The 253,060-nt window shown below is 47.1% G+C and overlaps 1 protein-coding gene across 3 annotated transcripts; it reads right to left on the minus strand.

Moving 5' to 3' along the window:
* Positions 1-41,497: 41,497 nt before the first annotated feature.
* Positions 41,498-202,599, minus strand: GNB2 (G protein subunit beta 2). 3 transcript variants are annotated; one of them, XM_069215625.1, is made up of 10 exons: positions 202,472-202,599; positions 115,288-115,399; positions 84,945-84,983; positions 68,269-68,375; positions 66,644-66,707; positions 66,390-66,552; positions 63,973-64,039; positions 59,551-59,752; positions 57,009-57,225; positions 41,498-44,343 (listed from the first exon to the last, which is right to left on the minus strand). In XM_069215625.1, exons 2-10 carry the CDS (start codon positions 115,342-115,344, stop codon positions 44,237-44,239), a joined length of 1,023 nt encoding a protein of 340 aa, XP_069071726.1. In that variant the 5' UTR covers positions 115,345-115,399; positions 202,472-202,599; the 3' UTR covers positions 41,498-44,236. The 3 variants fall into 3 exon arrangements, with proteins under 3 accessions (XP_069071726.1, XP_069071727.1, XP_069071725.1); XM_069215626.1 differs by lacking the exon at positions 202,472-202,599 and adding an exon at positions 165,968-166,102; XM_069215624.1 differs by lacking the exon at positions 202,472-202,599 and adding an exon at positions 165,417-165,781.
* Positions 202,600-253,060: the final 50,461 nt, after the last annotated feature.

The raw sequence follows: 253,060 nt of genomic DNA on the forward strand, positions 1-253,060 counted from the left end.
ACCACTTGAGTACAGATTAAGGGCATGGCTTCGGACACATTCCCCTTAAGCTTAGGGACTATGCAGGGCTGCAGCCTGTCCACCTTGCTTTTTGTGCTAGCAAAAGAACCTCTTGTCCAACTCATTTGGTGCAATGCACATATTAGCAGGTGAGCATGGGATTCTAGCCATGAAGACTGTATTGTATAATATGCTGATGACGTTATCCTGTATCTTTCAGACCAGTATCCCCCACTGTCTCCAACTCTTGCAGATATTTGCTGAGGTTTCTGGTTTACATATCAATCCTGCTAAGTTGATTCCAGTATCACTGTTGTCATTGCAAAGTTGTGTGGAATGTCAGACCACTATCCCACTACACAGCTTAAATTTTCACTATTATGGCACCCAGGTGGCTCGTCACCCTGAGCTAACCTGCCGGGTCAAAGCAGATCTTAAGTGACAGTCTCTCCCAATTAATGTAATGGGTAGAATAGCCCTTTATAAAATTATTGTCCTGCCAAGGTTGCTCTATTTTTTTCAAAATATCCCACTGATGGTACCCCACCACTGGTTTCGCGAATTGGACTCCATGGCCATAGCCTTCCTGTGGCATAATTCTAGACCACGCTTGGCCTACGCCAATTGACAACGGGCCCCATATGATGGTGACCTTGGCATGATCAACGTCGCAGTTCCTGGTGATAAATGAATGGCTCAACGGAAGGTAGTTTGACCCAGACTACAGATTCAAACTCACTTCGCACCTCTATGGTGACACTCCCAGCTACACTACAAGAAGTGATCCTGATGGTTATTCTTTTTTTTATTATTCTTTTTATTAAACAGCTGCTCAGTACAATGCATTAAAAACAAATACATTCACCAAATATACTTTGGTCAGAAGTGATAGTTTGCAGAGGTGAAGTGGTGTCCGAATGGAATACAAAATCATGCAAACTATTAAAATAATACATATCGACCACTAACAGGTCTCAGGAAACACCAATGAAGAATCCCACCCGCTCCGATATACCCCCGCCCATCCCCTAGGATCCCCATCACAATCCTCAATAGGCACCCCACTGTGACGATATCTTGCCAAATTCCCTCAGGCACCCCCGGCTCTGATAGACAGTCCGTTCTGCATGATGGCACCAGTTCATGTTTTCCTTCCAGGCATGAGTGTCCAGTGGCCTGGACTCTCCCCAGGCTCGGGCTGTCTCCCTTTTTGCCACTCCTGCCGCCAGCATCAGCCAAGTCCTCTGACGTCTTAGCCAAGTCTCCTCCCCTGTTATGTGTAACACGAACCACCGGGCCTCCTGTGGAATTGTGAGTCCCATGACTTGGGCCATGATATGGACCACTTTTCTCCAAAACTGTTGGATTACAGGGCAGTCCCATAGGATGTGAAAAAATGTCCCCATCCTGCCACACCCTCTTCTACACAAGTCAGAATCACTGTGGCCCATGCGAACTAGGAGAGATCTGGCAAAATATGACATGTGGAGGAGTTGCAATTGGATGAGGTACAACCTAGCACGGATTGCCACCTTCCTAGGGCTCTGGAGGGCATCCTGCCAATCGTTGGCTTCTATCTTGCCTACATCGCCCACCTGTGCTTTGCAAAAAAAAATGCCAGGGGGTCGGGGGAGTGATTTATTAATTTCCTGTAGATAAGGGAGATCTCGTTCTCGGGCATAAGGTCCAGTAGTAACCTGATGGTTAATCTTGGTTGGAGGTGGCACTTCACCACTCTGAATGGAGTACTACAGTGACCCAGCAGGGCAGGTAGGTGGGGGTATGTAAAGGCTTTGGTCACCTTGATGCTATTAGTATTACATAGCTGGGAGATGTCTGATCTGGTACACATATGCTCTCCTAAGAACTCCAGGCCACTTACGCACTATCCATGACCCAGTTCCATAAATTTCTGCAGCTACAACACACATTACACGCACATAACACAGGGTACATCCCTCCCAGAGTCCAGTCCACTTGAGGCAAAGATCATGAAGGGGGCTCCTGGGAAGGGAGGTGTCTCCAAGATTTATTGTACACTCATCATTAGTGTACATGGCACAATGAGTGAACTCAGAATTCAATGGGAGAGCTGGCTGGGTCTTTTTAAGGATGACGACTTGAGAGACGCAGCAATCAGCCACAGGATCATCACGTTATCCTCCAGACTTAGGTTGATACAATCATATTATTTTTACTACACAGATCTTACTCAGCACCATCTATTTAGGGAAAGTCTTCTTACATACGCTGTGCCGACTCCACATGCGTCATTGGAGTCGTGGTTGCCAGATATGATGTCGCGGAGCCATGAAGTGCACGCATACCAATGCGCCTGAACTAGGGCTCTGAAAGGGAATTTCCAGTCCCTAGAAATCAGTTTTCAGAGCAAGGGGGATGGGTGGATTTGTAAGGAATCTGCAAGTAGAATGTTTCTACCAGATAATTTGTTACCGAAGGTGAGTAACCGATTCATCTGATAGAGACTTCTAGTTGCAGATTCCGTACCCTAGAACAGATACCCAACCTACAATTATTGCTACTGTCTGGTGACATTGTAATGAATGCAGTGTACTGTAGTGCCATGATTGTATACCCTCTTTTTTTAATAAAAACAAGTTTTAAAAAGAAAAATAGATACCCAAGCAATACCACCCCCAGAGGTGGGTCTGTGAACCAAGATCATACTAAGATGTCCTGCAGGACTGAACGGCCAAAGCAGACATGCCTGTGGACAGGACTGTCCAGGCAGTAGTGTTCAGTGTACGTGTGGAAGGATGCCCACGTTGCTGCCTGGCAAATAATCAGGACTGGAACTCTGCGTGCTAACGCAGTGTGGCAGTCATAGCCCTGGTAGAATGAGCATGCAAACCCTCAGGGGGTTGCTTCTTTGCCAAAGCGTAGCACATTTTAATTAAGAGACAATCCATCTCAAGACAGTCATTTTCTGCATTGCAGGCCCTTTCATCGTGCCCACAAACAGTTAAATGTCCACACTGAACTCTTGTATACGATTGAGGTAGAACGCAAACACTCTTTTTGGGTCCAGACGGTTGAGTCTCTCTACTTCTTTAGAGGGATGTGGGGGCACGTAAAAATTAGACAAGGTGATGGATTGGACTACATGAAAGGCTGTAACCACTTTCATGAAAAAAGAGGCCCTAGTACGAATCAAAACCTTGTCAGGGTGGATGGAGAGGGAAGGCAGCTTAGAAGAAAGAGCCTGCAACTCACTCACTCTGCGGGAAGAGGCAATAGCCACAAGGGAGGCTGTTTTCAGAGTAGGCAGGTAAAAAGGACAATTGGCAAGTGGCTTGAAGGAAGTGCACATGAAAAAAATAAGTACCAAGTTAAAATCCCACTGGGGCCACCCATGAGAGCCCATGCAAAATGTGCCTGCAGGCCTGCCGTTGCAGTCTGCGTGAAAAGGGGCATACACCTTTTCACTACAGGTCACTGTAAGTCACCCCTATCGTAGACCCTCCTAGCCCAGAGGGCAGGGTGCAGGTACCTGTGTGGGAGGGCACCCAGGCATGAGCAGAGGTGCCCCTATGAACTCCAGCTCCATTACACTAGACTTTGTAAAAGTGGGGAAGCCATTTGACCCGTGTACAGGACATAGGTCACAACCTGTGTCCAGCTACATAATGGTAACTCTGAACCTGGGAGTGTTTGGTATAAAAAATGTTGGAATCATACCCCAATACTGTTTCGAATATTGTTTGTATGATTCGATGCACTCTGGGGGCTCCTAGGAGGACCCCCACCAGCAGTGCCCCCACCAGTCTTCAGGGGTTTTCTAAGCAGCCCGTGCTGCTGCGACCCGTCAGACAGGTTCCTGCCCTCCTGCTGCTTGACCAGCTCAGGCAGAACAAAGGATTTCCTTTGGGAGAGAGAGACACAAAACCCTCTCCCTTTGGAAATAGGTGTTACATGGCTTGGGAGGGGTAGCCTCCCCAAGCCACCGGGTTGCTTTAAACTGCATAGTTGGTGCCCTCTTTGCATAAACTGATTTGCACAAGTACAGGGAGCCCCAGGTCCCTGCTCTGGCGTGAAACTGGACAAATGAAAGGTGGCCACTTAATTCTCCCATCTTGAATCCAAGGTGGGCAGAGGCCCCTGGGAGCATCTGATTCACCAGGCAAGATTCCAGCAGGACTCCACTGCATCATTTACTTCATCTTCTGGCAGCTGCGAATCAACTGGACCCTCCAGAAACCGACAATCTGCAACTTCAGTGACAACTCCGCTCATCAACATTGTTTCTCCGGCTCCTTCCAGCAACTGCAACATTTCCCCAGCTGACCATCCCCTGAGGTCAACGAGTCTCCAGCCTGCACAAAAAGTAAGAAGGAAGCTCCCTTGGAGTGAAGGAGTCACTCTCCTGCATCTGCAGGCAACAACTGCAACGACGACTGGCTGTGTCGATCTTCTCTCCTCCGAAGCTGCGTGGATCCTGCATCACAGGTGGTGGTCTGCAGTGGTCACTTGGTCCTCTCTATCAGCTGTCCAACTTGGGAGACGATAAGCCCTTGCCTCTCCTTGCAGGACAGTACCCCTGTGCACCTCAACTCTTGCAGCTACCAAGGCTTGTTTGTTCCTCCTTCAAGGGATCTTCAGGCTCCATGTAGCTCTGGCCCCCAGTACACCTACATACAAAGCACAGTCTCCTGCCTGCTGCTCCAGCAAACGCAGGACACTCCTTCAGGTTTGCTGAGTGGGCCTCACTGCGACTCCTGTGCCTGCTGCCAGCGGGTTGCCTGTGGGGGCTGCCTCCTCTTATTGTGACTCTCACATCTGCTGAGGAACACCCCATACGTCCCTCCTTGGGTCGAGTCCCCTGGACCTTGTTGGTTCTCTTCAGCCTTAAAACCTTCTCAGTCTCTTGCATTTGCCAAGGCTTGTTGTTGGTTTTCCAGCACCACTGACCGACTGCATCTCAACTGCCGACGTGGGAAATCACTTGCATCACTTCTGGGATTCCTCTTTGGCTTCTGTGCTGCACTGCTGACCTTCTTTGTCCACTGTCGACCTGGTCCTGCAACCACAGAAGAGTGGGTAGTGGCTCCTGCCACACCGGGACACTCCATCTCAAACTGGACTTGGTCCCCTTCATTTACAGGTCCTTTTCTGTCAAGATCCACCTTTGGGTTCTTCCAGTCTTGGTTAGGTCTTTGCCAATCCTTTTACAAAGTCCTCCTGTTGTTTTTGGGGAAAAGCAGGTACTTACCTCACCTATTGGGGTTCCTAGTTCCTCCAGCTCCCTTCTACTGATCCCACTTTCTTGGGTGGGGGACTGCCTTTGACATTCCACTTTTTTAGTATATGGTTTGGTCCTCCCCTGGGGCCCTCACTATTTGCTATTGCTTTTACCAAAGGTTATTGCTTTACAAGCTCTTTACTGATTGCTAATGTGTATATAATAGCGTTTACTGACCTCCAGTTGGGGGATTGCCTATTCAGTATTCTAGTAATATATGTTACTATAATAAAGAACCTTTATTTTTGTAACACTGTGTGGTTCTTTCATGGGTATAATTGGTGTGTTTCTATAGTGGTATTGCATACGCTTTGCATGTCTCCTAGATAAGTCTTGGCTGCTCATTCACAGCTACCTCTAGAGAGCTATGGCTTCCTAGACACTGCCTGCACTTCTCTAATAAGGGATACCTGGGCTTGGTATAAGGTGATAACACCATAGGTGCTTACCACACACCAGGCCAGCTTCCTACAATTTAAATAAGGAGGGTTGGTCAGACAAGCGGAGGGAAGCCGAGATGGTAGACAGATAACCCTTTAGGGTGCCCAGAGCATAGCTCTGTTGGGGCAAAGAAAGAACAAATAAATGAACCTCAAAAAGTGGGGGGAATCCACAGACTTGTTAGTACACCATGCCACAAAATTTTCCATCAATAGGCGTACACCGTTTTGGTGGAGGGACGCCTGGCTGCCAAGGTAACATCACAGACTTTGGAGGATGGTCAATCTCCACGAAAGAAGGCAGAGACTGGACAGGTTCTGGTGGAGAATCATCCCCTGCTGCTGGGACAGAAGATTCTCCCGAAGAGGCAGTTTGATCAGAGGATCAATGGCCATGCTCAAGAGCTCGGTATACCATACTCTGTGCCCAGTCCGGAGCCAAGAGAATGACTTGGGCCCAGTCGTTCTTGATCTTCTTGAGAACTCTGGGCAGAAGTAGTATAGGCAGTAAGGCCGAAAGGGGGCTTGAGTTCCACTCGAGACAAAAAGCATGGCTGAGCGAAAGCCGCCTTGGAAACTCTAACGCGCAGAACAGCTGACAGTGCACGTTCTCTGCGGAAACAAACAGATCTAACCAAGGCTGTCCCCGCTGCCAAAAGAGACCTTGCCCACACTTCCGGATGGAGATGCCATTCGTGACTGGCCATGCATTGATGGCCGTGTTTATCCGCTCTGACGGTCAGATGTTACAGCCATTTCCAGAGGCTGAGAGCCAACTGACAAAAGGTCGACGACCCCACCCGGTGCTGTTTGTTGCAGTACCACATGGTGTGGTGTTGTCCATCAAACTTGCACCACTTTCCCTTTGAAAGAGGAAAGGGATGCCTTCAATGTCAGTCTAATTGCCCTGAGCTCGAAAAGGTTGATATGGAGCTCGGACTCCGCCAGAGACCAGATGCCTCTGATCTCCGCTTCTCCGATGTGGCCGCCCCTGCCCAAGAGTGATGCATCTCTCACTACTGTCAGATCTAGTTGGGGAAGGGAGAGGGATCTGCCTCTGACCCTATCGCAGTTCGAAAGCTATCACTGCAGATCTTGCGCCATCCCCTCTGAGATCTGGACCATGTTGGAGAGAGAGATTCACCTAAAGCTGCCCCCACTGGAACTTCAGGTCCCACTGCAGAGTCCACATATGCCATCTGGCGTGTGTCATCAGCAGGATGCAGGAGGCCATGAGGCCCAGCAGCCTCAGAGTCATTCTCACCAAAATCCAGGATAAAGGCTGAAACATCAGCATCATAGTCTTAATATCCTGGACTTGCCGCTCGGGAGGATAAGCTTGAAAATGCACCATGTCCAAAACAACTCCAATAAAAAGAAGCATCTGAGAGGGAGTGAGGTGTAATTTCGGCATGTTTATAGTGAGCCCCAGCGAATGCAGGAAGTCCGCCATAGTCTGGAGGTTGGAGATGACAGCATCAGGCAAGCTCATCTTTAACAGCCAGTCATCAAGGTAGGGGAAGACCGAAACCTCTAACCTGCGCAGATGAGCTGCAACCGCCACCATCACCTTAGTGAACACCTGAGGGACAATGGTAAGGCCAACGGAGAGCCCGGTAAATTGAAAATGCTTGTGACCTACCACGAAAACCAAGTCACGTCTGTGGGCAGGAAGGACAGGAGTGTGCAAATAGGCATCCGGCAATTTCAACGCTACCATCCAGTCTCCAGGGCAGATAGGACCTGAGCCAGAGTGAGCATTTTGAACTTTTCCTTCCTGAGGAAGAGATTGAAGGACCATAGGTCTAGGACAGGATGGAGGCCCTTGTCCTTTTTGGGCACCAGAAAGTAGCAGGAATAACAACCACAACCTACTTCTGGCACAGGGACCCTCTCTATATCTCCTTTGGCCTAGAGAGCCGTAACCTCCTCCCGGAGAAGTGCTAAGTGATCCTCCACTATGCAATAGTAGCATGGTGGGAGGGGTAGTCTTGAAGGGGAGGGAGTAGCCCCTTAGGACTATTTGCAAAACCCACCTGTCTAACGCAATGGCGGTCTAGTGAGGCAGGTGATGGTGAATCCTGTGGCCGACTGGCCCCTAGTGGGGAAGCACCAGATCAGGAAGGCTTGGAGGCTGCAGCAGAGGTGGGGTGGGGACAGTGGACTGGCTAGGCCGCTGGTTCCCAGAACCACAGGGTCCTAGATCCCACGTTCTCTGACCCACAGAGGCGGGCACAGTGGCTGGCAGGGAACAGACGTGGCTGGGCGCCCCTTCTGTAGCTAAGAAAGGGGCAAAAATCTGGCTGAGGAGTGCAGGGGCAGCCACGAGGCCAAGGGACTAAGCCGTAGCACGAGGCTCCCTAAAGCGCTCGAGCGCCGCATCTGCTTTGTCCCTGAAGAGACGTGCCATCAATGGGCATGTCCATCAGCAGATTGGTCATCCCCTGAAAAGCCAGATGTATGTAACCACGCACGGCATCTAAAAGTCCCCATCAATGCAATTAATCTGCCCAGAGTCAGTCGTATCCAGCCCACATCTGATGGTGAACTGAGCTGCAACTCTCCCATCAGCAACAGCAGCATTTGTGCAACTATGTCCCACAAAGTATGCGTGTAACGGTCCACAAGGCATACTTCCCAGAATGGTCCACCCTCTTTGATTCCCTATCCGGGAGAGCGGAAGGGAACGTGCCATGGGAGGTTGAGGCTTTGATGACCAAGCAAGCGCTCAGGGGTAGGGTGTTGGGTCAAGAAATCCTGGTCATTAGGTGCAGGCCTCTGGTGGCACGCGATCGTCCTAAGCACAGGGGTTCCTGTGCTGGGCTTGGACCATGTTCCCAACAGAACGTTATTGAGGGCTTCATTAAAGGGCAAAAAGGGTTCTGAGGTGGAAGCCCTGGGCTGAAGCACCTCTGTCAGGAGGTTAGTCCTTGCAGCCACTGAAGGCAGCTCGAGGCCCAAGACGTTGGTTGCTCTTTTCATCATCATGGAGTAAGAAGCTCCCTCCTCCATAGCCACGGTAGGTGTTGGACCTGGCCCTTTTTGCAGGGTCATCTCCAAACATTTTGCCTCCTTCCTCCTATTTTTTTCAGACCTGGTTGTGTTGGCTTTAAGACTCTGGGCACAGGTAGCCCCATGGGCAGGGTGCAGTGTATTTTAAAGGTAGGACATGTACTGGTGTGTTTTACATGCCCTGATAGTGAAATATTGCCAAATTCGTTTTTCACTATTGCAAGACCTATCTCACCCACAGGTTAACATGGGGACATCAGTTGAATATCTCTTAAGTACAGTTTTCCCATTGGAGCAGATAGAGATGTGGAGTTTGGGGTTTCTGAACTCACAATTTTGGATAAAGTTGTTTTTTAGATTGTCAGTTTGAAAATGCCACTTTTAGAAAGAAGAAATGTTCTTGCTTAACCATTTTGTGCTTCTCTGCCTGCTTGTGTACTCCAAGTCTGGGTCAGACTGACAGTTGGGCTGTTGTGAATTCCCTCTAGACAGTGACACAAAGGGACCTGGGGTGTAGCCTGCATATCCTGATGAGTCTCCTAGGCTAGAGTGGAGAGGGAGGAGATGACAACCTCAAAGGGCTGTGCCTGTCTTCTCACAATGCAGTCTCCAACCCCCCCTGGTGTGTGTTTGGGGCCAGGCCTGGACAAGGCAGGATCTTGTCAACAACAGAGACTTTCCTTTGAAGTTTACATACTAGTGGACCCAAAACCCCAGATTTCTAGAACACTTCTGGATCAAGAGAAACCTCTGCCAAGGAGAACAGCTGAAAGAGTACTGCCCCTTTGCTGTGTGTGCTGTTCTGGGTTGGTCTGCAGTTGCTGTTTCTGCCTTAGAGAGGGCAAAGACTGGACTTTGCCCTGTATCCTGCTTGTGAAGTTTCTCCATGGGCTTGGAGTAGAGCTTGCCTCCTGTTGGAAGTCTCAGAGACATCAAAGACTTCAGCTTCATCTGACTACAGCACTGGGAACTGTGTGGTTTGTGCTGCAACAGAAAAAAAACGAGAAAAAAAAAAACACAGCAATGCAGTCAACTACGCCGCTGCCTGATCCGTGACCTGACGCCACCACAGAGCTGTGCCCCACATCACATCGCAACCCAGATCTCACCGACACCACCACCTGATGCCCTCACTGAGCTGCTGCTTGCACCGTGACCTGTGGGCCCCACACTCCGCATCGCCTTGCTCACACCACAGCCTTGGCATACCCGACAACGAAACTCCATGCTGACACAGACCTCGCTGCCTGCAACGTGGTCTGAGGACACTGCTCGTGAGGTAAATAGAGCTCCTTCTTGTCCCGCACCACAGCCATGGTCCACTGACGCCAGCTCCATGGACTCCAGTGTCCAGAGACGCCTCTGTCTGCGCCGCAAACCTTGGGCGCAGCACGGAGCGCACCCTGCACCACCACCTTGGGCGTACAGACGACAGCACTTTAGCAACAATGCCGCTCCCTGCACCGTGACCTGGAGACACTGCACGTCGCACTGCTTCACACTGTAGCCCTCGTCTCACAGATGCTGCATGTATGTTGGATTTTTCTCTTGCTTTACACAGATACATATGGCCTATTTTTCTAAAACCAGTGTGGTGTCCTTTTGCTTCTGAGATAAGCCTGACTGCTTGTGCCAAGCTACCAAGGGGGTGAGCAGAGGTTACCTGAGCTGGGGATCTTCCTTACCCTGACTAGAGTGAGGGTCCCTCCTTGGACAGGGTGCAAACCGACTGCCAACTAGAGACCCCATTTCTAACAGTTTGTCTCTCACATTTGCTTTCTTTTTATTTGCTGACTTGATTTGTTCTAGCCTGTGCAGCTTGAGTTCATCCCTTCTGTGGAGCATAGCCTGCTTACAAGGGCCCCTTGTACCATTCCACCGGTGCTTTGTTCCGTAAACAGGACTTTAAATCTTGTTTTTATCTTGTCATATTTGCTGTGCACTTAGAGACAGAGGTCAAAGGTTAGGCTGTATTTTCTGCAGGACTTTGGTGTTTACTTTTCTTTTGCTAACTTAAAAGTGAGAGGATATATGTGACAATCATGCTGGGGACCGGGCTGGAGAAAGGCTGTCCGTTACTTATTTTCTAGCACACAACAAAATGTAAATGTCTGTAAATTAACTGTGCAGATTTTTAAAAATATATCAAAATTAGGAAAGCACAAATGAGGGGCCTTTTTGAGCAATTCTGAGGTGCGGTGAAACCAAATATTTTAGAAACGATCAAAACAAGTCAACACACCAAGTGATGACATTTCCTCACATTATTGTTTGTGTGCAGTATAGTTTTATCAGTAAAACTAAGTGCACATGTAATGGTCATTTCAATTGAAAATGTGTTCTCTGTAATGGCAGCTTGTTACCACACTATGCTTGCTCCACTTTACGCAACACAACACAATGCCGCAACACTCTGCACTCTACTCTGTACCACTCAGCATCACTCTACACTAGTTACTTGGAGCCAATGCAGTCTAGGCCACTGCACTCCCACCACTCCAGAGTACGCCAATCCTCACCACTATACCCGACTCCATACCAATGCACTCTATGCCACTCTACACTGCACTCCAGTCAACTCTGAAACAATCTACACTAGAGTAGTGCAATCAACACCATTCCACTACGTCACTCTACAACACTCCCTCTACAGCAAGCACTCTATGACTATGTAATCCCACTCTACTACAGTACTTCATGCCACTCCTTGACAATCTATGTCACTACTCCACGTCATTGATTTGTGGGCTAAACAGGTGCTCCCCCATCGAGGGGATGGCTGACAAGATGTTACCACACCTCCATCTTAAAGCCCAATGTACACAGCCACAAGTGACAATGGAGGATGGCAGAGGTATTCAACCCCGGCAGCTGTACTAGATGAATTCAAGGCACACTTGGTTAGAGAAATGGTGTAGAATCTCTTCTCAATGTGCCATTTCATACCAGGAGAGGTGGCCATCGGAATTGGCGATGGGCCAGTGTATGACTGGCCGGACCACTACTCTTGCCGTCTACATTGATGCACTTACTCTCGTTATCAAGAGGAGGATGTCGCCAGAAGCTTTGGCAGCTGCTCTTTTCAGGGCGGTGTAAACGGCCAGGGAGTCCAGTGGGACTTCAAACCTGATGTGGAGTGAATCGGTGGGTGCCGGCTTGAACTTCTTTTCAATCCTGGATGAGCAGGAATTTGTACATCCTCCACCAACAGCTTGTGATGCTCCTTCATAATTCAATGTGGATGGGTTGTGATGGTGTGAAATTCAAAGAACCATGAGCAGCAATAGAAATAAACCACTGATGGATCTTTATCCTGCCACTGGAGAAGGTAGGACCTCAGTCAAACCCCGAAAAGTGTTAAATGTTCAGAAGGAAGAGCTACTAGGTATTTTCATGGCAGCAGGAGTGCATTTATGCTGGCAACATCTAACTTCAGGCCGGGCCGTTTCCTCTGAAAACACCTCTAATATTCTAAGTAGGTTTGGGCTACTGCTGGGCATCCTGAATCGGTTTCTTCATCTGGTATCGCCAACTTGGAAGTGATAGAATCCACTCTAGCCAGTGCATGTGTTTCGGATCTTCGCTAATCCTGCTCTTGTTGCCGATGCTGAGGGCCAAACAAATTCTATCAATCACCTTACGCGTTCTTGGTGTACTTAAGGGCGAAAATCAGAGGCTCTAAACCACGTCACATCAGCAGAATGATTGATTCACTCACCTTGAAAACATATCGAGTGCATTCAGTGCTTATCAAATATCTGAACTGGTGGAAATGTTACTCCCATACTACTTCTGTAGCCCTTTTCTTGCATTCACGCAAAAGGTGTAGCACTGTCTCCAACTCCTCCCATTGTTGACACACTTGGAAAGCAGAGCCATTACATTTGCAATATGGCACAATTTTCCTGCATCTAATGCCACATATTTCCAAAACCAAGTCAACTTTTGCCTCCCTTGCCTGTTGGCAGGGAGTCACTAGGTCCTTGCACAAGTTAACACTGTGCAGACTACAAGAGAATCAGGATATTCCTGGTCTCATATGAGTAGGTGCTGGGGGAGAAGACTTGTTCTTTATTTTAATCTTGTGTTACTGTTCTGGATTTGACTGGCTCGTTGACATGTTCTCTGGAGCACTTTAACATAGTTTTTCAAATTGGCAGAAATTGTGAGGAGCACTATCAGAGATTGTTTCAATCAGAAAGTACTTTGTCCACATTTATAGGATATTGTGGTTTTGTGCCGCCTTATTAGTGCACAATGGCATAATGTGCAGATGTGTCATCAAATGTGGAGGGTCTTATACCATACAATAGTCCTCTCTACAATGAAGGCACAAACAGAGGTTGCAAACACCATGCAGGTCTCTTCTCCATATTTTGAGTAGTAAGTAGGACAGTCATATCCATCATGTGGACATTCTCAGTCAAAGTGAGGGTAGTTTGAGGGGCTGGGTCTTGTATCATAGAAGTTGTGGAATACACAGCAGTCAAAGGACAGTGGGGACTGACGGACAAGTTACTTACCTTTGGTAACGCCATATCTGGAATAACAATTCTCCCGCACGCGTCAGACTTGATCCAGAAATGTTTTCTCATCAGTACCTCTGCCCATCAGTAGAGGGCGTCGAGGAACTCCGCAGCGACATCGTCCCCGGACATGACATCAGCGGAATCCATACATTCCCTCCTCCGACTCGCCGACGTCCGTTTCTTCGGTGTCTAGAAGCCACAGAGAAATTGACAGTGAAAGTGTATATGCCGACCAGGAAGGAAAGGACACTTTTTGAGACGTACAAGAAAACAGCCAAGATGACCCCCACGCAAGACTGAATAGTACATAGTTCGCAAGCAGGTAGGATGGATGGGTTGATAAGGAATCTGCGGGTAGTTTGTGTCACTACCAGATAAGGCGTTACCGAAGGTAAGTAACTTGTCCATCTGATAAACACAACTAGCCGCAGATTCCTTTTCTTAGAATTAAATACCCAAGTAATCCCAATCCAGGAGGCAGGATGCTAACTGATTTCAGCAGTCTCACGAGAACAACCTGGCAATGAAGAGAAAATAACCAGGCACAAGACAGACACGTTGATAAGCTAACATAAGTTACCCACAGGACAAAATGCCCGGCCTATCAATATGGGATATTCAAATTCAGGACTAGAAAGGAAAGTCCCCACAAGGAACGTGGGAGCGGACTTGACACATGGGAAGTCAGAGCCGCTAATAAACAGTGGCATTATAGCAATGGGTAAACATGTCCAAGGGACCTTAAGAGACAGACATGTAAAACATGTCAAAGGAAACATGAAAAGAATAGACGGAGAAGAAGTCAGAGACCAATATCGTATCAGAATAACTAGCATAAAATGAAGGTGAGGACTATCCCACAGCAGAACGGAATAGCACCCCAGCAACGCATATATGTGAAGAACACACAAGGCAAGGCAGAAGGCTACGATTTACTAAAGGAAAGAAGGAAACACTCAAAAGTGTACCAGATGAGCAGTAATGGGTATCCCCAGAAGAACCAGTGAAAAATTGCATCAGAACCCAATGGGTTTACGGAGTTGAAGGGACCAAAAAAGAGCACGCACAAAAAGTGGAGAGTTTACTTACACAATAACAGCACAGGGTGTTATTGAAGGGCTACACACAGAACCCTTGAAGTGGAAATGCAACAGCATAGGGTAAAAGAACCAGACATCCCCATGTGTACACAATACAAAGAATGACCTTGAGAAAAGAACTGAAGGGGGAGAAAGGACCCCCCCCCCCCGTCAACAAAATCAGCCATGCAGCGGCCACAACTGCGACTAAGTAGGAATGGAAGGTGCAATAATCATTTGCTCAACAACAACAACAAAAAGGAGGGGGCAGACAGAACTATGCACTACAGAAGAAAAGAGCAAAGCAACGTAAACCACTGAAGAGGAATCAGACCAGTTATTGCAACCAGAGAGGAAGACCAGGGCAGGAGAGTGGCAAAGAAAATGGAGACACGTCAGAGACAGACTCAGAACAGCCTCACCACTAAGAGCAAGGGAGTATGAAGGTGGCCATAAGGGCACGGAAAATCTGTAGGGTAAGAACAACCCGAGGATGAGACGGTGGCTGGAAGTCAAGGAGGAGCCAGAGAAATATGGTAGGTGTAAAAATAAAACACATATTGCATAGAAGAAAGCCAGTAGCATCCCTGAGCCATAAAAGATGTAATGGCCAGGAAGGAACCGTAGGAAACAGTGGCTGTAAATAGGTGAACAGGCAGACAATATAAACATCTGGCGTGAACATCCCCCAAAGGTGTGCACAAAAGGGGGGGCCCAATCGACCTGACAACCTCCAACCAACCAGTAACAATGTAAGGAATACAGACAACGGTAATAAAGAGATAGCACACATCCCAAGCGATCACAGTAGATAATGAAGGTAAGGAGGAAGTCCACCGAGAAAGATGTAGGAAAGCATGCACAACCCAGGGTTGTAACCAATACGATACCGCTCCTGCTGGAGAGAGAGGAAACAGTAAAGCATGGCGCCAGAACAACATACGAAAGAACAAGGGAATCCCTTGCATAGGCAAGAAAAAGAAAGGAGCAGCCTCTGGAAGAGGTAGTACCTTAAAAGAACACACAATATCCTGTGTGAAAGAAAGAGACCGTGAGTAAAACACCATGGGGGAAATAGAAGCCCCAGTAATGTACCAAAAGGAACAAGACAGGTTGATACGGTTGGGTATGAACCAAAAGGGAACGAATGGAAATGAGGAAGGGTGACCCTTCAATGGACAGTACTGTTCCCCTAATTGATGTAAAAATATTATATTTTTTAATGACTACTGATACCCCCTACACAGAGTGGGAACCTGCAAAAGTCATTAACATGGGGTTGCAAGTAGAGAAGAACAAGATCTCATATAGAACTCATTGAAAAGATGGGGAAAGTCCTTCTATAAAAGAAGAATAGGAAGGTGGCGCCAATGGCAGTAATCCTAAAACAAGTTAGGAAAGAAGTGGCTCCCGGGGGAGTACAAAAACATATCCTTATTCTGTAAGAAGAATGAGGAAAATGTAGCAAATAGCTTACATCAAAAAGCTTGAAAAAGCAAATGTCAAACTCAATCTCTAATCAACAGAGATGGTAGGCGAACCGCCTAGGGGTAAACTAAGGAAGAGGCAAACGTTGTTGGAAAGCACAACAAAAAGAGTACCACAATACGTGGTATAAAAAGACCAAGATTTGGCGGAGGTGACCCACCACTGGGGATGGTCAAATGATAAGTAGGGCTTATGGGTCCTGCCTCAGAAGTAGAGCTGCTGCTCTATACGGCGATACACAGCCGAAATGTAAATGAATCTGAAAGGGTGGAGTTTGATCTCTTGTCGAAAGCATTTGGAGCACATCGTGAGAACTACTAATCCATCCATCCTTGAAAGGGCACGGGGCACCATCAGTACACGTGCAAAAAACCCAGCATGGATTAAAGTGTCAACTAAGAACAGGGGTATACTCTGGGGCGAACTAGAACCAGAGGGCTGTAATAAGTGCAAGAAACACATAACAGGAAAGGGTGGTTACGAAACAGAACCCACACCTGGTAGGAACTTGCAGAGCAACAGAGTAATTGAGTGGAGCCAGGACATCAGTACCCAACATGAGAATCCCAAAAACAGCACAAGGCAGAATCTGCATGCGCACCAAAGAGAGGCTTGCCATCAAATGGCATATTAAGGAGAGCATCCCGCACAGAAGCTGAAAAAGTAGGAGGAGACAATTAAGCACTGCAACATATGGCAACAGACGCAGCCATGAGCCAACTCATGGAATCAGTAGTATCCATGCCAGTGCTAACCGTGATGCAAGCAGCCTGCTGACCATCTCTGATCAAAGGTGTCAGGCCAGTACGAGCATCCTTAGGGGAGAGATGGTGGTAAACGCTGCATGGAGTCCCACAGAGCATGTGAGAAGCGAGCCAACACACAGGAGGTGTGCGTAGGGCGGCACTAGAGGAAGCGAACATATGCCTGCCAGCAGCGTCCAGCTGTCTGGCCTCTTGGTGCGGTAAGAAGAATCTGCACTACGTCAGGAATGCCAAAGCAGTTTGCAGCAACAAAAAAAATGAGGAGTAGGGAGGTGGCGAAGCATAATGGATCCTCTTGTGCTGGGCACCAAGGTCGAAACCGCCGGCGAAGTCCCCGTCAGAGCACTCGCCACCTCCTTAGGGAGCAACGGCTCTCCAGAGGGATGGAATGCAGGGATGAGTAATAGTCCCGCATTTGGGACAGTCGCCCCGGTGCCAGAATATGGCAGAAGGGGTAGCCTCGAGCGCAGACTCCACTGGAGGAGAACACAGGATGGTGACCCCAGAGGGCGTGATGGCCCCCGGGAAGTCTCACTTGGAGACGTCGATGGACAACCAGTCGTCGACGGAACCATACGTGAACGACTTCTGGAATGCTCCTGGCACCAAGAAGACCGAATCCGATGCCGCCGGGACGATTACTTAGCCACCCGCACCTCCAAGAGCTTCCCACTACACACTCTCAATGATTTGAGCTTCAGACGATGGCAGGCGTTGCAATTGTCGGCATCGTGATGGGAACCCAGACACTACAAACACACCCAATGGGGGTCCATGATCGACATTTGTCCACAGGGTTTAAACCCAGAAGGCATATACACAATTCAAGAAAAAACACCATAGAACAGAAAAAAAAAAAAAAGAAAATCAAAGGAAGAAGGGCCAAAAGGGCCCGAGGTACCGCTATAGCGGATCAGTTTTGAGCACAGAAAAGAAGAAACTGGCGTCAGCATGTCGTCAGAGGGAACATATGGACTCCGCTGACACCCTCTACCGACGCACATTGGTACTACTGGGGAAAACTTTCCAGATCCAGTCTGAAGCATGGGGAGAATTCGAAGATAAGGAATCTGCGGCTAGCTGTCCCTATCAGAAAAGTAAGCAGCAATGTTGTTTCAACCAGCAAGGACGAATTTGAGGGCCTGGCGAGAAAAAAATGTATTGCCAAATGGACCTCACAAAGACACATCCGAACCAAGACAGCTGAGAAAAACATTCTAACAATGGAGCGGATGGCAATTTGCATTAGCAGAGATAGGTGGAGCCACTGAACCTCGTGACTCAAAAATACATCTTCAAACAAAAACAAGATGCACACGTCCAAGCCCAGCCCTAGATGGCAGGAGTATGCAAAACATGTGCATCTACACATGCCACTAACATATATCTGAAAATGGTTACTAACCTGTAGAAGTAGTTTTGCAGCTTGAGGACTCTTCTGGATTCATATGAGGTGCATTATTCCGCCATTTAGTAGCTGGGTCCAGAACTCCTCACTTTTATAGTAGTCCTTTTCTTGTTTTCCTCTTTTTTTATGCGGAACATCGATGGTTCACACACTTTGGGTGATTGTTCCAGCCTCCTTTAACATAAGACACTCTCTCCGAAACTCCCCACTGTTATACGCCATCTTCAGATTCTTTTGTTTTTGTTGCTTGTCTATTTTAATGTCCTGTAGGCTTTCCCTTGCTGTATTCTTTTAAATGTCATGTTTAATTGTCTCACCTAATTTCTAGGGAAGGCGGGTGGGTCGCATGTGAATCCAGACAATTCTTCAAGCTGCAAAACTACTCCTCGGGTAAGTAACCACTTTGTTTTGCAGCATAAATCTCTTTTGGATTAAGAAGCTGTGCATGTTCTTTGTAGCTTTGTTTTCAGTCTGGTGGTAGGGCTTGGATGAAGTTGGTCTTGTAAACAGATGTTTTAGTAATCTTTGTCGACTTGTGCTTCTGTTTACCTGTACATCAATGCAGTAATGCTTTGTGAACAAGTGTTCTGACGATCATGTGGCTGCCAAACGTATGTAATTAATTGCTAAACGTTTATTCGGCAGACTATTGTCACTACTTTCTTTGTAAAATGTGCCCTTGCTTTGGTTTCTAGCTGCATGCCAGCTCTCTTGTGACACATTTGAATTGTCCGAGTTAACCATCTTGCAACTATGTTCTTTTTAAACTGGTTCTCCTTTGTATCATTCGCAGACAACAGTTGCTTTTTCTTCCCGCTTGATTTTGTTTTTTTTCTCTAATACATTATCACCTTGTGGGCGCCCAGTGTGTGTAATGCTCTTTTGCTTGAGTCTTTGGCTCTCAGAAAAAAAAACTCAGTATCTGAATAGCTACATTTATGCGGAAGGTGGGTGTGGCCTTCAGAAAGAAGCGTGGGTCAGTTTTCATGATTACCCTGTCTTTGTGCATTTGCTTATATGGTTCACGTATGGTGATAGCTTGTAGCTCACTTACTCTGCGAAGAGAAGTCATGGCAGGTAGGAAGGTGTTTCTCAGCATGATGAATTTCAAGGTGGGCTTGTGGATTGGTTTGAACGGTTTTCTCAAAAACTTTGTCAGTCCCATTTAAGGTTCTACGCAGGTATATGCATACTTCTTGGTGGCGCTATTCTTTTTGCCCCCTCCAGATATGTTTCCATCACTGTGGAGCGAAAAAACCTTCTCCCTAGGCATGTCCTTGTGTAGGCTATTACTACCAGATGTACTTTTAACGACCCATTAGTTAGGCCTTTCCCTAACAGGTGTGTAATATATCTGATAATTGTAGTTTCATGGGTCCTGTCTTTAAACAGACAGGATCTTTGGCACCACTTTGTGTATCTTTCCCATATGGTCGTGTAACATTTCCTAGTTGTTGGTCTTATTGCTTCCCTGAAGGTTGTCATTGCTTTTCTGGGAGTCCCGATGACCATGTTCCATTTCTTCTTCAGAGCCATGCTGTTAGAATCAGTGTTTGGTTCTAGGCGAAGAACTTTTCCACTTTGAATGGCGATCAGGTCATGTGAAGCCAGCAGCTTCTATACACTGTATGCCACTTTTATTAGATCAGACTATCAAGTTTGCCTTGCCCACTAAGGAGGGAGGCTAGGAGTATGAATGTCGTCCGCAACGTGCATTTGTTGATCACCATTGAGAGTAGTGGGATTGAGGGTAAAGCGTAAGCAAATTTCCATGACCAGTATACCAAAAGTGCAATCATGAAGTGAGTGTATGGGTGCCATGAAGCAAAATATTGGCATTTGGCGTTTCTGGTGTTGCAAACAGATCTATTTCTGGAGTCCCCCACCTTTTGAATATTTTCTTTATCACAGTCCGATTCAGCTTCCACTCGTATGAGGTGGCTGCTGGTCTGCTCATTTTTATCTGCTTCCACACTGTGTAATCCTGATAGATCCATCACGGTCATTGTTATCCATCTGAACAGCCCATCTCTATTTCTATTGTGTTAGTCTCGAGAGAGGAAATTGTTTTGTTCCTCCCTCGTTTGTTGAGTGAGAACATCGCTGTCGTATTGTCCGTTTCAATTTGTATTTATTGGTACCATAAATGTTTCTGAAAGGCTTTTAAGGCTAGGAACAAGGTCTTCGGCTCCAGTAGATATATGTGTTGTACTCTTTCTTGTGGTTTCCTTAATCCCATACTCCTCTGAAGTTGAGTTCCTCCATGTAGGCTCCCCATTCCATATGTGAGGCGCCCATGGTGATGGCCTCCGCTGGAGCTCTGGAATGGAAGGGTCTTCCCTGCTGTTACATTTGCTTTGTTCCACCATCGAATTTACTCCTATACTATCTGTGTGATAACTACTAGATCTGTCCAGCTCCCCAACTCATGTACCCATTGTTTTCAGACCCATTCCTGAATTGGTCTCATGTGTAGTCTTGCATGTGGTATTACCATCATTCTTAATAATTAAGTGGAGATTTTACATGCATTTCCTTTCAATTAAGGTGAGCAGCTACGACCACACTTTGTGAAAACTCCGGGAACTCTGAATTGATAGTGTTTTGCCTATTATGAAGTGCTGGAACGTCTTATGCCTGTGAATCATTTGAACGTGCAGTAAGGTGTCCTTCCAGTACATGGTTCCCATGTAATCCCCCTGCTGGCGTTAAGGGATAACCTTCTGTAGAATTGTCTTTTTTGAACCTCTGTATTCTCCTGCACTTGTTTAGAAAGCATAGGTCTAGTATGGGCCGAAGTGATTTGTCTGGTTTCAGTATTAGAAAGTATGTCGAATAGACTCCTTGACCAAGCTCTTTTTGAGGGTACCTTTTCTACTGCATGTTTTCGAATCAGCTCTTTTGCTTTTTATTTTTTAAGATGGGTCATATGTGTGGGTGTTTTTCCATTTCTAAGCAATAGCAGTGCTGACTTATGTTAAGTATCCATTTGTCCGATGTCACCTCCCTCCACTCCTGGAGGAAGTCTATTCTTCCTTCCACAGGTGGAAATGCAGACTTCAAGCATGTGTCGGCTATGTTCCTTCCGTCTTCTGTAAAGGCACTTGCCCTCTTTCCAGTATTGTCCAGGCAGGTTTCTCAACTGCTATCTACCCCAGTTCTGACGTACATACCCTGTTAAGCAGGATGTTGGAGTGTGATATCCGCCATTGTGCTGCTACTCCTCTTTCGTACTTTGTTCCCACTGTGTTGGTACAATATTTGCTCTCTTCCTGGCAGTAGCTAAAAAAAGACGGAATTCACGACCACATTACCCCAGATGTATGGTGGGTCACTAGAGGAATGTCTAATTTTTTTCCTCGACCAGGCAAGTCACTGAACTACAGGTTGCTGGCTCATAGAACGCCTCTCTTCCCTGATCCAACATGTTTTGTAGCAATAGAAGGAATGGACTTACTTTGTGAGAGTGGTAGACTCTAGTAGGAAACTTGTCTGACATTTCCCCCATCCAGTTGGACTCCATACCATTCTGCCACCTTTTTAACCAGCTGATTGGACATGGTAAAACCATCCAGAGGTGATAGAATGACAGTTAAGTGTGCACAGCTTCCTCAGCTTCTCGACGCTTTCAGACTTGACGTGTTGGTGTAGACCTTGTTCCTCTGTGGCCTTCTACTGAGGGGAAAAAAAAAAAAAAAAAAAGCTCTTGTTCTTCCTCCACTTGCGGCTCTGGTGTAAAAGGAGGGTCCAAATCCCCAAAAACTTTACCCTCCTGCATGCTTTTCATCAAAGATTTTTATAGTACTGGAAGTACCAGGAGGGAGAATCCAAATTCCTTTTCTTTTGTTTCAAGCATTGAGGCCACTTCAGCTTTAAACAATTTTTTCTTGGGCTCGATTTAAAGGGCATGTTCTTAAGCGCTGAGCGTAGGAACAGCTCTTTTTTCGACATCAAAGTTTTGCCCACTGTTGACCGAGCTGTCCTTTTCTTGTCTCTCGACCATCCTTCAACGCTGATGTTTTCTCTGAGGCTTTCCCACCTGCGGTGTCCTTCGTATGGGACCCAAGGGGTTCTTTCTGCGTGAACTTGCCTTCGATCAGCAAGATTTTCAGCTCCAAGACAGTCTTATTTGGTCTGGAGTCCAAAGCTTTCGGCTCGACCGTTCTCATCTTTTTCAGTGATATCTGTATGCGCGTCTCCATTCCACACACGGTAGGGATCCCCCCAATCCACGCATTCCCCTCCTATTTCTCGAAGAAAGTTCCACTCACTTTGAAGTTTTTCAGTGTAATTCTGTGAAACCTCTGGGTAAAAACTTCATTACTTCATTATGGCGATGACGATCTCAGTTTTCCTTCATGAAAATCCTGTTTCTTTTCCCCTTCTTCCTCTTGGTGCCTGGCGACCTTCACGACGCTTCCAGAGCAACGGCAGGAAAAAAAATTCTGAAGATGGTGACCAAGAGTGGGGCCTTCCTGGGACAGCATCTGACAGAGGCCGGAACAAGGGCCAAATGTTGGGGACTGTCAATGCACACACACAAAAAAAAAAAAAAAGAAATGACTACTATATAAGGAGGGAGCTCCAAACCTATTCACTAAATGGTGGAATAATGCACAGCATGTGAAATACAGAAAACATTCACACTGCAAAAATAAAATGTTTTCCTTCGCTACTTTTCTGTGCCCCATACAACTATGGTGGGGGGTGTGGGGGGGGGGGAAGGTCCAGAGGCACTTCAACCAGGAAATCCAGATTCCCTTAAGCAAGGTGGCCTTCTGAAGACACTGCCCCTGCTGAGCTGTCTGTTCTTTCTGCTCCATCACAATCTAATTTTAGACCAGTATTAGAAAGTCATTTTTCTTGATGCAAAATGTGAACAACATATAAAGCAGCTGAATTTGGTAAAAAAAAAAAAACAACATGAAGCTGCAGATCATTATTTGTGAAACCATATCACATCATAAATGGATAGATGTCTACTTGGCAATGCACAGTTTAGGGAGCACTTCCTTGCCACGGGCACTAGTGAACTGCAACTCTGTGTACAACGAGTCACCTGATGAAGGCCAGTATTTTCCTTCCATCCTTGGTATCAATACTCCAGTAGCTAGAGCTTTAGATGCTCCTTTGACCCACTGTAATATGCCGAGCCACAGCAGAAAAAATAGACTTTACTTAGATTCAAGCTTCTTCTTTAAGTGACACACCATATGTACCACAAGCTACCGTTGGACGCCTTGTGTACCTTCCCACTTCATGGTCTTGGGGACATGCTTTTCTAACATTTCCAGGACAAGCTCCTCAATGAATAACCGTTCCATTCTTATGATGAGGGGAATGTGGGAGAACAGAATGGTGCTCAACTTGTTTCATCCCATGCCTTTTACCCACTAATTTGCTCTAGTTTCGTCTTTCTCTGGAAAACCTAATTTCAGATCATCATTTCAAGGTTTTCAAAAGATGCAATTCCACTTCCTAAAAACGTGTTAGCTTTCAATTTGAAAGTCTTAGCAGTTTATTTTTAATATGTTCTTTGCAGATTCTTTCAGAGTCAAAATAATTCTCAGCTTGCCCCAAGTCCAACTGTTCCTTCACAAGTCAGAGCTCTTTAATGTCCTTTCAAGTTTTCACTGCTGGAAATTAATTTGATGTTGAGGGCTTTCACCTCCAGTGCTCTCAAGGCTATCCATGGTATTTCAAATTTTAGATGAGGCATCTTAGCCTAATGGATTTTTGTCACCATCAACAGGATGGAAACACATAGAAAGGCAATATCAGCCTCTTGTTCTAATTTGGACTCCTAGAATAGTTCTTCTGTGCCTCTCCCACACAAACTACATTGAAGCCATCACTGTGGGATCTTATACTAGGAGTACAAGCTACTTACCTTCGGTAACAAACTATCTGGTAGAGACATATTCTAGTTGCAAATTCCTTACCTTAGAACTTCCCCCAGGCGTCAGACTGGATCCGGAGATTTTTCTTCGAGACCCTTGCGCGTCAGCAGGTGGAGTCAGTCGACTCTGCAAGCATCGTGGTCGCCGTGATGACGTCAGGTGCGCCAGAGCTAAGGACCTGAAAGGGGCAATCCCTATCCTTAGAAATAAGTTTGCAGTGCGGGAAGGATGGGCGGGCCAATCTGTAACTAGAATATGTCGCTACCAGATATATTGTTACCGAAGGTAAGTAACTTGTACATCTCATAGAAACTTCTGTTGCAGATTCCTTACCTTAGAATAGATACCCAAGCAATGCCATCCTCGGTGGTGGGCTGCGAACCAAAATTATACTAGGAAGTCCTGCAGGACCGAACAACCATAATAGCCCTCCTGACGGACCTCCCTGTCCAGGCAGTAGTGCTTAGCAAACGTGTGCAGGGATGCCCACGTAGCCGCATGGCAGATATCCAGGACAGGAACTCCTTCAGGAGGTTGTTTTTTGGCCAAAGCGTAGCACATTTTGATGCAAGGAAGCACCTATCGAGAGATGGTACACATTTGCACCGCCTTCCCTTTTTTCGCACCCACATAGCCAATGAAGAGTTGATCGTCCACCTGGAAATATTTAGTACGATTGAGGTAGAAAGCCAACGTTCCTTTTGGGTCCAGACGGTGGCGTCTCTCCCCATGGTAAGGATGTGGGTGTGCGTAGAAAGTAGGCAGTGATGGACTGGCCTACAGGAAAGGCTGTAACCACCTTAGGAAGGAAGGAAGCCCTAAGGCGCAACACGACTATATTAGGGTGCACAGACAAGTATGGAGGTTTTGAGGAAAGGGCCTGAAACTCACTCACCCTGCGAGCAGAGGTGATAGCGACCAGAAAGAGTTTTGAAGGCGAGAAGCCACAAGGGACAGTTATGCATTAGCTCAAAGGGGGTACACATCAAGTAAGTAAGTACAAGAATAAGGTCCCACTGAGGCATGATAAATGGAGTGGGGGGGAAATAAATGGGTGAGCCCTTTCAGACATCTACTCACAATAGGAGATTTAAAGAGTGAGGGCTGACCAGGAAGCCTAAGAAAGGGGTAAATGGCAGATAAATACCCTTTAAGGGTGCCCAAAGCAGAGCCCTGCTGGGCCAAAGAAAGAATGAACAGAAGAACCTCGGATAGAGGGGCAGAAAGGGGGATCAACAGATTTGCTGGTTCACCATGCCACAAATTTATTCCAATGACTGGCGTATACAGTTTTGGTTGATGGACACCTGGCTGCCAAGATAACACTGCAGTCTTCGGATGTAAGGGCAAAAGCCGACAACTGTTGCCGCTCCATCTCCACGCATGAAGGCGGAGGTTGACCGGTTCAGGTGAAGAACCGTCCCCTGTTGCTGTGACAGAAAATCCGCCGAACGAGGCAGTCTGAGTGGAGGATCGATGGACATGCTCAATAGCTCTGGATACCATTCTCTCCATGCCCAGTCCGTAGCCACCAAGATGACTTGGGCCCAGTCATTCCTGATTTTCTTGAGAACTCTTGGCAAAAGAGGTATATAGGCGGAAAGGAGTACAGGAGGCTGGAGTTCCACTCGAGACAAAAAGCATCTCCGAGCGAGTGCCGCCTTGCAAAGTCCAACGTGCAAAACAGCTGACATTGAACGTTCTCTGTGGAGGCAAACAGATCTAACCAAGGCTCTCCCCACTGCTGAAAGAGACCTTGCGCCACCTCCGGATGGAGACCCCATTCGTGATCGGCTGTGCATCGACGGCTGAGTTTGTTCGCTCTGGCGTGGAGGGAGCCCGCCAGATGTTGAACCATCAGGGTAATGCCTTGATGTTCCAGCCATGTCCAGAGGCCTAGTGCCTCCTGACAAAGGGTCCAGGACCTTACTCCGCACTGTTTGTGGGAGTACCACATGGCGGTAGTATTGTCCGTGAACACCTGCACCACTTTCCCCTTTGAGAGAGGGAAGGAATGCTTTCAACGCATGCCTGATCACCCGGAGTGCCAGCAGATTGATATGGAGCCCAGACTCCACCGGATACCAGAGTCCTCTGATCTCCGCCTCTCCCATGTGGACGCCCCAACACAGAAATGACGCATCTGTCACTATAGATAGATCTGGTTAGGGAAGAGACAGGGATCTGCTGTGGACCCAATGCGGATTTGAAAGCCACCACTGCAGGTCTTTCGCAGTCCCTTCCGAGATCTGGACCAGGTCGGAGAGATTCCCCTGATGCTGCGCCCACTGGAACTTCAGGTCCCACTGCAGAGCCCACATATGCCATCTGGCATGTGTCACTAGCAGGATGCAGGAGGCCATGAGGCCCAACATCCTCAGTCAGTCGGACCGAAACCCAAGACCGAGGCCGAAAGAACGGAATCATAGCCTGAATGTCTTGGACTCGTTTTTTCCGGAGGATAAGCCTTAAACTGCACTGTGTGCAGAACCGCTCTGATGAAAGGGAGCGTCTGAGAGGGAGTCAGGTGTGACTTCGGCACGTTTATAGTGAACCCCAGCGTGTGCAGGAGGTTTGCCGTAGTGTGAAGGTGGGAGACAACTGTCTGGGGCGAAGGCACCTTTAACAGCCAGTCGTCTAGATAGGGGAAGACTGAGACCCCTACCCTGCGCGGAGGAGCTGCAACCACTTTCGTGAACATCCGAGGGGCGCTGGTAAGGCCGAAGGGGAGCACAGTAAACTGAAAGTGCTCGTGACCTACCACGAATCGTAGGGAATGCCTGTGGGCATGCAGGATGGGGATGTGGAAATAAGCGCCCAACGCTACCATCGAGTCTCCTGGGTCCAAGGCAGACAGAACCCGAGCCAGGGTGAGCATTTTGAAAATCTCCTTCTTGAGGAAGTAGTTTCGGTCCCGAAGGTCTAGAATAGGACGTAAGCCCTTGTCCTTTTTTTAGTATCAGAAAGCAGCAAAAATAACAGCCACAACCTACTTCTATAGGTCCCTTTGCCAAGAGAGCTGCAACTTCCTGGTGAAGAAGCGCCAAATCATCCTCTGCAAGGTGATTGAAGGATGGTGGCATGGGTGATAAAGCAGATTTGAAAGGGAGTAGCCCTTTCGAACTATTTGCAAAATCCACCTGTCCTTGGTGATGGTTTTCCAGTGGGGCTGGTGATGGCGAATCCTGCCACTAACTGGATGGGTGTGAAGTGACAGACTAGGAGGGTTTGGAGGCTGCAGCGGGGGCAGAGGTGGACTGGGCAGACCTCTGGTTCCCTGTCCCACGTGGGATTCCGCGACCCCGGCCATGAATAGGCTGAACAGCGTGCGAGGTACGGTGCCTGGGTGGCGGACGCGATAGGGAGCGCCTTCTGTGGCCACAAAAGGGGCGAAAAGCAGACTTTGGTGGTCAAAGGGCAGAGCAAAGAATGAGGGACCGAGCCTTAGCCCGGGAACCCTTGAATCTCTCCAAGAACAAGTCCGCTTTCTCTCCGAAGCGACGGGATCCATCAAAGGGCATGTCCATGAGTGACTGTTGCACATCCCCCAAAAAAACAGAAATGCGTAACTAGGCATGGCTTAAGGCCACCGTCGTGTCCAGCCCACAACGGATTGTGAACTTTGCCGCATCTCTCCCATCAGTCACAGCTTGGGAGACAATAGCACGGGCCTCCTCCGATATCTGTGGCAGGACTTGCACAACCGTATCCCACAAAGAGAGGGTATAGCGGCCCATAAGGCATGCGGTGTTCACAGACCACAGCGCGAGACTGGTGGAAGAAAACAACTTCTTACCAAACTGTTCCAGCCTTTTGGATTCCCTATCCGGGGGTGCGGAAGGGAATGCGCCTGAAGAAGAGGAAGCCTGGTTAACAAGACTCTCAGGCGTGGGGTGTTGGAACAGGAATTTAGGGCTGTTCTTAGCGGGCCGATGGCAGCGTGCGATAGTCCTATTCACAGGAGTCCCTGTGTTGGGTTTGGACCATGTACCCAAAAGGACATCGGTGAGGGCCTCATTAAACAGCAAAAGGAGTTCTGAAGTAGAAGCCTCAGGCTGAAGCACCTCCGTCAGGAGATTAAACCTGACCAACAGTGGGAGGCTCGAGACCAAGGACCTCAGCTGCCCTACTGACCACCATACCATAAGTTGCTCCCTCCGTCGTAGCCACGGTAGGAGGAGACAGCACGCCAGCGTCAGGAGAAGTTTCCAGACCACTGGGTTCACCCAGTTCCTGAGCCCAGTCCATAGCAGGGTCACCCTGGTATTCATAAGGGTCCAGTGACCCCCTTCAATTCCTCCCCATATTTGTACCCATAGGAAAAAGGTCAGAATCCGACCTGTGGCATATAAGCCCCATCGGAGCCGAAGGCGGGCGACGCCTGCTCGCACTCTGAGTCATCCGGGATAAGAATTGGGTCGACATCAATAGTGGGCACCACCAATGTTGGGAGCATCAATACTCGACCCAGCACTGGGGAAGGTCTCAAGGGTGCGACCGGCGCCAGTGTGGATTTGTGCACGGATCCAGAGGTGACCTCGATGGCCGGAACCGAAGCTGCATCAGCCGAACCCCTTGGGACAGAAGGCGCTGTATCAGGTTCGGACTGCCCGAATATGAAGCGCATAGCCTCAAAAAACTCTTTAAGCCCGGAGGGGGTAGTTCCAGCTCCTGGAAACTCGGGGAAGCGCGGAGCCAACCCAAACGCAGGCTTCGAGGACGGAGGCCCTGTGCATGCACACTCTTCCAGCGTCGCGTCGGCCGAGCGACGGGGCGAAGTCGGAGAACGATGGGACTTCAACTTCTTCCTCTTATCTTGACCTGAGGATTTAGAAGAAGACGAGTGGTGATGACTCCGCAACCGATCTCAAGACGTTTCTCTTGAGCGAGAACGGGACCGACACGGAGTCAAGTGCCGGGCCACCATTAACTTTAGGGACTGCTCCCTCAAAGCCTTTGGGTGCATGGCCTGGCACTTGGAGCACGACTTTGGGTCGTGGTCGCGCTCAAGACCACAGACAAATCCAATGAGGATCAGTCACCAACATTGTCAGATGACAGTCCTCGTCTGACTTGAACCCGGTTTTCGGGGACATCCTCGATGCGCCAAAGTTTCACAGAAAAACATCAACAAAACGGTCAAATTCGGCCAAAAAATAGCCAGGGTAGGTCTTCTCCGGATCAGCGCATGGCGCGGAAAGAAAAGAACTGACGTCAGTGCGTGAGGGTGGCGTCTATATAATACTCCTGACGTCATCACGGCAACCACGAAGCCAGCAGAGTCGACCGATGCCACCTGCCGACACGCAAGGGTATTGCTCAAAGAAAAATCACCGGATCCAGTCTGACGCCTGGGGAAATTCAAAGGTAAGGAATCTGCAACTAGAAGTCAGGTACCCGTAACAATATGGTTATTTACCAGTAGTCATTTTGCAGCCTGAAAAGATTTCTGGATTCACATGCTGTGCATTATTCCATTATCTAGTGGTTGAGCCTAGAATTCTTTTTTAGGGTCGAGCGCACAAGTGCTCCATCCTTGTTGTAATCTCTTTGGACTTTTAATCACGCCTATCTCATGCCCATCACTTTCATTGGTTCGTGGGCTTGCCTTTAAAATCCGCCTGATTCCATTAGTGAAAGGCATGCATATGTCATGCCTCTTCTGGTGTTTAGCCCTCCTCAAGGACACCGGCCAACTACTGAAAACATACGAGGTTCCATGTTTTCCAGGACTATATCTTTATTTTCCACGCAGCGCAATCGCACTGGGTTTTACACAGCAATCTTTTTTTGGTTTTCAATTTCAGCACGATCTAGCTGTGTTTTAAATAGCGCAATCATACTCAATTTTTCTTTCAATCTGTGTGGCAAGAAAAGTCAGGTTAGGAGTTTACAATGCTAATAGCTCTAAATCTAGCAAATGCGAGACCCGTTGCATTGCAAATACTTGTTTGTTATTGTTGTCTGCACCAACCTCCTTTTAGTGGTATGTCAGTCACCTGTGTGACGACAGAGGGCACCCAGATGTGCTGTGAGTAATGGCAATCTTCCGTTTCTTTCTTCTGGTGTAGTTTCTAATTCTTTGCACTTAATCTGTACGTTTACTTCTCGCACCTAATTGCAGTTGTTTCCCCATTTCTGGGGAGGTGGGTGGGTTGCATGTGTATCCAGAAAACTCTTCAGGCTGCAAAATGAAAATGTCACTTACCCAGTGTACATCTGTTCGTGGCATTAGTCGCTGCAGATTCACATGTTGAGCACAGTCCGCTGCCTGGTGTTGGGCTCGGAGTATTACAAGTTGTTTTTCTTCGAAGAAGTCTTTTTTGGTCACGGGACCGAAGGACTCCTCCCTCTTCGGCTCCATTGCGCATGGGCGTCGACTCCATCTTAGATTGTTTTCCCCGCAGAGGGTGAGGCTGGAGTTGTTTGCTATAAATAGTGCCCATGCAATGGAGTGAATACGTATGTACATAAAAAGTTTATAATAATTATTTACAAATGTACAAATGTTTAAGATTTAAGATTTACTTCTAAACGGCTACAGGCTTCCCGGGGAGGCGGGAGGGCACATGTGAATCTGCAGCGACTAATGCCACGAACAGATGTACACTGGGTAAGTGACATTTTCAGTTCGATGGCATATATGTTGCTGCAGATACACATGTTGAGCATAGACTATAAAGCAGTTACCTCCCCTAAAAGCGGTGGTTTAGCCTGTAGGAGTTGAAGTAGTTTGGAATAATGTTCTTAGTACACCTTGGCCCACTGTAGCTTGTTGTGCATTTAGTACATCTACACAGTAGTGTTTAGTAAATGTATGAGGCGTAGACCAGGTTGCAGCCTTACATATTTCGCTCATAGGAATGTTTCCTAGAAAGGCCATTGTAGCACCTTTCTTTCTGGTTGAGTGCACCTTTGGTGTAATAGGCAATTCTCTCTTGGCTTTAAGATAGCATGTTTGAATACATCTGACTATCCATCTAGCAATGCCTTGTTTAGAGATTGGATTTCCTATCTGTGGTTTTTGAAAAGCTATGAACAGTAGTTTTGTTTCCCTGATTAACTTTGTTCTGTCAATGTAGTACATTAGTGCTCTTTTGATGTCTAATGTATGTAGTGCCCTTTCAGCCACGGAATCTGGCTGTGGGAAGAACACTGGTAATTCTACTGTTTGATTTAAATGGAATGGTGAGATTACTTTTGGTAGAAATTTTGGATTTGTTCTTAGAACTATTTTATTTTTATGTATTTGAATAAATGGTTCTTGTATGGTAAATGCCTGTATTTCACTTACTCTTCTGAGGGATGTGATTGCAATGAGAAATGTGACTTTCCACGTTAAATATTGCATTTCACAGGAATGCATGGGTTCAAAAGGTGGACCCATGAGTCTTGTTAAGACGATGTTAAGGTTCCATGAAGGAACTGGTGGTGTTCTTGGTGGTATAATTCTTTTTAGCCCTTCCATGAATGCTTTAATAACTGGTATTCTAAATAGAGACGATGAATGGGTAGTTTGTAGGTAAGCAGATATTGCTGCGAGGTGTATTTTTATAGATGAAAAAGCGAGGGTTGCTTTTTGCAAATGTAGTAAGTATCCCACTATGTCCTTTGTAGAGGCATGCAATGGTTGGATTTGATTGGTATGGCAGTAGCAAACAAATCTTTTCCACTTAGATGCATAGCAGTGTCTAGTGGAAGCTTTTCTAGCTTGTTTTATGACCTCCATACATTCTTGTGTGAGGTCTAAGTGTCCGAATTCTAGGATTTCAGGAGCCAAATTGCTAGATTCAATGATGCTGGGTTTGGATGCCTGATCTGTTGTTTGTGTTGTGTTAACAGATCTGGTCTGTTGGGTAGTTTGACATGCGGTACTAGTGAAAGGTCTAGTAGAGTTGTATACCAAGGTTGTCTTGCCCATGTGGGTGCTATCAGTATGAGTTTGAGTTGGTTTTGACTCAATTTGTTTACTAGATATGGAAGGAGAGGGAGAGGGGGAAAAGCGTATGCAAATATCCCTGACCAACTCATCCATAGAGCATTGCCTTGTGATTCGCGGTGTGGGTACCAGGATGCGAAGTTTTGGCATTTTGCGTTTTCTTTTGTTGCGAACAAATCTATCTGGGGTGTTCCCCAAATTTGAAAGTAATTGTTCAGAACTTGGGGGTGAATTTCCCATTCGTGGACTTGTTGGTGATCTCGCGAAAGGTTGTCTGCTAGTTGGTTTTGGATCCCTGGAATAAATTGTGCTATTAGGCGAATGTGGTTGTGAATCGCCCACTGCCATATTTTTTGTGTTAGGAGACACAATTGTGTTGAGTGTGTTCCTCCTTGTTTGTTTAAATAATACATTGTTGTCATGTTGTCTGTTTTGACAAGAATATATTTGTGTGTTATTATGGGTTGAAAGGCTTTTAACGCTAGAAATACTGCTAACAGTTCTAGGTAATTTATATGAAATTTTGTTTGGTGTACGTCCCATTGTCCTTGAATGCTGTGGTGATTGAGGTGTGCTCCCCACCCTGTCATGGAAGCATCTGTTGTTATAACGTATTGAGGCACTGGGTCCTGAAATGTCCGCCCTTTGTTTAAATTGTTGCTGTTCCACCATAGAAGCGAGAGGTATGTTTGGCGGTCTACCAACACCAGATCTAGAAGTTGACCCTGTGCTTGTGACCATTGTGATGCTAGGCACTGTTGTAAGGGTCGCATGTGTAGTCTTGCGTTTGGGACAATGGCTATGCATGATGACATCATGCCTAGAAGTTTTAGCACAAATTTTGCTTGTATCTTTTGGTTTGGAAACATAGCACTTATTACTTTGTGGAATGCTTGAACTCTTTGTGGACTTGGAGTGGCAATTCCTTTTGATGTGTTGATGGTTGCCCCTAGATATTGTTGTGTCTGACACGGTTCGAGGTGTGACTTTGTATAGTTGATGGAGAAACCCAGTTTGTGAAGGGTTTGTATGACATATGTGGTGTTGTTTGTGCACTTTCTTACTGTGTTGGTCTTGATTAGCCAATCGTCTAGGTAAGGAAACACATGTATTTGTTGTCTCCTGATATGTGCTGCTACTACTGCTAGACATTTTGTGAATACTCTTGGTGCAGTTGTTATTCCGAATGGCAACACCTTGAATTGGTAATGTATTCCTTTGAATACGAACCTTAGGTACTTTCTGTGAGAAGGATGTATCGGTATATGAAAGTACGCATCTTTTAGGTCTAATGTGGTCATGTAATCTTGCTGTTTGAGCAGTGGAATGATGCCTTGTAGTGTGACCATGTGAAAGTGGTCCGATATGATGTAGGTATTTAGTGTCCTGAGATCTAATATTGGTCTTAATGTTTTGTCTTTTTTTGGAATTAGAAAGTACAGGGAGTAAACTCCTGTGTTTTTTTGTTGTACTGGTACTAATTCTATTGCATCCTTTTGCAGTAGTGCTTGAACTTCTAGTCCTAAAAGTTCTAAATGTTGTAGTGACATTTTGCGTGTTTTTGGAGGGATGTTTGGTGGGAATTTGTGGAATTCTATGCAATAGCCATGTTGGATTATTGCTAGTACCCAATTGTCTGTTGTAATCTGCTGCCAAGATTGGTAGAATTGGCTTAGTCTTCCCCCCACTGGTGTTGAGTGAAGGGGTTGTGTGACTTGAAAGTCACTGTTTAGGTGGAGGTGTTTTTGGAGTTTGGAATTTTCCCCTACTCCTTGGGAATTGACCCCCTCTATATCCCCTGAAACCTCCCCTTTGGAATGAACCCTGATAGGGTGTGGTTCTTGTTTGTTGGCTGGTGGTGTCTGTGGGTTGGCCACGAAACCCCCCTCTAAATGGAGTTTTTCTAAAAGAGACTCTGCGGGGAGTAGAGTGCGCCCATGGCTTTGGCCGGGTCTGTGTCCTTTTTAAGTTTTTCAATGGCTGTGTCCACTTCAAGGCCAAAAAGTTGTTTTTCGTTGAAGGGCATATTAAGGACAGCCTGCTGGATTTCAGGTTTGAACCCTGAAGTGCGGAGCCATGCGTGTCTCCTTATGGTGACAGCAGTGTTGACTGTTCTTGCTGCAGTATCGGCTGCGTCCATTGAAGAGCGGATTTGATTGTTCGAGATCGTTTGTCCCTCTTCAACTATTTGCTGCGCCCTTTTTTGGTATTCCTGGGGAAGATGGTCTATGAGAAGTTGCATCTCATCCCAGTGTGCGCGGTCATATCGGGCTAGCAGCGCTTGAGAATTTGCGATGCGCCATTGGTTGGCTGCCTGTGATGCGACTTTTTCCTGCTGCATCAAATTTTCGGCTTTCTTTGTCCGGAGGTGGGGCGTCGCCAGATGTATGGGAATTTGCTCTTTTGCGAGCTGCCCCTACTACTACGGAGTCAGGTGGTAACTGCGAAGTAATAAACACTGGGTCTGTGGGTGGTGGTTTATAGGCAAGTATTAGCAATGCTCTTGCCTTCTTGGACTATTGTCCTGGCTCTCTCTGCCCTCTTCAGGAAGTTTCTGCATGAGAGCTTTGCTTTCATCCCATTGTTGGTGACTGCATATATTTAGCAGCACACTGGAATTGGCAATCCACCATGCGTTGCAGCCTCTCCATCTTTCTGCCCACCATGCCCTCCTTGTCTGTCTTCTCTCCTTCTCCCACTGTGAAGACTCTTTACCCCTCAGTACCTCAGATTTTTTTATTTTTTTTTATTTTTTTAAGGAGCGCTTACATTGCTTTATGACCAAACGGTGGAAAAGAATCCAAAGATGGCAACTACGCACAGGAACATCCGGAGCCACTTTGTCGTCTAACACCGACACGGACATAACACCAAGTGGTGGTCGACGACATCAAAAACCGATAAAAATAAAATGAAAATGTCACTTACCCAGTGTACATCTGTTCGTGGCATCAGTCGCTGAGATTCACATGGTCTGCATAGCTCGCCATCTGGTGTTGGGTCGGGGTGTTACAAGTTGTTTTTCTTCGAAGAAGTGTTTTCGAGTCACTGGACCGAGTGACTCCTCCTTCTGTGCTCATTGCGCATGGGCGTCGACTCCATCTTAGATTGTTTTCCCCGCAGAGGGTGAGGTAGGAGTTGTACTATAGTAATAGTGCCCGCGCAATGAAATGTGTAAGTATGTACCTATTAAAGGTTTAAATAATATATATACAAATGTACAAAATTGAAGGTAACTTCTGAACTGCTACAGGCTTCCGGGGAGGTGGGTGGGCCCATGTGAATCTCAGCGACTGATGCCACGAACAGATGTACACTGGGTAAGTGACATTTTCAGTTCGATGGCATCTGTCGCTGTAGATACACATGGTCTGCATAGACTAGTAAGCAGTTATTTCCCCATAAGCGGTGGTTTAGCCTGTAGGAGTAGAAGTTGTCTGAAATAGAGTTCTTAATACAGCTTGACCTACTGCAGCTTGTTGTGCGGATAGCACATCTATACAGTAGTGTTTGGTGAATGTGTGAGGCGTAGACCATGTGGCTGCCTTACATATTTCATGCATTGGGATGTTTCCTAATAAGGCCATTGAAGCACCTTTTTTCCTTGTTGAATGTGCCCTGGGAGTAATGGGCAGTTGTCTTTTTGCTTCAAGGTAGCAGATTTGGATGCATTTAACAATCCATCTGGCTATACCTTGTTTTGATATTGGGTTACCTGCATGAGGTTTTTGGAATGCAATAAATAGCTGTTTAGTCTTTCTGATGTTCTTCGTTCTGTCAATGTAGTACATTAATGCTCTTTTGACATCTAATGTATGTAGTGCTCTTTCAGCCACAGAATCTGGCTGTGGGAAAAAAACTGGTAGTTCTACCGTTTGATTTAGATGGAACGGTGAAATAACTTTTGGTAAAAATTTTGGATTAGGTCGTAGGACGACCTTATTTTTATGTATTTGTATAAAAGGTTCTTGTGTTGTGAACGCTTGAATTTCACTTACTCTTCTCAGAGATGTAATGGCGATGAGAAAGGCAACTTTCCAGGTTAGGAATTGTATTCCGCAAGAGTGCATGGGTTCGAAAGGTGGGCCCATGAGTCTTGTTAGGACCACGTTTAGGTTCCATGAAGGAACAGGTGGTGTTCTTGGTGGTATCATTCTTTTAAGACCTTCTATGAATGCTTTGATGACTGGTATCCTATACAAGGAAGTTGAATAGGTAGTCTGCAGGTATGCAGATATTGCTGCAAGGTGTATTTTAATAGAAGAGAAGGCTAGCTTTGCTTTTTGTAAATGGAGCAAGTAATTTACTATATGTTTTGGAGTTGCGTCTAGTGGTTGTATCTGATTATGATGGCATTAACAAACAAATCTTTTCCACTTACTTGCGTAGCAGTGTCTAGTGGATGGCCTTCTGGCCTGCTTTAAGACTTCCATACACTCTTGGTTAAGTTGTAAGTGTCCGAATTCTATGATTTCAGGGGCCAGATTGCTAGATTCAGCGATGCTGGATCTGGGTGTCTGATCTGTTGGTTGTGTTGCGTTAACAGATCTGGTTTGTTGGGCAGTTTGATGTGGGGTACTACAGATAGATCTAGCAGTGTTGTGTACCAGGGTTGTCTTGCCCACGTTGGTGCTATTAAAATGAGTTTGAGTTTGTTTTGACTCAATTTGTTTACTAGATAAGGGAGGAGAGGGAGAGGAGGAAAAGCGTAAGCAAATATTCCTGACCAGTTCATCCATAGGGCATTGCCTTGGGATTGCTTGTGTGGGTATCTGGACGCGAAGTTTTGGCATTTTGCGTTCTCTTTTGTTGCAAATAAGTCTATTTGAGGTGTTCCCCAGAGTGTGAAGTAGGTGTTCAGAATTTGTGGGTGGATTTCCCATTCGTGGACCTGCTGGTGATCTCGAGAGAAATTGTCTGGCAGTTGATTCTGGATCCCTGGAATAAGCTGTGCTATTAGGCGAATTTGATGGTGGATTGCCCACTTCCATATGTTTTGAGCTAATAAGCTTAACTGCGTTGAATGTGTTCCTCCTTGTTTGTTTAGATAATACATCGTTGTCATGTTGTCTGTTTTGACAAGGATGTATTTGTGGGTTATGATTGGTGGAAAGCTTTTAGTGCTTGAAAAACTGCTAATAATTCTAGATGATTTATATGCAGTTTTGTTTGATGTATGTTCCATTGTCCTCTTATGTTGTGTTGATTGAGATGTGCTCCCCACCCTGTCATGGAAGCATCTGTTGTTATTATGTACTGTGGCACTGGGTCTTGGAAAGGCCGCCCTTTGTTTAAATTTATACTGTTCCACCATAGAAGCGAGAGGTAAGTTTGGCGGTCTATTAACACCAGATCTAGAAGGTGACCCTGTGCTTGAGACCACTGTGAGGCTAGGCACTGTTGTAAGGGCCTCATGTGCAGTCTTGCGTTTGGGACAATGGCTATGCATGAGGACATCATGCCTAGGAGCTGTAGTATTGTTCTTGCTTGTATTGTTTGATTTGGAGACGTGTTGAATGACTCTGTTGAAATTGTGAATTCTTTGTGGAGTTGGCGTTGCTACTCCTTTTGTCGTGTCTATTATGGCTCCTAGATATTGCTGTACTTTGCTTGGCTGAATGTTGGATTTTGCAAAGTTGACGGTGAACCCTAGTTTGTAGAGGGTTTGTATGACTTGATTTGTGTGGTTTGAGCATTGTATGAGCGAACTGGTTTTGATTAGCCAGTCGTCTAGATACGGGAATACATGTATTTGCTGCCTTCTGATGTGTGCAGCGACTACTGCTAGGCATTTTGTGAATACCCTTGGAGCGGTTGTTAAACCGAAAGGCAATACTTTGAATTGGTAATGTATTCCTTTGAATACAAACCTTAGATATTTTCTGTGTGATTGATGTATTGGTATATGGAAATATGCGTCTTTGAGGTCTAGGGTTGTCATGTAGTTGTGTTTTTTGAGCAATGGTAACACTTCTTGTAGTGTGACCATGTGAAAGTGGTCTGATTTGATGAATGTGTTTACTACTATGAGGTCTAGAATTGGTCTCAGTGTTTTGTCCTTTTTTGGTATCAAGAAGTACAGTGAATAAACTCCTGTGTTTATTTGTGTGCTTGGTACTAATTCTATTGCATTTTTTTGCAGTAGTGCTTGAACTTCTATCTCTAGAAGCTGTGAATGGTGTTTTGATAAATTTTGTGATTTTAGTGGTATGTCTGGAGGGAATTGCAGGAATTCTATGCAATAACCATGTTGGATAATTGCTAGGACCCATGTGTCTGTAGTTATTTCCTCCCATGCTTCGTAATATTGACCTATCCTTCCCCCCCACTGGTGTTGTGTGGGGGGGGGTGAGTGACGTGTGAGTCACTGCTTGTTGGTAGTGGTTTTGGGGCTTTGAAATCTTCCTCTATTCCTAGGGAATTGCCCTCCTCTATACTGGCCCCCGAAAGCCTCCCCTGTACTGTCCCTGGTAGGTGGACGGTGCGGACTGTGAGGTACTGGCTTGTGTGGCCTGACCCCGAAACCCTCCTCTAAAAGGTGTTTTGCGGAAGGTGGCATAAGATCCTCTGCTCTGCGGGGAGTAGAGTGCGCCCATGGCCTTGGCAGTGTCAGTGTCCTTTTTGAGCTTTTCTATGGCTGTGTCGACCTCCGGACCGAACAGAAGTTTTTCGTTTACTGGCATGTTAAGTACTGCCTGCTGAATTTCTGGCTTGAATCCAGACGTTCTGAGCCATGCGTGCCTACGGATGGTAACCGACGTATTAATGGTCCTTGCGGCTGTGTCTGCTGCATCCATAGAGGAGCGTATTTGATTGTTGGAGATGTTTTGACCCTCCTCAACAACCTGTTTTGCTCTTTTTTGTAGATCTTTTGGGAGATGTTCAATGAGATGCTGCATCTCATCCCAGTGGGCTCTGTCGTATCGCGCTAGCAGCGCTTGTGAGTTTGCGATGCGCCACTGGTTTGCTGCCTGGACAGCGACCCTCTTCCCGGCTGCATCGAACTTTCTGCTTTCTTTATCTGGGGAAGGTGCATCCCCAGAAGTGTGTGAATTTGCCCGTTTTCTGGCAGCCCCTACCACCACAGAATCTGGTGGCAGCTGAGAGGTGATGAATACAGGGTCCATAGGAGGCGCCTTATACTTTTTGTCCACTCTAGGAGTTACTGCCCTACTTTTAACTGGCTCCTTGAAGATCTCCTTTGCATGGCGTAGCATGCCTGGGAGCATAGGCAGGCTTTGGTAGGAGCTGTGGGTGGAGGAGAGGGTGTTAAATAAAAAGTCATCCTCTACTTGTTCAGAGTGTAGTTCCACATTATGGAACTGAGCTGCTCTAGCCACCACTTGTGAATAGGCTGTGCTGTCCTCAGGTGGTGATGGCCTAGTTGGGTATGTGTCTGGGCTGCTATCAGACACTGGTGCATCGTACAAGTCCCACGCGTCTTGATCTTGGTCGTCGTGGCTCATGGCGGTGTGAGCTGGCGAATGTGACGGGGTCTAAGTTGGCGAAGCCGGAGTTACAGGTGGAGGCGAGGGAGGAGGTGTTACCGTCTTTGCTGTTTGTTGCTGAGGAGCCTCTCGTGCTCCAAACTGAAGTGTTCTCTTTCTTTTGACAGGTGGAAGGGTACTGATCTTCCCTGTCCCCTGCTGAATAAAGATACGCTTTTGCGTGTGATCCACTTCAGTGGATTGCAGTTCTTGTTCGAATCTGTGTCTTTTCATTTGTGAAGACATAGAATGTTCTTCAGTATAGGAGCCTGAAACTGGGTCTGTTGGTGCTTTTTTCGGCTCCGAAAACCCTGTTGTTTGTTTTTTCGGCTCCGAGGTAACCTTCCTCTTCTTCTGTGCCGAAAAATCTTGGCCTCTATGGTCTTCGGCGCCACTGTCTCGGCGTCGATCCATGTCGACACCGAACTCTCGGTGTCGATGCTTCTCTTTAGCACTCTCTCGGTCCCGAGGAGGCTGCGTGCCGGTGTCTCGACCGGAGTCGGACGATCTCGACACTGAATGGGCCTTTTTCGGTGCCGATTGTTGGTCACCGTGAATTTGGGTTGAGCCATGGCCGGTTGGCAGTGGCGTCCCCTGGGCCTTTTTGCCTTTTTTAATTTCTGATCTCGATGTCTTACTCACAGTTTTTGTATTGTCGAGTTCGTCGGAGTCTGAATCCTGGATGGAAAAGGATTCCTCCTGTTCCTCTTCTGTCTCGAACTGTCGATGCTCCTTTGGCGTGGACGCCATCTGCAGTCTTCTCGCTCGACGGTCGCGCAGAGTTTTTCGGGACCGGAACGCCCGACAGGCCTCACAGGATTCTTCGCTGTGCTCGGGTGACAGGCACAGGTTACAGACCGAGTGTTGGTCTGTATAGGGATATTTGTTGTGGCATTCAGGGCAGAATCGAAACGGGGTCCGTTCCATCGGCGTTGTTCTCCACGCGGTCGGGCCGACTAGGCCCCGACGGTGTGCCGAAATCTACCCCGAAGGGCACCGAAGCGCTTCGATGTTCAATGCGTCGTCGTATGTGTTTCTCGAACCGGATCGCAACGATACAGTCGAAAATCTTCCGTTTTCAGCTATCTTTCCGTTCCGAAACTCGGAGCGACAGGAACACGTCCGAACCCGATGGCGGAAAGAAAACAATCGAAGATGGAGTCGACGCCCATGCGCAATGAGCACAGAAGGAGGAGTCACTCGGTCCAGTGACTCGAAAACACTTCTTCGAAGAAAAACAACTTGTAACACTCCGACCCAACACCAGATGGCGAGCTATGCAGACCATGTGTATCTACAGCGACAGATGCCATCGAACAAAAGACATTTCTGGACCCAACGAGATGGCAAAATAATGCACAGCATGTGAATCCAAAAAGGGATTCATGCTGCTAAATATTCTGTTCTAAAATAACTGCACCTGGATATGTTCTCTGCACCATGGTGGCCATTGCATTTACTCTTCAAAGATGTTCACTTTAAAACAGAACAATCTTTGTACCTTTTGGAGGCGTGATCATGCAGAAGACAGATTGCACACAAAGTGGTACCCTGAAAAAAAAACTTTGAAACAAACCGAGCAGTTGCAGTGCCAATTAATGTTTTAGAAATTTATCCCATACCCAATGCTATGGCTTTCCTACATGTACATTTTACGGAGTATGCAACAGACTTTGAACTATATTTTGGTTCAAGTGATTGGAATAAACTACCGCTTCCTCCAAACATTGATGTGTTATCAATAGGGCATAGTCTACTTCAGTTCAAGTCAATGAGTCAATAGACACACACTATTGGTCAAGGCCCAAAACAGAAAAGGCTACTTTAAAACATGTGGTCAGGACCGAACCGCAGACGGCTGAATAACCCAGTGCATCTGAACCTGGAACAGGGTCAAAAAACTAACTTCAAAAGTCCAGGCTGCACAACATGTACCAATTCATGGCCATTGGCGTTATTTTTCAACTTGTATAATCATGCGTACATCATTTACCTCCACTTCGTCCCTCCTCCTTTAAATCCAAGGCATTCAGTTCCTTGCTTACGACAACCATTTATATGTTGGTTTATACAACATTCTGCGTCCAGTATGTAAAAGTGCACCAGGCACCTCAAAAGCGCACTCTACCAGTCACAGTTACTCAAATCTGGCACCACAATCACAGGTCAAAATAAAAGCGCAGACAGCAAATAATTTTTCATTTCTTTTTTTCTTTAAAAGGAAAACAAAATAAAGAGAACAAGGATTTTTGTTTCCGTCTTCTTTTACAATAACACAAATGTTACAGTCAGCCATTCACTGTGTACAAACCTCGGTATATATATATACATACAAAACAAAATGAAAGAGGGGGACAGGACGGAAGCCAACATACAATAGCAGGCTTCCAAATAATAATTAAAATAAAAAGTTAAAAAACAAAAGGCCCCCCTCCCACCCCACAAAGAGATTTTAGCCCACAGAGGTCATGGGCACTGGGCAGGGACTACAGGCATTTCATCTAACCTCAAACCATGGTGTTAGGTGCTGGAACGAAGTTAAACACCAAACAGGTACTCCCCAACTACCTACTGTCAATCAGACTCATGCTGGTCTGGGTGTCGTAAATTCACAACATGATTTTAACAGCATCTTTTCTTCGGCAGAAGAGGAACCACCAGACTCCTCAGGTGGTGCCCATGCAAGACAGTAGTTTGCCACGTGTGGTTGACCCCAACGTAGGTCTTTTTTCGTAAAATAATGCCACTGCTGTTAAGAGGGGCCAGAGTGGCACCCCAGAGTGGCAAGCCTTCAGTACTTCTAAAGGTGATAAAATTGCAGGATGCAGTGGTGAGCTCCTCATCCCCTCTTCCTGCAGAGCCCGATGCCATGACCGCCTCCTCAGCGGCCCAATTAAAAGGAAGGGGTGTACGAACTTTATGGCTTCAAGCCCATCCCACGGTGCGTCAATAGTGAAAGAGGACTGGTGATCAGGACACTTTCCCCATGTGAACCAGAACCAAACTACCACCTCATTCAAATGTACACCAACCAATCGCAAAGGCCTAGTAAGGATTCAATCGCCCGAGCCTTGCATTTAACGACAAGTGACCAAAAACCATTGCACTACGATTCGCTCTATGGCTTTCAGTCCGTTTAATGGCCCTTCCGATCTGCCACAATGGTCGTAAAACGGACCATGCTTAGCTCACAGGGACAGCTTGAAAAGGTGGATCAAGAGGTAGGGGGAAGGTATATGGTTCCAGAGCACAAGGGCCAAAGGCCAAGACTCCTGCATGGTAGCTCCAGCACGCCCATGAAGTCTCTCTGGCCTTGGGTATATTTTGAGGCAGTTACTCTTGGAACTTATCCTTGCCCCTCAGAAAAGGCATGTCAAAGAGGAAAAGGATACAGGATTATCAATACTTTTTGGGTCTCTCTATGCCTTCCCATTCTCCCCAGCCGGAGAGCTTGATCTAATGCCACACAGTTTCTTCTTCTGGCATAATTTGCAGTATGTGCATTGTGGGCACATTCACACAAAAGCCCAGGGGTCACGAGGGACAGTGCAGAAGAGGGGAGTCAGCAGCACAGGGCAGCTGAGATGCACAGGTGGTTGACATTCAGGCGAGTGCACAGACAGTGAGTGCCCTTTCTCAGAAAAAAAAAAAAAAAAAAAAAATCTACTAAACACAGATCCTGGCCACACTGCGGCAAGTGGATACAGACCACTGACTGGAAGGCCCAACATGTATTAAACCATAGTTCTTAATTTGCTACTTTGCACCATGCTGATCAGGTTTCTAATGCAAAGGATGAATATACCTAAATAGAAATAGTAAGGCAGCACACCAAACCCCTTTTCAAAGGGAGAAATAGTTTAACCCCCAAGATGAGATGCTGAAGGAAGCAGTGACGATTTCCAGAAGAATGCATGCCTGATGCAAACTCAATATTAAAAATCCTGATCAGGAAAAGGTCTGGGGGGAAAAGAAGTGCAATTTAACGACTGGTCCATAGCAACTTGCTGTCCTCAAAGGAAACCACCAATGGTGCATCTCCGCACATGAAATAATCTAACCGTTTGACTTGAACTGACCGGACAGATGCTACAACCACGCGTCTTCTTGAAACAAAGGGGCTCTACGAGCACAAACAGCCCTATGAGTGTCAAGTTGAGACCAAGGGCCATATGCAATTGCAATCAAATACAGGGTCTGTGCACACGTGCAGGGGATTGCATCTTCATGGGTGCAAGTTAATGGGCATAAGTGGGCAGGTAAGTTTGATGAACAGGTGCCTTGCTGTGTCCAACCTTGCACACAATGATCTCAAAAATAGTGATACCGAGTAAAGAAACCAGTCAGCAGGTCAAATGTTACACCCACCAGTCCAATTTGCATCGTAGTGCTCCTGTCTCCCCACCCACCCACAAAAGAACAGATGCTACTCGGGCAATAACCTCCCGCCCCACCCATCCGCCCACCCCTCAAAAAGGAAGAAAATTAATCTAAAAACAGTGATGCGCTTACTTCGATGCTAGCCAGCACTAGCTGGAGACGGACCAAAACGTAACTGTTGTCCGGTCGAGATGCCTGCCTTAACCAACCCCCCGTCAATATTTGCTACTTATACAAGAAGCTTAGCAATACTTTTTTTTTTTTTAAACTTTTTTTCTTCTCCTGTAAAATCACAGGAGAGACGGGTGTGTGTTGGGAAGGGGGCTTGTTTACCTGTCAGGCAGTGAGAGGGCACCTCTTTCTTGGACCCATTCACCATGCCACCCCGTTTTCATTTTCTAAATTTTTTTGTGTAATTTTTTTGTGGAAAGTTTATTTTTTAATTATTTTTTTCTCCTTCCTTTTTGTTGTTGAATACTTTAGATCGATGCATCGCGAACGCCAGAACCCACATAGGGTGTGTTTTCTTTGTTCTCCACTCCAGTCCTGGCTAGTTCCATATTTTCAGAAAGCTGTCCCAAGAGCCGGTCGCTACTGCCATGCCGTCATCTGTCACTCCCAGGCAGCTCACCCTGTTGTCATGGCCAGCAAGAACTCCTACGTAAAGGAAAAGACGGGTCAAGACTGGCTAGCAAAATCACAAATCTTACCAAACAGTACAATACACTTTTCTTGCATCATCACAGACACTACAAGCAAAACTAGGTTGTAAAGTACTTCATGAGTGTTTTATTCAAAATAGACCTTGTGTTATTGAGAGCAACCATTGATCTAAATTGTAAAGATTGAAGTGAAGGGTCTCTCCTAAGAGATCAAAACTTTGAGACCTTGTTCAGGACAGAAAAAATTGAATAAGACCCTTAGGTCTGCACAAAATCCAAAGGTTCCATGGACATAAGTTGTCAAATGGAAAGGCCAGAGGCACTTCTTTTAAATATGAAGTTAACATGCGCATCAAATTGCTGTGGGGACAGTAGCTGAACAATCGGCTAACAGCAAGGTGCAGGTTTCAAAACAAGATAGAAAAAAACATAGGGCATGATTTTGATATTGCTGGAAACGGTACTCCATCAAAAGCAATGGATATCCCATCTGCCAAAATCTAACTCCCATTATTTCCTATGGGAGTTTCGGCAGACGGGATATCCGTCAAAGTTGTGACAGAGTAACCCATCCGCCAATACTTAAATCAGGCCCTTAGTGATTTTAATTGGCTTTTAAAGACTGTATGCTTACATTAATATATAAATATTTATCAGAATGCAAGCATTGAGTAGGCCTCTTACTATTTTCTATTATTTGGTCTCGTTTATGATTCCACTGACTGGAGCTACTCAACCAATCATCTAATGTAGGTTTGAATTTTTTTCTAAAACAGCTCCTTTGGGCGTTTGTGCTGTTGGCTTTATGTACCCATCTGCTGAGGGTGGACTGGGTTGCCCTATTGTGACTTACGCATGTATCTACATAGTACAAGCTGTTAGACCGATAATTTAATAGGATGGGTACAGGTCGGACAAAAGCACCATATTTCTATGTCCATTGCTAACACTTTAGATTTTTGGTAGGATCCACAAGATCAAGACAATGGTTCACAATTTACGAGTTATATTTCATGTGAATGGGTCAGCAGACAGATCGTACAGCTGTCGGATGGTGCCATAATACAAATAACAATACCTGGATCACCACAGACTTATTTATGTGTTATTCAAGTAGTAATAGAGGGGTCAAAATGGGAGTATATATTTGTTTCATTGTGTATAATATTTATATATCAACTGAAAAACAAAAAGGTTATAGGGATGTTATAGCTAGGTAATAGAACAAAACAACAGTTTGGCGATTCTGTCCAACCTGCCCCCTGATCCTGTTACGGGGCCACACTAACAGCATCACACACTAGAAACCTATGCACACAAGGGACGTGCTCTGTGCTTAGCACGTGAGGCGGTAGCTACATAAGCTCTGCATCGACTAAAGAAATTTCCTCTTAAAACTGTGGCTAGCTGGCAGATGATGCAATGTTTGGAACAATTCTCTCAACATAGTTGGGCAACCATAGCCTGGACGCCTCTGCGGATCCGTGGGGCTTGAAGGTGTGCTAGAGGGAACTGTTAGTGTGCCAAAGACTTGCAACAAGGATTCCTTAAAAGCCTTAATCTGTTGCACTCACCAATGGCCCCGGAAATTCTGGGTGCATTGGAATCCACTGCGAAAAAGGCTCTGTGGCAGGGGACTAGGAGTGTGACCGGGGGCACCCTGACATCCCCAAGACTTCTCATAAGGAGGGTCATGAGACTGGGCCAAGTCCCACTCTGCGTTCTTGTGCTTCTTCTTTGACTTATACTTACCCAAAGACTCGAACCGCAACAATGACCTCGTCCTTGTGCGACTTCCTTTGGTGTACAGCAATGTACAGCTTGGCTTTGCAATCCTTGATTCCCTTGTATTCACAAAGGCACATTCCTCGTATGACCTGGAGTTGTGGCCGAACCCAAATGTCAGAGGTTGACCTCATGTGGATGAGTCACTGATACCAGCTGAGTTAGTCCTTACACAGTTTAAACCATGTAGTTTTATGGAGGCAGCATGTTCCTTTGCATACCAGAAAATTATCTTGAGGGGGAAAAAAAAAAAAAAAAAAAAAAATACTCTTCAACAGACCAGAAAAAGTTAGAAGCTAGCTCTGGATCCAGCGAGAGGTAGCAAAAAGAAAGGAACCAGTGTCAGTTATTTAGGGTGGCTCTTATATGCGGCTATGGTTGCCACTTACAAAGCAGAACGATGTTGACGCTGAGCCACACACCACCACCGACTGGCACGTAAATGCTAGGCTGAACAAATCTTCTTGATCCAGTCTGGTGCCTGGGGTTATTCTGAAGGGGAGGAACCTTCAGTTATAAATATCCATCAGAAGCAGTCGAAGTGTTTGGCATACTCCATCAGTGGTGTGGTCATCAACTATGTTTTTCCAAGAGCCATGGTTGATGTGCTGTGGTCATCAACTATGTTTTTCCAAAAGCCATGGTTGGTCATTGGCTCTTAGCCTTCCGTTGTCGACAAGGTAGTCTACATCAACCAAGACACTGATGGTAGCCAGCACGTTTTCATTTTTGGATCAGATTCCTCAGAGATCTTTTAGGTGTGGGTTGTTAAGTGGACGGCTTGTGGATGGATTCAAGGGGATGTTTTCAGTCAAAATGACTACCTCACGGGTGACCTCAGTTTTGCTCACAGATTTTGTGAATTTTCCTTTGAGGTTTCTTTAAAAGTAGTGAATTTTCCTTCTGAAGTTCATTTTTCCCTTCTGTGAATTAACTCTTTTCAGCACTTTTTTATCAAGTCTTTGAAATACTCTTGCCTCTTAAGAAGTGAATTTTTTTTTTTTTTTTTAGAGCTATAGTCAAAGGCTACCCTCTTGGTCATTCCCGGTTTTTGTTGAAAATTTACTTATTTTGCAATCATACGCCTTGTGGTCAAGACAAACAATATATGCAGAACTTATGAGGCCCTTCAGAGTGAAGGCTCTTCCTGTCACAGGTTCCACATGGTCTAAAAAGTCTTTAGAGAATTCAGTTATATTTAAGTTTTGCATCTTAAAAAAGGCTTGGAGATGGTGGGTAATCTCTCAGAAATTATGAAATAAGCAAAAATAGCTAACTATTCTGACTGAGTGAGAAAATCTCTGGGAACTCTATTAACCCACAACACATGGTAGAAATCACAGCTAGAATGACAGGGTGTGGAAGTGTGAAGTGCTATGCTGATTGGCTGAAGTTTGGATAGTTAAAAAGATGTGGATGAGGCTAATTCACTGACTATGTTCAAGTTTTTCTGCCTCTAACATTGCACTGCTCTCTATAGTTACCGTGGGACTCCCAGCTCAAGGCCCATGATGATTCAAGCATGTGAATGTATGTAAGATTCTTACTGGCACTAAGAAAAAGTACTGTTGGTGTTAATTTAGCTGAAACACAGAAGGATGGCTAAAAAAAAAAATGGAAATCAATATTTGGCAAAATGAAGTATTTTACTACAAGCCATGACATTAAAATGCATTTTTTACATGGATGTAAACAATCAATAAGGGAACAAAAATGTTTAAAAACATAACTCGCAGCCCCTTCAATGGCTGAAGGGAGCGGACACTGTCCCAGGCTGTAGGTTGTGATGGACGGAAGCAAAACGTTGACCAGAACAATGGATAAGGTGGGCTGACCCAAAGCCACTTATTTACGTGTATGTGTTGTTCTTATAGGACTACACAAAAACATCCAAAGCTGTTTCTAGGACAGAGGCAAACGAGGTTCAAGTCACATTACGTAAAGAGAAACAATAAGTGACGAGGAGGAAGCTCTGTGGTCTTGCCGGCAATAAAGAATGTACAGAATTCCAAGCAATTAAAAAAAAGTGTAAAAGTGTAAGTATTCACAAAGGGCAGCTCAGAGGATAAGGAAAAAAAAAACACCAAGGCTAAAGGCCTCCTCTATTGATACATCCAAGATCTGTAGTGACATTCTGATATCCACGGGGACTGTCCCAACCCAACTGCAATTAAACAAAAAAAAGCTGAAGACATCTCTTTAAAGAACACTACATAACAGCGAAGTCACTCTCCACTAAAACATTCAGAACCTAGCTACCTCTCCAATTAGTCAGTGATTATCTTTGACCATGTAGACGCCTCTGTGATTCAGTACAGCTTTTTGCTGCCTTTCATTGAAGGCTTACGCTCACAAGCTGCAGAGATGAGACCTAGGGAAATCTTAAATGCTCATATGTCCGTGTTACTCCTTAAATATATGGAGCCTAAAAGATGAAACAGGCTACAAGATGTGTCCTTGGGTAGATACCTTACATTGTGCTACAACCAAGGATTACTCATTTGGTGGTAATTTGTCAGTAAGTATCCAAGAGAAGAATAAAATCCTGACTGAAGTATCCAAGTATCCAAGAGAAGAATAAAATCCTGCCTCAAGAGGAATACCAACAGGTAGCCGCTTTTCAGGCTTGGTAGTTTTAGAGCCTAGTTTTGACAGCCTTAGTGTTCATCGCTAACTGGTCTTCGCTCCTTCCTAGGGACATGGCTACACGCATGACCATCCTCATTACCTTGTCCACTGCCACTGAAATCCTCATTCAGATAATATGTTTCCAGATTATGCCTTGCTTCTCAGAAACAGGGGTCTATTGAGAAATATATTACATTTCTCACAAGGCCAGTCAGCCTCAATCTGTGTCATAAAGCAGCCCTATTTTCTATTAGAAAATCTTGATGGGCCCTATAAGCAACTGAAGTTAGAACTACGCACTAATGTAATACCTTCACAAAAACATTATGAATTCTCATTCCCAATATAGCTGAATGCACACTGTTTTCTTTCTATTTCTTCATGTGACTCCACATTGCTAGTCACGTTTTCCTACTAGGCCCTCTTGTGCTTTCTTTGCCAGTGCCACCTGTTTCTTTACATGGACAGTTCCTAGATGAAGGAAACACACTAATAATTGCACAATCATAGTGCTGGTGCCATTATATTTCAAAAAGTAGCTATGTCTTCAGCCACTGTTGACTCTTGCTGAACAATATAATAGATAATTTACAATTTGCTGAGCTTTCGCCTAGTGATCGTACAACTTATTCAGCACGCACTCGATGTATCGCTGCCTGGACTGCAGTTTCTAATATGTGGGACACTGCACCTCTGTCTGGACAGCAATCTCTGTGGTTTAGGATAATTTACACAGTGCACCTTTTTCACTGGGTCTCTCAATCCCATACAGTATTTTGTATATACTGAGAGCCTGGGCCTCTCTATTATATGGAATATTCTACACTCTGTGCCTGTCTGCAAGAGACTCTACCATGATGCAGCGTATCTCTCGCCGTCTCTCTCTCCCCTCTTCTATCGATAGGTACACAGGGTAGACTGAAAATAAAAGTTGAGTGTCTTAGAGCATCTCTAACATTGTTTCATTTTTCTCCCTCGTTGAATGTAATGTGATTTATGACTCCCTACTTGCATTGGTATAGTATACTATATTCTAGGAAGGGTCGCTAGGTGCTGCAGTCTGTAAAATGGTGAATTTCACACCAGCACCAATTGAAAAAAGAAAATGCCATTTACCAAGTGAAACCAGTGCTAAAGCTGGAGCAGAATACACAGACGTGACAGCACTTCTGAAGATGGGAGTAGTACCAGTGCAGTTTGCAAAGAAAACCGAGGATGAAGAGGCTATGCCTACCTCGACTTGAGCACAAGCATCAGTTGTGTATTTATTTAGAACCTCTCCTTGTGAATAATGTTAACATAAAAGCTTGTTTAACGGAATTTAGCGCTTTCTCCTATTGACTTTGTGTAGATTTGAAAATATGTTAAAGTAGACGTATCTCTCATTCAATAAACGCATAATATCCAAACAACCCTACTAAATTCTCTCTCATTTATCTTACCTTTAACTCATCCAAACCCCCCCTGCTACTAAGATCTCCGTAACCCTTTCCCCGGACTCTTTTCTCCTCCATCCCCCCTTTACTCATCCCAAGCCTAAATCCTATTATTATAAACTCCCAATTAACACTTCTGGATTCTTTCCCCCTCCACCCCTCCATTACTCCAGTCAATCCAACTAACAAACTGACATATCCGCAGCTCAAATTAACTCATAATAATACTAAAACTGTACTCATATTTCCCTATACTAATCCACCACTAATTCATTTTGGGTTCCGGAGTAGCGTGCTACTCGGCGAAAAGCGCTTCGACGCCTCGTAAGGGTTAGTAAGTGCTATATAAGGAAAATGTCACTTACCCAGTGTACATCTGTTCGTGGCATGAGTCGCTGCAGATTCACATGCTGTGCACAGTCCGCCGTCTGGTGTTGGGCTCGGAGTGTTACAAGTTGTTTTTCTTCGAAGAAGTCTTTTCGAGTCACGAGACCGAGGGACTCCTCCCCTTTCGGTTCCATTGCGCATGGGCGTCGACTCCATCTTAGATTGTTTTCCCCGCAGAGGGTGAGGTAGGAGTTGTGTATGTTAGTCATAGTGCCCATGCAATGGAATGAATACGTATGTACATAATAAAGGTTAAAGTAATATATTTACAAATGTACAATTGTTTAAGATCTACTTCTAAACGGCTACAGGCTCCCGGGGAGGCGGGTGGGCGCATGTGAATCTGCAGCGACTCATGCCACGAACAGATGTACACTGGGTAAGTGACATTTTCCGTTCGATGGCATGTGTAGCTGCAGATACACATGCTGTGCATAGACTAGTAAGCAGTTATCTCCCCAAAAGCGGTGGTTCAGCCTGTAGGAGTTGAAGTAGTTTGAAATAATGTTCTTAGTACAGCCTGACCTACTGTGGCTTGTTGTGCAGCTAACACATCTACACAGTAGTGCTTGGTAAATGTATGAGCGTAGACCATGTTGCTGCCTTACATATTTCGTTCATTGGAATATTTCCTAGAAAGGCCATGGTAGCCCCTTTCTTTCTGGTTGAGTGTGCCTTTGGTGTAATAGGCAGCTCTCTCTTTGCTTTAAGATAGCAGGTTTGAATACACTTAACTATCCACCTGGCAATGCCTTGTTTTGAAATTGGATTTCCTGTATGAGGTTTTTGAAAGGCAATAAATAGTTGTTTTGTCTTCCTAATTTGTTTTGTTCTGTCAATGTACTACATTAGTGCTCTCTTGATGTCTAATGTATGTAGTGCTCTTTCAGCTACGGAATCTGGCTGTGGGAAGAACACTGGTAATTCTACTGTTTGATTTAAGTGGAACGGTGAAATAACCTTTGGTAAGAATTTTGGATTTGTTCTTAGAACTACTTTATTCTTGTGTATCTGAATAAATGGTTCTTGTATGGTAAATGCCTGAATCTCACTCACTCTTCTTAGAGATGTGATGGCAATGAGAAATGCAACTTTCCACGTTAAGTATTGCATTTCACAAGAATGCATGGGTTCTAAAGGTGGACCCATGAGCCTTGTTAAGACAATGTTGAGGTTCCATGAAGGAACAGGAGGTGTCCTTGGTGGTATAATACTCTTTTTAGGCCTTCCATAAACGCTTTAATGACAGGTATTCTAAATAGGGAAGTTGAATGAGGAATCTGCAGGTAAGCAGATATTGTGGGGAGATGTATCTTTATGGAAGAGAAAGCTAGATTTGATTTTTGTAAATGTAGTAAATATCCTACTACATCTTTTGGAGATGCGTGCAATGGTTGAATTTGATTATTATGGCAGTAACAAACAAATCTTTTCCATTTATTTGCATAGCAGTGTCTAGTGGAAGGCTTTCTAGCTTGTTTTATGACCTCCATACACTCTTGTGTGAGGTCTAAGTGTCCAAATTCTAGGATTTCAGGAGCCAAATTGCTAGATTCAGCGATGCTGGGTTTGGATGCCTGATCTGTTGTTTGTGTTGTGTTAACAGATCTGGTTTGTTGGGTAGCTTGACATGAGGTACTACTGACCGGTCTAGTAGTGTTGTATACCAAGGTTGTCTTGCCCATGTTGGTGCTATTAGTATGAGTTTGAGTTTGTTTTGACTCAATCTGTTTACTAGATATGGAAGGAGAGGGAGAGGGGGAAAAGCGTACGCAAATATCCCTGACCAATTCATCCATAGAGCATTGCCTTGGGATTGATGGTGTGGGAACCTGGATGTGAAGTTTTGGCATTTTGCATTTTCTTTTGTTGCAAATAGATCTATTTGAGGTGTTCCCCAAATTTGAAAGTAAGTGTTCAGTATTTGGGGGTGAATTTCCCATTCGTGGACTTGTTGGGGATCCCGAGAGAGATTGTCTGCTAGCTGGTTCTGGATCCCTGGAATAAATTGTGCTATTAGGCGAATGTGGTTGTGAATTGCCCAATGCCATATTTTTTGTGTTAGGAGACACAACTGTGTCGAGTGTGTCCCCCCCTGTTTGTTTAAATACATTGTTGTCATGTTGTCTGTTTTGACAAGAATGTATTTGTGGGTTATCATGGGTTGAAATGCTTTCAACGCTAGAAATACTGCTAACAGTTCTAAGTGATTTATGTGAAACTTCTTTTGATGTACGTCCCATTGTCCTTGAATGCTGTGTTGATTGAGGTGTGCTCCCCACCCTGTCATGGAAGCATCTGTTGTTATCACGTATGTTGGCACTGGGTCTTGGAAAGGCCGCCCTTTGTTTAAATTTGTACTGTTCCACCATAGAAGCGAGATGTATGTTTGGCGGTCTATCAACACCAGATCTAGAAGTTGACCCTGTGCATGTGACCATTGTGATGCTAGGCATTGTTGTAAGGGCCGCATGTGCAATCTTGCGTTTGGGACAATGGCTCTGCATGAAGACATCATGCCTAGGAGTTTTAATACCATTTTTGCTTGTATCTTTTGCGTTGGATACATGGCCTGTATCACCTTGTGAAATGTTTGGACCCTTTGTGGACTTGGAGTGGCTATCCCTTCTGTTGTGTTGATTGTCGCTCCTAAGTATTGCTGTGTTTGACACGGCAAAAGGTGTGACTTTGCATAGTTGATGGAGAAACCCAGCTTGTGAAGGGTCTGTATGACATACTTTGTGTGACGTGAACACCTTGTTAGCGTGTTGGTCTTGATTAACCAGTCGTCTAAGTAAGGGAACACGTGTATTTGCTGCCTTCTGACATGTGCAGCTACTACTGCCAGGCATTTTGTAAAGACTCTTGGCGCAGTTGTTATTCCGAATGGCAACACTTTGAATTGGTAATGTATTCCTTTGAATACGAACCTTAGGTATTTCCTGTGGGAAGGATGTATCGGTATGTGGAAATACGCATCCTTTAGGTCTAATGTTGTCATGCTGTTTGAGCAGTGGGATAACGTCTTGTAATGTGACCATGTGAAAGTGGTCTGATTTGATGTAGGTATTTAGTGTTCTGAGATCTAGTATTGGTCTCAGAGTTTTGTCCTTCTTTGGTATTAGAAAATACAGTGAGTAAACTCCTGTGTTTTTCTGTAGGCTTGGTACTAATTCTATTGCGTCCTTTTGTAGTAATGCTTGAACTTCTAGTCCTAGAAGATCTATATGCTGTTTTGACATATTGTGTGTTTTCGGTGGGACGTTTGGAGGGAATTTGTGAAATTCTATGCAATAGCCATGTTGGATAATTGCTAAGACCCAAGTGTCTGTTGTTATTTCTACTCAAGATTCGTAGAATTGGCTTAGTCTTCCCCCCACTGGTGTTGTGTGCTGGGGTTGTGTGACTTGTGAGTCACTGTTTATTTTGAGGGGTTTTGGGACCTTGAAATTTTCCCCTACTTCTTGGGAATTGGCCTCCTCTATATTGTCCCCGAAAACCTCCCCTTTGATATTGACCCTGGTAGGTAGGTGGTCTTGTTTGTGAAGTGTTGGTTTCTGTGGGTTGACCCCGAAACCCTCCCCTAAAAGGTGTCTTCCGAAATGTGCCTTTGCTCTGCGGGGAGTAGAGTGTGCCCATGGCTTTGGCTGTATCGGTGTCCTTTTTTAGTTTTTCAATGGCAGAGTCTACCTCCGGCCCAAACAATTGCTGTTCATTAAACGGCATATTGAGCACAGCCTGTTGGATTTCGGGTTTGAACCCAGAAGTGCGCAGCCAAGCGTGCCTCCGTATTGTGACTGCAGTGTTTATTGTCCTTGCAGCTGTATCAGCTGCATCCATGGAAGACCGTATCTGATTGTTCAAGATACTTTGTCCCTCTTCCACCACTTGTTGCGCTCTTTTTTGGAACTCCTTGGGAAGGTGTTCGATGAGATGTTGCATTTCATCCCAATGAGCCCCGTCGTATCTTGCCAAGAGTGCTTGCGAGTTGGCGATACGCCACTGATTTGCTGCTTGTGCTGCAACTCTTTTTCCCACTGCATCAAATTTGCGGCTCTCCTTGTCTGGAGGTGGTGCGTCGCCTGATGTCTGAGAGTTGGCTCTTTTACGAGCTGCCCCCACAACTACTGAGTCCGGTGTTAGTTGTGTTGTAATAAATATTGGGTCTGTGGGAGGTGCCTTATATTTTTTCTCCACCCTTGGAGTTATGGCTCTGCCTTTAACTGGCTCCTGAAATATTTGTTTTGAGTGCCTTAGCATTCCTGGGAGCATGGGAAGGCTTTGATACTGGCTATGGGTGGAGGACAGGGTGTTAAAGAGAAAGTCATCCTCAATAGGTTCCGAATGTAGTGAGACATTGTGGAATTCGGCTGCCCTTGCGACCACCTGTGCATATGATGTACTGTCCCCTCAGGTGGTGACGGTTTAGTTGGATATGAGTCTGGACTATTGTCAGACACTGGGGCGTCGTAGAGGTCCCCATGCATCAGGATCATCCTGGCTCATTGTGGTATGAGCTGGTGAGTGCGTTAGTGGTGGAGTTTGCGCCGGTGATGCATGTGTTGATTGTGGTGGAGAAGGTGGTGGTGTTACTTTCTTTACCACCTTTGCTTGTGGTTGCTTGTCCCCTTGTTGGAAAACAAGTTTCCTTTTCATCCTAATTGGGGGACGAGTGGTTATCTTCCCTGTGTCTTCCTGGATGTGAAGCCTCCTTTGAGTGTAGTCAGTTTCTACAGTTTGAAGCTCTTCACCAAATCTATGCAATTGGGTGTTTAGTCCTTGTTCCTCTGTATAGGAACTAATTTTCGGTTCCGAGGCTTTTTTCGGTACCAAAACCTTTTCGGTAGACTTTTTAGGCTCCGAAGAAGATTTCTTTGATTTCGGCGTGGTATCTCGGTGCCGAACAACTTCGGTGCCGCTGTCTCTGCGCCGAATTGTCTCGGAGCCGGTGTCTCGGCTCAGAGTTTGCTGTGTGGCGGTATCACAACTGGAGTCGGATGACTTCGACACCAGCATGCCCTTTTTCGGTGCCTTGGCTCGGTCACCTAATTTTTGGGTTAAGCCATGGCCTGTTGGCAGTGGCATCCCCTGGGCTTTTGTGGACTTTTCGTGAGTCCTAATTTTCAACGTCTTACTCACGGTTGTTATGTCTTCGGCGTCGGATTCCCCTGAATCCGACTCTTGGATGGAGAACGCTTCCTCTTCGTCCTCGAACCGATGTTGTCCTGTCGGCGTGGATGCCATTTGCAATCTTCTGGCTCTTCGGTCTCTGAGCGTCTTCCTCGACCGAAACGCTCGACAGGCTTCACACGTATCCTCCTTGTGCTCCGGGGACAGGCACAAGTTACAGACCAGATGCTGATCCGTATACGGATATTTGTGATGGCATTTAGGACAGAAGCGGAACGGGGTCCGTTCCATCAATCTTGAAGTTGCAAGCGGTCGGGCCGACCAGGCCCCGACGGGGGATCGAAATTACCCCGAAGGGCCACCGGAGCTCTTTAAGATTCGGTGTCGATTTGTTCTAACTAACCCAATACCGAACGAAACAATATGGACGATTTTTTCCGAGATTCTAACTAACTTTCCGACCCGAAACACGGAGCGAAAAGGAACACGTCCGAACCCGATGGCGGAAAAAAAACAATCTAAGATGGAGTCGACGCCCATGCGCAATGGAACCGAAAGGGGAGGAGTCCCTCGGTCTCGTGACTCGAAAAGACTTCTTCTAAGAAAAACAACTTGTAACACTCCGAGCCCAACACCAGACGGCGGACTGTGCACAGAATGTGTATCTGCAGCTACACATGCCATCGAACATACTATTACAATACAATACAATAACAACCAGCTAAGCTTTCGAGAAAACCAGCTCAGAAAACTCCTGTGGTGAAAGAAACATGAGCTGCAGCTGAATGTGGCGCAATTGTTGTGCTTTGGTTAACATTACAATCAGGGTCACTGAAATGATGCAATTGTGCGGCTGCTGCGATTTTCGCATGATTATAGATTTTCTGCATTTGCTACATAATCCATCTGCCGCAAAATGTGCAGAATTTAACAACAACAAAAAAAATTTGTAGCTCAAACGGTTCAAAAGTTACTAAAAATGTGACGTTTTGCTACGCAGTAGAAGGCCCTTTCCAAAGCTGGACCGATCACCCATCTGTTGTTTATTGATATGTTTGAGATTTAAACTGTTACTAATGAAGTGCAACCAATGATCACAAAGTGTTACCAAGTTTAAAAATGCTGAGATAATGAAGTAATGCTAACACAAAAGGCCTTATGGTGCGTAATTTGCCTTTTCTTGCCGCATAATTTACTTAACCCTGCCGCATAATTTGATCCTCTGCCGCCGCATAATTCCAGTGGGCCGGATTAATCACCATTGCACGTTTTGCACTTCGGTGGTGCCCTTTACCTGCACGGTCGCCCTTCATAGAGTCCCAGATATTGCAGTTGAAGTCATCGTAGCCGGCCAGCAGGAGTCGCCCACTCTTGGAGAACGCCACGGAGGTGATGCCGCATATGATGTTGTCGTGGGAATACATCATCAGCTCCTGGTCAGCCCGCAGGTCAAACAACCGGCAGGTGGCGTCGTCGGAGCCGGTGGTGAAGGCGTTTCCATTGGGGAAGAACTGAAAGGAAGACAAACCGAGCTCCTTAAACAGGCACCAGCAGCCAAAGCAGCAACATGCAGGTGGTTTGGGTCAGGACCTTGAAACCCCTCACTTGCCTGAAGCAGTGGGGTTGCAGCATAAAGCTTTTCTAGATACAGATGCGAAGTGCTAGAGGGCAGAATTATGCACAGCATGTGAACCTAGAGGAGATTTCATGCTGCAAACCAACCATTGTGTACCCAACATTGCTGTAGAAATAGAATTCAAAGCAAACAACAGGGCAGCCTTTCTTTAGAGCAATAATTCTCACCTGGAAGTTAGCCGTTAAAATGACGGGGGGGGGGGGGGGGGGGGGGGGAGTTTCCCACCACAAACCCGTAGCATACAGTGCAAACAAGGCCAAACAGTGCAGATGCTCAACGCTTACCAAGATTTCACAGTTTGGCGCTACACTGTAAACCCAAGGTCAGGCTTATCACTGGGATCATGCAAGCCCATGGGCCTGGGATATATGGCGGATTTGAGTTATTTCAAAAGATAAAACCGGAAGAAATGTTTTCTAGGCCCAATGACTTCACTAGCTCCCCCATGTCATTCTGCAGTTTAAAAACATTCACCGCCCTAAAGGCACCGCATAAAAGCATTAGAAAGAGAGGGAATCAGCAAATGCACCCCCGCCCTGCCACACATTTGGGAAGCAGGAAGCCCCTCGGGTGATGGCACAACAAAAGGCTGCCATCAGTGTCCACCCTCGCTGCGAGTACCGGGGCTCAGCACCCTGCAGGCTCACAAGCACATTAAGCTAAGTGGGGCTGCCGGACCGGGGGGGGGTCGCACAGAGTGCCATTAAGAGCTGTGATGGGGTCCGCAAACAAAACACACAGGCGGAGAGGGCCTGGGAGGGGGTTCAAGGTCAGAAACCGGGAAAGGAGAACCCGGTGCTGATACAAGAAGCGCCAGTCGCTGCACTATGGCACCCCGAAGCGCCTCCTCCACTGTACCCCAATGCAGGCAGGAGGCAGCAACAAGCCTTTTCTGGTTCTCAAACACAGCTCTGGCAATGCACCCCAAATCTAACCAGAAGCACCAACGTGGACCCCTCACTGAGAAAACAGATGACCCTCAAAACAAAGCAGTGTGGGTGCACTCCTGGCAAACTCATGTCCAAGTAAAACACGGGCCTCATGTCCCTTCTGACCCCCGTGCACCTTACACCTGCCTTACTTGTCCCATCTACCCCTGTGCACCTCACACTAGCCTCACACGCCCCAACGACCACCCCCCAACCCCCTTTGCACCTCACAATGGTAGAGTGACCACACGTCCCGGATTTCCCCGGACAGTCCCGGTTTTTAGAGCACTGTCCCGGTGTCCCGACGCTTCTCAATTTTAAACAAATGTCCCGGTTTTTGGGACAATGGTCAGATTATCTAGGGAAGCGTAAGTTAAAGGTATTCTCTCCTTTAACCGACGCCTATAACGTATGCAATAATTTAAGTAATTTATCTGTTACTGTCAGGCAACACAGTTCCCTGTGGGTTCCCAGCAGAGAAACGGAGTGTGGAGCAGAGAGAGGTGGGTGGGGTCGGGTTGGGGGGTGCAGGGTGGGAGGTCAAGCCATACCTAATTTTATATGTGTAGTCTTGTAAATGTGTGTGCCTGTGTGTGTGTATACACACAAACACACGTACAGAGACACATTCACAAAGCAACGCAAAAAAAGCGGGACATGCCAGATATAAAAGTGAGTGTAAAGTCTTTAGTCCTTTTACGTCTGACCTGTCCCGGTTTTTGCTCCTCAAAATCTGGTCACCCTACACACAATGGTGGCCTTGCTCAACCCCGTCTTACCCAGTGCGCCTCACACTGGCCTAACTTGTCCCATCGGACCGACCCTGTGCACCGCACACCGGCTTCACTCACCCCCTCTGCCCCTGTGCACCCCACATTGACATTGCTCACCTCGTCAGACCCCATGCAACCCACACTGGCCTTGCGCTCCCCGTCAGACCCTGTGCACCTCAAACTGGCTTCACTAGCCACCTCCGACCCAGTGCACCTCACACAGGCCTCGCTCGCCTCGTCAGACCCCCGTGCGCCTCACACCGGCCTCGCTCGCCCCGTCAGACCCCTGTGCGCCTCACACCGGCCTCGCTCGCCCCGTCAGACCCCATGTGACTGCCACCGGCCTCACTCGCCCAGTCAGACCCCCTGTGACTGCCACCGGCCTCACTCGCCCAGTCTGTCACCCTCTCCCCCCCAATCAAACCCCCCTCCCACCCCTACTCCCCCAATTGAACCACCTCACACGGGCTTCGCTCGCCACATCTCCCCCATACTTACACAGACCGCGTTGATGTCGGACTCGTGGCCTGTGAAGGTCTGCCTGCACATGCTGTCCCGAATGTCCCAGAGCTTGATGGAAGCATCGCAGGCCCCAGAGACGAAGGTCCGGAAGTCCGGTGCGAGGGAAAGGCTCATCACATCCCCACTGTGGCCAGTGAAAGTGGTGGTCTGCTGCCCAGTCTCGATGTCCCATAAAGCGCTGCAACACCAAACAAGGACGGACATTTAAAGGGTTCACAACAAGCTTATCTGGTTACATCTGTGCCACCACCCACCGTACTCCTTAGAAGGAGGCAGTGCCTATAGTGCAGAACTCTGTGGACTACCGGGTCCTTCTGTACCAGGCCACACATGGCATCAGTAGGGCCACTGCCAGAGACAGCAACCTACAGATGTAAACTGTTCCAAGAGGACTCTGGTGCCGCTGTGCATGGCCTCACGCACCACTGAAGTGCCAGTCACTCTAGCATTTTGGCTTAACATCCACACTCTGTATCCTCCTGCAGGGTAAGGGTGTGTGCCTCTATGCTGTGTTCAGCAGCTTCCACTGTCAGAGAGCAGGTCAACATCCCGTCTCCAGTCACTGTCGGGAGGCAAAGCCATGCCCTGCTTGTCCTGCTTCACTGGGGCCTTCGGTGCCCTCGCTGGCTCTGCCGTCAGCTCTAGCTCAGAGAGCATGCCGCAGCCACCAGACCTCTACTCAAGTACCTCCATCCTCTGGGGACCCACCCATGCCACCGCTTTGGCCCCGGTCATGAAGGTGAAACCCACTAGACACTGCACAAGCAAGCCCTGCAAAGCGCTAAACCAGGGCTTAAAAGCCTGATGGGACACAATCAGAGATGGGGTGTCCTTAAAGCCAGAAACGTACAGTCGCTGGCCCAGGCATCCAGACAGGCGAGTGGGTGGGTGATGCACGTCCTATTTGCAATTACAGTGCTTTACCCTAGACACGGTCACCTGGGGCCGGCTGCTGGTCAGATGGGATGTATGGCCCCTGCAACCCATTAACATCTGCTCTTGCTTGGGTTGCTCCGGCTAATCTACCCCCTGGCTCTCAGATCTACTGGCTGCTCTCTCTTTGTAAAGCCACTGCACAGCAGCACAAGCAGCTCTCTGCTGAAACACAATCAGATTTCATCTAACTGCTGTGACCTTATTAGACACTAACTTTAATGGGGGTCTTTTCATGGTGCTAAAATGGTAACCATTTGGGGGTACCTCAAACTACCCAAACTCATTACTGTATATTTGAAACTAAGTAGAGCCCCAAGACAAACATACTATAAAATACTTCACTGCAGGACACCACCCAGTTTCAATTTCATCCCCGTATGAGAGCACACACAAAATCTGACTGATCAACTCCCATTCTGCCATTCAATGACTCCTATGAATTTTAGTCAGACAAGACCGGGACATTCATCAATGCTTGTCAATCAGAAGAGTTGTTATTAAAAAAAGTATGCGCTTAGGCCACGTTAAAAGGATACATACCAAGAGAATATATGTAGAGGCAGAGAACTTGCTCAATGCTCTGCAATGATGCTGATAACCAATTCCTCTGAAACACCAGAAAACCACCTATCCCAGTATGACTACTGCCCTGCGAATAAGAACTAAAGCAATAGTATGCCTTACGTGTGAGGAAATGGGGTGTATTATAGGGTGTGGTTGGGCAACCTCACTGTGAAATAAACTTACCAACCCCTTTAGGACCCTTAGGTTTTGTTTCTCAAACCTTTAGCTCAACCCTGGGTAGCTGTGGCTCTGACCATCAAGACTTACACAAAGGAACAAGTATAAAGCATGTAAATAGCACAAAAACGATTGAAGGAGAAATCGATAAGACACCAAAGAAATTTGACACCAATTTATAGAAATAGCCTATTTTTATGTATTTTTAGACACCACAATGAAAAGGATCCTTTGGAGGATTGCAGAGATTTAGAATTTACATGGTAGCAAATCAAAGCTTTTCACTCAAACCATGAACAAGCATTCAGTAAGATGTTTGGATTGGTTGCCATGCGGTCAGGGGTGACCAATTCCAGTAGGGAGCCAGCCTGGGGAACCAGCAGGGTTCTCAGGAATAATGACCTCAGAAGGTCAAACAGTCTGATGTAGGGGATGAAGGATGCTGAAGATGCTCTAAGGATACTGTGGATGTGAAGCAGTTCACGGGGACTTGCTAAGACTACTCCTCGGTCCAGGAAGGGGGTGAAGAGGTCCTGGTCACAAGGCAGACGTCCCTCAAAAGCCTCTCGGTTCTGGAAAAAGTCCAGTCACCACTAGACTACCACTCACTGAGTATTGCAGTCACTGGCCCATTGTTCCTGGGTCAAGAACTCGCCCTCTGGAGGTTCCCACTGCACTCAGACACCACTTGCAGGTTCAGCGAACTGTGATGCAACTTTGGACGTCAGGTCCTGGTCCCCCGTGCTGCACAGGGGTTGTTAGGGGCGAGCTGAAGACTTTGGGCTGCCATCTCGTTTAAGCAGGCTTCCTCAGCTGTTGTGTCTATCTGCTGCAAACATGTAGCCACTGACCTGGCCCTTATACTCTCTTGGCTTTGGCTGGCCTCTGAGAGATGACAACTTCTTCAGCAGAACAGGATAGGCTCACTCCCTTTCCTTTGTTAGCGACTAGGTGGAGTCCTAGACTGTGCAGCGTCTCTAGGCCAGTTCCACAAGGCAGTCCTTTTCCTTGGGCCTCTGTCCAGATGAGACCAGAGTTCAGAGTGCCCTAATTATGCTCATAAAACACCCTCATGGCAGGATCCTGTGGGTAGCCACTGGGCTATCAGCCCCCCCCCCCCCCACCTCTTCCTACAGAGTGTGGCATTAGGGATCCCAGAATCAACCATTCTGCCCACTTCCAATATGGCAGAACCTTTCTTCTGGCATGTGGAACCACTAGCCCAATCCAGATATGTGGCTCCTAAGGGGGCTACATGTCCCAATAAAACCTATAGAACCGGTTTGGCAGCTGATGTCCAGTCTTCTGTTCCTAGTGCCAGCCTGTTTGCTTTAACAATGGAGCAGCCGCTCTCCCAAGTGTTACCAATTTGCCTTTCAAAGGTGGCTTCCCCTCTGAAGCTCGCCTTTTAGGCCGACACCCATGTGGCTTCCTCCTGAATTAGAGAGATGACACCTTATTCCAGAGCAGGTTCCTTCTGTATGATTTCCCGGGAGTGGTTAGCACGTCTCCCCAGTAGGGCAGAAAGCGGTATCCGTGACAGGAGCTCTGTGTGCATTCAGTATGGACAACAAAATGTCAACTTTACTAAATTTGCACACTAACTGGTTACATAAATTTTGACTTGAGAATTAAGTTGGTCTTAATGTCATGGTGGTCTGATACCTTGGATGGCCTACTTTGGTCCCATGTTTTGGAGTTGGAACAGCTGAGGGGTCCACACGTAACTGTACTCGAAAAGTGAGCAACCAAGCTTTTCCACAATAAAAACAACAAATTCAATTTTTTTTTTCATATCAAAACATGTAAAATTACATGTTCTGCCCATGGGATATGCCACACCTCCCTTAGGACTTAATAGGCCCGAGGGCAACCGATATCTTATATGCACTGATTACCATGTTCTAGAGACTTACAGGTAAGTTAGCTAAGGCAATTGGATAAGGGCCAATTAAACATGCCAGTTTAAGGATAAGGGCACAGGCACTAAGGTTAGGTTAGCAGGCCTCGTTGCCCTCTCGGTTGAAAAACCAGAAGCATCAGTCAAAAAACTTGGTGACCAAACAAAAGGAGGCTTTCCCTAATACCATGGCTGGCTGTGACCACACAGTATAGTTTGAGGATGAATAAGGCTGATATCTGTAACCAGTTTTGGTGTATTCACTTTGAATTGCTGTAACCTGAAGGTATGGTTCAAACATTGAAGGATGGCTTAGGAGGTATGCAAAATGGAGAAAAAGGCACACGGGTAAAGTATAGTATGGGGTAGCCAGTGCTGGCACTGAAGTGCACTTCCTGAACAGCAGAACACATAAGGCAAAGTCCTGCCACTCACTGTTTAAGAGAAACCAAAGCTATGCGGTTGTGGAAAACCAAATGCGAAGGAAAACTTAGAGACAAAGAATGTTAGTGGATCCTAAGCCTCTTTATGTAGATATATATATTTTGAAACATTTGAGACTTGCAAGACCAATTAAGCAGCCCCTATCGGATCTATTTGAAAAAAAAGGAAACTGAGGGTGAGTGTTAAGAACAAGACTATAGCCACAGCACCCACATGGCTACTAATTTTGATGCAACAGTGTCACTCAGAGTCAACCTTTCCAGCTGAAAGATAAGGATTTTAAGTAACGAGAGTAATCTGTGTGCAGGGCACAATTCTCAGCAGAGGCAGCGACGCCCCACTAACATGGAAGACATTACCAGGGGAGACGCGCTTACCAGGTTGTGTCACCGGAGCTAGTGATTATCTGATTGTCGTCCAGAAAGCGGCAGCAGGACAAGTACCCTGGAAAAAAGAGGAGACCATGTTTTAACAGGAAAAAAGGCTGCCACGTTACAGAGATATTTAAATTACTCACCTGTCGTTACCAAAGACTAACAGCTCAAAGTCAACATTTCAATCCGTCTCCCTGAAACCTTGCACCGTGCCATGAATCGAAGTCACCAAGAAGTTTACGTCGAGGAGCTAGATGTCCATGGGAGATGTAGCCAACTCAACATTCACAGACGCCACATCCTCCATGTGATGGAGCTACCGTGTCCTCTTCAGACCAGGGATGGAGATTCTGTGGCAAGCACGGAAGGAATGTAGCCTTGAGGGTAGCAGACCTCCGAGAGGAGAGGAACCTCCATTTACTCCACTTAAATTCCTTATATTCCCCATTAACGAGGAGAATTTACCAACTAAAGAACAGAGGAGGCGTCTGTAGGCATCTGTCGTCAAAGGTCTCCCTTGTGTGAGAGCTCTCGTTCACAAAGAGAGCAAGGGACAGAGGCCCGTGTCTGCTACAGGGGCTCACACGTACTGGTGTGTTGGAGTGCGTATGCGGGACTGCACAATAAAGCTTGAAAGCCTCCCCCCCCCCAGCCGTTATTCACAAATGGCCCGGGATTACCTCAGATGAAGGACAATCCTCAACAGCCAGCTACGTTGGCCTTACTGTGGCCTCTCTACAGCGCACCGCTGGCAATGTGCAGAGGTTGGGTTGCATCAAATGTGCACTTCCGAAGAACTGAATGGAAGGGAGCGCTGCATTGGCGAGTCTCGGGGAAGTGTCAGTTCCAAGTATTGGCCATGGAATAAACATCAATTCCAGGGCATTTGCACCCGATCTGAAAGGCGCTCTTAACTGGGAGGGGGTGACGAGCCAGGCGGGATTCCACTGAAGGTCTCCGCGGCACCTGATAGCACTGACCAGGTTCTCTTTTTGAGCAGGCTACAAGAGGAGTGGGCTTCAGGAACGGTGGAGACACTCCCTCCTTTCCGATCAACCACTCCTGCTGTGCCACGACACCCCGACCCCATCACAAAGGCGGTAAAGCAGTAGCCCAAATGACACTGTCCTTCAGACGCTCCGATCCAACACCAGCAGATGATACTCTGTTATTGTGAGGCTTCACCAACACACCCTCAATCGCTTGCTAAGCTTCGGAATGTCTTGACTCTATACAACAATGGCTGAGCTGCAAAACCCTAAAATTGAAAGAAATACAGCTGCACCACACGAGGAGAGAAGCAAAGATTGTTGCCAGGACTCCATCTGCCCTCCCCTTTACTCTTAGCTGAAATCAGATTTCTAGGTATCTTACTAGGCGAGATCACTTAAAGTTCAAGTTAATCCTGTTTCCTCTTTGCGTTTCCATGGCCCTTTTTTTTTTTGGGGGGGGGGGGGGGGGGGGGGGGAATTCTTCTTTTCATAACATCTGAACATAAAAGGTAGTCTCCGCTGGTTTACTTTAAAAAACCTAAACTACTTTGATATAGTCTTTACCTATAAAATGCCCGAAACCACCATGATTAAACTCCAATAGTCACAAGACTTGAGAGCGGCAATGTACCTGATGCAATTATTACGCCACTGGCAATTCTTGTATTAAGGACAGATTTGCCTTTCCCATCTTCCCTTTCCCTCTCCTTTGCAGCACTCCACTCGATCCGCAGGTAGGTAGTGACTGTTCCCATATATGGTCCCCAAACAAAGCCCTCTGCACTGAGCGCTGCAGCAATCTGAACTCACTCCTTCAGGAAAGCACACACATTTTCAGTCTGCTAGACTAGTCTGCAGTGCTTTATCCCTTCTCATTGCGAGTGAACACGCATCATAAAAATTATAGTGATGGGTTTTGTATGCGAAGCTGGATGACTTGCTGGTCGTTCAGCCAAAAGGTGGTTGTGGGAGGCACCACCCAGATGATACTGCCTGTAAGGAACTATGATAGGTCGTAATTCCCCCACAAGCATCCGCCACGCCTTGATTGGCAACATCCATGATGTTGAAAGTAATATGTTACCTTTGGAACAGCCTCTGGAGCTCGGGTGGTTGCCGACACCACCAGGAGAGTTAAAGGACCAGTTTGGGATCTCAACCAATTTCAGAAGGGAGTGACGACAAACAGGAAAAATCAGAGCTGCAAGTATGCAATACTCTTTGTTTTCTGAAACTGCTAGCTCAACTGCAGCTCCATTACCTTGGCAACCACATACAGTCTAGAGGATAAAGGATTTTAACTTCCAGGGAAAGGCCTGAATAAGAACATCTGTTGAGCAGGAGATAGTATATATTTGTAGTGGCTTTAGATGCCTTGATATGCAGCAGAGACTAAAACTGCATCCCCGGAAATCCTTCGCAATTTACCTGTGTGGCCTGGCAGCTCCCGGCTCACCCTCACATTCCCCTCCCGGGTCTTCAAGCTGTAGATGGAGCAGATGTTGTCTAAACCTCCGCAGGCTACGTAGTTGCCGGATGGGGCGTAGGCACAAGTCATGACCCACGATGACCGGAGAGGGATGGCATGAACCTAGAGAGGCATGGATACAAGTTAGGAAGTCCAGCACAGTCAGCCTGCCAACTGCATCATTTTCAACACTAAAAGCAGGACAGGCTCATACCTTATTTGTAGTATAACTGTCCCATATGATCAGCTTGCCATCCTGAGAAGCACTGACCAACAACCTGTGTGAAAAACAAGGAGTAAAAAGCACTGTGATACTCGGCATGAAGTAAAAACTGGCACACACTACAGCAACGAGTCTACAAAGGCAGACAACTGCATTCAATCAATCACATAACTGGATCTAAAGCAACAAGCCCAGATACAGCCAACCAATCACAATAGAGAACTTGAGATTCAGGAGCAAGTGTGATAAAGTGTTTATCTGATTGCACCAAGAAAGGCGAGGGTAAACTAAGGAACAGAATTTCAAGATGCCTTGGTCAAACACTTTAGTGTTGATGGTCAAGAACGAAGCTGGTGGCTATGTTAGAATGGCAGTCATTAAATATGCAGGGTGGACATTTATATATCCATCATGCACTTTAATAATGAAGAGTACATCATACCGCTCTGTGTGCAGGATGTTTCCTGCTATCATTACAGACTAAACTGTATGGAAAGGATAAACCAGAGAAAGCCAAACGAGTTGCAACAGTGTTCCCCGTCAGTAGTCTACCACTGAGGCTTAATTAATAATTTCTTACAAACCAGCATCCCCAAAGTGATTTAAGTTGCTGAGTCGCTTATGTTTTACTCTGCTTAGAATTCTGGCAGTATACACAAAAGTGATGGATGGAATGCATGAATTAATTCACAGCCACTGGTAGTTAATTGGGCTGCATCCAAGTCCATTGTTATTTTGCACACCATGCCACCTCAGTTTAGACCCAGCCATATGCAGATGGAACCCATGTTCACTCTGTCACTGGAACCAAGCTATACCTGGCTGATGAGTTCTAGCTGGTGCAAAAACATTCCTGAGATGCTCGTGCCGGTCCAGGTTGGACCTGGTCTGGTCTGTGGATACTGTAGTGGGGACAGGACTGATTTGCATAAGCATGGGTCCATACTGAGGCGGCATAATCTGCAAAATAATGATGGACTGGGATGCGTGGCATCACGTCATTACCATTGGCAGAGATTGATTCAGGTATTCCATCTATCGCTTTTTGTATACTTTCGAATTCTGGTGAGGCATTCATAACAATCACTGGTAAAGCCAACAGATCTGGCGTTGGCTGCCAGCCATTTGGCTTTGTCAATCAATGCTAGTTTTATTATGGCACGATTCTTTCAAAATAGTTTTGAAATCTAAGGGGACTCTTCAATCTAAGAAGACAAAATTAAAAAAAGTGGCTTAGAGCAAAAACGTTTTTGGTTTAAAATGTGCCCACTGCCTTAGGAAGCCATGGTACTGAAGGGAACTTCTGTGTTTGCAGCTTTGCTCCTTGTGAAAGGGTAGAATGATGCCACACAAAGTGACATTAGACAATATTCAACGCCAGAAGTCTGATTTTAAAAGAACACTAGACGTTGATAAAAATGCGCTGGCAGGAATCTGGCTGATATTCTAGTTTTTACTACTGGATGCAGAGTGACTAACAATTGTACATAAAATGTGCGAGGGCTGACCAAGGATTCATGAAATAGCACAAATTTCCCCAGGAGTTCCCTGCTCCTCTCCAACCACACCAAGACTCATCAAATACAGGCAAGTGCCTGGAAGCAGTGCTGCGGTACCTGGAGTCCGTGCCCCAGTGCATGGCATAGATCTTAGCCAGGTGTCCTCGTAGAGTGCGCCGTGTCCGCATCTGGATCCGCCCCACAGGGTCGAGGCCTGCGGTAATCTGGAAGACAACGGCAGAGGAGTTCATTGCAAGGCAGCGAGGGCATCACTTCCAACCTTCAGTCTAAGATACAGGAAGGGGCTCGCGCGAGCGCACACAGCAAATGATCAAAGGTGACATTGAGTAAAGGCAATGGGTACGCCACACCAAAATGACAGAGGCCAAACCAGCAATCTGCGATGAAAATGCTGACATAGGGGCAATGCAGTAAAAGGCCTATTGCAGGGGCGGTGGAACAGCAGCACCACCAGGAATACACGCGATCTATGCAAGGGTGAAGAACAAAGGCAGATCACAAAATGGCGCAACCACAGTTAGATCCTAAATACTTTGGCCCTGCTCTTAATGCAAGAATCCCAACAAAGCCATGTCTTTCTAGACTGCAATGGTCTAACCCATGCCATTCAGAACTACATTTTTAATATTCTCTGATGTTCTGTAAGATGTTTATTTAAAAAAAAAAAAAATGGGAATCATACTATGGATATACTTTTTATCCACATGATTAAAATAAAGCTTGTCAACAGACACCACACGCATCTTGATTAAAGGCACAACACTTCAACTCAAGCAGCCACAACAGCTATGCAATGGTAGATTCATTTTTCCAAGTTTCAAAACAATCGTCTAACCATGAGGCTTCCTAGGTGCCGTTTTCTTGCGTGGATTTACTCAACGTCCATTGTAAACTCAATTAGTAAAATGTAACAAAAATGAGCTACAAACTGAGCTGAAGTTTACAAAGGATCCACATGTCTGACTCAACAGATTATCAACGGGTCTCCAAGCGCACAATGGCACTCCTCCGAGGACCTCCACATTGTCATGAACAAAAAAAAGTAGTCACACCTTGGAAAGAATCACAGGAGGGTCTGGAGCTCAGAATTTGCACCAATGTTTGCATCTTCTAGCAGGTCACCCTTGGATTGATAATTCCACCTCGTTTGGTGTAAATGGTTTATCTGATGGACTTGAGAAACTTAGAAATCAAGCCAAGTTCGCTCTGGAATCTGGATACAAATCATGGTTCGCATCTTCTAGCAGTGACCTGTCCCTTCACCAACAGACCTCATCCGGTCGTCTGGAATTTAGTAAAGGACTTATGTCCTGCCTGTTCAACTGAACTCTTAGCAACTGAGTTCTTAGCGTTTGGATACCCTTGCAGGTGATTAGCTGTGCTCTATAAATAAATCATTTTTGATTGATTAACCTCTTAATCACAAGAGTTTCTGTAGGGTGTACAACTTCCATTAAGTTTGTCACTTCTTTTCAAATTCATTTGTATCCAAGGATGAGCCGTGACTTCAGCCACATTTTGAAGACTACATTTCAGAACCAATGGCTGAAACAAAAAAAAAAGATTCCGAGGATGGCAACCATGCACGAGGCCTACAGGGAGCACATCTGACATCATACGGACAGACAGCACCAAATGGTAACAGTAACCATGCAAAACTATATAAAAAAAAAACAAAAAAAAACTAAGGAAATGATTTTGGAGGCAACCTCTAGATGGAGTAATAATGCACAGCATGTGATATACAAAAGATTCACACTGCAAAACAAAATATGTCCTTTGTGGCTCGTCATTGGATGCATGAATCCTTGAAAGCTACAGTACAGAGAAAAGGTAGCTGCTCTTCACAATTTATTTTCAACACAGCCCTGGTGGATTCACAGCAGACAAAGGGTCCCAGAAATAGTAGGGTGGCCACTGGAACATTTAGCGCTGTATTCTGATCATCCATTACCACATAAATTAGGCTTAGCTTTTATAAGGTGTACCTTGAAATCTTCACATCACCAGTCTCCTGGAACAGCAGTCGTTGGGGGAGACCTTTCACTCTGCCTTGCAACATGAAAGAAGTGATGGACTGGTCGAGCTCTACTGACGATCGTTTGGTCTTTGGAGGCCAGTTTGTATAAAACTCTACTGCAACACCAGAAGCTCTGCTTCCTTTAATTGTAAAGAGGGTGAGCAAGCTAGCTCTGTTGGCTTTTCCTTACTGTGGCCTAAGCATGCACTTAGGCTTTCTTGAATGGGAATGAGCCTCAAAAGGAGACAAAAAAGAAAAAGGACTCCCCATTGAAGGTAAAATCTCCTACTCCTCAGCTTGCTTGGGACCAGAGTTTTAAAAAGGTGCAAGGAGTCTTGCAATAGCAAACGCCATTTGCCTGAAGCCTGGGCAAGAGTGATTAAGGGCAGTCTCAAAGTGCAGACAGCAGCAAGCTTTCTCTTTCAAAATCAGAACTGCTGCAAGGTCTTGCGGGATGCACCAACATTTGGTCTACCGATGAAGGTGATTTAAGCTACCTTGCATAATAAAAATAAAAAAAACATTTTAGTTTGATTTTTTAAACAAACCGCTGACTCAACTAATAACAAAGGCAATACAATCAATGCTACCACCTCTTCTGGGAGAGAACTAGAATGTCCACCAGAGAAAGCCAACATTGCTATATTGCAGTACCCGAGGACAGATTCCCATAGTGACATGGCAAGTCCTCAGCAGTAAAGAGTTACAGGGGAAGTGTAGGAAGTTGGCTCTGTATGTGCTATTTCAAAGTAAGGAATAGCATGCACAGAGTCCAAGGGTTCCCCTTAGAGGTAAAATAGTGGTAAAAATAGATAATACTAATGCTCTATTTTGTGGTAGTGTGGTCGAGCAGTAGGCTTATCCAAGGAGTAGTGTTAAGCATTTGTTGTACATACACATAGACAATAAATGAGGTACACACACTCAGAGACAAATCCAGCCAATAGGTTTTTGTATAGAAAAATATCTTTTCTTAGTTTATTTTAAGAACCACAGGTTCAAATTCTACATGTAATATCTCCTTCGAGAGGTATTGCAGGTAAGTACTTTAGGAACTTTAAATCATAAAAATTGCATGTATACTTTTCAAGTTATTGACAAATAGCTGTTTTAAAAGTGGACACTTAGTGCAATTTTCACAGTTCCTAGGGGAGGTAAGTTTTTGTTAGGTTTACCAGGTAAGTAAGACACTTACAGGGTTCAGTTCTTGGTCCAAGGTAGCCCACCGTTGGGGGTTCAGAGCAACCCCAAAGTCACCACACCAGCAGCTCGGGGCCGGTCAGGTGCAGAGTTCAAAGTGGTGCCCAAAACACATAGGCTAGAATGGAGAGAAGGGGGTGCCCCGGTTCCGGTCTGCTTGCAGGTAAGCACCCGCGTCTTCGGAGGGCAGACCAGGGGGGTTTTGTAGGGCACCGGGGGGGACACAAGTCCACACAGAAATTTCACCCTCAGCGGCGCGGGGGCGGCCGGGTGCAGTGTAGAAACAAGCGTCGGGTTCGCAATGTTAGTCTATGAGAGATCTCGGGATCTCTTCAGCGCTGCAGGCAGGCAAGGGGGGGGTTCCTCGGGGAAACCTCCACTTGGGCAAGGGAGAGGGACTCCTGGGGGTCACTCCTCCAGTGAAAGTCCGGTCCTTCAGGTCCTGGGGGCTGCGGGTGCAGGGTCTCTCCCAGGTGTCGGGACTTAGGTTTCAGAGAGTCGCGGTCAGGGGAAGCCTCGGGATTCCCTCTGCAGGCGGCGCTGTGGGGGCTCAGGGGGGACAGGGTTTGGTACTCACAGTATCAGAGTAGTCCTGGGGTCCCTCCTGAGGTGTCGGATCTCCACCAGCCGAGTCGGGGTCGCCGGGTGCAGTGTTGCAAGTCTCACGCTTCTTGCGGGGAGCTTGCAGGGATCTTTAAAGTTGCTGGAAACAAAGTTGCAGCTTTTCTTGGAGCAGGTCCGCTGTCCTCGGGAGTTTCTTGTCTTTTCGAAGCAGGGGCAGTCCTCAGAGGATGTCGAGGTCGCTGGTCCCTTCGGAAGGCGTCGCTGGAGCAGGATCTTTGGAAGGCAGGAGACAGGCCGGTGAGTTTCTGGAGCCAAGGCAGTTGTCGTCTTCTGGTCTTCCGCTGCAGGGGTTTTCAGCTGGGCAGTCCTTCTTCTTGTTGCAGGAATCTAATTTTCTAGGGTTCAGGGTAGCCCTTAAATACTAAATTTAAGGGCGTGTTTAGGTCTGGGGGGTTAGTAGCCAATGGCTACTAGCCCTGAGGGTGGGTACACCCTCTTTGTGCCTCCTCCCAAGGGGAGGGGGTCACAATCCTAACCCTATTGGGGGAATCCTCCATCTGCAAGATGGAGGATTTCTAAAAGTTAGAGTCACTTCAGCTCAGGACACCTTAGGGGCTGTCCTGACTGGCCAGTGACTCCTCCTTGTTTTTCTCATTATTTTCTCCGGCCTTGCCGCCAAAAGTGGGGCCTGGCCGGAGGGGGCGGGCAACTCCACTAGCTGGAGTGTCCTGCTGGGTTGGCACAAAGGAGGTGAGCCTTTGAGGCTCACCGCCAGGTGTGACAATTCCTGCCTGGGGGAGGTGTTAGCATCTCCACCCAGTGCAGGCTTTGTTACTGGCCTCAGAGTGACAAAGGCACTCTCCCCATGGGGCCAGCAACATGTCTCGGTTTGTGGCAGGCTGCTAAAACTAGTCAGCCTACACAGATAGTCGGTTAAGTTTCAGGGGGCACCTCTAAGGTGCCCTCTGGGGTGTATTTTACAATAAAATGTACACTGGCATCAGTGTGCATTTATTGTGCTGAGAAGTTTGATACCAAACTTCCCAGTTTTCAGTGTAGCCATTATGGTGCTGTGGAGTTCGTGTAAAACAGACTCCCAGACCATATACTCTTATGGCTACCCTGCACTTACAATGTCTAAGGTTTTGCTTAGACACTGTAGGGGCACAGTGCTCATGCACTGGTACCCTCACCTATGGTATAGTGCACCCTGCCTTAGGGCTGTAAGGCCTGCTAGAGGGGTGTCTTATCTATACTGCATAGGCAGTGAGAGGCTGGCATGGCACCCTGAGGGGAGTGCCATGTCGACTTACTCATTTTGTTCTCACTAGCACACACAGGCTTGTAAGCAGTGTGGCTGTGCTGAGTGAGGGGTCTCTAGGGTGGCATAATGCATGCTGCAGCCCTTAGAGACCTTCCCTGGCATCAGGGCCCTTGGTACCAGAGGTACCAGTTACAAGGGACTTATCTGGATGCCAGGGTGTGCCAATTGTGGGATGAATGGTACATTTTAGGTGAAAGAACACTGGTGCTGGGGCCTGGTTAGCAGGGTCCCAGCACACTTCTCAGTCAAGTCAGCATCAGTATCAGGCAAAAAGTGGGGGGTAACTGCAACAGGGAGCCATTTCTTTACACAAGCCCCCCCCAGCCCACAGGCCAGGAGACTCAGCCAACGCTGGAAGAGTCTTCCTAGTCTGTCAGGCGAGGAAGAGTAGAGGAAATGGCTGGTTTGTTGCAGGGCCTACTCTGCCTTACATCCTCCTGTTCAGGTCATTCCCTCTGGGGAACTGACCCACTTCCACAGTGATAGGACCTAGTCTGAACTGCCTCTTGTCTGTGCTTTTTATGTCTTCACCCATTCTCTCTATTTTGAGGTCAGAGGTATCCACCTCTGCTAATCTTATCTTAGCCAGGGTCACCCCTAGCTTACCCAAAGAGGTTACCCAGAGCTGGAGTAACCCCACCATGACCAACAGGGTCAGGGGGCCTAACTTGTTATTTGGCATGGGGTCAGACCACCATGCCAAGGATAGTGCAGCCATAAAGGCTAACACCCAGCAGAGGCCACTGACAGCTGTCAGTGCCCAGAACCACACCTTTAGCTCTTCACCTAAAAGGGAAGGGGCTAAGTTACAGGCTTCTTTGGGTTCAGGTTGCCTGTCTGCTGTATTAGAGTGGGGGGTTACCACATCTTGTAGTAAACACCCTTCTTCCACTCTTTCTTCTGTTAGCTGAGGAGCCACCCACTCAGGTTTAACAGTTGCCTGACTAGCCAGGACTTCTTGTGGGTCAGGTTGGACTTTATCAGGGCCATTTTTGGAGTTCTCCCCTACTGGAGCAGAATCTCCTTGGCTTGCTGTAACCTTGGCTAAAGGTTGTCCACCCTTCCTACTCTGTTTTCTTTTCTTCTTCTTCTGGGGTCTGCTTGCATTTACTGCAGAGGCAGGCACTCCAGAATCCTTGGGAGAGGACTGGCCCTGGACCAGTTCTTCTCTTAGGCTCTGACTAACCTCTGGGTAGTCATTTCCAAGGAGACAATCAAGGGGGAGGTCTGTACTGACTACTACCCTTCTCCAGCTAAGAGTGCCACCCACTTCTATGGGCACTAAAGCCACAGGCCTCTTAGTGACCCTGTCTAGGCTAACTCTTACCCTGGCAGTCTCACCTGGGATGTACTGGTTTGAGAGCACCAGCCTGTCATGCACAATAGTGTGACTGGCACAAGTGTCTCTCAGGGCAGTGGTTGGGATTCCATTCACCAGTAGGTGGTGGAAGTGTCTACTTCCCTCTGGAATCTCCAACTCACCTGTTGGGCCCTGTTTCCAGTTGAAGGCTAGGAAGACCTCCTCATCTGAGGAGTCATCTCCCATGGCTACACTGGTTACCCCTGGAATTTTGTTCTGGGGTTTGTTTTTGGGACAAGAAGTGTCCTTGGTGTGGTGCCCAGACTGTTTACAGTTGTGGCACCATGCCTTAGTGGCATCCCAGTTCTTACCCTGGTACCCACCTTTGTTTTGGGTTGTGTCTTGGGGCCCACCCACCTGTTCGGGTTTTTGGGGGCCTACAGAGGACTCTTTTTCTTTGTTTCTAGTGTCACCCACTTTCTCCTGGGGAGTTTTTGTAACCCCTTTCTTTTGGTCACCCCCAGTGGAAGTTTTGGTTACCCTAGTCTTGACCCAGTGGTCTGCCTTCTTTCCCAATTCTTGGGGAGAAATTGGACCTAGGTCTACCAGATACTGATGCAACTTTTCATTGAAGCAGTTACTTAAAATGTGTTCTTTCATAAACAAATTATAAAGCCCAACATAGTCACACACTTCATTTCCAGTTAACCAACCATCTAGTGTTTTTACTGAGTAGTCTACAAAATCAACCCAGGTCTGGCTCGAGGATTTTTGAGCCCCCCTGAACCTAATTCTATACTCCTCAGTGGAGAATCCAAAGCCCTCAATCAGGGTACCCTTCATGAGGTCATAAGATTCTGCATCTTTTCCAGAGAGTGTGAGGAGTCTATCCCTACACTTTCCAGTGAACATTTCCCAAAGGAGAGCACCCCAGTGAGATCTGTTTACTTTTCTGGTTACACAAGCCCTCTCAAAAGCTGTGAACCATTTGGTGATGTCATCACCATCTTCATATTTTGTTACAATCCCTTTGGGGATTTTTAGGATGTCAGGAGAATCTCTGACCCTATTTAAGTTGCTGCCACCATCGATGGGACCTAGGCCCATCTCTTTTCTTTCCCTTTCTATGGCTAGGAGCTGCTTTTCCAAAGCCAATCTTTTGACCATCCTGGCTAACAGGGGGTCATCTTCACTGGAGTTATCCTCAGTGATTTCAGAGGTGTTGGTCTCTCCTGTGAGGGAACCAGCATCTCTGACTATTATTTTTGGAGTCAGGGTTTGAGGGACCCTGTTCTCCCTAGATAGGACTGGTAGGGGGGAATTTTCCTCCTGGTCACTATCCTCTTCCTCTGAGTTGCCACCCTCAGAGGGGTTGGCCTTTTCAAACTCTGCCAAAAGCTCCTGGAGCTGTATTTTGGTAGGTTTGGGGCCCATTGTTATTTTCTTTATTTTACAGAGTGACCTTAGCTCCCTCATCTTAAGATGGAGGTAAGGTGTGGTGTCGAGTTCCACCACAGTCACATCTGTGCTAGACATTTTGCTTCTAAAAGTTGGAATACTTTTTAAGAATCTACAACTGGTTCTAGAATCTAATTCAAACTTTTACAAACTTTTAAACTCTAAAAGAAATGCTAAACAGGATCTAACACAAGGCCCTAGCAGGACTTTAAAGAATTTAGAAAACTTTTCAAATTGCAAAAATCAATTTCTAATGACAATTTTGGAATTTGTCGTGTGATCAGGTATTGGCTGAGTAGTCCAGCAAATGCAAAGTCTTGTACCCCACCGCTGATCCACCAATGTAGGAAGTTGGCTCTGTATGTGCTATTTCAAAGTAAGGAATAGCATGCACAGAGTCCAAGGGTTCCCCTTAGAGGTAAAATAGTGGTAAAAATAGATAATACTAATGCTCTATTTTGTGGTAGTGTGGTCGAGCAGTAGGCTTATCCAAGGAGTAGTGTTAAGCATTTGTTGTACATACACATAGACAATAAATGAGGTACACACACTCAGAGACAAATCCAGCCAATAGGTTTTTGTATAGAAAAATATCTTTTCTTAGTTTATTTTAAGAACCACAGGTTCAAATTCTACATGTAATATCTCCTTCGAGAGGTATTGCAGGTAAGTACTTTAGGAACTTTAAATCATAAAAATTGCATGTATACTTTTCAAGTTATTGACAAATAGCTGTTTTAAAAGTGGACACTTAGTGCAATTTTCACAGTTCCTAGGGGAGGTAAGTTTTTGTTAGGTTTACCAGGTAAGTAAGACACTTACAGGGTTCAGTTCTTGGTCCAAGGTAGCCCACCGTTGGGGGTTCAGAGCAACCCCAAAGTCACCACACCAGCAGCTCGGGGCCGGTCAGGTGCAGAGTTCAAAGTGGTGCCCAAAACACATAGGCTAGAATGGAGAGAAGGGGGTGCCCCGGTTCCGGTCTGCTTGCAGGTAAGCACCCGCGTCTTCGGAGGGCAGACCAGGGGGGTTTTGTAGGGCACCGGGGGGGACACAAGTCCACACAGAAATTTCACCCTCAGCGGCGCGGGGGCGGCCGGGTGCAGTGTAGAAACAAGCGTCGGGTTCGCAATGTTAGTCTATGAGAGATCTCGGGATCTCTTCAGCGCTGCAGGCAGGCAAGGGGGGGGTTCCTCGGGGAAACCTCCACTTGGGCAAGGGAGAGGGACTCCTGGGGGTCACTCCTCCAGTGAAAGTCCGGTCCTTCAGGTCCTGGGGGCTGCGGGTGCAGGGTCTCTCCCAGGTGTCGGGACTTAGGTTTCAGAGAGTCGCGGTCAGGGGAAGCCTCGGGATTCCCTCTGCAGGCGGCGCTGTGGGGGCTCAGGGGGGACAGGGTTTGGTACTCACAGTATCAGAGTAGTCCTGGGGTCCCTCCTGAGGTGTCGGATCTCCACCAGCCGAGTCGGGGTCGCCGGGTGCAGTGTTGCAAGTCTCACGCTTCTTGCGGGGAGCTTGCAGGGATCTTTAAAGTTGCTGGAAACAAAGTTGCAGCTTTTCTTGGAGCAGGTCCGCTGTCCTCGGGAGTTTCTTGTCTTTTCGAAGCAGGGGCAGTCCTCAGAGGATGTCGAGGTCGCTGGTCCCTTCGGAAGGCGTCGCTGGAGCAGGATCTTTGGAAGGCAGGAGACAGGCCGGTGAGTTTCTGGAGCCAAGGCAGTTGTCGTCTTCTGGTCTTCCGCTGCAGGGGTTTTCAGCTGGGCAGTCCTTCTTCTTGTTGCAGGAATCTAATTTTCTAGGGTTCAGGGTAGCCCTTAAATACTAAATTTAAGGGCGTGTTTAGGTCTGGGGGGTTAGTAGCCAATGGCTACTAGCCCTGAGGGTGGGTACACCCTCTTTGTGCCTCCTCCCAAGGGGAGGGGGTCACAATCCTAACCCTATTGGGGGAATCCTCCATCTGCAAGATGGAGGATTTCTAAAAGTTAGAGTCACTTCAGCTCAGGACACCTTAGGGGCTGTCCTGACTGGCCAGTGACTCCTCCTTGTTTTTCTCATTATTTTCTCCGGCCTTGCCGCCAAAAGTGGGGCCTGGCCGGAGGGGGCGGGCAACTCCACTAGCTGGAGTGTCCTGCTGGGTTGGCACAAAGGAGGTGAGCCTTTGAGGCTCACCGCCAGGTGTGACAATTCCTGCCTGGGGGAGGTGTTAGCATCTCCACCCAGTGCAGGCTTTGTTACTGGCCTCAGAGTGACAAAGGCACTCTCCCCATGGGGCCAGCAACATGTCTCGGTTTGTGGCAGGCTGCTAAAACTAGTCAGCCTACACAGATAGTCGGTTAAGTTTCAGGGGGCACCTCTAAGGTGCCCTCTGGGGTGTATTTTACAATAAAATGTACACTGGCATCAGTGTGCATTTATTGTGCTGAGAAGTTTGATACCAAACTTCCCAGTTTTCAGTGTAGCCATTATGGTGCTGTGGAGTTCGTGTAAAACAGACTCCCAGACCATATACTCTTATGGCTACCCTGCACTTACAATGTCTAAGGTTTTGCTTAGACACTGTAGGGGCACAGTGCTCATGCACTGGTACCCTCACCTATGGTATAGTGCACCCTGCCTTAGGGCTGTAAGGCCTGCTAGAGGGGTGTCTTATCTATACTGCATAGGCAGTGAGAGGCTGGCATGGCACCCTGAGGGGAGTGCCATGTCGACTTACTCATTTTGTTCTCACTAGCACACACAGGCTTGTAAGCAGTGTGGCTGTGCTGAGTGAGGGGTCTCTAGGGTGGCATAATGCATGCTGCAGCCCTTAGAGACCTTCCCTGGCATCAGGGCCCTTGGTACCAGAGGTACCAGTTACAAGGGACTTATCTGGATGCCAGGGTGTGCCAATTGTGGGATCAATGGTACATTTTAGGTGAAAGAACACTGGTGCTGGGGCCTGGTTAGCAGGGTCCCAGCACACTTCTCAGTCAAGTCAGCATCAGTATCAGGCAAAAAGTGGGGGGTAACTGCAACAGGGAGCCATTTCTTTACAGGAAGCCTGTGTTTTTTTGGCGAAAGTAACGAGGCGGCGCCTGCGTCAAACCTACTGAGTATAAAGGAAATGGCAAAGGGACCCCCGGCACAAATACTTTCGACCCATTGCTTAAGTTTTGTTACCGAGTCGCCACATATGAATGTCAAATCTTTGTGCTTGTAAGTTCTGTCCTCATCCTCGGATGCAGAGCCAAAAAACACACCTGCAATGTCACTGGCACCAAGTTATTAGTATTAAGCCTCCCCAACATTTTCGTGTGTATACATTTATTCAACCAAGCGAAAGCTTTTAATTAATTAGGCTGGGCTGCACACAGGAGACCTACTTACAGGGAGATGGACAGTAGCTTGCCAGCTACTCGTTGGGAGAAGCCAGGGTTAGAGCATCCACCAGTAAGTATTACCAAAGGTAACTTTTTTTCTGATGATGCTTCTAGCTGCAGTTTCCTCACATTTAGAAGAGATTATCAAAGTAGTAGCTGTCAAGGTGGAAGATCTGTGGAATGGGGTCAGACCATGAAGTCCTGCAGCACCAAAAGGACCAACTTTACGTACTCAGTAGGGCTTCATGAACATGTGTGGCACCCACGTTACAGCCTGACCGTTTTTCCGCAACAGGCACCCCACTTGCCAACATAGTGGTAGCAGTCTTTGCCCTGGTGGAATGAGCCCTTCGTCCTTCCAGATGCTGCTTCTTGATCAATGCGTAAAGGATCTTAATGCAGAAGATTACTAACTTTGACAAAATTTCTCTTCTGCACTGCGTTATCCTGCCATACCCCAGAGAAGTCCTGTAAGAGCTGATTATCCATCCGATGGGTCTTTGGTGCAATCGATCTAAAAGCTCAATGCTCTTCTGTGGTTCAATTGAGTGTCTCCTTGTTCGAGGGGTGAGGCCGTGCAAATAATGTTGTCAAAAGTGATGACACAAGGCGGTCCTGGTCATCAACTTGACTGGAAAACCAGTGGTGTGGGTCAATTGTACTGCGAGGGCCGAGGTGCATTCATATGACGAAGTGACAGACCCTGAAGCAGAGATCTGGCTCAAGACCAGGGTTCAAGTCCCGTTTCGGCAGGTCTTGGGCTCAATTCCCCTTGACCAGATAATTCTCGCCTCGGTGCCTAATCTAATTCATGGGTCCCACTCTGCAACTCTGGGCAATAGCTTGCTTAATCTCCACAACGGCCCTAACAGCGCTTGGATGCCTGGCTTCACCCTGGGGGTGCTCAGGAGTGGGCGCCTCACAGGGAAAAGCCAGGAGGGGTTCCATAGCGGTATGAGTACAGCGCCTTGAGACCCTAACGGGTGAGTAGTGTGCTATACAAGTGCTAATTTACATTTTACATTTACATTTTTTACATGACTTAAGTCCCCGCTAAGAGGAAGGCAGTCTTCAGAGTCAAAGGCAGTAACAAGCAGCTTCAGCTTTGGCTCAAATGGAGTAAACATGAGGAAAGTGAGGAGCAGATTAAGACCGCGCTGGCACGTCACAAAGCATTTGAGGGAAATGTCTGAACTCTTTCAGAAACGTTATCAGATCAGGTGATCTAAGCAGAGACTGCTCTGGCAAACACAAAAAAGGCTGAAAGGGCTGATAAACTAATGGTGCCACTTGCAAGCCCACGCTGGGCCAAAGATGAAACATAACAAAATATCTGACAGTCAGGCTTCTAATTGGTCTTGTGGCGAAATCTGTATCAGGCCACTAATTTATCCCAGCACCTGTCATAGATTTATTTTGAAGATTTAACATCCAACAACTCAGGAGATCGAAAGCAGTTAACTGCTGCTAAATGTCCAGGGGCAGGACCCGGGCCTGTTGCTGAGAGAGAAGATCCTCCCACAGTGGTAAACTGATCGGAAGACAGACGCTCATGCCCAGAAGTCTGGTGTAATAATTCTCATGGCGCAATCTGGGCCTCTAGTATAACTTGGGCCGGATCGTTCCTAAACTACTGAAATCAGGGCAGGAACAAACGAGGGGTAAAAGGGCTGCAGTAGTCCTGTGCTCTACTGCAGTCAAAATGAGTCTCCAAGAGGAAGTCTTCTTGGAAATTCCGGCGCACTGAAGTGCTGTCAATGCATGCTTTAGGCAGTGATGTACAGTTCCAGCCAAAGTTCTCCCCATTGTTATAAGATGTCCTGCATCAACTCTGGGCATAACTACCCTGATGTTTAAAGATCCCACTAAGTTGTTCACAACAAGGGAGAAGCACCGACATTCCAACCAACATCACAGACAAGGACTCTTGGCACAGGACCGAGAACCTCATTCTAACCGCTTGCTGCAGTACCACTTGGCCGTGGTTTTGTTTGTAAGAACCTGTAAAATACTCCCCCCTTAACAAATGGTAGGAAGGCCTTCAAAACCAGGTGAATGGGCCACAACTCTAGCAGAAAAACGATTCCTTAGAGTCCTCTGAGCTCCACCTCTTTCAGATGACCTCCACAACCCAGCAGTGTAGCATCTGTCAGCTCAGGTTGGGAACAGGAAAGTGGTCTGCTGCTGGCTCAACTGCCGTCAAGAAACCAGCATTGTAGAACTTGTGCACAACTCAGGCCAAGGGGGAGCACAGCAATCTGAAAATGACCTCGGGCCTACTCTAAACCAAAGGTAATGTCTGTGGGCTTGCAGGACAGCATACAAAGATATGAAGCATGCAGGCCCAGGATCACCAGCCAGTCGACCGGCTCTAGGCCAGTCAGAACCTGGATGATTATGAGCATATTGAATTTGCCCTTTCGCAGAAAGTGATTAAGAGGCGGAGAGCGAAAGCATGACTAACTCTTCGGTCCTCCTCCAGCATGAGAAAACAGGGAGTAACAACCAGACCCTACTTACAAGGTAAGCACACTCTCTAAGGCCTCTTTGGACAAGCCGGCGCCTCCTGCAACAAGGTGATTGGGTGCTCCCTCGGAAAGCCGCTCCGATGCAGATTAAAGATACGGCTGGTCGGAAACAAATGGAAAAGCATAGAGCAGTTGATCAATCTGGAGGACCTATCCGTCAGACATGATCCTTGCCATCATTGAAACTGTTTGACCTGGCCTCCCACAGGGTGACTGTTTGCCACTAGCGGCAAGGTACAGCAGCTTAAAGGCTGATGTGGCATCTTTTCGGGCACTCGAATGGTTGATGTCGCTGGTGACCGGCAGGGTGTTCACCGAACATGTTTGTATCCGTGACTGTGGTTGTCAGGCAAGCCCAGACATCTTCGTTGACATTTTCGGATTATACTTCCCACCACTTTGTCTCGTGAAAAAATGTAAACACATTGAATTTTGTTACTATCTTATCATTGGCTATTGGGATATTTCATTTGAAATCTGCTTGTACATACATTTTGGATTATTCCAGCCCCACATTTTTGCAGCAACACCTTGATAAAGTTGTACTGATGAAACATGTGTTGGCCGTTTTTCCTTTCGTCATGAATACTTTGCGACTAGTCAAGACAAATCTCATCAGCCCATGAATTTGGAACTGTCTATGGCGACACTACAATATTTACAGTACACAAATCTGTCATCGTAATTGAACCACCAGTTCTTTGTAAGATTGTACTTAACACTTTACATTATACTTTCTGTATGGATTTTGTTACTGTACAAATTATAGCAATTTTGATTGCGTATCACCAATTTAACTATTAATTTTGTCCTTTACACTTGGTAATAACTTGTTTATTTTTGTTGTTACTTGACGGTTATGATCCAAACCAAATACATTTTGTTTTGCTTGGGTTTTCTCCCTTCTCCACTTGAGGTGCATCCTTATGGTAGCAAGACGCTAGGATGACATTGCCCAGCAGGGACTAAAAGGCCCGTGAGAACCTGCTGATGCATGGCTCCTCTTAAAACATTCCAGGGCAGCATGAGCTTTCTAGCCGAACAGTCAAGAGCTGTCAAAAGGCATCTCCTTAATGAGACCCCGGAGAAGGCAATAGAGCTGACCTCAAAGCATGACAACAAGCACCTCACTGAAGCCAACTACTCAGCCGTGTCAATCAGTAGTGTCAAGGCCAGACTTGATAACATGTTTGGCCATATCCTAATCATCTTGAAATGGTTCGAGCTGGCAAGGCCTGTAAGGCTTCTAGGACTTCTTTCAGGATCTCAGTGACCATGTCCCAGAGAATGCGCACATATTAGCCAAGTAGCATTAACCAACCTCAAGGCTAGACTGGCCGACATCCTTTTCCACAAACGCCACGATTCTTTCATTCCCTTTCCGGGAGTCTTTGGAAATTCCTTAGAATTCACATTGTTGGTGGAAGCATTGACCACCAGCGGTAGGCTGTTGCAGCGAAATAAAAATAAAAAAAATCAGTGTTGCCTGCCATCAGTCGACAGTATCTGGCAACCTGCCTGTTCACTGGTGGGCAAGAACATGGCTTCCCTCAAGTGCCCATCAGCTTATAAGTAAGGCCTTCACTGAAATTGGCTCCAAGTCAAACACCGCTATCACACCAGGGCCAGCATCGAAGGGACTGGCAGATTTTAACCAGAAATGCGTTAACGCCCTTGGGAGCAGGAACGAGGCAGCAACCTCCTCCTTCAGCATGGCGTGCACATTTGTTTCTGCTGTTTAGCTGCATACAGCTTCACTTTAGGTTCCCAGATAACCACTGGGGTTCATGCTTCATACTTTTCACATGGCTTGGAGACATGCCCCGAACCATATCCTTGTGCAGGTCCCATCACAGACATTTATTGCAACAGTTACAGAACGGAGTCAACAAGGAGCCGCACAACACAAACCATCGGTGGGCTGCAGCATTGCAGTTTTAAGTTTTCAGATTCAGTATGGTGCATGGGGATATTCTAAAGCTGGTGAACATGCAAATCGAAGTATCCATCAGAACAACTAAACAAAGTTCAAATAAATTATAGTGGCTAAAAACTCATCACAAAAAAATGGCGAAGAGATATGAGGACACTAAAACTGCACTTATACCCTTGAAAGCTTACAGATTACAAAGTGCCTCAAAATTTAAGGTGCCTGGATTCTATAACGTGAGGCGGTGAAGCAGTACGGTTATTAAAGGGACTGCAACAAAAAGGGACATATGGAAACGTTGCCCCAGATCGCCTGCCAATCAATAATAATAAACCCAACATTTGAAGTTGCAGTATTCCAGCCTTCTTCATCTTCACACCTCCAGAATTCGGTAATGTGGTCATCTGCTCATCTTGCAGTCCCTTCGGCCACTGAGCTGAAGCCCTGTCTCCAGAGTTGTGCACGCCCCCTCTCAGACTGGACTCCTTAAAGCTGCCATCTCTCGTCTTACAAACCAGACTATTACTTCCGAATGTGGTCACCTCACACTTTACAGATAGTCTGCTGCTCCTAAACGCTGCAACGTAACCCTCAGCACCTACGTTATTACAGACGTCATCTGGTGCTCACACTGGCTCAAGGTCAGTAATGTTGCAATACCCTGATCTGCAACGTTCAGATTAGACCCGCATCCATTATTAGTCATCTGCTTGACAAATTGTACTTTACAAGGTGGCAAAACATACCTTACAACATTCATTGCTATCACAGGACCGAGAACATGCAAAATATATCAAGCCAAGGGGCCTACTACTTTCCTCCCTAACTAGATTTACTTCCACAACTATGAATCCCACAAGGAATCAGGCGATACCGAAGATGTTCATTTTTACATTAGAGAAGCATAAACTTGTGTGTCCAGAGGAAGCGCTCCGTGTGGTCCCATTTCACAGCTGTGAATACTTGGAATACAGGGCATTCAGCATTGCCCAGGATGAACACCATTTAACACCGTCGTCAAGCAGTGCACTCACTGGTTCAGAGATCACCAAGCACTGGATGTCCTCTGTAGCGGACTTGCAACTTCAGAGAACTTACCTGGGTCAGCGTGGAGTCCCCACATGCTTTCCTGGCATCCTGCAAGAAAAGGAGGGCAAGGTAAAGCAGGTTTTACGGAAATGCAGTCTTTGTGCAAACGCAGAACTAAAGCAGTAGCAGAACCCACATTTCAGAGCATCCCCAATGCCTCAGGCTAATTTCTCTCAACGCCCCAGAGTAGCCAAAGCACACTTCAGCTATGAACATTCACAGGATGCATAATTAATATTTCTTATCCACAGATAATACATTCTTCAGAACATAGCATGCCACAAGTTACTCACTCTACAGCAAAGACATGCTGATGAAAACTGTGTGCTACAGAACATCAATGATAAACTTACAAATAATTCCCCTTCCTAAGACGTAACTCAGCATGCTCTCAGCAAAGTGACTACAGTTGACCTAGAAGCACCGATTTCCTTTCCGTGCGCTCTAAGTCACTGTGCTCAAAAGGGTGTTTTAAGAGTGGGTTTTCCAAGATGGGAATCCTAGTCTTCACAGTCAAATCTGTTTGCCAATAAGACGGTGGCCAACACTGGTAAACACACAGGCCTGCTCGCGCCATACACGAAAGCTTCCTTTTTAAGTCAGGTAGAGGATGCAGTCTTTTAGGAATCTTACAGGCCGGAACAATGTCCCGGAGCTCTTGTCAGGGCTTGCCCAACTGCGACAGGAACGGATGGAAGGAACTGAGCCAAACCCAGAGAACCACGTCCAACATCCTTCTGGGCATGCAGCAGTCTTCAGGACTACAACACGGCGCCATTCGTGGGAGTCAAGTGACTGGCAGGAACCAAAGCAAAGAAAACAGTCTGAACACTTGCCTAATAAGGACACAATGAGCCTCGTACACAAAGTGATAGCCTGCCACTTAAAACCAACAGTGCTCAGGTGTCCTGATCAGAAGCACGTAGTTTATTCAAAGGGTGAACAAAGGACAGTGCAATGGCACCAGGGAAGAAAAGCTAGGAAAAAAATAGACCGTGTAGGGTGTTGTCAAAAAGGAGACTTATTCAGCAACCACACCCACTGTCTGAATTAAAGAAAAGCCAATTAATGGAGAGGAGACCGAGCGAAAGCTGAAGATGTGACACTCTACAGGAGAAGACAATGTGGGAGAGGGAGTGAGACCATAGGAGGTGGAAAGCGAGATAGAGTGAGAAAAGCACAAGAACATTCGTGAAAGCATGCGTTGCTTTTAATGATGAAGCTGAAAAGCAACACACCAAGTAAATGTTGCATGTTCTCTGAACTGCTGGCGGTTTATACATGTAAAATAATACACGCTGCTATTTGAACTGTTGGGGGGTTGTTTAATGTCACATGAATTAGGTGTGTGCGAGCAAGACAAAGAGCGGGGATGGAGCTTTAACGGCATTCATGTACTGGGGGCTGTACCCGTGGCATGTTGACTGAGGATTAACTATTTGAAGCATCAACGTGTGGACTCATTCTTCACTGCGTAACCCATTACATCCCCTTAACACTGGTGAGGAGGATGGGTAACCACGGCCGTTGACCCGGGCCAAATTTGGGTCAGAGAGAAACTGATGTAGGATATCACTTCAACTTGTTTTGTTGCTCGACAACGAGGGAGAGTCGTTGCGAGACGCACTCGCAGTCTGGGCTTCACCTGAGCCTGTGAATGGCTCTGCAAGTGTAGCAGAAACATGTTCGTGCACCAACAAGCAGCAGCATCCTGGCGCGAGATGCGCATGCGTGACCTGAAGGAGTCGGCGGCTGGCAGCAGCGCAAGGGCGTTCTACTGTAAAGCGTCTTGAAAGTGGCGTGTCGTCATACGGCCAGGCACCAACACAACGTGGAGGCCGTTTCAGAGCAGGGTCGCTCCAGGGTATTTACAAGGTGGAAGCAAATGTGACGCTTCTAATTTAAGTAACACATTGACAGTGATGCACACAGGCAAGTGATTTTTTTTATTGAGTGTGTTCACAGTGATGCGCACACAGGTGAAGGCGCATATAAGCTCAGTTGTGCACACACCGAAGCTGTTCATGGTGATGTGCATTTCTGACAAACTGAAATAGTACCTTGGTCGAGGCTGTATGATGACTGCATTTATTATCTTTTTTTTTTTTTTTTTTTTAAACAGACATTGTAGTAGATATGCAGTCACTAACAGTGGAAAATTGTTGCTAATCACATTATTCAAGCCCTTATTTATATTAATTAAGCATGTCAAGTATTGTACCACCTCCTGGGTTTCTGCAAGCAACTGCAGAACCTCCCCTGGATTGGGAAAGTTATGAAACAGTGTTAATTGCTTATGTGGAAGGTGATTGTAGACCTGAAAGAAAGCTGCCTCTATTAAAGCATTGTTTAGGTGGGTTTGGGTTACAAGAGTACACAAATTTACCAGTTTCATTTAAAGGGAGTGATCTGAATGTCTACCAGTACGCTTCAAAACAAATGTACATGAGATATGGAGAACAAAAAACAAACGTGGTTATAGAGAGATCTGAGTTTGAACGTCAATTAACCTATAGAGGACTATGGTTCAAAGTTAGGGTCACTTGCATCAACCTGTGATTTTGATCAAATTTATTATAAGCAGGTATTAAAAGATCAGATTCTGATGAAAACCAATAGTAAGAAAGTCCAGGAAAGGCTGTAGGCTAGCACTGTCATATCACCTGATGCAGCCACTGAGACTGCCAAAGCAGCAGAACATTCAGTAAAATTTGCACAACAGATAAGGGGTTGGGGTTCAACCAGTGGTGAGATCCATGTTGTTACAAAACAATTAAATATTAAAACAAAATGCTGTTTAAAACAATAAGGGGCCAAGAAACCATCATTTGCGTGCTATAAATGTGTGATTTTAATTTGGATAAATCAGGGCCTGTTACATGATTAAAGCCACCTGATGTCTCTCCAGGGGGTTTTAGAGGACATAAAATTGATTTACCAGGATATTTTGGGCAAGTTTGAATTTCTTTGGTTGTAGTACCCAAGGAAAAGTGTATGTAGCACGAAAGGGGTGCTCACTGTTGGCAGGGCCCTATCAAGTGGACATGGGCATTAGACTACATCCTAAGTTAAATCCTCCAGTCTATGTAGTTGACGAATGGAAGAGCAGTGTGTGTGAATTCAACACAAGTGAGTTTATGTTGCAATTGGAAAAGAAATATAATGGAGTTTTCAGAAGAAATCTAGCTGGATTTAAAAGTTTTAAACATTGCATAGCACTGAAAAGCGATGCAGTACTATTAAGACAGACAGAAATTTACTATTTGCGTATACAAAGAAACTTAAAATGATACTAAACGATTTCTGCGACGAAGGCATAACTGAGTCAGGAGTATCATCACCTCGGGTGTCCCCCATTGCTATTTCAGTGAAAACATCTGGGGAATTGAGAATCTGCATTGACATACCCAGCATCAATAATGCTATCTTAGTAGAAGCCAATTCTCTTCCAAATCTACATGAAATAGTCACAACTCTGGCGGGTACCAAGCATTATTCAGTTATTGTACGATTCATTTTGGTCTATCCAGTGCTGCCTCAGCTTTCCAGCATTTAATGAAGGAAACACTTGAAGGAGTACCTAGGGCAATTTCCTTCCAGGATGGTATTTTAGTATATGAGTTTAACACTGAAGAACATTAAAAGGACCTCATTAAAGTCCTGCAGGCTATTAGAAAAAGGATAGGCACTAAAAATGAAAATGAAGTAGAGTATTTGGAACATCTCATAAGTGGGTCAGGTATGAGGCCAAGACAGTCATGTCAAAGGTATTTTGAAGCCCAATTCCCGCCACCAAAGAGCAATTGTTCGCTTTTTTGGTTTTTTTTCCCCAATAACTGAGTTTTATGCCAAAATTACACTGAGAAAGTCGAACCACTTAGAGAGTTGAAGAACAACAAAAAATGTCTGACTGGAATGAAGCAAGAACAGATGCCTTCTCAATTTACCTCGTCTGCGAAGAGATCCAATTGAGGCGGACTCCATTGAGCGAAGATGTCTTCGACGACCTCGTCGTGAAGGACCCAATCGTGGGCGTCCTCGAGATTTCTGCTCAGGAAGTCCGCCTCCACATTTTGTTGCCCTGGTAGGTGAACTGCTGTGAGCGACATTCCTCTCGCTAAGAGCCAATGCCAGATGGCCTGAAACTCCCGAGATAGGAGCAGGGATCTCGTTCCCCCTGGTCTGTTCAGATAATACATTGTCGTCGTATTGTCCGTTTGCACTAGAAGAGATTTCCCCTGAATCGATGGAGCAAAAGGCTTGAGAGCCAGATGGACTGCTCTGAGCTCCAGCAGGTTGATGTGGTACTCTCTTTCGTTTCGGACCACAGGCCCTGAGCTTGAAGGGAACCCAGATGAGCTCCCCATCCCTGAAGCGACGCATCCGTTACCAGAGTGTCGGTTGGGATTAACTGGTGAAAAGGAGCTCCTACTGACAGGTGATGTCTGTGCATCCACCATCGTAAAGATTGTCGTGCTCCTATCGGAAGACGCATTCTGTCCTCCCAGCGGCCTGTGCTCTGGTTCCAGTTGTTTTCTAGCGCCTCTTGAAGAGGCCTCATATGTAGCCTGGCATTCCGGACAATGAAAATGCACGAGGCCATGGAGCCCAGTAGAGATGTCACCTGACAGTATTGCTCCCAGGCAGTGGAGATCTTGCGTTGGAATCAGGGTGGACTTTTGGTAGTTGACTTGTAGACCTAGAGACCTGAAAACACTGAGCACAATGTCCCGATGGCTTCTTGCCTGCTCCTGAGAGGAGGCTTTCAGTAGCCAGTCGTCTAGGTATGGGTAAATGAAGATTTTTTGCTTCCTTAGATGTGCCACTACCAATGCTACGCATTTTGAGAAAACGTGAGGGGCAGATTTCAGGCCGAATGGAAGCACCTTGAACTGATAGTGCTGGGAGGCTATCCGGAAGCGTAGGAATTTCCGATGTTTGGGAATGTTTGGGAATGATCGGGATATGAAAGTACGCGTCTTGCAGGTCTATGGAGCACATCCAGTCTCCTCGATGTAGCGGAGGGAAAATCTGGTGGAGAGCCAGCATCCTGAACTTTTGCTTTTTTATGTACTTGTTCAGGAGTCGTAAGTCAAGAATTGGTCTGAAAGCTCCTTCTCAACCTTTTTTTGCTACCAGAAAATAGCGGGAGTATACTCCCTTCCCTCTGTGCGCGACTGGGACTTTTTCTATTGCCATTTTCCGTAAAAGGGCATGAGCCTCTTTGCGTAATAGGCTCATGTGAGCTGGATTGCATTTGGTTGGTGGCAAGTGAGGAAGAGGTTGGTGGAAAAGAAGAGAGTACCCATTCTCTACAATGTTGAGCACCCATTTGTCTTTTGTTATTGCACGCCACTCGTGAATGAATGCTGTGATACTTCCCACCACCGGAGTTGGTGCACGGTGTTAAGGGAAGCGAGTCCTCATTGCTTTGCCGGAGCTTTGGGTGTGTACTGCTGTGGTCTGCTTGACCCTCGGTCTCTCGTGGTCTTGAGAGATTGGAAAAGTGGGCGCCCTTGTCTCTGTTGTGGCATCTGGTACCAAGGAGGGGTTTGAACCCTCTGCTGAAAAGGGCGCCTGTCGTAAGGTCTATACCTTCGCCTGAAGTCCTTTTTTCTCTCTAGCCCCACTGGTCTCATGGTGTCCACTTCCGTCTTCATAGGCGCCATCTCCTCATCTGTATGTGTACCAAAAAGCGAGTTTCCGTTGAACGGAAGGTTTAGGATACGCTGCTGCGCTTCCTGCTTCAATCCTGTCAGTCTCAGCCAGGAAGACCTTCTTGCACAGACCCCATGCGCGTAACCATGTGCAGCTGAGTCTGCCCCATCTGCTGCTGCACTGATGACCTGATTGGAGACCAGACACCCCTCCTGAAAATACTGCCTGTCCTCCCTAGGCAATTTCTCTGTGAACCTGCTCAGTGAGTCCCAGAGGGAGCGGTCATATCTGCCTAGGAGTGCGGAAGCGCTGGAGACCTTCATCATGGAAGCCGCCGTGCCACACATCTTCCTTCCCAGAGAGTCGAGGTGCCTACTCTCTTTATCCGGTGGAACCGTGGAGGATGATGCCACCGAGTGCGTCTTCCGGGCTGCGGCCAATATGACTGAGTCCGGCGGTGGATCAGTCCTGAGAAACAAAGGATCTTGCTCAGGTGCCTTATATTTCTTCAAGATCCTAGCAGGAGCTGATCTGAGGGTGGCTGGTGCTAAAAAGGTGTCCATGGTTGGTTGTAGAAGACCAGGCACTAGCGGTAGCAATTTCTTTGAAACCGCTCTATGTTGCAGGGTTTCAAAGATCACGGATGAGGAGGTCAAAGGGTCCGGGACCACTATATTTAGTTTTTGTGCCCCCCTGAGAAGCACCTCGTTAAAGGTTGTGATATCGTCCACCGGGGAAACTCTAGCTGGTGGAGAATCCGTTAAGGTCGGAGAGTACTCTCTTACTGAGGACCCCGACGATGACCAAGAAGGAGACCTTCTACGATGGTGTGACCGTGATCTAGATCGTCTCTGTGATCGTGACCTGCTCCGAGATGCTGTAGCAGCGCGTCAAAGCCTCGTGGGCGACAGGTGAGACGCAGAACGAGCCCGTCCTGCCCGCACTGTTGGCGATGGTGTTCTCGGGAGAGAGGCCGAAGGAGAGTACATCCTTGAGTACTGCGAGTCCGGGGAGGCAGTCGTTCTATTAAGGTTCTCCAACCACCTCGGCGACAAGTTGATGGGCGAGACATGCCCAGACGATATAGCTCTCGACCGCCCAGATGAGCCACTCCTTATGGATGTTGGAGTGGCCTTATCCGCCGGCGGAAGCCAACGCTCTTCTCCTTTCGAGACAGGTAAAACCTGTGTCGATGTCGACAACTGCAACGACGTCGAAGGGAGTGACGTGGGTTGTTCTGGCCTCAACGTCGAATGCCTGGACGGTGACCGGCGATCCCTTGACTGCGACCTGCTTGACATCATGTGCCTCGCCGTCGAGAGATGGGCCGTCGACGGCGGATGTCTCCGCTCTCGCCATTGAGGCGATTTCAACGTCGGTTTCCTTGCCGTCGATCGGTGAGTTGCCGTCGACGGAGATCTACCCCTGTGGTGGCCATGTCCCTTCGACGTCGGTCGGGTCGCCGTCGACCTATGGCGGTGTGACGGTGGCAGCGAGGACGTCGACGGGGAACAAACAGGTACCTTCCTACCTGCTGACGTCCATCTAGCCTGTCTCTCCTGAGACTGGCTTGATGGCTGCCCGGGGAAGCGAAGAGGACGATGTCTTCTGCCTCTCATGAAGACCATGAAGTCTGATCTTCTCCCTGTCCTTCAGAGTCCTTTTTGACATGTTCTTGCAGTGTCTGCAAGTGCCAGGGCAGTGACTCTGAGGCAAACACACAATGCAGAGAGTGTGTGGATCTGACTGGGCCTTCTTCCCACAGGAAGGGCACTTCATAAAAAGAGAAGGCATTTTTCAGTCAGAAAAAAAGTGTCTTGACTCAGACAAAGGTGTTAGATGTCGAGTGACAGCAGAAAAAATGCTGTTCTGAAGTATTTTTCTAAGAAAAACTCAGAAAAACTGAGAGCTCAAAGCTCCAGGACCCTCTCAGAAGAAGCCGGAAAAAAGAACTGACCTAACTGTGAACCAACTGTCACCTCTCCTTCACCCCTGAGGCATGGTGGGATACTGGAGGTGCTCAGGATCTTAAAGGCACGGTGCCAGAATTTTTATGGTTCTCCTGTGTTAACCTGCATGCAGCCTATTGGCTAAGAATGCTCCATTGTTTTCAATGTAGTTTTTTGCTCCTTTTCTCTGATGTTGCTACTGCTTCTTTCACTAGTCCCAGTTATGGGGCTTTGGAAAGGGTTTTTCTCAGAATGTAATTTTGAAAAGTACTGTTAAATAAAAAAATAAAAAAAACTCCATAGAAATAAAGCATTTTAGCTTGTTTATGATTATAGTCTGCATTGCTGTTTTACACACGCCTATATGAGTTTAGTATGAAAATTTGTCTACTAAAAATGCTATATATATTTTTCGTGCATTTTTCATACTTTATATGTGTGTATTTTATGTATGCTCCGGGGTCCCCGCACGAGGGCGGGAATATTCAATGTTTATGACTATTGATGAGGATCCCCTGGAAGAGAATAAATCTTTTGCTCATTTAAGAGAACACGATTTGCCATCAACTCGTGCCTACAAATATACACAACTTAGACATGATTTAGGGGCAGAAGAGGCTGAATGGTCAGATGCACCAGAATACACTCCCCTGCAAAGGGTGTTGATGGAAGGGTTGTGCACTAACACAGTCACAGCTATCTATAAGTCTATCATCAGCAACAAACCTAAAGGGCTAAAAGGTCTAAGAAGTTAGAGGAGGAACTGGGAATGATAGGGCACACAGAGTGTGAAGCCGCACTGATGCACTAAAGAGAGGTAGAACTAAAATCCAGGCTTCAACTGATTCTGTTCAAAATACTTCACAGAATACACTACAATAGAACTAATCTGTATAAAAAGACAAGCCCAGGCACCAATGAGTCCGAGGTGTGGGCTGGAAGACTAAACTTACTCACAGTTTTGAGCTGTAATAACTGGCAGCTTAATTGGAAACACATTATTACTGAATTTGGGAAGATGCTAGACACAGAAATTGAATCCAGTAAGCAATAGGTTATCCTCGGTACACATAACCAAGTAGACGTAGAGACACAAAGTATTATTCTGCACGTTGGGACTATGTGTGGCTAAGATACTGCTAGAAAACGCAGATCTGCAACCATTCTGACTACGCTGGACTGGAAAGAGGCAACAAACTATTTTATGGTGGAGGAATTGAGTGGTATACTCAAGTAGGGAGCACCCATAAAAAAGTGTAAAAAAAAAAAAAAATACAAAAATTGAGGCCTTTTATAGAACAAGCAGAGATGAAGCGTAAAATTAAACTTATGTTGACCTACCGTTCATGACAAGCTGTACCTCAGGATGCAAATAGATTAGGACAAATGGATATTGAAAAGTACTGTCTACCCAATGTATGTATTCTTGCAATTTTTAATTCTGCTGCGTGCCACAAATATGAATGGACTCCTAAAGCTGCTGAAATGTTTTATCTGCCTTAATCTATTACTAAAAATACAAGAAAGTATAATATTAAAAAAAAAAAAAAAAAACTGTCTTCCAAGTTTGGAATGATGCAAATGAAACCTGTGTAGCTGCAAAGGAAGCAAACCACATAGGCGTTAACACTACTTCCACAGGTGTCCACTTTAATGGATTGAGAGATGGGACAGAGTAACATTATTCACTTTTGAGTAAGGTAACTGCACAACATCTTAAAGACCTTTGTAAAACTTCAAGAATAATTCAGACATCTAAAGGTGCAATTTTTTAAATACTTAGAATTCAGACACACATCTCTCAGCATTTCTCGGGTTGCTCTTTCTTCCATCTCTCGGTGGAGGTGGATGGGCTGCTTGTGAATCGAGAAATTTCTTCAAGCTGCCAAACTACACCTTCAGGTAAGAAACTTTACATTGTGCAGCGTGAACCTTTTCTGGATTCACAAGCTGTGCACTGAATTTAAAGTGGTTTTACTCCTGTGGTGGTTGGGTTGAAGATGGGCATTGGTTTGTTATTAGATGTTGTAGTATCCTCTGACCTATTTGGGTTCTCTGCTCATTTTGGTATCAATAGAATAATGTCAATAGAATAATGTCTTGTGAAAGTGTGTACTAATGACCATGTAGCTGCCATGCAGATTTCCTGTAGTGGAGTATTTCTAAAGCGATGGCTGCTCCTTTCTTCAGCGTAGTGTGCACTTTGGTGCCCTCAGCAAGGTTTCTTCCGCATTTCTATGGCACAACTGAATTGTTTGTGCAGTCCATCTTGCTCTTGTGTTCTTAGTCACTGGTTTACCCAAATAGCTATTGGTAAGTAACACAAAAAGTGGTTGACGTTTTCTGCAAAGGCTTTGTCTTTTCAATTTAGTACATGATTGAACATCTAGCGTCCAATGTATGCAAAGTTCTTTCAGCGTGGATCTTTGGATTTTGAATAAAGCTTGGTATCTGTATACTTTGATATGAAATGGTGACACCACCTTTGGTAGGAACTGTGGATCATTGCTCATGACAATTCTGTCCTTGTGACGTTGAAAATGTGGTTCCTGTATTGCGACTGCTTATAACTCATTCTGAGTATTGAGGTAATGGCTACTAAAAAAGCCGTTTTTAAAGTTAGCATCTTCAAAGTAGCCTTGAGCAATGCCTCAAAAGGTCTTATCATGAGTTGAATTTGTACCACATTTAGGTTCCATGTGGGTGCTGGCATTCTCTCAGTGGAGTGTTCTTTTTTGCTCCTTCTAGGAATCTCTTTACTGCAGGCGCTGTGAGGAAACCTCTTCCTATCTATCTCTGTGTGTATGCCTAGTGCTGCTAGAGGAACCTTCAAGTATGCGCCCTCATTTGTGTCTCCTTTGATTCATCCCAAACCCTATTTTACTACTATGATCTCCCCAATCCCTTGCTTCAGACTCTTCCCTCCACCATCTCTCCTTAACATTATGATATCCCAATTAACACTCCTGGATTCTTCCATCTTCTATCCCTCCATTGTTCTGTTCAATCCAGCTAACACTTGCATGTCCTCCGCTCAAATTAACTCATACCTACCAAGACTAATCTCATATTTCCCTATACTATACCACCACTAATCCTTTTGTATTCTGGAGTAGCGTGCTATTCAACAAAAAGCACTTGGACGCCTCATCAGGGTTAGTAAGCGCTATGTAATGAAAATGTCACTTACCCAGTGTACATCTGTTCGTGGCATCAGTCGCAGTAGATTCGCATGTTCTGCAATAGCTCGCCATCTGGTGTAGGGCCGGAGTGTTACAAGTTGTTTTTCTTCGAAGAAGTCTTTCGAGTCACGGGACCGAGTGACTCCTCCTTTTGTCTCCATTGCGCATGGGCGTCGACTCCATCTTAGTTTGTTTTTCCCCGCAGAGGGTGAGGTAGGAGTTGAATTGTAGTAATAGTGCCCATGCAATGGAGTGACTAAGTATGCACCTATTTAAGGTTGAGATGATACATATATAAATAATTGAAGGTAACTTCCAAACTGCTACAGGCTCCCGGGGAGGCGGGTGGGCACATGCGAATCTACTGCGACTGATGCCACGAACAGATGTACACTGGGTAAGTGACATTTTCAGTTCGATGGCATCTGTCGCTGTAGATACGCATGTTCTGCATAGACTAGTAAGCAGTTATTTCCCCAAAAGCGGTGGATCAGCCTGTAGGAGTGGAAGTAGTCTGAAATAATGTTCTTAATACGGCTTGACCTACTGTGGCTTGTTGTGCGGATAACACGTCTACACAGTAGTGCTTGGTGAATGTGTGAGGCGTAGACCATGTGGCTGCCTTACATATTTCTTGCATTGGGATGTTTCCTAGAAAGGCCATGGTAGCACCTTTCTTTCTGGTTGAGTGTGCCCTTGGTGTAATGGGCAGCTGTCGTTTAGCTTTAAGGTAGCAGATTTGGATGCATTTAACTATCCATCTGGCTATACCTTGTTTTGAAATTGGGTTTCCTGCATGAGGTTTTTGAAATGCAATAAAGAGTTGTTTAGTCTTTCTGATGTTTTTTGTTCTGTCAATGTAATACATCAATGCTCTTTTGACATCTAATGTATGTAGTGCCCTTTCAGCTACGGTATCTGGCTGTGGAAAGAACACTGGAAGTTCCACTGTTTGATTTAGATGGAACGGTGAAATAACCTTTGGCAAAAATTTAGGATTGGTCCTTAGGACGACTTTATTTTTGTGTAGTTGTATAAAAGGTTCCTGTATTGTAAACGCCTGAATCTCGCTTACTCTTCTTAGGGAAGTAATGGCGATGAGAAATGCCACCTTCCAGGTTAGGAACTGTATGTCGCAGGAGTGCATGGGTTCAAAAGGTGGACCCATAAGTCTAGTTAGGACAACATTTAGGTTCCATGAAGGAACAGGTAGTGTTCTTGGTGGTATAATTCTCCTAAGGCCCTCCATGAATGCTTTAATGACTGGTATCTTATATAGGGAAGTTGAATAGGTAGTCTGCAGGTATGCAGATATTGCTGCAAGGTGTATTTTAATGGAAGAGAAAGCTAGGTTAGATTTTTGTAAGTGAAGCAAGTAACCCACTACATGTTCTGGAGTTGTATGTAATGGTTGTATTTGATTAATATGGCAGTAGCAAACAAACCTCTTCCATTTACTTGCATAGCAGTGCCTGGTGGATGGCCTTCTGGCTTGTTTTATGACTTCCATACATTCTTGGGTAAGTTGTAAGTGCCCGAATTCTAGGATTTCAGGAGCCAGATTGCTAGATTCAGCGATGCTGGATCTGGGTGTCTGATCTTTTGGTTGTGCTGTGTCAACAGATCTGGCCTGTTGGGCAATTTGATGCAGGGTACCACTGATAGGTCTAGCAGCGTTGTGTACCAGGGTTGCCTTGCCCAAGTTGGTGCTATTAATATGAGTTTGAGTTTGCTTTGACTGAGTTTGTTTACCAGGTAAGGAAGGAGAGGGAGAGGAGGAAAAGCATAAGCAAATATCCCTGACCAGTTCATCCATAGGGCATTGCCTTGGGATTGTTTGTGTGGGTATCTGGATGCGAAGTTTTGGCATTTTGCGTTCTCCCTTGTCGCAAACAAGTCTATCTGAGGTGTTCCCCAGAGTTTGAAATAAGTGTTCAGAATTTGGGGGTGAATTTCCCATTCGTGGACCTGTTGGTGATCTCGAGAGAGATTGTCTGCGAGTTGATTTTGGATCCCTGGTATAAACTGTGCTATTAGGCGAATTTGGTTGTGAATTGCCCAATGCCAAATCTTTTGTGCTAGCAGGCTTAACTGCGTGGAGTGCGTCCCCCCCTGCTTGTTTAGATAATACATTGTTGTCATGTTGTCTGTTTTGACGAGAATGTATTTGTGAACTATTATTGGTTGGAAAGCTTTTAGTGCTTGAAAAACTGCTAGAAGTTCTAGGTGATTGATATGCAGTCTTGTTTGATGTACGTTCCATTGTCCTTGTATGCTGTGTTGATCGAGGTGTGCTCCCCACCCTGTCATGGAAGCATCTGTTGTTATTACGTATTGTGGCACTGGGTCTTGGAAAGGCCGCCCCTTGTTTAAATTTATGTTGTTCCACCACAGAAGCGAGAGGTAAGTTTGGCGGTCTATTAACACCAGATCTAGAAGGTGACCCTGTGCTTGAGACCACTGTGATGCTAGGCATTGTTGTAAGGGCCTCATGTGCAGTCTTGCGTTTGGGACAATGGCTATGCATGAAGACATCATGCCTAGGAGTTGTAATACCATCTTTGCTTGTATCTTTTGTGTTGGATACATGCGTTGTATGATGGTGTTGAAATTTAGAATTCTTTGTGGACTTGGAGTGGCCACTCCTTTTGATGTGTCTATTATGGCTCCTAGGTATTGTTGTACCTTGCGCGGCAGAATGTTGGATTTTGTAAAGTTGACGGTGAACCCGAGTTTGAAGAGGGTTTGTATGATCTGATTTGTGTGATTTGAGCACTGTATGAACGAATGGGCCTTGATTAGCGAGTCGTCCAAATATGGGAACACATGTATTTGCTGCCTTCTTATGTGTGCAGCGACTACGGCTAGACATTTGGTAAAGACTCTTGGTGCGGTTGTTAATCCGAAAGGCAGTACCTTGAATTGGTAATGTATTCCTTTGAATACAAACCTTAGGTATTTCCTGTGCGATGGGTGTATTGGTATATGGAAATAAGCATCCTTGAGGTCTAAAGTTGCCATGTAGTCGTGTAGTTTTAGCAATGGCAATACTTCTTGTAGTGTGACCATGTGGAAGTGGTCTGATTTGATGAAAGTGTTCACTACTCTGAGGTCTAGGATTGGTCTCAGTGTTTTGTCCTTCTTTGGTATCAGAAAGTACAGTGAGTAAACTCCTGTGTTTATTTGTGTGTTTGGCACTAATTCGATTGCATTCTTTTGCAATAGTGCCTGCACTTCTATCTCCAGGAGATTGGAATGGTGTGTTGTTAAATTTTGTGCTCTTGGTGGTATGTTTGGAGGGAATTGTAGAAATTCTATGCAATAACCATGTTGGATAATTGCTAGAACCCAAGTGTCTGTAGTGATTTCCTCCCATGCTTTGTAATAATGACCTATTCTTCCCCCCACTGGTGTTGTGTGGAGGGGGTGAGTGACATGTGAGTCACTGTTTAGTAGTAGTGGTTTTGGGGCTTTGAAATCTTCCTCTATTTCTAGGGAATTGCCCTCCTCTATATTGTCCCCGAAAACCTCCTCTATACTGTCCCTGGTAACTGGACGGTGTGGCTTGTGAGGTGCTGGCTTGTGTGCTTTGACCCCGAAACCCCCCTCGAAAGGGCGTTTTACGGAATGTGCTGTAATTCCCTCTGCTCTGCGGGGAGTAGAGTGCGCCCATGGCTTTGGCAGTGTCCGTATCTTTTTTGAGTTTCTCAATCGCTGTGTCCACTTCTGGACCGAACAGTTCTTTTTCATTAAAAGGCATATTGAGAACTGCTTGTTGAATCTCTGGTTTAAATCCAGACGTTCGGAGCCATGCATGCCTTCTGATAGTTACAGATGTATTAATTGTCCGTGCAGCTGTATCTGCAGCGTCCATGGAGGAGCGTATCTGGTTGTTGGAGATGGTCTGTCCCTCCTCAACCACTTGTTTTGCCCTATTTTGTAAGTCCTTGGGCAGATGTTCAATGAGATGTTGCATCTCGTCCCAGTGGGCTCTGTCATAGCGCGCAAGTAGTGCCTGGGAGTTCGCGATGCGCCACTGGTTTGCAGCTTGTGCTGCGACTCTTTTACCAGCTGCATCGAACTTGCGGCTTTCTTTATCTGGGGGTGGTGCATCTCCAGATGTGTGAGAGTTGGCCCTTTTCCTAGCTGCTCCTACAACGACAGAGTCTGGTGGCAGCTGTGTAGTGATGAAAGCCGGGTCTGTAGGAGGCGCCTTATACTTTTTTTCCACCCTTGGTGTGATTGCCCTACTTTTGACCGGCTCCTTAAAGATGTCTTTTGCGTGCCGGAGCATACCAGGGAGCATAGGCAGGCTTTGGTATGAGCTGTGGGTGGAGGAGAGTGTGTTGAATAAGAAATCATCCTCGACTTGTTCTGAGTGGAGGCTTACGTTATGAAATTGTGCTGCTCTAGCCACCACTTGAGAATACGCGGTGCTGTCTTCTGGTGGAGATGGCTTTGTAGGGTATGCCTCCGGACTGTTATCTGACACTGGGGCGTCGTATAGGTCCCATGCGTCCTGATCTTGGTCACCCTGGCTCATGGTGGTGTGAGCTGGGGAGTGTGATGGAGTTTGTGCTGGTGAGACGTTAATCACGGGCGGAGGAGAGGGTGGTGGGGTAACTCTTTTCACCACTTTTGGTTGTGGTGTCTGTTCCGTCTGGAACTCCAACCTTCTCTTTCTCCTAATGGGGGGAAGGGTGCTTATTTTTCCTGTCCCCTGCTGTATGAATATACGCTTTTGCGTATGGTCCACATCAGTTGCTTGTAGCTCTTCCTCAAACCTATGCTTTTGCATTTGGGAGGTTAGCGAGTGCTCTTCTGTATAAGAGCCTGAAGCTGGGTCGCTTGCAGTTTGTTTCGGCATCGAAACCCTGTCTGCGTGTTTTTTCGGCTCCGAGGTGACTTTTTTCTTTTTCGGGGCCGAAACCTCTCGGCGTCGATCTGTTTCGGTGCCGCTGTCTCGGCGTCGAGCCGTGTCCACACCGGCATCTCGGTGTCGAGGCTTGTCTCCAGCACTTTCTCGGTCCCGAGAAGGCTGCGTGCCGGTGTCTCGACCGGAGTCGGACGATCTCGGCACTGTTTGGGCCTTTTTCGGTGCCGACGGTCGGTCACCGAATTTATGGGTCGAGCCATGGCCTGGTGGCAGTGGCGTCCCCTGGGCCTTGTAAATGTTCCTCTGAGTGGATTTCGACGTCTTACTCACGGTTTGTGTATCGTCGAATCCTTCGGAGTCTGAGTCTTGGATCGAGAAGGTACCTTCCTCTTCCTGTTCCTCGAACTCCCGTTGGGCTGTCGGTGCGGACGCCATCTGCAGTCTTCTGGCTCGACGGTCTCGGAGTGTTTTTCGGGACCGGAACGCACGACAGGCCTCGCAGGTGTCTTCGCTGTGCTCAGGTGACAGGCACAGGTTGCAGACCAAGTGTTGGTCTGTGTAGGGGTATTTATTGTGGCATTTGGGGCAGAAACGGAACGGGGTCCGTTCCATCGGCATTCTTCAGCACGCGGTCGGGCCGACCAGGCCCCGACGGAGGATCGAAAAACTACCCCGAAGGGCACCGGAGCTCTTCGATGCGGTGTGGAATCTAAGTACGCCGATCCCGAACGCAACAATACCGACGAAAATCTTCCGAAATTAGCTAATCTTCCGTTCCGAAACTCAGAGCGACAGGAACACGTCCGAACCCGATGGCGGGAAAAAAACAATCGAAGATGGAGTCGACGCCCATGCGCAATGGAGACAAAAGGAGGAGTCACTTGGTCCCGTGACTCGAAAGACTTCTCCGAAGAAAAACAACTTGTAACACTCCGGCCCAACACCAGATGGCGAGCTATTGCAGAACATGCGTATCTACAGCGACAGATGCCATCGAACATACAATTACAGTAGGAAAGCACCCTTTTTTTACTTGGTTAGCCTCCACTTTTTGCCTGGTTTCTGATGGGGCTTTGAGGGTTAGTGCACTAGTTCATGCTAACCATGTCCCCAGTGCCATATTTCTTTCCCCAAAACTGCAAAGTTATTTTTCACAATTGCCAAAGCAGTATAAGTCCTTAGTAAATGGCACCCTTGGTACTGAGAGCCTGGGGTACAAAGGGAGGGCTCTGAGGGCTGCAGCACCAGTTGTGCTAACCCCAGAGACTACCTCACCAAACTCACACAAGTGCTGCCATTGTAGGCTGCGTGTTTTGGAGCAGGGTAAATTTAAAATGCAACCGGTCACACACCACTGTGCCAGGTCTCCTATCACTGCATGTGCCGGGGGTAAGCCACCCCTAACACCGGGTGCATCCAGACACATCTGAGAGCATATATGCCTTTGCTATGTCTGTCGATTCTGAGACATAGTAAGTGCACAGGAAAGCCATTTTAAATGCATGTGCTGGACAGTGGTCATTACTAGTTCCCCAGCTACACAATAGTTTCTTTGAATCCTGAGATGTTTGGTATTAAACATCTCAGAATAGTAAGCCACTACCAAGTCCAGTGATGGATTTATTGATAAGTGTACACAGAGCACCTTAGAGGTGTCCCCTGAAAACCTACCAGCTACTACTGTGCTGAATGACTGGTCCTGACCAGTTCAGCCACCACAGACACGTTTCTGGCCCCACAAGCCAGCGCTCTGACGGGCCGGAGACAGAAGCCCACACTGGGCAGACCTCTCCCAAGCAGGATGCGCATTCCAGGGCATGGCGCTTCAAAGGCCTTGCCACTTTGTTTTGTATGCGACCCAGGCCTCTCCAGATGGTGGAAATGACCCGACCCCACTTTTGGCAGCAGCACAGGTGGGAAAATTAGTAGGTGTGCCCACTTCATGCCAGTCCCACCCCTAAGATGAACAAGCTCAAGTGGACACTACTTTTTGAATTCCTCCATCTTGTTTGGAAGGAATAAGGCCACTGGGGTTAGGGTAATGCCCACTTCCCAGCAGAAGTTTTCTTAAGAAGGGTGTGGTGACCTTAAAGGTGGTCAGCCCATTGGCTACCGCCTGGCACGCCCTGTGACGTCCCTAAATTATTTAGGTGGCACCCCAGAACTCATATTTTGACAACCTAAGAAAACCATGACACGGAAGAGTTGCACCCGTAGAAGATGAAAAGAAGAAACACCCTCAGCCCCCTGGCACGACAGTCCAGCAACGTCCAGCAGATGCCGCTCCTTGTGCATCTTTAGTTTTTCAGAACCGACCGCCCTGACCCAGCCTGTAGCATCTTTGTGACACCTGGTAGGTATATCGCCTGAATCTCCATATTCCTTTGTATTGCCCATTTCTGGAGTTGGTGAGTTAGTCTTGGCCTCTCTCTCCTTGCTGATATAAAACGCTGTTGTAATGTTTGAGACAATATCGCCTTCCCCCAAAGCTGGTTCTGGAATGCTTTGAGGGCTAGAAAAACAGTCTTCAGTTATAGGAGGTTCATGTGCTGTACCATCCTGTTCCCGCCAGAGTTCCCTTACTTTGAGGAGTCCCAAATGGGCTCCCAAACCAGAGGCACATCTGTGGTTATTGTCACAAATGGAGTTGGTTGTGTAAAAGGTCTTTCCAGTGTGAAGTTCTCTGTTCCACAAAGCAATTTCCTCTTGTGTCTTCTGCGTGACAACCACTAGATCTTCCCAAATCCCGCTACCTGCGACCACTGATTTTGAAGCCACTCCAGGATTGGGCTCATGTGAATATGGGATCAACGGGATGCATGATGACATGTTTTCTAATAGTTTCCCCACACTGTCCTCTCTTTAAGAGCTTGTCCCTTGCTGTAGTGGCAAATCTCTTCCAGAAGAGATTGTCTTCTCTTCTTGCTGGAAGGAGGCTTTCCTTTGTATTGTTTAACCTTGCCCCCAAGAAAATCTTTTCGTGTTCTGGCTCTGTAGAGAACTTTTCAATGTTCAATGAGAAACCTAGTGTGTACAGTGTCTTCATTACCCATCGTATGTCCAGCTGGCATCTGTGGTATGCCTTTACTCTTACTAACCAGTCGTCGAGGTATGGATAAACATGTATTCCCATTCTTCTGAGATGTGCAGCTACTGATGCGAGGCATTGTGAATATTGGAGCAGATTTCATTCCGAATGCCAACACTGAACAGATGGTGTATTCCGCTGACCATAAAGGTTTGGTATTTCTTGAGCTTCACATACAATGAGATGTGCAAGTAGAAGTCCTTCAAGTCTATGGTTGCCATGTAATCCCCTTTTTGTAATTGTGGTATGACTTCCTCTAAGGTTGTCATTTTGAGGTTATACAAGGAAAATGTCACTTACCCAGTGTACATCTGTTCGTGGCATTAGTCGCTGCAGATTCACATGCTGTGCATAGTCCGCCGTCTGGTGTTGGGTCGGAGTGTTACAAGTTGTTTTTCTTCGAAGAAGTATTTTCGAGTCACGAGACCGAGGGACTCCTCCCACTTCGGTTCCATTGCGCATGGGCGTCGACTCCATCTTAGATTGTTTTCCCCGCAGAGGGTGAGGTAGGAGTTGTGTATGCTAACAATAGTGCCCATGCAATGGAATAAATACGTATGTACAAAATGAAGGTTTAATGTAATATATGTACAAATGTTCAAGATCTACTTCTAAACGGCTACAGGCTCCCGGGGAGGAGGGTGGGCGCATGTGAATCTGCAGCGACTAATGCCACGAACAGATGTACACTGGGTAAGTGACATTTTCCGTTCGGTGGCATGTGTAGCTGCAGATACACATGCTGTGCATAGACTAGTAAGCAGTTATCTCCCCAAAAGCAGTGGTTCAGCCTGTAGGAGTGGAAGTAGTTTGAAATAAAGTTCTTAGTACGGCTTGACCTACTGTGGCCTGTTGTGCAGATAACACATCTACACAGTAGTGTTTAGTAAATGTATGAGGCGTAGACCATGTTGCTGCCTTACATATTTCGGTCTTTGGAATATTTCCTAGAAAGGCCATAGTAGCACCTTTCTTTCTGGTTGAGTGTGCCTTTGGTGTAATAGGCAGTTCTCTCTTTGCTTTAAGATAGCAGGTTTGGATGCACTTTACTATCCATCTGGCGATACCTTGTTTTGGAGGTTTTTGGAAGGCAATAAATAGCTGTTTTGTCTTCCTAATTTCTTTTGTCCTGTCAATGTAGTACATTAGCGCTCTCTTGATTTCTAATGTATGTAGTGCTCTTTCAGCTATTGAATCTGGCTGTGGGAAGAACACTGGTAATTCCACTGTTTGGTTTAAGTGGAACGGTGAGATAACCTTTGGTAAGAATTTTGGATTAGTTCTTAGAACGACCTTATTTTTGTGTATTTGAATAAATGGTTCTTGTATGGTAAACGCCTGTATTTCACTTACTCTTCTTAGAGATGTGATGGCAATGAGAAATGCAACTTTCCACGTTAAGTATTGCATTTCACAAGAATGCATGGGTTCGAAAGGTGGACCCATGAGCCTTGTCAAGACAATGTTGAGGTTCCATGAAGGAACAGGTGGTGTCCTTGGTGGTATAATTCTCTTTAGGCCCTCCATAAACGCTTTAATGACAGGTATTCTAAATAGGGAAGTTGAATGAGGAATCTGCAGGTAAGCAGATATTTCTGCGAGATGTATTTTTATGGAAGAGAAAGCTAGATTTGATTTTTGTAAATGTAGTAAATATCCTACTACATCTTTTGGAGATGCATGCAATGGTTGGACTTGATTATTATGGCAGTAACAAACAAATATTTTCCATTTACTTGCATAGCAGTGTCTAGTGGATGGTCTTCTAGCTTGTTTTATGACCTCCATACACTCTTGTGTGAGGTTCAAGTGTCCAAATTCTAGGATTTCAGGAGCCAAATTGCTAGATTCAGCGATGCTGGGTTTGGATGCCTGATCTGTTGTTTGTGTTGTGTTAACAGATCTGGCCTGTTGGGTAGTTTGACATGAGGTACTACTGACAGGTCTAGTAGTGTGGTATACCAAGGTTGTCTTGCCCATGTTGGTGCTATTAGTATGAGTTTGAGTTTGTTTTGACTCAATCAGTTTACTAGATATGGAAGGAGAGGGAGAGGGGGGAAAAGCGTACGCAAATATCCCTGACCAATTCATCCATAGAGCATTGCCTTGAGATTGCCGGTGTGGGTACCTGGATGTGAAGTTTTGGCATTTTGCGTTTTCTTTTGTTGCAAATAGATCTATTTGAGGTGTTCCCCAAATTTGTAAGTAAGTGTTCAGGATTTGGGGGTGAATTTCCCATTCGTGGACCTGTTGGTGATCCCGAGAGAGATTGTCTGCTAGCTGGTTCTGGATCCCTGGAATAAACTGTGCTATTAGGCGAATGTGGTTGTGAATTGCCCAATGCCATATTTTTTGTGTTAGGAGACACAACTGTGTCAAGTGTGTTCCCCCGTTTGTTTAAATAATACATTGTCGTCATGTTGTCTGTTTTGACAAGAATGTATTTGTGGGTTATCATTGGTTGGAATGCTTTCAACGCTAGAAATACTGCTAACAATTCTAGGTGATTTATATGAAACTTTCTTTGATGTACGTCCCATTGTCCTTGGATGCTGTGTTGATTGAGGTGTGCTCCCCACCCTGTCATGGAAGCATCTGTTGTTATCACGTATTGTGGCACTGGGTCTTGGAAAGGCCGCCCTTTGTTTAAATTTGTACTGTTCCACCATAGAAGCGAGATGTATGTTTGGCGGTCTATCAACACCAGATCTAGAAGGTGACCCTGTGCATGTGACCATTGTGATGCTAGGCACTGTTGTAAGGGCCGCATGTGCAATCTTGCGTTTGGGACAATGGCTATGCATAAGGACATCATGCCTAGGAGTTTTAATACCATCTTTGCGTGTATCTTTTGTGTTGGATACATAGCTTGTATCACCTTGTGAAAATTTTGAACCCTTTGTGGACTTGGAGTGGCTATCCCTTTTGTTGTGTTGATTGTCGCTCCTAAGTATTGCTGTGTTTGACACGGCAAAAGGTGTGACTTTGCATAGTTGATGGAGAAACCCAGTTTGTAAAGGGTTTGTATAACATAATCTGTGTGGTGTGAACACTTTGTTAGCGAGTTGGTTTTGATTAACCAATCGTCTAGGTACGGGAACACGTGTATTTGCTGCCTCCTGATATGTGCAGCTACTACTGCTAGACATTTTGTAAAGACTCTTGGTGCTGTTGTTATTCCGAATGGCAACACTTTGAATTGGTAATGTATTCCTTTGAATACGAACCTTAGGTATTTCCTGTGCGAGGGATGTATCGGTATATGGAAATACGCGTCTTTTAGATCTAACGTTGTCATGTAGTCTTGCTGTTTCAGTAGTGGTATTACGTCTTGTAACGTGACCATGTGAAAGTGGTCTGATTTGATGTAGGTGTTTAGTGTTCCGAGATCTAATATTGGTCTCAGACTTTTGTCCTTTTTCGGTATTAGAAAGTACAGTGAGTAAACTCCTGTGTTCTTTTGTGTTTTTGGTACTAATTCTATTGCTTCTTTTTGCAGTAATGCTTGAACTTCTAGTCCTAGAAGGTCTATATGCTGTTTTGACATATTGTGTGTTTTCGGTGGGACGTTTGGAGGGAGTTGGAGAAATTCTATGCAATAACCATGTTGGATAATTGCTAAGACCCAAGTGTCTGTTGTTATTTCCTCCCATGATTTGTGGAACTGGCTTAGTCTTCCCCCCACTGGTGTTGTGTGAAGGGGTTGTGTGACTTGTGAGTCACTGTTTATTTTGAGGGGTTTTGGGACCCTGAAACTTTCCCCGGTTTCTTGGGAATTGGCCCCCTCTGTATTGGCCTCGAAAGCCACCCCTTTGATATTGTCCCTGGTAGGTAGGAGGTCTTGTTTGTGAGGTGCTGGCTTCTGTGGCTTGACCTCGAAACCCTCCTCTGAAAGTTGTTTTGCGAAATGTGCCAAATGTGCCTCTGCCCTGCGGGGAATAGAGTGTGCCCATGGCTTTGGCTGTGTCAGTGTCCTTCTTTAATTTTTCAATTGCAGTGTCCACTTCTGGGCCAAACAATTGCTGTTCATTGAACGGCATATTGAGCACTGCCTGTTGTATCTCAGGTTTGAAGCCAGATGTGCGCAGCCATGCGTGCCTCCTTATTGTCACAGCAGTATTTATTGTTCTTGCAGCTGTATCTGCTGCATCCATAGAAGAACGTATTTGGTTGTTGGAGATATTTTGCCCCTCTTCAACCACTTGTTTCGCTCGTTTCTGGAATTCTTTGGGGAGGTGCTCGATGAGATGTTGCATCTCGTCCCAATGGGCCCTGTCGTATCGCGCTAGGAGTGCTTGCAAGTTGGCGATGCGCCACTGATTTGCAGCTTGTGCTGCAACCCTTTTCCCAGCTGCATCAAACTTGCGGCTCTCCTTGTCCGGAGGTGGTGCGTCGCCTGATGTCTGCGAGCTGGCTCTTTTACGAGCTGCTCCTACGACTACTGAATCTGGTGTCAGTTGTGATGTAATAAAAGCAGGGTCTATGGGCGGTGCCTTGTATTTTTTCTCCACCCTTGGAGTTATTGCTCTGCTTTTAACAGGCTCCTTGAAAATCTGTTTAGCGTGCCTTAGCATTCCTGGGAGCATGGGAAGGCTTTGATAATGGCTGTGGGTGGAGGACAGGGTGTTAAAGAGGAAGTCGTCCTCAATAGGCTCCGAATGTAGAGATACATTATGAAATTCGGCTGCCCTAGCTCCCACCTGTGCATATGCTGTACTGTCCTCAGGTGGTGAGGGTTTAGTTGGGTACGACTCTGGACTATTGTCCGATACTGGAGCATCATAGAGGTCCCATGCTGCCTGATCATCCTGGCTCATGGTGGTATGAGCTGGTGATTGTGGTGGAGTCTGTGCCGGTGATACATGAGTTGACTGTGGTGGAGAGGGTGGTGGAGTTGCCCTCTTTACCACCTTTGCTTGTGGTGGCTTGTCTTGTTGCTGGAAGTCAAGTTTCCTTTTCCTTCTGATTGGGGGAAGAGTGCTGATTTTCCCTGTACCCCTTTGGATAAAGATCCGCTGTTGCGTGTGATCTACCTCTGTAGTTTGTAATTCCTCCTCAAATCTGTGTCTTTTTAGTTGGGAGGACAGTGATTGTTCCTCTGAGTAGGAACTGGTTTTTGGTTCGGTTGCCGGGTGTTTTGGCACCGAAACCGTGTCTTTAGTTGTTTTCGGCTCCGACGAGATCTTTCTCTTTTTCGATGTCTTGGCCTCTCGGTGCCGACCATCTTCGGTGCCGCTATCTCTGTGCCGAGCAGCTTCGGTGCCGCTATCTCTGTGTCGAGCCTTTTCTGCACCACTCTCTCGGTCCCGAGAGTGTTGCGTGCCTGTGTCTCGACCTGAGTCGGACGACTTCGGCACCAGCTCGCCCTTTTTCGGTGCCGATGGACGGTCACCTACTTTATGGGTTATGCCATGGCCTGTTGGCAGTGGCGTCCCTGGGCTTTGTCTGTTTTCTCGTGTGATCTTTCTTTCGACGTCTTACTCACGGTTGGTTGCTCGTCGACGTCGAATTCTTCGGAATCCGATTCGCGGATGGAGAAAGTTTCTTCTTCTTCCTCCTCCTCCTCGAACCCTTGTTGTCCTGTCGGCGTGGAAGCCATCTGCAACCTCCTGGCTCTTCGGTCCCTGAGCGTTTTTCTCGACCGAAACGCGCAACAGGCCTCACATGACTCTTCCTTGTGCTCGGGGGACAGGCACAAGTTACAGACCAAATGTTGGTCTGTATAAGGATATTTACTGTGGCATTTAGGACAGAATCGGAACGGGGTCCGTTCCATCAGTCTCGATGTTGCACGCGGTCGGGCCGACCAGGCCCCGACGGGGGATCGAAAATACCCTGAAGGGTTACCGGAGCTCTTTAAGGCTCGGTGTCGATTTGCCCTAACTATCCCGATACCGAACGAAACAATACCGACGAATTTTCCGTTGATTCGGACTAACTTTCCGACCCGAAACACGGAGCGTAAAGGAACGCGTCCGAACCCGATGGCGGAAAAAAAACAATCTAAGATGGAGTCGACGCCCATGCGCAATGGAACCGAAGTGGGAGGAGTCCCTCGGTCTCGTGACTCGAAAAGACTTCTTCGAAGAAAAACAACTTGTAACACTCCGACCCAACACCAGACGGCGGACTATGCACAGCATGTGTATCTGCAGCTACACATGCCACCGAACACTTGCTTATGAACCTGAGATCTCATATCGGGTTTAACGATTCGTCTACCTTTGGAATTAAGAAATAAGTGGAGTAATTGCCCTTGTTGGTCTCCTGTCTTGGGACTAGTTCTACTGCTTGCTTGTCCAATAACTCCTTGACCTCCTTGAGGAGCAGAGCCATTTCCTCTTGAGTGTACTTTCTTCTATGGCCCCCTTCTTGGAGAGAATTTGATTAGTTCTATGCAATAAGCAAATTGAATTGGGCTTAAGATCCATTTGCCTGGAGTTATTTTCCTCCACTCCTGGAGGAAGTCTTTTAACCTGCCATCGATTCGATTGTTGTGCCATGTTGGAAGTCTAAATGAGTGTACTTTTATTTCACTGATGGCTTTTGTTAAAGTCTTGCATTTCTTGTGCTACAAATTATTTGAGCGGGTGGTACCTCCTCTGCTTGTCAAGTTCCTCCGATTCCTCCTCTAAATGAACTGCGCCCCTGTTGCTGACATTGCCAGCCTTGTTGATCTGTGGCAGTTTAGGTGCCACTCTGGAAGCTTTGATGAGGGCTCCCTGCCTGTAGGTTACCTCTTGAGGTTGGTTGTCATGTCACAAATGTTCCCCTTCATAATCCACCTCGAAACTGTTGTGCGCCCCTGGACTTTGCTGTTTCGTTGTCCTTTTTCAGCTTGTTGAGACTTTGTCCACTGAGCTTCCCAGCAACTGTTTTTCGTTGAAGGTGGGTGTTTATGATATTTCGACTGAACTTCTAGCTTAAACCCCGAAATTCATAGCCATGAGTGTCACCTTACTGTGATCCCCATCATCTGGTGGCTGGATGTGCCTGCAACGTCTAAAGCAGATTTTAAACATGTATTAGCAATATTTTATTCTGCTTTCGGCAACATGTGCTGCCCTTTTCCTCTGCTGTTTAGGGAGGTGTTTTAGCACATCTCGCATTTCCTACCAATGCTGATGAGCATGTCTATTAAGTAGTGCATTTGAGTTTGCAATGCGTCATTGGATTACAGCACTATGTTCTATTCTACGTTCCATGAGTTCCATCCTTTTGCTCTCCTTTTCAACTGGAGGACCGGAGGTTGAGGGGACGCTGGCCCTCTTTCTGGCTCTCGATGCGATTATGGAGTCAGCGGGGACATTGCTTTTGTATATGCAGAGTCCTGGGAAGAATACTTAAATTTCTTTTCAGCCCTTAGAGCCACAGCTCTACAAGTGTACGGTTCTTTAAAAGCTTCCTTCCCCTGGTTGTGGATGCTTGGGAGCAGGGTAAACCTGGCTGCTTTCCTGACTTAGCAGCAATGTTTCCTACAGAAAGCATGATTATGGCTATTCTCCTTTATCTGTATATTAAAATCTGCCAGATGCATTCTTTAGGACCAGATTATACATTCCAAAGTCATCTGGAGGTGTGGACTTTGATGGGTAAGACACTACACCCTCTTCAGGGTAGTCTGCCTCTACGTCTTTCCATTGTTGATCAATGTACTCACCTTACTCTGAAGCTGGATACATTCCAGTCGGATCTGCTCCTTCCTCAAGGAAAAGCTGTTCTACTTCTTCTTGAGGTAATGGAGTAGGTGGAGGTTGTATTTCCTCGACCGCCATCTCAGCTGTGTGTTTTGGCATCGAAGCCTTTTGAGGAATTCCAAATTCTTTGAGGCTTTTGCCGAATTCCTTCTTTCCCTGCAAAGAGTCCACATTTGGTCTTTTTTTTCCGATGTTGAATCCTCTTTCGAAGATGACTCAGTCGTCAACCTTCGGTGACCGGCTCTTGACTCTTGCATTTTTTACACTGATGCCTCTTTTTACCTTCCATCCTTTGTCGTTGTGGGTCTTTTGACAGTTTTCCCTCCAGCGATGTCCCCTGGAAGACTCTGTGAGACTCCTTTTCATGAGTGCTGCCTACAGGAGGCAAGTGTTTCAACCCAGAAGCTCCCCTTGTGTGTTCGTGTGATCATTTTTTAGACTCAAACGTTTGAGTAGAGCCCTGTATCTTACTTCCAACTTTTAGCTTTTCTTAAGCGCCTGCCCCCCTACATCGATGATCTCCCGATCACCTTTCGATGTTTCACCTTCTCCTTCTTCTGCAACTTTGTCATCGTTGTTTACCTGCCCCAAATCTTTGAGAAACGGTGTGAACTTCTGGCCCTGTAAGGAGTGGTAGGCCATCCTCTGTCTCGGTCTTATTTTCAGGGTCTCTGACGCAAACACCATGCCAAGTGATGCAATCCTCACTCCGATATGCAAGTGGAAGTCAGAGGTAACACACCAGATGTTTATCTTTTAGGGTGTACTTATGGTGAGAATTTTTGCAAAACTGGACCATTTCTCCATTACTCCAAACAGGAATCCACCACCCTACTCGGCAATCTCACCGCTCCATCAGTCGAAAAAGAAACAGGTCTGTAATTTCCCTCTTTGACAGCTCCCTGTTGAAGATCTGTCCCGGTTACACGAACTTCGCACCGAAAATCTTCAACTTCTTAGAATATTTTTCCCTTGCGTTGGGAGACACAGATGCAGCGATGGCGAAAAAAACTAATCTTAAAATAGTGACCAAAGATTGGAACATATGGAGGAAGTAGGACGTCACACAAAGACACCAAATTGTGGTTCCGTCTACACCCACAAAATCACAACAGTGGAGAATTCAGGACCCAACCACAAAATCACAACAGTGGAGAATTCAGGACCCAACCACTAGATGTCAGAGTAATGTACAGCGTGTTATTCCAGAAAATATTAACCTTTCAAAACTGTGTCCCCAGACATACTGGATGAGCACCTTATGGTTACTTAGCAAAAAGCTTTGCTGAACACCCTTGATCTAACTGGCTTAACCATATATTAAAAAGCATCCCTGGGGCGGCTCCTTGCAACTCTGTATACAAGGCAAATGGGTGACTGCAGAAAGGTCAGAAAATCATGAAGGGGCGGCTACAACTGGGGACACTGGATAGAAGATCCTGGGGTGAAATACTGACATGTTGAGATGGGTCAAAAATGTTCTAGATAACTATTTTATACATATAATTGTTGCTCTGATATCACTAAATTGAATGATTGATACTCTGCGTTTGTTCATATATTGAAAACTAATAAATCTTTTAAAAAGATGATCAACTATAAAAATCAACCATGGCAAGTATTTTTTTTAATTTACTAATCAACTATAAATATGCAGCACTACTGTCAAATTACTATCTCCGCTAGTATATGGGTCGCAGCAAAAGCTTTCAACCGTGAAACTGGTTCCATGCTTTCTGTATAGCTCTTCAGCCCTGGGAGCAGAAAGCGGCCTACACTACAAAAGGCAGCTAAGAAGGTTTCAGTGGTTAAAATACCAACTACAGGAACTCTTGTGGGATGCCATGTGTTTCCTGTATTCTACATTACTGCTATTACAAAGCATCATCTGGGGAGGGATTTGCCAGAGGAAGGCGGTGGTCATGAGTGGGCTCTTCAATGCTTTGCGAAAAAACATTGAAGATCTACCCCTGGGGTTGTTCAAAGACCAGGAAGTTCAAGCTACACTGTTTTGGCAAAGGCCTGGTATACGGTGTCAGGAACATGCTACCCAAACAATAAGTCCTCTCCCAGGAGTTTGGCAACAAGGGCAATAATATCACCATCACAGTAATCCCACGGGAAAATCTGTTGCACGAGTAAATCCTCTTAAATCAGACGCAGCTGGATCATTCATCATAAAGCCTGTCTCGAGTATACTGATTAATCTGATAATTATACAGCTTTGAAGACTGAACCCCATCACAAGGGCACTGCTTGAAGCTGGAATGTACTCTTGCCTTGGCCACAAATCACCAAACCGGAGAAGATGCCACTGGCAAAGGCATGAAGCCTGGCCCACAAGTCCTAGTAGGACTCTCGACATTCAGTCCAAGTCCCATACTGAAGAACAGGAAGCTGGGCAGTATGTAGGGATACACGCGGACAGACCCTCTCTCAGAAAGAATTCCTTAAAGTTGTTAACCTCTTACCTTATCCTTTCTTTGCAGAAAGGGCTACTTAAAAACCCAGCTGCAATGTTCTAGAGTGGAAGTCGAAGGAACCCCAGATAAATACTCGTTTCAGAGCCAGGATATCAGGTGAAATGACTCACACAAACACCATTTAAAGGTGCACGCTTCCTTTTCAGTTACCACTGTAGAAGTGAATCTCATTACTTAAAAAATAAAATTAAAAAAAAAGTACAAAAAATGCTTTAAAAAAAAAAAAAAAACTGGATTTGCCAATGACCGAAAAGGAGTCAGAAGACACACACTTCAATAACTGCTTAGAGATGCCTTATAATTCTAGAGGGTGCGCAGGACCCTACAACTGCAAAGAACAACCTCCACGACGGACTTCACGCCATCGCCAGATGGATGGAATCAAGCCACCTCAAGTTAAACATAGAGAAGACAGAAATCCTCATCTTTGGCACCAACCCCTCAACTTGGAATGACTCCTGGTGGCCCACCTCCCTAGGAACCACGCCCTCACCCACCACCCATGCACGCAACCTAGGCTTCATCTTGGACTCCACACTCAGCAGGTCAATGCCATCTCCTCTTCCTGCTACAACACTCTCCGCAAGCTCTGCAAAATCTTCAAGTGGATTCCCGTCGAAACCAGGAAAACGGTCACCCACGCCCTGGTCAGCAGCCGATTGGACTACGGAAACGCCCTATATGCAGGAATAACAACCAAACTCCTAACAAAACTGCAAAGAATCCAGAACGCATCCGCCCGCCTCATTCTGGACATCCCACGCTGTGACCATATTTCCCCCCACCTCAGAGACTTTCACTGGCTACCAGTATCAAAGAGGATCACCTTCAAACTCCTCATCCACGCACACAAGGCCCTCCACAACACAGGCCCAGCCTACCTCAACGACAGACTCACCTTCCACACCCCCACCCGCAATCTTCGCTCCGCCAGCCTCGCCCTTGCCTGCATCCCCCGCATCCGCCACACCACTGCCAGAGGAAGATCCTTCTCTCACCTAGCCGCCAAGACCTGGAACTCCCTACCGCTCCACCTTCGCCAGACCCAAGACCTCTTGACATTCTGGAAACGCCTCAAGACATGGCTCTATGACCAGTAGCTCCCCCCCCCCAGCGCCTTGAGACCCTAACGGGTGATTAGTGCGCTCTATAAATCCTTGATTGATTGATTCTCACCGAATTACAGAACAGTCAAAATTGAGAGCACACAAATCTCTGGTATTCTCTAGATGAGAACCGACACATGTCTGAACATCATGTATAAGGAACTAATATTCTATGTGCATAATTGACATACATGATGGAACATGCTTTAGGAGTGGAGGACAAATTAATAAACTACTGCCACAGCAGAGAGAAACTGCACATGGGACATGCAAGTGCCCGGCATCAAGGCGAGAAGAACAGGCAACAACTTACCCGGATCTGGTTGCGTAGCTGTTCCGCCTCCTGGCGTAACTGTTCAAGTTCACTCATGGTTGCAGCTCAGAGCAGACACCAGTGTCCCACCTCCACTCAGCCAACCAGAAACCTAGAAAAGCAGATAAAAAAAATTACAAAATCAGCGAGATGTACTTAAACTAGATTGCAGAACATTAACTATTTTACTGCCATCCCAACACCTCTACTGCCTTAGTCCAGCTCGGGCTGAAGTTCTGAGCCTGTTACTGCCCAACTTCCCCATCCCTCAATTGCACCAGCCCAGCCTTAGAAGACTTCACGACAGGCTTAAAGTAAAAACGCCAATGGTTCAGAACAGACCAAGCACTGTTCCTTCCCTCAGCACAGTAGACATTTTCCAAGTAACATTCCAATCATGTGATCTATGGGAGAGACCACATGGAAAAGACTGACATCACTGGGGCAGAGAATGCCTTCTCTGATGTGGCAGGACTCTCAAAGATTATCAACAGCAAAATATCTATAAATCAGCAGTAGCTAGGTGGCTCTACAGCCAAGGGTCGGCTCAGTACAGGTCTGGGAATGGGGGGTGAGTGGAGAGGGTTGTAGTCAGGCCTGGGTGAAATTTAAACTTTGACGGGGTGATTGATATAATTTCAGGAATTTCGAGTTACATTTGTTGCGCGAAACTCTAATAACACCACTTGTAGCATTTATGCACATTTGTGGTAAAAACACCACAAATGCATGAGCACAAAAGAACATGAGCTGCTGCCGTTTGTGGTGTTTTTGTTCTTTGCAGTTTTTTAGCATGAAATTCGTCCACCTGGCAAAAATTCGCACAAGTATCCATTTTGTGGTAAAACATAGCGCAAAACGCTACAGATTTCCATGTCGCATAACTATGATGCAATGTTACGTAATTATGTGAAAGTGAATTCCAGATATTTGCCGCACTCTTAGTTCTTATGTGTAGCATGTTACAGGGACCCGAAAAAGCAGACTGATCGAAGCCCTGTTAGTTTGCTGCATACGGTTAGGCGTGTATTATGTTCAAGTGTCAGTGTAAACCTGTGGGCTTTTAAGACTGAAGTGTCCGTCGAATTCTCCCATTCAAGAAATGGGAAGGGGTGGTACTTTTTTTTTTCCTAAACTAACAAGATTTTGAAATGTAAATGGGCCCACATGGAGCAGGAGATAGTCTGGATCCATAGCCCTTCTGGTGGAAAAACGAATTAAGAGGGGAAATCACGTGACTTTGAAAACCTCTAGGATGCAATATCTGTAGTATAGTGTTTGTTACTGTTGGTCTGTGGAATGGGGCGGAGGGGGGCCAACCAACTGGTACGGTGGTGGTGTTTTTTTTTTTTTGGGGGGGGGGGGGGTACAGAGGCATAAAGCCCCTTCTTGTTCCGTACAATACATATATTCTTTACTGACGAGAAGCTACCCAGAGTCTTACACGGACTACAGGGAAAAAAACACAATATATTAAGATAGAACTATTAAGATGCATTATTTTTAAAACCTGTTAACCTTTTTCTGTATCAAGATTATACAAGTATTTGATAACAGTGGGAGGGACAATTACCCCTGCTGTGCCTCAAAGTAATCTAGAGAAACAAATAGAAATATAGTGGATGGAACCTGCACATTCGGGACTTCCAATTCACAATCTTCGGCTAAACCCACTCCCAGGTTGACCAGTGATAAATGCTGCCCATTTCAAATTCATGAAAACATGTCAGGCTTCAGGAGAGAGATGAGAACGCCTCATTGGCACCGACTGGCCAGCTAGCCTGTGTCTTTCCAAAGCTATACAGGGGGGTCCTTTTCGGCATGAAATCTCTTTACTATGATCGAGGCCATCCACTCACTGTTTTAGCATCAGTTCAGGCTCATGAATACACTGTGCGGACAATAAAACACTGAATATCTGCTTCAATTTTTAACTTGTGTATTAAAACATTTTTCTTGGGCAATGCAAGAGGGTGCTTGCTAGAGAACTGCCCAGTACCACACTAACTGGACGTGACCTCGAAGCAGAGAGATGCAGAAAGACGGAGAGACTAAGAGAGCACTTAGCGTATTGTAACTAGAACAGATCTTTTTCACACTTCCCTCACCTACTTAGATGAGGCCTGGGCGAAATTCCAATCACGCCGGTGACATTTCAGGAATTTCGCATTACAATGGTTATACGAGGTTTCTGAAATCATGCCATTACATTATGTTGCTTTATAATGCTGCCGCTCGCTGAAAAACTGTAGTGCGGGGACAATGCACGGTTGTTTGCAGAAATTGTGCTTTTTTGCATTATATTCTTAGTGTGAAATGTGTTATGTGGAAGGTTGTCACATTCGTGGAAAGTTACTGCATTAAATAAGAGATTTTTATTTTTCATTATTTTGCGAAATTTCCTGATATTTAGTAAATTACACAAAAGCAAATTACTCGAATTTCTTACACCCCTAGCTAAGAAGCAAGCACTTGCACAACCTGGCCAATGGATGTAAGATGCTGATCAAAGGCTCCTCCATGTATGCATATTATGTATAATTTGAGGGGGAAACACTCTGGGCAGGCAGCTGAGGCGGTTTTAGTAGGCAGATCTAAAAGAGAGGAATACTTTCATAACAGGGTCCCCCTGGGCAGCACAGGGTTTAGAGCAGAGCTCTCCAACGAGTACCTCTTGAGCTACCGTTAGCTCTCCAGCTGCCCAGAAGTAGCTCTCCTCTCTGCAGGTCATTCTCCTATAAAAGGACATTTTGCTAGATTGAGTTAATATATGTGCACCAAAACTGAAATACGTTTTCAAGACTTGTGTGTATGTATTTTATAAACTCACAAGCTGATTTAAGAAAAAAAAAATTGAAAACCTATTAAAAAGCGGATCTTTGCGCAATAAACCATGCAGCGTTTGTTCGCCTGGGATGATTTTCATTGGATAAATGTAGCTCTTATTACAGAAACGGTTGAAGCCCATCGAGGTATGACAAACTTTAACTGAGGCCAGAAAATAAATCCATTTAGCCGTTTACTTAAATTATTTGTAACAGAGCAGAACTACGAGAAAAACAAAAATTAAACAAAGCTGTAGGGAACGCCAGGGGCCTGGCAGGGGCGGCACAGACTTGATCCATCGCAGATTACAAGAGGTTGGCGCCTGGACGCAGCGCACCAAAGACCACACAGACCGCAGAGAAGCTCTGGGAATCGGCTGGCAACACTAATGCAACAAACCTGCGATCACCAGCCCTGGCCGCGAGATGTCTAACTTGTCGTCCAATAGCTTCATATTTAGACTGTCAGACACGAACACACCCTTTCAAGCTCGAGCAGAGGAAGAGGGCTCTCCGGCAGCCTTTAAACCCAGACTCCCACCAAGAAGAAGAATAAATGCAGCCTTGTGGGCATGCAAAGCAGCTCACACAGCCGAGAAGACACGGTCTGGGGCGGTCACAGCCACTCGGTTCTCTCAAACGTTTCAGCGGAGCTAGGAAGAAACACCCATTACTCAGACCCCCTCTTTAGATCCTCTGCCCATCGCTCAGTGGAAGGCAGCATCTGAGGCCTCGGATGTCTGCAATAGTTTTCCGAGGAGTGGTTGCATACCTGAGGCACTGAAAGAAAGACAAAATGATGTCCCCCTGCTTAAGAAAAGCGACGCAGAACCTTCTGGTAAATCAAATTTTCGTTGTTGCCTCTTGGACCAAAGACTGTGGAAAAGTAGGTTAATCCAGCTTTGCCCACTTGGGCCACGGCCAAATTCTAGACCCTGCTCAGTTCAGTTTCCGTCCACTACATAGCACAGAGACCGCTCTGTGGGTCCGTGGCTGGCGACCTACGACTGCGGTCAAAGAGCACCCGCGCTGTCAGCTCTCAGGCTACTGGCCGGTCTGCAGCATTGGATACGGTGTCACACCCCATTCTGGTGGAGGGGTGGCACTTTAATGGTACATCCTACCTGGGAGGTAGGTAGCAGGCAGGCCATCTTCCTTCGTTTGTGTCTAAGTTTAAACCACTCAATCACGGAGTACAAGGGTCAGCTTTAAGCCAGACACTATTTAAAATTAAGATCTGCCCCTTAGTTCAGCTGATTAACTCTTTGGCTTTTAATGCATGAACTATGCAGATGATGCACAACTCACCATTATGCCCCTTTTGACTCCTTTCATCAGTGTAGGATTGTGCTGTCTGTGTACTAACAACGCAAGTGTCTTAAGTTTAACTGACAAAAAAAAGACAAAAAAAAAGAGGTGCTCTGGATAATAAGACTCCTGCCCTTAGTCCATTTCGGGAGGACGTCTGGCATCGGTCTTGTTCCGTTCAGCCTGTTACGGCTTCTATGGTAGGAACACTTGGTGCATACCCGAGACTGAGCTTAAGGTAGCAAAGAAAACCTGGAAATGGATGTTCTGGCTTTCTTTTTCGGTCACAGTGCACTCCGGGGTAGGAAATCAATTCTACATGATGGCTTTAAAACAGTATATTTGTTTTTAGTCAATCTTTGTATATGGTTAATTTATATACACTATATTGTACCATTTCCACATAACCAAGTAACGAAAATTAAGACAAATACATTAAAATAAAAGGAATTGTGGTAGTTTCATGGTTTCCATCACTCCTCTCTCTCTCTCTCTCCCATGTGGAGAAGTGTGGCTCAATGGTTAGAGCGGCAGACCCTGAAGCAGAGATCTGGCTCAAGACCAGGGTTCAAGTCCCGCTTCGGCAGGTCTTGGGCTCAATTCCCCTTGACCAGATAATTCTGCCTCGGTGCCTAATCTAATTCATGGGTCCCACTCTGCAACTCTGGGCAATAGCTTGCTTAATCTCCACAACGGCCCCAACAGCGCTTGGATGCCTGGCTTCACCCTGCTCAGGAGTGGGCGCCTCACAGGGAAAAGCCAGGAGGGGTTCCATAGCGGTATGAGTACAGCGCCTTGAGACCCTAACGGGTAAGTAGTGCGCTATACAAGTGCTAATTTACATTTGTAATTTTACATCCCACCTTCAAATGCATTTTTAAAGAAACCGAATCCAAATCAACGGATGATTTTTGAGTTCTATTTTCTGCATCAATGGATCAAAGCAATATTTAAAAATAAAAAAAAATTAAAAACAATTTTTAAAAAAGTTTCACGCATGAAGGACACCATAGGTTAGGAGTTGTTGAGTAGATGTGAGCCAGTTCGGCACACCTCATACCTATTTTTTCAGAGACTTGGGGCAAGTCCAAAAGTTCGCCACAGGTTATTCGTGGTTTGCTTGTCTTCGACCAAAACAAACAGTCACTATAGATGGAGGTTGTTTTCATGAACTTGAGCCATGCCCAGCGGGTGGACATAGGTTAACGGTAGGGGTTGTTTTGTATAGTTGACTCAGGTCCAGAGGATCAACATAGGTTAGCGTTGTTCAGCAGATTTAAGAAAGGCCCAGATGATCGACACAGAATACAGGTTGTTTCATGGGCTTGAGCCAAGCCCAGAGGGTTGAGGTATATTAGCTAGCAGTTGTTAAGCAAATATGAGCTAGGCCCACATGGTCAACGAGTTGGTGGTTCTTGAGAAGACTAAATAAGATGGCATGAATACTACCTAAATTCTAACAAAAATTAACTGGAGCAGCGAACAAACTTTATCCAAGCCTAGACTCTCCAAATGACTCTCAGAAAACAAAGGCGAAGGAAGCCAGCCTGCCAAGACAAAAATGTAAGCTATGAAGCGTCTACCATTAAACATTGCTTCATAAGTGGTTTATTATTCCAAAAAAGTAGGTATTCCATCTGTCAGTACCAGTCTGCGTACCTCCTCAACAGCTCTGCCCTTGGGCAAACTGATCAAATAATTGAACATATGGATAATATGAACTGACAACTTTCAAGTTCACCTCCCTATAAGAGTTTAAGCACAGTTAGGGTTTTGTGCGGTTTATGTACCATACCAACGCCATTACGGTTGTGAGTATACACTGTACTACATAAAATCACAAAGTAAATAAAATAAACACTGCTGCATGGAGGCCAAACTATCCAGAACAAAGGCACAAACGATACTGCGATCATCGATCATCCATCGTCAAACTGGTTAGAAACCAATGTAGATTTTGACAACCTCTCTCTTCACGTATCCTGAAGATGTAATGCATGAGGAATATTTGATAGTTTTGAATGGATGGGCGAGTGGGGAAGACAGTCGAAGCCTCAATATGTAAAGTTAGTCTGTTATAGCACTCTGTTAAGCAAAGGTCTCCTGGCACTAAATAGTAGAGGTAGGAACCAAGCCAAAGACGGCAGCTGATGGAAACAAAAACAAAACAAAAAAAGAAGTGTTGCCAAGGTCTTTCTGATGGTGAAACGGAGCAAAGACAAAGATCTTTGTCCCGCTCCTTCCAAAGAAGAGTGTCACTTACTGAGAAAGAAAAGCGCCCACTATATGCTTTTCATTGCCAAGAGACACTGAGGAATACTTTCAGAAACTAGACCTGAAATTTTACAAAGATTTTAAAAGATAATTCACTGTTGAACTGGAAGCCAAAATAAGGATTTTCAAACCGAGGTGGTATGGCTGAAACGAGGGGCTCCTACACCACATTTGGCTGTTAGACATGGAATAACAAAGACAGATGATTTTATATTCTGATCAAGACTGGATTACTATAAAAGTTATTTTCCTATTATACCTTAAATTGCCAAGTCGGCTCTGCAACATTCAGTGAAGAAAGGCAGAGCTGAGTTGTCAAAAACGAAAAGGACCAGAAGACAATAGGTGACCCGTGGCGGTCTTGTTTCACATGCAGAATCTATTTTTACCCGAAGGAATTTGTCCAAATTGGAAGGCAATGGAAGCAGGCATCAAAGAGGTGGACGTTCAAACTGAGCAATAGCCGGGTATCATCTGTGTGGGTGATAAGGTTCAAACCATAAGATTAAACAATGGCTGCTAAACGTCGCATATGGATGCTGAACAGGCAGGGTGAGAGACGAGGCCTGAAGGACACTGCTTACTGTGGGCCTGGATCTGGAGAGATGACGTCCTATCACCATCTCCTGACCCTCTGCCTGCAGGGAAAAAGTCAATTAATTCAAAACGGAGCCTCTAATGCGAATATTGTTAAGTTGATGGAATGAGGATGGCATGGTCAACGGGATCAAAAGCTGCAGGTACGCTTAATAAGATCATAACACTTGACCGATTGTGTCAGCGGCAAGACAGACATCATACAGCACAGCCAGGATAGCAAATGAGGCACTTTTGTTGTGTTGAAACCTGAACAGAGGTTCGTCCAGGATGTTAATAGATTCAAGAAAGTTATTAAATTGCCTTGCAACTTGAGTCTTAAGAACTTGAGTCACAGCTTGAAAGAATGCAATAGGTCGATAACTGGAAGAAACAAGCGCTGGCATAGCCAATAGGTCTTGCTTTTTGAATGTGAATGCAGGTTTACTATTTTTCCCTTTTTGTTATAGTTTAGCATTAGTAGAAAAAAGTCAAAGCTCAATGATGAGTATGTGGATTGATAAAGAACCAATCCATTAATATTGTATTATTTAGGTCCATAGACTCCAATTTCAAATATTTTAAAACAATACTTTAAAAAAGCTGCATATATAAAATTAATTGTGCTTTAGAGTAAATCGATAGTGGTAATAACAGCAGACTATGTTCAGCCACTGGAAAATATTTAGTAATTCCTTTAAAGAGATTGGCTGAATGTATTTAAAGAATCATTATTGTGTTCAAACAGGACTGGAATAAGCAAATGGTTTATAGTGACTAACACGTTTTGTTCTGTTGGGAGGGCCCACTGCCACGTAACTGTTCTCTTAATTAGTTTGTAATGCATGCTGATAATTAAGCTTTACCTAAATACTGTCTGGCAACACGCTACGTCTATTACACTGAGGAAGGGCACATGTAACAACGAAAAGGTGACATGATGTTCCGGTTTCGCAAATTAGGACCAATGTTTCCCTAAATATTACAAACTGCTGGAATATCCAATTTCCGATAGAGGCCCCCTTTGTTAACACTCACTATTCTAATGAACCTCTAGCCTACCCTGGGACCTTGGCACTCAGAGGCGGGTTAACAGCCTGGAAAACAAAATGTTATTTCCTATCTGTTGCTTGAATATGAAGAAATATTTCTTATCCTCTCCTTTGGCACAAAAGCATACCCAGATGCAAAGGGCGAAAAGCATCCCGGAGGTGGTCTTGAGTTAACAAATCTATTTCCGAAGCTGTAAACACATGGAGCCTTATGGCGAGTTGAGAGACACAAGGCACCCCTCACCACTCCTTTGTCCTGGCATTGCCAAAGTCGCTTTCTTCACAATTCAAAGTGTCTCGCATATTTATCTTGGGCGAATATTAATATTTTTTTCCATATCATCTGTGTTCTATTTGCCGCTGTGAAGGGGGGTGACATGAATTCGGAGATGTGTCACAGGAGTAAATGAGGGTTGATTTCAGTAACAAAAGTAGAAAAATAAATCCCCTAGAAGCCAACTGGATTACAATCGTAAAACCCCTAGTTTTAATGCCCATTCCAGTAGTTCATTTAATGTCGGGAAGAGTAAAATAAGAGGAGACACAAAAATCGAAAGGCTCTGCGCATGCTCTCATCGAAGCGGACCCCGGTACTCTAGCATAAGCTTTTTGAACCCACCTCTACATCTGGGTACTGCACACCCTTTCTGGGATACCATAGGGCGAGCCACAGCAAATGTGATGAGAGAAAATGAATTACAGCTGTAAACAGAAGACGGTGCTCAGAGCGACTGAAAACATCTAGAGCTTGTGTGGAGTGCTCTCAGACAAGGAAACAAGAAAGCAGGCGCAGTGCTGAAACATGAGGTGCAGCACCCGTGTAGATACAAGTTAGGTGGGCAGCAGGAACTGAGGAAAGAAAGAAGAAAGTCCACAAATCAACAGATAACCATGCAAAGCATAATACAGTACGAGGCCAGTGCTCTGGGGAGGAAACAAAACACAACAAGCATTTCAATGCAATGGGTCTTGCGTTTGCTTGAGTTAGAGCTATTAGCTCATTGTAAATTGCTAACTGGACTTTTGCTACAAATTGAAAATGAAAAGTAACACAGTTGACATAAGTGAGTGGATTCAAAGCACCATGGCCGCCATGAGCGCGAAGGAGACACACAAAAGGAAGAAAGTTCACTCGCAGTCAAACGTATTGGCAAAAGTGCAATTATCCATGTAACAAGGTTGATGGCCTAGGCGGTATCAAAACTGTCCCAAGGAGGGACAAATGTAAAGCATTTACCAATGATAAAGGATTTTTGAAAGTCAAGCCCTTGAACGAGTGATAGCGATGGGCGTGCATGGTTAAAACCCCAGATAGATTATAACACGTTGGAGCTCTTGCACACTCAAACTACAAAGGAGAAACAAAGAGGAAGGACTGACCATTAGCAAACGAGGATTTTAAAAGAACACACACAGACAAACGAAATGCACAATAAGGGGAGTTGAACCCCACTGAGGTCACTAAGCGACAGGGCAAGCGCTGTCTAGACTCGACCTAAAAAGCAAGTGCCAGGTTTTCAATAAGAGAACTACAACACTTATGTGTGAAGCTCTAGTACATGAGATCCAGGAAGGGAACTAATAACAATATCTAACGGGTGAGAAGGGCAAAATAACCTACTCTGGAGAATAATTTAATAGAATGAAAGGGAAAACCAACAGTGCATCACTGGGGAGCACAGTGGAGACTTCTCCTAAAGCTTAAACTTCGAAGAGCATGCTAAAGGATGATGGGTTACAAGGATATCAGTGTATTTGTAGGAGGCTGGCCTGGTATGTGGACACCTATGGTGTTGGCAACATATACCAGGTCCAGGCAACCCGTATTAATAAATGTTACAGTCCCTAGGAAGCCAGGGCTCTCTAGTGGTAGCTGTAGTGAGCAGCCAATTCTTATGTAAGAGGAGTATGAAGCACTTGCAATACCAAAGAAGTCACACAGTAACTTATCACACGTCAGGAACCACACAGCATTGCACAAATAAAGGTACTTTATTAAAGTCACACAGAACTAGAATACTATAGGCAATCCTCTGGAACAGTGCAAAGACAGGATTAGGCCTGTGGAACCAAATAGTGGACTGCAGATGAAGAGGACCTGTGGAAGAAGGGGACATAGTCCAGTCCATGCAGGGCAGGAGACAAAGCCCTCCCTTCTGTGGGTGAAGTTCCAGTACAACGTGATTAGTGAAGGCCAGCTGTAGAGTCCAGGAGCTGCAGAGGAGTCCCTGAAGTCGCCTCAAAGCTGTCCCTCGGCAACTGCCGGATTGCAGATGGGTCAGTGGTCATAAGGACAACCAACAAGCACAAGCAAATCCAAAATGGAGCTTAAGAAGATTTGCAGGGCTGGAGAGGACCAGCAAGGTCCCGAGGACTCAACCTTGGAGGGGATTCTGGGCTGACCCTCAGAAGACAGAAGAGTCAGCAGAAGCAGTCAGAGCCCCCACAAGCAACCCACTGGCAGCAGGAAAAGTAAGCAACAGTGAGGCCCAAGCAGCACACCTGAAGAGGAGACCCACATGGCTGGAGCAGCAGAGAGGAGACTGAAGATCCCTCGAAGCAGGAGTCAACAAGTCAGGGTGCAAAGGGATTCTATCCTGGAGGAAGAAGCAAGGGCTCACTGTCTCCTAAGTTGGACAAAAGGCAAAGAAGACTCAGAGGCCCCCTCAGAACCACCATCTGGTGTTGGAGAATCTTCACAGATCCAGAGGACAGACGATCCCAGCAGCCATATATTGTGCTCGAGGATGCAGGGGAGTGGCTACTTCACTCCAAGGAAGATTCCTTCTTAATTCTTTTGTGCAGTTGAAGTCTAGCAGACCCCAGAGGACGCACAGCCGTGGATATGTTGCAAAGTGCTGACAAGAGCCACAGAAACAATGTTGCAGGGTGAGCTTGTCCAATATTGCAGACTTGTTCGGTTCCTGTGTCGTCCAGCAGTGGTTCTGGTGGCCAGGAGCAGAAAAGGTCTTTGCAGAGGAGTCCTGGTCGAGTTCACACACTGAATATGGGGACCCACCTGCAAGGGAGTTCCTAAATAGCCCTAACAGGGGCTTGGCCACTCTGCAAGTGGACCACCTATCAGAGGGGGTCACTGATGTCACCTAACCACACAGACGCTCCCAGGGGCCGCTGCCCATCTTGGTTTCAACATGTCATAATGAAGTGGCCACATGGATAAGCTCTGGGCACCACCCATGGAGTTGTGATGGGCAGGGGAGTAGTCACTACCCTTTCCTTGTGTAGTTTCCCACCAGAGCAGGGGCCAGAGGTCCTTGGACTAGTACAAACCAGATAATGCAAGGAGAGCACCAAATGCGCCCTTCAAAGCAAGTTAGTGGTGTGGGGAGGCTACCCCTCCAAAGCCTTGTAGCACCTATTTCCCAGAGAGGAGGTGGCAACCCTCTCCACAGGAAATCCTTTGTTCTGCCTTCCCCAGCTTGAGCTGGTCAAGCAGCAGAAGAGCAGTAACCTGTCTGGTGGGCTGCTGGCAGATCCTGGAAGAAGCAATATTGAGTGGGGGGGGGGGGGGGATTGTCCTCGAATGTGCCCCCCGAGTGCATGGAATCAGTATAGGGGTATGATTCCAACATGTTTGCTACCAAACATGTCCAGGTTCGGAGTTACAATTATGTAGCTGGACCAGAGGTGGTGACCAATGGCCAGTACATAGCTGAAATGATTTCCCCACACTAGTCCAGGTAATTGGAACTGCAGTTCACGGGGGCGCCTCTGCTCATGCAGGGGTACCCACACACACAGGCATCTGCACCCTTCCCTTAGGGATGGAAGGGCCTACCATAGGGGTGACTTACAGTGACCTGGGGTAGTGACCAGCAGTGAAAGGGTGTATGCACTTTTTCACACAGGCTGCAAATGGCAGGCCTGCAGACCCAGTTTGCATGAGCTGTCATGTGTGACATAATACCTGCTGCAGCCCATGGGGCCCTTGGTGTACTAATGCCCTGGGCACCCCAGTAACATGTACTAGGGACTTACAGGGGTACACCAGTATGCCAATTGTGGGGTGTAAAAAGGTACCAAGGTAGACAAATTTAGAGGAAAGCACACAATCACTGTGGTCCCGGTTAGCAGGTTTCCAGTGAAAACAGTCTATGTACACTGACAACAGTCAAAAGGTGGGGGTAACCATGCCAGCAAGAGGGACTTCACTACAAATTTAATCACAAAAATCTTGAGAAAGGCACAAAGGAGATGGATTACTGGAGAGTTCTTTTATGATGAGTAAGCAATATGTAGACTAGGCTAAAGAGTGGTGTGCAGGACCACAACACACAAGATACATCAGCAAGTGCTAGTTCAAACCAACGTTAGATCCTCTCCCCCACGTCACAACCCACCAAGACCCTCGTGGCCATCAGCTCTATGTGGGTGTGTGAGCCACTGCTCACAAGTTATCTTCATAAAACTATCCCCAAGGATGCACTGTCTAGAAGGGGACTACAGAGATGGTTTCAAGGGAAATGCAGGGAGCGAACAGATCTTCTCAACCAACACTCAAGCCGCAGAGTCTGACAAGGAAACTGAATTAAGACCTGCTCAGAGAACAAAAGCCTCTTTAAGGTAAACTGGAGCATCTTTGTATGTAGGGTCAGTAGAAACAAAGCCATTAAGAGAGCATCTATCTACTGACAGCCTACTCTATAAAGCCTTGATTGGAAGTCAAGCAGGTACTGATGAAGCCAATCCAAGCAATGGCACCGCAAGATATTCTAGAGATATGCTAATCTGTGGCACCAGCAGACTCCTTAGGCTCACTATGGGGTCCACCTTCTGCAAGCAGCACATGCAACGGATGACCTTAAGCACTGCAGGAGCCATAAGATATTTAAGCCAATTAAAGACTTACCACACTTGAAGGAGGTCAAATGGCTCATTCAGTCTCTGTCTAGCTGCCAAAAATGCTACAAGAAAGTTTTGGGTGTAATGCTGATCCTTGTTAAGTTAATATATGCCTCCGAGCTGAACTAGAGAACAACCATTGCATGAGGTGCCTCACATCAACACACTTCATACTGTACTCCAGCTAGCAAGGGGGCAAGCACGTGCAGCATACAACCTCGGCTGTATTTGCACCAACTTCTTCAAGGTTGAAGGTTGTGCAATCGTAGACCAAACAATACCTGGATCACAATCTCCAGTGGCTACCGAGTCCAAAAGCAGTTTTCATCCTCATCACGTCCAATACATGGCTGTAACTAACTGGCTCTCGTCCCATGAGCAACACACTCCTGTCCGAACCCAGCCTGCGCTCCGAGCAGAACTTGTTCCACAGCCTTGTTTCATGTACACATACCTCTGGATGTTCCAACGTTTATAAACATCCATTGCCTCGTCCTTACACTGTCTCTATTTATTGAGGATTCTGCAGTAACAAACGGCATTTCTCCCAGCAGGAATTACACGAGACAGTCTTGTGCTCTGCATGCTCAATTGGGCCTTAAGGACAAAGGTTTTCTGATAAGTCATGGGAGAATGGTCTGATTAGTTACCAAAAAAGGTCTAAGTCTTCTTAATGGCCAGTTCCTTTGAGGAATGTAGTGAAACAGGAGTATCTTTGCTGCAAGAGAGTTCAAGAGACTAGGAAAACAGATACGGACTGCCCTAGCAGAGTGGTCTTCATGACCTCCTCCAGAGATAAGCAAGAAGGTACATTGCTGGTACCTGAGGTATTTATCTGGTGTAACTCGACGTCTTTGCTCAACGGTCCTCTCCGGATTCAAGTCATAAAAACCAGCCATCAAATTCTACTCTTCTGCAGCTTTTGCAGAATTTCAACGTAAGGCAGCAGAGTATCATTTCAGGGGTCTGTATTCCACCAATTGAGGCTCAAGACGCAAACATACCTCCACCCATTCAGGAACGCTCTGAAAATTCCTCAAAACAGGACATGACCGTCTGATCTACTACTGTCCTGGCCATCATGCAATCCTTGGATCTTGGCTGTACTCCAAAGGTATACAGTCATAAACAAGGACAACACAAATACACCACATTAGTTTTCACTTGATGAGAGCTCAGAGCGCAAAGGTGGCTACAGGCACTAGTCAAAACACATCACATACTTTCAGAAACGTTTTTCTGCGGTCTACTGCCTGTATCATTTTGTGAAGTGTCAAAACTACCACTGGTGCAGAAAGTCAGTAGCAAATGTTACTTCACCAAACATCCTGCCGCTGTGGCACCTGGTGGACACCACTGCTAGTGACCAATCCCACAGAGGACGGACCACGTGCAAAGCAACACTCTACAACTGGGTCACCCTTAGTTGGTCAGCGGGCAAAATAAAAGTAAAGGTGACAAAGGCTACATGGTCATCAAGACACACGCTATGTTACCAGCGAAAGAACTCAAAGTGGATATCATGCAAAAGAAATGATGATCCATTTGAAAAGATAACCCATGCAAATCACAAGACACCGACAAGGCCTAGAATTGAAAGCTATAATCCACTCTAACCAGTCATCAGCTGCTAAGAACAGTCAGAGAAGAACACATGCGATAGCCCAGTATGAACCTGTCATCATCTACAGTGATCAAAACATCCAGAGTGCAGCCACAAGGTCTTTCTTTATGTATTCAGCTGGGTAGATCAGGCTCTATAACGTCCCACCACATTAGACACACCTAATGCTGTTGCTTCCCAACTAGCCACCAACGCCTGTCAACCTCCCAATGCTTAGGACTGCTGACAGTTTGGAGATAGCTGCACTACCTCAACGACTGTTTCCGCAAGGCCGCAAAGTCTTTGAGGAGAGGGTAATGAGAGTAGCGCCGGCCTACACTACAGGCTTGCATTTTCTTTTCTGAGTCAACCTATTACAATACTTAGCACCAGCTTACCCAATAATCCCGCCTACCCCATCATTTCCGTAGTACACACTACCCAATCCTGAACTGACTTCACCAACAAGAGGTCCATTAAACTGAGATACTAGATAAATGACTGAGGGCAGACATTATGAAGAATATGCAAACCCTGTGGAAGAAGCTCAGCTTCTTCAAGAACGTTATCCTCACAGCTTACTGTAATTCTTTCCTCATCACCATGTTTTTGAACTCAGGGTTCTGGTTACGGTGGCAGACTAACGGCAATCCAGAGTTTGGGCAATACCGGACTGTGTCCACCTCTAAAGCATAAGGCAAGGGATCTGTGCCACATGGTAGGCAGTGATCAGAAACTGCTCTCAAAATGCTGGTTTAGAGAAGACTCCTAACTTAATATGGCCACATGAGAAAAGGCATAAGTATTGAAAGTGCCCCTTACAACGGATGATCATTGTCATCCTTTAATTAACAAATGCATTCACTGCCAGAAAATTTTCAGGATCGACTTCTGACAGCACCAGTTATACAGTATATTAGGAATAGGGCTCCAAAAGTCTAAACACACCCAGCCAGGATTGGCATACAATGGCAAATGCACTGTTGGTGCAAACTACTCTCGCTCCAGATTCATTTCTGACACACTGGGCACCCAGCACAATTATAGGTGGCAAGGGAATTGAAGAGCAGCTCCTGGTGTGAGCTGGGGAAACTGAAGTGACTGGACCAACTCTCTGACATGAGCGTTCCAGAAACATATCTCAACCTGCCAAAGACAGATTACGCATGTGCACGTAAGAAATTGCCGCTTCTCCCTAATAAGCCTACCTTTCACTTCTATCTGAAATCAAGATGGTCCAAGCACCAGAGTGGTGGGCAGTAAGGTCCACATGGCCGGGAAGGGAGACAGCGGATATAGGTGGTTAGAAAAGGTTACAGATGTGTTCAGCTTTGGTGGCAAGCGAAGCAGCAGTGGTTCAAGTTATTCCTTCTGAGAAGCTACCCTCCCCCATGAAACTGGTGAGCATGAAAATTGTTAACGGGTCTGTTTGCATGTTTTGAACATTCATGTACCCACTTACTAAGTGCCTGCAACTTAGTCCCGTCTGGGAACTTAATTAGAATTCATTAAAGGTCTCGTAAGTGGAAGCTCCTGTAGTCATCTCCTACTTGCTATTGAAGAGGTTTTGCAATTATTGACAGTAACTCAGCAAGAAAACTGCAGTATCAGGAAGGATTTTCGGAATACAGGTCACATTATTCACAGAGTGGCATTAATCTACCAGAGTAGCTAATTTATGAACTGTAACCTTAAGTACGTTTCTAAAGTCGTCAACTTTATGACGCACTCCATGAGAAACCACAGAAATGACAGCAAGAAGCTGAAGTTAGTAGACCAACATCAACACTTGGATAAAGACGCACCATCAGGAAAGCTACATTTCAGCCTTAAGACAAGAGGTGTCTTCTTCAGCTTACTCAAGTCAACAAGGAACACTAAGCGCTCTTCACTCCATCAGTCTACTCTTCGATAACATGAAACCGAGGTCTACAGAGTATTAGGGAAATGTAATGTGCTTGAGCTGCAGGCAGGTGGCAAAACTCTTTCCGCACCGATGAACCTCATTCAAGGAAAATTTAACACCATGGAAAATGTCTGCTGCAGGACAGCCATCTGTGGAGCCAGGATATTTTCAAACTCTATCCCTAAATAAGTGAAATTCGGTAAATTAACAGGTAGAGGAAAGAGCGGTATTTAAGGTGCAAATTCTAAGGTAAAGGTGGACACAAAAAAGGGGCAACTTAAAAGTATCTCAGATACGGCTCGCATTAAATGCTGAAATGGGACAAAAATGCTTTTGCAGAAAGGTTTTCGTGTAGTTGAAGTACAAAGAACACAGCACTTCTATCCCTCGCGGGACCAAAAGAACATCACATACATTGTGACCCTTGCCCTAAACCAGACGCTACTGCAAACTGGTTTGACAACTCCATTCCTTCTGCTGGGGGTGGAAGTCTGGAAGTGGAGAAGGTGGGGAAACCTGGTGGGGCAGCCTTAAAAACTGTACAAGCACGTTACGTTGCATGCCATTTATCGAAAGCGGTCCAACAACCTTACAGCCCAAGGGCAGGCACACAAGAGGACCACAACCCCATACAGGACCTCGAGCTGTTCCACATGACCATCAGATCCAAACCACAAAAGCTTGGTCTGCCTGCCTGCTGGCGCAACACACCATGTGCCTGCTGCTTCACTTACCAGAAGCAGTTACAACACACAAGTTTCATCGTAACGGAGGAGCCGCAGGCCAGAGAGTTAAGATTAAGCATTAGAGCTTCAAGCCAGCTTAGAAACTCTAGCAACAAGTGTTTTGGGTAAAGCATGCAGTAGGGTCACAATCCTCGAAGACAAACTTTTACTAGACAATGCACAATACTACAGACAAGCACTCTGGTCAACTCTAGACTTCCTTCTACCCCAGAAACTAAAATGAGCAACTGAATCAGGAGCTTATCCATGCGCCATCACTACTGATCATGGAGCTGCAAACTAAGGTGGTGATGGATGGCTGTGCAGAGCAGCGATAGTGAATCCATTCGGACTGCCTGTTGTGAAGAGCAGTCAGCTACAATAGGCCAGTGTATCATCCATCGGTGACAACTAAAACATCCCACTGCAGCACTCGAAGATAGCTACAACATCCCATCAAAGTGCTCACTGGAGACAACTATGCCACTGTATCACTCATGAAAAGCGACAACACACTACTGTATCATCCACCAGAGACCGCTACAATATCTCAATGCAGCACTCATGGGAGACAGCTATGCCTGTAACACTGACAGCCACAATATGCTACGGTCTCACCCCTCAGAGACAGTCACAACACTCCACGGTAGCTCTCAGAGACATATGCCACTGTAACACTCAGCTACAATACGCTACTGTACCATCCATCGGAGGCAGCTACAACATGCCACTGTATCAATCATCGGAGACGGCTATCCCACCTGTAACACTCAGACCGATACAACATGCCACTGTATAACCCGGTGGCGACGGCTACAATATCCCACTGCAGACTGCTACAATACGCTACTGTATAACAGAGACAGCTATTACATTCCATTGTACCACTCAGTCAGCCTACTGTACCACGGACAGACTGCTACAATACGCTACTGTAGCCACTGCAGCACTAGGACAGCTACTGTGTGCCACTCTAGCACCCTCAGTAGTTAGCTACAATACGCTGCTGTATTGTCCATAGAAGATTGTTACAGTACACCATGGCAGCACCCACAAGCAGGCAGCTGCTATAAGACATTAAGAATACTAGTAGAAAGCTACAACTGAGAACATGTGGTGTACAGAACAGACTAGCCTTGGCTCCAATAAAGTGGCAGCCTCAATGGCTGTTCAGGGCAGACATCATAGCAAATGCCTACAACTTAGAAAGATGGCATAATTGGATTGCGCAAATCAAACATCAATAGTAAACATTTGAAAAAGGCCACTGAACTCAGTGGCCATAGTATGTTGCGAACGAGGACGTCTAGCAGACACTATAAACACTATCAAGGCAGTCAATGAGTGATGGAGAGCAGACAAAAAAAGCATTGCATGACCAATAGATCTCACCTCATAATTGTTTAGCCATGCAGCACATTACACCTTTATCAGAAATAAACAGTGTTGTGTATTCCTCTGTACACTGTAATATTCAGAACATCTCAGAGAGCACCACAATAAAAATAGCATTTGGAAGAAACATGGTCATGTATCCTTATAGTCATCCCCTAGTCGGCATAGTGCATTACACATTTTCAGGCCTAGCAGGCCTAATAGAATATAACAAACAAGACCCTTACAACACAAACTACTCCTACCTGTAAAGCAAAAGCTCCAGTCACGAGAGAGCTTAAAAAAAGAGACACTGAAATGTGGGAGAAGTTATGATTTGGGAGTTCCAAACCTAGTGTGGGAACCCAGAAAATGAGTTGGATTGAAAGCCCAGGTCGCGCTGAACGTTTTAGTGGCCGTCCCATTGTCGTAAGACTTTCACAGGTAGAGTTATGGGCAAAAATGTGTTTTAAAAGGAATGTCCTGCAAAGCATTATGGGGCGAGTTTCCCCGAGTGAAGTGAATATTGTATCATCGGCTCCCCCGCTGTGCCGGATGAAGCAACAAAATACTGCCACAAGCACGAAGCAGAAAGGCAAAAAAATAAAAATAATAAAAAGGTAGATAGATAGTGCCCCGACATTAGGGTATGTGGCAGATTGTGCAACACTCCATGTAAAAGAGTCAGTCTCCAAGGCGGTAACAAAACAGCTTCAAGGCAGGACAAACGTAAAGCATTTACCTAACAAACCAAAGGAATTTTGAAGGGCAGGCCAAGGAACAAATGAGTGATGGGCATGTGATGGGTGTAGTGAAAACCCACAGAAGATGTCTAGAGACAGCCATGAGCACTGCCTAAGCACCCCCCCCCCCAAAAAAAAAGCAACGCAGCCCTTTGTGTTCCCCTTATAAAGGCTGAAACAGTCCACATTGTTAGGCTTGATATCTGTGCTCCAGACAATCATAAGCTACGAGCCAGCCTTAAGTGCTAGACTTAAATATCAATACTCCAGAGGACACCAGGGACGGCCATGTACTAGACAAGGTTACAAGTTACCCTTCAGTGCTAGGATTGGCCTCAGTACTCTAGACCACACCAGGGGCAGCCGCGTACTAGACAAAGTTACAATCCAACCTTCAGTGCTAGATTTGACATCAGTACTCCAGGCCACACCAGTGGCTTCCATGTACTCGACAAAGATACAACCCCCACACGTCAGTGTTATGCTTCACATCAGTACTCCTGACCACAACAGGGGCAGCCGCATTCTAGTCGATCAAAGTTACTTGCCCAACCTTCAGTGCTAGGCAAGACATAAGTACTTCAAGCTGTAGTGAAGTGTCCCTTTTGGCATGCTCCCCCCACCACTCTCACACACTTTTTGTCTTGTATCGGATGCTAACTTGACTGTGTGTGTGCCGGGATCCTGCTAACCAGGCCCCAGCACCCATGTTTGTTCCCTAAACTGTACCATAGCTTCCACAATTGACACACCTCTAGCACACAGCTAAGTCCCTTGTAAAAAAAAAAAAAAAAAAAATGTACCAGTGGTACCATGAGCCCTCTGGCCATAGAGGGTCCCTAAGGGCTGCAGCATGCATTGTGCCTCCCCAAGGAACCCCTCAAACACATGCACACTGCCATTGCAGACTGTATGTTTAGGTGGGGAGAAAAAGGTAACGTCGACATGACATCCCTCTCTGGGTGCCATGCCCACAAACCAGTGCCTGTGGCATAGATAATTCACCCCTCTAGCAGGCCTTACAGCCCTAAGGTAGGGTGCACAATACCACATGTGAGGGAACAGCTGCATGAGCAATATGCCCCTACAGTGTCTAAGCCCATTCTTAGACTTAGAAAGTGCAATGTAGCCATATGGAGTACAAGGGCTGGGAGTTTGTCATTAGGAACAGCACAGCTCCAGTACGGCTTCAGTGAAGGCTGTAAAGTTTGGTATCCAACTTCTCAGCTCAATAAACCCACACTGAGAGCATCTTAGAGATGTCCCCTGAAATTCACACAACTCTTTAGTGTGGGGCTGGCAGGTCTATGCCTCATTTCTTGACTTTGTGTACAACAAATGCTTAGTACTTCCCTCTGATAAGCTTAACTGCTCAAAGACACTACCACAAAAGAAAGATTTAGTATTAACTGCTTTAACCTCTTTAAAGTCCCTGGGGATCCACTGGACACTGTGCACGCTATACCTTACTTTGGTATAGTATATACAGAGCCACCTTCCTACAGAGGCCACACCAGAGGCTGCCGACAATTCAGTGCTAAGCTTCGCATCAGTACTCCAAACCACAATAGGGGTACCTGTGCATTACACAAACAAGTTACAAGCTGAGATCCGAACCTGCTCAAGAGTGCACATGCCCTTGGATAGTTTGCTAGTGGGGAGGGAGGCTGGTAAGAGTGAGCGCTAAAGCACAGGGATTAACCTACATGGCTCTCTTTACCAAAGCTGCAATATTTGGAGGAATAACTGCAGGAGGGAGACAACACTTCTTTGATCACATCATGAGGCCAAGGGATGTGTATGATCCAGCCAGCAGTGCACAGCACAAGACATCTAAACACATGACAAGGCACTGCAGCTTACCTACAAGCGCTGCCTGCAGCAAGGCCATCCAAGAACTGCCCCCACAAGGTTACTATATTATAGGGACGAGCTCGGGTCAGGGGAATTCAGCATTGCACCCTGCTGCAGAAGGCATTCACTACACAGAATGTGTACTCTGTTCACATCGCGTCAATCCAGCGGGTTTTAAATCAAAATATACATAATTTACTGACTGCGCAATGGTCCTAGGATACTAGTCTTCCAGTCGGGGAGGACCTGCTCTACACTGCCCAAAACATACACCTTGCCTAAACCCAGTCCACGGGGAGGAATGTGTGTGCTTTGCCAGCTTATGTCACTGTACTAGCGTTCTACCATAGACTAAAAATAGCAGGACAAAAATGATTTTTCTTCAGTCATACAGATCTTACCAGGGCTGGTCAGATCTAGGGTGCACAGAGTGCAGGTTTTTCACCAGCTGTCCCAGCTGATTTCAGCAAATTTAGCTCATATCCTGATTTTCAGAGAGGAACGACTGAGAACAGCGAGAGGCAGTTTTTAGGTGTTCTAAAGCTGCGCTGGTTAGACGCGGTTTCAAGTAAGCATTTTAATAAACCGGTATGATGGTGGTTTTAAAAATTACACTTTATATATTTTCTTAGTGCCTTTTTTTGTCGTTCTATGTTGATGAGAGCTGTTCTCCCAAGACGCTCCGTTGATGTTAAATTGCAGTCCCCCCTATTTTCGGAAAATGCCCCGTATGTAGTCGCCCTAGTCAGATCCAAAGCTGCTTATTAGGAGCAGAAGGAAAGGACGAAGGCATACAGGACTAGGTCTTCTAGTTCGGGGTTCCGCTCCTAGGGAGGGCGAGCAGGCCATGAGACCGCGCCACCCCTGAATCTTTACGAAAGGTTTCTCTGCACTTCCTCCTACAGGCACGGACATGTTCGCATTCAAAAATCCCCCTCGGACGCACTTTCACCCGGTGCCCAGGAAGTACAAGAGGTAAATTTCTAGACTCTCGAGGGGCAGGTGTTACAGAAGCCAGTGGGCAAGCAGAGGTGGGTGAACCTATGGTTAACATCTGGAAAACCATGATGCTCGCAGTCTCTAGAAGCAGGTACCACGGGCCACCATTAGACAACCCCACCCCCCATAAAAAATAAAAAAAACACCAATGATGCCTGATATATCACCCCCGCCCCCCAGCTTCCGCTCGCCAGATGCCGCGCGACATCCCTCTGAATTGGTCCAGGCGAGCTCAGAGTTCGCCCATTGGTTTCCATGGCAACCATCACTCGGAGGCCCTACACACTGGCGCCACCAGCCGACTCCCCGACACATCGCCATGGCAACTGCATGTATGGAGCTGTAACAGTTCCATGTGGCAAACAAGAGGATGAGAGACGCATTTTGAGATATATAGATTTTTAAGCACAGAAATGGTTTCTGCCGCTTAGTGACATCATTGTAGAGGAAAGAGTCGGTGTGCCCAAGTGGAGTGGGGGCACGACCTTTCACCTCTGCCATGCACCACTACACCAGAGCCGCTGTAACAAAGATCCTCCCCCCCCCCCCCCCACTAGCGCCAGCCATTATGTGGCGGGTGTATTAAACCACTGTAAAGTCAGAGGGCGCTGCAGGTCGGAGATGAAATGCGTGGGCAAGTCTAAGTAGGTCACTGGAAAGAAAATGCAGCGCTCCAGACCTGCGGCGAACTTGGTGGTGTGGAGGGTCGCAGGTGAGGAATGAGGCGCAGTGGCAGAGCAGTGTGTGTCTCCCAGCGCTGCTGACGGCCCGGGATGAGGTGCGCGACATGCTGGAGGGCAAAGATGAAGCGCTCAGAAGATGCTTAAGGCAGAGATAAGGCGCTCAGGAGATGCGGTAGGGCGGGGATGAGGTGCACAAGAGATGTCAAAGGGCTGAGGTGCGCAGGAGATGCTGAAGGGCTGAGGTGCGCAGGAGATGCTGAAGGGCTGAGGTGCTGAGGAGATGCTGAAGGGTTGGGATGTGGTGCTCCGGAGATGCTGAGGTGCTCAGGAGCTGCTGAAAGGATGAGATGATCAGGAGAAGATGAAGGGCAAGATTGAGGAGCACGACATGCTTGAAGTGGTGGAATGAGGTGATCAGGAGATGCTTAAGGCAGCGATGAGGCGCTCAGGAGATGCGGAGGGGCGGGACTGAGATGACGAGGAGATGCTGAAGGGCTGTGGTGCTCAGGAGATGCTGAGGGGCTGTGGTGCTCAGGAGATGCTGAGGGGCTGTGGTGCTCAGGAGATGCTGAGGGGCTGTGGTGCTCAGGAGATGCTGAGGGGCTGTGGTGCTCAGGAGATGCTGAAGGGCTGTGGTGCTCAGGAGATGCTGAAGGGCTGTGGTGCTCAGGAGATGCTGAAGGGCTGTGGTGCTCAGGAGATGCTGAAGGGCTGTGGTGCTCAGGAGATGCTGAAGGGCTGTGGTGCTCAGGAGATGCTGAAGGGCTGTGGTGCTCAGGAGATGCTGAAGGGCTGTGGTGCTCAGGAGATGCTGAAGGGCTGTGGTGCTCAGGAGATGCTGAAGGGCTGTGGTGCTCAGGAGATGCTGAAGGGCAGGAATGAGGCGATCAGGAGATGCTGAAGGGCAGGAATGAGACGATCAGGAGATGCTGAAGGGCAGGAATGAGACGATCAAGAGATGCTGAAGGGCAGGAATGAGACGATCAAGAGATGCTGAAGGGCAGGAATGAGACGATCAAGAGAAGCTGAAGGGCAGGAATGAGACGATCAAGAGATGCTGAGGGGCTCAGGAGATGCTAAAGGGCTGCGATAAGATGCTCAGGAGATGCTGAAGGGCAGGAATGAGGTGCACAACATGCTTGAGGTGCTCAAGAGATGCTTAAGGCAGAGATGAGGCACTCAGGAGATGCGGAGGGGCGGGACTGAGATGAGGAGGAGATGCGGAGGGGCGAGACTGAGATGAGGAGGAGATGCGGAGGGGCGGGGCTGAGGCGATGGGGAGATGCTGAAGGGTGGGGATGAGGTGTACAAGATATTCTGAAGGGAAGCGATGGGGTGCACAGGAGAAACTGAAGGGCTGAGCTGCTCAGGAGATGCCGAAAGGCTGAGGTGCACAGGATATGCTGATGGGCAGGGATGAGGCGATCAGGAGATGCTGAAGGGCTGAGCTGCTGAGGAGATGCTGAAGGGTTGGGATGTGGTGCTCCGGAGATGCTCAGGAGATGCTGAAGGGCTGAGGTGCTCAGGAGATGTTGAAGGGCAGGAACGAGATGATCAGCATCTCCTGAGTAGGTCAGCCCTTCAGCATCTCCTGAAGGGCGGGGATGAGGTGATCAGGAGATGCTGAGGGGCTGAGGTGCACAGGATATGCTGATGGGCAGAGATGAGGCGCTCAGGAGATGCTGAAGGCAGGGCTTGGATGATCAGGAGATGCTGAAGGGCCGGGATGAGGTGATCAGGAGATGCTGAAGGGCCGGGATGAGGCGATCAGGAGATGCTGAAGGGCCGGGATGAGGCGATCAGGAGATGCTGAAGAGCTGAGCTGCTGAGGAGATGCTGAAGGGTTGGGATGTGGTGCTCCGGAGATGCTGAAGCGCAGGAATGAAGCACACTGGCAGAGCAGTGCTTGAGTGTCAGAACTACAACAACGGGAGATGCTGAAGGGCATGAACGGAGGTTCACCAAGATCATCATGTGGGTCTCGGGGGTGAGAAATAGGGGTGCCCTCACCCTCGATTCAGCCGCTAGGAAGTGCCCCTGTTCCCAAACTATCCGAGCCTATGGTTATCCAACACGGGTTATTTCAAACAAAAAACACCCGAAGCAGCAGTGTCCCAAAAACTCGGGTCTTGCGGCACACAGTAATGTGACCACTTCCGGCCAGCACCCACAGGAAGCAGAATGAGTACAGAGACCACCGGAAGAGGAGAGCCCCAGTGTCTCGGGGTGGAACTTGCACTATTGCCCCGGGGTCGCCCTTGCCCCAGTGCCCCTCATCCCTTGCCTCTGGACAGAGCCCACGCCAGCCGTATGGAGTTCAGTGCACGACGAGTGATCATGACGCGCTCCAGGGAATGAGCTCTGCCAGCACGAGGCCCCAGGGGTGATCCAGTCACGATCCTTGGGTCAACTGCGGCCCCAACCCTCGAGCGGTCCACCCCCAGGAGCCGGGGGTCATTCGGTCCAGACCCAACATTACAACCGTGCCGCAGGCCTGGGGAACCCACGGTGAGATTAGCACACCCCGGCCGCACAGATCCGCCTTCACGCCTGCCCGCAGACATCCAATTTACAATCCTATTTGTTTATTAAAAAGCAGATCCATTACGGTAGAAAATCTGAAATTAAACTGCAGATTACAGCAGGATTACACAGGGGCTCTGTCCGAGGGATAACACGAGAAAAGGGCCAATTCTGGAGACAGAATGCGCAGGCAGATGTTGGGGAAAAATATTCAAATTAATAATAAAAAGGGGAGGAACAAAGCAGAGTTTACGTCACTTTTTAGGAACACTGCAGGAATTCGCCAGAAACACTGTGAATGTAGACATGAAAGTGTGAGTCCGCACACACCTGCACAACAGTGTATTGAGTATGTGACTGCTTCGAGTACAGACACTCCGAGGTCCCCCCAAGCAGTAGAAAAGACGGCCGTCTAGACTCCTTGGCGAGAAGGCTACCCCAGATGTGGCCGGTTTGTGGAGGCTCAGTTACTCCTCATGCCCAGACCCCTGCTGCCCCACAGTTGGTGGAGCGTGCCAGAGGGTGGCCCCCATCGTGAGAAAACCCACTACTGTTAAAAGTGCAGCCCCGTGAAGGTGCCATCTTGCTCCTACGCTCTGCCACGTTCTCACCCTCAGGGGTGGGCAACGTCCACCGCTCGAAGGAGGGAGGGCGGCAGCAGCAGAAACCCCTGGCGGCCACAAGAAAGAGTAACACCTGAAAGGCATGTGTGGCCTAGGCCAGGCAACAGTCCATCAGTCGTACTCATCATGACTGGTTTGCAGACAGCCACACGCCGGGGTCCTTATTCTGAGCACACTTCACTCTGTCTATTCCTCAGGGACTCCAAGTCAGGTGTGCAATCCGAAGCTGCCTCAAACTGATGAAAACCTCCAACTGGATTATGTACCGGAGGGATTGATGTGAGGATACAAAAAAGGATGGATTTCTTTAATCAATCCCAGCCACTGCTAGTGTCTCTAGGCCACAACACACTCCATCGCTTTTTGCCCTCCATGCCACCTCAGGCATCAAACACCACCATGCAAACGAGCCCTTGATCCTGCACCAGTGGGAGCAGTCCAAGCTGAACCCCCTCTGAAGGGGAACATGTGAGGACAGACCGGGGTGGGCCGTCACTAGGGTGACCCTCGACTCCTGCAATGGGAGATCAGCAGCCTGCTTAATCCATATGGTTTCGTCTCAAGAGTATTACCCAGCCATAAAGTTGTAATCAGGGGGTAGGTGATTAAGGGAGAATTGTTGCAAAAACTGAGTAATTACTTATGTTATGTGAGAAGCGATTGCAAGACCATACTTCGTGAGCAAAAGTCACAAATGAAGCCAGCTGGAAGATGCCTAGCAGCAACCACCGGTCCCACCAAACACTGCGTCCTCGAACTATCATGCTACAGGACTAAGTTAGACAAAAGGCTGCACCCATGATATTCATATTATGCAAATTTCACAAGGTCCCACCTGAGCCTAATTTTAATCTAGATTATTGAAGCAACATTTCACCACTACCTGCACACAAGTTCACACTCAAGGACGTTTATGGTCACTTGCCGTGTTTGGGCACAACTCTTTGCATACGGAGTCTTGTGTAGTCATCAGCACAACCCTCCGCTTCGCAGTGCCGATGCACCAACCTACGCCCATCCACTAAACTCAGATGGTGGGAGGGCAAGAACCGAGTCCAAAAATGAGTTATCAACTACTGTGGAGAACGCGAAGGTGACAAACTTACTCCGAAGGCATCCCACAACCCCCTCCCTGCCCTCAACAATGCCACAACCAGCCACGCTCCAAAAGATGGACAGGAGATCAGCAGATGGACAGGCGAGCAAGAAGGCTTGGCCAACACTACCAGGATATCCGGTTTGCTTCCAAGCACAGGCTGAGCTTTGTTTTGGATACCGGCCATGTGAGCGGTGTCATGGCAGTGCGGGCACAACAGCGTTTGTAGACGTCTGGTCTGTGTAGCAGCTTTTGTGGGATCCCTGAACCCGCTTTAGCACAACAGCAGCTCTCCGTGCAGAGTCACAAGGAGTTTCCAAGCTTCTTCATCACAGTGGAGAAGGGCAGAAGTCAGTCAACATCCCACAACAACTAGTTTTGAAATTTCTGGGCTCGTGTACGTTTACTTTCAAGAATTATTGCCATAAGGAAGAAAGTGTTCGGTTAAGTTTTACTTCATCGAAACATCATTGCGTTGCTCGGGTCATATTCCCACCAATTGACGGTGTGTTGAGTAGTACCGCACCTGCTTCAACTTTGAAGCTTTTAATAACAGTTACAAGTTCTACCAAGTTGAGTTTTAATAACCTGTACACCGCACCGACGCATACTTGGCATCTTTTGCTACATAGTCAAGTTAACTTTACTTGTTTAGTCAAGAATAACATTGATTTTGTTGTTTGTTGGGTGATTTGTTCCCGTGTCTTTGAGGTTCAGGTGCTGAACTGTCAGGCTATATATCTTTAGGTGTTACTAGTATAAACACACAAAAAATGGATGTTGGGCATGATCAACCTCTAAAACAAAAGTATATGTTTAACCATGTATCGTGTTTGCAATAGCACAAAGTCACTTGGGTAAAATAAAATGGCAAACAAAGCAGACTTCACTAGTTAGGAAGTGATTTAGTACGCATCAAATTTAGAGATGCTTAGACCCACTGGATAGGTCATACAGAACCCTAAAACAAGCCTTTCTCGCATCCTCCCTATATCCGCCAGATGCTGACCCGGCTTCTTTCCATAGAATCTTCCAACGATGACCATGCACAAAGTAAGAAGGTCCCAGACTGCTCACAGCAGCTGCATTGAGCTTCAAAGCAACACTGGCAATGTGTCCGAGTGTTACCGCGTTTGTCACGCCGAGCTTCTGACCACTACCACCTCACATGGACTTTCTAACCATTGCTATTCGGTAGCTGCACAATACAAGCGGATTCATAGACCATGACTCTTCACCCGCAAGGTTACCCAGGAGCATGAGAGTAGCTGCTCAGTTCAGTTGAACAGCCAGGCCTTCAGTCCTTACCTAAAATCAAGTTAGCTACCACTGGTGAGCCTAAGACTTAAATGGAGTTACTTGGTTAGCCACTGAGTGCAATATATAGGCGACCATGAGACGTGGTTAACAACGGAACCCAGAAAGAACACTGCCCAGGAACAGAGACCACCCTACAGCACAATACTGGCGATTGGATCTACTTTAAACGGGAGCCTATCTAAAGCACAACCAATAGGTCATGACTCCAGGCCATGCCAACCATGAATGATCTACAGCCAACCAAGTGCCTCGTACCTAATCCACTGACTCCCATGAGAAATCACTACGAGGATGGAGAAGAATTGTTGCATTATTTGTTTTTTTAATAGAATGACGGTCCAGCACACATCCTCCCCAGAGGATAATTCACAATTAAGCGTAGTGTGTGGTTCTGCCACACCACCATATTCCAAATTGGTAAGGTAGAGACAGTATCTTAAGTTGGGAACCTTCAAGCATCATCAGGCTTTGCTTTCATTGGGTGCGTCAGGGCACACTTGTCTCACAACTAGGGGTCATTACTGAACCCTAACATCAAAGACGCACCTCTTGGAGATCTGACAGTCATTCGGCTTTGGACAGGACCTACATCGCTTAAACACTGTAGTTTTAGGAGAGTACATGTCCCCTTCCACAATGTAGAAGTTTTGAGAGGAAAGCTTGTTAATTCAGGGGGAAAGTTAGGAGCTACCTCTGGATTCATGTACAGAGACACAGAAAGAAATAACAGACATTAGCATGTTTGGGTGGTGCCTATATGCAGCTCCATCACTGCTGGGGTAGAGTGGAACTGGTGCTGAAACGCACAACGAAACCTACTGGCACCTGGCATATTGTAAACTTTAGTATCCATTAGAAACTATTTGATGTCAATAGTTTCATATATGATGCAAACATCCAGCTTTTGGAGGCAGTGCATATCTTCATAGGCCTGAAAGAGGAACACAGAGGGTACAAACTTATGCTATTAAAGGGAGGGAGTTTTACTTGAGGCACAAGGCCTCCGAGGCTTGAGAGTCAATGCATATGTCAAAAACTTTCTTGAATTTGATGAAATCTCAACTATTTCCGGAACTGCTGATTTGTTCCATCAGTTTGGGCTGAATTCATTTTTTTTTGGGGTGGCGTGTTCTCCACTTTAGGGACTTCACACTCCCTCTAGTTTTTTTGCACTTGGCAAGAAAAGGCCACTAGATAGTGTTGTAGCTACCAACAGGACAGCAGGTATCGATGCTCTTAGATTGCTTGGTTTATAACAGCAGAATGTTTCCTTCTAGAAATCTACGGTTGATTGAAGATTGACAGGCCCAAGTCCCTGTGGTTTGGAACAAACCATTTTAGTGTGGCAATGTTCCATTCCAAACCTACACTATAGCCTGTTTTTTAGGGTCGAGCGTGTAAAGCGCTATGTCCCTGGTGTAATCTCTCTAGGGGCTTTTACCGAAGCCCATCAGTTTGGTTGGTTCGTGGGCTTGCCTTTTGAAATTCGCTTAATTTCATTAGTGAAAGGCATGCACACGTCATGCCTCTCATGGTGTTTAGTCCTCCTGGAGGCATCGGCCAACTACTGAAAACATACAAGGCTCGATGTTTTCCATATGGTTTCTTGACTACTTTCTCTTTTTATTTTGTAGGCAGCGTGATCTCACTGGGCAGTAATCGGGCGCTTTGCATGACATCGATCCTGTTACATGGAAAATTCCACTTTTGCCAATACGTTTCAGTGTGAGCGAACTTCCGTTTCCTTTTGTGTGTCTGCTTTGCGCTCATGCCGGCTGTTGGCTCGCTTATGTGAAAATGTTAAACTTTTCAGTTACGTGAACAGAAAAGCCCAGTTAGCAAACGCAAGACCCACTGCATTGCAAATGCTTGTTATTGAAATCAATGTAGGACTAGTATCCCAGCCTCTAAACTCCGTTTAGTGAGTAGATGTGCACTATACAAATTTTCAGTCATGTTAAAATACTTATGCATTGGTGAGTTAAAAGTAATAACCCTTTTAAATCGAGGCAATGCGATGTAGCGTCTGTAAGTGCAATAAACTTGTCTTGAGGTTTCATTGAATTAAAAAAAAAAACTTGCACAAAGGGGAAGGTGCTACCTCCCACGTGTCCCAGCACATCAATATGCTACCTGAGAAACATAGAAACATGGTTACCTAAGAAGACAGCCCCTTCGACTTTTTGGGTGCCTGGCACAGGGTGTGCTAAAAATGCCTTGCAAATAAAAAAAAAGCCTAAGGCAAATATCAAACTGAAGTCATCTTTAAAAAATATAAAAAAAAAAAAAAATAACACAAACCCACCCTCTTAAACATAAAGCACACATCAAACCTTACTACAGCTCGATAAAAACGAAAGGATAATCTTGTGACCAGTACCACACACACACACTATCATGAGCAAACAGACCATCTCCACATCTAAAAACAAGGCTATTGCAAACAAAACCACAGGCAGCGTTTGCTGGGCCCAAGATAGGACTTCCTCTGTTTCACAATCTTATAAACAGTAAGAGTACTGACCGGCCTCCTTGGTAAGCTCTGCTCCAACACAGGCAGCCACATAGCAACAAGATTCCACACACTTCCTTTCACACACCCAACACGCCACCGCACCCAGGAAAAGTACCCCTATAAGGTCAGAAGCCATCATAAAAATGTAATTAAGCAAATAACACAAAAACAACTTGCAGGGAAGAATACAAGGGACACAACTGAAAAATTCACACTTTCGAAAAGTGCTTAAAAACATAGTAGGACCTGAAAAAATCTGCAGTGGAGAAATACATAATGTAGCTATGCTCCAGGGGAGGGACAAACACAAAGAGGAAGATAGAAAGCCTGCAGAAACTGACAGACAGCAAACCATGAGAGTATCAAAGCCAGCTAATCGTGAGCAATGGGTGACCTCTAAGCCCCTGTAAGAAAACAAAAGGTCTCACAAGAGAGCTCATGTGCAGGCCTAGGCAACATTTACATAAGAGTGGTGATAAAAGCCACAGTCATGTAGACAGTGAGCCAGCCAGTACAAACACACTGCATTCCTCAATAAAGGAAGCTGAGCTGCTTAAGACTAATTCTGCATCTTGAAGTATAGTGAGTTAGGTGGGCAGCTTCTCCAGGCTAGGAAAATAAGATCTTCTTCTGCCACAAACTGAAAGGCACTATTTGGAGCTAATGTGGGTCTAGAGGCAGAGTGGAACTACTTCCCAATGCGAGGTAGGGAATATCAGCTGGTAGTTCATCCGAAAGGCGACAGCCTCAATTTGTGGGATTAGAACTACATAGAGCAAAGACAAGTTCTTCAAAAAAGACATATCGTACGATACAGCATGTATCTCTCTAACTGAATGGGTAAACGAGAACCTCGTACAGCAACACCATGATAAAGTGATTACACATAAGTACTTTTTGGCTGAAGGTGAACAATTGTTTTGAGTTAAAATCAACAGGTTTCAATGTGACTTCTTAATTTCATGCAAGCATGGGGGGGATGAGAGTTGGGACCTTCTTTCTGACTAGGTCTAGAAGCAGCAAGCTGCTTTTGAAATGCAAGGTGGGGTGAGGAGGTGCAGTAGACTCTCGGTGCAGGGAGCTTCTTCCATGGACCAAATAAGTAATTCCATCACAAACATCTTTGGCTTTTCATATGAAGCCATCTGTAGTGAGACGGTGTACTTAGGTACCCCAGGCTCTCAATTTCGCTGAGAAGCAGCTAAGCATCCATTGAGTGGTTGTTCATTTTTGAGACTTCATTCCAACCACTAGACTGTCGGCAGAACCCCAAGTAACATGGGAGGGTGGATATCGGTAATAGGCTCTTGGTGTCTGTTAGCTGGATGGGCAAGCAACAACAAATCGCAAGTGAACGAGTTGGTATGAAGTCAACCCTACAGCCAGTTTAAAGAAGGCACAGTAAGGCAAAAAGGACAATCTGGCAAATTAAACTAGACGAAGTAACAACTCTTCTGCAAAGAACAAACAAATGTACAGAGCATAGGTACACAAGTAACAGTCCTGAGATCCCAACCCATTCTAGTCTCAAATATTCTGCCATGATTATGCTTGTCCTAATAAGAGATCTTGGAGGCTAGGGAGGACATCCTGCTGAGCAGGTGACTTGCATAGCATAAACCCAGATACCAAGCAAACAAACGCAGCACGAGATATGGGCATACAGGGCTATCAAAATGGGAGCAAAAGCGTTAAAGCAATAACTTGGGGAGAAAGGGATGGTCTGCATTTGCCAAAGAGAAGGCAGGACACCACAGGAAAGCAGTTACAACACATTGTGTTGCTTTTCCCTGTCAAATGCTGCTTGCTGGATCTGGACCACTACAGAGTAATAGACATCAAGGGTATTGCTAGGCAAGTGCCAATCCAGAAGTGGGAAGACAATACTGGTAATTTTATGCAAAATGAATCCTGAAGATTTCCTTTCGCAATTACATCCTATGTCCAATTTTGCAAATCTGTAATTCCTTTCCACGTTCATTCGTATTTGATATTCTCAGTTTATCACTAAAGCCAAGGGCAGTTCCCTCCGAGGTGAGCAAAGTCCGAGTTGAAAAGCTTAAACATGCACACATGAAAACTACCAACCTGGTTGACGTGGCTGCCAGGGGGACATGGAATTAAAGGCCTGTTCCCATTCTACACACTGACAGGGTACTTGAGAAAGCCATGTTTTTAAAGTGAGGATCTCTGAGGAGTTCTGCCACTACTGCTCTACGCGTGTTCGATGGAGAACCCAAACCTCTTCTAAATAATGGCCAGCAAAAAAGGGTTTCGTTTAATTAATGCTGTATCTACCAAAGCCTTTGAGACTATGAACCATGGAATCTTACTGTCCTTCGGAGGCTGCCGGCCAAACCACTCACACATCCTCATAACTGGTAATGGATTTGAGTGGCAACCACAGAAGGGCCAGTCGCTCAAAACTAGGCCCCACCAGATGACCTATCCTTAAACAGTCATAATACTCCAGCTTGTGCACTAACAATAAATATCCCATGTCTTATCACGAGAGACAGGTGGGACCCTAAAGCGAGCTGCATGCAGCAGACCAGACTTAATAAGTGAAATGTCCACACCCAGGCATACTCCAATATTCCAAAACAAATCGCACCATCACAGTTGCACAGGCTACCGCTCTTTGCAGGTTTACCAAAAGCTTAGCAACGCCTGCACAGGCAGCCCAGAAAGCTGCAAGCAGACCTGCCTGTTGTCAGGTAAGTGGATGTGTATGGTACAGCTGCCACTGCCCAGGATTACTGTCAAGTAACAGAAAATACACAACGAGTCTACAACAACTTCACAACCAGCTTTGAGCAGAGTGAGCGGGCACTTTTACTTGCACAGCACTTCAATACATTTCTGAGAGAGCACTCTCCAAATGTCTCAACTCCTAAAACCGGTTGCACCACCACTGGCAGGGACAATCATGTGCCTCAAAAAACCCTGGCCCTCCCACAACAGAAGATACCAAACTGCAACGCTACCCACATGGAAAGGCATCTAATAAAGTTTACCACAAACATGAGGGAGGATCCCGAGCTCACTCCACCCAGGCCAGTCTGATCCTTGGCACCTTACACTGATGCTGGTGCTCGATTGCAAGGTTTGAGGACAACCTGTTCTGTTCACCTCACAGTGTCTCCTAATCCAGTCTGCGCTGGATGGGACATCACGGTGTAGTTAGGTAATCCGTCAGAGGACAACCACCAATTTGTATCAGAGCCAAGTGATCCCTTCCTCCCAGGCTGCTTGACAGATGGACAAGGTCTAGATAGAAGCAGATGTGAGGTAATAAATAATGTAATGGCATGTAATGATTAACTGAAGTGAGGCGCAATAAAACATGGAGACAAGCATTTGAGAACACAGGTGTACAGGAAGCAGTTCTCCACCAAAAGCAGGGGTCTTGGCCTATCAATGGCACAATAACTCGAAACAGTGGAGCAGACCAGACACGTGAGGACTGCGAAGGATTAGGTCTCCTGGGAGGATAGAACCTGTGCAGGTGCAAGACAGGGAAAAACCTCACCTCGAAACAGGGGCGGGGATGCTTCACTGGCACAAGCAAGGCTGACACAACCCATAACGGCAAGAGAGTATGGGTAAATTAAATGGCACAGAGCAGAGTAAAAGGGGAGGTAAGCATCAGAATACAGGCCTAGTTTCCTCCTCCAGTCCCGCCAACACTCACATTCTAAGAGGTGGCCTGGGGCAAGAAATGGGAGATTGTCTCATCAAGATTGCTTAAGTCATCGGAACGCGGATGAAGGTACGGGGTTGGACACAAAACAGCGGTGGAGGGCAAGACCACAGTCTCGGCCATAGGGCACAAAAAGGGACTTCAGGCTAAACACACTACAAATTTAGAGGAGATCGAGACATTTATTACACAACAGATCAATCACACCGGACATGTCCCACAAGGTGATATCACACTTCCCCAGAACTCTGGAAGAGACGCAAATGGATTATATCGATGGAGGATGCAGTACAATACGACAGTACACGTACCATGGATGAAGGACACTGTTCTCAAAATGACAAATACAGACGGTGGCAGTAGGTGTAAGTGTTTGTGTGGCGGTGCTCAGGGCAAGTGTAACCTGTGCGAGCAGAGGACTGGGCCGGGTCAGTGGAGTTCCCGCACCGCTGTCCCAGCAACGTTCCAAGTCTTTACACCACATTTTTTGGTCTTGGTATAGCCATGGGGTTTTTGTCAGTGGAGAAGAGTTGCTAATTGGAAAGCAGATTCAGGGTTTCTGACCGGCAGTCCGGAGAGGTCAGCCTTAGCTTGTACAGAGCTTTGTTTCAGCTGAGAGCCCGCTAGCTCAGAGAGCACAGACAACCACACGAGGCACAGTCGGCCAGTGGAACAGAGAATAAGCCGACCTCGACCCAACACCAAAGACTAGTCGTTCCAGATTGCTCCAAGCCAGCGAGATTGGCATTCAGACGACACTTGGAGCAGCGCACAGTCCTCAGCATTTCATTTCACGCTGGAATGTGCCTCGCGCGCACGGCATAGGGGTTGCAGCTGGCACCCACATCACCTGGGGACAGGTCTGGATCTCCGGGTGCTGATGCCAGGCAGTCAGGCCACAGATGCGAACATCTGCGCGCATCTGCAGCTTCAGCTATTCGTAGCCTTACACCTGGGCAGCAGCACCGCCGGGGCCAACAGAAGGTAATGCGGTCCGCGTCACAACTCGAAACTGATCAATGTAAGGTTGGAGCACAGAGGATTGGACAAGACACCTAAAAATCTGAACCATATTTAGCACAACATAAATCACACATAAAGGGGGCATGTGTCGTAACCATACAGTTCAAAGCCGTACCCAAAAGAGAAAGACATTGTGTACCTCTTTAGTAGGAACATCTCCACTCAAGGTTAACTTCGACTTATTGCCCATAAACTAATGCAAACAACAAAATGCATTGACAACTGATTGCAACAGTTTTGCAACGTACGTAGAAGCAGAAGCAAGCTTCAGAGAGGCAGCTCACACGGGACTGTTGAGTGCCGGTCAGCTGGATGTATAAACTGAACATCAACCGCTAGGTTTCTTACGAGATAAAGGTTGGCTAAAGTGAGTCACCATGAAACCAACATAAACAGGATATTGAGTAGCAACAGTCAACTGAAGCTTGGACCTAGCTTGCTGCCTCCTGATGGAGTTCAAGGGCCGGTTCTGCAAGAGATCCTTGCGAGACAGTCCCACAACAGCACCAAAGCGTGAAGTTACAGTTGTGAGATCGCACTTAACAAGACTGACATGCCAGCAGGTCACATGCACGATAAAGGGAGAAGTGAAGTAGCAGTTGTTTATACAATGCTAGAAGTTTTCTGCACAACGAGACAGACAGGTCAAAATGCAGTCCAACGATCGATAAACTTAGCATCACCGACCTCAGTAATGTCACCACCACTTTTTTTTAAAGCCAGAGGGAATCAGCTGGTTTGCTCGGCCCCAAGATAGACATTTTTAGAATCTCAACAATAGATGTCAAATGCAATCATGATAGACTAGAGAGAAGCTCTCGCTACTGGGAGGCGGACAAAGATCTGTGCTGCTGCCAGGTGCCAGACCACACATTATCATACAGCCCAACCCAAGCCTGTCCTACCTCCACACTGGGTCTTTAGCCGGCATCCGATTGTGGGACCCTCAATTGCAGAACTGCAGAAGGCTCAGTATTCTGCACTGCCAAAGATCCACAGACTTGGGGTTGACCTCAAATGTGACCACTCATATTTAGCATTCTTTTCTAGGGACCTGGCTGCTCATATGGCCAAATACAGTCAAAAGTGTGAATCACTCACATCTAGGCGCAGTACCTTTTCCAATGATCAAAAAGTCCATGGGGAAGATCAGGGCAGGTACATTAGGTAAGTCAGGTGAAAGTGCTCTAGAAGAAAAGGGAGCAGGATATGGCTATGACTTGTGCGGAGATGTCAGACTGCCCACTTAAAATATGAGGATTCTCCAATTCTCTATAGCACCTAATACTCAAAAGTAAAAAGAAAAGACAGCCGTAACAGAAGAGTTCACCATAATCTGGACAAAACACAAGATCCAATACCCATCTTCTCTTTGGCAATCAGGATCGTGCCCTAAAATGTCCACAAGTATATTTGTGCACCACACAACACGCACATTACTTGACACTTAAGGGAAGGCTATCCGGGTAGAGTGGGGAAGCCTAGACCACAACCTTGTTCTGGGACTGACACCTCCAACAGATGAGACCTACATTACCATTGTCTGAGAGCACCCAAACACAGAGTTCATTATTTGGCAGGCAAGAGATCTCCCATCACCACCAGACATCACAAGACTAGGTTCTGCTGAAAGCAATCTCAGGCATGAGACCAGATCATACTAAATTCATTAAAAATCCTTCAGGTAAAAACAAGAAGCCAAACTAAAGAGTACTTAGTCTCTAAACCAGAGGTCAGCTAGACTCGTTGCACGAGTTACTTGACAGCTTATGAAATTGCAGAGATGGTACGACAGTGGCTCGCCAGCGTTAGATGGTGTACCAGAAGAGGCTGGATGGTTTCATATTGACACGATCCCCCAATGTTTCTTTCACACATCCGCAGCTACATTACTGCTGATGTCACAAACGTCCGGAGGATCTAACTGGGATGGTCTAGCACAGTAACTCCCAACCTGTGGTCCGGGGACCCCTGGGGGTCCGAAAAGCCTTCTCAGTGGGTCCACTGCTCTTTAGAAAATTTAATAATATTAACAGATGAGTTCTCATTATCATCAATGACCAACACACTGGATCCGGAAAGGAGGGATATCAAGAAAGAAGACCACCCTGAAAACTGAGCCCTTGCTGGTCGACGACAATGGGAGGTCTATGCACATTTGAATTTAGAAGCAGAGCATACAAAACTAGCTTGGAAATTAGTCAAAGCCAAATACAGGTATAGTCAACAACGCTTATACCATAAGAGGCCTACATGCTGGCATGGGCTACTGTGGAAGGTGCCAATGAAGGTACCTCTGGGCCACCAGTGCAGAATTCTGCAACACGCTCCCAACTCAATTAAGTAGTAGTGTACCGAAACGCTCAAGGTACTTGCTTCTCCTACACACCCTCAGACCCTAACCTATAGCTGCCATTGCTGATTCTTCCAGTAGAGAGACTGCATTTGTTTTGGTTAGTTCAACTGAACTGCACTGGCCAAACCTCGCTTAAATCTATACCCCAACCCGCCTCCCGAGAAAGGAGCAGAGGGTGGGGGTTAAGTAGAGCGTAGAACTTTTACGTGGTATGGAGAGAAAGAGGACACACAGAATGGTGTAAAAGTCAACTCGCAGGACTGTGACAGCAAGAGAAGGCCCTAAAAGATTTTAATCACCAGGCGCCTTAGGATGTAGCAATCTCAATGTGGCAGCAATGCAAAGGTCACCTGTCCAGTCACTCGTGATGTCATAGGCGTCACCACTGCCTTTTTATTTACGGGACCAGGCAACTACTAGCCTGAGAAGTCTACCCTGTAAAGAGTACAAACTGCCCAAAAACGCCTGCAGAACCCAAGGAGTAGGTAAAAAGTGGTTGTCAGAAGACTAGATAAAGATTAACTTCCTTCACAGCGAGTGACTCCTAGAAGTGATAGTCTGGCCTCTCAGTAGCCAGGGCTAGTGACGATACTTAGGCTTTGGAGGTGAGAGAGGCTGGGAGACCAGAGCCCTGGTTGAGGGAATGTTGTGTCCTACAGCCTAGAGACGGGGGCAGTGCAAAAACGACGTGTATAGCATGGGAGAGTGTGGGACTAGAAGCAGTGTCATCAGGGATCGCAGGGGCTCCACCTACGGTGTCTGTCCAAAAATGAGACATGCAAGATCGGTGCATGAAACCCACAACTGCAGCGAGGGGGCCAGGGCAGTGTCTCTGCAGGCACTGGTGGGAAAGAGTCAGAGGGGCTGGTCGGCTGGCTCTGCCCACCTACTGTTCGCACAGTGCCACCACAACGGAGAGGGGTGGAAGGAGAAACGAACAATGACAATTGCAGATGAACTTGCCAGACTTGGGAGTTCTGGATCCTGGGATACAAAAACTAAAACAGACAATCTTCACTGAGGCGTTGCTACTTCTGCACAATCACTGCTCCCAACGGGTCCCTAGTCTGGAAACTACAACAGTGGTGCTCTGTGCTTTAAATAGGCAGGTACTGTCCAGTACTGAGTACCTGCACTTCCTTAATTTCAAAGTGAGAGTACCAGCACTTCTCAGCACTGCTGCCTTAACATTTATTGGTTAGAGTACGTGCACTTCTCCACACAGCTGAAATACATTCAATGGAAGGGCACCTGCACTTCTCAGCACTGCTGGAATACATTTTTTTTCCAAGAGTACCTGCATTTGTCAGGCAATATATTTAGTGGGAGAGTCCCGGCACTTCTTAGCACTTCTGCAATACATTTCATGGGTGACTACGGGGCCCTTTTCGGGTGCAAGCAGGTAGTCTGAAGAGTGAGTTCCTGAAGTTCTATATTTCCATTTAAAACACTGTACTGACATTAAGACATCACCGATGGCCCCATGAGGCCTCAGCGATGGGGCCTGGCTCCCTTCTTTCCATGCTTGATACTTTTTCGTGGAGGCTAAGTAAAGGTTTAGGATTTGCTCTTTGGAATGTGAGAAGAATAAAACGCAGCAATTTTGTCCTCGAAGGCATGAACATACTTATTCCTGGAAAGAATAAAAGAATGCTAAAGTCGTTTAATAAGGCAAGGCACGCACAGGGTGGGGGCACAGGCGGCGAGGACGGTGCTCTTGCGCCATGCACTGTAGAGGCCGTCTTCTCAAGCACTGAGGGCAGACCAGGGACGAGTGATCTGTGAACACACCAGGCAGGTGAAACCCCGCGAGGGTTTGCCTCTGCAACCCGACCACCACCCGGCGGCCTTATACCACACCGATGGTGCAGCGTTCCTCCTCTGCCTTAATGTGTGAAACCCAGCACGGGTCACCTCCCAGGCTGCGGCACTGGAGGACGCGCCCAAGAGCCCGGATGCAGCAGCCACCGGGTCACCGCAGCGCACAGAAGCGAGTGTGTGTGCCCTACACAGGGGGGGGGGGGCTCCCCGAGGGCACCTCCCTACATCCAGCCGAGGATCGTGGCCCGGGTTAAAAGGCTGCGAGTAGCGCCGAGGGGCCGGTACAGCTGCGCAGGGAATTAACAGGCAGGTGTGCAGCTAATTAACCTCACTAGCAATCTAATTAGGGACGCGCGGGCCTCTGGGCGCGGCAGTAATGGGGCCCCAGCTGGCAGCGGGGCTCCCCGGACACCGAGCACCGGGGGAGCCCAGGCACCGAGCACGGATAAACACTTCAAGCGGACGTTCAACAGGAGCCCCCGGGACGTAAATAATCCCACCCGCGACATTCCTCGAAGAGCAGAGCACGGCCAGGCTGCGGGAGGGGAGTGCGGTGGCGGAGGCGGCAGACCCGCGAGGAGGAGTCCAGGAGGAAGAGCTCAAACCTGGAGGAGTCCAGGAGCAACAGCTCAAACCTGGAGGAATCCAGGAGAAACAGAGCTCAACTCTAAAAGAATCCAGGAGAAACTCACAGAGAACCCACAACTCCACTGAGGAGGAATCCAGGAGAAATATACAGCTCAAAACTGCGAGAATGGAGGAGAAATCAACGAGAAACACGAGCAGCACATTGCTCCACGCAGGAAGAATCCAGGAGAAACACACGAACACAACCTCACATGGAGACATACATGGAGAACACACACACCCCTCAACTGAGGAAAAACACAGCGAACCCACAACCCCACTGTGGAGAAATCTAGATGAAAATCAAAAAACCCACAACTTCACTGTGTAACAATCCAAGAGAAAAAACACCGCGAACCTGCGGGAGAAACACTGCGAACCCACAACTCCAGGGCAGGATGAGGGTGGCGCAACAATTCTAGGTGGGCCACCGTGTAAAGAACAGAGCATTGCCACAAGCTTCATTCATGAACACCACCCGGGTTGCACGTTTAAATACGGTTAGATCCTCTGAAGGGAAGCAGCGGGGGGCTTAACCTTACCAGACCTTCAAGGAAGCAAGTAAGTTACACAAAGGGATCACAAAAGCACCGGGGCAAACAGCAGGTTGCTCCAAGCAGCTCACCTACTGCCCTCGCAGGCGGAAAGGACCTGCATTCCTAGCATTGTTCAACATTCAAAGTACCCTTTATCTACCTACTCATGCAAATGTGACTAGAGGACAGCAGGCAATCGGTATTACCTGAGCATGACAGCTCACGTCCGCCTTAGGCACCCAGTCCCTTGCTGAACCTGAAGGATCAAGACTTCAAGCCCAGGCAAGAGCAGAGAGCAGTGAACCCAGAGGCAGCCTCTGCACGGGCTTATATTCCCCAAATGAATCAGGGTTCAATTCCATAAAGGTTGACACAGCTCTAGAGGGGCTCCGTAACACCGTCCCCACCCCCCAGGTCTGCCACTAACCTTGGGGGGGGGGGGGGTCCCCGACAGCAGTGCCATAGAACCGAAGAAGCTGGTCTGAGTGAACAAGTACACCTGATGCCGAAACGCTCACCCCCATAGTGAGAACTGATGTTCCTCAAGCACAGATGACAGCTGCACTAGAACAAGCTGAAGCATTCAGCACCCGGTACTTTACGATCACACTGATAAACGATCCTTCCACAGATAGGAAAGGACTTTTGATACAAAGTTTCTCCGCACACAAATAGCTCATCACATCAGACAAAGACAATTACTGCATCAACACAATCCACAAAGCCACCAACAGAAGCAGAAAACTGTTCTATCAAGCAATGCCAGACCCACCAATTCCTTATGCCACAGAAAATTATGTCAACCTCTTCTTCAGGGAAAAACTACATAAGATCTAACGACATCATCAATGACACCAAGTCAGCTTTCAAAGCCCTATTGAGGCCAGATCGCACTGGAATATTGAACTCCCTCAGATCCACTTTATTAATAGGTCTTACCAACATTAAAGTTCCCCCTGGGGTTGCACCCCTTCTTACTATTATCAATGCTTCCCTTACTCAAGACATTCTTACAAAAGCTCTTAAGAATCTCTCACTCCACTACTGATATTGCTTAATCTCTCAGCTGCCGTCAAAGTCGACTCACCCCAGTCAAGTACACACCCTGGAGTTTTGAATGGGATTTATCGGCAAAACCCTTCATTGGTTCTTGCCTCACCTTCACAAGGGACACTAGTTTGTTTGTATGGACACTATCCATATGTTAACAAAGGTACCCATTTCCTGTGGAGTCACCAAGTCCTCTGTACTCTCATCTTCAAACTTAACAGTAAGCCACTTGGTGCTCCACTCACAGATAACAGTATTCAATAAAAAATATATCATGCTGATGATACACAACTCTACTTAAGTCTCTTCTGCTGCAGGCAGCCACCGCTTGCCACTTATGCAGATCTGGATGCCAAGCTCATAACTGAAACTCAACCAAACCCAAATTCCTGTTAGTTGCCAAAAATAAAAACGCAGGCTCAATGACGTCTTCGAAACATAACTTTCCTCCATATTCACCCTTGACATCAACCTCACCAACCCCCCCCCCCAAAAAAAAACAGAACCACATCCCTTGTTTAAAAATAACTTTTTTTTAATTTTTTAAAAGCACTGAAACAGTTTGTTCCAGAAAATGGGATCAGAATTGCTTTTAAAGCCTACATATGTTTGTACCTGGATGGTAGTAATGCCTTACTCCATAACCTAGCAGACTCTACAACGGCACCTCTTTTGGGCATCCTCTACATGCCGCAGGATGGGGTACCCAGGGTCTAAAGAAATACGATCACGTCAACCCCATCCTAATGGCACTCCATTGGCTCCCCTTGCAGGCCAGAACCATATTTAAAACCAGGTGCATCAGTTACAAGGCCAGCATGACTAGACCACTGCTTACTTAATTTGCAGACAAGTTCATCTTCTCTGGCTGATCTCAACACACCCACAATCCAGGACACCACAAGACTGCAAAGTACAAAGTGTAAAAAAAGAAGAAAAAAAACCCAAGGCTGCACGCCTTTTTAATTTATGTACCCACGATCTGGAACAAGATCCCTTTACCCAGCAGGAGTGCCCAGACCTTTCATCAATCGACAAAAGCATTACAAGGCTCACCTTTTAAAGAAGACTACATCACAATGCATTGACACGACAGTGTACAACAACCAAAATAAACATGATTGGGGAAAAGAAATAATAAATTTATGAAAAAAACCCTACACAGAACACTGCCATTTCGAATCTATTTAGGCCAGTGATTCCCAACCTTCTGACTTCTGTGAACCCCAACTTAATCATTACTAGATTCCGGGGACCCAAGCATTAACAATATGAACTGCAAAAAAATACAAAAACAAGCTTCCCATTAAACACATACACAAATGATAATTTTATTTATTTGCAAACAAAATTGGAATAGGTGGTTGGAGCTTTTCTAGATTCAACTGAAGCCACAAATCGTTCATACTATATTCTGCTTGATGCACCTGCACTGATCCCAGAAATCAAGCTGAGAACACTAAAAGCCTCCTATTTCACATATTTTGACATTTACAGCATGTCTAAAAAAATTGTATTTTACATTTACCCACTTTAATAATCTGTAATATTACTTAATTTTCTAAGCAGTCATCGACCCCCTGGGGGAGCTTCACAGACCTCTAGGGGTGCCCAGACCACAGGATGGGAACCACTTCCATCTAACACACAGAAAGCTGCACAACCAATAAACATGATCCTAAACATAATTTATTTTAATAAAACACCACACCTGTTCTGCTGTGCCATCTTTTACTGTGTGCTGCAGGTATTTTCTTTATTAGCGGCAAGAAACGCCAGTGTACGGGTGCTCTATAAATACTCTAACATTAACACAAGCAAACCTCCACACAAAAGGAAACCTGTGCGTGAACCACGGCCACAGTGCACAAACCACAACCAGAGGGTGCATGAAGTCCACACTAATGAACATGCTCTCCTTCTCCAGACACTGTCAATGGCAACGTCTGCAGGCCACAGACTAACACTACTCTCTACAGCAGTGGTTCCCAACCTGTGGTCCGGGGACCCCTAGGGGTCGGCAATGCCTCCTCTCAGGGGTTCTGCGACTGGTTAGAAAATTAAATAATATTAACAGACTAGGTCCCCAGCTTTCAGTAATGACTCATTGGGGGGGGTCCCCGATTTTCGATAAGGATTCAGTGGGGGTCCCCGAGTTCCTGTAATGATAAAGTGGAGGTCCACAGAAGTCAAAAGGTTGAGAACCACTGCTCTACAGCATCACTCACACAGACTTAATCAGGGCAGAAGAGCATTCACACACACCTTGTCCTGGGACCATTAACCTTCATTCACAGAGACCTACTACAAGGTGCGTATATTTGAGCATGAGCACATAGCCTATACCCACACTGTAATGGCAACCTCCAAACTAATAAGCATTGGCTGCTCCAAGCTCAGATAACGGCATTAAATACAATTCTGCAGGAAAGAGATACGGAGGCATAGACTGCAAATAAAAAGGGGCCTGTCCAGGGCCCATTTACCAGAATGTATGGGTGGGGTGGTGTTAAAACAACACTGATAAGGGAAGGGTGGGCAGCAGATTGCCCAAGCATACCAAGAGTTTCTAAAATGCCATAGGGACACCCGGGGCGAGTTTTACCCAGAAGGCTGATTCATGTTCTTGGGACTGGCAAGCGACAAATATTCACAGGATTTTGCACAATTCTTCATCATTCACTTTACTACACTCTGAAACTGAAACCAGTTGTTACGTAGCAACCGGGTGGAGACATGTAAACAACGTGTAGCAGCCGATCTGAGTGGGCCCTTTCCAGCAAGGCATGCAGGGAATGAAGGCGGGTTTGGAAAGAGATTTGGCATTTCAAAGAGTCGTTGTCAGAGGTAGATTTCGGGGTGAGGATAGGTGATGTGGTTGGGAAATAAAGGGCAGCAGCAGAAAAAATAGTTAAGGTACGTCTGAGGCAATCAAGTGAAAGAAATGCTACTCAAAAACTGAGACAGCCAGGGCGAGTTAAGACAGAAACGTGCAGGGAGTGTGTTGATATACACCCTCCCCTGAATCAGTACTCAATTGGCTGGCATAGGAAAAAACAAACTAAAAAAAACAAACAAAAAAAACTGCCAATTGAAAGATAGCTGGAGGAGAAGTCACGGAAGCATTCAAGGTTGACGCAAAAAGAAAGATAACTCCTGGAAATATTTACACACAACGCTAAACTAATTATGTATACTTGCATACACCAACACATTCCATGGGAGAAACACGTCAACAACTTCACAACTGTACATCCCTAAATGGACCCCATGAACCAGATGACAGTTCAGTGCTTTGCATCGCTATAGGAAGCGCTATGCAAATGTTGCAAAAAAATGTGTCCCTCTCAATAGATAGAGAAAAATGGAGCGGCCCCAGAAGAGCCACCTCCAATCTCAAGAAATTGGCCGCAGGAAGAACCTAGTCCCAAAAAACAATCCGTGGCCAAGGGTGGCCGGCCAGCTCATGCATAATCTTCATAGGGGCAGAATTAAAGCGCCCCAGGGGCATACTGAAGGCAGAAGTAACATACAAATGCTGGCAACAGAGCAGGCGCACTGCCCGCTGATGAACCTGGCCAACATGCCTGGGGTTCAAGCAGCCTAAGTAAATCCTGCTTTCAACCACAGGACAGGCTCAACTCCAGGGTAAGGGTGGAGTCCTTCACCATACCCTGAAACCCCATTCCATTTTGGAGCATGAACAGTGCTTTAAATGGGCAGGTACTGTACGGTACTGAGTACGTGCACTTCTTTAATTTGAAGGGGAGAGTACCTGCACTTCTCATCACTCCTGTAATACAACACAATGGATGTGTACCGGCACTTCTCAGGAGCAAACAGTTACTCTAAATAGAGATTACCTGCACTTCTATATTTCCATTTAAAGCACTGTGCATGAAGGTACCACTGGTAAAATCTGGATCAGATTTTAAAATCATGCGTTCCAGGCAAAATCCCACAGTTTTCATATCTGAAAGTTCCTTGTGGAGGCGTGTGCAGTATGAAGAATACAGGGGCCATTTTCCATGTTATGCTACCTTATCAAATTGGAATAGAATGCAAACCGCACCACACCCATACTGTGCAATAATGTTGTTTGCATGAGTTTTTCTGCTAGCATTTGAAAGTGGCTTCAAGACTATGGAAGGATCGCCATATCAGAAAATGTCAACAGAAGGTGCTGGTGAGAGCGTGACGTGTGATCTTCCACACGCGAGAGTCCACACGAAGAAAAGAACATAAGGATAAACCAGGCTGAAGTCAAGATAACAAGCTGCTGAAACTTAACAAAGCAACACACGGCTCCTGTTCATTACAGCTAACCCACGTGCAAACCTAAAAAATCATATTTAAAAAACACAAATTAAATCAATTGTATAAGAGAAATCATTAAGGGACCTGACAAAGTTACAACTTTATTCACCGCAGTGCCATTCTAAAGTAACGTTCCACCACTCTGGCTACCATTACCACACTGTTGGCCAGCAAAATATGTATTTACACCCCTTCGTAAGGGTAGGCACAATGCTACCAACATATATTTAAAAAAAAAAAAAAAAAAAACACACACACACCACCCTTGAAGAATTCTCGCTCAAAAGCTCCCCGAGAAATGTGACACTGGAGGTGAAACCCAAGGCCAAAAATAGGCCAGACACAGAACTACACACCCCAAAGGCAGGGTGCAGCTCTATCAATAAATAATGACCCATTAAGGACCACAGCTGACTGAACCCACATCCGTTATTTGCGTCCAATACCCAATAGACATGCATCTCTGCCACTGCCCACATAACCAGGACCACATGGCTTCAAAGGGAAGATAACAGAGGAACTGCTCCTTAACGCAGGGACATTCCCAGCGCCCCACAAAACACTTAAAGGTAGGGAATCACTAGTGTTCAATGTTAAAAGGTATCAAAATTGACCATCTCGGTGGCACTACTGACTGAGATTTTCAGCGATAAAAGAGCATGGTTTGACACAATCCCCTTTATGTCAGCATGCAGTGGCCCTATCAGGGACCCCAAAAGTGCCCCAACGGACAGGCGCTCTTGCCACGATACATGTATTAAAAGGCAATCTACATACTGCATTAACACTGGAAAGGCACCCGTGAAGACGGGGGCTGGCCTCAGTTGCTCGCCTACACTAATTTAACATGTCTCTTATAAAGAGACAAGAGGCGTCGCCCTGAGCTCGACTCTTCCATGGAAATGAAAGCTTGGTTATGCGTCTCTGGAAGACGCTTTTAGCAGTTTCTGCAGCGGTATAGTACACCTAAACAAAAGCTTCAATCCTCGAGTCCCTTCTGCAAGACCAACGTCTATGTGCAAAATGACAGCAAGGGGCGACACACGGAAAGATGCATGTGGCCTCGGGGAGGAGAGGGGGCCGGCGCATCCCTCCCCCAGAGCCGGGGCCGGCATCCATTTCCTAACCTACCGCAGGAAACCAGCGAGGAGGAGGAAGCTCCATTTTTATCATGGTTTCTCCAGCCCACCCACGCAACCGAACTTATCCACCCTGACGGTTCAACCTTCTAATAATTACAAGTACAACGCGCAGGAGGTTTGCATCCCCTGAGCAGACCATGAGAGAACAATTTAATACCATTTTTTTTTTTTTTTTAGAAAGCGGTGGGGCGGTAAAGAAGGTCACTAGCTCCTCATCAACCAGTTTTGGTGGGAAAAGCGCTTCATATATAAGACGCGATGCATTCGTGGGGGCGCGGCTGAGGCCGTACAAAGACACAAGGGTACCACTAAATTCAAATGCGTTTTATTCGGGAAAGCGATGCGGCGGCCTCGGGGCCCTCCAGGTTGTGGTGGGAGAGGCAGCACGACGTCTCCATGGCGGATGGAGGCAGGGCGAGGAGGATGCCTTCGAAGAACAGAGCAGGCTGGAGGAGGGGGTGCCTGCCCCTCCTACCCGGTTTACGCAAGGTTGCTTTGGTGTTTCGACGTAGTGTCGCCGTTCAAGGGGGAGGGGGAATGTTCGGTGCAGACCACCAAAACCCCGAAGAGGGGTGCCTCTGTGACTAATAGATCATGGTTTGGTGACACCAATGTAAGAGGATGCTTTCCAAGAATGGAGGGAGCGATTAGGTTCGCCTCACCACCCGGACAGAGGACCCCACTGCAGGGTACACCTCCCACATGCGGGCGCAGGGGCCCGAGGGGTGGGAGGGGCTCTGCGACAAACCGATTATAAGGTTTGGGGAGGTACTAAAGGAGATGCTTTCTAATAATGGAAAGATGTAGGGGCGGCGTTCAGATCCGCCCCACTCTGGACCCATGGTCGTTTCTGAACATCACAAGGGGATCAAGAAGAGGGGGTGCAGATGGTGCGGGGGGCGTTGCCAATTCAGAGAGCATAAAAACAATGCAGGGTAAACTGGGGTACCCCAAGACATCCCATGGTAGAGGAGCTGATCCAAAATGTGCACAGCCAACACCCATATCTGTTACCGAGGCTGCCCATGTGCCAAGGACGTTTTCATGGAGCTGACAATATATTACACACGGATCCTGATGGGTGGCTGCCGCGCCCCACAGGACAGGTAGAGTAATGGGGTGTCGGGGCCTGGCATGATGCAATTACAATGGGATAGGGGGAGAGAAGCCCTGCAACTGGTAAGGCATCTTGAAACAAGAGCGCAAAGACTTGAGAGCATGCACGTTTCACTGATAATTCTGTCCCAACTGTGTCACGCTGCTACAGGGAAGGCATGTCCCACAGAAATGAAAGGTGTGAAGCCCCATCCCTACTCCCTGCAGAACAGGTATTGTCCAGTGGCAAATGCAGTGTCTAGTGCCCCACTGGACACACAAGGCCCAAACGGAAGGCGGCAGAGAGGGCCCCAACTGCTGCAGAAGCATGCTCCAATAAATACTGAAGAAATCAAACTTCTCCACAAAATAATTGTGTTCCAATAAAAAGGGGTTGGGGCTATTCGAGTAGGGATATATGTAAATCCTTTGAGGCAAGTCTCCTGCAGGAGACAGGGAAAGGCGACCTCCTCCCAGGACAGGCACGTTTTAATGATAATGGGTGTGAAGGGCAGGAGCCGCACAGAATAATCACGTTCATCCCTAATGGGGCTGGTAGTGAAGTCATGGCTGCAACGACAGGCTTCTCTCCCAGTGATGGAGGGGAAATTCAACTCTCACAGAGTAGTTATGACCAGATAACTTGCAATGAAACGAAGGACGCCCTTACAAAGAAGTAAATACAGTGAGTGGAGTTTCTTACGAGGCAGGGTGTTGAAATGAGAGGTCAAACCATCTACAATCTAGCCACGTTTAAAAAGTAATTGGAGTAGAAAGCACCTTGCAGCAGATGGAATATGACGCGGGGGTGAGGAAGAGGGTTAGCCGGAGGAGGTTTTATTGGCTCCAAGAAGACATTGAAATAACAATAGGAAAATCCCACTGCCAGCCCCCTTTACAGGTCAGAAACGGATAAACAATGAGGTTACAGGTCAAGCCCCCTTACAGGTAATGAAACAGTAATGAGGGCAGCCCCTTGTAAAGCATGCACTGACACAAGACAGAACAAACAGGGGTACAAAAGTCACTGGGTGCAAATAATGAGGAAGGTCGCAGAAAGGAGGTGCTCAAATGGATGCCCCTTGCAGAGGGTCCAGGGTGTGTAGGTGTGTGTGCTGGGGGGGGGGGGGGGTTCAAGCCCCTACCACAGCCCGGAAATGGCGCTGATGGGCAGCCCTCACGTGACAGCTCATTAATGGAGGGGTGGTCCCGTCAGAGTATTCTTGCAGCCACAGCCCCAAGGGGCAGAGGGGGTCTCCAGCCCCATGCAGGAAAGGCCTGGCTCGATAGAGTGGGGGCAATGGGCGGGCCAAACACCCTGCAGGGCTAACCAGGCCCAACATCCCCCCCACCGCCGGGCCTCCCCCAATGCAAAGATGGCATGCCCCAAGGATAGCACGGGTGCTGGGGCGACCCGAACAGGGCCGGCGCGTTCCAATCACGAGGCGGGGGTGGCGATGGACCCTCCTAAACGTTCCAATAATAATGGACCCGGGAAGCCTAAACACGAAGGGGAACACCCGGATTCTTTGTTTTTCACTATCGTACAAGCTTCCGCTCCCCCGCCCCCACACAAGCGTACAGTAAAGGCGAGTACCTGCTGGGGGAATCCCGCCGCCCCCCCTGCGGGAAGGGAATGGTACCGGCGACCGCCGCGTTCCTCCTTCGGTACAGGCGATTCCAACTGACTGCGGAGGGGGGGATGGGTCCACCTCACAAAAAATATATAAATCGACCGCCCAAAAATGGTTTCCTTTTTATAAATGCAACCTTTTCCAAATAAAAAAAAAAATGGAGAAATGAATCGTAGGGCGCAGCCCGCCCCGCGGAGTGAGGAGGGGCGGCGTGGGTGCCCGCGGTCCCTGAGGGTGGGTCGGTGTCCAGTTGTGCGTACCCCCCGCGCCCCGCTCCTCGCCCGTCGAAGCCCGGATCCCTGCTCGGCGCCTCCTCGGTAGAATGACTAGAGGAGGAGGCGGCGGGCATTTCCCACCCAACCCCCCTCCCGCCCCGGACCGTACCACCACCGCCACGGGGGCGCGCTCGCCCCAGCGCAACCCTTCACACGGTGGCGCGGAGCCTTCGCTCAAACCAATAACCCCAGCCCGACAGAGACCCGTCCATTTCACATTTACCGTCGAAATTCTTCACCTTTTTTTGCGCGAAGCGTGTGCTGGGTCACGCCTCTATCCCGTCCCCCCTCTTCTCTTGTGATGGTACCGTCTCCGCCGCACCCAGCGCTGAGGAGAGGGTCGTACCACTCCTATAGAGCGAGGGAGGGCGTGCTGCTCATCGTGTCTGTCCTTCCTGACTGAAGGTTTCGGTTAAATTGAACCTGTTAGACTCATTGATCAGATTTACACTTCTGTAACGTCTCGTCCCCTTCACTTCTGCAACGGAGAAAGGGAAGCCCTCCCCGCCCTCGAGCGTTGGTTGAGGCTGGAGTACAACCCGTAAGCTCCAGGGGTCACGTGACCGAGGCTTGGCTGGGAAGTTGAGCTGTTTCCTTGTTTTACTTCAGAGACTAAAGCCATAGAGGGGACAACTGCAGAAGGGCCGTGCTAGCCACTGCCTCTCCACTCTATGGTTAGAGGTAGGACCTAGCAGGAACCCTTGGGTCTGGATACTCCAGGCTCTTGCATGTGCTGCAGGAACCAAAATAAGTGCTGCAGGAACCAAAATAAGTGCCCATCCCTTTGCCTTGGGCTGGTGCACAGCAAGAACAACTGCAGAAGGGGTGTGCTGCCCACTGGCTCACCTCTATGTTAAGCTGTAGGAACTAGCCCTGGATACTTCTGCTCCTTTTATCCGCAATTTATATAGCGCTGCATATCACCCATGGGGTCTCAAGGCGCTGTCGAAGTGGGAGCAGATCAGTCTAAGAGCCAGCTCTTGAGGTCATTCTTGAACTGATTCAGCGAGGGGACTGCTTGAGGTGGACTGGTAGCGTGTTCCAGGTCTGCGCTGCAAGGTAGGAGAAGAATCAGTCTCTCACTGCGCTCTTCCTGATTCTAGGGCTGGCGGCGAGGGCAAGTTGATAAGATCAGAGTTGTCTGACGGCGATGTAGAAAGATAAGCGTTGGAAGAGGTAGGCCTATCCAATTTTGTTCAGGGCCTTGTATTAATGTGTCAGGAGCTTGAAGGTGATGAGTTTATTGATGGGGAGCCAGTGCAGGTCTCTATAAGGTGGGCGGAGATGTGGCTGTGGATGTCTGGGATGAGTCTGGCTGCTGCATTCTGGAGTCTTGCTTGGAACTCCTTGGACCCTGGCATGTTCTGCAGGAATCAAGAGAAGTGACTATCCTACTGCCTGGGACTGATGCACAGCAGGCACAACCACAAAAGTAATGTGCTGGGCACTGCCTCTACCCTATAGTGAGAGGTAGGAACTAGAAAGAACCTACTAGTCTGGATACTCCTGACACTTCGACCATTTCATCTGCAGCAGAAACAAACAGGATTGGCTATTCCACTCCCTGTGAGTGATGTACAGCAGAAATAACTTCAGAAGGGGTGTGCTGAATACTGCATCTCTCCTCTGTAGCGAGAGGTAGGAACCTACTGAACATGATACTCCAGGCCCTTGGACCCTTTCGTGAACTGCATGAACCAAGAGGAGTGGTTATTCTACTACCTGGGACTGGTGTACTGCAGGAACAACTGCAAAAGGGGTGTGCTGGCCAAGGTCTCTACGCTATGGCGATAATTAGGAACTAGTAGAAACCTACTGCTCTGGACACTCCAGGCTCTTGCGTGTGCTGGAGGAGCCAACACAACTGCCTATCCCATTCACTGGGACTGATGCACAGCAGGAACAAATGCACAAGGAGTGTGTTGGGCACTGCCTCTACTCTATGGTGAAAGGTAGGAACTAGCAGGAACCCGCTGCTCTGGATACTCCAGGTCCTTGGAACTTTTCATGTGCTGCAGGAACCAATAGAAGTGCCAATCCCATTCCCTGGGCCTGATGCACAGCAGGAACAAATGTACTAGGTATGTGCCTCTATTCTATGATGAGATGTTTGTAGGCCCTATAAGGAACCCATAGGAATGGGTATCCTACTCTTTTGGACTGATGCACAGCAGGAAAGACTACAAAAGGGGTGTGCTGGCCACTGTGTCTACTCTATGGTAAGAAGCAGGAACTAGCAGCAACCCACAGGTCTGGATACTTCAGTTCCTTGGACCCTCACATTTACTGCAGGAACCAAGAACAGTGGCTATTCCAGTCTCTGAGACTGATGTACAACAGTAATAAATACACAAGGGGTGTGCTGGACACTGGCTTTACTCTATGGTCAGATGTTTCTAGGTTTATAAGGAACCCACTGCTCTTGATACTACTGACCCATGTGCTGCAGGAACCAAGAGGAGTGGCTATTCCACTCACTGGGATTTATGCACAGCAGGAACAAATGACCAAAGGGTGTGCTGGGCACTATCTATACTCAATGGTTAGAGGTAGGAACTTGCAGTACAAATGCAGCCCGAGAACTCTTTAACCCTTCAGATGGCTGCACTCTCTTGCAGGACTCTCCAAGCAGACTGTAGGGTGGGGACAGAAAGCAGACAAAAGTCTGACTCTCATAGCATCTTGCTGAAAACCCCTGGTTAAAACAACAAAAAAAAAAAGTAAACCCACAAGAGCTTCTCCAGAACACATCCTGTGAAAGCAGACGAAAAAGCCATCCTTGCCATATGGAGAATCATTCTTTTGCTCTGCAGTACAAACTTAGCAGTTATTTCCCAGCACTGCACACTGCATTCAATCACTAGGTCATACATATAGTAGACTGTGTAAATGGCAATACCATAATGTAATGTTGTATATGACTGTTTGTGTACATATACACATGCACATAAACATAGCAAACATTTACCTATGCCATCATTATTAGTGTGTCCTGCACAAAGCGTGGTTAACAAGTTGCTGCATGGACTTGAATGTTTTTAGCTGGTAATCTATTTTGAACTTTAAGTGTGAATGTATTCCCGTGCACGGCAGATGCTGTAGATTTAGTAGGCTGAGTAACACCATTTTGTCAACATTACAAAGCATTTTGCTCATTACATCCCTATTAAATACTTAACTGGAGTTCCTGATCCAAACACGTAAAATGCTAGAAGGTGATCCTCCAGATCGGCCTTCATCTAAAAGTAACAATAGTGCCCAAATCCCCCATAAAATAGAGAATTCAGTACAATGGAGCACATATTGCATTCAAGCACTGAGAAACTAGAGAACACATTAAGAGTAAACAACATTGGGCTAAATGGTTTTCTTGAGGAAACATACAGTAAGGGTCTCACTTGATTTCTGAGTCTAGATACCACATGTTCTTGAGCTGGGAGAACTACTCCTGAGAATCACCTTAATCTACAATTTAAATCACACAGACAGCTGCAGACAACAGCAGATGAAATTTTCAAGTCCAAGGCGAGTACATCACAGTGAGATTATTAAGTAAAGCTAGGAAAGACTGTAGTTTAAAGCCTGCCACGGACAAGAAAAAACATTAAATTAGATAAGAGTACAGTTCTCTTGAGTGAGATTATGTTTACTTTGTTCACAACTACGCGTCAACAAATAATGTACAGGATACATTACCAGACACATACTTCAATTACTTAAATAAAAAAACACTCCCAAAAAGACTCCAAGATAACGCTGTTGCCATTTAATACTGACAATATCTTGTCAAACAGATGATCTTCAATGTCTTATCACACTTAATAAAACAGCAAAAATGTTCTGGGAATCACTACACTAAAGGTAGGAGAAATATGGATAAAGCTCCCCAGGCTTTGCAATTTTTTAAAATTGTATTACTGAAATTAAATGGATAAAATGATCAGTACTCAATTCCGGCTCTAAACACACTACTATTCTGTTAAAGCTTTCAAATAACAGTGCAATAATGACTGTGGAAAGTTTTAGAACTAGGACAAACTACAGTTTGAGTACTTCCTTGTAAGATTATTTAAGCCTTCCATGTGAATGACAAGTTTAATTGGGCCACTTCTAATTTTCAGATGCTGAAATAATTGCCACTGAATCACAACTGTTTAAGTAATTTCTATGCTTTATCTGGAGTAATGAGTCACTTCTTGAGGCCACGTCTAAACTATTGGTCTAATTCCGAAAGCCATATCTGGCGTATTGTGACTTCCAAATCTAGGTACACCTTGAGCATTTTGTCTCATTCTGGACAACACATCTGGAGTATTGTGCCCTCTGTCAAGGTCACATCGGAATTTTAGTGCCAATCTAGAGGACACAGCTGGAATATTATCAACATTTAGGGGGGCACAATTGGAGAATTGTATGAAGTTCTGGAAGCCACACTAGAAGTACTTTGAACAGTTCTAGAGGCCACTTCTGGTTTAGGGAGACCAGCTATAGACGCATGGCAAATTGGAATAATGTGTTTTTCCATCAGCGATAACTGCAATATGGAGAAAATAAATAGCTTAACCCGTTACTTACATAAAACGTTAATGATAGGCCTACCTATAATTATGGCCGCTGGTATTCTGCAGTTGTGCGACTGAAGTGTTTTTCGCATAATTATAGATTTGCCACACTCGCCACATAATCCTTCATCTGCAGATTTTAATACAAATAAACTATTTGTTCTACCTCAAACGATTCAAAAGTTAGTTAAAAAAAAAATACACAGCAACATGTTGCAGTGCAGTTGAAGGCCATTTGCAAAGGTTGACTGGTCATCTTTCTGTTGCTTAGTGCCAAACTTGTGTGTTAAACTGGTACTAATGAGGTGAAACCAATGCAGCACAGTGTTCACATGTGTAAAATGTCAAATTAATGAAGTAATAACTATCACTAAATGTGCCGCCTTACGCCACTTAATTTGCCACATAATTTACTCAACCCCGCCTCATAATTTGGCCCTCACATGCCTCATAATTCCAGTTGCCCTGCTTATAATGTGCGTCTTCTCCATTAAAATCTCACATATGTAATTGGCATTACCAATTTTACGCCACTTCTGCTTCCACATCGAGACAAAAAAGCCTGCTCGGTATACAGCTTACTGAGGCAACACACGCAAGCAGATCTTTCGCGATCAGTTTACGTTTTTACAGTATGTTTACTATTACTAGGAGACCGAGCCACTTCTTCCCCTTTTTTGTAAGCTGCAAAACGAATGACGCTAACCATCCGGTATTGTTGGATATTGTGGAAAGTAACGATGGCTCATGCAAAGTTGGTCCCAACACCTTCTGATTTATATCTCACACCCCACATTGAGTGAGCAGGTGTATTGTAACTTTGCCCCAGTGCCTTGTTGTATGTCAATCAGCCTTCGTAAGTAGATCCACCTGCACATCTGACTTGCTCCACAATTCTATAGCAATTGACTTAGTGTTCATCAGCCTGCAGTCCGTATCATACAAATTTTTATCAAGATCAAAGATTGCTTTATTTTGAACATTTTACTGGCACCCGGACGCTAGAACAACAAGCATTTGGCTAGAAAATTTCCCAGTTATCTGATGCATTGGAATCCCTTCATCTATTTCAACCTTTCACATAAATCCTAGATTTGGAAGATATTTAAAAAATCTTCTTTGGGAATTAACAGTAGTATATTTTAAATTCTATAAAAAGGATAAATAAATAGTTTATTTCTAGCCTGACTTCTTAGCCACATATTGACTTCACTGTAAAATAATAAAAAGAGCACAAATCTTCTCAGATATAACACAAAAGTCGTGTTGAAAATCGAATTGTGAGCAGATTTTGAAAAGAGGGAGTGGAGGACTGGAAAGTACCACAAGTTCCGCAATGTACTACCCATTTGGGATAAAGCTGGTATTTTTAAGGCAATATTTTTGTTTTTGTAAAGATGCCAAGATGTGGCGGAAGCAAACATTGTAGAAATGGGCAATTTGCCATAGCAGGTCTTTTAGGTCATTCACTGGAGTATTGTGTTCAGTTCTACAGACTGCATCTCAGTTCAGAAGGACTTATCAGGGGTATTATGTCCAGTCCTGAAGATAATAGCTGGGGCTGCTCAGCCCAGCACTGAAGGTCTCAACTACAGCACGGTGTCTGGTCCTCATATGTGACGTTAGATTCAATGCCGGAGACCTAATCTGAGGTAGTCTCTTCAGGCCTCAGGGGCAGTTTTAAAATTGAGATCTGGAGTAATGAATGCTGTTCTGACAATGTTTTCCGAAAGTATTCTGATAGGGTACATATACCCACGAAGACAGCTGCAAAAACAGTGTCAGGTCTCCACCAGAAGACTAGAAATGCAACAACTTAAATAGATGCAGTCTGGAGCAGAGGGTGATTAGATGCCTCACATATATAGTTCTAGAACCAGGGGTTTTCAAAACAAGAGTGGACCAGGTTTACTAGCTAGGGAGCAACTAAAGGGTGCAATACTCACTGTACAACTTAAATAGATGCAGTCTAGAGCAGAGGGTGATTAGATGCCTCACAGATATAGTTCTAGAACCAGGGGTTTTCAAAACAAGAGTGGACCAGGTTTACTAGCTAGGGAGCAACTAAAGGGTGCAATACCGATGTACAAATACCCATACATAGCATGTCCTGGTTGGCCAGAGAATAAGATGTCAGTCAATCAATCAGAGTTTGTAAACCGCGGCTAATCATCTGGCAGGGTATCCAGGTGCTTGCAGGTCCAAGAAAAAGCAGTGAAAACGAGAGAAAGGCAAGGAGAAAGTACAAAAAACATGGGTGGCATTAAAGAGCTGAGAGCATCCAGGGCTGCAGCAGCCAGGAGCGTGAACAGACAAGACCACCCGGGCAGCCTTTTGCTGGAGGCATTTCTTGCTGTCCACCATACGTGCATTCTTGGGAAATGAAACACAGGTTTAAATCGTCTTCCCTACTCCTTGTCTACAAATGAAGAGTGCATGTTTTGGTTACTTTCAAAATCAGGGAGACAGCTTCCTGTTTCCAAGACTCTAGCACATGTCCTCGACAGAAAATGTCCATCTGCTTTTAAGGTTGACATCTTGCACTTCTCACTAAATTCTACTTGGAAGGACATCCCCTTTCAGATGAAACATGTTGCTGTTTGTGTGTTGTGCTCTTTTACGTAATATTTATATAGTCCACATCTGCCCTGGGCATGCACTGGCACAGCTCTGGGCTGCCTGATGTGTGCCCTGTGCATGCACACCAGGGGAGAGGCTGCACCGAGGTGGCCCGGATGTGCCACTAGAGCACTATGAGACCATATTAGTTGGCTTGGTCTGATGTGACTGCCAGGTGAGAAGTCTAACCTCGCAATGAAGGATCTTCACTGGCTACCGCTGCAACAGAGAATAGTTTTTAAATCGCTGTGCATTGTTTTTAAAGCTCTCCAGGGCCATGGACCAGCATAGAATAAGATACTCCTTTAGGAAGTGTCTCCGCTCCTCTACAGCCAAATTTATCTTTCTAAATTCAGGAAGACCAGACAAGATGGGAAAGCTTTCAGGGTTAGAGCAGCCCATCTCTGGAGTTGGCTCCTCGCCTCCCATAGATCTCTGGTTGACCTTTTACACTTTAGAAAAGACCTGAAAACTTGGCTTTTTCCTAATTAAACCACCTCTTTTAGATTTGTACTATTTTTTAGTTGCAGAGTTTTTCTTTTCAGTCTTGGCTGAGGCTTTAACACCAGGATACCAGTATGGTGACAGTGAGCTCTATAAATGATTTTAATAAAATAAAATAAAATAGCGTACGTGTTAATGTAGGAGTATTCGTAAGGTGCACTGATTTGGTTCCGCACTGTTGGAACAGAACCACTGCCCATAACTTGCTACATCAGATGAGATGTGGGGTGCTCTGTAGTATCATAGGCTGGAAGGGGAGTGGTACAAAGACATCGGGTTTTATCCTGCCAACGTGCTGGGCATGTGACACTATGGGGACGTTGTTTGTCAATCTTTGAGAGGTACTTTGCCATCAGTTCTTCTGGTTGTACAGAATGCAGTTTTTTCTGGTGTGGTTTGTGGAGTTGCTAAATGAATCAATGCTACTTGTGCCAGCTTTGGCATTGTGTTGGTTGCACCGGTGGGCATCGCTGGTGAGGGTACGATGGTCTGTTATGTTGTATTACATGTCTCTCGTGTTAGTGAATTAACAATCATGTTCCTCTAATGGAATCAGGTATTTCCTGACCTTCTGGCCACTTAATACTGAGAGGTCCAGTTCTGACCCCACAACCACAAATAAATATTTGTACTTTGTGACCCTGACAAGTACTTTCCATCAAGAGCAGGGGCGGCTCCTCCGCAGTGGTGGGGCAGGGAGGAGGGGGGGGGGGGGGGGGGAGCATAACCCCCCCCTGGCCAAGAGATGAAAAATAAAATAGTTACACTATTGTTTTAATTTTCATCTGCTGGCTCAGCCAGCAGTGCAGGGAGGGGCGGGGCTGAACCACAGGAGGTGGGAAGAGTGGACCTAAGTGTGCATGTGTTTTTGGCCGGCCATCTCAGGCCAGACATACACAAACGCACATGTAGTTTTCTCCAGCCCTGCTGTGTACAACAGCCGGTTTGGAGAAACAGCACAGACCCCAGGGCAGTGTCTGAGCGGCAGTCACTGCCACTCAGACCAATCCGGAAGCTGCTTTCATGCTGGATTTTGCATGAAAGCAGCGCCGGGATTGCTGGGGAGCCTGTGCTTGTGTCCCAGTTTATGCTGGGACACCAGAAGAGGAGCAAGGCAGCAGGAACGGCGAAAAAGGTACATTTTTTAATTTGTATTTATCTTTCTTGTTTTCTGCCATCCTCGCCGCCCCTTCCACCTCCTCTCTTGACATTTGCGGCCGCCACCGCTGATCAAGAGTCCAAAAAAATGCGAATCACGCATTTTGTTTCCTGTGGTCCTGAATATCGAGACCCCTATTTTCTAATGGTAAACCCCAATAATTACATTACACCACTGATACTCAAAGTACTGCCCGGGGGCCACCCGGCACTGGGCTGCTGTTTACTCCGCTGATCCTAACATTAATAATATATTAAATTAACAGGCAGTCATTTATTTAAAGTTTAATTGAAGAGGATCCTGCACCGCTTAACTTAGGGAACACCTTTAGTCTCCAAGACATCTTGCAGGAATAGTGTAAATATATGATAACATCTCTTCAACATTCAAAAAGTGCATTTAATTAACATGCAAAACCCTTTACCTTACCACATCAGATTATATCAGCGAACTGTGAAGTGTTTTTTGTTAAGTGATAGTTTTCAAACATGCACTGAGAAATAGTAATTCTTCATCTCACCCCAACAACAATAGCAATGGGGAACTAAGAGGTAAGTCAGTGGTTATCTGCACCCTCTGGGTGACCTGGATTCCTGCTATACAGGAACAACTTTATACTTTATTAAATCAAAACACAGGTTTTGTGCAGCGCACATCTTAAAGTCATATTTTGAGATCCTCTTATAAGTGATAATGGAAAAAAGGAGGGAAAGTGAAATAAAACAATTGCCTATGATCACACAATTTGGTTAAGTGGAGAATCTGGGATTAATCCCAGATGTAATTGATTCACACAGTGCAATTCACCCACTAGACGTATACAATACGTTTCCTCTACACCCACCTTACCGAGGGGCTGCAGCCCACCCCCAGGCAGCCCCCCTACTGGCATCACTTCGCCCTCAGTGACACGACAGAGCAAACGTACTGCCTGGTAAGATGTTTGCGTGTCCCCCTTCACTAAACCAAGGAGGGAAAATCCAGCATTAGACAGACGGTGGATGCGGTGTGCGTAGGGAGGCACGGAGAAATGCAGATTTTTTTTTAGGTGAAATCACTCCAAGGTCAAGCAGAAGCCAGAATCATTCCTGCTGATCCAGGTGATACCTGAAATGGGGTAGTAGAGGTTGGAGCGCCGTGGTTTCAGTCTCGGGGGGCAGTGTCCCTCCTTTCTAAAGTTGGGAGATGTTTAGACGCACACCCCGAGTCCCATTTCTGAAGTGGGTTTGGTGCTGGCAGCCCTGATCTCACCCCGAGGTCAGGCGACGCTCCCAGGAGTGTCTCCAGACACCACCAGCTGTGCACTTCCCTAAAGCGTTCACGCAAAGAAAACACTACAACTTCACCCAAAGAGGAAGAGGTTTCAGGAAGCAGCTGTTGGGAGGTCAGGCCGGAGGACTAGAGATCAGGGCAGAAGTGTACTCTAGCTCCTGGAGGGGCACAACAGGAGAAGGTGTACCCTAGCGCCTGGAGGGGCACAACAGGCCAGGAGGAGCTCCTCAGGCGAAAGGGTAATTTAGCGCCTGGAGTGGCACCACAGGCCAGGAGGAGCACCGCAAGCGAAAGTGTACTCTAGCGCCTGGTGAAACACCAGAGGAGAAGATGTACTCTAGCATCTGGAGGGGCACCACAAGCAAAAGTGTACTGTAGCGCCGGCGGGGCACTACAGGCCAGGAGGAGCTCCGCAGGTGAGAGTGTACTCCAGCACTTGGAGGAGCACCACAAGCCAAAGTGTACTCCAGCGCGTAGCCTCAGTGACAACCACAGGTCAAATGTACTCCAGCATTTAGTCTGGTTGGGTTCTCCAGGTGGAAGTCTACTCCACCGCCTGGCGTGGATAAACACCAGAGGTACACCATAGGCCAAAGTGTAACTCAACGCCCGGATGAACCCTACAGGCAGAAGTTAACTCCAGCGCCTGGCGCACACTGCAGGCGAAAGTGTACTCCAGCACCTAGTCTGGGTGAGCACCGCAGAGAAAGTATTGTCCAACACCTACATGAGCAACACAGGCGACAGATAACTCCGGCTCCTAGCCTGGGTGGATACCGCATCGAAAGTGTACTCCAGCGCCTAGCCTGGGTAAGCACCGTAGGAGAATGTGTACTCCAGTGCCTGGATGGGCACCACAGGGCAGGAGGAAAACCACAGGCAAAAATTTACTCCAGTGCCTAGCCTGGGTGAGCACTGCAGGAGAAAGTGTAAACCAATGCCTGCATAGACACAATAGGCTCAAGTGTACACCAGCGCCTGGGTGAGCACCACAGGTAAAACTGTTTTGCAATACCTACCCTGGATGGGCACCGTAGAAGAATGTGTACTCCAGCGACTGGGTGGGCACCGCAGGGCAGGAGAAACATCGCAGGCGAAAGTGTACTCCAGCACCTAGCCTGGGTGAGCACCGCAGGCCAAAGTGTACTCCAGCACCTAGTCTGGGTGAGCACCGCAGGCCAAAGTGTACTCCAGAGCCTGGATGAGCGAAACAGGTGAAAGTGTTCTGCAACACCTACATCAGCACCACAAGCGAAAATTAACTCCAGCGCCTAGCCTGGGTGGATACCGCAAGCGAAGGTGAACTCCAGCGCCTAGCCTGGGTGAGCACCACAGGTGAAACTGTATTCTAGCACCTAGCCTGGATGAGCTCCATAGGAGAATGTGTACTACAGCACCTGGAATGACACTGAACAGTAGGAAGAACACTGCAGGCAAAAGTGTACTCCAGCGCGTAGGCTCAGTGACAACCACAGGCTCTATTGTACTACGGTGCCTAGCCTGGTTGGGTACTCCAGATGAAGGTGTACTCCAGCACCTAGCTTGGATAAGCACTGGAGGTACATTGTAGGCGAAAGTGTACCTCAATGCCTGTATGAACCCTCCCCCCCCGGTCTGGCTGAAGAAGGATGATATTCTGAAACCGGTTCCAGGATGCTTGTTTCTGGCCCAGGGAGGACCTGGTCTGACAGTTCGTGCTGGACTGTTCCTATGGGGAACAGGGTCAAGACTAATGTGCATATGTCCGGGTCCAAAATGGAATGGCTTGGTGAGCAAAAAAAGTGATGGATTAAACCCAGATCTGTGACTGGGGCTGAATGTTTGATTTAGTCTGCATTCCGTCCATCAACTGTCCTTTTTGCATTTGTCATCCCAAATGGGAAGGGTATGCCCAGACGTGGGTCCTGTGCTCACTATGCCACCAGATTCAAGCTGTCCTGTCTGATGCAGGGTGATACTCTAAAACGGGCCCAGGATGCTTGTTTCTGGTCCACAGAGGACCTGGTGTGGCAGTTCGGGCTATTCCCATGGGAAACAGGTCAAGAATGATTTGCATATGGCTGTGTCCAAACTGGAATGGCATGGTGAGCAAAAAAACTGATGGATTAACTCCAGATCTGTGACTGAGGGTGAATATCTGATTTGTTCTGCATTCCGTCCATCAACTGTTCTTTTTGCACTGGATGAACCCCACAGGCAAAAATGAACTCCAGCGCCTGGCGAGCACCGCAGGTGAACGTTTACTCCAGCGCCTAGCCAGCGTGAGCACTATAGGTGAAACTACTCCAGTGCCTAGCCAGCGAGAGCACTACAGGACAAAGGGTACTCCAACCCCTGCATAGGCACCACAGGCTCCAGTGTTCACCAGTGCCTGGATGAGCACCATAGGTGAAAGTGTATTCTAGCGCCTAGCCTGGATAAGCACCGTGGGAGACTGTGTACTCCAGCGACTGGATGGGCACAGCAGGGCAGGAGGAACACTAAAGGCAAAAGTGTACTTCAGTGCCTATCCTGGGTGAGCACTGCAGGAGAAAGTGTACACAGCGCCTGCATAGGCACCACACAATCAAGTGTACATCAGCGCCTCGATGAGCACCACAAGCGAAACTCTATTCTAGCGCCTAGCCTGGATGAGCACCATAGGAGAATGTGTACTCCAGTGCCTGGATGGGTGAGCACTGCAGAAGAAAGTGTTCTCCATGCCTGCATAGGCACCATAGGCACCACAGGCTCAAGTGTACACCAGCGCCTGGATGAGCACCATAGGTGAAACTGTATTCTAGCACTTAGCCTGATCAGCACCGTAGGAGAATGTGTACTCCAGCACCTTGATGGGTACCGCAGGGCAGGAGAAACACAGAAGGCAAAAGTGTACTCCAGTACGAAGCCTGGGTGATCACCACAGGCTCAAGTGTACTCCAACACCTAGTCTGGATGGGTACTCCAGATTAAAGTCTACTCTAGCGCCTAGCATGGATAAGCACTGTAGATGCGCCATAGGCAAAAAAGCGTACCTCAATGCTTGGATGAACTCAACAGGCAGAAGTGAACTCCAGCGCCTAGCCTGGATGAGCACCACAGGTGAAACAGTACTCCAGTGCTTAGCCAACGTGAGCTCTACAGTTGAAACTACACTAGTGCCTCGCCAGCATGAGCAATATAGATGACAGTGTTCTCAAGCATATAGCATGGATGGGTACTGCAGGTCAGTGTAATCCAGTGCCTAGCATGAATAGGCACCTTAGAACAAAGTGAACTCCAGTGCCTATCATGGATGGGCACCTTAGGACAAAGTGAACTCCAGTGCCTAGCATGGATGGCACCTTGGGAAAAAGTGTACTCCAGCCTCTAGTGTTGATTGGCACTTCAGGACAAAGTGTACTCCAGGGTCTATCGTTGATTGGCATCTTAAGACAAAGTGTACTCTAGCATCTGTCATGGATGGGCACTTCAGGACAAAGTGTACTCCTGGGTCTAGGGCAAATTGGCACCTTAGGACAGAGTGTACTCCAGCATATAGCATGGATGGGCACCTCAGGCCAAAATGTACTCCAGCATCTAGTGTAGATGGGCCCCTTAAGACAAAGTGTACTTCAGCATCTAACATGGATGGGCACCTTCGGAAAAAGTGTACTCCAGTGTATAGCATGGATGGGCACTTCAGGACAAAGTATACTTCAGTGTATAGCGCGGATGGGCACCTTAAGACAAAGTGTACTCCAGCATCTAGCGTGAATTGGCACCTTAGGACAAAGTGTGCTCCAGCATATAGCGTGGATGAGCACCTTAGGCCAACGAGTACTCCAGCGTACAGGGTGGATGGGCATCTAAGGACAAAATGTACTCCAGCGCCTAGCATGGATAGGCACTTTAGGACAAAGTGTACTCCAGCATCTAGCGTGGATGGCCACCCTAGGCCATAGTGTACTTCAGCACCTAGCATAGATGGGCACCTTGGAACAAAGTGTACTCCAGCCCCTAGCATCGATGGGCACCTTAGGGCAAAGTGTACTCCAGCTCCTAGCGTGGATAGCCACCTTAGGATAAAGTGTGCACCAGCAGCTAGCGTGGATGGACACCGTAGGACAAAGCGTACTCTAGCGTATAGTGTGGATGGGTACCTCAGGACAAAGTGTACTCTAGCGCCTAGCGTGGAGGGGCATCTTAGGACAAAGTGTACTCCAGCGTGTAGCATGGATGGGCACCTTAGGACAAAGCGTACTTGGGCACCCTAGGACAAAGTGTACTTGGGCATCTAGCGTGGATGGGCACCATTGAACAAGGGATGCACCAGCATATAATGTGGCTGGGCAGCTTAGGACAAAATGTACTCCAGTGCCTAGTGGGGACTAGCACCTTAGGACAAAGGGTACTCCTGCAACTAGCCTGGATGAGCACTTCAGTGGGCACAAGAATGGCATGTAGCCTCTTCGTTTTACCTAGCCAAATCAGACAAGGACAGCACCACTCACTCCCTCTATGGCACCACTTGTTAGGCTCACTGTCTCTTAGTGGCGTATTTTAATGACGGCAGCAGTGGAGGCGGGGCCTCATGGAATGTTCCTGGAATGGCCAGTAGAGGTCAGCAGTGCTCCAGAACCACACTACACAATCATCCTGGAAACCACAAAGGTCTTACAACTACAAAAGGGCTCCAGAAACTACACCATGTTCTCGCCTGCTGTTAGTCTGTCTTCCATCTCCTTGGTTATTTTTCCTTTTTGACCACTTCGTCATCTCTGTGGGTTACTGAAAGAAGGGAGCGCATCAAGGTTAAAAGAGGATGGGGAGGAAGTCTGGAAAGGCCAACTGAGCCAGACAGTTACAGTTATTAAGTTATTCGATCCACAAACACATTGGAGAAAAAAGCCATGCTATGTTCAGTAGAGCGGGCCTGAACAGGGCACTGTGCTTGAATGTGGTCCCATCTACTAATTTGCCCAAATTGTGCTAAGGGGGTTCTTGGGTCCACGGCTGACCCAGTGCCCCTTCATAATTCTGATGGGCAGACCCTCCTCTAAGCCAGGATGGACTCCCTCCTGGATATGTACCACTGCTGTCCCAGAAAGCAGTAAGGAGACAGGGGGTAGAACCAATCACATCCAAGGCCCAGGGGCGGCCTGCAACGGATCAAGCTTCCAGCAGAAGTGTTGGGGCCAAAATTAATAACAGTTATTACTAGGGTGCAAATGCTGCCCAATGGAAACCAAACACTCCCTAGTTCTGCCGCAGACAGAGAAATGGCGTGAAACTGGGCCTCATGATTCGGATTGTGTCAACCTAGTGACGCATGTGGTTCTCACCCCAAAGCAATGTGGGACTTGTTGCCCTGCTCTGTGGATGACTGGAATGGATTTAAAAGGCTTGGCCAGCTGGGCTCAAGGTTGGACGGGGATGGACATGGGTGGCCAGCAGTCCCTTCAATCTCCAGTCCTAAAAATAACAGGAAACCACTCATCTGTTCAGCCTCATCTCCAGGAAACAGGAAGGCCTAGAGAGCAGCTACGCTTCACATCTGTTTCCTTTTCCGGCCATGGACCTCTAAGAGCCGAACAATCAAAATAAAACAAGTGGGGTTCCATCTGTCTGAGCCACCTCTTCCTACATCCACCAACATGTGGCTTGGGGACCCAAGTAGAAAGGCAACCCCATTCATTGCCCTCATTATCCAAGAGCTCCCTATATTGGCATGGCACACACCACAAACCCAACTTAAAGACTGGGTCTCATCACCCTACCCAATGGACCACATTTAAATCATCAAAGAGAGAAGGATGGTGGTGGTCCCAAACCATATCTGATCCGGCGACACAGGCCGTCATAACCTCTGAGAAGAAAGAAACTCCATCCCCTACTCCCACTTCTACACTAGCAAAAGTAGCCTGAGAGTAACTTCCTTCACATGAGAGCGCCGTCCACTCACAAATCTCACAAATTCTGAATAAAATGGATGACCCATCACCTCCTCAAATTAAGCCCTGAAAAAGACTGACTCCTTAGACACACAACATCCTAGAAGGTTGCATAGCCTTGAGTGTCTCGCCTTCACAAGTGCCCTTTGAGCAGCAGAGGATTTTGTGGAGGCAGGAAAAGCGAATTTACTATTCCAACTTCAGTCCTACAATATTTAGAGAATTCTCAGAGCATTTCAGAAGGCTTATTTATTGTTACTCCAGCCTAGTGTTATGTTTGAGAAAGCTACATTTAAAAAAAGTGTTGAAATGTTGTAATTTAACATTGTTGGCAAGCTTTACCCTAAGTTCATCATCTAAGGCAAAAAAAAAATATATAATATGGAAGATCTCCCACCTACCTTTTATAATGTGAAATCATGAGATTTTCAAAAGAACAACAAACTATGCAGCTGCACAACCTTTTGCTTCAAGTGCAAGGGACTTCCATGTGGCCGGTATATATATATATATATATATATATATATATACTGGAGAGGTAGTGGTCCCTGGGGGTCCACAACAGATGTCCTTCATTAATTTAATTCAGCTTCGGGGACCCATCCACAGGAGCCATCCACACCCTCCCCCCATGCAATAATTGCATGCTTAGCCCCGGGAAGGCGAAAGTCCCCATGGTTGCAGGGGGCGTGCAGGCCCACCCCACATTTATTTACCATGATGTGCCCAGGGAGGTGTTCATCCCTAGGGCTACCACAAGCCTTAGGAGGGTGATCCCAGTCCTAACTAAAACTACCTACTGTCGGCTCTAGTTGTAGAGCCATACATGGCCCTGGCAACCGCCACCCTCCAGGGCCAGCTCCTGCTGTGCCCCAGATTGCCCACACCAGGAAATATCTGTTTGTTTTTGCGCACTCACCATGCACTGCTAATTACTCCACATATTACATCACTCAAGACATCTTTGATATCATTAATAATATCAACTTAAAATTTGCAGTAAAATTATTTAGGAGAAAACTGTGCATGGCGGGGTGAGAGTTATATTTACCTTGGGCCACAAGTTATAGTTACTTGAGCTAACTGTAACTGCTTAATTTCTGTGGTTTTGTGCAAAGTAAACCCAGATGCAAACTATAACAATTTCTTCAATGATTTTTTAAATTCTATTTCCTAACTATAACATCCGTGTAACCTTTATTTTTTTCAGTGAATTTCCATGGTTTTGTGTGAGTAAATTCAGATCCTAACTGTAAGTGAATTTCTGGTTTTTTAAATTATGTTTCCTAACCATAACGTCTCTGTAACTTTTTTTTTTTCCAGTAAAAAAAAAATATATATATGTTCTTTATAAAACTTTCCCTTCAGTACCCTTCTCCGCGAATGCCTTGAACTCTACACATTGGTTTGTGTGGTATTTTTTCTTCACATTTAGTGTAGCACACCTGTAAAATGCATTTGTTCATCTGCAAAAGTCGACAACTTATGCCAAGTGCCCAGCCACCGTCTGGCTCCCTAAATGGCCTTGAAACCTTGGTTTTCCAATATGTGCTACCTTCGGGTACGCAACACCCATAGACTGACTGTTCACCCCTTCTCATGCCCCCACCCCGAGTTTTAAGTGTCCTAATGTACCAAAAATATAAATCTGCCTCTAAGCACATGATGCCCGGTTCAAACGTTGGGCAACTTACCACTGATCACAAGCAATGGTACGTCATGGGCCTGGCGCTCGTGACTGTTAATCGTCTTTTCTAAATCAGTTTAGGTGCAGAAAAGCACCAACAGACAACACAGCACTGCATTTTGACAAGAGTTTGGGGATAGCAGGTTACCCATTAATTTAATATCCAACTAACAAAAAAGCAATCTCCTAAATCAAATGAACTACGGGAGTGGGCTTTATGTAGGAATGGCAGATTATTTATTCTCCCGCCTCCAGGTAGTCCAAAATGCAGCAGTCAGACTTATTTCCAATAAAGGTAGATTCAACTCAGCCTCAGCATATCTAAAAACACTTCATTGGCTGCCTATATGCAAAAAAACAAAGTTTAAAATCCTCTGTCACTGCACAAGGTACTTTACAACTCTGGCCCATTGATACTTGGCTCAAAAGTAAAACTCTATAAACCATCCGAGATTTGAGATCTCAGATTCTAGCCTTACTGCCCCTCAACATCCGTCTTACGGAGGACCACACCACCTTAAGAAAGCATGTAAAAACCCGACCTTTTCTAGATAAATCCCCCTCCAAAAACACTAACCCTACCCTTATAATACATGCCTTGTACATTCAAGCTCTCAGTGATTTCAGTGCTAGAGGAATGAGTGATGTGCTCTACAAAAAAAGGTAAACAAACAAGCAACCCCTTACATGTCGCAAATTAAATAAAAAAATAACTTGCATAAAAAACTAATACTCTTCCTATGAAACCACAGACCGGGCAGGGCAGCACCAACATTAGTGCAGTTTGGCTGAAGGGGCATCCTGGTAGGTGGAGTGCAGAACTGCATGCAGTCCAAGATGGGAAATGGTGGAGCGGAGCTGGCAATCCTCTTCCTCCATCATGGAGTCCTGGTTAAGGTACTGCACAAGAATAAGAGACATGTGGCTCAGAGAGCTTTTCCACGGTCTTCACAGAGGGTTTCACTGACATAAGGCGCCCAGGAGCCTCGAGAGTTGTGGAGCAGAAACAATGACGAGCCAGCGTCTGGAAACGGAGCAGGTTGAAGATTGAATTAGGACACAGCATTGAATGGGATCAAACTCAACGATGAATCCATCTGAAGAATTGAGACAAAGACGGGGTCTGCGGTGAAGGATGACAGAAGGAAGAGCTCTAGGAGACAACATTTCCCAAGCCCACACACCTCGCAGCGTAATCCGTAAGGATCCAGTGTAAATGACAAGCAGCTGGTGAACCTTGGCCAGGATTTGCCTTCTCACCGTTTAGCCACTTTGCATAGATTTTGACTCAGTTTTACATAACACAAACAGGCCTGCATCTGTTGCTCTCAGATTTCACAGCAAACAGATGGTGGACTGACTTGTTTGACTAACCAAGTAAAGCTTTAATCATGGCCCAATAAGGTCTAGGACCACAAATGTGGAGATCTCTATGGGGACTCCAACTCTTCGCCCAATCTCCTGGTTTCACCAGGATCCACCTATCTTAGCCAAATAATCAGCTCCGATTAATGGCTGGGAGAGCCACAGATACTGGAAGAGAATGATGAAAGGGAGTGCGGAACTCGATGTATAACATGAAAGTGGTAGGGATCTTATTGAGGGAGCTACGAGGAACACTTACTCTGTGCTGGTTGATGCCATCAAAGAGTTATTGTGCAAGTATCTGGGAGAAGGTGGAGGAATACAAAAGGCATTAAATCAAGGGGAGAACTCCCTGGCACATTTGCAGAAATGGAGCCACCCAGAGAAAGAGTGCAGAGCACTACTACCCCTGATGGTGGGTGAGCTGGGCCTGCAAGCAGTAACAGCATATTCATTCCTACTGAAGGGCACATCTCTGGGAAAAACCTCAACTAGGACAAATGCTTGCCTCAATGCGGACATCAGCCACCACGGCCAAACCAGCTGGTGCATTATTAGACAGAGCCACTTCTCAGTATGATGTGCTGATTTTTCTCTTTTGAGATAACCGATCCCAAAATATTGATCCCCCATAGGGAGTCTTCAGAAGTACCTTAAAAAATATCTTCACAGCACTTAAACCACAGCAAAAACCACCAGATTACATTTTCAGAGTGTAGGCCCACCTTTAGCTGGCTTAACGCGAGCGGGACTGTTAGATAAGTAGGCAGAGCAGAGTAGACATCACCAGGTTACAGGCAGTAAGAGGATCCGGTTATTCAATACGAACCTTCAGGTCTTGGATCCATCTAGCGCTTCCAGGGTATCTGGGGACACCTATGAGCTGGAAATATCACAAGATCACATGAACGTGTCCTGTCCATTCCTCACAAGTGGACCTGTACACAAGGAGGCTGAAAAGAAACTGGCATAAAGGCGCCCGATTCAACAGTCAAACATTAAGGGCAGAATTCCAACAACACCCTTGTGAGCCCGCTCGGTGCAATAGTAAACAACGGATGTTTCCAGGAGTAAACAAGTATTGTTGCTTTTACCGAAGATTGACAGCTCATCAAGGAAGCCATGACTAACTCGAAGGTATAAGATATAAGCAGTGTGTTAAGTGGTTTAAGTGAAGGGTGGGTCAGTTATTTTCAGGTGACCCAGAACACAAGAGCATGGCCAGAATTTTCTCCAGGTAAGAACACATTTATTTAGCCCAGTGGTCTGTGCCCCAATCTGAGTCACCTGCGAGTTACTTAAGGTAGTGTGGCTGGTACATAAGCATCCCCATAGACTGACATCAACCAACTACAGTTGAATGTTTGTCGGCTCATTGCCCTTCACGCGTGCAGAGAGGAGAGAGCCTCTTCCTTCAGGGTCAATCTGGAACTCAATGCTCTCTGAGATGAGGTCGACAGGTTGTCTGGAATTGGAATTTGATCCATACAAAAAAATAATCTTGGTCGGCATCGACCATGTGTCCACTGCCTCCATATGTGTACAGCTATGAAAGTATACCAAATCTTGAAGGTGCTCTTAGTCATTCGTTTACTGCACGAGCCACAGTTCCAACCACGACCAGAACCTTTTTAATGGAATCACCAATTAATGTAAAGGATCTGCCTCTAAGGCGTCTGCAGGGAAAAACTGCAGGAAGGCTACCTTCTCAGTTCCATCCCATTAACAAGACTTTTCAAACCTCTCAAAGGGACAAACCATTCTTCAAGTGCTCATGATTAACATCACCTACTGTGCAATAACCCAATTTGAAAGACCATTTGGGATGCATTTCGGTGGATGACTCAGAACGCTCAGCTTGTTTGCCAGCAATGCCACACACCCTGAGGTTGCAGATTTCGGTTCAGCCCTTCATCATTCAAGCTCTTTAATATAAGTACCACTGACTAGGGCAATAATCACAATAGTATTATAACAGTGTTTTGTTATTCAGGTCTAGATATGATCTGACTGCACACTCACATTTTATTAATGCACTATGCTGAGAAACTAAAAGTGAAGGGTCATGCAGAACCCAAGTAAAAAAGCTGTACATGCGACGCTGGAAAGTCCTATTTAGTGGAAATGCATGAGGTTAAATAATGTACTCAGCAAGGAGATCAGATTAAACTCTGGGAAAGGCTCAGATACCTAATTCAATAAGCATATTGATGATCTGAGAAGTAATCTAGAGAATTTGCATACTTGGGAATTTTCAATGTATACATCTCACCAATCATGGTGGTTAGCAAAATAAGTAGAAATAGCAGGGTGTGTATAGATTAATGTATGCTAATTGATGGACTGTTGGAGTACTCAATATGGGACAATATGGACAAAAATATGAAATAATGTGTCAATGTATGTCACCTTTGCCCCAGAACACTTCTTAACGTTTCAGACAATTTCTCCTTTTTGCAAGTTTATTTTCTAACATACTTTTGCAATCAAATCCTTGTGGTAAAAGGTTTTGATTCCGTTTTCACGCTCCAATGTCCTAAAAATTTGTTTCAAATATCTATCCCAACACAATACTATTAACAACATTAATTCATTAATTCTGAACAAAAATATAAACACCCAGCCAGTGTGTGTTTCGGTACATTGTTACTTAATAAAGACTATTACAATACAAAAAGATAATTTCCAAAGAAAATACCATCTCTTGATTTTCCCAAAGGTAATTAATATGAAACAAAAATGTCTTGGAAAGTTTAAGCATGATAAAAAAAACATAATCCAAACACCCACCTAAATAATTATCTTTGTTAAACACAAAAACATGTTTACTCCACTAAACCATGTGTCTGTGTAACACATAGAAAACATCACTGTGAAACTAAAGGATCAGATAAAGAGTATCCCATTAATACAGTATATCATTGTTTTCCCTATAATAGTCAACACCATAGCTATAGGAGACTATTTTATAGGCATCTGACAACACTGATAACATTCCTAGACTGATATTTACAGTACAGACAAAGAAATTGTTTAGAAAGAACTTTATGATATTGTTATTAAGAAGTTCAGATTATCTGTACTGTGTGTAAGAGGAACAGTGTACATCTTGCGCCATTCTTTCTTCCATCATTTTTTTTTAACATAGGAAAAATGTAATCAGTGGTTTGATCAAGGCCATGTGGCAGGATTACACTCTGGCCCCTGTGTAATTTCACAAGTTCCTAAAGTAGTGTCAAATGTTTAAGATTAGTATCCCTGACAGAGTGCCCCTAAAGTACATCAGCTAAAGTAATTCAGTGATCGAAGAAAAGTTACAACTGGGGACAATGTCAAACTCTAGGCAGAATGAAACCCACCATGAGAATGTGGCAGAAACCAAGAGCCAACATACAATGTGGTAGGCCTATCTTTAGCCGGTTGTGGCCATACAGAGTATAAACCAGAGTCAGACAAGATTCCATACCCTAACCCACTGAGTGCAACCTTCCCAACATCACCAAGTACAGAGTTAGGCAAGACTTGGTTTGTAGAGATGGAGTTGCCATCAGTTTGAATAACAAACACTGGTAATACCAACAGGACTGGCTTTACTGAGCGAATGCATGCACATGTAGGCAAAAAACAATGCTGCGTGCTAGCACAAATGTTTTTATCATATTAAAGCATGACCTACCAGCTTTGCCATTCCTAGAAAAAGTAGCAAATCAGGACTGCTTACTGTAAAGGGGGAGAAGTGTGAACAAACTCTTCAAATGTAAAATAACCCATTTTGCATTCTAGAGGAAGCACTTCCTGGAAGGGGGGATGATAAGAGTGGCAGCCCACAACATGAGGAGAGGGTAATATTGCTTTGGGAAGAGTCAAAACCCACTCTATGTACATTTTGAAGAACTAGTAGCTGTGCTGTCAAGGCAAGCTCAAAAAAGATGAATTGTGGATGTTATAGGCAGACAATGACCTAAAAGGCATGTTGTGACTCCAAAACACCCTTTGTAAACCAGTGATTTAGGACCCCAGAGAGTCAAAATGAGCCAATGGTTGATTCCAAAGTAAAACACACACAGACTGTTCATGCCCAACCCCAGAGCTAATTATCGTCCTCAACCATGTGCTTCTGAGGCCAGGTCCTGCCTCGAGGATAGTCGGTCACACCAAATGCTGTAACAGATAATGTAGGTTAGGCAGGTCCTACCCGATGTGTGGGGAATGCATGTTCTGCCTTAGGCCCCCTCTCTGCTGCAGTGAGGTGTCAGTCATGAAATGGAAGATTATCAAAGAGCCCTGGTTCCTGAGGAACAATCACTGTTCAACCCTATATAGTGCAGAACTATTGAAAAGACTACCTTTAGAGCAGTGACTGCAGATTGAATGCTGTGCAAAGATTTTGGACACTGTGCAAGAATCTGGAGGTTTGGGATACATACTTCCTTCCAAGCCACTTAGTGTGCAATGATTATGTTATTGGCTCAAAATAACTAGAATCGGGGAATCACCTGCACCTCAGAGTACTGGCTTTACATACTGGTTCCAAAACTACACCCAAGGATCGAGAGGCAGGTCTGTATGAAGAGCATGAGAGTGTTCACTGAGTATTCAGCTCTCACCAATAAAGCACTCCACCACCTAGACTGGTGGCAATTTTTGACACTGTGTAGTCAGCAGTTTTCAAGCTCACCTTTGACGGAGTCCGCTGAGTAAGCCTACACTGGTATTTACTGTGGCTCTATGAGGACCGGGTAACATCTATGCCCTGCTAAACAAGGAATAGCCTACATCCTATGAAAGTTTTTGGGGAATTGCTGGAGAGAGGGAGAATAATTCTATGGCACATGAAGACTTGAGAATATCTCCAAGAACAGAAGAAGACCTCCAATGGCTGGGGAGTGATATAGTGTTTGAAGATGAGAGAAGATCACGAAAAGCGAGGTAAATGTCCTAATGTTCTACAGCTGGAGAAGATGAAGCACATGCTCCAATGTCTAGGACTGAACAATGAGGATCTCCTGAGGATGAAAAAGTCAGAAGCTGTTCTTGTGTACCTGAAAAAACAAGGAAAAGGCCTCACGTTGCTTGAAGCTCGAAGCAGATCCATAAATGTGAAAAGGATTATGGGGGCTGGAGAGAGGGACAAAAGACTTAATTGGCTGGAAACTATGGAAAAAGAACCTAGAATAGTTGGAGAGGATTATATCTCAGAGGCTTGATGATCAAGTGGAACAGATCCCATTACCGTAGACAATACAAAAGGATCACTGCAAAGCAGGAATAAAGACATTTGATAGCAAGGAAGGTGATGACTGAAAAGGAAAGTAGCACTTCTGCTAATGGGGAAAAGGAAAAAAAGAGAACAAAAGATAGAACGTGTCGCCATGACTGCCGATTTATAGGCGACTGCAAACCTCCATACGCTGGGAAAAGGAAGGGAGAGATGGAGGAATGAAGGAAGATATAATTGTCCTTCCAGAAAAGGAGTGGTTTGTAAGAGGAGACGAGGGATAGAGAGTGAATGAGACTTCAATGGACTGAAGCGATGGATGGAAAATCTGTAGCTCAGGAGAAGAGGCATTACATCTAAATGCTGGCGAGAAAGGTGAGAAGACTTTCAGCGCCTGAATACAATAGTTCCCTAAAGCATTCACAAGAACATCATGTCTGGTGGGGGGGGAGGCGGGCAACAGCATTTAAAGTGACAAGGTGAGATGACCTGGGGTCAATAAACTCAGTCACACTTCTCTCCTCCTGGAAGCCCACATTCTGAAACTTCCAAGCACTATGGAAGAATATGGAAGAGTTAGGGGTTTATCTTCCACCACCACCAGACACCCAGTACAACAGCACAGTCGTCCAGCCACACCTCTCCAGGTAGAATTAGAGAGGGTGAGCCCCTGGGGTCTTTCACTGCCCTGATCATGTCCTAGAGTGGATGGCGTCACATCAGGTAGAGTCCTCCATGAACAGTATCTGTATATTGTACCCTGCCACTTACGTTCCTGCCACAGATCTCAGGTGATTTTTCCCTGCCAATCAGGCCTTCTATCTTGTGTCCCTTTGAAGTCACACCAAGTCTGATTCAATGAATTGCATAACCCCATGCCAACCATTTTTAAAAGGAAACATGGATTTCAGGGCTGTTCATAAAGGTGAAATGGATCGAAGCAGCCAGGCTCAAAGCATGCAAGTCCTCCTTCTGCAGAGGAGGGTGCCAGATACCATTAGCACCATGAAGTCATTTCAGGCACAGGGTTCTGCTGTTGCCCCACTACTGAACCTGATTAGAAGCAGTGGTGTGTCTTGACATGTTTGTGAAAAGAATTTCAAGTAGAGATGTAGGCATGCACTATGCCAGAGAATACTGAATAGTCTGCCAAAATATATATAAGATATGGAATACAGTCATAGTCTTGTCACCACTTCCTTATGTAAAAGTGTATCAGGATCCATGTTCCGATCTCTCATTTAAACAATCTGATGGTGGATGAAAGGTGCGAATAGACAAGCTTGAGCCCTCTTGGAGTCCCCTACCATCAGCGTAGTCGTGCAACATGCATAATCCTACCTGATGACATTACCCAACAGTTTTGCAACTTCAAAGGATTGATGTAGCACCTTTCTATCCATGAAATGAAGTAAAATCTTGCAAACCATATTTATAGCTTGACATAGCTCTGCAGCTTATGCCTTATCCAAAGATCGATGCAAGAGGTCCCAGCCTAATGAATCAAATCGTCTACCCCTCAACTAACGAGTGGTGTAAGATGTTCTTACTTTGTTTAATAACTAAGGCAAAATTGTGCATACATCATCTAAGGACTGATATGAAGGCATCCAACATGAGCCAAGGACGGATCCAAGACTCACTCAGCCCCATTCAAGGATTGATGGAAGACACTGCAGCCTCAAAGGACTGATCTGAAATTCCACTACATTCAAGGGATTGGGGATAGAGAACCCTAGTGTCTTCCAAGAATGTCCTTAAAGTTTTGCCAGCCTCATCCAGGATTCTCCCAGTCTCAGCCAAGAACTGATATAGGCAGCCAATGACTGATCCATGATTTTCCCAGCCTCAGCCAAGGACTGATCTATACTGCTTCATCCATTGACTGATCCAGGATTCTCCCAGCCTGAGCTAAGAATGGATCTAGCCAGCCTCATCCAATGACTGTCCCAGGATTCACCTAGCCTCAGTCAAGGACGGATCTAGCCAGCTTCATCCAGTGACTGATCCAGGATTCTCCCAGCCTTATTAGATGACTTATCCGGGTTTCTACCAGCCTCAGCCAATGACTGAACCAAGATTTTCCCACCCTCGGGCAAGCACTGACCTAGCCAACTTCATCCAATGATAATCCAGGATTCTCCAAGCCGCTCCAATGACTGACCTAGCCAGCCTCAATCTTTGACCAATCCAGGATTCTCCCAGCCTCAGCCAAGGACTGATCTAATCGGCCTCAGCCAAGGACTGATCCAGGATTCTCTCTGCCCTAATCAAGGAATGATGAAAAATCTTGCCAGTCTGACCCAATGGATGATTACAGAAATTACTCTCCCCATCCAGGGATTGCAGTAATAGAATCCTACCCTGATTTAAGGATTGTTGTTAGACCATCCTAGCCTAGGGTGACCACCTCATTCCAGGTCATGAAAATGTTGTCTATAACAAACACAAGGGAGGTGGTCACCCTGTCCCAGCCTCATCCAAGGATTCATGTAAGATCTGACCGAAAATTCTCTCACCGTCGCCCAAGGGCAGATCACATACATTACAAGCTACATCAAAAGACAGTTGAAAGATCTCCTGAGTCGCCTACCAAAACCTAAAGCAAGCTACTCTCGTCCTCATCTAAGGTCTAATGTAAAACATTCCCACTCTCCGGAAGCTGAATTTCATGAGGCATCTCACCACTGACACAGAAAGTCAATGAGATACTAGACATCTAGTTTTTCAAATTAAAAAAAAAAAAAAACAACAAGGGTCAGCTTCTCCTTTTCAACACTCCGAGAGCCCACAGGCATCTCTAAATCAGAAACCGGCATCATGCATCTTGCGTCTGTTTCCACACTAGCTTTCACCAAATTCTCACAAAAAACAAAGCTTAGAATAAATGTCTTTGAAAAGAAGAGCAAAGCCCAAAGATATCCTCAAAGTAACGAGAATTCAGCAAAATCTCATATGTATGTGACAAATACCTAAATTAATTGTAATACAACTGAAGTTAGTATTAGACAACTGAAATCTGTGATCCTTTCAGGTGGTGAATAGTCTCTTGATGCGTATGTTGGTGCTCTGTGGTATCCAATCCATAAGTAACACTATCCATTAATTAAAACTTTGAACGGTGTAACAACAAGAGTAATAAGATTATCTAAGTAACCAGTTAGGGATACACTTCATAGAACATTGCAGCAAAAAACAATTTATCACTTTTTCTAATTTACCACTGTCTCTACTGAAACAGTTACTAAGAGGAGGCCATATGGATAAAGGAACTCGACACAAAAACGTCACAAGGACTAAAAGATAGAAAAAAAAGAACAATTTATCATTCAAATGTCTGCATAGCTATTTCATTTGTTGATGTTTTTTTTTTTAAATGTGCAGTTGAAAATAATTATATTGGTGTACAGGATAGGAAGCATTTGATGAATAATTCAAATTGTTTTTTTTACTTAAAATTAATGTGTCAAATTAAATGTAAAAATATTTCAATCCTGGATATGAATTAAATAGTACCAATATCGGTGCTGTTATATGCATATGGCAAAGCACATGTTCTTAAAAATGTATAACTGTATTTTAAATCACAAGCTTTCAGCTTCACTTAGCTTTGAAACAAACCAAAGCTAATCAAAAAAGGCTTTGTCCATTGTAGTCACACTTTTAATACTGTCCCACACCCCCCTGCCCCCAGAGTAAGGTTGTCAGGCTAAAACACTGATTTTTCAGAACATAAAATGTTGCTAGATAGAAAACTGTATTACACGTAAAAGGAAGAGCATGCAGTTAGTAGATAAGTATATGAATTTACAATCTTAACCATAAAATGAGTCAGTCTACCAATCATGACCCACATTTATAAAAAATAAAATTCACATTAGTCCGTCATCATCAACACCTAGAACAACAAGGATTATGAGGCTGTTGTGACCCAGCCTTCTTTCTGCTCACCGCACACATGAGGACCATGAGGTTACTGGTTTGGATCATTTCATAAACCTAGATAATCCATTCCCGACACCACAGTGAAGCAGCTTTGTAACATCAAATCCTTAAAACAAAATGTATGCTTCATGCAGTTCCTGACTATTGACAATGCTGATGTTTAGGTCGGCACACATAAGATCTCAATCTACCCTTTACTGGGTGCCACACGGCAACCAGTTTGCACCATTGAATTTACTTGTACGTCAGAACTCCAATGCAGGTGATCAGTCACAATATAACATCACAGCACACCTTCGGCACTAATAAGTTTGGATGTCAGTGGACCCAGATGCACCCTTCAAGGGTTGCTTCTCATAGCTACTGTACCATTAGTTTACCTCTCCACTACCCCAAGGCCAGCGCAACCAATTTGACTCTGGAAAAAGGGGATCATTTTGCCCAACCCGTGCCCTTCTGGAGGTGCACATGCTAGAGAAGTACACCACGACTCACTGAGTGGTCAACATTTCACAAGCCACATACATCAATTATAGATCCCCAACCACAATTAAAAATATAATGGAATAAGCTGCCTTAGTTCAGAAAGGTACTCAAAATCCATCTTTACAATACATAACTATCACTTACCACCAGATGAAAAGGCGAGCGAAGAGCATAGAAACCTGTTCTGCACAAATACCATTATTGCATATAGAACCAGTAAGGCAGCACCTCAAATGATCGCCAGTGGGACAGGCTAACTAGCACGTTCTTCCAAAACTAGGAATTGGGAATATCTCCAGCAGTTAAGGAAAGGTAGAGCAGACATGGACCCAGACGGCTGTGGAAAACCATCGCAAATTTCTACTGTCGGAATAAAAATAAAGAGGTCTTCTGAAGTCTTGAAAAATATCAAAATTAACTTTGCTCTTTGGACAAAGAGGAAGAGAACCTCTGACAGCTGGAGACGAGAGAAAGAGTAAAGCGTCTGTGATGACAAGATAATCAATGCAGATGATCAATGAAAGAGGAGAGAACCACTAATGCTTGGAGAAAGGCTAATATGAGGCCCAAAAAGGTATAAGTGGGTTCAGATGGATGGAGAAAACTGCTGAGGACTCCCGATGGGTGTAGAAACGGAAGACAATTATTGATAGCTAGGGCAAGAGAGACTCACATGCCTTCAGGAAAAAGAGAAGAGAACCTCTGATGGCTGGAGAAAGGTGAATACTTTGAGGAACGTGTGGCATCTAATGGATAGAGAAAAGAGCAAAGATGGCCTCTGGTGTCTACAGAAAGAGGGGAGAGGATCTCAGGTGGCTGGAGAAAGAGGTCTTGCGGCAGCTGCCGAAAAAAGGAAGGTCACATTGCTGTAGAAATGGTCTTGGACCTCTGACACTGAGAAGAGCACATATGGTTGCTAGAAAAAACAGATGCGACCTCCAAGGAAGAGACAGGAGAGAACAGGACTACTGATGACTACAAAAGGGAGGTTTTGAGGAACGTGTGGCATCTAATGGATAGAGAAAAGAGCAAAGATGGCCTCTGGTGTCTACAGAAAGAGGGGAGAGGATCTCAGGTGGCTGGAGAAAGAGGTCTTGCGGCAGCTGCCGAAAAAAGGAAGGTCACATTGCTGTAGAAATGGTCTTGGACCTCTGACACTGAGAAGAGCACATATGGTTGCTAGAAAAAACAGATGCGACCTCCAAGGAAGAGACAGGAGAGAACAGGACTACTGATGACTACAAAAGGGAGGAGACCTGGTGAAGGGAAAAAATGGCTTCTGGAAGTGGGGAGAAGATGGGAAACAACACAGGAGACCTTTGAGGGCTGTGATAGGGAATTTCTAGGTCTTGTGGAACAGAAAGAGGACATATGACGGCTGAAGAGGGAACAAAGTCTAATGGATCGCCAAAGAGGAACAAGACTTGTGATGGTACAAAGCAGTGGGAGATATCCTCATGGAAAAGGAAGAAGCAAACCCCTCTTGTGGTTGAAAAAAGGTGGAGATTAGCCATCACAGCCGGAGAAAGTAGAAGATGGATAAGGAAAGGTGAAGATTTCCTATGCTTATGACTTGGGAAAGGGACGAGTGGACATTGATGGCTTGAGAAAGGGGTAAAGTACTTGCAATGCAGAAAGGCTGGCAGAAAGAGAAGGAAAGAACATCTGATGACTGGTGAACGAGAAGTGGTCTTCTTCTGGGTAAATGAAAATTAAATCTTATGGCTGGAAAAGGGGACAAATGTCAAAGTCCTAATGGACTTTGATGAAACACAGACAAGAAGGGATACCTATCACCTTTACGCAGCCGTGTCTCCCCTACCCTCTTCGGCAGGAGCCTCTTTTCTAGTTTCATGCAGGGGCACGTTCTAGGTCTCACCCCCATTTATAAGGGGGCACTGCCACCCTCTCTACCCTTACGTAGGGGGTAGCTCTCCGATGCTGTTTTATAGAAGTGACTTCCCTTTCTTGGGAACCGCAGAAGGTACCTTATCTGGTAATGGTTCCTTGCCGACAAAATGCCTAAATTAGATAGGTGTTCAGCAACATAACTTCCCAGGTCTCTCACGGTAGTATATGGTGTGTTACTAACCATCAACAAGCAGTGGCAAAGTCAACAGTTCTTGCCATTGATGCTGGCCTATTGGGTTTGCCATTTTTAACCCCAGATGGCCATCCAGCATGCATATCCAGCATGCGTGCATACACATGCAGGCCATTTTGTAACGGCTTTGCTCATGCTTTATGAAAAACCATAACAAGATGACTGCTGTGAATGCACATGGTGGAGACCAGAGAAACAGCAAGGGTAGCAGAGGTACAACTAAAAGCTCCATTCTATCACACAAGTCAATGCAAAAAATAATGGCAAAGTCATGTAACCTTCCACCAAATGCCATGGCTTTAAAGGCAGCCAAACCAACAAAGGTGGGGGGGTGGCAAAAGTCCCCTCTTTCTGCATAGGCATGTTCTGTGTTTGCAACAGCGTATTGTTAATATGATGTCTACCAACAGATGCAGTTATCTGTTGGCGAGACATAAGATCATTTGCTTTCCTGCTGCAACCTACATTGGACTTACAAGGGCACTAGACAGTCTGCCGTAACCAATGTGGTGTTATGCTAGGACCCATATCCTGCAGGCATTATCCCACACCCTTCCCTGCCAAAGGAAGCTTTATTCTGTGCTGTTCACTGCCAGTCTTAAACCCACCTAGCTCCCTACCATGAGACCTTATCCCACCACTACTCCACCACAGGGGTCTTATTCCGCCCGGTTCCCTATCATAGTTCCTGAACCCATCCTATCTCCACAGGAGTATTGTTGCACTCTGCTCCCTATCATGGTTTCTTTTCTCACCCCCTCTCTACTAGAGAGCCTGATTCCACCCTGCTCCCCATCATGGGCTCAAGCCCAGTCCCACTCCACCACAGGGGCCTTACTCCACTGGCTCCCTAACACGATTTCTTATCTCATCCCCTCTACCCGGGGTCTTATTCCCTCCAGTTTCCTATCATGGGATCTTATACCTACCACCCTCCACTGTCTCCTTCCACCAGCTCCCTGTCATGGGTTCTCACCCCACCCCTACTCCACCGTATGGGGGGGGGGGGGGGGGGCCATCTTGTGTAATTACAAAATGGGAACATATCCCAGTCTGCTCTCACCATGGGGCTTTCTCCTACCCTGTGTGTAATAGGGTCTTATCCTACCCCACTCTGCGTAATGATGTGTTATCACACCCACTCTGTCCCCTGGTGGTCATATCCCACCCCACTCTGTGCCATGGGGGTCCTGTCCGACCCCACTATGTGCCATCGGGTTTTTATCCCATCCGACGCTGTGGCATTGGGGAGCTTTTATCCCATTCCACTCTGCGCCAAGAGGGGGTCTTAACCCATCCCACGCTCTGCCGTGGGATCTTAACACACCCCACTCTCGCCCCCAAGATCTTATCACACTCCACTCTCTTTGCCTCAGTGTCTTATCACACCCCACTCTTTGCCACGAGGTATTGTCACACCCCCGCTCACCACCAAGTGATATTATTCCACAAATGATGCTATCCATGGGGGTTGTAAGGAAATGCCTCCTTGGCATGGTTACCCCCTGCGTTTTTGCCTTTGCTGATGCTAAGTTATGATTTGAAAGTGTGCTGGGACCCTGCTAACCAGGCCTCAGCACCAGTGTTCTTTCCCTAAACTGTACATTTGTCTCCACAATTGGCACAACCCTGGTACTCAGGTAAGTTCCTTGTAACTGGTACCCCTGGTACCAAGGGCCCTGATGCCAGTGAAGGTTTTTAAGGGCTGCAGCTTGGTTTATGCCACCCTGGGGACCCCTCACTCAGCACATGCACACTGCTTCACAGCTTGTGTGTGCTGGTGGGGAGAAGTTGACTAAGTCGACATGGTACTCCCCTCAGAATGCCATGCCAACCTCACACTGCCTGTGGCATAGGTAAGTCACCCCTCTAGCAGGCCTTACAGCCCTAAGGCAGGGTGCACTATACCACAGGTGAGGGCATAGGTGCATGAGCACTATGCCCCTACAGTGTCTAAGCAAAACCTTAGACATTTTAAGTGCAGGATAGCCATAAGAGTATATGGTCTGGGAGTCTGTCAAGCACGAACTCCACAGCACCATAATGGCTACACTACAACTTCTCAGCACAACAAATGCACACTGATGCCAGTGTGCAATTTATTGTAAAATACACCCAGAGGGCATCTTAGAGATGCCCCCTGAAAACATACCGACTTCCAGTGTTGGCTGACTAGTTTCTGCCAGCCTGCCACACACCAGACATGTTGCTGGCCACATGGGGAGAGTGCCTTTGTCACTCTGTGGCCAGGAACAAAGCTTGTACTGGGTGGAGGTGCTTCTCACCTCCCCCTCCTGGAACTGTAACACCTGGCGGTGAGCCTCAAAGGCTCACCCCCTTTGTTACAGCACCACAGGGCATCCCAGCTAGTGGAGATGCCCGCCCCTCCGTCCACTGCCCCCACTTTTGGCGGCAAGGCTGGAGGAGATAATTAGGAAAACAAGGAGTCATCACCCACCAGTCAGGACAGCCTCTTAGGTGTCCTGAGCTGAGGTGACCCTTACTTTTAGAAATCCTCCATCTTGTGGATGGAGGATTCCCCCAATAGGATTAGGAATGTTCCCCCCTCCCCACAGGGAGGAGGCACAAAGAGGGTGTACCACCCTCATGGACAGTAGCCATCATCTACTGCCCTCCCAGACCTAAACACACCCCTAAATGCATTATTTGGGGGCTCCCCAGAACCTAGGAAACTAGATTCCTGCAACCTTAACCAGAAGAAGGACTGCTGACCTGAAGCCCTGCAGTGAAGACGGAGACGACAACTGCTTTGGCCCCAGCCCTACCGGCCTGTCTCCCAACTTCAAAAGAAAACTGCAACAGCGACGCATCCAACAGGGACCGGCGATGCAACCAAGGACCAAGAAACTCCTGTGAACAGCGGCCCTGTTCAACAATCTGCAACTTTCTTGCAACAAAGAAACAACTTTAAAGACTTAACGTTTCCCACCGGAAGCGTGAGACTTTCCACTCTGCACCGACGCCCCCGGCTCGACCTGCGGAAAACCAACACTACATTCAGGACTCCCCGGCAACTGCGAGCCCGTGAGTAGCCAGAGACGACCCCCCTGAGCCCCCACAACGACGCCTGTAGAGGAAATCCAGTGGCTCCCCTTGACCGCGGCTGCCTGTAACAAGGGACCCGATGCCTGGAACCAACACTGCACCCGCAGCCCCCAGGACCAGAAGGAACCGAACTCCAGTGCAGGAGCGACCCCCAGGCGACCCTCTGCCTACCCCAGGTGGTGGCTATCCTGAGGAGCCCACCCTGTGCCTGGCTGCATTGTTGAAGAGACCCCCAGGTCTCCCCATTACTTCCTATCTGAAATCCGACGCCTGTTTGCACTCTGCACCGCTGCCCCTGTGCCGCTGAGAGTGTACTTTCAGTGCCTGCTTGTGTCCCCCCGGTGCCCTACAAAACCCCCCTGGTCTGCCCCCCGAGGACGCGGGTACTTACCTACTGGCAGACTGGAACCAGGGCACCCCTGTTCTCCATTGAAGCCCATGTGTTTTGGGCACCTCTTTGACCTCTGCACCTGACCAGCCCTGAGCTGCTGATGTGGTAACTTTGGGGTTGCCTTGAACCCCCAACGGTGGGCTACCTTGGACCCAACTTTGAGACTTGTAAGTGTTTTACTTACCTGTGAACTTAACCTTTACTTACCTCCCCCAGGAACTGTTGATTTTTGCACAGTGTCCACTTTTAAAATAGCTTTTTGCCATTTTTACAAAGACTGTACATGCTATTGTGATTATTCGAAGTTCCTAGAGTACCTAAGTGAAATACCTTTCATTTAAAGTATTACTTGTAAATCTTGAACCTGTGGTTCTTAAAATAAACTAAGAAAATATATTTTTCTATATAAAAACCTATTGGCCTGGAGTAAGTCTTTGAGTGTGTGTTCCTCATTTATTGCCTGTGTGTGTACAACAAATGCTTAACACTAACCTCTGATAAGCCTACTGCTCGACCACACTACCACAAAATAGAGCATTAGAATGATCTCTTTTTGCCAGTATCTTACCTCTAAGGGGAACCCTTGGACTCTGTGCACACTATTTCTTACTTTGAGATAGTATATACAGAGCCAACTTCCCACAGGGGTCATACCCAAATCTGCACTCCCTCCCCCGACCTCCAATCCAGAATCACAGCTCCTGACCCTACTCCGGGCCAGGCCCATGGCCCATCACCCTATCACACCACAAGCCCATAACCTCGAACCACAGCTCTCATCCCATCAGCTCGCAACCACAGCTCCTCAGCCATGGCCAACCCCAGCCAAAATCCTCCTCTAATCCTAGAGGAAACTTCTAACCCTCATGGACACCTCCTCGACTTATCTTATGCCTGACCTATGACCAATGGCCCCTTCTCTTTACACACCACAGGCCTCCAGTACTGCTCATCACCCAATGCCACCCTAGAAGCCCTGTGCTGATCCAAGGCTTTTCACACCATCCCCCACGGGCTTAATCAATGGCTCCTCGCCCTTTCCTACCCCGTCCCCTAGCCTCAACCCACTCTTTCTGTCCCTATCCCACTCAGCCCCCTAGGCCTGATCCACAGCTCCTCTCCCACTCCTACTCCATCCCTAGGCCTAACCCAACCCTCCATCTCCTGTCTTACTCCATGACCCAGGCCAGATGCACCAATGCTCCCTCCCCCTATGCCAGACCCAAGCCTGCTTCCCCTGTCCATCTTCTAGGCCAGATCCAGTGCCCCTCTCCCAACCCTTCTCCTAGGCCAGATCCAGTGCCCCTCTCCTACCCCGTCTCTTAGGCCAGATACAGTGCCCCTCTCCCATCACGTCCCCTAGGCCAGATCCAGTGCCCCTCTCCCATCATGTCCCCTAGGCCAGATCCAATGCCCCTCACCCACCCCGTCCCCAAGGCCAGATCCAGTGCCCCTGTCCCATCTAATCCCTTAGGCCAGATCCAGTGCCCCTCTCCCACCACATCCCCTAGGCCAGATCCAGTGCCCCTCTCCCACCACGTCCCCTAGGCCAGATCCAGTGCCCCTCACCCACCACGTCCCCTAGGCCAGATCCAGTGCCCCTCACCCACCACGTCCCCTAGGCCAGATCCAATGCCCCTCTCCCACCCCATCCCCAAGGCCAGATCCAATGCCCCTCACCCACCCCGTCCCCAAGGCCAGATCCAGTGCCCCTGTCCCATCTAATCCCTTAGGCCAGATCCAGTGCCCCTCTCCCACCCCTTTGGCCAAATCCAGTGCCCCTCTCCCATCCCCTGTGCCAGATCCAGTGCCCCTCTCCCACCCCGTCCCCTAGGCCTCATCCAAGCCTCCTTCCCCTGTCCCAGTCCACCCTTAGGCCTCATCCAGTGGTACCCTCCCTACCCATCCTCCAGGCCTGGACCAAGCCTCCTCCTCCTGTCCGCTGCAGCCCCCCAGCCTTGATCCCGGCCCCCCACGGAGCCCCCTCTGGAGATGGGGGTCTCTCCCCAGCACTGGTTCCTTTCAACCCCACCCTGCAGAGAAGTCTCTCCCCTCGCCACCGCCCTCCCGACAGGACCCCCTTCCATCGAGCCGTGTGCGGGGTACCCCCGCCTGAGGCCGTGCATTCCCGGGGGGCTTGGGGGGCGACTCTCGGGCCCGGGGCAGGCCTCCGGTGTCCGGCTCCCCATACCCGGGGAGGCCCCTCGGGTGGATGCATGGGGGGGTGCCTGGGCCGGAGGTCCCGGGCCACCCCCAAGGGAGGGAGTGTGCCCTCACCGCCCCCTCTATGGTGCGGCGCCCTCCCGCCGCCCCTCTCTCCTCGGCCCTCCTGAGGATGGGGGGGGCTGGTCTAGGCCGCAGGTCCCAGCCCCCCCTCTCCCACCCTCACCCCCGGAGGAGGGCAGTGTACCCCCAGCCCCCCTCGCGGTGCGGCGCCCCCCGCCGCCCCTCACCTCTCTCCTCGGCCCTCCTGAGGATGGGAGCTGGGATGCTGCTGCTGCTTTCCTTCCTGAGCGGATGAGGAGCCCTCCTCGCCTCCCTCAACCCCTCCCTGCGCCCCCCTTCCTGGGGTGGAGCTCCTCAGCCCTTCCTCCTCCCAGGGCCTGTCCGTGGAGAGGGAAGCCCTGGGCCCGCCCCGCTCCCTCCTTCCTCCTCTCCCCGGCCACCTCCTGAGGTGGGACCGGGCCTCGGCCTGCCGGGCGGAGCTGCCCTCTCCTGCACAGGGTCCAGGCTGCCCTCCACCCTGCATAGGGTCCAGCGTGTCCTCCTTTCTCTCCAGCACAGGGCCCAGCCTGCCCTCCCTCCTGCATAGGTCCAGCCTGTCCCGTTCTCCCGCACAGGGGCCGGCCTGCCCTCAATCCTTCACAGGGCCCAGCCTGCCCTCCCTCCTGTACATGGCCCAACCTGCCCTCCCTCCACCCTGCACAGGGTCCAGCCTGCCTCCCTCCTGCACAGGGCCCAGTCTGCCCCCTACAGGGTCCTGTCTGCCCCCCCCCCCCTCCTGCACAGGGTCCTGTCTGCCCCCGCCCCTCCTGCACAGGGTCCTGTCTGCCCTCCACCCTGCACAGGGTCCAGCCTGCCTCCCTCCTGCACAGGGCTCAGCCTGCCCTCTACAGGGTCCTGTCTGCCCTCCACCCTGCACAGGGTCCTGTCTGCCCTCCACCCTGCACAGGGTCCAGCCTGCCCTCCCTCTTGTACATGGCCCAGCCTGCCCTCCCTCCACCCTGCACAGGGTCCAGCCTGCCTCCCTCCTGCACAGGGCTCAGCCTCCCCTCTACATGGTCCTGTCTGTCCTCCCTCCTGCACAGGGTCCTGTCTGCCCTACACCCTGCACAGGACCCAGCCTGCCCTCCCTGCTCTCCTACACAGGACCCAGCCTGCCCTCCCTCCTGCACAGGCCTGCCTTCCCCCCTTCACAGGGTCCGGCCTGCCCGCCACCCTGCACAGGGCCAAGTCTGCCCTCCCTCCTGCACAGGGTCCTGTCTGCCCTCCCTCCTGCACAGGTCCCAGCCTGTCCTCCCTTCTCTCCTGAACCTGGTCCGGCCTTCCCTCCTCCCTGCACGGGGTCCAGCCTGCCCTTCCTCCACCCTGCACAGGGTCCAGGCTGTCCCGTTCTCCTTCACAGGGTCCTCCTGCCCCCGGCTCCCTTCTCTCCTGCACTTGGTCGGGCCTACCCTCCACAGGATCCTCCTGCCACGACTTCTCTCCTACACAGGGTCCTGTCTGCCCTGTACCCTGCACAGGTTTCTGTCGACCCTTCTTCCTGCATAGGGTTTTCCTGCACCTCCACCTCTCCTGCCCCGGGTCCTGCCTGCCATCCTTCCTGCTCAGAGTCTTGTCTGCTCCTGCACAGGGCCCTCCTGCCCACCTTATCCCCTCCATGGGATGCTTCCACGCCTCATTCTCTCCTACACAGGGACCTGCCTGCCCTCCATTCTCTCCTACAAGGGTCCTTCCTGCACAGGGTCCTAAGTGCCCCTCCCTCCTTCCAGCACAGGGCACTGCCTGCCCTCCAGTCTATCCTTCACAGGGTCCTACTGCCCTCCTTCCTGCACAGGGTCCTGCCTGCCCTCCCTCCATTCCCTCCTCCACAGAGCCCAGGCAGTAAGGGATAAAGACTGGGGCTACGTACCCTATAATGGTTTGTCGTAGGTGTTGACAACTGTCCAAACCTTAAAATGAGTAAAGTCCCTTTTGCCGACCAAAAGATAATTAGGTAAAGTACATTTGAGATTGAAAGTTGGAGATAACGTTTGTTTTTGTTTTTATTGAAGTCAAAATGTGGTTTATGATAATTAAACTGGTTAGGCATAATTCAATGGGTTGTCATCCTTAAACTCACTCAATTAACTTATTAAGCATGATTGAAAGCGCATTTGGTTATCACACCTGGAGCTTTTTCAAGGCTGTATACGATAACTGAAAAATTACATTCATAATATTTTCAGCAGCCATAACGTATATAACAAAGATGCACCAAAATAAACATCTGGATCACATTAAAATACATAGAAGGGAAAGTGGGACACGAAAAACTCACAACAAATAATTAACATTATTAACTATTAAATATTTTCATGGGAGTAAATATTTCGTACATATGTAGTATTCATATTCTCGCGGTAAATTATTTCAATTCGTGCTAGCAATACCACCATGTGAGAGGGGGAAAAATAAGGATTTGATGGTTTGTCCGTATGCACCAGGGAGACGCCAACTCTCAGCGCTTTTAGATGCCAAGAGGGAGCATTAATTAATGCACAGGTGTAGGTAATGAGAGATAGCGCCTGAACAAGGTTAATTTAGCAAACATTTGAGGTGAAAAATGAAGGGGAAAATGGTCTTGCTAGCTTAGTCATATAGGGTAATAGATAATGTGGAGACCTTTAAGAAAAAATATGTAATTGTCTTGTTTGGTCATACCCAATTGGTTATGTTGGTACTGTGGACGCCGTAGTGTTTGTAAACCTTCGCTGAAAGGGCCAGCCTGCCCTCCTCCCTGTCCTTGGCCCCACTCTGACCTGTCTCTTCCTAAGGCCCCTGCCCTTCCTTCTCTCCTGCATAAATTCAGGTTTCACCTCTCCCCTGCAGAGGGTCCTCCACTTCCATGTCAGGTAGACAAGACCCTTAGCTTAGAAAGCGCCCAGGGCGAAAATTAATCTAGCACCCTCGTTGATGTTGGTGAACAAAGTTTGGCAGCAGAAGGACCCGTTTTGTATTCATAAGGCAGTCCCTGGCTCATCACATCAGATCAGTGGCTGGCCTCTGAACACAAACATCCATCCTACTACACCAACTCACCTGTATCACCCACAGCCAAGTTGGTGGGGCGATGGGGGGGGTTGCGGTTGCATGGCTAAGGGCGTCAGAAGGAGGTGAAATGGTATAGAGGTGGATGGGGTGTAAAAGAGGGTCCTGAAGCTTGTAAAACGTGATTAGAAATAGTTTAAATGTTATCAAGGGAGCAAAATGAAAGGGGCAGTCCTGACGCATGACCTATTGCAGCCAGTTCAATTCGCCCCTCTGACAGTTGACGCCCTGGCCATGAGCGCACCTTTCCAATGCCAGTGGCTGGCCCTGTATACCACTAACATATTCTCTTTCCCACTGATGTCGCACTTTGACCAAGACAAAAAATGGAAGACACCATGCCTTTGTCACTGGAAGAAAAATTGGCCGTCTTTATTGTACATCAAATATAGTCTGGTCAAATTCCAACTGGATGAGATCTGCTCAATGCCAGCGGTCAGTGGACGATTAATTTGCAAAATATCGTGAAGCACAACCCGTGGACCATAATGTTAACCTGGCAAGATATTGACTGCCCTTAGACCACTCACATGTCACCCACTTTACAGCTAGGCTTCACCCCCCATGCCCTTGGCAACCAGTTCTGACGACCATCTTCCGTCGCTTCGTGGGGTAGAGCAGAAAGTGCTGTGAAATCAGATTTGAATCAGCTGTTCCTTGCTTCTTTGAACCACAGAAGCCTTACTGCTTGGCTCCAGGGGACAGGACACCCCTCCACTCCTGCTCTGCTGGTTGTGGGTCTCCCATTCCATCCTACTGGTCGCTGGCGCTCACCATGCTGCAACATGGGTTAACACACCTGTGCGGCTCCCTGCAGCCCTGCTGCAAACTTCCCCATGCTCCACCAGTTCAAGGACCCTTCCACTGTTGAGCAGGAATAAGTCTGTGTCCACCTCCGAAAGATGCACTCATTGCTTCTAGTAGGTCCCCCACACAGCTCCACCTGAGTAAACCATGGCGCATGACTCGGAGGCCCATGCTTCGACAGAATTTTCCCATTGCTGTGTTCAGCTTCTTCCACGATCTTTCTGCAGCTGAGCGAGACAACGCCACCAAGCAAGCCTAAGCATAATTGTGGACCATATTATCTCAGGTAACCCCGCTAGCTGGGAATGTGATACCAATGCCTGCCTCCTGTCACCCAACAAGCAGGCCCTTTCAAGCTTTTTGAAGTTATTATGCCCCCAGGTGGATCACCAGTATGTCAGGGGGAAGGAGTGGAGGTCTGGATTCCCGAAGTGCAGGAAATCTACCATTTCTGTGTGGTCACCCCCAGATTTTTCGCCTTCTGCTGGCTCCTGTATTTTTTATTGACTTTAAAACTCGGTGCACTTTACCTCTGCTAACCAGTGGTAAAGTGTTTGAACACCCCCTTTAAACAGGGTTCAATTGGCATACTCCTAATACGTATATTTAACTTACCTGTAGGTCCTTAGTAGATGGTACAAAGTGTACCCAGGGCCCGTAAGTTAATTGTCACTAGTGGGCTGCAGCACATATTGTGCCATCCACTACAGTCACAGTGGAGCCTGACTTAGTATTGTAAAAAGTTCAATTTTGACTAGTCAAAATCAACCCTTTTGACAGGTCAAAGCCTTCCTTTTAAGTATTAATAAATCACCCCTATATAGGCGGCGAGGCCCAGGAGGTAGGGTGCTCCGTATTTAAAAGTAGGTCATGTAGAAATGTAATTTTAACGTCCTCACAGTGACTACAAACTTAAGCTGGGGGGAGCACTAGGTTTGGTGAAGTGGGTACCATACCTTCATGGATGCAGCACATGGGTAGCTAATACTATCCTGAATTTCTGTGTGGAATCTATTAAAGAAATTATATGTTACCGATGTAAATAATAACCACCCACCATTTTCTTTTCACATGGATTTGGTTGCTTAGTTTACTGGTGATACACAGGACTGGACAACTGTGGTATGTGTATTATTTATTGTGTGTGCGCTGGAGAGCACTCTCACATTTCCGATTTGCATATGTTATTTAGTTTGGATATTATATGGGAATTAATTTTTGTCAATTGCAGCCTTGATGAAGTCAAAGCGAGGAGTGGTCACATGACGAAACACGTGTTGGCTGGGCTGATTTGAATGCCATTGAAGAAGAAAAATGCAATAAACACAAGAAAAACTTTCCACCTATGAAAATGTGGACCTGAACTGTATTTTGTATAAGAGTGCCTTGGATTTTTTTGCTTTAGTTTTTCCTTTTGGAATCTTGGGGGAGTGGGGTGTCTTTCTTCCCTTCCAGGGGCACGGTTAAATACTTTTGGTGTCATTTGACACTTGGATGTGATATTAGTGAGCGCCATTCCTTATCTCTAAACACCCGCTTTGCTTGTACAAACGTAAGGTATTTTTTACTGTGGCCGGCCTAGCTGTCACGGGATCGAAATCCTAACACTATAATTGGGGAATGGGGCTGGCTAGAAAAATAATTAAACAACTATTTTAAATATTTATTGAACATCCAATTGAATGTTGAAGTCGGATTTGTAATAAATATTACAGAAAAGTAAATTTTAGAAAGTTACCTTTTTGCTGCCCGAAGTTCCCAGAGGCTAAATTTGCATTTGCCCTCCCACTTCCATCCAGTAGTTAGCATTTGAATAGGCATGAAAAAGGTACAAAGTGCCTCCCTGGAGCAAGCCATAGGCTGATCTGAACGGGCAGAGATGACTCCTCTGAACCTGACAGAATATGCAGGGTGGGACTGTGAGCATCCTTTTCAACATTACAGTGTCACATTTTGGTTGACAAGTCTGCTGGGTTTACCTATAACAATATGGTCACACTTTAAAGAAAGGCATACAGGATGCCAAAACAATTCCTGGGTATCCACAGTCTCACTGCCAAATTATCTATTTTGTCACATTATACTTCTATCTCTGGGTTTTACATACAACACAGGGGAAACACTTGAAAGGAAAGGAAATTTTAAGGTAAAACAATTCTTGTGTTTTCACTTTTTTCACTTTCTGCTGGACAACCCTACTTTTTGTCTATCAGACTTCCATCACTGTATTTATTGTAGATACAGTGACTGCCCCAAACTGAATGTTAGTGCTAGATGTAGGAGGACACTAGGATTACCATAGTACTTTTCCCACACTTATCCCCAGCCCCCGGAACCCAAGTATAAGTTGGCTGAAAGCTTTACCTATCTTGGAAATCAGTAAAAGGTTGCCCCCGGAACTTCTGCTTTCCCACCCACTAGCTTGATCCAGTCATAAATGTGGCACATCAAAGAAATCAATTCAGACCGCTTCTCGAACCAAGGAAAAACAAAAGAGGAATAGACCTGCTGTCTGTGACCTGAGAAGAGCCTGAAGGACTGGAGCTATTCTCTCATGAACCCTGGACAAATAGATGGACTCCAAGGCTCCTGTTAAAGCTATAAGTAAACATCAAGCTACAAGAGACAGATGCCTGCAACTTCCCAGCTGACCAGTGGCTACTGGACTCTGCTGGTGGCCCCTGTGTTGACACCCTGTGACTCTCCAAGAACTTCCCAGCTGACCAGTGGCTACTGGACCCCGCTGTTGGACACTCTGTTGACACTCTGTGAGTCTCAAAGAACTTTCCAGCTGACCAGTAATTTCCTCCAATTAATTCTTTGGTACTTTAGAAGTGTACTCCTGTGGTGGATTGTGACTCAAATGACTAAGTCAGAAACTGAAATCATTGACCAGCGCAAACCTGGTTGTGTGTCCTGCCCATGCTCCATCACGGTCAGCATGAAGTGTGTCTAGGTCCTGGCCTCTCTAGACCATTGACTATCATTGGAACTTTATGCTTCTTGGCGCTATTCCTACTTGAAACTTTAAAAAAACATATCTGCAGGATCCTTTACTGGATTTTTGTCATTTTGGTGTCTTCTGGTTTATTAAACTTTACTCTATTTTTCTAATTCGGTTGGGATTTTTATTGTTTTGCATTTCAACTTCACTACTGTTTTGGTACTGCATAAATACATTACACTTTGCCTAAGTTAAGCCTGTCTGCTCTGTGCCAAAGCTGCCAAGGGCTCGAGCTCAGGTTACTTTAGTGTCTTTAACAGTTCCCCCAGACAAGGGTTCTGATTATTCTTTGAGGCGAGTAGTCACCCATTGCTATTAATAATCCAATTTCTAACATTGGTGTTCAGCAGTGGAAATCCCGGATTTAAGTTAAAATCAAAAATCCCTTTTTAAAGTGACGATAAAACTTGACTTGCTTTTGATTTTTAATTGGTCATTTTAAACATTTTTCCCAAATCTTTCCTTTCCTCAATTTTTGCAAACATGTGGGTAGACCTGAGCAACACGGAGAACACTGGCATGACAAAGCTGAGGAAGATCTGCAAGGACAGAGGGCTAAGGCTGAACAAAGAGTCTAAGAAAGTGGACTACAACATGGCCCTCGGAGATGGGGAGGAAGTAAGCCTGCTTCAGTCCACCTCACAAGAGCATTAGGATGAGGAAGAGATATAGGAAGGAGATGAGATTGACAGGGCAGAGGCTCCAGAGCCAGGGAAATATGTTCCCCCAGGAGCAGTATCCCTTGCTTTGTCCAAAGCAGGGAACTCCTACGGTTTGTCTGCATAAGAGTTGGAGGACAGGCAGGCGGAAAGGGCCTTGAAGCTGCATCTGGCCACTATGGCCTTGGAGGAAAAGAAGTTGACCCTGGCCCTGGAGGAGAAAAAGGTCATGCTGGCTGATGAGTGGGCTAGCAAAAGTTAGATCTGAGACCCAAGAGAGCTTTTGAGTCCAGTGAAGATGGTGGCACTGACAGTGGAGTGCCTAGGAAAGATTAAATAAAAGTCTGTATCCGCAAAGACCTTTGCCTAGCTATGTGTTTGGGGATGACATAGAGATGTGGTTTGCAACATATAAGGTGTCCTTATGGATGCTGAGAGTCCTAGAATGGCAATGAGGAGCCTGTCCGTGGAAGCACTTGTCCATTGCAGGGTAGGGATACCCTGTTGGCCTTTGAAGTAGCTGACCAGGTGAAGTATGCCCCCATGAAGGAAGCCCTTATTACTAAGGGGGTGATTCTAACCCTGGCGGTCGGTGATAAAGCGGCGGCCAACCCACCAACAGGCCGGCGGTCCAAAAAACGGAATTCTGACCCTGGCGGGAACCGCCAACACAGACCGCCACTTTAACACTCCGACCGCCACGGCGGGACAAACAAACAGCGCGGCGGTCACCGCCAACAGGCAGGCGGCAGACAATGTACCGCCCACCCTATCACAACTCACCAATCCGCCACCTTTTCCGGGGCGGGAGCACCGCCGATAAAAACACGGCGGAAACAGACTACGAATGGGAAAACGCTCACCGGAGCACACTCCACGAGGAATCGAAACAGCATGGAACCCGAATTAAACATCCTACCTGCTCTCGTCTACCTGCTCATCTACCACGAGTACGAACACCGGCGCAGACGACAACGGTGAGTACTGCACCTACGACACAGGGAGGGGGGGGGACAGGTTACGGGCACACACATACGCGATACACCCACCCCAAATACCTACACACCAATGCAGAGCAACAAGTCAGAGTGACACCACCCAAACCCACCGGAATAATGCAAAGACATAATTAAAGTGACAAACAAAATTTATGTAAAAATAGTATCTTAGAAGTCATGGTCAAATAGCAATATAAATATTACAAAACTAGTAAAAATGTTGTGCAACCGATAAACAGAGGCTATTAGTCCTGCACATTCAACTAAATTCCAAGTGTCCGTGGGCCAAAGTGTATCAACACAAGGGCAAAGCCCTCACAGGAGACCTGAGTCCGTTGGAGAGAACACTGCAGGGGCATCTGATGATAAAACTACAGGCACCTCAGGGGGAAGGGAAGGGGGGGCACCTCAGCCACATGAGTCCACGACGCCAGAACCACGAAGGGGCCACCATGCCCACTGTGCCATCCTGGGGAGTGCAAAGCCACAGTCTCTCAAGTCTCTACAGTGGGTGGGTTGCCCACTGTTCCATCCTGGGGAGTGCAAAGCCACAGTCTCTCAAGTCTCTACAGTGGGTGGGTTGCCCACTGTACTATCCTGGGGAGTGCAAAGCCACAGTCTCTCAAGTCTCTACAGTGGGTGGCTTGCCCACCGGGACCATCCTGGGGAGTGCAAAGCCACAGTCTCTCAAGTCTCTACAGTGGGTGGGTTGCCCACCAGGACCATCCTGGGGAGTGCAAAGCCACAGTCCATCAGGTAGATTACAGAGACCACTGGTCATGGAGGAGGCATGGTGGGCAGAGTGAACCGTGAACAGTAGCTCGACACAGAACCGGCACTGTCATTGGGCCAGCGGTGCTTGAGACGGCGGGGCCCAGCGGAGCGATGCTTGAGACGGTGGGGCCCAGCGGAGCGGTGCTTGACAGGAAGGGCCCAGCGGAGCGGTGCTTGAGATGGCGGGGCCCAGCGGAGCGGTGCTTGACAGGAAGGGCCCAGCGGAGCGGTGCTTGACAGGAAGGGCCCAGCGGAGCGGTGCATGAGACGGCGGGGCCCAGCGGAGCGGTGCTTGACAGGAAGGGCCCAGCGGAGCGGTGCTTGACAGGAAGGGCCCAGTGGAGCGGTGCTTGAGACGGCGGGGCCCAGCAGAGCGGTGCTTGACAGGAAGGGCCCAGCGGAGCGGTGCTTGACAGGAAGGGCCCAGCGGAGCGGTGCTTGACAGGAAGGGCCCAGCGGAGCGGTGCTTGAGACGGCGGGGCCCAGCGGAGCAGTGCTTGACAGGAAGGGCCCAGCGGAGCGGTCCTTGAGATGGCGGGGCCCAGCGGAGCGGTGCCTATCTTCACGGCGGGGCCCTGTTCAGCGGTGCTCTTCTGCACGGCGGGGCCGTGTTCAGCGGTGCTCTTCTGCACGGTGGGGCCCTGTTCAGCGGTGCCTATCTTCATGGCGGGGCCCTGTTCAGCGGTGCCTATCTTCACGGCGGGGCCCTGTTCAGCGTGCTCTTCTGCACGGCGGGGCCCTGTTCAGCGATGCTCGTCCGGTCAATCAAGGGAGCCAGACCTGGCCAGGACTCCCTGATCAGTCACCCTCCGACCGTGCAGTTGCTGGACCCTTCGGTGACAGAGTGCTGGGCCCTTGGGTGCCGTCCCTTACACCCGGGATGGGGCTTGTGGGGCCCTCCTTCTTAGCGCTCCTGCTGGCTGACTTCTCCGCCCTGCTGCCCTTTCGCTCTTTAGATGAGGCTCTCTGGCCCTTGCCTCCCCTGGATGTTGTGGCAGGTGAAGTGGCCGAACTCTGGTCCTTGGGGGCAGCCATATCAGTCTTCTCACGGCGGCCCTTGAGTTTCCGGGTCCTCTTTCCAGGGGGGGGGCTGGCAGTCCCCTTGCTGCTGACCGATGTGTCACTGCTGCCAAAGGGTGGACTCCAAAACCCATGCACTACGGTGACACTTGAAGCTGGGCTGGTGGTGGCTGAGGTGCTCTTGGGACTCTTAGCAGATGGAGGGGGTGGGTCAGGGGAGGCAAAGAGGTTAAGATTGGAGAGGTAAAGTTTTTTAGGACCAAGGTAGAGGGTGGGAGTAGTGGTTATGGGAGTGGAGGAAGAGGATGTGGTTGTAGGAGAGTCAAGTGTGCTGTCTTTGGGTGCAGGTGCTTGTGACGTAGGCTGTGGTGATGTGGTTGGCTGTTGGGTGGGTGGCTGCCTGCGTTTGTGTGTCTTGGAAGAGGGGGTGACAGACACAGTGGGAGAGGTCACAGGGGACGTGTAAATGGCAGTGGGGGTGGTGACTGCACGTGTGCGGACTGTACTGGAGGGTGTGCTGGTGTTGGAAGTACTGGCTGATGGTGGTGTGCATGCATGTGTGAGTGTAGACGTCACAGGGAGGGAGGAGGGAGACGACGAGGAGGAGGGGGACACAGAGGTGATAGTGACTGTTGGCATGTCTGCATCTGTGTGTTGCTTGGGTGAATGTTTGTGTGATCTGTGGTGCTTATGTCTGGATGAGCTGCCCTTGGGTGTTGAGGTGTGTGCAGGCTGGTCTGATGGTGTGGATGGGATAGGCTGAGGAACAGGAGACAGAGACAGGGTGGAGGCAGTTAGAAGAGGGAGGCTGGAAACAGGGACAATGGCTGCCGTCAGTGCTGAGGCCAGAGCATTGAACGATCGTTGATGGGCAGCCTGACCCGAATGAATGCCCTCCAGGTAGGCATTGCTCCGATGCACCTCCCTTTCTACCCCCTGGATGGCATTCAAAAGGGTAGTCTGCCCAAGAATGATGGTCTGTAGGAGGTCAATGACCTCCTCACTGAGGGCAGCAGGGGTAACTGGGGCAGGGCCTGAGGTGCCTGGGGCGAAGGAGATGCCCGCCTTCTTGGGCGAGCGGGCACGGAGCGTAGGCTGAGGGGCTGCTGGGAGGGCGGAGCTGGTGCGCTGGGTGGCAGCTGTACCTGTAGAGGCGGGGGGCCCGGACGTTGCCGCCACCGCTAGGGAGCTCCCATCCGAGGACGTGTCGGTGTCGCTGGTGTCACCACCGGTCCCCGTTGTGGTGCTCCCCTCGCCCTCCGGATCACTGGTGCCCTCGGTGTCTGTACCATGGCCCACCGAGGCCTTGTGACTTGCAGCTCCCTCGTGCTCCGATGCCAATTCTCCTCCGCCTGATGATGCTAAGGCACACATGCACAAGAAGATGAAGAAAAAGGGTGGGGGGAGATAAAAAAACAGGTTGAGTGCATGCATTTTCACACCGTTGGCGGAGAGGACAGACACAGGAGCCTCATGCACTACGCAGCGCAATCGGGGTACACTACTCAGTACTTGTGACCAGCCCTACAGGTCTATGGACAACAAATACACACATGGATGATGCAGGACCATGGATAGCTGTACTTGGCACCCTACAGAGGTGGGGGGCGGGGGCACAGGGCCATGCCTAAAGGAGAGGACTATACTACAGAAAGCGCCCTGGCCTAATGTCACCCACAGCCCTCCTCCTCCACCCAGACGCCTCCACTGCGCATAGAGATAGCTGAATGTGCTGATACTCACCCCCTTGTGTCTGCTGTGATGTCCTCACGCGCCCATCCAAATCAGGGTAGGCCACCGCCAGGATCTGGGACATCAGGGGGGTCAGGGTACGACTGGCACCCCTCCTAGGTTGGGAGGTCATCCCCAGCAGTGACTCGGCGGTCTTCCTGGTCCCGCGGCGGATGTCCTCCCACCTCTTGCGGCAGTGGGTGCCCCGTCTCTGGTGGACCCCCAGGGCCCGGACTTCCTTGGCGATGGCACGGCAAATGTCGACTTTCTGATGGGCGCTGACCTATTTGACATGTACAGGGTGGGAAAGGAAATATCATCATTTATCTGCAAGTTAGATGTGATTGGCCCCCCCCTCCCCAACCTTGCCATGTGGCACATGCTCTCATCTGTCGTGCGTTGCACTCCTCATTCTCTCCCCACCCCACCATCTTATATCCACCCCACTCAACACAGGCATTACCCATTCAACGTGCACCAAGTGTACTCACCTGTTGGTCTGGAGGACCGTAGAGTAGCGCATACTGGGGGAGGACCCCATCCACGAGTTTCTCCAACTCTTCATGAGTGAAGGCAGGGGCCCTTTCCCCAGTCGCAGCAGCCATTGTCTCTTCCAGACCGAGGTCACAGCAGCACTTGCAGTATAGGTCCTCTCCTGTGGATGATCAGGTCTCGAGTGATTAATCAGGTAGAAAATGGCGGTCACGCCCGCGGCGGTGCGTACTGCGACCGCCGGCGCACATCGTCATTGGCTCCTGAAACCCATAGGCTTCAATGTTAACCAATGCGGCTTCGCACAGCGGTTTTCGACCGCCTACCGCCACGGTGTGCCACGCCAGCGCATTGACCTCACATCCCATTGTCACACTTCACAGGTCAGGCAGCCGCCATTTCAAGGGCCCACATGGCTTAATTTGAACTGCGTCACACAGGCCTAGGCCTTGCATTGCCACTCATACAAGCCTTTCACTGCATTGCGATTCCATTACTGTGCAAGCTGTGGTTACATACCTGTGGGTTGGTTGACTCTGTGCTCCATGTTGTCCTTCCTAGGCACCGTCTGCTGGGACTTGCGGGGAGAAGGATGAATCCTCGCGTGTACCGACCGCTGGTGGACCTGTCGACAATGGAAGAACGCCATATTATACTACGATACCGACTTGACAGAGCCACTATCCATGATCTGTGTGCCCAGCTGGAGCCAGCCCTGATGTCCCCCATCCGCCAACCCACAGGAATTCCCCCTCTAGTGCAGGTTCTGTCAGTCCTCCATTTTTTGGCAAGTGGCTCATTCCAAACAACAGTGGCCATGTCATCTGGGATGTCTCAGCCTATGTTTTCAAAGGTGTTGTCCAGAGTGTTGTCAGCCCTGATGAAATACATGCGGAGCTACATTGTTTTCCCAGAGGAGGGTGATTTGCCTACAGTGAAGGGTGATTTCTATGCCCTTGGACATATCCCCAACATCATTGGTGCCATTGATGGGACCCATGTGGCTTTAGTACCCCCAAAAGACAATGAGCAGGTGTACAGAAACAGAAAAGAATTACCATTCTATGAATGTGCAGGTGGTCTGTTTGGCTGACCAGTACATCTCCCATGTAAATGCAAAGTTCCCTGGGTCAGTGCATGACGCGTATGTTATGCGAAATAGCAGCATCCCTTATGTGATGGAACAGCTACAGAGACAACGTGTGTGGCTAATCGGTGACTCTGGTTACCCCAACCTGTCCTGGCTATTGACCCCAGTGAGGAATCCCCGGACCAGGGCAGAGGAACGGTACAATGAGGCCCATGGGCGAAGTAGGAGGATCATAGAAAGAACCTTCGGGCTCCTGAAGGCCAGGTTCAGGTGCCTGCATATGACAGGTGGATCCCTAATGTACTCACCCAAGAAGGTGTGCCAGATCATCGTGGCCTGCTGTATGTTGCACAATCTTGCATTGCGACGCCAGGTGCCTTTCCTGCAGGAGGATGCTCCAGATGGTGCTGTTGTAGCAGCTGTGGATCCTGTGGAGAGTGAAGAGGAGGAAGACGACGGGGACGACACAGACAACAGGGACACAGTCATACAACAATATTTTCAGTAGCACACAGGTAAGAATCACCCACGACATTTAACATTTACTTAAAGCCTCCTGCATCTCTACTTTCTGTATTTCCCCCCAGTTCCTTTTAACAGATTTTTGATTTCTCCTTCCCTTTTCAGTGCTGTATGACCCACTGCGTGACTTCTGCTTGGTTTGGCCATGGACTAAAGCTTATTGACATCGGTATGTTGTTATCACAAATTGACTGTACATTATTGAATCGTAATGTGTAATACATTTGTAAAGAATACAAGCTGACTCCAGAATATTTTTGGTGCAATGAGTGTTTAATTTGTAGTGCTAGATGATGAGACATGATATAAATCGGTGATGGGTGGGTGTGGAGTAATGTCCATGGCAGAGTCCAGTTCTCAGTGTCACAGGTGCATTGTCCATATGCCTGTGGAAGGATGGAGCAGGGGCAGTTCAAGGTTGGACAGGGTGACAATGTGGGACAGTGGGATGACATCAGGGGGTATCTTATGCTGGCGGGGGTCTTGGCATCCTACTCTGTCTTCTTGTGCGATCTCAAGTTCCGCTTGCGGGGTGGTTGTTCTTCAGCAGGAGGTGGGGTTCTGGTGGCCTGTCGTTGTGTGGGGGCCTCCTGTCCACTAGCGCCAGCGGAGGTGGTAGGCTGTTCGTGGTCCTGGCTAGTGACAGGGGCCCTTTGTGGTGCCACATGGTTTCTCAATGTGGTTTCTATCCGGTTGAGGGCCAGGACTATGGTCCCCATAGCGGTACCGATGTTCCTGAGTTCATTGCTGAACCCCATGTAGCGTTCCTCCTGCTGTGCCTGGATCTCCGTGAACCTGGCCAGTACCGTCGCCATCGTCTCCTGGGAGTGGTGGTATGCTCCCATGATGGTGGTGAGGGCCTCTTGGAGAGTGGGTTCCCTGGGCCTGTCCTCCCCCCCCTGTCGCACAGCAGCCCTCCCAGTTGCCCTGTTTCCCCGGGCCTCTGTCCCCTGGACGGTGTGCCCACTACCACTGCCCCCAGGTCCCTGTTGTTGTTGGGGTGTTGGGTCAGCCTGGGTTCCCTGTAGTGGCGGACACACCGCTGATTGACGCGTCCTAGAGACAGAGGCATGGGCCCGCTGGGTGGGAGCTGTGCTGGTGTTCCCAGAGGGGGTTGGGTCTGCTGTGGCCTGTGTCTGTGTGTGGGGAACCGACTGTCCAGAGGTCCCCGATGGTCCGGGCTGGTCGTCAGGTTCTAGGTCGACAGAGCTGCTGTCCTCACTGGGGGCCTGTTCTGGGGGTGGGATGGACATATCTGGACCTTCCTGGCCGGTGTGTTGGCGTTCGGGCCCAGGGGTGAAAGGGTATGGTTATTAATTTTGGGTGTGCCATGGCGTGCATTTTGTGGGTGCCCTTGTCCCCCAGTGCTGCCATTCCCTTGTGGGAGGAGTTGTGAGGGTGGTTGGCGGGGTGTATGGGTATGTGCAGTGGTCATGCATAGGTGATGGGTGTCTATGGTTTGTGTTGGCATTCAGGGGTTGGTGTTGTTTGGGCTGGGTTGTGCTAGTGAGACATTGGCAGGGAGGATGTGTGCTGTGGGGTTGGGATTGGGGGTGAGGGTGGGGGTGTGGGTTGCCATGCTGGGGAGGAGGGCAGTATTTGAGATTCGACTTACCAGAGTCCATTCCTCCGGGTACTCCAGCGAGGCCATCAGGATGCAGGATGTTGAAGACCTCTTGCTCCCATGCTGTGAATTCTGGTGGAGTGGGTGGGGGTCTGCCGCCAGTCTTCTGCACAGCGATGTTGTGTCGTGACACCATCGAGCGCACCTTCCCCCGTAGGTCGTTCCATCTCTTCCTGATGTCTTCCCGATTTCTGGGATGCTGTCCCACAGCGTTGACCCTGTCTACGATCCTTTGCCATAGCTCTGCCTTCCTGGCTATTGTGGTGTGCTGCACCTGTGTGCCGAAGAGCTGGGGCTCTACCCTTATTATTTCCTCCACCATGACCCTGAGTTCTTGGTCCGAGAACCTGGGGTGTCTTTGGGGTGCCATGGGGTGGTGTGGATGAGGTGTGGGGTGGTGTTTGAGGTGATGTGCGTGGTGATGTGTGGTGATGTGTGCTTAGATGTGGTGTGGGTGATGATTTTGGGTTCCTGTGTGTGTTGTGCTTTGCGTTCCCTGTGCTCTCTCTCAGTGTATTGCGCCTTCTCTCAGAATTTCAGGTCGTAGGGGTTTGTGGGTGTGTGTTTTATATGGTGATGGGTGTGTGGGAGTGTTGTTTGTATGTGTATCAGGTGTGTGTATTTTGAATTGTCCAATGTGGCTGTGTTTTGTAAGGGTATGTGTATTTTGACCGCGGCGGTGTGTACCGCCAATGGAATACCGCGGTTGAAAGACCGCCGCGTGGATTCGTGGGTCGTAATGGCATGGGCGTGTTTGTGTTGGTGTGACGGTGGAGGTTTGGTCATCTCCAGTTTATCGCTGCCCGCTGATGTGGCGGCCTTCCGTGGATGTCGGGTTTTTGGCGGTTTGCCAGTTGGAGGTCAGAATGACCGTGGCGGTTTACCGCGGCCGCGGCGGTAGAATGGCGGACTTCTGACCGGCGGTAAGCGCCTTTTACCGCCGAGGTCAGAATGACCCCCTAAGTTTGGTTTAACCCCAGAGAAATATCACCTGAAGAGCAGGGATAGCTAGCAGTATTCACACCAGTCATGCGTAGATTTTGTGGATCCTTCTAGTGAGGCACTGGATTGTTGGGTGAAGGGCAGGAAAGTAAATGATTATGATGAGCTGTGCAGTGATGATGATGAAAGAGCACATTTTAAGTATTTGTTTTACAGAGTTGCACCAGACCATAGTAAGGAAGCTAACCTCTAGGTTAGCACCAGGGTGTCCAAGAAGACACACAGGAATGATCAGATGAAGGATGGTTCAGTTTCAACACAGCAGAGAAAAGGAGGCCATGATAATTCAGAGAGGTCCCCAAAATAGTTTTGCTGGGAAGAATTCCCAGACCTCTTGCGGGCACAGGGCGGGAGGTTCGGATGGCCCCAGTGATATGACTATCCAAAGTCAGGGCATAAGAAGGTGAACTCTGTATGCCCCAGAAAGACACAGACCAATCGGAATTCCACGGGGTGGCCAATGCAGTCCTGGCTGGGGGTTAGTCAAAGGGGAAGGTAGAGGGAAGAGCATGCCCTAGTAACCCTTAGTTGGGAGTTGGACCCAGAAGGCAAAATGAATGGGGTCCTGGTCACTGCTCTGTTGGATCCCTGTGTCAGCCAGACCGTGCTGGTAGCAAGTCTGGTTTTCCTAGAACTGTAACTGCCAGGGTAGGTCTGTACGTTTCCCACCCGGGGTCATGGTATCCGTAGAACCAAAGGAGATACTTGCCCAGAGGAGGGTCATTGTTGGTCCAAAGATGCACACTGACTGCAGTCTTGGCAATGAGCTCCCACTGATGAGGAAAGAGCTGGGAGGAGCGGTCGCCCAGAGTACCCCAAGAACACAGATTTCTAGGGATACTGTATCCCAGACGAAGAGTAAGAGGGTTCCCCACCTAAGCTCCCAGCTGCAGTCCTCTCATGCCAGGTCTCCCAACCCATTCAACTGCTGTCTGTGAGACCCAGCTGTCCCATACATTTTGCGAAGCTGGTTCTGCAGTGGGCAATTGTGATAAGTGAGTCCCAGACAACTCAGAAAGCTGGTACTTTCCGTCTCCTCTATTGAGAAAAGAAAAGTGCATGAAAGAGTGAGCATGGTACACCAACTCCTGGCTAGTAGGAAACATGCTTTTGACGTAGAACTTACAGCACCTATATTTCCACCTCCTAGTCTTCATACCGGCCTCTTCCTGTTTACCAACCTGCTGGATGTGAAAGGAATGTGTTCCAGAATTCTACAGCTGCAAACCCAAGCAATCCAATGCCATACCCGTTATTGTGACTCAAACTGGAACATTGTCAACGTAGATTGATGATCTTGCACAATCGAGAAAAGCACTGCCCACCACCCCCTCCGGCATTCTGCTTGTGTAATCTTTGAGGAGGCAGACTGAACAGTTTCTGGGATCACTCAAGCAATCCATTCTCACTATTTTCCTATAGACATTCTGATATATATTAATAAATTCTATTCTTCATATTCTTTCCTTTACACTGAGAAGGATGTACCAAACCAAATGCAGACCTTTGCTCACCATGGACAACCACCCAGCTGGGGTCTTAGTTGTGTTGCTCCAAAATGCATATCTGGGTGGACATTACTTATTGTCCCAATCCTGAACAGGGCTCATACCTGTGTGGGCTGTGCTTGCCTGGCCTACAAACCCAAGAGGCTGGGTGAGTGTTTGCATCACTGCCATCATGAGTGGCCAGTTGGTGGGCACCCATGCTCCCTTTTAGCAGTGGCTGCACTATCCCTGTGCCTGTGTGCCGCCATGCTCTGGCCTGCTGCACAGAGCCTTCAGGACCAGTCATCCCACCACTGGGTTATTAAACAAAATACTAGAGCGCTCCAAAAAAATAGTCCAAGCAATAAAGTAGCAAAGTCCATAAAGAAATTCTTCTTCCAATGAATTTTCTTTATTTCTGGTGAATATAACAATGCACAAAACAGCCAACACGTGTTTCGTCCAAATGACTTTTTCAAGGCAAAGTATAATGTATGAGGATGAAATCGTATGTGAGAGGACTGCGATGTCAGAATCCAGCGAAGAAAGTGGTGTTTCACAAGTAGAATGGAACAGCAAATCACTGTAACGTGGTTTCTCAGGAAAAATCTCAGGGCATCAAATAGAGGAATCATGATGGTATGTATAAGGCCATGATAAGCCCAAAAGGAGCGCAGTGAAAACACGTCAGTCCGAGTGCTCCGACGTGTATCGCTGTGGACCTAGTCCATGGCAACGATAAAGTGCTTCCTGAAAACCCCTGGTACTGTATTGGGAATGATTTGGACTAGCTGTATGTTGCAAGGCCCTAGGGCTACCTGCCTCACTATGAGCTTGTCTTACTTCTGACCATGGCAGGTGATGGCCCTGGACCTGCCTTGTGCCGGCCAGCATTGCATCCCCAATAGGGCATCCATAGGGACTACATGCCCTGAGTTGGCAGCTGTCTGCAGTGCTGCACCCCTTCCTCCGGGCAGCTGGTATAGCCACATACACTGGTGCCGCAGCTGTCTGTACCAGTGGGGCTTCCTTTGTTGGCTGTGCCACTGACTTGCTGTTAGTGGGTGGTTAATGCATAGTACTGAAGGCTGGTCCTGTGTTTCCCTGCAACTCAGGCCCCCAACCCCGACTTCCAGTACAGGGTTTTCAATAATGTGGCTGATGAGAGATAGTCTTTTCCATGTACCGCTACTGCTTCCCTCAGAAACTAGATAAATTGGACCACTGTAGGGCCCTGGCCTGGATGTCTGACATCATTCTGGTAGCTGGACAACCAGAGTTTGTTTAAAGGAAGAAAGGTGTCCCTAGCAGAGCAAATAAGTATGGAGTCAGGTTTGAAATTAGAAAACATGTTAAGCTGCTTCCTGGAATCCGCTCCCATATTTTACAGTAGCACATGTGTGCAAGCACAAAAAATCAAGAAAGACTCAAACAAGTAACAGCAGAGAGGCAAGCACAATTGATGGGGCTCAGGATCATGACACTTGCTGTAAGTAAAGTCATGTACCTGGAAGGGTCTTGTACCTGCACTGATGCCCATGGTCGGTGCCAAGGACTGATGCTTTGCTGCCACTCACCCCTCTGCTCAATCTGCTTCTTGGACACCAGTGGAGGGCAAATTCCAAGTGCTACTTGTGATGGGTCTCCTGATGACCGGGTGTTTTGTCTGACTTCACCATCTAGTCTCCTTCCATCTACAGCTAAAAGTAAATGGGCAGACAGCAGGAAAACCGCCATCACTTTAGCATTCCTTCCCAGAATGAGCCATCCAGGGGACCGCATCCCACGGCACCCCTACCTGCGACAATCCTCCTTCAGCCATTGGCAATGCTATGGGTATTTGTGGCGAGTAGGTCCAACAGTTGAATTTTGCTGATCTGTTCTTCTCTGACTGTCAGATTTGATCTGAAAGTGGTGGTATAAGTGACTGAGGCTTGAGTCGCATTACTCCATATTCGCTTTGATTTTTCAAGTCTCGATTTTGTTTTCTTGTTGATCGGTGACACATTGTCACCCTGGATTGTTTCACAGGGGCAGAGCTCTGATGAGCCGTGAGTAGCAGTCAAAAGAGTTTGTAGAAATGTCAGCAAGTTTCTTGATCAGTGGATTTTCCTTTTGATCTAGTCGTTTGTAGAATTTCCAGTTGAGTTTGTGGAGATGGTCGTCTAATATCACAATGCCTAGACATCTGTAGTTGTCTACTGTTCTTGTGAAGCAAGGATCACCAGCTGCTATCCGTAGGACCTTGCTCTGTTTTTCCAGAGATTTCTGATATTTCTCTTGGAAACAGCTCCACACAGGGGAAGCATATGACATTGTAGGGTGAATAATTGTGTTGATTGAGAACTCCTTGCTCCACATAGGCTTTTATTTATTCCTCAGAAGCAAGAACAATGCTGACGGTTTGGTTGCTGGTTTCTGTTAGGTTTTCTTGATGTGATTTCTCCAGCCGAGTTTGGAGTCTAGTGTTGAGGAGCTGCTGTTTTTCCACTTTATCTCCTCTCCATTGAGGCGGATCTGTGGATGCTCTTTGATCCCTTTTTCTGGTGATTGATGCCGCTGTTGTTTTACTTGTAGTGAGGTTTATCTGCTAGTAGCTATACCATCCAGAGATTCTGCAGAGGGATTTTTCAAGGTACTTAGATGCTTTCTTGTTGTGAAGGCTGACAGATGACAGCAACATTATCTGCCATAACTGCAATGTCTTCTTTCAGCCCATGGGAATATCAGTTGTAAATAGATTAAAGAGAAATGGTCCCAGAACTGATCCCTGAGTCACTCCAGCAGGAATAGATTGAGAATTCCTCTTGCATCGTTACATCAAAGGTATGTTCTCTCAGCATGTTTACTAGGTAGCATGGAAACTTTGATTTGTTGATGTTAAATCCATGTCTTATTATGTCCACCACTCTGTAAAATTGATGATTTGTTGAATGCTCTTTCCAGAACCTCAATGTTTTTGCTAGATGGAAAGTTGCTGAGAAGGGCAGGAATGACATTTTTGAACAGCTTTAATAAGCCATATAGCAGACTTTGTCAGGATCTAGATGTCACTCATGAGGGCCCTTTGCAAACCTGCTTTAACCTCAGTATAGGTCATTATACACATCTCATGGGTGTGGAATGTAATAAAATATCTACTTGTCCATGGGACAGGTTGTTTCATAAATCTGCTTGTCCTGTCGCAGCAATTAAATTATGGCAGCAATTTCATTATATAAGAGCTCTTACATCAGCCTCTCTGATATTTCAGAGCTCATACTTTAGTAGGGTTTGAATTCTAGCCCCGCATTTTGCCACCTTCCCACAGATCTACATACTGGGGTGGGAGGTAGCATTAAGCAACAGTCCCAGGGTTAGAATTCACCTTGGAGTCTGTGCAAATCAGCTAACTTGCATATTTTAGCGTTTTCACCAGTTCTTTTCTAATCATTTCCCATACTGAGAAAAGTTGGAAAGGTGCTCCTGACAAGGGTCAGAAGTAAAACTTCTTCCATGGTTGGGAAAACGTGGTTGTAGGGAAAGTAAACCTGTAAACACTCAACAGATTTTCGCAGAAGCAAATCTAGACATGCATATTTGCTCATGCCTAAAATGTAGTTCGCAAATATTTTCTAGGAGTATAGTTTTCTGGCCTACTTTTGTAAATTATTGTGAATTAATGAAAGCTGTAAATCTGCACTATTTCAAGCACGTTTATCACGGGTGCACTCTTGTTACTTTAAGAATTGGGTCCCTAATTAGGTCTTTAATTGCCCAAGGCCTTTTGCTTTATTAAAATTCTGTCTCTCTCTATCTATGGTCTGGCTTTGCTGTGAACGACCGCATTCTGCTATTTCAGAAAGAGCGTATCAGCACACAAAGTAGTTTTGTTCAGTGCCACAGACTAATGTGGCAATGTGGGCTTTTTGAGACCAAACATATTATTTCTTTTTGCCAATGTTTGTTATAATGGTGAGGGTGTGGCAGCTCCCACAGCAATAGAATTTTACAAAATACATATTAAATCAAGACACACATTGACAAAACCAAAAGGCAAATGACCATTGCCAGGCCTCTGGTTTTGCCAATGTTTTTTTTATTTTCATGTTTGTCAGAATCTTGTTGAAACTGGTTGCACTGAGTTTCCATTATGAATATGTTTGGGGAACATGTTTCACAGCAGTTTAGCAAAACATTTTTCCCTAGTTGCATTTTATTGTGACCATTTAACTTAAAAGTAAAGACTCATCAATTTTACTTTAAATCTTCTGCAAATATCTGCATCTAATCAGAGAGCATTCTGGGAGCTTTATATGTAGCCTCATATTGTTAAACTTAGCAAACGTGTGTATACATATTTGTATACTGGGAAAACAGTGCAGTCCAAGCTTACTTTTCATTATAGCACTCACCCTAATATTAAAGGCTTTGCATTAATGAACCATAAATGCCAAGTTGGAGCAGCATTTAGATATGGACACAAATATTACATTAACTAACTGCAGACAATGCCCTTGCCAGATCTTTAATTTGGTACTGTCAAATGGCTTCCAAAGGGTTGTGCTGCAAGGGGTTGGGCCTACTTGTCCCAAGAACAAAATAAACATAAAAACTTGTTTTTCACCACTAACAATATGTCCTTGGAGACAGGCTATAGGAATTACACATCCTTGCTTCTACACTTATCAGGCTTAGTTTTGCTTCACCTTTTAGTCCAGGTTTCTGTTCCATGTCCATGATGCATGATGGTCCCCGTGACTGCCCAGATCACGTCCTGGTGATGGTTTTCTGTCCACTAGCTTGGTTCTTGGATCCTACTGTTATTCTGGCCCATTTAAATTTGCATTCTGGACAGTTCTCTATGTTTGTGCCGACCCATTCTCCGTTCAAGGCTTTATTCCCTTTCTTGCGTGTTCTAGTTCCCTTTGTCTTCCCTTCTCCATGTCCCAGGTCAGCCTTCCCTTCATTGGTTAATCCTTGATTCCCTGCGCCTGGTTAAGGCTTGCATCTGCCTTTCTCCCTGCACCTGTGCTCCTCCCCTGAGCCTCCAGGTATTTCAGGTCTGTGAGCGCAGAGTGCAGTGGCTTGCAACGGACTTCTGTTGAGTCTCTTTATTCTCTATTGTGTTCCTGCTACTGTTATTACAGGTCTGTTTGTTGGTTCTGTTTCCCTTATTCCCCGAACCCATTTTCCTGTTTTTGTCTATTTGGAGTATCTGTTTCTGCCCTGTGTTTTCCCGCATCCCAGTTCCTGTGTCAGCCAGATCATAGTCTCCTGTCTGCAATTTTCTTGATCTGTCCTGTTTTTTGCAGACTTCTTGCCTTGTGTTCTGTGTTCCTGTTGTCTGCATATTTCCGTCTTACCTTGTTTGAGTGCAGATCTTTCCTTGCCTTGTTTTCAATACTTCAGTCCTGTTCCTGACCCTGATTCCAGTTCTGCTTTTGCCTGAGCCCATTTTCTGTTTTGGTGCTCCTTGTTCTGTTCCGTGTTGCTTTGTCTTGTAGTGTTATCCTGATTTTCTTTGCTTCTGAGTGTGCCAGTTAGGTTCCCAGGCTTGTGCCTTTGGCAAGCAGAACCATCTAGCACACCTTTTCCATAGGAGCTGCTGGGCTTTTCCCAGAACTCTGTGCGAATAATCTGCTCCTGCCTTTCGTTTACAATCTTTTCACCTGACAGAAAGATCACTTCTGATATAATTTGTGATAGTTTGTGTTTTCTCTGCAGACTTCCAGTTCCCTATTCACTGCCTGTTCCCACCTGCTTCAGTCCCCTGTCCTGCTACCCGTCCAGCCTTCAGGTACTTTCTGGTTTATATTACACTCAATAACCAGACTCGTCCCAGACTCACCCATCTAGTCCACTGACAGAATTATAGGATGGTAGGTTTCAGGTTATCTTAGTGATTTCCCAAACTCCTCGATTTGTGCTGGATTGATCACTACAGATTTGTGGTCCGGCCCCATCCACATTTCACCTTTCCAATCCTAGGGATGAATTTGCGCAGGCGCACCCTGCCCCCAACCCTCCACTGGCCATTTCTTGGCGCTGCTTTGAGCACTTTCCGTCTGTTTAAGGGGGATGGGGCTTCTCAGTGGGATTAATATCCCACTCTATTGATGGCACATGCTTCGCTAACAGAGGCTCTTCTGTCGATGCACAGAATCCGCCCTTTCCTCTCCCTGTGCAGGGCATTGCCCTTCACTCTACACAGTCATTCTGACTCTCCTACACAGGGTCCTGGCCAGTCGCCCCCCTTTACTCTAGCCTACACAGGCTCCTATCCTAACCTCTCTCCCGCCCTTCCCTCTCCTCTGCACAGGGTCATACCCTGTTCTATCCAATGCACAAGGTTGTGCTCAGTGCTCTCCACTGGCCTTCCCTCTAGCCTGCACAGGGTCCTATCCTTACCTCTCTCCCGTCCTCCCTTCCCTTTCCCCTGCACAGCACTCTCCACTGCCCTTTACTCTATCCTGAAGAAGGCTCTGGCCTTCCCTCTTCTCAGGAATAGGTTCTATTTCTTCCTTTCCTACCAAGTCCATACTGATGCTACCAGGGTTCCCCCACTTTTTGATACTTTTACTGGGGAAAAACCTGCCCTGAGACAGCACTCTTTCCAAAAGCATGAAGAAATCCATGTTTGTGCACCAGGCCTCTAATGCACTCTCAGGGCTAATGCATTTTTGTACGGTATATCTGAGCACCACAGTGTAGGAGGCTGGCCTGGTTTGTAGTGGGTACCACAGGTACTTACACCTTATACCAGGTCCAGTTATCCCTTATTAGTGAAATGTAGTCAGTGTCTAGAAGCCAGGCTGTCTAGAGGTAGCTGTAGGCAAAGCAGCCAAGGCTGAACTAGGAGACATGCAAAGCTCTTGCAATGCTACTGTAGTCACACAGAACTCACACACAAGAAAGACAATACTCAGTGTTACCAAAAATAAAGGTACTTTATTTTAGTGACACAAGGCCAAAAATATCTTAGAGACTATACTCCCTTAGGAGGTAAGTATTATACATATATACACTAGTAACCAAAATCAGGTAAGTAAACAGTCATAAAATAATGCAAATAGTGAAAAACACCATAGGTTGCAGTGGGTCTACGGGGAACACAAACCCTATACTAAAATAGTGGAATGCGAAAGTCGGTTCCCACCTAGGCAAGAGTAGTGTGTAGAGGGGTGCTGGAAGTGTAAGAAAACACCAAAGGTAAGTAAAGTACCTGTGACGGGCCACTACAACAACAAGCGGGCCCGTCAGGGTGCGATGACCTGGCTTCTGCTGCCACTTCCGACCCGGAAGTGCAGCGTCCTTCCACCAATCCCCATCTACATCTGGGTCATGGGGAACAGAGTAAGAACCTTCGTGCCATGCCCCGGCTGGATAAGAGAGACGGTTTGGAAGGAAACGGGGCGGACGTGTGGCATCGGGGAAGCTGGAGATTCGCAGTGGAGAAAGAAGAAGATCAGGAAGACGGCGCTGCAAGTCAGACCAAAGACCCGACAGGAAACCTTCCCGGCAGTGTGGATCTACGAACCAGCGGCGCGGGAGGCGCCCAGCGCTGACTCCGGCCACGCTTGAGGAAAAGCGTGGCCTTTGCAGGTGCGTGCCTCTAACAGGACGACGGGGGGGGGGCGGAAGAAAACACCGAAAGGGAAAATAAAAAGGGTGATTAGTGAGGAAAAGGGGGGGGCAGAAGAAAGTATTGTTTAATGGATACTGGTATTATTCCATGATATAATCTTCAGGGTACATTTCTGTATATGCCATAATATGCCATAAACCAGGAAGGTACATGTCCAATAGTATACAGACTCCGGTGGGATTTAAGAGAGACACAGGAGCACAATAAGGTCATCCCATCCCGAATAAAGGGCAGAGACAGCTACAAGGCGAAGGAGACAGACGGAAGCAAAAAGGATAGAGAGATAGAGAGAGAGAGAATAAAAGATAAAGAGAAAACGGAAAGGAGAAGAAAAGAGACAGCGAGCACAAGAATCTAAAGCACAGAAAAGAAGACAGGACCAGGGACAGGAGAAACAAAGGGGGGGGCAGAAAGGGTAAAAGGGAACTAAACAGAAAACAATTTACTTACATGTGCCTTTTCAATCTTTCCCCGCATGTGCCTCCCGGGAGCCCTAAAGAGAAGACGAAGGAGAGAGTCTCAGAAGGAACGTCAACCAACCACTGAGGACAAACAAACTTTTGCTTAGCATTATTTCATAACAAAATAAAGGAACTTACCAACTTATCTGCCCACTGGCTATCTGTCCTCATTGTGCCACCCTGTCACAAGTGGTGTCAGAAGTGGGATTCATAACCAGCAAAGCCCGCAACAAGCACGGACCACAATGGAAGAGAAACCTAACCTCACCGACATGATAGCCCAGTTGACTGAAGAGCAAAGGCACCTCCAATTGGTATGGGAGGAGCAGTTGATAGAAGCCAAAGAGGAAAGAGAGGCTCTACAGACCGCCCTGAAAAGCCAGGCCACAATCATGGCGAAGAACCAACTGGTACATGAAACTGCGTTGGGCAAATTAACCGATACCATTGCACTTACCAAGGTACACCCCAATGTTCTGAGTAGCGTCCTTCAGAAATATCGGGAAAATGAGGATCCTGACTAATTTTTCACCAATTTTAAACAAGTGGCGAGTTCTGCTAATTGGCCTATGGACAAATGGGGACAATACATCGCCCCCCTTCTTACAGACCATCTTCAGGCCGCCTACCAGGCGGTGAACCCGGGAGGCATAACGCCCTATAATGAAGTAAAGAAGGCTATTCTGGAAAGAATTGGTTTAGATCAAGAAAGCTACAGAGTAAAGTTTCGACAGACAAAGTGGATGTCGCAAGAAAACCCTTGCACTTTATATTATCGTATCTATCATGCAGGGGACAAATGGCTCCACCCTACTGAAACAACCAAGGAAGACATGTTCGACGCCATTGTACTAGACCAATACTTGAAGGCCCTCTCAGCCACCACTCGTAACTGGGTCAGACAGCATCCGGATCTGACCAACCGCACAGCAATAGATTTGGCATGTGCCTTCCACCGGGCACCAGAGTTCCGAGGGGCTCATGCGAAACCCACCCCCTCGGCCTCCCGGATGTCGGCAGGGAAAACCATACAGCCCCGCCAGATGTCTGGTCCAGGTCCTGAAAAGTTAGCCCTCATACATCCCTCGTCCACAAGGGAGGCCCTAACCGGGCCGCAATGTTTCCATTGTTCTGAATGGGGACATATCGCTCGTCATTGCCCCTTAAAGAGGGAACCCGAAGAACCCATGGAAATAGGTATGACAAGGGGACGTGCCCTGTGGTCTGGATGCAATAAAACAAAGTACACTACAATCCTGAGACTTAATGGTAAAGAACTGAGGGTATTGATAGACTCTGGGTGTAGCCAAAGCATGTTAAACCGGATCATGTATGCCCAGACCAATGGATTCCACACACTCAAGTCCTTATCACTTGTGTTCATGGAGATCAGAAACACTATCCCGTAGCCACAGTCTCCCTAATTTGTAGGGACCAAGAAGAATGCTTAACCCTGGGTGTTATCCCTAACCTGAGCGAAGACATGATTATTGGAACGGACTATGAGGGTTTTGCTCACCTGATAGCTAATACAACTTGGGATCATGTAGCCGATACCTGGTGGGAGGAGCCGCCCTTTGGTTCCATCGACATAGAGGAACCCTAGCTCAGGCAGAGACTCAGTAAAAAGAAATGGAGAGAACAGAGGCAATACCATTATAACTACAGAAAATAACGATTTCATCCTCCTGAGGATACACCCACTGCGGTACTGACAGCAGCCAGTAGCTTTCGACAGGCCCAAAGGGAAGATCCAACCCTGAAATACGCCTGGCAACATGCCTTAGCTCCCATAGGGCCCTCGGTAGGTCCAACGTTTGCCGAGACCAATGACCTGTTGTATCGAATCTGTCCTGATACTCCTGGAAAAGTCCCTCAGTTAGTAGTACCGCAACCATTTAGAGAACAAGTTCTCCACTTGGCCCACGGGGATACTGAGGAAGGGCAATTGGGAAGGGAAAAAACAGGCCGCAATACTAAAAAGGTTCTATTGGCCAGGAATATACAGGGACATAAGGAAACATTGTCAGGAGTGTCCGAAATGTCAATTCATAAACCCATCCCCTCACCGATCGGTTCCCCTACAACCCCTACCCATAATAGAAAACCGTTTACCCGGGTGGGACTAGATCTCGTCGGCCCTTTGACCCCGTCCAGCAAAGGCCACCAATATTTGTTGGTGTTAGTCGATTATGCTACAAGATATCCGGAGGCTATTCCTATCACCAGCATGAACACCAAAACCCTAGCTCAGGCTATGATTGATTTTTTTTCACGAGTAGGATTTCCTAAAGAAATCCTTACTGATCAAGGGACCCCTTTCTTGTCTTGACTCATGGCTGAGATATCTCATACCCTGGGAGTAAAACATATCCGTACGTCGGCATACCATCCACAAATGGACGGTTTAGTCGAACGCTACAACATAACCATCAAGGCATTGTTACGAAAAGTCATTAGTGAGTCGGGAAGGGACTGGGAAAAGAAGTTACCCTTAGTCCTCTATGCCTTGTGTACCCACATACAGTCCTCTACCGGTCACAGCCCCTTTGAGTTATTGTTCGGTAGACAACCTCGTACCCTACTCGAGATGTTAGCAGAACAGTGGGAGAAGTCTGAAGATGAGGAAAAGGATCATTTATCTTATACCAAAGATCTTAGAGATAACCTACATTCTTTGTGGGAAGAAGCCCACAGTACCTAAAGGGAAGCACAGGCCAAACAGAAAGCACACCACGACGTACAAAGTACTTCTCGAAGACTAGAAGTAGGAGATAAAGTACTGGTATTATTACCCACCAGTGAGAATAAACTGTTGGCACGTTGGCATGGTCCATATAATGTATTAGAACAGGTGAACCCAACCACCTATAAAATCGAGATACCAAGAGGAACAGGGAGAGAACAAATCTATCATATTAATCTGTTAAAGAAATGGTACGATCAGAGAGAACCACACACATCCATGTACATCACAACAGAAGGTGATCAAGAAATACCCTTGTATCATCTCCAGTATAGTGGTCAGGGGGAACACCCCATGCCCCAGATAAATACCTCCTTAAAATCCAAGCAACAGAAGCAGCTTGAACATCTAGTTCAGTCCAACCTGGACGTGTTCTCTAAAATACCCGGCCGAACTTCCTTAATTCTACACCCCATTTGTACGATAGGCGATAAAGTAGTTCAACATCGGCCATATAGGATTCCTGAGGCCAAACGACAGGTGATAGAACAAGAGGTGAAAACCAGGTTAGAGGCAGGTATAATTGAGCCATCATCCAATCCCTGGTGTTCTCCGGTCGTCTTAGTGCCAAAGCCGGATGGGAGCACCAGATTCTGTATTGACTTTAGGCAAGTCAACGCAGTGTCCCACTTCGACTCCTATCCTATGCCCCGCATAGATGAACTCTTGGAACGACTAGGCCAGGCCACTTATATGTCCATCCTTGATTTGACAAAAGGGTATTAGCAAATTCCACTCAGAATGGAAGACTGGGAGAAGACCGCATTTTCTACTCCCTCTGGTCTTTATCAGTTTACCGTATTACCTTTTGAACTTCATGGGGCACCTGCCACCTTCCAGCGTCTCATTGATATGATCCTTAGGCCATTCCAGAATTATGCCACTGCATATCTGGAGGATATCGTGGTCTATAGCACCACTTGGGAGGAACATCTTGCGCACTTACATCACGAGATACACGCATTACGGCACGCCAATCTCACTGCAAACCCCGAAAAATGTAAATTGGGTCATACTACCATCAAATATCTGGGCTATGTTATAGGGGAAGGGCGAGTTCGTCGCCAAGTGGAGAAGGTCCAAGCTATTACCCACCTACCTCTTCCCCGTCATAAGAAAGACGTCTGAGCCTTCCTAGGCATGGTAGGGTATTACCGCAGATTTATTACCCGGTTTTCCACTCTCGCTGGACCCCTCACTGACTTATTAGGGAAATCCAAGCCAAACCGTTTGTCTAATCTCTCTCCCCAAGAAAAGCAGAGTTTTGAAGTGCTCAAATCCCTCCTAATCTCAGAACCGGTGCTCTGTTCTCCGGACTTCAATAAACCCTTTTGGGTTCAAACTGATGCCCCTGATGTTGGCCTGGGGGCTGTGCTGTCGCAGGCAGATGAGGAAGGGACCCAACATCCTGTTGGAATGCACCAGTTCATTTTTTATTTCGGCTCGTAACCCTCGACGAAAGAGTATCACCAAAGTACGTTCAACCCATGTGGTTTCAGCTGCTAGTTTGAAACGAGTTATGTAAGTCAGGACATCCTGATTCCCTTGTTGTATCTCGCATAACGCCTCTTCAGCAGCAGCTTCCAGTCCAGGACGTTCGAACATTTGTTTAAAGGCTTAAAGAAAATCTGAATAGTTAGATATTAAGGAGTCATTAGTGGCTACCAAGGGGGTTGCCCAGGCTAGGGCTGGACCAGACAGGGAGCTAATCAAATAACCAACCTTGGTCTTATGCTGGGTAAACTGAGAGGGTCGAAAAGCAAAATATACTGTTAAGGAATCCAGAAATTCTTTTAACTTCTTTGGGTCTCCCGAATAACGTGGTGTTGAGGCGGAGATAGTAGGTACATCAATGGATCGAGTCACCAGGGCCTGTCTTAGAGCAGTATTTTCGGTACGTAGTTGTTGTAATTCTTGTGCCTGTTGCTGTACGGTATGACGCATCGACTGTGCAGTTTCCACAACATCTTCTGGTGGACCTCCATGACTCCAGAGCAACGCAGAAATTTTGGGCAATGCAATCTGTCACGACTTGAGTGCTTCTTACCGCTATAATCAGCCAGTCTCTGGGCACCACTTGGTTTCTTGCTTGTTCTGGATTGACCAAGGTAGGGGCGACTCTTTCCAGTAGCCACGGTTCTGCCAATAATAAAACACCAAGCAGGCCGTAACTTCGAGAAGGAGTCCCAGAGGAAAAAAAACAACGTGGGAAAAACCTAAGAATCAAGAACTCCTGAAAAAAGAAGAACAAAAGCACAAAAAAGAACTGGAATAAGCTGCAGGCGGAAAAAGAACAGAAGAAATCCAAAATCACAGGATACGGGAGCGAGGAGCACAACCACGAAGAAAGTGTTTGCAGCGGAAGGAACAGAAGACCAACTGTGCTTATATACTGACAAACAGGAAGAGACATGCAGGAAGTATTGAAGACACCATCTTGGATTGAGAAGACCACATTCAGGTGAACGGAAAAATAGCCATATTATAGAAAGGTAGTGAGCAAAGCACGCAGGGAAAGGAACACAGACTCTTGGGGATAAGAAACATGGCTAAGCAAGGAAAGAAAAACAGAAGAAAAAAGAAGAAAGGAGGAAAACAGCAAGAACAGGTAAGCAACTTAAGAGGGTACAGGGCGAGGGCAGAGTAAAAAGTGCCCAAAGGGAAGGCAAAAATGCAGACTGTGGCAGAAACAGCCGTCCGAGAAGCGGACCGCCAATCTGACGGCGGCCTGTAAGTGAGGCGCCGCGGGTCTTCGCGGCGTCACAGCACCTCACTGCAGCGATGACCGGTACTCTGGGTCCCCTCTCCTGATGACGAGCATGGATCCTGGAACACAGGTGGTGGACCAAAGTGACCCTGACTGTCCAGAGGTCCAGCTGTGCAAATTTGGTGGAGGTAAGAACTTGCCTTCCCGAGCCAGACAGTACCCTTGTGGACTGCGTGTTTTGCAGCTCCTAGGGCTTCTGTGCGCTTCTCCAAGAAATCCTTCGTGCACAGCGTAGCCCAAGTCCCCAGTACTCTATCCTGCGAAGCGAAGCTCCCTGAGTTGTTCTTCGGTGGCGTGGTATCCCTTTGTGTAGTGCTGCAACGACTGCCATTTGCAACTCCTTTGTACACGCTGCCTGGTCTTCTGAGGGCTCTCTGAAGTGCTGAGAGCCCCCTCTGTCTCCTCAGTCCAAGTTGAGACCCCCAGGTCCCTCCTGGGTCCGCTTCTTGGCGGAATCCAATGACTAAAACCAGCCTGCATACATCTACTTGATATGGGACATCTCTTGCACCAAGCAGGAACCCGCAGCTGTCTTCTTTGGTGCATTTCTGACTTTTTCTTCTAAGCGGAAAATTCACTTTTGCACCTTCATCCGGGTTAGCAGGGGCTCCTGTTACTCCTGGACTTCACAGCGACTCTTAGACTTGGTCTCCTCTCTCTGCAGGTTTTCAGGTCTTCAGGTCCAGGAATCTGTAGTTGGTGTCTTGCAGTCTTGGTTGGTTTATGCATAATTCTTTATCACAACTTCTAGTGTGTTCTGAGGAAACTTGCTGTACTTTATTCCTGTTTTCCTGGGCTTGGGATGGGGTACTGTGACAGGGTGGCACAATACAGATAGCCAGTGGGCAGACAAGTTGGTAAGTTCCTTTATTTTGTTATGAAATAATGCTAAGCAAAAGTTTGTTTGTCCTCTGTGGTTGGTTGACGTTCCTTCTGAGACTGTCTCCTTCGTCTTCTCTTTAGGGCTCCCAGGAGGCACATGAGGGGAAAGAATGAAAAGGCACAGGTAAGTAAATTGTTCTCTGTTTAGTTCCCTTTTCCCCTTTCTGCCCCCCCCCCTTTGTTTCTCCGATCCCTGGTCCTGTCTTCTTTTCTGTGCTTTAGATTCTTGTACTCACTGTCTCTTTTCTTCTCCTTTCCGTTTTCTCTTTATCTTTTACTCTCTCTCTCTATCTCTCCATCCTTTTTGCTTCCATCTGTCTCCTTCGCCTTGTAACTGTCTCCGCCCTTTATTCGGGATTGAATGACCTTATTGTGCTCCTGTGTCTCTCTTAAATCCCACCGGAGTCTGTATAGTATTGGATATGTACCTTCCTGGTTGTCTCTCTCTTGATGTGGCTACCAGGATTATGGCAAATACAGAAATGTACCCTGAAGATTATATCATGGATTATTACCAGTATCCATTAAACAAAACTTTCTCCCCCCCCCCCCCTTTCCTCACTAATCACCCTTTTTATTTTCCCTTTCGGTGTTTTCTTCCACCCTCCCCTTCCCGATGTCCCGTTAGAGGCACGCACCTGCAGAGGCCACGCTTTTCCTCAAGCGTGGCCGGAGTCAGCGCTGGGTGCCTCCCGCGCTGCGCCGCTGGTTCGTAGATCCATGCTGCCGGGAGGGTTTCCTGTCAGGTCTTTGGTCTGACTTGCTGCGCCGTCTTCCTGGTCTTCTTCTTTCTCCACCGCGAATCTCCAGCTTCCCCGATGCCACACGTCTGCCCCGTTTCCTTCCAAACCGTCTCTCTTATCCAGCCGGGGTATGGCGCAAAAGTTCTTACTCTGTTCCCCATGACCCAGATGTAGATGGGGATTGGTCGAAGGATGCTGCACTTCCGGTTCGGAAGTGGCAGCAGAAGTCGGGTCATCGCACCCTGACGGGCCCGCTTGTTGTACTAGCGGCCCATCACAGTCACTCCCCCTAGGAAGTGGCTGATAGAGCCACGCGTCACCAGGATACCTGGCAGGTAAACAGCATTGAGTAGGAGCGATCCTGGGGAATGAAGAACCTGGAAGGAGAAAGACTGCAGTGAGAGAAACCACCGAAGAACCCTTGCATTAGTGTCTTTATGATGGGCCAGCCAGGTCAAAAGAGCATGGTCCGTGATTAACGTAAAAGGCAGTCCGGCCAAATAATACCGCAGGGCCTCCACAGCCCACTTGATCGCCAAACACTCCTCAAGTGTGGGATAGTGGCATTCCCTGGGTAATAGCTTACGACTGATGTACACAACAGGATGTTGGGTCCCTTACTCATCTGCCTGTGACAGCACAGCATCATCATTGAAGGAACTGATGGATCTGGCACTTAATATCGAGTACCGTTTACAAGAGCATAGATTGGAGAAACGAAGGTCCAGGTTTCCGTCCAAGCCTGTGTCTATGCGCCCCTCTGCACGTTGTCCTGAAGAGGATCGATCAGAAAAAACAGTTTCTACAGATGAAGAACCTCTGCAAATAAATGTTGCTCGTGGACCGGTATCTGATGCAGAGCGAGAAAGCAGACGACTAAAAGGCTTGTGTCTTTATTGTGGCAGTGCGGGCATTTAATTTGAATGTGTCCAGTCCGTCCCATTAGACCTTCGGGAAACGCCAACTCCCGTCCCCTTGTGAGAAGGAAGGGGACGGAGGCATTGAGATACCTTTCATCCGCTCCTCCAGAGAAAGTACCACAGCTCTCTTTATATTCTCAGTAACTCTACAGTGTCCTAAGCAGGAAGAACAAATATTTGCATCATTGGATTGTGGAGCCACTGGAATGTTCCTAGATGAGAATTGAGCTAAGGAAAAAGGAATACCCTGTGTTCCTAAAGAGGTTCCCGGGCATGTTCAAACAGTTGATGGCTGTCCCTTAACTTCCGGACCAGTGGTGGATACCACTCCAACCCTTTGCCTGCAATTCAGAAAACATAAGGAATATGTTGCTTTTGACTTGATATCTTCCCCTAACCATACAATGATTCTGGGTATTCCTTGGCTAACACAACATAATCCACATATTAATTGAGAAACAAGGACCATATCACTTTCATCCCACTTTTGTCAAGTACCTTGCTATCCGACAGTTTCCTATTGGTCTCCAAGAGGGTCAATTTTTTCTTCCACTGATGCAAGCAATGCTATTAATCTGATTCAAGGAGTACCCAGTTGTTACCAGGATTACTCCGACGTGTTCCAGAAACCCCAAAGACCTATTTTGCATCCTCATCAGGAGTATGATTGCACTGTTCCTGTGATATCTAGGAAGGTGGTTCCATTTGGAAGAATGTATTCCTTATCAGAGCAAGAAAGGAAGGTTCTTAAGGAATACATAGAAGAAAACATGCAAAGTGGCTTGATTGTTCCCTCTAAATCACCTGCTGCGGCTCCTCTTTTCTTTGTACCAAAGAAGACTAAAGATCTCTGTCCCTGTATTGACTTTTGAGGGTTAAATAAGATTACCATCAAGGATAGGTATCCCCTACTTCTCATTAAGGATGTTTTGGAAGCAGTCCAAGGAGCCACGATTTTTACCAAGTAAGATTTGTGGGGTGCCTAGCATCTGTTACGAATCAAGGAAGGAGATGAATGGAAGACTGCTTTTCGTACTGCGTTAGGTCATTTTGAATATCGCGTCATGGCTTTAGGTCTGACTAATGCACCTTCCATATTCCAAAGATTTATGGATTCATTTTTCTCAGATCTTTTGAATCAAAGTGTCGTAGTCTATCTGAATGACATTCTGATATATTCTCATTGTCCCGAACATCATACTAAACATGTTCGTCAGGTTCTGGAAAGACTACGACAGAACAATCTATATTGTAAGCCCGAAAAGTGCGAGTTCAACAAGACCGAGGTACATTATCTTGGTTTCCGTATCAATCAAGTTGGTGTTTCTATGGATCCAGAAAAAGTACAAGCCATACTAGAGTGGCCATCTCCCACTTCTGTCAAGGAGAGACGGTGCTTTTTAGGGTTATCCAATTTCTATAGACAATTTATAAAGGACTTTGCACTACAACAAGGTCAGATAACCCAGACCATCAAGAAAGAAAACCTAAAGAAAGGTTTTACTTGGACAGAAGAAGCTAAAAGAGCTTTTCAGAATCTAAAACGCACCTTTACAGAAGCTCCGATGCTACGTCATCCTGACACTACAAAGACACTTATAGTGGTCACTGATGCATCAGATAGAGCCATTGGAGCCTTGTTATTGCAAAAACAAGATGATGACGACCTAGAACACCCTGTCTTTTATCTGTCCTGTGTATTATCAGATGCAGAACAAAACTACTCTGTGTTGGAAAAAGAATTACTAGCACTGAACGCTGCCTGCAAGGAGTGGAGGCAATTTCTAATGGGTTCACAGGAAACCTTTGAAGTCAGGACAGATCATCGCAGTCTACAATGTCTCTGCAGTTTTCAATGCAGGAGTAGTCGACAAGCCAGATGGGGTTTCTTCTTTAGCCAATATGACTTTGTGGTAACCTATATACCTGGATCCCAAAATATTGTGGCTGATGCTTTATCCCGCCGATATCTGGAAAGCACAATTACCACCTTTCAACACATAATAGAACCATGCCGAATAGTGGGGATCGTTCAATCCTTTCTCGACGAGTGAAGACCGAGTATCAGAAGGTACCTATGGAAGAATGGATCGCCTTAAGTTCCCATGTACAGAAATACCAGGAGTATTACTATTATAAGAACACCTTATTTTTGCCTACTAAATAGGTGCAAACAGAAGCCCTGCAAATGTGTCATGAGTCTCCTATTGCTGGACATCGTGGAATATAGAATACACAGGAAATGCTCCTTCGCTCCTTTTGTGGCCCACATTAAAATCTGATGTGGAAACATATGCAAGATCTTGCCCGATATGTGCTGAGACGAAGACACCTCGAACTAAGCCAGCAGGTTTATTGATGCCCTTACCTGTGCCTTCCGTTCCATGGCAAACAGTGACCACAGGTTTTATATGTTCATTACCATCATCTGCAGGATACCAGGTCATAATGGTTATGGTAGACTCTTTCACTAAGAAGGCTCATTTTTCAGCCCTAAAGAAGTTACTCACCGCTAAGGAAATGAGTCAAGTCTTTCTACAAGATATTTTCTGATTACATGGCCTCCCGCAAGTAATCACTTCTGATCGAGGACCTCAATATGTGCCTCATTTTTGGAGAACGTTTTGTACGTTTTTACATATACAGGTGGCCCTATCATCTGGTTTTCATCCCTAGACCAATGGTCAAACAGAATGTTTAAATCAAGGACTACAACCATTTCTACGTTGTTTCTGTAATGCAACTCAAAGTAATTGGTCATCATATCTACCATTAGCTGAGTTTTCCTATAACAATGCAGTCTATAGTGCAACAAAGTCCACACCCTTTTTTTATACTTATGGTTTTCATCCTACTGCTTTTCCAACCATCACTCATAAAGACACCCCTGTTCCAGCAGTTACCTCATTTGTCTGAAATATCCGTCAGTTTCAAGACCTGCTGCATACCAATCTCTTGGTTACAAAACGTTACATGAAGAAGATACTCAGCGTAGTCCTGCACCATCTTACCAACCTGGAAACAAGGTCTGGCTCTCTTCTAGGTTTTCGCCTTTTTGCCTCTCCCAAAATAAGTTCAAACCCCATTTTACGGTCCTTATAGAGTTCAGCATGTCATCAATCCAGTCTCTGTCCGACTTCGTTTACCAGTGACTTGGAAAGTTCATCCTGTTTTTCATGTTTCCCAACTCAAACCTTTTATTCCTGATCCTTACAAGAGAAATGCTCATTGTTCTCCTCCTCTTCTAGTTGATGGTCATCCCGAGTATGAGGTACAAGAGATATGTGATTATGGCATTTTTCAGAATCATCTCCAGTTCTTGATTAGCTGGAAACGATATCCCATCAGTGATTGTTCATGGGAAGATGCCTCTTCAGTCTATGCTCCTCATTTGGTCTGCTCATTTTTTCAACATTTTCCGAATAAACCAGGGGCTTCGGGGAGGGGACCTACTGTGACGCCCCGAAGGCCGGCAGCACCTCACTTACGGGCTTGCGGTCAGATCGGCGGTCCGCAATTGGATGGACGTTTCTGCTGTGGTCTGCTTTTTGGACAAACTTTCCCTTTGGGCACAGTTTACGCTGCCCTCACTCTTTACCCTCTTAAGTTGCTTACCTGTTCTTGCTGTTTTCCTCTTTTCTTCCTTTTTCTTCTTTTTTTCTTTCCTTGCCTTAGCCATGTTTCTTCTTCCCAAGAGTCTGTGTTCCTTTCCCTGCATGCTTTGCTCACTACCTTTCTATAATATGGCTATTTTTCCATTCACCTGAATGTGGTCTTTTCCAATCCAAGATGGTGTCTTCAGTACTTCCTGCATGTTACTTTCTGTTTGTCAGTATATAAGCACAGTTGGTCTTCTGTTCCTTGCGTTGCAAACACTTCCTTCGAGGTTGTGCTCCTCGCTCCTGTATCCTGTGATTTTGGATTTCTCCTGTTCTTTTTACACCTGCAGCTTGTTCCAGTTCTTTTTTGTGCTTTTGTTCTTCTTTTTTTCAGGAGTCCTTGATTCTTAGGTTTTTCCCACATTGGGTTTTTTCCTCTGGGACTCCTTTTGGAAGTTACGGCCTGCTTGGTGTTTTATTATCAGCAGAACCGTGGCTATTGGAAAGGGTTGCCCCTACCTTGGTCAATCCAGAACAAGCAAGAAACCAAGTGGTGCCCAGAGACTGACTGATTATAGTGGTAAGAAGCACTCAAGTCGTGACAGGTGCCTGCTGAAGCAGGGAAGTGACTCCTTCACTCCACAGGAGATTCCTTTGGTCCTTCTGGTGCAGGATGAAGACAGGTAGTCCTCGGAGCGTGCACGATCTGGAAACTGTTGCATTTGCTGGCAGGAGCTGAAGTTACAGAGTTGCAGTAGCCTTTTTGGATACTTTATTGCAGTTGTAGAGTTCCTGGAGCAGTTCTGCGGTTGATCCGACGGTAGAATGTGAAGCAGAGGTTGCAGAGGATTCCTGCTGGAGTCTTGCAGTCCGAATCTGAGGAGACACTCAGAGGAGAGACCCTAAATAGCCCTGAGAGGGGGATTGGTCTCCTAACCAGGTAAGCACCTATCAGGATGGGTCTCTGACGTCACCTGCTGGCACTGTCCACTCAGATGCCCCCAGAGTTCCCTGACCATCTGGAAAACAAGATGGCAGAACCCAGGGACACTCTGGAGGAGCTCTGGGCACCACCCCTGGGGTGGTGATGGACCGTGGAGTGGTCACTCCTCTTTCCTTTGTCCAGTTTCGCGCCATAGGAGGTACTTGGGGTCCCTGAACCGGTGTAGACTGGATTATGCAAGGAGGGCACCACCTGTGCCCTTCAAAGCATTTCCAGAGGCTCTGGGACGATACCCCTCCCATGCCTGTTACACCTATTTCCAAAGGAAGAGGGTGTTACACCCCTCTCCTACAGGAAATGCATTGTTCTACCTTCCTGGTATTGAGCTGCTCAAGCCCCAGGAGGGCAGAAGTATGTCTGTGATTTGGCAGCAGCTGGGGCTGCAGTGGAAACCTCAGAGAGCTGGTTTGGAGTACTGGGGGTCCATGGTGGAGCCCCCAGGGTGCATGGAATTGGCCCCCCAATACCAGAATCAGTTTGGGGGTACAATATCCAGTTCCTAGACACCTCACATGGCCATATTCAGGGTTATCATTGTGAAGCTACATATACGTATTGACCTATATGTAGTGCACACTTATAATGGCGTCCCAGCACTCACAAAGTCTGGGGAAATGGGCCTTGGTGATGTGGGGGGCACCTCTGCTAGTGCAGGGGTGCCCTCACACACAGGTACTACGCACCTAACCTTCAGGCCCTGAAGGTTAGATATATAGGTGGCTTACAAGTGACCTGGTGCAGTGAAAATGGCTGTGAAATAGTGCTTACACTATTTCTCTCAGGCTGCAATGGCAGTCCAGAAGAAGTGTTTGTATGAGCTCCTTATGGGTGGCAAAAGAAATGCTCCAGCCCATAAGGATCCCTTGGAACCTCAATACCCTGGGTACCTAGGTACCATATACTAGAGACTTCTAAGGGGGGTCCAGTATGCCAATCTGGAGTGAAATAAGTAGTCACTAGACTATAGTGACAAATTAGGAAACAGAGAGAGCATAAGCACTGGAGTTCTGATTAGCAGGACTTCAGTGACACAGTTACTGACAAAACAGTAAAACATACTGACAGGTAGGCCACCAACCATAAGCACTGGGGTCCTGACTAGCAGGATCCCAGTGACACATTCAAAACACACTGACAATGAGGCAGAATATGTGGGTAACATGCCAAGAAATGATGGTACTTTCCTACACACAGCCAGTCTCAGATTTACAAATATTTTTTGATGTATCTGGCAGGATTACTCTCTCCACAACCCAACGAGAGTTGTCATAGGTGCTGCTAGAGGTGTAACACAACCCCATGCAATTCCAATGGCACCAGGGTGTCCCACTCCATGGAGGATCCCCATTCAGTCAAAAGCCTATGAAAATCTGTGCAATGCAGAAGTATTGGGGCCCCTCTTCACATTTTGCAGGGGAACACCACCATTTTGTGTTGAGCCACTGGGTGCTATGGCATTTTTACGTTAATACTTGTCAGAATATCTCTACTATCCCTCTAAACCATCTAGATTTTGGGACATTTAAAGAGGGTATGGTATGGAAGAAGCTGCCTTCCAGGTCACCCTTCCAAAAGGTTCTCGTGTGTTTGTGGGGAGGGGTCCTTACCAAAAATCTTTAGTTTGATTCCTGCGTAATATATTCTATTCAGAATTGTAGTTTAAACACTATCTGAATTGTCACTTCCTGGGGTACAGCACAGCTTCTCCCAGTTGGGGTCTCTCAGTGGACCCTCATCCCTTTACACCCCTTTCCCATTTTTCTTTTCATTCCTCCGAATTCTTAGGTTATTACAGTGTGTTAATGTGACAAAGTACTACAGTAATACTATCACAGATTTTGCCTTTTCTTTCCACATACTTTAGTCAACCGTGCCACATAATTTGGCCCTCTATTGCTTTCTAATTCCAGTGGCCCTGCATATTGCATACTTATCAATTTGTAGTGTTAGCTCGTCCCAAGGTGCCACAAACTTTGGCAACGCTACTAGCTGTGTCTAGGCTATTTTTAGGTCTTGCCTGCCAGCTAGCTTTACTGTAGGCGAAAGCCTATTATGGACCATTCCAAAAATTTAAGGTAGCCTTAAGACCTGCCCATTGGTTGGCTATATTGTCACTTTTATTTTCTTGCTTTTTCAGCAGCTCACCTTCCATTTCTTGTGTTTGTCCCTCCCATGAAGCATGGCCTCTCGACCGTCCTTTTCATTGAATGACTTGTATTCTTCCAGTGCTCATATTAAGGGAATGACTTTATTATTTTCTCTTTCAGCACTTCATGCGAGTGCTGGTTTGCAAGCTCTCTCCCTCATGTTTGCTGCCTCCTTCCTGCTAAACAGCCACTCCTCACACCTGCTCTATGTTCCTCCCTCTCCCCCACCCACAAGTTCAAGTTCTACATTGCTTTCTTAATACCTTCAAGACTTTTATTTGTAATATTTCTTGTTTTTCCACCTGGGCACATCCTCAAGCACCCTGTTGCTCCCTCGCACATACTCCCAGTTGCTTCCCCACACTCGCTTCTCTGTTGTCCTTCCTCAATTCGCAGGGTCCTTAAATTTTGAAATCTTCACGGAGGGCCCAGTAGCTGCCATTTGCTGCTGGGCTGCCCTACAAAAGCTGCTTTCAAAGAAGTCACATGTCATTTTCTATTTACCGATCCAGGCACGTCCACCCTCTCGGATAGGTAAATAAAACAAGTATTGAGAAAGCAAATAGGTCTCGCCTGTGAGAACCACTGGCTTTGGCAATGTTTTGCAGCCTTCTTGTGCAGCAGCGCGGTTGCTGTGCAGCATGGCTAAAACTAATTTTAAAAGAAGTGCTGGCCCTGTCATAGCGTTTTTAAAATTGTATTTGTATCCATGTGATCCCTGAGGCAACAGAGGAAAGGCGGGAGGTAGAGAAGGCTGCTTGTGGTGGGAAAAGACAGGAAAGAGGAGAGGAGGGATCACATGAGCAACGGGAGGGGGGCTGGAGGTGCTGGGGGCAAGAAGATGGACAACAGAGGATTAGTGGAAGAATTGGGGGCAAGAAGAGGGACAACAAAGGGTGGGCGGGAGGGGCTGTGGACATGCAGACAGACAACCGAGGGTAGATGTAAGGGCTGGGGGCAAGCAGACGGACAATGAAGAGTGGGTGGGGGGGTTAAGAGAAAGCACATGGACAACAGAGGGTGGGTGGGAAGGGCAGGGGGAAGCACACGGATGACAGAGTGGGCTGGAGGGGCTAGGGGCAAGAAAACAGGTAATGGAGAGTGGTCAAGAGGGATTGTGGGCAAGTACACAGAGGAGGGTGAGAAGGCTGAGTCAAGCACATGGATAATGAAGGGTTAGGTGGGGAGCTGGGGCAAGCACATAGACAACCGCTGGAGAGTGGATGGTTAGGGACTGAGAAAGGAACACAGAGGGGGAAGAAATATACAAAGGAGACAGCTACAAATACACACACTCTTTTGAGTGCTTAAACAAAAAGAATAAAGTAGCACCTGAAAAATGAACAGTGGTAGGATACAAGTAATGTGTCAATGCTCCAGAGGAGGGACAAACATACAAAGTTGAAAAATAAGAAGCAGGCAAATGAGAGTGACACTGAAGCCAACCAATGGTAAGAAGGCCCATGTAAGGTAAAAAGGACTTGCAAGCGACAATGCAAGAACTGTCTTAGAAGCAACCTAAATAATGGAGCCTTTATCATTTTTTAGGTGTGTGCCTTTGTGGTGTTGCATATATCATCACACATGCATACACCATTACATCTTTTTTCTTTTTGTCTGATGCTGCACAGCATAGGAAAAAAAAGCTTTTTGCCGACACAGCATTGACAAAGTCAGTAGGTGCAAAAGGCAAGAGGTGATGGCTTTGCAAGTGATTTTGTTTTCAAGCAAATTCCACAAAACTAAAAAGGAGAAAAAAGAAAACATGTTGTCTAAACGTGGAGATTATAGGCTTGCAATAAACACTTTAAATAAAAAATAACCATTACATGTCATTTTATAAGAACACTAAACTTGCTTCCCGGCAAGCAGGTGTATTTAGAGGGGGAATATAAATGCTTTCTTGTTTTAATGCACATCACAAGAAAATATAATTCTTAATGGTACAAACAAAATATACTATTGCCTTAGAATTACTGTAACCTGATCACTTAGTTTAAACACATAGCATTGGCCCACTAACCTTGGAACTGAAGTGCCCTTCTTTTTTAGCAGATGCAGACTTGTTGAGGCAAAATGCTGTCAGTCACAGTACAAAGAAGCCAGTGACTGAAATGGACTGACCCACTGCCCTATGCTGCAATGGGTGCATAATGTGAATGATACTGGATAGGCCAATTGATGAAGCAGGCTGACACAAAGCCCTTCTATTTATCTATCTTTGTATCTATTTTGATTTTTGCCCTTGTCAAAGATTTTACCTTCTGACTTTAGTCATTTAGGTTCAAATCCACCACAGGAGTACACTTCTAAAGTCCCCAGGAATTCAGAGGGCACTTACAGACTCAGTCCAGTTACTACTGAATAGCTGGGCAGCTACAGGAAAGGCCTCTTGTAGCTTGTTGTGTCCCTGTAACCTGAACAGGATGTCAGCCTTATGACCCTTGTAGTCTAGCTCTTTGTCCTGGGTACAAGAGAGAGTGCGGTCCAGTCCTCCAGGGCTCATCTCAGGATGCAAACTGCAGATTCAGTACTCTTCTGATCTTCCTCGGGTCCAGGAATGTTCTGAAGTTGGTGCCTCTAGTGTCCTCTCATATAAAACACTAAGGGGCTTGTTAGAAATGGGGTCTCTAGTTGGCAGTCGGTTTGCACCCTGTCCAAGTAGGGACCCTCACTCTAGTCAGGATACCCAATTTATATGGGCACCCAGATGTTAAATCAAACGTGCTGAGGAACTTGGCTGCCCCCAACCGATCTATGAGCTCATTAGGTCTGGGATGGGGTGGGCGTCTGTTTTGGTGACAGTATTGAGCCCCCGGTAGTCCACACAGAACCGAAGTTCTGATTGGCACCAGGTGCAGCAGGCTGGGGTACCAGAACCACTGGACTGGACCAAGGGCTGCTGGAGCGCTCAATCACCCCTAGAGCCAACATCTTGGAAACCTCCTCCTTGATGCTGGCCTTCACTCTGTCAGCCAACCTGTAAACCTTGTTTTTCACAGGCTGGCTGTCCCCAGTGTCCACATCATGCATGCATAGATGGGTGACCCCTGGAGTGAGTGAGAACAGACTGGCAAAGTGTTCCAGTAACTGGCAACACTCACTCTGCTGTTCTAGAGTCAGAGAAGGGGAGAGGACCACGCCTTCTACTGACCCATCCTGCTCCTTGCTAGACAGGAGGTCAGGGAGAGGTTCACTCTCCTCTTCTGTCCCATCATCTGTTGCCAGAAGCATGGTTAACTCGGACCTCTCAAAGTGAGGCTTGAGGCGGTTCACATGTAGAACCCTCAAGGGGTTCCTAGGAGTCTGCAAGTCCACCAAGTAGGTGATGTCACTCTTGCGCTCCTTCACCTCAAATGGCCCTGACCACCTGTCTTGTAGAGCACAAGGCTCTACGGGGGCCATGACCCACACTTTTTGGCCAGGCTGAAACTCAACCAGAGTGGTATTCTGGTTGTACCAGTGTTTCATTTCCTCCTGGCTTGCCTCAAGGTTCTCTTGTGCGAGCTTCCTGAAGCGGGCGGTCTGGTTCCGAAAGGCCAGCATGTAACTAAATACATCCTGGGGTGTCTTCCTAGCAGCTTGCTCCCAGCCCTCTTTCACCAGACTCAGAAGTCCTCTGACCGAGTGCCCATACAACAGCTCAAAGGGGCTAAAGCCAACCCTCTTCTGTGGTACTTCCCGGTAGGCAAAGAGAAGGCATGGTAATAGGACGTCCCACTTATGCCTCATGGAGTCTGACAGACCCCCAATCATGCCTTTCAGGGTTCGGTTGAATCTCTTAACCAACCCATTACTTTGGGGGAGGTAAGGGGTGGTGAATTTGTAGTTCACCCCACATTCCTTCCACATGGCTTTTATGTACATGGACATAAAGTTGGTACCCCGGTCAAATACCACCTCCTTGGGGAAACCCACTCCGGTAAAGATCCCCAGTGCCCTGGCCACAACGGGTGCTGTCACTGTCCTCAGAGGGATAGCTTCCGGGTACCGGGTGGCATGGTCCACCAAGACCAGAATGAACCTGTTGCCTAGGGCTGTCTTGGGGTACAGAGGCCCCACTGTGTCAATGCCCACCCGCTCAAAAGGGGTGCTCACGACAGGAAAAGGTTGGAGGGGGGCCTTACATTTCCCTCCACTTTTGCCACTTGCTTGGCAAGTCTGACAGGATCTACAGAATGCATCAGAATGTTTTCTCATCTGGGGCCAACGAAAGTGGGTGACAAGCCTGTCAAAGGTCTTGCCTTGCCCCAAATGTCCTGCCAGAGGCACATCATGAGCCAAACCCAGTAGGAAGGCTCTGAAGCACTGGGGTACCACCAGCACACAGGCTGCCCCAGGCTCAGCAACCTTAGGTTCGCTGTACCGGAGATCATTGTCCCAGTATATCAGGTGATCCTTGGGCTCAGCACCAGCTGCCTGGTCTTCCATGAGAGTAGGGCACACCTTCTGCTCTGTGCAGAACTCCAGGTCGCTGCCCAGCAAACAGTCAGCTGGCATGGTGGGACTCACAGCTACCCTCAAGGAATCTGAGACCCCTCCCCACTCAAAGGGAACCTGCGCCACCTTACATTGGTGCTCTGAGCTGTCCACTGCAACTACTTGGTGGAATACACCAGGGACTATGTGCTCTTCAGACACCAGGTGACACCGGACCGTGGTCACACTGGCTCCAGTATCTCTGAGAGCCTCTACCCTCTGCCCATTGACGGTCACCCACTGCCTGTATTTTTTAGTGTTATCAGGCATTAGGTTTCTCTGGACCATCTCACCGTCCCCTAGTGAGACAAGGGTAATTTCTGTGGGATCCCCACACCCCCCTGGGACCACCTTCTCCCCAAGCGCTACACTGTCCAACCCCTTGGTGTGCCCACCGCTGGGTGGTGGTGTCCACTTGGGACACTTGGGATCTCCCTTCATGTGACCCTCCTGGTCACAAGCAAAGCACTTACGGTACCCTGCCTCTGCAGGCTTTCCTGCAGAGGCCCATGGTTTATTTTCTCCTGGGGGGTGGGATTTCTTACCCGGGTTACTAGATTGGGGCCCTTTGGAAGACTCCTTTTGTTTACCCTTGTCTCCCCCACTCTGCTGCTGGGAACCCTGCCCACCTTTGGCAGAATCTCCCCCATATACCTTTTTGTGGACTCTGGTGCTCACCCAGCGGTCCGCCTCCATAGCAAGCTTCCTGGGGTCAGTCAGCCTGCTATCAGTCAAGTGCTGGCGCAGCTCTGCAAAACACAGACTAGACAAGTGCTCCCACGCAATTAAGTTGTACAGCCCCTGAAAATCTGTCACATTACTGCCCTTGATCCAACCATCCAGTGCTCTGCAAAACGAATCTACACACTCTAACCAGGCCTGGGTCTCAGTTTTCTTACTCTGCCTAAACTGATCCCTGTACTTGTCAGGACTGAGACCATACCGAGTGAGAAGGGCCTCCTTCATGTCAGCGTAGGTGAGGTGGTACACCTTACCCAAAGCTAGCAAAGAGTCCCTCCCCTCCTCTGTGAAGTGGTTCCACAATCCTGCTCCCCAATTCTTCTCAGGGACCCTATTCATGTGGATGGACGCCTCATATCCCTGAAACCACCTCTGTATGTCATCTCCCTTCTTGTACTCTCTCCCTACGTTTTTAGGAATGTGCACAATTCTGTCTGACTGCACTGAGGAATTGCTGCCACCATCCTGGCTGGACCTGCTCCTCACATCCAGCTCTTTTACTTTAAGCTCATGGTCCAAAAGCATCTTTCTTTCCTCCATGGCTCGCTGCTCCCTCTGAGCCTCCATTTTTAATCTCTCCAACTCAATCTGGTGCCTCCTGGCGTCTCTCCTGTCCTCCAGCTCCTCTGGAGTCAATCCTTTTGATCCACCACTGCTGCCTGGCACAGGGGGTACCTCCCACCCCCGGCAGCTCCTGCACCCTCAGGACATCTTCCCTAGAATTTGTGTCAGTAGACTCTCCATTTGGATCCTCAGACTGCCCACTGGCAGTTCTGGCTGCTACCCAGGCCCTCAGCGCCTTGTGTAGCTCCTCCTTTTTGGTGAGGCCTCTGATCTGAACTTTGAGGTTTTTACAAACTGCCTTCAGTTCCTTCATGGAATAGGTTTCCAACCTATCCTCCTCAAAAACCAAATCCTGTGATGCAACTGAAGATGCTCTTGATTGAGACATGATGTCGTTGGGGTTCACTTGAACTCAAAATCAAAAATAGGTCAAAGAGAAGGAAATCAAAAACAAAAAAATTGTATGTGGCATGTAATGGTCTGCGATATGGTAGCAGTGTACACCAATCACTATAGGTCAAGTGCAAATGCAAGTCCTATCCTCACCGCTGACAACCAGTGTTAGAAATGGGGTCTCTAGTTGGCAGTCAGTTTGCACCCTGTCCAAGTAGGGACCCTCACTCTAGTCGGGATAAGGGAGATACCCGCTCAGATAACCCCTGCTCACCCCCTTGGTAGCTTGGCACAAGCAGTCAGGCTTATCTCAGAAGCAATGTGTAAAGCATTTGCACATAACACACAGTAATAAGTGAAAACACTACAAAAGGACACCACACCAGATACGATAAAAATCCAACATACAGTAATAAAAATATGAATGCTGAAAGATGTACTTAACAATACAGTTCCTTGAAGTCGATAACTCCGGAGTCGGTGCAGGAGTCGTCGGGCCCTTGAAGTCACGCACCTCGGGGATCGAACTCCAGGATGATGAAATCAGGTGCGCTGGCGTGGATGGCGTCGGGGCTGCTGTGCAAAGTGGGACGATGCAACGTGCGGTACCCACAGGTCACGGTGCAGGCAGCGGCTCTGTGACGGCGTCCAGTGGTGTCGGTGAGACTAGGTCTGCGGTGTGAAGCGGGGCAATGCAATGTGCGGTGTTCAGAGGTCACGATGGAGGCAGCGTCGTCGCGGAAACGCTGTCGTCGGTAGGCCCAAACCAGCGGTGCAGGACGGGACGGTGCTCTGTGACCCTCACGAGCGGTGTCCACAGGCCACAGTGCAGGCAAGGATGCCTGGTGACGACACTGCAGCCGATGGTGCTGGCATTGGTAGACCGGGGCTGTGGCGTGGGATGGGACGGTGCTTCATGCTCCTCACGAGCGGTGTCCACGGGCCACGGTGCAGGCAGTGGTGCCGGTGTCAGCAGGAGCAACGTCATTGGGGATGCCTAGGCTGCTGTGAGCAGGTGACGCTGGAGTGCGGGCCCCGGCTCGGTGAAGTCGTCCGATGACGGCGTCGGTGAGACCAGGGTCGCAGTGCGAAGCGGGGCAATGCGACTCCGTGCGGCGGCGGCAGGTCACGGTGCAGGCCAGCAGCGTCGTTGGCGGCTTCGCAGTGGTTTCTTCTTTTGAACAGCACAAAAAGCACAGTTCCCAGTGCTGCAGGTTGAGGAAGCTGAAGTCTTTGGTGTCCCTGAGACTTCCAACAGGAGGCAAGCTCTACTCCAAGCCCTTGGAGAACTCTCTCAAGCAAGACACACAGCAAAGTACACCCTTTGTACTCTTTTAAGGCAGAAGCAGCAACTGCAGGCCAGTCCAGCAAAGCAACACAGCAAAGGGACGGCAGAGGTTTCTCTTGATTCCAGAAAGATTCTAAAAATCTGGGGTTTTGGGTCTTCTTATACCCAGTTCTGCCTTTGAAGTTGGCAAACTTCAAAGCTAAGTCTCAAGTGTTTGCAAGATCCTTCCTTGTCCAGGCCCCAGACACTCACCAGGGGGTCGGAGTCGGCATTGTGTGGGGGAAGGCACAGTCCTTTCAGGTGTGAGTGACCACTCCTCCCCTCCCCTCCAGCACAGATGGCTAATCAAGATATGCAGGCTACATCCCAGCCCCCTTTGTGTCACTGTCTAGAGGAGAGGTGTGAACAGGCCAACTGTCAACCTGACAACCTGACCCAGACAGGGAATCCATAAACAGGCAGGGTCACAGAATGGATTAAGCAAGAAAATGCCTACTTTCTAAAAGTGGCATTTTGAAACGCACAATCTTAAAATCAACTTTACTAAAAGATGTATTTTTAAATTGTGAGCTCAGAGACCCCAAACTCCACATATCCATCCGCTCCCAAAGGGAATCTACACTTTAATCAGATTTAAAGGTAGCCCCCATGTTAACCTATGAGAGGGACAGGCCTTGCAACAGTGAAAAACGAACTTAGCAATATTTCACTGTCAGGACATATAAAACACATTACTATATGTCCTACCTTAACCATACACTGCACCCTGCACTTGGGGCTACCTAGGGCCTACCTTAGGGGTGCCTTACATGTAAGAAAAGGGAAGGTTTAGGCCTGGCAAGTGGGTACACTTGCCAAGTCGAAGTTACAGTCAAAACTGCACACACAGACACTGCCGTGGCAGGTCTGAGACATGATTACAGAGCTACTTATGTGGGTGGCACAACCAGTGATGCAGGCCCACTAGTAGCATTTGATTTACAGGCCCTGGGCACCTATAGTGCACTTTACTAGGGACTTACCAGTAAATCAAATATGCCAATTATGGATAAACTAATCCACAGTACAATTTATATGGGGAGCACTTGCACTTTAGCACTGATTTGCAGTGGTAAAGTGCGCAGAGACAATACACCAGCAAAAACAGAGTCCAAAACCAGGAGGTCAGAAGGCAAAAAGACAGGGTAGACATGCCAAAAAGCTGCCAGGTCTCACAGGCCTCATTATGAGTTTGGTGAGGTGCAGAGGCTGCCTGCCAAACTCTTCGGGTCGGCAGACCGTCACTCCAGTGTTCCGCCCGCTGGCCCTATTACGTATTTCCCGCAGGGCCAGCTTGAAACTCACCACAACATTGACACCGGCTCGTAATTGAGCCGGTGACAATGTTGCGGTGCGTCAGGTGCGATACCACCCGTCGTGCTTTTCACTGCCTGTAAATCAGGCAGTGAAAAGCACGACGGGCTGCCCATGGGGGCACCTGCACTGCCCATACCAAGTGGATGGGACGTGCAGGGTCCCATCTTCGCCAGCCTTCGCATGGCGGTGGAACCACCATGCAAAAGCTGGCAGACACAGGAGTCGTAATCCGCAGGGCAGATTAAGACCGCCGGCACCGCCAGGCCATCAGTCGGCCTAAAAGTGGACCGTGGCACTTTCGCCATGGTCATAATGTGGAGGTCGGAAGCCCACTTCGGTGGCGGTCCGACTGCCACAGCGAGGGTGGCGATCTTAAGACTGCCACTCTCGTATTGAAGGCCTAAATTTCAGCTTGAGGAAATCCCTTTACTCCCATCAACCTCAGAGACGGGAGTTTGGTAGAATAAAGCTGAGTTTTCAGCAACCGGACAGTGGATACACACACGTTTCTGGCATGTTGTTTCCCTCCTTTGATGTAAGCCCCAAATGTTATATGTAAACTTAGCAGCCCTGTTAACACTGTAATGTAAAGAAGAGATTCACTGTGATTGGGGACTGTCTGGTGGGCGGAGACAAAATAATGGCCTGCCTAAGTTTCAGCTAACATCTTCCTGTGACCGAAGAGGGAGACCTCTTTGAAGATTGCCCGAAGTTAAGTGTCAAATGAAAAACCCCAGCAGAACTGTCAAGCAGAGTATAACATTCACGCAGGACGAGACACTTTAATGTGAAAAAATATGGTTGCA

This window comes from Pleurodeles waltl, chromosome 12, assembly GCF_031143425.1.
Source record: "Pleurodeles waltl isolate 20211129_DDA chromosome 12, aPleWal1.hap1.20221129, whole genome shotgun sequence".
Classification (NCBI taxonomy): Eukaryota; Metazoa; Chordata; class Amphibia; order Caudata; family Salamandridae; genus Pleurodeles; species Pleurodeles waltl.

Bases quoted from the DNA above. Each gene is read 5' to 3' on its own strand.
- GNB2 (XM_069215625.1), bottom strand. From the start codon at position 115,344: ATGAGTGAACTTGAACAGTTACGCCAGGAGGCGGAACAGCTACGCAAC. The intron at 84,984-115,287 runs GTAAGTTGTTGC...CTTTTCTTGCAG, and splicing joins AGCTACGCAACCAGATCCGG to GATGCCAGGAAAGCATGTGG. The intron at 64,040-66,389 runs GTAAATTGCGAA...TCTTTTTTCCAG, and splicing joins GGAGCTGCCAGGCCACACAG to GGTACTTGTCCTGCTGCCGC.